This window comes from Megascapheus bottae, chromosome 7 (assembly GCF_031878675.1).
Source record: "Megascapheus bottae isolate mThoBot1 chromosome 7, mThoBot2.hap1, whole genome shotgun sequence".
Classification (NCBI taxonomy): Eukaryota; Metazoa; Chordata; class Mammalia; order Rodentia; family Geomyidae; genus Megascapheus; species Megascapheus bottae.
The window spans coordinates 79,124,280-79,339,933 of NC_143515.1; the positions used below are offsets into that span (position 1 = coordinate 79,124,280).

General features: G+C 42.4%; 1 protein-coding gene and 2 pseudogenes across 1 annotated transcript; 2 read left to right on the forward strand and 1 right to left on the reverse strand.

Moving 5' to 3' along the window:
* Positions 1–14,763: 14,763 nt before the first annotated feature.
* Positions 14,764–14,940, forward strand: LOC150061118 (small nuclear ribonucleoprotein G pseudogene; annotated as a pseudogene).
* Positions 14,941–33,489: 18,549 nt separating this feature from the next.
* LOC150061119 (ATP synthase F(1) complex subunit gamma, mitochondrial pseudogene) lies at positions 33,490–55,879 on the reverse strand (annotated as a pseudogene).
* A 27,771-nt stretch (positions 55,880–83,650) lies between these two features.
* On the forward strand, positions 83,651–205,291 carry Mboat2 (membrane bound glycerophospholipid O-acyltransferase 2). Its single transcript, XM_090337483.1, has 13 exons — positions 83,651–83,744; positions 123,550–123,695; positions 131,849–131,926; positions 158,320–158,415; positions 170,980–171,035; positions 176,481–176,535; positions 182,219–182,402; positions 184,948–185,140; positions 189,328–189,431; positions 193,128–193,192; positions 194,565–194,697; positions 199,332–199,483; positions 202,295–205,291. Exons 1-13 carry the CDS (start codon positions 83,670–83,672, stop codon positions 202,518–202,520), a joined length of 1,563 nt encoding a protein of 520 aa, XP_090193609.1. The 5' UTR covers positions 83,651–83,669; the 3' UTR covers positions 202,521–205,291.
* The last annotated feature ends 10,363 nt before the right edge of the window (positions 205,292–215,654 follow it).

The window sequence follows — 215,654 nt, forward strand, 5'->3', positions numbered from 1 at the left end:
GGGCTTGGGCTCAGGGCCTGAGCACTGTCCTTGGACTTTCTCAAGGCTAGAGCTCTACCATTTGAGCCTCAGCACCTCTTCCAGCTTTTTTCAATGTATGTGGTACCGAGGAATTGAACCCGGGTCTTCATGCATGCTAGGCAAGCACTCTACCACTAGGCCAAACTCCCGGCCCGATAAAGTTTTAATTAGGTTAAGGAATCTACCACATGGTCTTCAGGTAGAAAAAAGAAAGTTCATTCTCAAACGGCCAGCCTTGCACACAGGGGTGTGTGTGTAGGGCTGACGCGGGGCTGGGTATGGGTTACGAGGGAAGACAGAAGGTGTGGCTATGTCAGATTCGAACTTGACCTCAGAGTCTAAGAATCTCCCACGGCCTGAAGGAGGCAGGACTGTGACCAGGGTGGTCCAGAATGTGACCTCAGAGAACCATGCCTCCAGGTGTGGTTGGAGACTTCTAGAGTAGGGAATGTGGGGTCCTACATGGAAAAGGGGGGGCCCCAGGGGTTGTCTATGTGCAGATTCACACACAGACTCATAAGGGGCCTTCCAGGGCAGTCCTCACAGTAAAGTTCTTTTTATTTGGCAATATCTGAATTGAGCTGATCAAAAATTGGTAAGAAAGCTTAAAAAGATGTGATGACAAATCATTCCAAGATGAGGGCTGGGGACCCACCCACCTGGTGAGCCAGGAAGGCTGCCTGACAAGGGGAAGCCTGGACCCAGGCTGCAGGTTCCACTTCAGTGCCTTGGTGGTGAGAGGTGAGCAAGCGCAGACAGCTGCGTGAAGGGGCCCAGCCCCACCCTCACAGGAGGAAAGAATGAGAGGGCATGGGTGGGTGCATTAGAAATTAGGCAGAGACATTCCCCGCTGGTGGAAATAGAGCAAGAAGGAAAGGGGAAGTGGTTGGAGGCCAGCACATCCTCCTGTACAGAGCTTGTTTATCCTAGAGGAGAGTACAGAGAGGAGTGGGGTGTGACCATCTTGGGCTGTGGAGAGAACATTCTGGCCTGATGGAGGATGAGTCGGAGGAGGAAGATGAAACGAGACATCTATTTCGAAAGGATAATGAGAGACATCAAGGCCTGAACTAGGATGATGGTAGAAGTGGTGAGAAGAGGATTTCGTGACTTGGCAACCTGGGAAGGAAATCAAGAGTGAATTCAGATTGTAAGGCCTTCTTGAGGCTTGCTAGCTACGCCTCACACAGCCCCACAGCTGTGTTGGAACAGGGTGTCCTGTGACCACTCAAACAGTGAAGGAATAAGACCCCTTAAAACCATCAACCAACTTCATTGACCAGCCCACTAACTGCCCTTTGCTTCACTGTAATTACATCTCTGTGTCACTAGCCTGGCAAAATTCCCTCCTCCTTTCGTAAACCTGATGCCACAATACATCTAAAAACCCTGCATAAGGCCAAAAAAAAAAAAAAAAAAAAAAAAGGGTGAGCAAACCAACCAATTCCTGGAATTCCCTGCATTCTTTCCCCCCCTCAAGCCTTTACCCTTTACTCATGGGTAATTTTGCCCACATTAATGTTTTCCCTAAGATCCTGTCTAGAATTCTGGGCAATGCATCTCTTGAGAAGCCCACACCCACTTCTCGAGTGTGCATTTTTGCCCTCATCATAAAACTGTCTAATTAGTCTCAGCTCGGAATGCTTTCTCCGATGGTGAAAAGAGCACTGGGTAGAGGTCTAACTCTGCTCTACCTCTGAGACAAGCCCGGCATTCACCTCCCAGGAGCATTCCAAGTGAGGAAATAGAGGAGATCAGGTAAGCTTGTTGGCTGGGATAAATTCTGTGTTGCCATGTGAGTTTCATGTGTCTACGGGTCACCTAGGTGGTGACCTCTAAAAGGGAATCTGAAAGGGCTGGGAGTGTGGCTCAGTGCTGGAGACTTGCCTAGCCTGCACAAGGCTCTACTTCTATCCTCAGCAACTCAAGACAACCAACCAACCAACTAAACAACACACCAAAGGGAATTCATGCGGAGGGGATGACTTATCTGTAGATGCAATCTTGGAAGTTCTCAGAATACCTTGGAGTTTGAATCAATGAACAGTTGAATGTTAAGGAGTATATGATGAGGGCAAGAAGAGTGGACCAAAAAGTAATCTGCAATATTTAGGGTGCAAAGAAAGAGTCATGAAGAAACCGTCTATCAGGCTAGAGAAAAGCAAAGGTGTGGAAGCTGGGAAAGAACCCTGAGCCGTGAGTAACCCTTCATCAGCTGCTGCTGGAGATAGCTAATGAAGGCAGGTGACAACGGGGTGTGTGTGTGTGTGTGTGTGTGTGTGTGTGTGTGTGTGTGTGTGTGTGTGTGTGTGTGTGTGTTGGGCAATGGAAAGGTCCCTGGAGAACTCAGCATTGCTTTAGAGATAGGAGTGGGAAAGTTCTGGAGCTGGGAGCTGGGTGGGTCTGAGACTCGTTCAGGTGTTCTCCGCTGTGTGAGGGTAAGAAGGTGGGGTGGAGGTGGCTCAGGGTGTGGATGGGCAGGGAATTGACTCTGAAAAGATGTCACAATGTGGTGCTTGGAACTGAAACCCAGGAGGGCAGCAGGCCTCAAGTTGTGTGAATCCCTTCTGCAGCTCTACTGATGGGAGCAGACGTAGGAAAGAGGCTGAAGGGAGGCCCGGGCAAACCTCTGCCCTCCAGCTCTTGGGTAGAAGAAATAATAATCACACAGGTAAGAATAATACACCATCACACCTACAGAGGCCTTACACCCCTGCCAGCCACTACTCATAAGAGTTGGAATACTTAATCCGTGAGTCTGTGAGGACTGTGAAGCAGTTTATGCTTGAAGAAATTGAGGCACAAGAGAAATGAAAGAGATTGTCATTGTTACCCAGCCCCCACATGGAGTGGCCATTGTGCGAGCTCAGGCTATGTGGTCACTAGAACTTCCACACTGGGCCATGGCGCTAAGTTCATTCTTCTTGAGCTACTCTAATTGTCTACTGAAGTCTCTGTTCCTTCAGGTGCAGGAAGGTGGTCTCCAGAGTGTCACCCTTCTTTCCTGTCACTACCGTGATGACCTGTGGGGATGGCTATGTCCTGAGAGTGGGAGTTCGGGGGGAGGGGCTGTGCACACTGGGCAGTCATGGTGCCCTGGATGGCCTGCATCTGGTGGCCTCAGCTAGAGCATCCTTGTTCAAGCCCGCAAGGTGTCTGTGTTCTGACAGAAGTTGGCCCCTGCATCTCTCCTGGGACTGTTTCTCTTTGCCCCCGGAGTTTTGGAAGCTGCAATCCTTGATGCAGCTCTCTTAGCTCCTGGATCAACATCTGGTCAAAGGGGGCTCTGTCTTCTTACCTCCCGAGGCTTGACCTGACCGTGGGTCTCAGTTCATGCCCCTGCTCACAGTTTCTGCCATGGTTTTCTCCCTGGTCAGGAAGGGCAGAGCTAACCCTTCCAGGTAGGGTTACATTAGAAGTGTGAGCAAAGGAAATGTAGGTTGTGATCTCCCAGGCCCGTCATGTGTCTACCAAGGCCTGCCTTGGCCACAGGAGAGGACAGCTGGTCTGGGCTCCTTGGGGAGGGGTGGGCCTGAATGTCGAGGTGACTCAGGCTGCTGAGTATGCCAGAGCCTGTGGGCAGATCTGTGGCTGGGCTCTCCCTAGGCATGTGGCCTGGTTAAAGAGAGCGGGCCACCATCTCTGCAGTCTCAGAGCAGGGCCCAGAGACCATGAAGAAGGGTGCCAGTGGCCAGGAGGGTAGAGTATAGCCCAGTGATTATGAATCCGTGGTCTACGTCTTTGCATCTAAAGCCCTGAGTAGACTCTAAGCCTGGTGGGACCTGCCCTACTCCCGGAATATGTACGTTGTAGTAAAGCCTATGTCTGTTCTAAGGTACCAATTAGGGATGGGCAATCCCTCTGTACACTGTGTGATGCAACCGGGTCCAGCTACTGCCCAGCCTCCCGATCACGCCTGCCAGCAGAACGCGGTGGTGCCGGAAGGCTGGGGCAGGGGCGGGGCTCTCAGTGGCTCTGAGCACCCAGAGTACCTGAGGAGCATGCGATGCAGGGAGCCCAGGTGGACGCTGTCCTTTTCTTGTGCCAAGCCCTTGCCTCTTAAAAACATTCCAGTGTGCTGGCGTGGAAGAACACCCATAATCCCTAGAGGGGTAGACTCCGGAGGACTGGAGGCTGAGAAGAGACCTGACCATGTAGAGAGCCTTTTGTAAAATGAGGCGGAGGAAGAGGAGGAGCCTCCAGTGCACAAAAATGGACAGATCAAAGCCTTTGGTTCATGATTTTAAAGACAACTTTTGCTATTACTGTAAAATTATCCAGAAAGGAAAGGAAACCCTCCACCTAGTCCAGGCAGAAAAGAGTTTATTGTGGGGAGAGCAAACTGCGGGACACACAGGATAGAGGTGTGTAGAGACCAAGGAGAAGGAGAAAGAGAAAAAGAGGAAAAAGAGAGTAGGACTCGTGCTGAGCAGATTACATAAGGAAAGGCAGGAGGTGGAATGGAACTTCCCCACCCCAGGAGATGTGGAAATGATCCCAGAGCCCAGGGGACCCCCACTGTATGGCCCTACCTACAAGTTACCCACCTGCCTGCTCATGTTACATAGCAACATTAAAATAATGAAATAAAGGCTGGGCTAGAAAGTGCCAGGCCCTGAGTTCAAACCTCAGTACCACCAAAACAGACCAGTCAATCAGTCAAACTGGTTTAGTGACAGGTACCTATAGTCCCGGTTCTATAGGCAGCCATGGCAGGAGAATTGTGCCATTCTTGGTAATTCTAGGCAACATAACAAGATCTTCCAATAAAATAAAACATTAAATTTAAAAATTCAATAACGTGACCAAACACTTGTGAAATCATCACCTGGCCTGAAAATTGATGCCTCAGCAATGGCTCCCACGCCTACCCCTTCCCTCCTCTTCCCACAGTAGCCCCCCCCGAGTCCTGTGTTCCTGTGTCCGCTCCCCTCGTGTCTCCTTACCTCACCTGGGGATGATACATTTCAATGGTCTTTGCTGTTCTAGAAGAGCATGTCTGTGTTCTCCTGTGCCTACCAGTGGCATTCTGCGCCAGTGGGTAAGAGATTATACCTCTGCAGCTGTTTGCTTCCGGAGGATGTACTAATGTCCTTCCACCACCACCACCAGGCAGAGGGAACCCATGAGGCTGCATCTTCCCTAGCATTTGGCTTTGTAGCTGTGCCATTCTGAGGCTGCCGGCGGGGGTTGAATGGCATCTCACTGTGTCCCACTCTGTTTCCTGCTCACCCTGTCCTTCAAGGCCCCAGGGCACCGACCACTTTTTTCCTGAGTGGTCCCCCTCCACCAGAACAAGGCCCAGTCTCTGTTCCCAAGGCCACTTCAATGCTTGGTGATCACCTCCTCAGCAGGGGATGTCCCATATCTTGCAGCCACAAGCACAGTGCATTGCACACTGCAGATCCTCCCGTTAATTGCTGCTGCTTGAATAGAACAGAATTCTTGTTTATCCAGATTGAGGATGTCACATGTCATCTGTGAGGGAGATGGTGGAGTCCCGGAGGGAGTACAGTCAGGAGTTGGGCCACAAGCTCGTGACAGCAGGTTGGAGCTGGAGGGGTGAAAGCCACAAGGCAGCAGCTATTTGGAGGAGTGTGACTTGTCCCAGGAGGCCAGGCTGGGCCTCTGGGGGTTGAGCCATGTCACGGGTCGGGAGCTGATGCTTTGCCCAGAGGCACAGGATTCTGTCTAGAGAGGACAAATCCCTAGCACAATGTCAGGCCACCCGGCCAACGTACACAGTGTGCAGAGGCAGCAAGAACTTTACCCTCAGCTCCTGAGCACTGGAAGATCTCTTAGCCAAAGCCTGAGCATGGGGGGTGGGGAGTTAGATGCTTGAGTCGATGCCACTGCCTCCTGCACTGGGACAGACAGGCCGGGCTGCCCGGTGGGGGGGACTTGGAGACTTGAACAGGGCGGGCAGAGGAGCTGTAGATTATTAGAATTGGCTGGGTAAGGAAGGGCTTCGCCTCTCACAAGAAGAAGGAGGCTGGGGGAAGCAGAACCAAGTACATCTTCATTGTGCTGGAGGTCAAGGGAGACGCCTGCCCGCGACCCTGGAACCTGTGCGTGGAAAGCAGGGGATGGAGGAGGTAGAGATGGGTCCACATTTTATCCTTGAGCTCATAGTGTATCACTAACTAATTGAAGTGCTGCCCTGGCTTTGCTCTTTCTCACTACCACTCAGAGAAGTCCAGACAGGGATCCTCTAACCACCATGCAGGGTTCCCTGCTTTGGCAGGGAAACAGACTCAGCCTGCCGTGACCAGCTTTCTTCTTGCTCTTCAGTGTCCTTGTCTGTCAGAGCTGACACCAGAGGTGGGTGGGTCACACGCCTGCCATGTTCCAGCTAGTCCCCAGTTATCATGGGGCGGGGGGAGGGGGGAGGAATCTCCCAGCACAGAGGGAAGTCTTCACACTTGCATTTGGAAATTTCAGAAACTCCTTATCACAATGCACACTGCAGGAACATGCCGTCAGATCACAAGGTCTAGCCTCCCAGACCTCAGTTCTTTCTATTCCTCCATCTGCTTTCCAGGGAGCAGCAACGATTACTTTTTTTTTTTTTTAATGCAAAAATGCCCCGAATAAAGCTTGAATCCTAACAGGCTCTCTTCACTCCTCTTTCCCCACTGTCTCCCGGATGAAACACGGGAGCCCATTTCCCCCTTGTAATAATTAATGCGTGTGCCAACATGTTTATTGAAAGCGGCTTACTCTGTGTCTGCCCTCTCTCTAAGGACCCAATCAGATGCAAGGCCTGGCTCTGCCTGCCTGACAAAGGGGAGGAAATTATCCAGGAAACTCTGACAAAAGAAAGGAACAATGGGGTCTGCTGTACATGGGCCCCTCATACCAAGACACAGCTACCTGAGTGACACACACACATTTGATTCCTTCTCTTATCTGTTCTGTGTCCAGAGGTGTGCCCACCAACCCTTTGTTCCTCATCTGACACATCCCAGGAGTTGACTAGCACACTTCTCCTAAGTGCCCCCCAGGAATCTAAGGGTACAGGGTGAGATCTGCAGCCCCTCATGACACCAAAACTCCAGTAGATGTGTCAGCAGTCAGGGGTCCTTTCTAATCTCTCTTCTGGAGGTTTCTCCCCACCCCTGCCTGCTTGGTGAGCTGTGGGCTAATCCCTCTTGGGACTACCCAGCCTGGGCTGACTGGCACTGTAGTAATAATCATGCCTCTTACATTTCGGCAACTCGTGGCTTTCACATCCATTATCTCCTCTGATCCTTACCCAAAGCAGCCCTGTGAGACAGGCATTAGCGCCGCTATGTCAGATAGGGGGAAAACAACGAGAGACTGAGCTTATCCCAGGCTACAAGGGCAGAGGCAGCAGCAGACCAAGCACTTTGGTCTTATCTACTGGTCTTGTTCTCTTTCCATGACATCTTAAGTTTCTCAAAACAGCATCCGAGCCCCAAAGGAATGCGTGTTTAGTCGTGAATTTTTCCTAGGCTCCATGTGAAGCAGTGGGGGCGTAGGCTTTGGGGGTGGAGGCCTTTGGGGGACTTGCCAAATTATACTCTCCAGGCGGCTCCCTCTGCAGGGGTTCAGAGGGGAATGAGCCTGGTGGCACAGCCTTCCCAAACAAGATACCACCCGACATGGGGTTTTGGGATCCTGGCAGCCACTGGAAAATCAGATAGAAAACCACACAAACCGGATGATCCAGGAGACAACAGCAAATGGAGCAATCTCCAGGGTGGAGACGGGTGCAGAGATAGGAGGAAGTGCTGGTCAGCACTTTTAACAGGGGCCACGAGAGTGTTTGAAAGCATTAATGCATTCTCCCCCCAGCAAAAGAGAGGGAAACCATTCATTTCCCAGCTGTGGGAAGGGAAGGCCCAGGCAATCACGGAATGGACTTCATTTGTCATCCCACTCCAAGCCCACCTCCCTCTCCTGCCGACAGTCACCTGCCAGGAGGGGACCAAATCACTCAGCCATCTTGGAGTACATGGGACATGTACCCTGTATTCAGGGCATTTTTACACATCTGCCGCTCTGGTTCATGTCTCTTGAGCCATGGGAGATTCCACTTCGATCTCACTTCTTTGTAAAGAGCCCTGGCATAAATGTGTAGTGCTGGCTTACACCCTCCCCCCCCCCTTTTGGCTGTTGGTGGAGAATTTATATCATTCCCTTATTTGGTGCAGAGAATGGCACACTAGCCAGATGAAGTCACAGAACAGAGCCCATGCGGTTTTACCTCTAAATAAATTTCTGATGTTCTTCTTTTTTTTGGTGTTTCCCAGTTAATGATTCTGCCCCCCACCCATACCTTGACTTGATGACCTCTAAAAGTAAAGGCACAGTAACTGCAACAAAAGGCTTTGGTGCCTGGAGCATGGCCTAGTGGTGGAGTGCTCACTTAGCATGCACAAAGCCCTGGATTTGATTCCTCGGTACCACATACACAGAAAAAGCCGGAAGTGGCTCAAGTGGCAGAGCAGTAGCCATGAGCAAAAAGTGTCCAAGGACAGTGCCCAGGCCCTGAATTCAAACAAAAATGTTCTGGAAACTATGAAATGTAATGGGGGTGTTGGTGTTTACCATTATCCTCCTGCTTCTTGGCAGAATTGCTTCTCAATTCTTTACATTGTACCACACACCTACAAACTCACGTGATGTCTTAGAATCCCCCCAGAAAGGTAAACTAAAAAGTGAGAAAAGACGGGAGGACAGTGCTAAAATGAAACTATTTTAGAAAATTCCCATTCGTGAAGTTCTACCCGACCTGCTGTTGGAGGTAGGGGGCTCTAGTGTCTTGTCATCCCTTCATTCCTTCAGCATGTCTGGCTGAGCATCTGGATGGGCCACCATGTCAGACATGGAGGTGCAGTGTCCCACCGGAAGAAACCTTGTCCTGGCCTTTCAGTCTTGGGAGACAGAGGCAGCAGGGAGTGTGAGGATACCCATGACTTCAGAGGAGGGACAGGTGTTGTGTTCTCCAGGAAAACTTGTCTCCCTCATGTCTAAATGAGCTGACCTGCTTCCTTTCTCCACCTTGCTCCAGGGAGATTAAATCTGCTGAAATCTCAGTCTTGTTTATAATTCTCTCAAGACCTGATGATTCTGATTTCAGGTCCTCATTTTGTAGGAAGGAAAAGAGCCCAGACAGAACAATTTCTTAAAGCACCGACTTAATTTCCCGAGTCCACCGAGTGGCCTACAGCAGCCTCTCTTAGCTTTCTGGTATTCAGTGCTCATGCAGGAATGGTGAGTCTCCCTGGTATTCAGTGCTCATGCAGGAATGGTGAGTCTCCTGCAGGCCCTTCCCACTCAGTGCCCACGTGAAAGCAGGAGTTCTCTGTTTCTGCACAACCCACGTTCAGAAATCAGAGCTGTTTTCCTCTCACCAGGATCCTCTTTGGTTCCATTTCAAAGTTTCCTGCCTGGAACCTCACATCTTGGCTCCATGCTTTGACTTTGATTTTCACCCCTCCTGCCTGTCATGGACCTGGCTCCATCTGAGATGAGCTTCCTGGGCTAAGTGCCCCAGCCAGTGAGTGGCCTGTGCCTAGCTGTGTGTTATCTCTTTTCTGCTGGCCCGACAATAGTTTTCCCAGCCTGAAATCGCTCAGATCTGCCTGGGTTTCCTTACTGCTAAGCTTCACGCCAGCTTCCTTGGGCAGCGCTGCTGTTCTCCATCGGACTCACCTTGAGTCTGCTCTCATCGGAGCGTCGGCCCCTCCCTACGACCAGTAAATTCCACCTCCATTTCCAAGTGGCCACGTTGGGCTGTTCTCAGCAGCTTTCCTAAATGAGAACAACATCCCAGATGACTTACACAATGACAGACAGGAGCACAGCCTTTCTGTGGCCTTCATGAACTGTTCGTGACTATCTCCAGCTTCCCACCAGCAATGCCATAGCCAGCATGTACCGATGCAGGCACCGGTGCAGAATTTCCCTGTACAAACTCATGTGGTTCAACTAGTGTGCGTGTGTGTGTGTGTGTGTGTGTGTGTGTGTGTGTGTGTGTGTTCTAGTTTTCCTTCAAGAAAATGAAGGCTTGGGGCCGGGAGTTTGGCCTAGTGGTAGAGTGCTTGCCTAGCATGCACGAAGACCCAGGTTCGATTCCTTGGTACCCCGCATACATAGCAAAAAGCCAGAAGTGGTGCTGAGGCTCAAGTGGTAGAGCTCTAGCTTTGAGAAAGTCCAAGGACAGTGCTCAGGCCCTGAGTACAAGCCCAGACTGGCAAAAAAAAAAGAAAAAAAAGAAAAGAAAACGGCGGCTTGAAAAAGCTGAAGAAATCACCCAACACCACACAGCTTGTCCAGGAGAAAGTCTAGATTTGCTCCCGCTCTTCTGGGATATTAAAGTGAATCCTACCCACACTGGAGTTGGGGGAGCATGTGTCCACAGCACTGCTGTCCTATCTACATAATGTCTCTTTCAGAGACACTGTGAAGGTCTTGTTTTCATGGCACAATTTATGGGCAGTCCATGGAAGCCACTGGTGCCTTAACACGCAGAATTTTTTTCTGGTCTCCCCCGAAACGGGAAGGGCATTGGTAAAGGGGAAGGCTTCGAAGCCTTTAGCCTCTGCTGTATCTACAACCGTATTTTGTATTCTGTATGCTAAGCACTAGGAATTAATAGGTTCCTGGGAAACAGAAATGCAGTGAACTTGAATGATGCTGGGTCCCAGCTCCCCTCTGATATCTGCTAGCTGTGAAGCATTACAGAATCCCATCTCCGCTAGCGGCCTGATGGTGTGCACATCAATGGGTCACTGGGATGGCCAGAGAAGACTTAGCTGGCACTTGGGTCCACAAGATGACTGTGCAAGAGTTCTGACCTTGAACAGCATGAAGCACCAAGTGGGGGCCAGAGGTGGGAGCAGTGCCTTGGATTATAACTGGGGCCAGAGATGAGAGGCAAAGCCTGGGCTGGCATGATGGGAAAAGTTCTGGTGGCTGTGTGCAGTGGCTGCTGGTGGCTGCACTGTCAGAAGGTCTGCGCTCCCAGGAAAGGTATGCTTTCCCCAGACAAGGGACAAAGCGACGGATCCCCCTTTTGCCATGATACTCTCTTTCTCTAAAAATAGCCTTGTTTTCTTCAAGGGACTTCCTATCTTGATTCTAAGCTGCTTTGTCTGTCTGTCTTCTGAGAATGACCGGCAGGCCTGGGGCTCTGTCTGGTGCCACAGCTGCGTTCCTATCCCACAGATTTCCAGGCTGTCATTCCCCTTCTGACTGGTCAGCTTCAGGTCTTGTTCTCTGCAGATTTCTCAGCTCCAGGCACTTCTGGGCTGGGCCAGTTAGCTTTTTTCACTTTGACAAAATATCTGATGTTAACAACTTAAGGAAGGGTTTAAGTTGGCCTGTGTTTTTTAGAGGTTACCGTTCATGCTCAGCTGGCTCCATTGCTTGCCCATAGCGAGGCAGAAACGTGGAAGAAATGTGGTGAAGGAAAGCTGCTTACTTTAGGAAAGCCAGGAAGCAGAGGGAGAGACAGGCAGGAAAAGGATAGAAGTAAGATACCCTCCACCTCAGGGACAAGTTCCCAGGGATCTCATGCTCCAGCTAAGCTTCCCAGCTCCAAACCCGCAAACACCTCCCAAACAGTGCCACAATGTCCTGTGAGGGAATATCATATGTAAAGGATTCCTTGTTTGTGACTTAATTTTTATGACTATCCCGTATATCCCACTTGCTGTGTGACTATGACATCAAACACAATCTGTGCATTTATTATCCACATCCATCTTTCCTACAATTTGTCAACTTACTGTGAATAAAGGGTTATATATCCATTTTCTTTCCCTCACTGCTGATTTCTTAATACCTGGAACAAGGAATGTTTATTGGATGAACGAAATGCATGAATGATAGCAATTAAAAAATAACTATGGGTGTGTGCACATCTGCGGGAGAGTAGGGAAAACACAGCACAGAATCTGAGGAAAAAGAGTGAAAAAGGACAGCAGTGGAGTGCATTGGGCATTGATGATAGTGAATTATGCAACTCGTGGATGGAGATGGGAGGGAGGGAATGGGAAAGAATGAGGGAACAAATGACATTATGCTAAAGGACATGTACTTATTACCTGATGCACGTAAAGGTAACCCCACTAGATATCATCCCTAAAACAACAATAAAATAAAGTAGAAAAAAGTAACCATAGGGCGAGAGGTGTGCCCTAAATGATTTAGTGCCAACCTGGAGCGAAAGAAGACCAAGTAAGAACATGAGGTCCTGAGTTCAACCCCAGTATCGTCTCCCCACCAAAACCAATCATAGCTTTCTTTCACATAACTCTTAAAGGGTTAGAATCCTTTTCAAAAATGCTATAAGAGGGCCGGGAGTTTGGCCTAGTGGTCGAGTGCTTGCCTAGCATGCATGAAGACCCGGGTTCGATTCCTCGGTACCATATACAGAGAAAAAAGCCGGAAGTGGTGCTGAGGCTCAAGTGGTAGAGCTCTAGCCTTGAGAAAGTCCAAGGACAGTGCTCAGACCCTGAGTTCAAGGCCAGGACTGGCAAAAAAAAAAAAAAAAGCATAAAGGAGCTGTAGGCCCTGGACTACCATACTGGTCAGTCTCAGAATGGATGGACTCACTCTTTCTCCTTCTCTCTTTCTCATATATGCATGGTCACATGCCCCTACTTCCCATCCCTACACCCACACACTAGGTGGGGGTGGAAGGACCCAGCAGAGGGCAGGGTAATCTAATAAGCAGCAGAGCTGCCGGCCCTTGAAACACTCCTTCACAGCCCTGACACTTCAGCATCCCCAATCCCTGACCACTGGTCACCTGGGCCTCGCGCAGTTCTGGGGCTGCCAGGAAGACTGCAATCTTGCTGTAGGAAGAGTCTCCCAGGCTTTCCCGGGGCTTCCGGGGTCTCCTGACTCCCTTCCATTCCAGGGCCCACCACATCTGCCAGGTCATCCCCTCTTACTTATCCACAAATGCCTGCATCTTGAGCAGTTTCTGCAGTAGAATTTCAGAAAGAAGTCCCTCTGCTTTGGAGGCAAAGGAAAAGGCCCCCCCCCATCTCTTGGTCTGGAGGAAGTGGGTGGAGAGGGTATTTGGTCCTTGGCACTCAGCCTCTGCCCAGCCTTGCACATGCCTCCCTGCCAGGGGTCCACCCCACACAGCACCTGTTCTAGGCAGTGTCCAGTTGTTCATCTCCACCCCATCCGGCCTTAGACCTTTACCACCAGGGCCGCTCTGGAGCCTGATGCCCTCCCTTTGGCATCTGGCCAGGTATTCTCTCCCTATGCTTGGCATGAAGGCCCTTGTCAGTCAGAGTGGCCCCTTGGAGAGGCTATTTCCCTCAAGAAGGCAGCACATGGTTACTTCTGTATGCTTGTCCTTGCTGTTACTGTTCTGGAACTTTCTGGACAAGCATGCTTAGTCTCAGGGCTAAGTCACTTGGTCTTTGGAAGTTCCTTTAGCATCTGCTGAAGGGCTTGTGGGGTTTTGTGGCCTTTGATTCTGATAACACATTCTGGATAAATTGGGACATACTGGGAGCTAACCAAGCTGTCTTGTCTGGCGCTCCCTTCACATGGGCCCTTCCAAGGCAGAAATATAGGAAATGAGACCTGGCAGAGGACAGCACTGAGACCCACGTGGGCTGTGTCCTTTGGTCTACGGAAAGACCTCCTTTTCTTGCCCCCCCCATCAGTGTGGGGATGAGGGACAGAGTGCCTCCCGGCTCCTGTTACCTTGGTGATTTTAATACAGTTAAGTTGTTCTCACATGCCGGGACTCTGGGCTGCCTGCCACATGGGTTCACACTCCCCCCTCCACTGTGCTCCCTCTCCTCTCCCTGGTTTCAGTGTCACTCTAGGGATCTGACCCTAAGGCTTGAGTGCTTCATCTACTGTCATCACATGGAGCCATTTGTCCCTATGAGGAGAGTGCTGACCAGCTCATTGAGCAAGTGCTGGCAGTGGCTCTGGAGGAGCCGGAAGGGAGCCTTGCTGCACCCTTCCATGTCACCAAGTCTTCCAGCACAGCCCAGCAGCTTCCTCATCTTTCCCGCACCCAGGGCTTCTCCACAGGGTGTGGCCGCAGAGGAGTCTGCATGTCCCCAGCTCCCTTTCAGTGTGGCCTTTTGGAGACTTGTATTGTTTGTTAGTTCCCTTCCTGGCTCTTTCTGCCAAGTGCCCTCCAGCCTGCAGCGCAGCCAGGCAGGTTCAGCTAAGGATTCTGCCCACTGTGGCTGCCTCCCTAGAATAGCAAGTAGGTTCCCTTTCTTTGTGTGGCCACCCTGCTGGGAAAGAGCAATGGTGGTAGAGGACATGTGTGGGAGGTGCAAGGACACTGGGACAAGCCTAACTCATCATGAGATGATGTTAGGGTGACAGGAGCCAGTGAGTCAGGATGACAGGAGCGTCAAGAATAGCAATGACAGAAGTGTCAGTCCTGGGGCTAGAGAGCCAGCTGCTGTGGGCCCCAATCACCAAATCCCCTGGTCACTGTGAGTGCTTCCCACTTGGGGCCTCATCACGTGGAGCCTGCCATTTAAGGTTCTTCTGCTGAGCGCCCCTCACCCGTGAGCAGAGCAGGTGCTGGTTAGGAAGAACCTCCAGGTTCCCAAAGCAGTCATGTCCCCGTGGAGTTCCCCAGCGCCGTTCTAGAGTTCGCACAAGTCTACATCTGTCTCCTTAGTCTGCCTGGTTTTAAATAAAAGTTATGATTCAAATTACTGAGTGGGAGAAAGCACGAGCAAAGATCACCACCCTTTCCCACTAAAAAAATGCATGGACAAGAAGCTATCGTTGAAACGAAATGGTGGCAGACATGTCCAAGAAATAGTGTGTGGATTTGATCCATTCATGAATCTGGTAAAATGAATGTGTGGGCAACAGAACAATTCTGGGATGGTGGTTATATGAGGAAATGGGGTCATCATGTTAGAAACCGTGAAACGAGTTTGATAATGACAGCTGGTCAGAAATCTGCATCCCCTCTCCAAAAGGACTACTTTACCGTATAAAATTTGGTAGTGTACATTTTTTTTTTCTTGGCCAGTCCTGGGCTTGAGCTCAGGGCCTGAGCACTGTTCTTAGTTTGTTTGTTTTTTTTTTCCCCCCCTCAAGGCTAGAACCCTACCACGTGAGCCACAGCACTTCCAACTTTTTCTATATATGTGGTACCGAAAAATCAAATCTGGGTCTTCATGCATGCTAGGCAAGCACTCTACTACTAGGCCAAACTCCTGGCCCGGTCATGTACTTTCTTTTTTTGTGTGTGCGCCATGGAGCTTGAACTTGGCCTGGGCACTGTCCCTGAGCTCTTCAGCTCAAGGCTACTACCCTACCCATGATCCAAGTCCCATTTCCTATTTTCTAGAGGTTAATTGGAGATAAGAGTCTCAGGTCCTCCCTCCAGGATAGTGAAACAAAAGCCATATAATGAATGATTGTTGTCCTTAATGTACTATGTTGTCTCTCATCTCCTTTGCTGTCCCTTGGTTATCTCATATTGGTATAGTATCTCACTTTGTTATCTGATATATTGAATTTATTTGTATTTGGATATTTGAAATTTGATAGGGAAGGGGGGAAAACCAAGACGGGAGGGGGGTGTGGGGGGGGGAGGGAAACGGGTACCAAGACATGTGAAAGGGTATCAATGTATGTGAATTAATGCACCTTCTATCTGGCAAATATCATGTAATCCTTTTACTAATTACAATAAAAAAAAAAGGAGTCTCAGGTCCTTTTGTGTCAGGGATGGCTTTGAACCTTGATCCTCAGATCTTAACCTCCTGAGTAGCTAGGATTACAGGCGTGAGCCATCGTGCATGGCTGGTCATGTACATTTTTATACTTATTTTTCTCAATAAACTTTTGCAAAAGCAAGAAACAAACAAAACAAAAAAGCTGATGACTCATGCCTGTAATCCTAACTGCCCAAGAGGCTGAGATCTGAAGATCATGGTTCAAAGACAGCCCGGGCACAAAAGATCATGAGACTCTTATCTCCAGTTAGCCACTAGAAAACCAGAAGTGGTGCTGTGGCTCAAGGGGTAGGGATAACCTTGAGCTGAAGAGCTCAGGGACAGCACTCAGGCCCAGAGTTGAAGCCCCATGACTGACCAAAACCAAAACCAAAACCAAAACCAATTACTGACTGGTCACTCGATTCACTGGTTACCCCAGACCTATGAGTAAAATGAAACCATCAGGAAGATATCCCTCTACTTGCCTACGAGGAGCACAGATGAAGAGTTTGAGAAACAAGGGCAGGACAGATGTCATCTTTGTCTCTAGAAGTGTGAAGGCCAGTGGACAACATCTTCTCTAGTATTCCTACATGCACCCACTTGCTGAATGCTTTAGACTACCAATTCCTCTGAGTCTTGTGGCTGCTGAAAGCTACAGCTCATTTCTCCAATCATGGTAAGAGAGTCAGAGCTCAACATAAGCTACTTCTCCTTGCAGGGTGGGGGGTCCACTAAGATAAGCCCGCCATAGAGTGAGAGTTGAATGAATCTTCAAGGAAGCACAGGGTATGGGATGCATGCCCTTAGAGGGTCCCCCCCCCACTCATGAAAGAGGACTTCAAGATCACAGCACAGTATCCCAATGCTGTTGTATTGGGACCTGTAGCCCAATGGATAACCCTGTGCTGGTACTGTAGCTCTGCATCAATGTCAGAGCTCCCCATATGGCAGGGCCTGGGGGAGCCTGCCCTGCTCAGGCAGCCCCTCTGCTCTGGCAATCTGCAGCTTACAACGGGACCAATGACCACAACAAGCTTGTGCGTGTCTCAACACTCAGCAAATGCTTGGCAAACCTTAATCTGAGCCACCCTGAAGGCATCAAGGTAGAAGAGCTTGAAAGCCTGACATACCAAGATGAGGTTGGTGTGCACTGGACGGTACTATAGGCATGTTTACTGGTAAAGATTCAGTTCTTTCCTGCTAAGACTAAGAAAAAGGCAGGGTGGGTTGTTTGTACCTCTTCTATTCAACATCATACCAGAGGTCTTAGCAAAGCAATAAGGCAAAGATGAGACATAGCAGATTGGAAAAGACATAAAATGTTCTTATATACAGATGGCATGATTAGCTATAAAAAAAATCTCCCAAATAATAGTGAGTCTTACAAAGTAATCAGACATAAAAATCAATATATAAAATCGATTAGGAATTGAAAAGTAGTACCATTTAAAATATCACTCCAACTGGGCGTGGTGGCTCACAGCTGTAATCCTAGCTACTCAGGAGGCTGAGATCTGAGGATCAAGGTTCAAAGCCAGCCTGGGCACAAAAGGACCTGAGACTCTTATCTTTAATTAACCTCTAGAAAATGGGAAGTGGGGCTTGGCTCAAGGGGAAGGTGGTGGCCTTGAGCTGAAGAGCTCAGGGACAGTGCCCAGGCCTAGTTCAAGCCCCTTGACCCACAAAAAAAAATCACTCCAAATATAAAATAAGTAGTTCATAAATCCAACCAAATGTGTATGGCTTAGATATGCAGAAAATCTAGAAATTACAAAGTCTCTTTGGAGACTTGGCCACAGGGGCATTTGAGTTGAGACTGATACAATTTCAGTTGAAATTATATCTTGTTTGGTTTGAATATTTTTAGTAACCTTGATGTGTCTTTTAGATAATGACTCTTACTCTTCAGTGTGAGAACGCCTCCTAGAAATCTTCCTCATCTTCTACCTACGTGGCCTCATGACCCAAAGGTGCATGTATTGGTATGTTTTCTGTTACGGCGACAAAATGCCTGAGGATGGGTTATCTATGAAGGAAAAAGATTTACATTTGGTTCACACGTATCATTGATATGGAGGTAAGAAGTCTAATCTCTGGCAAGGGATTCATGGTGGATGGCATCCCAATGGAGGAGACACAGGCAGAACATAGACAGGAGTCGGAGGCTTGTTCTTTTTTGTGTATGAGTCCTATAGGAACTACCTTAATCCCTTCCAAGGACTGCTTCCTCTCAATGACCGAAGGACCTCTCACCAGGCCCCACTCCAGGTCACACTGACACACTGAGGGCTGTGCTTCTAACACATGTAAATCTGGAGGACAAGTTCAAACCATGTTCACACTGTTATAGTGCAAATACCAGGAACTGTGCAATAAGACTGTGTCCCCTGTGTCAAGCACTGAAGAAGGAGGGTTTGAAACAGACACTACAGAAGATCTGCCTTTGTAAAAAGGGTTCCAAATATCCCATGTGCAAATTCATAAGCAGAGAGATCAATCTAAAAGTTATGTTCTTTTAGAAACAGGTTTGATCCTGGGCCAGATTCAGTGACAAACACATCTTCTTTTCTTCTTTGAAGAACTGCAGAAGTCTTGTATTTGTATGCTAAGTTTCGTGTTTTGTATATTCTAATGACCAGGAATAAAGAACGGTATCTCATAAAGAATGTCACAAGGTATGTTGGAAGAAAGTCTTAATTGTTTTTCTACTCTTTCTATAATAATAAATGGCCTTAGAAGATTATTGCCATACGAAAGAACTCTTGAAGAAGAGTATACAGCGCAGACATCAGGGAAAACAACTGGATGTAGTGGTTCATGCCTGCATCTCCAGCAACCGGAAGCCTAGGTCAGGAGGTCACAAATTCAAGGCCAGTCTGGGTTACAGAGTGATACCCTGATAAAAACAAACAAACCAGTGCCAAGTGTGGTAGTAGAAGTTTGTAATCCTAATTACTTTGGGGGCAGAAGTCAGGATATTGATGCCTTTTTGAAGGAAAAGAAGTTCATGAGATCCCATCACAACCAAGAGTGGGGTGTGGTGGCACACGTCTGTTTGGACAGACACACAGAAAATAGGAAGCTCACAGCCCAGGATAATGTGAGACTCGACCTCAAAAAATAACTGATGTGTGACTGCATAGCTCTAGTGAGGTGCTGAGTTCAATCCTCAGTATCTCCAAAAAGAAAGAAATGTCATCATGTCATAGGAGTATGTTTGGTAGTGAAAAAAATGTATATATGTAAATTTGCCAGTTCTGGGGCTTGAACTCAGGGCCTGGACACTGTCCTTGAGCTTTCTTAAGGTTAGAGCTCTATCACTTGAGCCACAGCACCACTTCTGGCTTTTTCTATGTATGTGGTACTGAGGAATAGAACCTGGGTCTTCGTGCATGCTAGGCAAGCATTCTACCACTAGGCCAAACTCCCGGCCCAATATGTTTTTTTTTGTTGTTGTTTATTTTTTCTGATGTTCTTTTTCTCTTATTTAATGCTCTTTTTTTTTTGTGTTTGTGATAATCCTCAGTGTTTTTAAGTTTGAAATTTGTTGTGATTTATCTAATTACGTATATTTTTTCAATTCCTAATATTATATGCACAGCTTTTGTTATTTTTCTTAATAAAAATTCTTAAGCTATAACTGTCTATATTTTAAGCTCTCACAAAACCTAGATTTGCCGCAATCTAACCAACTAAATGGATCGGGAAACTGGAATAATATTTAATCAGAGGCGTGGGAGCATGGTAGAGTGCTTGCCTAGCATGCATGAAGCCCTGGATTCGATTCCTCAGTACCATATACATAGACAAAGCCAGAAATGGTGCTGTGGCTCAAGTGGTAGAGTGCTAGCCTTGAGAAAGCCCAAGGACAGTGCTCAGGCCCTGAGTTCACTCCCCAGGACTGGCAAAAAAAAGTGGCAAAAGATGTAAATTACACGGGCTATATTATATTTTTTATTAAGTTAGAAATCTATAACAAGATCCTAACTAGATTTCAGAGCAAGCTCACCCTTGTAATCCTCACTGGATTCAGAAGGCTGAGATTTAAGGATTTCTATTCAAAGCCAGCCTAGCCAGACAAATCTACAAAACTCTTTATCTCCAACTATCTAGTAAAAAATGTGGAAGTTAAGCTGGGTTTCAAGTGGTTGAACACCATCCTTGAGCAAAAAAGTGAAATAAGATTCAAGGCGCTGAGTTCAAGTACCAGTACCAATAAAAAAATGTATTTGGAAATTTAAAACTGTATTTCTAAATAAACTACAAATCAAAGATAAATGCAATGGAAATTAGAGCCTATTTTCAAGTGAATTATAATGTAACTATTCTAAATTGAATTCTTGGTATAACTGAACTTACATTTTCAAGGAAACCAAAAATTAAGATTAGACTTTCCAAGAAGGGAAAGAAGGTAAACAGTAAAGATCTAAGTAGAAACTCAGAAAATGTAAAGCAAACTTCCAATAGAGCATAAACAAAATAAAAAATTCTACAAAAACCTATTAGGTTGATAAATCCCTGACAATTGGTCAAGAATATTAGAAATTACACAAACAATATCGGGAATAAAAACAGGGATTCCTAGAAAGACTCTAAAAGCAAGCTCACACCTGTAATCCTAGTTACTCAGGAGGCTGAGATGGAACTACAAAGTCCATGAGACCCTTATCTCCAATTAGTCACCAGAAATCAAGAAGTAGCCTTAAGGCTCAAGGGGTAGGGTGGTTAGCCTTGAGCTGAAGAGCTCAGGGACGGTGCCCAGGCCCAGAGTTCAAGTCCCATGACTGACAAAGAAAGAAAGAAAGAAAGAAAGAAAGAAAGAAAGAAAGAAAGAAAGAAAGAAAGAAAGATTCCACAAGCTTTTAAACAGAGAGAACATTATTAACAACTTCATACCAATAAATTTGATAGTTCAAGGAAATAAGTAAAGTTTTAGAAAAATACAATTTGCCCAGGCAGACATAGAATGAATATAAAATTGAAGTCACTATACATATCATTTTAAACCTTCCCCTAATGTTCCAGACACAGATGGCATCTCAAGTGAATGCTACCAAATATTTAACAGGAAATATCAATTTTACACAAGTCTTTCAGAAAATAGAAAAAGGGGAAGGATTCCTAATAAGGCCAGAAAAGCCTTCATTGCAAAATGTGATAAGAATGCTATCTCCAAGAAAATTCTAGATTTATTCCATCAAGGGGGCTAAGACAAAAACCCGAAAGAAAATATCAGTAGGCCAGAGGCTGGAGAGTCCCAGCTGAAGGCCAGCCTGGGATGGAAGCTGAGTGGACTCCATCTCAGTCAGTGGTTGGGTGCAGTTGCATGAGTCTGTCATCCCGAGCTGGGCGGGACACAATGGCTGGCAGAATGGTGCCTGCTTGTTATCCCCAGAGAAGTGGGGAAGCACAGCGGGAGAGCCGTGGTCCAGGCTAGCCCAGTGATGAAGTCTAACTCTATGTTGAAAAAAGCGGGGGAGAGGGAATGCTCAAGAGTGTTGATTGGAAAAGTGAGGCCCTGAGCCCCAGTAACCCCAATACTCTAATTGCCAGGGTGGAAAACTAAGGCAGTGGTCAGGGCACCCTGCCACCAAGCACCTGTCAAATTCCTGAGTTTACAGAGCAGTATTGTTCAACATGCTTCCCTCAAATTAGATTATAACCAATACCTCATCAAGTGGCAGAAAGAAAAAGTAATGAGAGACACTAGCTACCCAAGCTGTGTTTGGAAAGATGCCCTCCCTCCTTGAGAAAGTTCAAGGACAGTGCTCAGGCCCTGAGCTCAAGCCCAGGAATGGCCAAAAAATAAAAAAGGAAAGAAAAAAGAAAAAAATCTAGTTGGGCATAGTGGCACACACCTGTAATCCTAGCTACTCAGGAGGCTGTGATCTGAGGATCAAGGTTCAAAGCCAGCCCAGGCACAAAAGGACCTGAGACTCTTATCTCCAAATAAACTCTAGAAAATGGGAAGTGGGGCTTGGCTGAAGGATAGGGTGAAGAGCTGAAGAGCTCAGGGACAGCATTTAGGCCTAGTTCAAGCCCCATGACCCACGAAAGAAAGAAAAAAACAAAGAAAGAGAGAGAGAGAGAGAGAGAGAGAGAGAGAGAGAGAGAGAGAGAGAGAGAGAGAGAGAGAGAGAGAGAGAATCTAAAAATGGTGTTGTGGCCCAAGGTTAGAGTGCTAGCCTTGAGAAAGTTCAAGGACAGTACCCAGGATCAGTTCAAGCCCCAGGGCTAGGAAAAAAATCTTGTGTTTCTATTTCCTGAAGTTTATTTTATTTTTTGCCAGTCCGGGGGCATGAGCTCAGGGCCTGGGCACGGTTGTTAGACACTTTTTGCTCAAGGCTAGCGCTCTGCCACTTGAACCACAGTGCCACTTGTGGCTTTTTCTGTGTATTTGGTACCAAGGAATTGAACCTAGGGTTTTGTGTATGCTAGGTGAACACTCTACCACTAAGCCACACTCCTGACCCTGGAATTCATTTTGATATATATTATTTTGCATTGTGCTATGGTATCCCACCCCTGAAAGTATTCTCGTTTGGTCTCACTGTTTGTGAATGCTTGGAGTCCTGTATAATTTGTCATGTCTCTGTGTGTTTGCTGTGAAATGTTTGGATTGTTTTTATTCTTAATACGACATATTACAAAATGATGAAGCATGCACAATCCCTTACCCAGATTCCTCTGAGCATATGTCTGAATCTCAGATATGTTAGCATATCCCTACTCCCACTGAAAACGGAAGTAAGCCTCCAATATTCCAAATGCCAAGATGGAAAACTGATCAGCCTGCTGGCTGCCTCCAGCCTCCCAGAGGAGGAAGGAAAGCCAGCGGCCAGGGCTACTGGCCAGTAATCACCTATCAAATTACTGGGTTCACAGAGCAGTATTGTTTAGCATGGCTCTCTTGAAACAGATTATAACCAAGGCCTCATTAAGTGGGGGGAAAAAAGAAAGACACACTGCCCAAAGGGATGTTTGGAAGGTACTCAAATACTAAGTCACTAAAAGAAGAGCCATGTGTTCTATTAATTAATCCACCAAGAGAACTTCTGTCTGATAGATTTTTATCATGGTGAACATTCTTTCAGATGTGCATCCAAAAGAATCCATAGCTCTTCACTCTTAATGAAACCAGTCAGCAAGAGTTAATTACCTCTGGTTTCAAAGAGACAATAAAGAACCTACACAGACCGCATCCGGAGTTTCTGGGCTCTCCACTTTTATGAAACCACAATGAAGAGGCCCTGGGGAGAACCTTACATCCTCCTGAACTTGCCCCTGGAAAATACATGAATGCTACTGAGAATTAATACGCAATTGTGTTGGTGGAAATGTTTAAGTAGCTGTTCATTAGACCCTCTGGGGCTGGTTAACTCTGTGATCAGTCAAGGCACATCGGAGATTGTAAGAGATCAGCAAGACAGATCTGGAGCCATTCCATGTGACCTTGCCAGCTCTCTCTTACTTGCAGTCTCAGAGGGGGTGGGGGGAAGAGAGAGAGACAGAGAAAGAGTAAAAGAGACAGAGACAGAGAGGTCTTCATGCATGCATGAAGGCCCGGGTTCGATTCCTCAGTGCCACATACATAGAAAAAAGTCGGAAGTGGTGCTGAGGCTCAAGTGGTAGAGCTCTAGCCTTGAGAAAATCCAAGGACAGTGCTCAGGCCCTGAGCTCAAGCCCAGGACTGGCAAAAAAAAAAAAAAAAAAAAAAAAAAAAAAAAAAAAAAAAGGCATAAAGGAGCTGTAGGCCCTCGACTACCATACTGAGCTCAGCTCTGATGTGACAGAAGGGTGGAGATGAGGTCTACCTTGTGCTGGCATATATCTCATTTAAGAAACAATGAAGTGAGCATGTGCACAGGACAAATCCCCTCCAGTTCACTGACTGGAGCGTCTATCTAAGGCTAGATCTATGTGGTTAATTTAGTAAAATTATTGTTTCTTGTCTTCCTTTTCATTTTACTTTCAGTCCTGTAATAAGAATGAACAAAAGCCTGGAAATGTATCTCTTCCCTTGTTGGCAAGGGATTGATAAGCCAAGTAACTCTGAGGAAACCTTTAGTACCAAGTTATCCAAACACATGACAAGCGTGGATGATGCAGGCTGCTGTAGAACAAGTTGTATGCAAATACGACATCACTGACACCAGAATCTGGTCTTGCTGTCTGCTGTACAGTTAACAAAGGGCCGTTTTCATTTGCTGAACATGGGGTGTCCCACAAGTACCTCAAATTGCACGCACGGGAGCTGGACCTCTCTGGATGTCAAACATGTTGACACCGAGCCCTGTTCTACATGAGTTCATTAAAGTTGTATTGCGAAATCAACAGACTGTGCAAGTCCTAGTGATTTATCAAAAAAAAAAAAAAAAAAAGAATTAGAGAATTACTAGCTGGAAAAAGGAAGCGATTTTTCTTTTCTTTCCTTTCCCTTTCCAAAATTGTTGTTCATCACAAGAAGAGTCAGTGAAGCATCCAGACTCCATCTCTCCATCCCTGGGGAGCACTGCTTCTTCACGGCCAGCTAGTTTCAATTTCCCATCATAAGCTGAAGGCAGCAGCAGTGATGTCGCCCCCAGAGCCATTGTGCTTTGGGATCTGTTTGCGGTGAGGCGGTAGATGGCATGCCTGTGACTGTGACATTTCCTAGCATCCTTCCTTCCAGCGTCACTTGGGACTTCATGGAGATTGGCTTCCAAGGGCTCCCTAAGGTTGTTCCTGGACTTCTCTTATGATGATTATGAATGCAAGTTGAACTCAGACATCTGTAGGAAGCTCTTTTCTGTCATCTCTAATTTACCCTTTGAAATCAGATGATATCTTGCAGAATACTACGTTTTCCAGCCCTTTCTTCTCTTGGTCGCTTTAGGCTACGATTGCTGATTCCTGGACTGTGATGGTGCTCATGGCAGACATTCATCACCCATCCTTCCGAAGGTGTCACCACTGTGGAGGACAGGCCAGGTACCAAAAGAATACGCCTGTTTGCCCTAAGGAAGTCCAGTCATTGCCTAGCATGGCTTAACACCAATCTGCAAAAACAAGATGTCCTCACTTGATCAGAGGCATCCATTCCTCAGAAGGGCTGTTGACATGGTATACCCAAGGTCTCACAGAGCCTTGCGATAGATTGGTGTTGTCATAGGACTTCCTTATACAGGAGAGAACCTGAGAAGATAGCTTATGTGGGAGGGACAGCAGTTACACTGCAGTAATCCATCTATCCATCCTCCCTCCCTCCCTCCCTCCCTCCCTCCCTTCCTTCCTTCCTTCTTTCCTCTTTTCTTTTTGTCTTAAGGGGTTTGAACTCAGTGCTAAGGTATTCTGCCACTTGAGCCAAATCTTCATTGTTTTGGGCTTTTACTTATTTTTTAAATAAGGTCTTATGATTTTGCTCAAACTAGCTTGGACCACAGTCCTCCTATTTACATCTCTTACATAGTTGGGAAGGCAGGCGTGTGCTACCATGACTGGGCTTGTTTGTTGAGATGGAGCCTAACATTTTTTTTCCTGGGCTGGCCTTGAATCTTGATCTTTCAGATCTCTGTCTTCTGAGGAGCTGGGATTAGAGGTATAGTCCATTGCTCATTCCATCCTGCTGGTCTTGCTGTTGGAACGAGAGGCCTATAGATTTCATGAAGTCAGAACGTAGAAGGTCATAAGACTGTACGTCTGTGTGCCCACTGGCACCAGATGTGGTCAAGCTCAAGTCAGCCATGGGTTAATGTCCTAAGCTTGTTTCACGTGCAATATGAATACAAACCAACCCAACCAGCAGAGCACACCCTTCTGATCTCAGAATCTCATGGGGAAAAAAAAATCACTGTATGGACCAATCTGTTTTCTAGGCTGCTGTCCTGGATCCTGGGCCCTAGAGGACATCTTTAAATGTCAGTTTTGGAACTTTGCAGGGCTTCTGATCAACCTCACAAGCAGGCTAGAGAGATGGAGAGCCAACTTCAAATGAAGAAAGGAGAAAAGAACCCTCCTTGTCCGTCGGCCAGGCATGAAGCTCCTTTTCCAGATGGTTCTGAAGATCTTGGGCCGTTCCAGACACCAGGGGAATTGAGAAACTTCCAGAAAAATACCTGTAGCACACAGGGCCCCAAGCAATTCAGGCCTGAATTATGGGCCTTGGCTGATCACATGCAGGGAGTAGACCTCCTTACAGCTCCCTCTGAACCTCCCTCTTGATCGCTAAATGCATATACTATGACCTGACACTGGGTCTTTGCTGACCATATCCCCTCTGTGTAATGGCCCATCCCTCTTGAGACCTACACTGGTGGAGAAGCTGCAGTGATGGATGGCTGGGTGTCCCAGCTGTCACCCACTGGAGTCCTTCAGATGTGTCCAGTAATGAAGACCTTGTCCTCACAGAGTGGCAGTCCTCTGTGCATGAAAACACACACTGTCACCTTTCTCATATTTAAAGATTCCCTTCCAGCCTCCTCCTCTAGGGGCACAAGACAGGCACCAAGAGAAGTAGCAACTTCTTTGAGGCTCAGATTGTGATTGTTTGAATCCATACTCAAGTCTCTAGCAATTTCTGATTTTAAACTGGGGAGGGATTCCTGATTTTAGGATATGGGAATTTTCTTTCATCATGGGGCTTGAACTCTGGGCCTAGGTGCTATCCCTGAGCTCTTTAGCTCAAGGCTACCATCCTACCCCTGGAGCTACAACCCCATTTTCCCTTTTCTAGTGATTAATTGGAGAAGAGAGTCTCACAGTCTTTGGTGCCTGGCTGGCTTTGAACCGCAATCCTCAGATTTCAGCCTCCTGAGTAGCTAGGATTATAGGCGTGAGCCACTGCACCTGGTTATGGGAATTTTTTAATGGTATTTTATTGTTGGGGTAATGTATAGAGGCATTATATTTGTCAGGTAGTAAGTACATTACTTGAATATTGATACCCCTTCTTATGTTTTTACCCTACTTTCTCTACCCTGATCCCCTCACCAATTTTTTTTGTGTGTCAGTTGTAGGGCTTGAACTCTGGGCCTCAGTGCTATCCCTGAGCTCCTCAGCTGAAGTCTGTTTGTTGTTCTACCACTTGAGCCACAGCATAACTCCATTTTTTTTGTGCTGGGGATTGAACCCAGGACGTTGCACTTGCCAGGCAAGTGCCCTGCCACTGGGCTTCACCCCAGGCCCAGGATATTGGAATTCATATGAGAAGATGCTCAATTTTTTTTTTTAGTCTTGCCTGATTGGAGAGACTGACTCTGTCTTTAGATGCAATAGTTTTAGGTCATTTGATTATTAGTGTTTATCTTTTACTTTTTCACCATCTGGAACTCCTATGCTTTTCTGACAGCTTCTATATTGTCTCTTTCAAACACTGTACCTATTCCATTATGGTTTCTTTCCTTTTTCCTTTTTTTTTTCTTTTTGTTGGTCATGGGACTTGAACTCTGGGCCTGGGCATTGTTCCTGAGCTCTTTAGCTCAAGGCTACCATTGTACCTCTTGAGCCATAGCACTACTTCAGGTTTTCTGGTGGTTAATTGGAGATAAGAGTCTTACAGACTTTAATACTTGGGCTGGCTTTGAACTGTGATCCTCATATCTCAGCCTCTTGAGTAGCTAGGATTCCAGGTGTGAGCCAGTGGTGCCAGGCCTTGCTATTTTTCCTCTGATTGAAAGAAGCCTTTCATGAGCCAGCTGTGATCCAGCCCATGGCAAGTTATCTCTTTCTAGCTCAACTAGTAAGTTTCTAATTTTGAAATTTGATGACCTTTTAATTTCCCCAAATCCTTCTTGTGATTTCTCTGAATTCTCATAGTACTTTTTTGTTACTGTGTGTTTGGCACTTCGAAGGATGCACATTGAGCAGGCATAGCTTTCAGCCTGCCCAGGGCTCATCTGTCCATGCTGCTTGCTGGGGCCTGAGCTCATGGTAAAGGAGGATTGAGCCCCAGCAGGACCCCAGGAGCGATTCAGTACTAGGAAAACACCATCTCCCTTCCTGTGATTCTCAGGCCCCCAGAGCCCCACTGGAGTAAGAAGCCTCTCAGTCTGAGTCTTTATGAAGACTGGAGATTTTTACTTTTAAGCCTTTTTAATGGCTTGGTAATAGTAAATAACTTATTATTATGGTTAGCCTACGGAGGCACACACCTACCCCCCAAAAGAGGTTTTACTATTTTACAGTTTATGGATGCAACTACAATGTTGTATGCCTTTAGAGTCCTAAAGGGAGGCTATCAAGTCTCATGCAGCTTCCAGAGGGAATAAATAGCCTTTGAATTACAATCAAGATTTAAGGACTCCATGCATGGGGAAACTGCTCCACAGAGTCCATTTCTGAAATATGGTGGTAGAATGAACTGGTACTGTTTTATGAATCCAGATAACTGGGATCACATTGCCAATAGTACAACCCAAGTTAAGAAAATAATTTATGCCTTTTTTCCCCACAGAACAAAATATAGGCCTGTCAATGCCATGAGAGCAATTTTGTCCAATTCGTAAGAAATTACATTGGCATATGACCCACAAAACTATCTGTGGAACAATTTTCAGTATTAACTGTGCTGATATTTACATGTCAAAGTGGAAAACTGGACTTACAACTTCTGGAAAGATTTCATACTGAGTAATAACTTTGGAAAGTTATGCTGGGATGAGCTGACAGCCTCCACACCTACTGCAGACCTTCCTGGCCGTGTCTGAACTTGCTTGGCTACATGTACTTGGCTGGTTCAGTGCATCTCATCTTGCAATGCTATTGAGCTCAGCAGAATTGGTTCAGTGCTGCTCAGTGAATATCTGCCCTTCCAAACAAGAAAGAGTGAAGAGAGTCATTTCTGTGTGCCTGTCATTATCTTGGACTTTTACTGGGCCGTATAAGGAGCCAGAAAGAAGACAAATCTGACTCCAGATCCAACAATATGAAGCCAGGAAATCCTTTTCTAACTACAGACAAAACCTTAAGACATCTTTGTTCCAAGATGATAATGAGATTGATGGATGGATAATAGTTAGAAGGGGTCCTAAACTTAGTTAAATGGCAAATGGTTAAAAATTAGATAGAGATTATAAGTTAGAAGATCACATAGACACAGATGTTGGTTTTCTAGTCATGAGTTTCGTTCTCAGCCTAAGGACTTCACTAGAGATATGCTTGCCTTTGTCATTCTCATCCAGTCACAGTCTAAATTGTCTTCCCCGCATCGAGTATGTCTCCCATTGGAGGCACTGTGGACAAGCCCACCTCCTCATCAGATGCAAATGATTGATGCAAATGATCTCAGCGCACACAGAATGTTTAGCAGAATATAGGAATGATCAGAAGTCAGTGCTCTGTTGAGATCATATCCAGACTTGGGGCCCATCTTAGGGCCATTCCTGCACCTCATTATAAACCAGCTTCCTTTCAATTCCTTTCTAGGCAGCAGACCAATTATAGCTAACAGGGCCCAATCATTCTAAACTAAAGGACTGGGACCAAAATATATTTTCTATGTTCCTTTAACATACAAAAGGAGCTGGAAATTTTGAGACTTTTTCTATCTCAAAGACACATTTCCATCTCCTTTTTCTTGGGCCACAGCTCAACTCACTTCGATAAAAGCACAGAACAAAAGAGAGCCATCAAAATAGCTTCCACTGCTGTGGCCACCAAGTAGCAAATAATCTGGTTAAGACGGCATGCACAAGTCCATGTCCTTATGGTGGAGGAGATATAGCCATCCCTCCTATCTGCAGGGACCTGCTCCAAGACCTCAATGGATGCCTGAAGCCAAAGAGAGTAAGGAACCTTAGACATACGTTTTTCCTATTTGTGTATATCTTGCTACGGTTTAACTTATAAATTAAACATAAAAGAGAGCAGTAAGATATTAACATCTATTAACAATATAGAACAAATACAACAACATGCTGCAATAAAAGTTATTTAAAACTTAGGAACTGTTGATTTCTGGAATTTTCTATTGAATATTTTCAGACTGTATTTGATCTCAGATAACCAAAACCGTGAGGAAGGGTAAAGGGCAGTACTAAGTAGCCTTGAAGCTGTGATTGTCAGCTCAGGTCTCTAGGCATCTAGGCTTGAACTGCATCTCTGCAGAAAACTGCTGGACTTCACACTAGCTGAAAAACAATTCACTTAGGAATGGAGTCTCGGCTCATGAGAGAAGCCCAGTCTCAGTCTCAAGGATGGAGGGTAGTGATTGGCCCAGCATGGTCACGTGCCAATCACAGTATTCATGGATAGGATCTATTAATACAAGAAGGTGAGAGAGGCATTTGAGGCAAAGAAGAGCTGCTGCAAATGGTATGTTGAGCCCACTGTTTCTGTCTATAGAGATGGCAGATGTTCATTTCCATATGAATCCATGAGGACACCATATGACCTAGTGTAGTGTATCCTCATTATCTAAGCAGTCATTATGCAAGTTTCTACAGTTTGCTTCAGACTGTACAAGGGTTTTGTTATATTAGGACATATTCTTTAAAGACCTAAAAATTGGCCAACATGCAAAAATCAGTGCCGTTCAAATCTCACTTCCACTTGATGTTCACATCTAGCTCTGGCTACTCTAGTCACGTCGGCTTTCATGATTCACAAAGTGTGACGGATGGCACCTGGAAACATGCAAACTTCTTTGGTGAAGTGATATCAAATTTCCAAAAGGTAGACAAAAACAAGAGAAGGGGTATCAATGTGTGAGAAGTAATGCACCTATCTGGTGAATAGAACTGTACCCCCTGTTTACATTACAATAAAAAATTTCCAAAAGAAACAGTGTTTTCATGCAGTGGACAAAGTGAGGCTGGAGAAGGTGCTAAGCAAAGGCCAGAGCTCACGGATGCGGTTTGGATTAGAACAAGAAAGGCTCAAGGGAGGCTCTGGGGAAACCCAGGATGCTCTGGAAGGTTCTGCCAGATGTATCAATTTTTTGAAAGGCAAATGGGAATTAATGGTAAATAAAGATCCCATTAGCTGTGACGGGAAAACAATGCCAGGAAACAATCAATATTCAGTTCTTGGGTTTTTTTCTAAGAGATAGGTTGCCATAGCTTTAAATCACAGTCCTTCAATCTCAGCTTTCTGAGTAGCTAAGATTATAGGCGCAGGCCACTGGCTCCCATCTCAGCCACCATGAGAGAGTTTCAGATAAACGTGTCAAAATTTTCAGACTTTGTTCTTTGTGTTCTAAGACTATTGGCAACTGAGATTACTGAAATAAAGTTATTTAAGCCTTGTAAAATGCACACTGCTGCATACTATTAGTTTTTGCTTTGCCTCTGTCACTAACTAGCTGTCTCATGGTTCATAAATGACCTCTTTTCTGGATACGGAGACCCAGAGCTACAAAGTGTGGGTGTTTTAAAAAATAGATTACTGGTCGTAATCCCGGCTGGAGATCATATTCTGGAGGGAATCTTTAAAGTATGTTTTCTTTCAGAAGCTTTAACCACTCCTACAGTTTCTCTTCCTGCATCGTCTCTGGCAAGCTCCCAGGGAGCAGGGCTCCGCCTGGTGAGGGTCTGTGAACTTCTCAGTGAGTCTGCTCAACAGGAATGGGGACTACTGGATTCACTGCTCCTTATGGTCACTACACTGCAATAATTATTTAGTTTTTTTTTTAACCAATCCCGGGACTTGAACTCAGGTCCTGAGTGCTGTCCTTGGGCTTGGTCAAGGCTAGAGCTCTACCACTTGAACCACAGCACTGCTTCTGGCTTTTTTTTAATGTATGTGGTCCACGGAATCAAACCCTGGTCTTCATGCATGCTAGGCAAGCACTCTAATCACTACGAAAAATTCCCAGTTCTCTTAAATACAGCATAGTTTTAGCCTTGTGAATATACAGAGGTTTAAGAGAAATGTTTATATAACCTATCCCATTCCAGTTGGGTTTTAAGCCTTTGTCATAAATAGTTTTCTGAGAAACAGTGAAGTTTGGGGGAAAAACACACTGCCACTGTTTTTGCCACATTTTCTGTGAATGCAGATTCTCACCTCACAACAAATATCCATGTTCTAGTGAGACAGGATGCTACCACCTTTCCATAGAAATGCCCCCACAGGGACTGTGAATAAAAGGAGGTGACAGACAGAAAAGGAAGTAGATATGGTGACACTCTGAATCAAAATAGTCCCTGCACTTAATAGTGGCCCTGGGCAAGGGAACTAAAGAGAGACATCAAAAGAAGAGGTTAAAATGGCAAAAAAAAAAAAAAAAAAAAAAAAAAAAAAAAAGAGAAAAAGCTCATTGCCGGGGCCAGCAGGCAGTGAACCAGGGTTCGCAAATTGGGATTCCTGAAATAGGGGGCAGGGACTAGTAAAAAATAGAAGAGAGGCAAAGAGATGGGGTTCAGGAGGGCTACAGCCCAAATCAGGAGCCACAGCTTAAGAAGCCTGTAGCCCAAGACTGTAGCCCAGTTTATCTCCAGTTCTGACCTTAAATCTACTTCTTTAAACTGCCAGAGGCTACATTCGTACAAACAGTATCAAGTCTCAAATAGGTTGAATGAGAAGCGAACAAGTCCCAAATAAGTTAAATGAGAAGCTATCAAGTCCCAAACAGGCTAAATGAGAAGCTATTGACACAGCCCCAAATCATGATAAGAACTTACTTCCTTGTGTACTCAATTGTGCGGGTCCAAGGTCACTAACCCCACAGTCACGGTCACTGACCCCACAGTCCGTCCCCAACAGCTCATCATCCATGGTCATAAAGACAATGCAAATAAAAACAACCCTAAGATACCTCCTTACCCCAATTAGAATGGCCAAGATTTTGAACTCAGACAATGACAGATGCTGGCAGGGTTGTGGAGAAAAAGGAACCCTACTGCCCTGCGGGTGGGACTGTAAACTAGTTCAGCCACTCTGGAAGGCAGTTTGGAGGTTTCTCAAAAAACTGAAAACAGACCTTCCCTACGATCCCACCATACCACTCCTGGGCTTCTACCCTGAGCATCATAACCCAGGATATGATAAGGACACCTGCTCAGCCATGTTCATCTCTGCACTATTCACAATAGCCCAGTGATGGAAACAACCCAGATGCCCCACTGCAGATGAATGGATACAAAAAATGTGGTACTTATATACAATGGAATTCTACATAGCCAACAGACAAGATAAAACAATGGCTGGGAAGTGAATGAAACTAGAGCAAATCATGTTGAGTGAGATAAGTCAAGACCAAAGGAATGAAAGGCACATGGTCTTCTTGTTATGTGGATACTAGACTCAAACAGTACAAGAGCCATGACTCAATAGTCAGGTACCCAAGGTTATGGACATGGTCTTGGAGATATAAACATAACTACATAGACATAAAAATCTATGATGGGGGGGCCGGGAGTTTGGCCTAGTGGTTAAAGTGCTTGCCTAGCATGCATGAAGACCCAGGTTAGATTCCTCAGTACCACATACATAGAAAAAAGCCAGAAGTGGTGCTGAGGCTCAAGTGGTAGAGCTCTAGCCTTGAGAAAGTCCAAGGACAGTGCTCAGGCCCTGAGCTCAAGCCCAGGACTGGCAAAAAAAAAAAAATCTATGATGGGCTATATACTCTATAGACATAAAGTTATATAGATTGATATGTATCTATGACATACAAACCCTAGCTTAATTTTAATTATGTTCTAAAATCTCTGTGCCAGTGATTACATATAGAGATACTCTTCTTGACATTTGAAATATGATACAAAAATCAATGTTAAAAATATCTTTCAAAAAAAAAATAGTGGCCCTGGGGCTCCCCTGGCAACTAACTCCTCTGGGTCGTCTAAAATTGCCCAAGGATGTCTGAAGAGGGACAAGTACCCAGCATGGCCAGGTCTAGGGTCAGGCTGGCCAGGTCACAACGTGCCTCCGTACCAGCTGACTGAGGACACCGTTTTCTGGAAAATGCATTGGCAATCAGCCTCACATCAACACAGCTGCAATCTTGTTGTTGGACTCCTATCTTTATTCCCTCTTGAAAGTAGAAACTGTGCTGAGGTTATTTCTAGAGGAATTGGAAGAGACTGAATAATGAGACAACATTTCATTTCAGCTTCTTGTTATGACTGATTGTTACAGGCAGACCTGACGGCAAAAAGATGGTCTTCTTGTCCAAATCATAGTGAGGTTCGCCTCTGCTGTCTTCTTGACTAGGCCTAGCTTTTGGTCTACTTGGTCCAGTTTTAGCAAGAATTCTGCTAAGTCAGTTCAGGGACAATCATTGAATTCTTGATCCCAGATCACCTGGACTGCTGCAAGGAAGCAGATTTCTGCACACTTCAGCAAGGAGTCTGGCAGGGCAAGGACTGTCCTCTCCATGCAGCACTGGGGATTCCAGGCCAGACACTGAGCGATATAGCAAGATTCTTGCCCAACACAACATCAAAAATATCCCCGACCTGGGGCTGGGAGTTTGGCCTAGTGGTACAGTGCTTGCCTAGCATGCACAAAGACCCGGGTTCGATTCTTCGGTACCACATACATAGAAAAAAGCCAGAAGTGTTGCTAAGGCTCAAGTGGTAGAGCTCTAACCTTGAGAAAGCCCAAGGACAGTGCTCAGGCCCTGAGCTCAAGCCCAGGACTGGCAAAAAAAAAAAAATACCCCCCACCTCAATGTCTGTCTCCTACTTTCTACCTACTCACCCCACTCATTGTCTAAGCCCCTCACCAATCTGTTCTGTTATGGGAATTGTGCCTTATCTGCCTTATGTTGCAAGTTGTTAATAGTCTTGACCATTTCTGTTGACAGTCTGAATAAAATCTTCCTTGCAGTTTTCACAAGTGTTAGAATAATTTTCTCTCACCACCTTCTGCAAGTTAAATATGGCTTGTTCCTCTTGGAATTCATGTTGGGATTAGTTCCTGCTGTGAAGTATGAGGAGTGAGAGATCATCTGATAACAGTTTGTGAGATGGGGTTTTGGTAAGGTCTTAGCCCACTGAGGGAATACTGGTTTCTAAGAACATACACACACTCGTCTTTGTCTTGCCACTTAATGCCCTGTGTCACCTCAAGAATGCTGGTAAGAAGGCCACAGCCAGATATGACCCCTTGCTTTTGGACCAGAACTATGAGTCAAATAAAAAAAAAACAACAGATGATGGTATTGTATTATTATAGGAAAGGGACTAAGACAAGACTAGAAAATCACCAGCTAGACAAGATCTGCGAGAGTTAACACCTCAGAAGGTTTAAGAACCTGGAAAAACGATGCAGTTCTGGGCTTCCAAAGTCTAAGGAACGCTTGGTTCAATCAACACTTTGCTTTCTTGTACACCTTTTTCGAAGACTAACAGATTCAACATCTCTGCAAAGTAGGATGGAAACACAGACCTTCCCAAGTTTATCTGATCTTTCTAGTGAGTGCCGCTATTATCAAGTTCAAGTTGTATAAAGTGTCCCTGCAGAAGTTGGACAGCTTCTCTATGGGGGCTTCTAACAGTTCTATCACATAAACACACTTAGAAACAGGGTTCAAAAGTAACCAAGACAAACTTTTGCATTATATGAACAAGAAATCCAAGTTCCCAAGGCATTATGTGATAGGTGTTAGGCAGGCAAATGGTGAGATCCTGGCATGGAGTTATAATGCATAACCTATACTCTGGCTTCTACTGATTGAGTTAAATCCCTTTGTTATTAACCATTAATTATAAACCAAGCCAGGCACTAGGGGCTCGTGCCTGTAATTCTCAGGATTATAGGCTGAGACCCGGAGGATTAAAATTTGAAACTAATCTTGGCAGAAAAGCCCATGAGACTCCATCTCCAATTAATCAGCAAAAATCAGACTGGGGATATGGCTCAGGTGGTAGAGCATGAGTTATGAGCAGAGTGAGAGTGTGAAGCCAGGATTTCAAGCCCCAGGACTGGCATAAAAATTATAAATCAGAGCCTGGCACCAGTGGTTCACACCTGTAATCTTAGCTACTCAGGAAACTGAGATCTGATGATCAAGGTTCAAAGCCAGCCCAATCACAAAAGACTTGGAGACTCTTATCTCCAATTAATCACCAAAAAACCCAGAAGTGGCACTGTGTATCAGGGGGTAGGGCGCTAGCTTGAATTGAAGAACTCAACAACACACCCAGGTCCAGAGTTCAAGTCCCACAACCAACCAAAAAATCAGGGCCAGGAGTGTGGCCTAGTGGTAGAGTGCTTGCCTAGCATGCACAAAGCCCTGGGTTTGAGTCCTTGGTACCATATACACAGAAAAAGCTGGAAGTGGTGCTGTTTTTTTAAGTGTTTGTAGAGAGGACTCCTGGATTAGGATGTTTTGTTGTTTATTTTTGAGTCATGGATTTGAACCTGAGTTCAAATGGTAGAGGCTCAAGTGGTAGAGCTCTAGCCTTGAGAAAGTCCAAGGACAGTGCTCAGGCCCTGAGCTCAAGCCCAGGACTGGCAAAAAAGAAAGATGAAATTAGATTTGTAATAAAATTACAAATCGCTTTCTTGCTAAGGTACATTTCTGTTTTACATTGAGCTAACTAGAGTCTGGGGGTGTGGTCTAGTAGAGCGCTTCTCTAGCATGGTTCTATCCCCAGCATCACAGGAAATAAAAATATGAGTTTATAATATATAATATATAATAATTTTTTTTTGCCAGTCCTGGGCTTGGGCTCAGGGTCTGAGCACTGTTCCTGGATTTTCTCAAGGCTAGAGCTCTACCACTTGAACCACAGCACCACTTCTGGCTTTTTGCTACATATGTGGTACTGAGGAATCGAACCCTGGTCTTAGTCCATGCTAGGCAAGCACTCTACCACTAGGCCAAACTCCTGGCCCCTAATATGTAATAAATTTAAGTATAGAAAACCAAAACAAGCCATCTCGTAGCATGATGAGGTAGCATGTTATTTATAAATATATTCTTTCAACTACAGCAAGTGATAGAACATTTACCAGGAAAAGTCACTTTCTCATCACACTGAGCATATAAAAGAAAATATGAATAAAAGCATTCAAAAGTAACAGCACATAACTCAAGTCTCTTAACTGTGAATCGTTTAAAGAAGTCTTGGATGAACTTATTCATTCCAGTTGCATCTATAAGAAAGGAAAAAAGAAGAAAGAAAGCCATGAAACAGGCATGTGCTGGCCCTCTAAGGTCAGTGGCAGTACCACAAGTGTCTTAGAAAAACCTCAGATACCAGTGACCTCTGTAAAGGGCAAATCTGTTGCTGCAGAAATGCAGGGGAATGGCAATACAACATCAAAGAAAACCTTAATCACAAGCTAAGTTCTACACAAGCAGATGCTGGTAAGATGTACCACAATAGAGAACCACATAAGATCCAATTGGGTAATAACACTGCTACCAGAGAAACCAGAAAGTGCAATTGTTAAAACTATTAAGCATTTTCTGGATACTAGAGATGGTTTATCTGCTGGTAATGAAAAGTGTCTTTCTAAAAGAGAGTGTGAAACAGGGCTTTGTTCCCAGGGGTGGAGAGCTGGCTGGAAAACCTAATGTTGAACCTTTCAGGACTGTACCACAGAACTTCCTGTATCTAAGCTATCACCCTTGTTAGAAAGGAGCAGACATGTGGCAGAGGACCTTGCCCTGTGTGAACATGGTGGAATGTGGACCCCCGACTCCCCGAGACCTCCAAGCCATTCCCAGCTGGAGCTGGAGTACATTGTGAGTCTGTGCTGTGTAAATAAGCACAATGGGTATTCCCCATGCTTTTAGGCTAACACTGTGAAGAGAAGGGTGATGTTGCTGAGTGAGTCCAGGATGAGACTGCTGCTCAGTAAAAAGAGCCAGGAAAATGCAGCCACCATAAGGCTGTTTCCACTGTTTCTAAGAAGCCTAGAAACCTCCGGATAGAATTTTAGGTAATGTCCATTCACTGTCTGTCTGTTATACCTAAGACTTGTCTGTACTCTAATTACAATGACTTTATGTGAGCAAGCACTCTTTTCATTTAACAGATGTCAAAACTGGCACAGAGAGCTTAAACAAGTGATCACAAAACTACGAAGTGCCAGGATTCTAAATCGGGTCCATCTGACTTCAAAGCCTCATTCCTCCCTCCCCCCCCCCATCCTCATACTCTCATCCACATGTTCTGAGCTAGAGATGAGGCTCAAGTGACAAAACACCAACTGCAAGTAAGCAAGCTGAGTGAGAATGAAGCTCTGAGTTCAAACCCTAGTAGTAGCGTGTGCACGCATGCACCCCCCCCTACACCCCACACCACAGAATAAGCAGAACAGGTTTTGTGGGGTGTGTGTGTGTGTGTTGCCACAGACATAGAAAAGAGCTAGAAGTAGAGCTGTCACTCAAGTGGTAGAGCTCTAGCCTTGAGAAAGCCCATAGACAGTTCCCAGGCCCTGAGTTCAAGGCCCAGGACTAGCAAAAAATAAAAATAAAATAAAACAACAACGACAAAAACAAACGGTGGAGTGTAAATTGAGAAGCTCAAGTATACATTTAATACGAGCTCCAGAAGAGCTTCAAAGAGTGAACAGAGGGGAAAAAATAGTGTCAGAAAAATCGTAATGAAGAATACCCATATTTTTAGATTAAAAGTATATTCTGGATATTTTTCATGTAAAAAATAAATTCATTGCTTAACACATGGGAGTAAAAGTATAGAATATTCAGGATCAAGGAGAAATTTTAGATGTTAACAAAGAACTGAAGAACAAAGAACTGTGAGGGAAGGATAAAAATATCAAACTTCTTGGTCAGTAGTAAAAACTAGAAGGCAAGGTAGTGACATTTTCAAGATGCTAAGTTACAATTAGCCAAGTCTTCCAACCATTCAAAGGTAAGCATACACTAAAGATGTTTGTGAGACTAAATGAGGTATAGAATGCACTATGTAGAAACACAAGCCCTGAGGGATGACGTGAGGTATAAGAAGCAAAGGTGAGCAAAGAAAGTAATACATCTTGATAAATTTCATTAACTTGGAAAATAGTATGCTTTTACATAAAAAAACAATGACAAAGTATGTGCAGAGTTTTATTGGGCAATTAAAGGATGCTAAGGGATTTGCTATACATGTAACAAGAAAGAAATTTTTCTTTTTTTTTAGGTCATGGGGCTTGAACTGGCCTGGACGCTGTCCCTGAGCTCTTCAGCTCAAGGCTACTACCCTACCCTTGAACCAAGCTTCACTTCCCGTTTTTCTAGAGGTTAATTGGAGATAAGAGTCTTGGGTCTTGTGCCTGGGCCGGCTTTGAACCTTGATCCTCAGATCTCAATCTCCTGAGTAGCTAGGATTACAGGGGTAAGCCACAGTGCCTGGGGCAAAAAAGAAATTCTAAATAACTTTATACTAGAGAAGATAAATTCCTAAGTCAGTGAATATATAAAAATTACGTATAATCACAAAAACAACAGAAGTGCATGCTGGGCTCTGTGGCTCAAGCCTGGAATCTTAGCCATACTAGCTGCCTGATTGGCAGAGATTGGAAGATCAAGGTTTGAGGACAACCTGGTCAAAAACTACCCTTTCTAACCAATACCTGGGCACAAAGGCAAACACTTGTCATCTCAGGCTGTGGAGGAGCACAGCACCTGAGCCAGTCACCCCAGTGTGGTGGGTAGCACTTACAGGAGGGTTGCCACTCCAGGCCAGCCCGGACCTAGAGACCTTCTTAAAGAAAATAACCAACACAAAAGGGCTGGAGGCCCCGCTCAAGTGGCAGAGTACATGCCAGCAAGGCCACGAGTTCAAACCTTAGTACCACCAAAACGAATTCACTAAATATATAAATAAATGTGTGCAATTCATATCACTAATACTAGTAGAGAAAATAAAGCCATGTGACACTTTTTAAATGTTTTACTTCAGTGTAATTCTGAGGGGAAGAAGAAAACAAAGCAATGAATAAAAAGAAAGATGATGGGGCTGGAAGTTTGGCCTAGTGGTAGAGTAGCTTGTCTAGCGTGCAGGAAGACCGGGGTTTGATTCCTTGTTACCACACACATTAAAAGAGCTGGAAGTATTGCTGTGGCTCAGATGGTAGAGTTCTAGCCTTGAGAAAGCCCAAGGACAGTGCTCAGGCCCTGAGTTCAAGCCCTAGGACTAGAAAAACAAGCCAGGCGCAGTGACTCACGCCTGAGAGCTGAGGATCTAGGTCCACTAAAGAACCTGACTCTGATCTCCAATTAAGCTCTAGAAAATGGGCGGGAAGTAGGGCTGTGGTTCAAGAGGTAGCCTTGAGCCCAAGTGCTCAGGGAAAACGCCCAGGCCCAGAGTTCAAGCCCCATGACCCACAATTTAAAAAATAGGATGATGAGTTTGGAGTGGCTCAGATTGTAGACAGCCAGTCAATGAGAGAAAGCGAGTGTCAGATATCTAGTTCAAGTCTCCATCTTAGGAAAAAAAATACGATGAATGGAAATCTAGACCTTGGAAGGAGTTGCTTGGCTGTGGGAACTTTAAATTTGGGATGGGCCAGGAGGTTGGCCTAGTGGTAGAGTGCTAGCCTAGTATGTATAAAGCTCTGGGTTTGATTCCCCAGAACCATATGCACAGAAAAAGCCAGAAGTGGTGCTGTGACTCCAGTGGCAGAGTGCTAGCCTTGAACAAAAAGTGTCAAAGGACAGTAACCAGGCTCTGGGCTCAAGTCCCAGGACAGGCAAAAAAAGAAAGAAAGGAAGAAAGGAAAAAAGAAAGAAAGAAAGAAAGAAAGAAAGAAAGAAAGAAAGAAAGAAAGAAAGAAAGAAAGAAAGAGAAAATAAATAAATCTGGGATGGACCTGAGAGAGGATAGGCAACAGAGCCCAGCCTGCCAGAGCTAGGAAAACCACAAACTGAATTTAGATATTCAGAAGGGAATGGGGCCGCTGTCCGGAGAGGAAGCCTTGCTGGCTGTTGTTCATAAGAACAACAAGAAGACAGGAAGTCACCCAGTAATGAGTAAAATAAAGCCAACCTTTACTTCTTTTCTAGACTAACTCCCCCTAGTGCTTCTACTGACAGAAACAAACACACAAACATGGGCAGTCTCAGGTGTGTACTTCTCAGTGCTCAGCTCCAGGGTCACAGAGCAGGGCACGGCAGAGTGTCCAGAACCAATGGAGAGCCACACTGTTGATGTCCTTGCTCTGCTCCTCCAATTCTCTTTAGTGTGGTGCTGAGGTTTGAACTTGCTAACACTTGCTAAGCAGGCACACCACCACTTGAGCCATGCCTCCAGCCATTCTTTGCTCTTTCTTTGTAACACTACCTATTTGTAGCTTGAGAATGGACTTGTGGTTATTAAAACTAACTCATGGCAGACGCTGGTGGCTCACTTATGATCCTACCTACTTGAGAGGCTGAGATCTGGAAATTGTGGTTCAAAGCCAACCCAGGCAGGAAAGTCTATAAGACTCTTATCTCCAATTAGCTATCAAAAATAGGTGGAAATGGAGCTGTGGCTCAAGTGTGGTACCCTGGAGGGGAAAAAAAAAAAAAGAAAAGCTCAGGAACAGCACACAGGCTCAGAGTTCAAGTCTCAGAACTGGCATGCCACCCCCTCACACACAGATGATCACCACCACCTCCACCACTACCAACAACCAACAACAGAAACAAAACTCACTAACTCTTCTAAATCACTCTCAACTCCCAAGTATGTGGGGGTTTTAGCACTACAAGATGCTATGGGGATATGAAAAAGAAAAGCATCCTAGCTGGGTGCAAGTGGCTCACACCTGTAATTCTAGCTAGTGAGGAAGCTCAGATCTGAGGATGGAGGTTTGAAGCCAGCCCAGGCAGGAAAGTCAATGAGAAATCCATTAATCACCAAACAAAAAAGACGGCAATGGAGCGTGGCTCATATGGTAGAGCACTAGCCTCGAGCAAGAAAGTTCAGGAACAACACCCAGGCTCTAAGTTGAAGCCCTGGACTGGCACAGAAACAAAAGAAACAAAAATAAAGTGTCCTAGTGTCAAGATGTAGAATGCTACATAAGATAAAATACATATAACACAATGTCTTAGGATCACCTTATGTATAGCAACGTAGTTTGCAGACATATATGAAAAGATTGGAAATAGAACAATGTAAATTAAATTTGAATAATAATAGTTAATGTAGTTTAATCTCCATTAAATGTTCTTGCCTGTAAAGTTCCCACAACCTCAGAGTTGTTTTCTGCTTCCCTTTCAGATCTCAATGTTCCTTTGGATTTTTTTTTGTTTGTTTGTTTCTTCTTTAAGCAAATGAAATAATGTGGGTTTTGTCTGACTTACACTCATAGCTTTTTAAACACTCTATGCTTTTTCAGCTGCTGATTCTAATATTATCAAGCTGAGTAGAGTATCCCTTTGAACTCATTCTCAAAATAGAAATAAGATTAAGACATACAATTATGGACAATTCAGCTAACCATTACAACTACCACCACACAGTGAATGAATAATTTGCCTCCTGGTTTTTAGTATCAGTGTCATGGCCTGATTTGGTCTTGCCTGTGCAGAGTGAAATATAAGGAAGGTATCTGGTACAGAACACAGCAGAGAGGAGAGGAAAAAACTCTTCCCATGGCAGTGCTCTTGTTTGACAGGAAACTCCACTCTTGGCCACAGCTGCAGTCAGAACAGAGCTGGTGGTACACAGTTTTGTCTCAGACATAAACAAGCCTATGAGAAAGACTAAGGAATTTCTTAGTGTGAATGAGAAGGGAGCACAAAAGACCACTGAACTAGAAGGCCTTTGACTTTCTTTAGGTCATTAGTAGAGGTTATCTACTAGAGAGTTTTCGGTTTTTTTGTTTTTGTTTTTTTTGGCAGTTGTGGGGTTTGAATTTAGGGCTTTAGCTCTGTCCCTGAGTTCTTTTGCTCAAGGCTAGAGTTCTGATGAGCCAGAGCTCCACTTCACTTCTGGGTTTCTGGTAGCTAATTGGAGATAAGAGTCTCACAGACTTTAGAGCCTGAGTTGGCTTTGAACCACGATCTTCAGATCTCAGCCTCCTAAGTAGCCAGGATTACATTACAGGTGTGAGCCACCATGCCCCGCTGCTTTCTCTGGTTTTTTTTTTTATTGTAAGTCATTTATTGTATTATAATTTACAAACATCTTGCTGTCTTTAGTCATTCAAACAATGGAGCAAGTTTCTTCTGACAAAGACAGAAATCAGCTAAAAATGAAATCAGCTGGCAGAATTTTCCTTCTTTGCCTCTTGTTTGAGGTTGAGACTTGGTTTCCATGAATCCAGAGCAGCAGCCCAGAGATCATTTCAATCAGCTCCTTAGTGATGACGGCTTGGTGTGTGCGGTTGAATGTCAGAGTCAGTTTATCTGTCATTTCAGAGGCGTTCTTGCTGGCGTTATCCATAGCTGTCATGCTGGCACTCTGCTCACGGGCGGTGGACTCCTTTGGGGAGGACTAGATGACGTTGGCCAGGCTGAACTCTTGGTAATCTTGCAGCACATCTGAAGCAATATCATCATAGATGCTCATGCTCTCAGCACTTGCAATGGTATCAAGAAAAAAGGTGGGCTTTTCTTCTGTCTTGTAGGAAATAACAGTCCTGAATCGAATGAAGATGATAGAGCCTTCTTCAAACTCATATCCAGAGTTTAATAATTCAAGGGCAATGACCAATGCATCTCCAAAGGTAGGAGGCTTTCTTCCCACATCTTTGAATGTCACCAGAAACTTGTCAGAATGAATACTATGGAGAATGCCCCTGAATTTTTCTCTGTATTTTTAAGGCTGTCTTTTTATGGGGATCTTCAATCTTTTCCAATCATACCTTGGGCCATGTCAACACCCTGGCTGCACTGGCTCTCCTTAGCCCATCTTCAGACCTTGCCCAACTCCAAGCCTTCTTGTACAATGGAGATTGCCCTTTTTTTGGATTTTCCATTTGCACTCTTTATTTGACATTTTTCATAAAGCCCTCATGACTCATTACTCATTTTTTACATAGATAAATACATCCATTAGATTTGTGGAGATTTTGCTTGTTCATGATCTGAAGGAGGAGCAGACACAATTTGATTCACTACTAATGTCAGACCATTTGCAAAATGTATACCCAAATAGGAAATAAGTCTTTCACCAAGGGAATAGAATTGAATGTTTACATTCCTTTCCTGAGGCCATATTTATTTATATCTTGCATGTTGCAGGCATTCAAAACATGTTACCATTAAGGTCTCTAACTCATCTTCTCACTGAATAAATGACTACTTCCCTAATAAGAAAGAGATGAGAGCAATGACTCACCAAGAGGGGCTATTGTATAATTAGTTGACATTATGTTTATACATCAAAGCTTAGATGAGGTAATAGAAACATATTTAGTTTGGCTTCATTTCATTTCAGCAAAGTTGGGAAGAGTTGGAAACACAATTTAAATTATGGAAGTGCAAAGGGCTGTGGATTTGTCTGACATCACTCTCCAACACTGAGCGTCTCACAAGTCTCACACATTTTGATATGTAATCTGGAAGAGATCAATTTTTTGTGGTAGTTGTGAGACTTGAACTCTAGGCCTGGGTGTTGTCCCTGAGCTCTTTTGCTCAAGGCTAGCACTTTATCACTTTGAGCCACAGTTCCGCTTTTGTTTTTTGACTGGTTAGTTGAAGATAAGAGTCTCATGGGTACTTTTCTGCCTGGGCTGACTTCCAATTGTGGTCCTTGGAGATCTCAGACTCCTGGGTAGCTAGGATTAAAGATGTGAGCCACCAGCTCATGTCTTTTTCTAACAGAAAAAAACAAAAACTATCCATGAAGAACAAGGACCATGCTGTAAATAAAACTTAATATTTGTTCTGATGTTCAACAAGATACTAATGAAGTGTAAATGCTCTATGTCAAAATACTATCTTAAATCCAGGTAAATAAAGTAGCATGAAAAGCAATAAGTATAGGAACAATGACTTCAACCAGAAAAAAAATGGCATAATAAGTCATCTTTGTGACTCAGTACCAGCTGGGCGTCTTCATTGTTCATAGCTAGAATCTCCATCTGCTGTAGTTCTTCAACAGAACTCCCTTATTGATACTGTTGTTATTATTATTATTATTATTATTATTATTACTTTGCCAGTCCTGGGCTTGGGCTCAGTGCCTAAGCACTGTCCTTGGGTTTTTCCTCAAGGCTAGAGCTCTACCACTTGAGCCACAGCACCACTTCTGGCTTTTTTCTATGTATGTGGTACCGAGGAATTGAACTTGGGTCTTCGAGCATGGTAGACAAGCACTCTACCACTAAGCCAAACTCCCAGCCCTTGATACTATTATTCCAGGGAATCTAAAATGGCAGTTGTTTGATTGGGAGATTAATAGTTTAAGATATTTATGTTGTTCAGCAACTCCCCCCTCCCCCATAGAATCTCGGATTGAATCCAGGGCTTCTTATGGCTGGGTAAGCACACTACCATTGAGCTGTACCCCAGCCCTCTTGTTGGTATTCTGTTTTTGAAACAGGATTGCGTTACCTTTGTCCAGGCTGGCCCTGAATTTATGCTCCTCTTTCTCCTCCTGTTGGGTCGCTTGGATTATAGGCCTGCACTTCCATGCCCAGATTTATTTAACAGTTTTGTTGATTATTATGTGATCTTATGTAATCCCCCCAAAAGTATACTGTAAAGCAGGAAGTCAGGTTTATCCAAACAGAGAGCCCAGAAACATTTCTATTTTTTGAGATTGCTCGTACACTAAAAAAAGTTAATAAGTATGATAATTTGCAAGCTTCAATAACAGAAATTCTGATATTCTTTAGTGTTTGCCTTTAACAGATGCAGTGGTCTGGTAGAGATGTTTTCATCTCTGTCTCTGTGGCTGAAGCTGAGACCTTGTAAATAACTCCTGATGGACACAGATGATACAGCCAAGTTTGCCATGGTGTTAGCGGCTATTTCCAGGGAGAAATTCACATTTCTACTGACTGGTTGATATTGGGTTTGTGTTGACATGGGCCAAAATGAATGCCCTGCGTTTGACCCCAGAGCCACTATGACTAAATAACTGAACTGAACGGTAAAATGAAGATAACTGTTTTCTGAACTGTAAAATGAAGATAAAGACAGTTGGAGCTACTTCACAGAACTCAGATGATTACACATGAATTGCCTAGTTCGTATTGAAGTTTCCCTCAGATGTAGTGATTTGGGGTGAAATACAACTGGTTTGAGCATGCTTTGTGATTCTTGCTTAAAGTGACTTCTGACAGTTGCTGATGGTTACAAGTCCACAATTGAAATCTGCCATTCTTTTATTTATTCATTACATTAGAAGACTTTCCGTTCTCTTTTCTACTTGTTAGGTGGTTTAATCTGTACAGAAGAATGGGTTGTGGTTTGATCTTGGTGTTGCTTTCCCAGCCTTTGGATAGGAACATGCTTAGGTGTTTGTGCAGTCCTCTTCCTCCTCCTCTTCTTCTTTTTCTTCCTCCTCCTCTTCTTTCTGTTCTTGCTTGCTCTCCCTCCTCTTTCCTTCTTCTTCTTCCTCTTCCCTCTTCCTCTCTTTCTCCTCTATCTTCTATTCCTTCTTCTGTGTTACTGTATAGCTCAAGCTGATGTTGAACTTTGATCCTCCTACATCTACTTCTTAAGTGCGTGGATTACAGGCATATATGACTCCACACAGGAAACACTTCATTGTTTCACTGAGTAACAAACTGTCTGGGATTTCCCTACCCTGGCTTTATAATCAGCCATTTAAAAAAAAATCCTGGTTCTTCATTGTGAAAAATAGTGTACATCTCTGTGCTGTATGTGTTTACTGCTTTTGAGATGTCATCATTTCTAAGTCTGTTCATCAGAGAAATCTAGAAAACATACACATTCATACATGCAACCATATTTGTCCTACATATACCAAGATCAGGAATTCGTGTGAATACTATTGATTTGAATCCAATTCCTCAGGGTTCTATGTAGCATGTTACATTCCACATTCTTTTTTTTTTTCCCAGTCCTAGGCTTGAGCTCAGGGCCTGAGCACTGTCCTTGGGTTTTCTCAAGGCTAGAGCTCTACCACTTCTGGCTTTTTCTATGTATATGGTACCAAGAAATCAAACCAGGGTCTTCATGTATACTAGGCAAGCCCTCTACCACTAGGCCAAACTCCTGTCCTAAAAATTTATTTTAAAAATTATTTTTTAACTAGTTCTTTAAAGGAGGTGCCATATAACAAAGCAGTTTATGAATTCAATGCATCCTTTCAACATTTCACCCCTCTGTGATCTACCTCTTCCTTTACTTTTCTTAATTTTATTATATATACAATGATTTTTTTTTTGTCATGGAGTTTGAACGTAGGGGCTAGTTGCTGTCCCTGAGCTCTTTCACTTAAGGCTAGTACTCTAGCACTTTGAGCCACAGCATTATTTCCGGTTATCTGGTGGTTTATTGGAGATAAGAGTCTCATAAACTTTCCTGCCCAGGCTGGATCTGAACTGTGATCCTCAGATCTCAGCCCCCTGAGTAGCTAGGATTTCAGGTGTGACTTACCAGCATCCGACTTACAACAAATTCATGACTTCGTTCTTCTTTTCTATCCCCCTCTCCCTTCGGTCCCAAACCCCTTGGATATACTCATTTCTTGGCCTTAATTTTCTTGGGCTTTGACCAAGTCTTTCTAAAAGATTATACTATTCGAACTCTTCATAAAGTCTATTATACGTCATTAATTCATTTGTAGCCACTTGTAGAGCATACAATGTGTTTACTTATTGATGTATAGGCACACTCTATCACAAAGCAGGGAAACCATGTGACCTTTTTTCTATGGGTTCAACTTACTTTACTTAATAGAGTTTTTTTTTCCCATGTCTTTCAATTTCCTTTCAAATGGTACAATGTAATTGTTTCTAATAGATGAATATGGTATAAATATACCACTTTTTTTGTGAGTCATGGGGCTTGAACTCAGCCTGGACACTGTCCCTGAGTTCTTTAGCTTAAGGTTACTGCCCTAACCCTGGGCCTGGGGGTTGTCCCTGAGCTCTCAGCTCAAGGCTATCACCACATCCTTGAGCCAAGCCCTACTTCATGCTTCCTGGTGTTTATTTTCCAGGTTATGTGAGTTTGGGGGCTTAGAAACCAATACCCTGTTGTGGTATGGAGTTGTGGTATGCTGAGCATTTTAAAGGCATTGAAGGTCTTAGAAGTCATATCAGAACCAGGGTCTCTCAACTTCCTGTCTCTCATCTCTCACTTTACACAGAAGTGAGTCACAGAAACTAGACATTCTCTTTTGCAAATCAGGTCTTAGACACACAAATGTCTTTTCCTAAAACTAGCTATAAAGCCTAAAAATATGACTGCCTCCTCCCTTGGTCTTTCAGGGGAGGAGTTGGCTGTGAAAACGTTCTCTGGCCTTCCTTGTCTGATAGAAGATCATAAAACTTCCATACTTAAGAAGTCCTGCCCAGACTTGGGGGAAAGCGCACTGCATAGTGTGGGTGAGAAGAGTCTGAAGACAGGCCTAGCTGTTCCCCTGATCTTTACATTAGGTAAATGGCTATATTTCCACAGGGCTGTTACTCTTCTGTGCAACTGGTGCATAGAAACAGACAGTTTTCCCTGGGTCTTTGGGTCTTCATTTCCCAAGGCTCTGTTTCCATTAAAACACTGGTTAAGCTAATTACTGTGCTTTTCTCCTGCTCATATATCTATGTCCAGTTTACTAAAGACATAGTCAAGGTGCCCCTGCAGAGAGGTAAGGAAAGTTTCCTTCCCCTTTATTAGCATAAAGGAGAAGTCATGCAAGCAGTGATGAGTAAAACAGGATTTTATCCTTGTGGGAGAGCAGTCTAGCACATTTCATGAGGCTTCCTGGAATCATAAACCACTCTTTACTGCAGGTAAAAATACCATGGGGTTTGCAGTTGTTTTGGACAGCATTCTCTGTCACAGGAAAAAAAAAGCCACACACATGATATGTCTAGGTCTTTTTGATCTCAAATCCCTAAGTCTTGATGACATCTGAAATGCAATGAAGAAGTTCTTGGACAGTCAAGTAGTAAGATGGACAGGGAACCCTCAAAAGCTAGAGTCCAAAATGACTGTCCCAAGAAAGCAATAAAACTTGGCAAACATATTAATTGGCAAGGAGAATCCGGCTGTGTAATTTGACAAAGAGCATTTTAATGAGTAGGTTGGCTTTATTGCTTTTTGGCATGCAGGATCGATTCAAATGCCAGCTTTTTATACAAGTTTTAAGATGATTTCTCTCGATATTATGGTTCTAGTTCTCAGTGTCTTAAGAGTCAGCATAAAGCTGTCAACTTATGACAAGGATTATGTATTTAAACTGCTGGTTGTCTGCATATGTGTATCTGATATTTAACATTTTCATACTTTGCTGAAATAATTTCATCTTACTGGGAAATCTGTAGTTTGATCACCTGTTTATAGTCTTAGCTCTGGCCCAGAAGTGTTTTCAAGCTCCAGACATATAGTGTTATACTGGCAGCTTAGTCCACATCACAACAGATCTATGATATCCTTCTCAGGGTTACTCAAGCATATGCTTGTGTATGCCCACATGCTTTGTGGGTAAAGTATCCACAAAGGATTACGTAGTCTAAAACCTAAATTTTGTACATGAAGGCAAATCAATAACTTAAGATAACTGTTTTTCACATTATAGTCAGGCTGCTGAGACATCTTGATAATCTAGATGGAAGATGGGAAATATTTTCATAATGTACCAGCCTTGGAGAAAAATGGTATCTCCAAAAAGATAAAAATGAATCTGTGGGAGTTTATAATAAGCAAATATTTCTGATACATTCAGAAGAGAAAATTACTATCATCTAGTAGAATAAGAACAAGTTTGGAAGTGGTGCTCAAGGGGTAGGGCGGTAGCTTTGAGCTGAAGAGCTCAGGGACAGTGCCCAGGCCCAGAGTTCAAGCCCCATGACCAACAACAACAAAAAAAGTTAATCTGACATTTAACCTAGATCATTCCATCTCCAGCTATGTAATGATATCCTAAAGGTCCAAGTTAGAATGTTTACCTTGCAAGATGGAAATCAAAGCAATCTCTAGAAGGTACTCTGAGATTCTGCTCGTACTCATAAGAAAGTGGAACATTCCTTTTTTTTTTTTGTGGGTCCTGAGGCTTGAACTCTGGGCCTGGGTGCTGTCTCTGAGCTCTTCAACTCAATGCTACTGCCCTACTTCTGCAGCCACAGCCCCACTTTCCCTTTTCTAGTGATTAATTGGAGATAAGAGTCTCTTGTTCTTAGTTGAGCACAGTGGCTCACACCTGTAATCTTAGCTACTCAGGAGGCTGAGATCTGAGAATCAAGGTTCAAAGTTAACTGGGGCACAAGAGGACCTGAGACTCTTATCTCTGATTAACCTCTAGAAAAGGAGAAGTGGGGCTTGGCTCAAGGGTAGGGTGGTACCTTGAGCTGAAGAGCTCAGGCACCCACACCAAGTTCAAGCCCGTTGACCACACCCCCAAAGAGTCTCACGTTCTTTAGTGCCGGGGCTGGCTTTGAACCTCAGTCCTCAGATCCCAGCCTCCTGAGTAGCTAGGATTACAGGTGTGAGGCACCACGCCTGGCCACATTCCTCTCTTAATCATGATTTTTTGATGAAAATTTAATATTCTGATCGTATGTGGAAGATCATTTCTGAACTGCATCTTGGAATTTCTCTCACCTTTTTCTGAGTTCAAGTACATATTGGCAAGGGAGATTTCACTTGTTAACTAGCAAGTGTGTATTATATCATAAAGTTTCTGAGAACAAGAGCGTCCATTGCCTCTGCTTGTGAGCTGGCACCTTCCAAGACTGAGGAACATTACTACAAGGATGGAAAACTCCACAAACATGCATGACTTGAGTTTGGCAGCGTAGACATACCTTTGAGATAGTAGATTTTCCAGCTATATTGCACAGCAGAATGGTAATTTTCCAACTGGAGAGATTAGTATGATTGGAGTCTAGGTAGATAGATACAAATAGATATAAATAGAAACATATAGACAGTATTCTGATCACACAGAACAGTTCTGTGTTGTTGCAGTTGGAAGAGTATATTGTAAAATAGATGTGAGATCAGCTGCTATACATTGTAGAAACAGTAATTTCTCCTTATGTGTAGCTTTTCTTTTTGTAGTTTGCTACTCATGGTCAATTGTGATATGAAAATATTAAATGAAAAAGTCCACAAACAATTCATAGGTATCAAATAAATTATATTACAATGTATTATTATTAGTGCTTGTTTGTATTTTTTTTCAGTTGTGGGATTTGAACTCAGGGCCTGGGCACTGACCCTGAGTTCTTCTGCTTAAGGCCAGTGCTCTACTACTTTGAGCCACAGCACCACTTCTGGTTTTGTGCTGGATAATTTGAGATAAGAGTCTCACAGATTTTCTTGCCCAGGCTGGCTCTGAATCACAGTTCTCAGATCTAGCCTCCTGAGTAGCTAGGATTACAGGTACGAGCCTCCAGTGCCTGGCATATTGTTTTTTTTTTATTAGTAGTAGTTATCAGTCTCTCATCATGTCTGGTATATAAATTAAAGTTCCAGTGAATACTCTGATTTGCTCTCAGGTGTTTAGAGGGATAAACTTTCTAACACAGACCTTTAGGATGCCATCACATGATTTCTAAAATTCTGTGATTGAGGGGCCGGGAGTTTGACCTAGCGGTAGAGTGCTTGCCTAGCATGCACGAAGACCTGGGTTCGATTCCTCGGTACCATATACATAGAAAAAAGCCAGAAGTGGTGCTGAGGCTCAAGTGGTAGAGCTCTAGCCTTGAGAAAGTCCAAGGACAGTGCTCAGGCCCTGAGCTCAAGCCCAGGACTGGCAAAAAAACAAACAAACAAAAAATTCTGTGATTGTTAATTGTGAACTTTAGATAAGCTTAAGTCTGGTAGACAGCTTGCCTAGCATTACTAAGGCCCAAGATTCCATCCAACACTAGGAGGGAGAGAGGGAGGGAGGGAAGAAGGGGAGAAGAGAGGAGGAAGGAAGGAAGGAAGGAAGGAAGGAAGGAAGGAAGGAAGGAAGGAAGGAAGGAAGGAAGGAAGGAAGGATCCGGAAGTGTTTCAGAAATGAGGCATTTGAGAGTTTTTTCTCAGTTTAAACTTTTAAATCACAATATGGCAGAGCCTCTTACAAGTTTTTTTTTTTCCTGTTGGAATCTGTTGCCATTTCTTGGATTTTTATTATTTCTTATATCATATGTTGAAAGAGTAAAGCTAAGCGATATTTCTGCCTTACACATTTTTCTTTTTTTTTTTTTTGGCCCCTTTCTCTTTCTGGCCCCGCTCGCTCCGGCCCTGCTCGCTCCGGCCCGGCTAGGCCCCCTTTCTAGCTGCCTTACACATTTTTCAATGTGTAAAACTTTTGCAAATTTTGCCTTTGGATTTTTTTCTACCAGTTTCATTTTCTTTAAGCCCAACTCTCTCCATTCTGAGAAATCTAAATCATAGCAAAGCTGATTCAGAGCTAGAGTTTTGTTGTACATGGGCTCATACCAGTTTCTGAGGGCCACGTTTGCACATAACTTCCTAAGTCTACATCCAGGGACATCTTCTTATTGACTAAAGTTGGCCATGGTGGAAGTGTTTACATCACGGCAATTCATAGCCTATCCCCACCCCTTGATCTATGTGTGTGTGTGTGTGTGTGTGTGTGTGTGTGTGTGTGTGTGTGTGTGTGTGTGACTTACAAGCACATCCATGAATATGAATCCCTGTGATTTCTTTCTTGTTTGACTTTTTTAATTTTTCATTTTCAAACATCTATTTTTAGTTTTTCTACTTGAAATGAGGCTAAGGGGAGAGACTGTATTTTATTCACTAATGACTCTTGAGGGTCTGTAGAAACAAATATCACCAATAAACACACTCTTACAAGTTACTGCTATCCTGTTTTCTTTTCCATTATTCCAACTATCACTAGATTGAAATCCCAGTTTACCTCTTTAAAGCAGGAAAGGCCTAGAAGATTTTTAGGCAAGAAAATGACTATCAAATACCAACTTCTAGTTTAATATAACAAACCTGATTTAAAAAAATTGTTGACAGACTGTGTTTGAGAGGGTTTAGTACAACAAACTACCCCAGAAACAACTTCCAAATCATTCGGGCAAGGGCAGTGGTCATCTATGAAGTAGAACTGTTTGTATTGCTACTTAGAAGCCAAAGAGAGAGTTTTCATAGTGTTTCATCTAAGGAAGAAAATGAGTAGCTTCTAAAAGCTGGTCCTGAGACATTGTAGGTTCTTGCCATCCTTGTAAAATGGTATTTTTGCCTTCTAATTGTTATGTTCAAGAACAGACTAACAATGGTTCTGATTAGATCTGGGCTAAGTAAGATTTGTGAAGGATATTTATGATCAAATAGTTGACAAATAAACTGTTAGATTGGTTGGAGAATTTGGCAGGTGTTGGTAAAAGGCTGAGTTAGTATAAACATTTCCTGGAAGAGTACAAAGGAGAAAAGAGACAACTGTCTATCACTATTTTTTTGTTTTGTTTTGGAACTGGGGATTGAAACCAGGGCCTCACAGTTCTATACTAAGCTGCACTCCATCTATCGCTCTATTTGCAGGGGAAAGTGCTGAGTGTGGTTTTGGAGCGTGGAGGCTGAGGTGTCATGGAGATATTCCAGTAGAGCTATGATAAAACAGGCACTGGGCATTGGCCCAGCTTTCTCTTTGGGGTCATTCTGTTGCTATCAATGATCTCCTAAGTTTAGAAGATAAAGTAAACCAAAGACACAATGCCTCTGTTTTATCCCACTATTTCATCTCAAACATGCATCCCCCTTTTCTCAAATGGCTTGTTAAAATGTGATGAAGAAAATTCTAGAAATGTTGAACTGTATGCCAGACACTGAGATCTGGCATTGACAATGAAAAGTCTGAAGGTAAAATGTGTTAGCTCTAGTTCTACAGCTTACTAGAGACAAAACCATGGTCATGCTGCTTTGCTTGTTAAATTTGTGTTTTCTTCCCTGAAAGATGGGTATAATACAAATTCCCCACAAAGCTGATGTAAGTTAAAGGAGATACCTCAGGAAGAAGTGCTTACTCATTTCCCAGCATACATACAGAAAGCATGCAATAAATGGAGGCAATTTATTGTAAGACTACCACGCCACCCACAGTTAGCCTAGTTAAAGCGGGAGCTATAAACCAATCAGCAGCAACAGGGGCTGCCATCAATACTGTAGATGTCTTATAGAGTGCTTATACATTAGCAACTTCTCTTTTGTTCTCTCAAGTCACTGTATACTGAGGACCTAGGCTCTTCCAGAACAACTGGTGGACGTGATCTTTCTTCCCAGGCCATTTCATAGTACCCTTTAAGATACCACCCGACCACCGGACCTTAGCTACCTATTTGCCATTGATCTCTGTTCCTTCTCCCCTTCTTTTCCTGTTTGGGTAGAACTTGATTTTTAACATCAAGCTTGAAATGCTCTTTGGCAATATTGACAGCCCTGCGATTTGTACAGGGTTCTAGGGGTGGGCCCCAGAACATGAAATATTGGCAGAAGGAGTGATCACTACAGAGTAAAAGTAGGTGAGCACCTTCTAAACAAGGAGGTGTCATTGAAAACAGTGTAATGGAGCATAGGACAATTATGTGAGGTGATAACAGAGTCTGGTAGCAAGGCAGGGTGATGTGAGGGAAGAGGAAAGAGAGGTTTCCAGGACTTGATTCTCTGTAGACACACTCCAGACTCAAATCAGATACAGAAACACTGGTAGATCCTGGGAATGTTGTGCTGTTCAAGACTTAAGAGAAAATTTGCAAAGAAATAGAGCCTTCTGGCTTGATTGAGCCATATTTTCTGGAATATGGGGACTTCAGATCAATTTTTTGTGTGTGCTCAACAAGTCAGAAGTCCTACCTATCTGCTTCTAGGTACTTCTTGTCACCACTCCACAGTCCTACTCCCAGACTTGCCTGTTTATGGTTACACTACTATAATCCGTACTGTTTTCACCTCTTTCCCCAAATGAGTTACTATTCTAACCATTTTTGTTGTTTGCCTTTCTGTTGCCTTCTGGTTAACTCTCAGGTCTAGCCCCATCATCACCAGCTTCACTCAGAACACTCTGCCCCATCCAGTCCTCTAGCACTGGCTACTAAGCTGTATTTACTTATTTATTTGCTTGTTTCTTTATCCATAAACTCAGCCTCGCAAGTGCTGAGGTATGCCACCAAAACATCACTAACAGGATTTTTAATTTTGACTCATTAAAATGTAAATAGTAGCTGGGTGTCAGTGGCTCACACCTGAAATCCAAGCTTCCCAGAAGGCTGAGATCTGAGGATTAAAGTTCTTCCAAGCTAGTCTGGGTAAGAAAGTCCATAAGACTCTTGGTTTTTGGGGATTGAAGTCAGGGTCTGGATGCTATTATTTGAACCACAGCAACACCTTCTGTTTTTGAATGGTTGATTGGAAATAAGAGTCTTAAGAGGACTTTTTTAAAATTTTTTTATTGTAATTAATAAAAGGGTTACATGATATTTGTCAGATAAGATGCATTAATTCACATCCCTTGATACCCTTTCACATGTCTTGGTCCCCATTACCCTCCCACCCCATCTTGGTTTTCCCCCCTTCCCTATCCAATTTCAAATAACCAAATATAAATATATCCAGTATATCAGATAACAAAGTGAGATACTGTAACAATATTTAAGAGGACCATTTATTTATTTATTTATTTATTTATTCATTCATTCATTTATTTTTGGTGAAGGCTGGCTTCAAATCCTGAGATTCTTATCTCTTGTTAGCCCTCACAAAACCAGAAGTGGCTCTATATATCAAAGTGGCACAGTGCTAACTTTCAGTGAAAGAGTTCAGGGACAATGCCCAGGCCCTGAGTTCAAGCCCTGTGACTGACCAAAAAAATGTTAGCAGTCACACAGGCATAAGGGCTATCCCCACTGGGAAGCCTAAGTCTGGGAAAAACCTTTATCAGAGCCAAGCTCCACTTTCTATAAACACAGGGCCAAGAAAGCAGCAGAGAACACAGTCTACGGATCAAAGATCCATGCACAAGGAATTTATACATGAGGCAGCCTTGGACATCTGCAAGATGAGCCGGGCTCCATATCGGTAATGTTTCACTGACTCTGCCGTCAATGATGTGGTGAAAGCGCTCACTTGCAAACCACTTTGTTACGACTGCTCCTTCTATGGGTATTACATGTTCTGGTGACCACATTTACCTGTCACTCCGCTGTGATGGGCAAACAGAAAAAGACACAGAAGCCATGGTAGTGTGTGAAACCCTCTGTTTGCTTCCTAATCTACCTCCATCCTGCCAGGAAGGCATTGTCTGAGTCCCTTACCATCCAGCCATGCTTCTAAGGCAAAATAGGGAAGAGCATATTTCAGACAACAGCACTCACCATGGCCCTCAGGTTGAGGCATCTGCAATTCATTTTGGGGTCTTATTCCCAGAATACGCTTTCACAGCAGTAGTCTTCCTGATGCTGTGTTCTTGTGCCTAAGAGAGAAAAGATGAAAACTACTCATATAATAAGATAAAGCCACAGCAACTCCCACAAGGCACAGGACACCACTGACCACCAATTCTCTCTTCACAGTGAGTATTCTGAGGTATCATCTGTATAATTTTTTATTGTTATGATAAAGGTGATATCCAGAGGGGTTACAGTTACATAAGTCAGGTAATGAGTACATTTCTTTTTGGACACTGTCACTCCTTGCTGTCTCCCAGTTTTCCCCCCATCCCCACCCACAGGTTGTATATTTTCATTTTGAACATTAATATCTAGTGAGTACCACTGGTGCATTTTTCCACCCATTGTTTATCTGTATAATTTCTAACAATAAGAAAATGAATAATGTTTGGTAAAATGTGGGATAAAAAATACCCTCAAATATAGTCAATGAAATCATGTTATAGAAAAGGGCTACTATCAGATAGATAAGATGGAAGGTTTGGAAAGCTACATTTCAAATAATGTCAGAAATTGGCATATTCTCCAGTGGTATTTGATTTGGATCAATTCTGATGCAAAATCCACTTTCAAATGTTCCATTGCGGGGAATGGGGGGGATACAAATAACTTTTTTTTTTTTTTGCCAGTCCTGGAGCTAGAACTTAGGGCCTGACCACTGCCCTTGGGCTTTCTCAAGGCTAGAGCTCTACCACTTGAGCCACAGTTTGTTTTCTGTCTTTTTCTATGTATGTGGTACTGAGGACTCAAACCCCGGTCTTTGTGCATTCTAGTCAAGCACTCTACCACTAGGCAATGCTCCCTGTCCCCAAATAAGAATTTTTAAAATGTACTTAATGAAAGTATTACTTGTGTCCTTTGGCCCACTTCCAGAGTGGTAGAGCGGTTTCCACATGTTACAAACATAACACAGATCTCTGTGTGCCCTCAAACAGGCACTTTGTGACTTTCAAAGCTGGCACTGAAACATTTGAGTCTCCTTTTCAGTCTTCAATCGTGGCTGTCTATCCTCCTGCTATTTCTTACAGATTCACATTATGCATCTTTAGAACATTGTTTTTGTCAAAAGTCCAGTTGAAACAACTGATGTTTGCTAAAGGCCTTGACCTCAAGGTTCTGCAATTGTTTCCCCTATATCTCAAGTCACATTTCTAGTAAAACTGGGACTCAGCTTATGCCCCTGTGGTACCTTCATCATAGAAGTACAACTTCATCCTGTGCCTCAGCTTTTATCAAATGACTACATAAGAAAGAGCGATGGGCAGAACGTTTGTGCTTTCTTCATTATGTTTGTCTAGGATTCTGTTCATTCCATCTCCTCACTGGACAATTTGCTCTCAGCTACCAGAGCCAGAGAAAGGTTGTCTCATGATGAACTGGAATGTGCCGTTTTCTAAGACATGAAAAAATATGTAACCAGTTGCCTTTCCCTGTTTGTCTCCCTCAAGAGATTCATGGCTGATTACGTGCAGCAGATTTTCTCAGCCTGAGATTTCTAGTTTAGAATTTTTCTGATCTTCCCTCACTAATACTTGGCCATTTTATTTTTGTTATGGTAGTTGTTTATATGATAATTCTGCATCAAAATTCATTTTGGAAAAGAATAAAATTATAAAGTCAGAATACAAATTTTTTTTTTCTCTTTGAAAAAAATGGTGATTGCCAAGGTGCCGTGGCTCACGCCTATAATCCTAGCTATGCAGGAGGCTGAGATCTGAGGATCTCGGGTCAAAGCCAGCCAGGGCACTAAAGTTTGTGAGAGTCTTATCTGCAATTAACCTCTAGAAAACAGGAAGTAGGGCAGTGTCTCTAGGGGTAGAGTGGTAGCCTTGAGCTGAAGAGCACAGGGACAGGGCCCAGGCCCAGAGTTCAAGCCCTATGACCCACAAAAAAAGAAAGAAAGAAAGAAAAAGAAATGGTGATAAAATGTTAAATAGTTATTCTGAAACTTGGGTTCAATTCCAAAGGTCCAGTTCAACAGTGAAGACCTGACCTCCAGACTTTTTCTTCAAGCTATGAGCAGGTTTATCCCACATTTACAGTCACCATAGGTAACAAATCTCCACAAAAACAAACTTGGTCACAAACATTGCTATCATGAGGCCTCTTGCAGGCAGTAACAGTGGATCTCTGCCATTCAAAATTCAGGCTCTCACAGCCCAGTTAGTTGTTTAAATCCTCTGGTACCCACCATTATCCACAAACAAAGCCTTACCCAGGGGCATTGTTTGAATTAAATATTCTTTCTCCAAAGCAAACTTTAGAAGAAAGTGCTTCCATGCTTGCTGAAGGCACCATCTGCATGCAGAGAAGATGAAGTTCAATTTAATGTTGCTTTTTCTTCCTTTCATTTATGTTAATTGTACACATTTCAAAGGAATAATTTATATAATGAAGCAACAGAGCCTTCTCTAGCCCATGTTTAGCTCCAACATAGTCACAAATGAATCCAGATTTTCCCCTCAGAGCTTCATTCCTCTGTTTCAATAATCTGCTTATGAAGGTCAGAAATGAGTAGGAAATAGTCTGCCTTCTAGATGACAAAGATAGGTTCTAACTAAGACTTTTTAAAATCTGGATGCTTTCATGGTGTCCAGATTTGCAAAATGAAACAAAATATTACAGCGCCACCTCTTCTGGGGATTCTTTTTGTTTATATTGAAGGATGATCTAACTCAGAAAAATCAGGAAGAAGTTAATTCACTTAATGAAGACAAATCTTCCAGGACACAGATGGGTCGTTTTTGTGCTTAGTGCACATTCCTTAGGTGGGGGAAATTTAGCTATTTTTCCTATGGCTTTTTCAACACTTGTTTCATTTTCTTTTTAACTAAAAGCCACGTGTTACATTTTATCACCTGTGCACATATTAACTTATTGTTTCTTTCTTGATGTAAGTTGTAAGCATATTTATATTGTGCCATATTCAGATGAAGTAGACACATATATTACTCTGTTCATATTTCAAGACTATAAAAAACATATACCAATAGGATTTGGGACTGGGAGTATGGCCTAGTGGTAGAGTGCTTGCCCTAGCATGCATGAAGCTCTGGGTTTGATTCCTCAGTACCACATAAGCAGACTAAACCAGAAGTGGTACTTTGGCTCAAGTGCTAGCCTTGAGCAAAATAAAGCCCAGGCCCTAAGTTCAAGCCCAGTGACTGGAAACAAACAAACAACAACAAAAAAAAGGATTGAAAGTGAAATGACTCACTAACAAAAAGCTGAGGAATCCAAAGTTGGTACTAATGCTGTAGTTAGAATCACGCAAAAAAAAAAAAAAATCAGAATTAGCTAGCATTTTTCTCCAAGCAAGTGTACTTTCCATCTTTTTGTGAAAAATATCTGTAAAGATCTAGCTGAGGGCTGGGAGTTTGGCCTAGTGGTAGAGTACTTGCCTAGCATGCACAAAGACCGGGGTTCAATTTCTCAGTACCACATACACAGAAAAGGCGAGAAGTGGTGCTGTGGCTCAAGTGGTAGAGCTCTAACCTTGAGAAAGGCCAAGGACAATGCTTAGGCCCTGAGTTCAAGCCCCAGTACTTGCAAAAAAAAAAAATAGATCTAGCTGATTTGAATCCCCTATCTCCTCTAACCAAAGGTAACAGCAGGATCACTCAGCCCGCTGGGATTGCTTCTCCCTGGCTTGGTCAGGAGCAGTACTGGTTTCCCTGCTCAGAACTGCAGCGTGATTACTGCAACCTCAGCAGTTAACAGTTCCAACGTTTTCTTCATGGGTCAACAGGAAAAACCAATCTTCATTCCAGTTTCATATCCTGGAAGCTGCAGAGCCAGGGGAGTGGGTGGGACCTGTGTACAAATATCAGCAAAGGCCTAGTGCTGTTTCTGGAGCAGGCACTTCTCCTATGATCATTTACACTAGTTATAACCATAAAACTTCTGAGTTAGAAAATACTGGGAGTTTGGCCTAGTGGTAGAGTGCTTGCCTAGCATGCACAAAGACCTGGGTTCAATTCCTCGGTACAACACACATAGAAAAAACCCAGAAGTGTTGCTGTGGCTCAAGTGGTAGAGCTCTAGCCTTGAGAAAAAACCCAAGAACAGTGCTCAGGCCTTGAGCCCAAGCAGAACTGGCAAAAATAAAAAAAAGAAAATAGAAATCATTTAGCAATGTCCTCCTTTTTTTGTTTATGGGTGAGGAAAGTGAGATTTTCATCAGCAAACATGAAGTACATGAAGATGAAGATTTTCTATCCTTTCTTCTGTGCTATGTTAGATGAAGCCATGTGAGTTGCAACATATCTGTACATGTTACTGTCAAGTTACTGTACAAGTTAGCATTATACCTGTGCTGCAGAAATATAAAATACAATATAAAAGATGAAAGGTGGTATACCCGAGCAGGGACCTACCATGAGTTGGAAACTTCATAAACACTGTTTTTGTATACTCAATAATAAATTAACATTAACTTATTATAACTTTATTTTTACTTTGTGTTTGGATTTTTTTTTTCTCGTGTGGCTTGAACTCTGGGCCTCGGCACTGTCCCTAGCTCTTCAGCTCAAGGCTACCACTCTACTCCTGGAGCCTCAATGCCACTTCTGGTTTTCTAGTGGTTAACTAGAAATAAGGGTCTCTCGGTCTTTAATGCCTGGGCTGGCTTTGAACCGAGATCCTCAGAGCTCAGCCTCCTGAGTAGCTAGGATTACAGGCGTGAGCCACCACATCCAGCTAGTTTGATTCCCTACAAATAATATATTTTTTTTTGCCAGTACTGGGGTTTGAACTCAGGGCCTGGGCACTGTTCTTGGGCTTTCTCAAGGTTAGAGCTCTACCACGCGAGCCACAACACCACTTTGGCTTTTTCTATATATGTGTGGTACCAAGGAATCGAATCTGGGTCTTCAGGCATGCTAGGCAAGCACTCTACCATTAGGCCAAACTCCCGGCCCCCTACAAATAATTTTTTAACACAATGGTTCAAACATAGTATGTGTGGAAATGCAAAATAGTCTATTTATATTCTAAATCTATAAGCATTTCCCTATTTTGAAATTTCAAAAATTGGTTTTTATTCTTTAAACTTTTCTGTTAAGAATGAAGCCACAGATAGCCACAAGCACGATCACGAGTGCAGCCCGGTAGGATAAGGATCATTGAAAGCAGTATCTATCTTTCACCTCTGCACCCCGAGAACACACCTTCTTCTGGAATCCCTCCAGGAGGACCTGCCTGGGGCTCTTCCCACGCATGAGTCACTCTCTTCAGAAGTGTGTCAGTGGAGTTTTGCTTGCTCATCGCAGAGAATGAACTGTGAACATTCTACTCTATCGCTGAAAACTTCCTGGTGTCTGAGTCCTTGTTGTCTAGTGTTTGTAGGAGCACGTTGAGGTCTGCCAAAGCTTATTTCCATTGTTCTCTGTGAATTTTCTTGATGGTCTTTTTCTTTTGCAATTTCATTTTCTCTGGTATCTTCAAGCGTGCACTCCCATTCCAGTTCCCCTATGGTATAATCTCAAGGGACACGGCCATCTATATGGTCTGACATTGAAATGTTATCTGGGAGAGATCGCTACTACACTGTTGGTGGGAGTGTAAACTTACTCAACCACTATGGAAAGCAGTATGGCGGTTCTTCAAAAGACTAAACATAGAGCTCCCCTATGACCCAGCAATTCCACTACTTGGCATTTATCCAATCGTCCAAAAAAAAGCACATACTAAATCCACTAGCACAACAATGTTCATTGCAGCACTATTTACCATAGCGAAGATATGGAACCAACTCAGATGTCCCTCAGTTGATGAGTGGATCAAGAAGATGTAGCATTTATACACAATGGAATTCCATGCTGCCATCAAAAAGAATGACATCATCCTATTTGTAAGGAAATGGAAAGACTTGGAAAAAATCATATTAAGTGAAGTAAGTCAGACCCAAAGGAACATAGGCTCAATGTTTTCCCTGATTTGTAATAATTAGTACACACCTAGTACTCTCCTAGCAGAGAATTACAATAGTGCAAAACCTAGATACATAAGGCTATATAGGATGAGGCTAAATGAAAGGATATGGAAACAAGAGCTTTATCCTGTGTGATTATTGTTCTTAATGTACTATGTTATTTCTCTTCTCTTTAGTTGCCCTTTGGTTAATCTCATATTGTTACAGTATCGGACTTTGTTACCTGGTATATTGTGTGTGTGTGTGTGTGTGTGTGTATATATATATATATATATATATATATTTTTTTTTTTTTTTTTTTTTTTTGCCAGTCCTAGACTTGAGCTCAGGGCCTGAGCCCTGTCCTTGGGCTTTCTCAAGGCTAGAGCTCTACCACTTGAGCCACAGCACCATTTCCGGCTTTTTTTCTACGTATGTGGTACGGAGGAATCAAACCCAGGTCTTTGTGCATATTAGGCAAGCATTCTACCACTAGGCCAAACTCCTGGCCCCATATTGTATATATGTTTATTTGAAATAGGAAAGGAAAAGGGAGAAAAACAAGATGATTGGGAGGGGGTAGGGGAAGGGAAATGGGGACAAAAATATGAGAAGGGGTAGCAATGTGCGAGAAGTAATACACCTACTATCTGACAAATATAACTGTAACCCCTCTACCAATAAAAATTGTTACTAAATTAAAAAAAACATTGTTATAAGCATAAAAGGTGTGTATTTGTGGCCAAAATTTAGTTTTTAGATAGGGAATTTGAAAGAAACTACATATCTGATGTCAATGAATGATCAAAGCATAACATTAAAAACAATTCAAAAGCTAATGGGAGAACCCTATAAAAGGTCAGGCCATTTGTATCTAAAACCAAAAAAAGTCTCAATAATACTAAAATAGACATACAGGCTTTCTGTCTTCTGATGTGAAGCGACAGGAACTATACATTACCATTTATGTAAGATTTTTGCATCAAAAGTCAGCCCTGAATCTGATTGAAACTCTAGATCTAACAACTAATCTAAAAGAAATATAGACGATAGAGGGCTACATCAAATGACATCATGAGGAGGCCTAATCCAAACTCCATTACCCAGCTGCCTCCAAAACAACAAAGAATTAAAAGCCAGGAAAGAGGGAGTATTATACATTAAAAGACACAGTATGCACTGATCAAATGCAATACACAGACTTTGACTATCTCTTGATTTTAATAAATAGGAAAAACAAAAGAATTAGAATGTTGTCAGGTATCAGGTGATATTCAAGTTATATTTTGATTTTTTTTTTTGGTGGGTTATGGGGCTTGAACTCAGCCTGGGTACTGTCCCTGAGCTCTTCAGCTCAAGGCTTATCCCCTAACCCTGGGCCTGGGCATTATCCCTGAGCTCTTCAGCTCAAGGCTACCACCTTACCCTTGATCCAAGCCCCGCTTCCCATTTTCTAGAGGTTAATTGGAGATAAGAGTCTCAGGTCCTTTTGCACCCGGCTGGCTTTGAACCTTGATCCTCAGATCTTAGCCTTCTGAGTAGCTAGGATTACAGGCGTAAGTCACTGCACCTGGCCTGAATGTTTTTAGTTGTATATTCTTTAGAGCCACAAGTAGGAATGCTCATGGAATAAATAATAAAATATCTGAGAGTTGCTATAAAGTTATCTGTGTACAGGTTTTAGAATACACAGCAGGAGGATTTAGTTGATGTTGAAATTGTTGAAATGGAATATTGGGATAGAAGTATTCATTGTATTATTCTGCCTTTGCCTTTGCTGGACAATCTCCAAAATGGAAAGGTGAAAAATAAAACAAAGAGAAATAGAACATGTATCCGGATGTGCAGAGTCAACATTCAACTCACACATATTCTGTTACAAAATAACATTTTTTACAGGATTTAAAGGACTGTGACTACACAGTTTAGAAACCAGAAGTGTGTGAATCTCGTGTTGTTATTTAGTTGTCTGGGTGTGAAAAATCTCAACTACAGGATGAGTCATCCATGCTCACAGTCTTTAGAACACTGGTATATGGTCAATACTTTGCATCTCTAGGTCTGGAACACTCTGGACATTAAGATTTGGATCAAATTCTTGAGGTAGTTTCATATTCTAGATTTACCATGTAAAAAATATATTGAAATAGCCGTTGGAGATGTAGCATAGTGGTGGAGCACTTGCCTGGCATCAGTTCTCAGCACTGTAAGAAAAAAAAAATCCTGGAGTTAAGGATATGAAAATATGTATGCATGGCTCAATATCATATTGGTGGCTTTATTAAAAAACAATCCAGGCTAGGCATGGTAGTCCTTAGGAGGTGGAGGAAGGAGGGCCTTGAGTTTAATGGCAATCTGGGCTATATATCAAGTCCACATTTAAAAAAAAAAATCAAGGGTGAGTAGTAGTAGTTCACACTTGTAATCCTATCTACTCAGGCTGAGATCTGAGGATCACAATTTAAAGGCAGCCTGGGAGAGAAGGTGTGTGTGTGGGGGGGGATGGAGTGGTGAGTCTATGAGACTCTTCTCCAATTAAGCACCAGAAAACCTGGAAGTGGAGCTTTGCCTCTATTTGCTAGCCTTGAGCAAAAAAGCTCAGGGACAGCTTCCAGGCCCTAAGTCAAGCCCCTGTACTCTCTGTCTCTACTTCTTTCACATACATACTCAAACAGTGATTTGGGGAAGCAAAAAGTCTAAGAAGTGATAAACTCTTTCTTTACCACGAACATCACCAATGAGGCACTGAGAAAGCAGATTCCCCAGGCCCCATCCTTGAGTTGTCTTTTCAGGCAGATAACATGGTTTTATATCCCTCTGTCCAATTTTGACGAGCTTCCCTTATGGACAGTGAAAGACACTTGTGAGCTATTTGGTTATGACAATGAGTCATGCTTGGGATCTCTAGCAGTGTCTTTAATCATTCTTTGCTGTTTATTTTATTTTTATTTTTTGTTGTTGTTGTTGGTCATAGGACTTGAACTCTGGGCCTGGGCGCTGTCCCTGAGCTCTTCAGCTCAAGGCTAACATCCTGTCCCTTGAGCCACTTCTGGTTTTCTGGTAATTAATTCTAGATAAGAGTCTCTCGACCTTTTTAGTGCCTGGCTGAGTTTGAACTGCAATCCTCAGATCTCAGCCTCCTGAGTAGCTAGGATTACAGGTGTGAGCCACCATGCCCGGGTTTTTTTTTTTGTAGCCCCACTTCCCGGTCCTTTTGTGCTGGGCTGGGTTTGAAACTTGATCCTCAGATTTTACCTCCTGAATAGCTAGGATTACAGGTGTGAGCCACCTTGTCTGGCTCATTCTTTGTTTTTTATCTTACTTTTGCTACTGATCATTTTGAATAAAGTTCCATGGAGTCTCAGAGGGAAAATTTTGACAAATTGTAATGAGAGAGCAGTCAAAATGATGTGTTTTCAGATTCAGGCTATACGAAGGCAGCTCAAATTCAAAATTTGCTATTAGAGGGGCTGGGAGTTTGGCCTAGTGGTTAAAGTGCTTGCCTAGCATGCATGAAGACCCAGGTTCGATTCCTCGGTACCACATACATAGAAAAAAGCTGGAAGTGGTGCTGAGGCTCAACTGGTAAAGCTCCAGCCTTGAGAAAGTCCAAGGACAGTGCTCAGGCCCTGAGCTCAAGCCCAGGACTGGCAAAAAAAAAAAAAAATTTGCTATTGGAAACTTAAAATAATAAACATAAAAAGACTTTATCTATTTGTTGAATAAAATAAGTTATCTTTTAAATTTCACTTTTATTTCATACCTATATAATCTGTTGTTTTTTAAAAAAACTTTCAAATGAGTTTATTGTACAAACATTTGATCCAATGATATAGTAACAAAATACATCTTAAATTCTATTTATGAGGTATAGAGACAAAATTCAGACAAAAAGAACTGTATTTGAGTGGCATGCTCACCAATGATCAAAATTCCTAAAAACAAGAATTACAATAGAGTAAAAGTGGTATGTACACAAAGTTGAGTGGTTAGCAGAATCAGTGAATGATGAATGACCCCATAGTTAGAGAAAGCTTACATTTGTGAAATCTAGATGAATTAAAAAATAACCTTAAACAACTCAGTAAGCTATCCAATTACGTTGGCAAGTTGACTTCCTCTTGATTTTGGCCACCTTTGCAAATTTTAAAGACACAAGTGATGTCCCTAAACACCTGTTAGTTGTTAGTGATTAAAGTCAAATCTGCATTACATATACAGTTTGTATCAGTTCTGAGTCATGACCTGAAGTCAGGGCTTTTGAGTCAAGCCAGTTTCTGAGTATCTGCCCTTGAAGCCCCAGTTTCTTATCACTACCCTTCTGTGTGTGTGAAGTATGTTGGTTACATAGACTTGTGTTGGGCAGTATGGAAAACTTTACAGAGTTGACCTTCTCTTCCCATTTCTTTTATTTTTAAGGTTGATGAGAACTGTGTATTGTGCAAATACTCATATGTATATTAAAACTTCATGGGTAAAAAGATGTTCAGAATTCTACTTTGTTATCCACACACAGCCCATTTAGCTCTATCATTATGAATAACTTTGGGAGAAAATACTTGGCTTAAATATATTACCCAGGCTGGGATGTAGCTAAGTGACAAAGAGCTTGTATAGCAAGTGCAATGTCCTGGGTTCAATCCCCAATACCAAAAAAGAAAACACAAAAAAACACAGTTTAAAAACAAACAAACAAACAAATATATTACCCAGACCAGAGCATGAGACCATTTCTCAATGTCAAATAATTATTTCACTGTCTATAGAAATATTATCAAAGAAGAAAAATATTATTTTGTGAAATTCATGGCTACATTACAACCCACTGCTAGCCTCCTTCAGAAGTGGTACCGACTTGTTTTAAATTTTTGTATCTTCAGTGTGTTGGTTCATCTGTAACATCCTCCCACTTTCTAAATAAAGCATATCTTCTCTAGAAATACAAGAAGTATTTCAGCTTGGAAGTCCAGAGGCTATGAAATTGTATACATTCTAAAAGAATGTCAATTTTTCTTTGCTAGGTTGTTAGCCTGACAAAATGTTTTCACCCCAAACCCTGACAATCACCTTTATTGAAAGTATTGTGTTCAGGCCAGGCCTTGGTGACTCACGCCTGTTAACCCTACCTATTCGGGAGGCTAAGATCTGAGGCTTGTAATTCAAAGCCAGCCAGAGCTGGAAACTCTGTGAAACTTATATCCAATAAACCACTCAGAAAAAGCCAGAAGTGGCACCATGCTCAAGTGGTAAAGAACTAGCCTAGAGCAAAAGAAGCTCAGGGACAGTGTTCAGATCCTGAGTTTAAGCCCCAGGACAAGCACCATGAAAAGAAGAAAGAAAGAAAGAAAGAAAGAAAGAAAGAAAGAAAGAAAGAAAGAAAGAAAGAAAGAAAGAAAGAAAGAAAGGAAGAAAGAAAATAATGTATTCATATATCAATAGGAAGAAATTAGGTATTGGAAATGCTACCATAAATTTGTCTAAATTATGTATTAAAGTTATATATTTGTAAGGAAAATCTTGACAAAATTATAAATTCAAAATATTAAATTTGTTCATATGTAAAATATTTTAAACTATGGGCCATGTAATTTTGTTTTTCCTTTAAAAATATACTGTAATTAAGGGCCTGGAGCATGGCCTACTGGTAGAGTGCTTGCCTGGCACAAAGCCCTGGGTTCAATTACTTGGTACCACATACACAGAAAAAGTTGAAAGTGGTTCTGTGGCTCAAGTGGTAGAGCACTAGCCCTGAGAAAGCCTAAGGACAGTGCTCAGGCCCTGAGGTCAAGCGCTAGGACTGGCCAAAATAAATAAAGAAACTGTGATTTAGGGGCCAGGAGTTTGGCCTAGTGGTAGAGTGCTTGCCTAGCATGCACAAAGACCCAGGTTCGATTCCTCGGTACCACATATAGAAAAAAGCCAGAAATGGTGCTGAGGCTCAAGTGGTAGAGCTCTAGCCTTGAGAAAGTCCAAGGACAGTGCTCATGCCCTGAGCTCAAGCCCATGACTGGCAAAAAAAAAAAAACTAAACTGTGATTTAAAAAGTTTTCTGTGACAGGATCACCTATTCTGCCTAGCCTTTGAATCATGACTCAAGTGACTCTTCCACCTTAGCCTGCCAAGGTCATGGGATTACAGGCATTTATCACCACACCTAGCTTAAAGTATTACTTTTAATTTGGGGACAGATATTTGGAAACCTCTGACAAATGACTTCATCTTCTTTGACACGGTATTGTCTTACAATACATAAAATTTTTTAATGGGCATTCATTTCATTAAAACCTGGTTCAAAGGATATTTTAATATACAGACATTACTCATAGTGATATTCACTTGGACTTGTTGCATGATATTTTAATATGTTGTGACAGATTCTCCTTATCATTATGGTGGAATTCACTACTTCACCAAAACCTGCTGAGTAGTCTATAAAAATGGTTTACACCTTGGAAACAGCTAACATTTAATGTCAGTAAAGATGCTGCTCTGAGATTGGTACGGCATTGTAAAAATCATAAGCTTAAGGTGGTGTTCATATTTCCTAATAGTCTCACTCTTATTTCACAAGTAGCTTAGGAATGATATAAATAATGACACATAGTAAGACAGCTGATGGGTGCAACCTTTGTGTATGCATACAGGTATGTTCTGAAGGCTCACAAGTTTGCTGTTTTATTGTATAAGACTATCTTTCTCATAACATGAACTTTTAAAAATGTGTACGGTAGATTTCATTTTATTACCTTTTTTCCGTGTGTGTGTGTGTGTGTGTGTGTGTGTGTGTGTGTGTGTATCCTAGGGCTTGGAGTCTAGAATTCTATTTTTTTTTTTTTGGCCAGTCCCAGGGCATGAGCTCAAGGCCTGAGCACTGTCCTTGGGTTTTCTCAAGGCTAGAGCTCTACCATTTGAGCCACAGCACTACTTCTGGCTTTTTCTATATATGTGGTTCCAAAGAATCAAATCCTGGTCTTTGTGCTTGCTAGGCAAGCATTCTATCAATAGGCGTCTAGAATTCTTGCTTAGCTTTTTATGCTCAATGTTGGCACTCTACCACTTAAACCACACCTCCATTATGACTTTTTGCTGGTTAACTGCAGATAAGGGTCTTTCAGATTTGTATGTCTAGGCTGGCTTCTCAATCTCCTAATTAACTACTATTACATATATGAACTGGCTTGTTACTCTGATTATTTACAAGAATTTTCACTGAGGAAAATGTACACACATGTATTTTTGCAAACAAATAACAATATTGGAAGAAAATGGTAAATCAAGAGAGAAAGCTGGAAAATTATCTTGCAGAAGTCATTTTGAAGTTCTGGGAAAGATAAAAATTAAATAGGAATAACTCCAGGAAGTCCATTATTCTACAGTAAAAAATCCTATAAAGAAAATAGAAAATGATGGGGAAATATCAAGTAACAAGAACTGATTTGAAAGTTATATTTCTAGATTGAAAGGGCCTGCACAATGCCCCTGTGAATAGGAAAGACCTATCTACAATACATCAGTGTGGGGCCAGGAGTTTGGCCTAGTGGTAGAGTGCTTGCCTAGAATGCATGAAGACCTGTGTTTGATTCCTCGGTACCACATACATAGAAAAGCTGAAAGTGGTGCTGTGGCTCAAGTGGTAGAGCTCTAGCCTTGAGAAATCTCAGGGACAGTGCTTAGGCTCTGATTTCAAGCCCCAGGACTTGCACAGAAAGGAAAAAAATGAACATGAAAAAAATCACATTTAAAGGATAAGGAATAGCAGTCACTTTTTCTTTTTTTCAACTCAGAGCTGGAAACTCTGAGCTTCAGGCATACTGGCAAGTTTCTCTCACTGAGTTATTGTTGCCCAATGCTAAGGTGACATTTCTTAACAGCACTATTAGAACTTACAAGAAAATGGAACAATGCTTTCAAAGTTTGAGGTAAAGAAGGGTATTAATTTACAGTATTAGGACTAGCTTTGGCAGAGGTTATGGACACTTGGTACCCACGCCTCCTTTTCTGCATGTACTGTGGACTCGGGAGGGACTTCCTGCCTCCAGGATCTCAGGTATCTCAGTTTCCTAGGCTCTAAGAGCCTACTAAGCAAACTCCCTCCATATACACCGGAAGGTAGAGAGACAAGTCAAGCAGCAACCATACCAGGTACTAATATTCCGGAGACCTAGGGTACAGGTCCTACTATCTTGGTGTGTTTGAGCCAGCCCTTTATTTTATTGTGGCCCTTTGTGAAAACTTTTTTTTCCTATTGCCCCGAGCCATGACATTTTTTTTTAACTTGAAAAGGGTTTTATTTTAATATTTCTTTCTAAGCAGGAAAAGCCAAACATAAAAAGATAATTCAAAATTATTACAGAGAACAACTTACATAATTTTACATCTTTTTATGTATTTTTTTTTCCAGAAGAGAATCAATTGCTCTAAATTTCACTAAGGAGAACACTAGAAGGAATTTAAAAATCTTTAGAGGTGAAGCTCAGAGAAGTTGAAGTTGTATGGGAACTGAGAAAGCAGGAACGGTGTCAGATGATTTCAACTTCTTATATAATGAATAAGTGGCATTCTGGGGGGACAACTGGATGGTATCTAGTACGGGCTTTTGGACAATTATGACACTGCTTCTTCTTTCTTGAAAATGTTTTTTTTTATGAAAAATTACACTGAGATCCTCCTGGGCAACAGGGTCTATGAAAATTCCAGTCTTTACCCTGGGGCAAGTGGCTCATGCCTGTAATCTCAGTTATTCACGAGGCTGAGATATGTTGACGGTGATCTAAAGCTAGCCTGGGAAGGAAAGCTCATCAGACTTTCATCTCCTAGAAGTGGAGCTATGGCTCAAATGACAAAGCACTATGTTTGAGACATTTCAGATAACCAGTTCTGTAATATGATAGGCAACAATTATCTGAATTCCATTCTAGTCAATTTTTGTCAGTGTATTATCTAGACGCATATTTTCTGTTCATATATTTTGACCCATGACATTTTAATACCACAGATACACTATTTAGTATCTCTGTGGATATTTGTGCTTTATATTTTCAAAGAGTAAGCATGTTATTGGGGTTTTGTTTTCTCTAGTTTCCATTGCCCATCCCCCCCAATTTCCACTGCAGTTGGCAATGCATGTACACTCTTTGGTCTCTAGGATCACAAGTACCGCACAGCAACTGGCGGGGCTGTGGGATTACTACTAGAAAAGTCCTGTGGTGGGGCTGGGTGTAGTTCCTGGCTGTATCACATGCAAGTGTTCCAGCAGAGGAGAGGAGTGAAGGAATCCCGTCACCTCACACAACAGTAATCCTCAGTGGCAGCTTGCTTTACGGCTGAGAGCAGCTGTACAGAATGGAGTAGAGGGACAGGGCGAGAAGGACATTTAGGAACACAGGGTGGGTGATTGTCCTGTATGGCCAGCAGGTGTTGCAGGGCTTGCTGGTGGGATTTGGAGGTGAATATGAATTAGGGATACTTATATATAGGAGACTGAATAAAGAAGAGACTATTATTGACTCCAGAAAAGATACAAGGTTGTAGAGGAATGGAAAAACAATCAAATAACGGGAAGCAGATCTCTGGTTAACACTAAGAATGCGTGATTTTGGTCATTTCTTCCTAAATAGAGATATATTGGAAGGGCAGGGAAGAACTGAGAAATGTTTTTTTAATCACCTGTAGTAATGTCATCAATGTGTAATTTTTTAAATGAGAAAGACTTTAAGTACGCACATCTTTTGTAAAAAACGGTATTGAGGTCAATAGTAGTCTTATGGTTTGAGGTGGCATGTGCCCCTCAGTGATGCGAGCTTGCTGAAGTCTACTGGAGGTAATTAGACACTGGAGATGCTGCCCCTGCCAGGGATGCATGTGGTTCCTGTGGAACTCTGGTAACTTCTCAAGAGAGCGGGAAGTGATTAAAAAAAAAAAAGTCTGGGCAAAAAAGTCCAAGAGAAGCCAGGCGTGGTGGCTCACGCCTGTAATCCTGGCTACTCAGGAGGCTGAGATCTGAGGATTAAAGTTCAAAGCCAGCCAGACACAAAAGGACCTGAGTCTCTTTATCTCCAATTAACCTGAAGAAAATGGGAAGTGGGGCTTGGCTCAAGGTAGGGCAGTAGTCTTGAGCTGAAGAGGTCAGGGACAATGCCTAGGCCAAGTTTAAGCCACATGACCCACGAAAGAAAGGAAAGAAAGAAAGAGAGAGAGAAAGAAAGAAAGAAAGAAAGAAAGAAAAAAAGAAAGAGAAAAGTCCATGAAACTCTTATCTCCAATTAGCTAGGAAAAAAAGCTAGAAGTGGTAGAATGCCAACCTTGAGTGAAAAAGCTACAGGACTAGCCAAGCACCAGTGACCCCGGCCTGTACACCCAGCACTCAGGAGGCTGAGATCTGAGGACTGTAGTTTGAAGCGAGCCCACGCAGGAAAGTCTGGGAGACTCTTATCTCCAATTAACTATTAAAAGGCCAGAAGAGGAATTAAGTCTCAAGTGGTAGTGCTGGCCTTGAACTTTAAGGGACAGCACCCACGCCCTCAATTTAAGCCCTAGGACATATGAGTTTCCATTTTTCCATGTGACCTCTTTCTGAATACACCAATGCTATGGGCCCTGAGGATCTCAAAGAAAAGGGTAAAACCCTTTTCTTTACAAATTATCTAGTCAGGTATATTTTTTTACAGCAATGGAAAAATGAACCAATACTAACAGCAATAGGTTACGAGGTAAAAGTTAACTATGGGAAGCAGAAATCAGGAGTGAGGAGAGGTACAACAGGGAATTCTGTTTTTCTTAGTATATTGCAGTATTTGGTTTTCAAACAAGATTATTCATGTATCACTTTCATCAAAACAGAAATGAGGGCCAGGAGTGTGGCCTGCGGGTAGAGCGCCTGCCTAGCATGCATGATGTCCCAGGTTCGATTCCTCAGTACCACATACACAGAAAAAGCCAGAAGTGGTGCTGGGGCTCAAGTGGTAGAGTGCTAGTCTTGAGGAAGCCCAAGGGCAGTGCCCAGGCAGAGTTCAAGCCCCAGGATTGGCAAAAACAAACAACCAACCAGAAATAAGCCAGACACATGGCTTATTGGGAGGATTGTGATTTTGAGGCCACCTTGGGCAAAAACGTCCCGAGGCCCTATCCCTACCAATCAAAACTGCTGAGTGTGGCTTGATTGTCATCCCAGGCCATCCCAGCTATGCGGAAGAGTAAATGGAAGGACTGCAGCCCAAGGATGACCAGTCAAAACCAAGGCCCAAGCTTAAAGGATTGGGGGCCAGGAGCAAGTGGGAGTATGTCTTGATGTTGGTCTTTTCTTCCTAAATGATGTCTTAGTTTTTCTTCATAGAAGATCTCAAACACACAATTCTTTGGCAGTGTCTTTAGATATACAGACTATTTATAGGTCTTATTCTTAAATGGAAAGCTATGCTACAGGAGTTCTTTATACTTTTCAAATCTTTACTCCTCCTAATGAATGGTGGATCTAGCTAACGCCAGTTGTCAAACACAGAATCTCTAAGTTGACATATTTCTGATACAGGTACGAAACCAGTTACTCAGAAACACATGGAATATTTATGTCTTAATTTTTATTACACATACATAATCAATAAGAATAAACTGAGCATTTGATGCTTATTCTATCTAAATATTAAAATGTTTTAGTACAGTTGGTTGCTACAGTGATTACTACTAATGCGGTATTACTGAATTTAATTCACATTTTTAACATAGGGGAAGAGGTACAGATTTTTTATTTGTAAATTGGGAAGGCACTTTATAAAATCTAATGAAATTACTTGTCTTGGCATAAGAATCAGCACCTGTGAATCATTTTTGGGTGTTTAATTATAATAAGGTTCTTAACAAAATAAGATGTACTAAAGGATAGAACATTGGTTCTTAAACATCAGTAAGTGCTTAGAAATGACCCCTAACCAAGAGTAAAATGCAGACTCTAGGGCTCTGCCTAGAAATTTTGATCCTTTATGGTTTGGGTATCAACTAGGTTTTAAACAGGCACTGGTGGTGATTCTGATAAAGATGGTGTAGAAACCCTAAAAGAGACATGCTGCTTTGTTGAGTTACATCAGACATACTTGAGTTGGTTTTATTCATCTTTTAATTTATTTCTCGATGACACTCAAGAACTCCAAAGGGAACAACTTTAAGTGCTCTCTCAGAGAACTATCCAGGGACCAGTAGCTGAATGCATTTTACATCAGGAGAAATAGAGTAGCTTTATGCAATAAGACGAGGCTGCTGGCTCCTATCCTAGAATAATGTAGGATCATTTCATTGGCTAGCAGTTGGACATGAACCAAAAAAAGGATAAGTACTTGTGGATTTAGAAATGGCATTCACAGAAACACTGTACTGAAAGATGGTGTCTAGTGGTGCCTGGAATTTTCAAAATCATCCATCAGAGTAATAATTTTAAATGTGTTTCAAAGCAATACTACAAATGATGAATTATTTATCTTCTTAGTTCTTACCTAGGAAATCCTCATATAAATTACTATGTATCTTTTTAACATCCTTTTCTTACTATGTAGGTTATAAGGCTCAATAGATACAGCTAAAACCAAAGCTATCAAAGTTACCCAGTAAGTTTAAGGAGAAGATAACATTTTAAGTTAGTTGTTATACTCTTAATTTCTAGGTGAGCACACTAGCACTAGGCCGCTCTCACCCCTCATTCCTTTTTTTTTTGCCCGTCCTGTGGCTTGAACTCAGGGCCTGGCCATATCCTCTTAATTTTTATAAAAGCACATTAATGTGCTTTCAGGTGAAGCAGATCAAGGTTTTGTTACATCATTTAATATATTCTTTGTAGTCCTAGTTTTAGCCAGGTGTGCTTTAATTTTCCTCTAATTGTCAGAGGGATAAGCTAACTGAAGCAACCATGTGTTGTGCATCTGTACTTCTACCATTCTATGACAGTTTACTGCAAAATCTGCAACCCCTACAACACTAATGGTGACAGAGGTTATGGCAGGTATTACTGACAGCTTACAATGGGGCAACCATGAAGTGCTTTACATGTATAAAGGTATTTGAATGCCACTACAAAGTATTACAATTCCTATTTCGTAGGTGAGGACCCTGGGATCAGAGGAGGTTAAGCAATTTATCCAAAGTCAAATATGTATGTAATGTCAGCTTCAAATTCAGGTATATCCAGTTCCAGAGCCCGTTTCTTGTTTGCTGCCTATGGCCCTACCCTTCAATATCTCCAAAACTTTAGAGACAAGGTTTTTCTTTTGGTCACCACGCTTGAACTCTGGGCCTGCATGCTGTCCCTGAGCTCTTCAGCTCAGGGTTACCACCTTACCCTGGGAGCCTCAGCCCTACTTCCCGTTTTCTAGTGATTAATTGGAGATAAGAGTCTCATGGTCTTTAGCTCTCTAGAGGGCTTTGAACCACAGTGCTTAGATCTTAGCCTCCTAAGTAGCTAGGGTTACAGGTATGAGCCTGTAAGAATCTAAAAAATAGTTCTCTTTTGGTGGTTATTTCCACGTGATCTGTATCTTCGCTTTTAAGCCTATTACCTATACTTTACCTTTGAACCTATTACCTATATGTTTAATAATACAATTAAGCTTCCCTGGGAAAGTTTGGTATCTCTTTCATGATTTTCCTTTAACCTGAATGCTTTGGGGGTTTAGTAACAACTGTGATGTGCAATATTTTAGGCCTATAACAAAATTTACATGCTAAGACTCAAAAATAGGGCAGTAACTACATTCTCATGGAAAATATATTAAAAGATAATCTGCTGAAATCGAAGCCTAGGCTTATCTGATTGTAAGGACATTCCTTAGCAGGTACTTCACGTTTAGCTGGCAGTCTCACTTGTTCAGGGGAGCAAGTCTTTTGGCAGGAGAACTGGGTTAGATGTGGTAACCACAGACTATTGGTAGGGATGGTTCTCATTCCTAATTGTTCACTGGCTAGGACTTTTCTTTTAATATTGTAAATTGTGGACCAAATTTGCAATTAAAATAAGCACAGTAATGAAGGAAGAAGGGCTTAAGAAAGAGATATCATACAGTATGCTGTTAGTCAGGTTCATTTAAAGATAGGGAGATCTGCTGGAAGTGAGACTTCTAAAGACACTAACATGGAGTACTAACGTCAGAGCTGACAACAGAAGAGGGTAAGCAGACTCTCTCCCGTAATAACTAATGGTGTCAACATATATCAGGAAGGAGAGTCTTCCTAAAACTGGAGTTAAGAGGGAAGGGGTGATATTATCCAAAAAGAAGTGTACTCTTTACTGACTTACGTAACTGTAATCTCTCTGTAAATCACTTTGATAATACAAAAGAAATACAGAGTCATACGAAAAAAGGAAACAAGCCCTGTAGTTAAGCAGGCATCACCTGGGCTGTCAAGCTGAAAGAAAGTGGCCTTTTTAATCCCTGCACTGCCCACCCACACCCATGTAATAAATGGTGATGGCTACTATAAAACCTAGAGTGGCTCTAGTGCTTTACAGTCAAGATATTTCATAATTTTAACACAAATACTATCATGTAAATAGGTAAACTTAAAGATCTTGAGCTGTGCGTGGTGGCTCACGTCTGTAATTCTAGCTACTCAGGAGGCTGAGATCTGAAGATCTTGGTTCAAAGTCAGCCTGGGCACCAAAGTCTGTGACTTATCTCCAATTAACCATGAGAAAACCAGAAGTGGTGATGTAGCTCAAGGGTAGGGTGGTAGCCTTGAGCTGAAGAGCTCAAGGACAAGGCCCAGGCCCAGAGTTCAAGCCCTATGACCGACCAAAAAAAAAAGATGGTGAACTTTGTTTTTCTACACCTAAAACTGAAGAGTTACAGATTACAGAGTTATAAGAAATAAGCACAAAGGGTACTTAACACTACTTTTGCTGAAAAAAAAAAACCCCAAAAACCTGACTCCTTACTTGGGCCAATGAATTAACAAAAGAGAAAAGCTTGGCATCCTGCCTCCATCTTTTACTTGTCTAAGTTTTTTACCTTGTAGTTTAAGGACAGGAATTGTAGATACCATTTTTCTAAGGAGAGATAGGGAAAACTGCCCCAAAGGAAGGGAACATTGATTATTATCAGGACAGAGAGGAAAAACTTCTCTAGAATTCCTCAGCAGAGACTGATACAATCTACTCAAACAGAATTGTGACCAGAACCTCTAATGATTATGCATACCTTTCCCCCACCCTTAGCTCTTCTTTTATTCCTAAAACTCACACATTTGTACCACAATAATAAATCTCTTTTCTCTGCTCTAAGTCATAACCATCTCTTTATTTGGCCTATTAAGGCTACTGGCTGGATCTGACAGAAGTTTGGGCCTGGAGCCCAAAACTCTAGTTGCAGCTCAATTTATTTGCAAAAAGATGAAAAGCTTCTGTAAGCATACCTACAAGAAAAATGGAAGATGTGCCAAAGATAAAAGATTTAAAACAGGTCACTGAGAAAAAGTGAGTAGTGATATGATAATCAGAGGTAATTCTGAAACCTGTGGAGCACCTAGAAAGCTGCTTCCCAACTTGGTTAACAATCATTAGTTGTATTTGAATCTATTAAGTTAAATAAATCTAGACTGAATGCTAGGCTCAACGAGACAGAGAAAGTCCCATATATTTAAGTTTAGAAGAAGAGATCACTGAAATCATTAAAAAAAATCTCTTCACATGTAGGTAATGAAACCAAAGTGCTTATTATTGTTTATTATTCCAGTGGGCACAGACAGAAAATAGTGGAGCCAGAACTTTCCTTTGCTTCTGACACATCTTGTTCAGCCTCTAATGAATTCCTGATTGAGACCTAGTGGGTCTCAGAGGCTAACTTTCTCAGTTCCAGTGTTTGGTCTTAGGTTGATGCTAAAAGATGCCACTCAATAACTGGGCTGACTGTTGGGATATTTTAATGCCTTTCATCACCTAAGTTATTCCAGGTTATAAAGGGAACAAAATAGGCAAAATAATTGCCTAAGAACTCTAGTTTCATGACACATACCATTTTTACAAAACAAAAAGCAGTTTAGATTATTTCTGCTGAGTGGCTTATTCAGAGTTAAAAATAAGTTCAGAAGGGAACATTTCATTGTAGCAATCTTTAATTATCATAGCCATTTCTGGAGGCAAGGGCAAGGAAGCCAAGCAAGAACACTGCTACCCTGCTACCTTGTCATCTTAGAACACTGCTGAATGTGCTTAATACTTGTTGAAGTTAGAAACTTCAGTTAACAATGTGGGCGCTAGATTAAAATATCTTTACTACTTATTATTACTTCTAATACTAATATTACTAGTATCTTAAAATATAATTTACTCTGATTAATTTCATGCATGGTGAAGTAAGACAGCTACTATTATCTATAATTAACAAGGAGAAAGTAAAGGCACAGGAAAACTGCTACTTGGTACCAAAGTTAGAATTAAAAGTTCAGGTCTTTTGACTTCCAACCAAGTTCTTTTGTTTTCATGAAAGAGAACACCTCATGATTTCACTTGGTACTTTTTTTTTTTTGCAATACTTTATTCTGTTTTGTGTACAATGATGGTTTCTTCTTTTGGTTACAGGTATCCCTTTTTTTTTGGCCAGTCTTGGGCTTGAGCTCAGAGCCTGAACACTGTCTTTAGACTTTCTCAAGGCTAGAGCTCTACCACTTGAGCCACAGCATCACTTCCAGCTTTTTTCTATGTATCTGATACCGAGGAATCAAACCCGGGTTTTTGTACATGCTAAGCAAGCACTATACCATTAGGCCAAACTCACGGCCCAGTATCCCTTATTTTTATAGCATCACGTACAGCTCCTTGAATATAGTAAGTACTCAATAAATGTTTCCTAAGAATTAAGCACATATATATTGCTTTCATAGGATAGATATTTAAGGCAAGATAGTGAGGAATTACATACAAGTAGTTTCTTTCTCCTTTCATCTTCACTTAAGAGCTTCTGGTCTTATTAGTAGATACTGGTCATTGATTTTTTAAAATACAGGTCTTGGTTTCCTCACTGGAAACATAAAGATGTAGTATGTTTAAAATTAAGGTGTAGGTTACAATATATATTTACTTACAGTATATCACATGATATATGAGGTATCTACATACATAGCATGAAACCATCAAATCCAGATGTAATATTTTTTATTTAAGAATTTATTAACCTTGATTTTTACATCATATTTCAAATGACATGTTTAACAAACAAGTGTTCAAGAAGGGAATCTCTATATACAATCACTGGCACTTAATTTTTAGAACATAATCAAAATTAGGCTAAGGGTTTGTATATCATAGATACACATTAATTTATGTAATAAAACATTATGTCTATAGTCATAGGTTTTTATGTCTATGTAGTTGTGTTTATATTTCCAGTACCATGTCCATAGCATTGGGTATGCAAATATTGAGTCCTCGCTCTTGTAGTCTTTGGATTTAATAGCCACATATTAAGGGTACCATGCGCCTTTTGTTCCTTTGGTCTTGACTTGTCTCACTCAACATGATTCGCTCTAGATTCATCCACTTCCCTGCAAATGCCATTATTTTATCTTGTCTGTTGGCTATGTAGAATTCCATTGTGTATATATACCACATTTTCTGTACCCATTCATCTGCAGTAGGCAGATGTAATATTTTTGCAAGGGAAAAAGTTTTTAATTTCATAACTGCATCAAATTTTCTGGATAGTTAATGTGTCCACTTGACTGCTCTAAAGGAGGTGTAGATAGCTAGTAAAGCATTATTTCTGTGCGGAGACACACACACACACACACACAGTGTTTCCAGAGATAATTAGCATTCGAACAGACTAAGGAAAACTGCTCTCTTGCCTATGGATAGGCATCAATTAATTGATTGAAGGCTTTCTCTTGAAAGCCAGCACTAAATAAAAGAAGAAGAAGAAGAAGAAGAAGAAGAAGAAGAAGAACAACAACAACAACAACAACAACAACAACAACAGCAACAGCAACAACTAGATTTTTCTGCACTGGGACATCCATTTTGTAAAGTCCTTGGACAATGATGTTATTGGGTTTCAAGTTTGGACTGGGTTATATTGGCTTTGCTGTTTTTGTTTTGTTTTAGGACCTTTGGGCTTGCCTTGAACTCTGCTTCTTGCTTTTCTTGGTCTCTAGCTTACTGATGGCTGCAGATTCTGAGATGTTTCAGCCTTCATAACATCAAGCCAATTCTCCATAATGAATTTCTTTCTCTCTCTATATATATCTTGGTTTGCTATATATATTCAATATGTATATATAAAATGTATAGATATATTGGTTTGATTTCCCCAAATTCCTTGAAGCGATAGTATTTCTCACATTTTACCATGTACAAAGCAGAGGTGAGCTTTTCATACAAGTGTGCTTTTCTAACCCACAGTTAACATGCATGCCTGTTTTTCACACAAGGAAACCAAGGCTGACAAAGGTTTAGTAACTTACCCGAAACCTTACAGTTAATAGTGGGAAAGCCTAAAGTATGTCTGATTAGAAAAATCGAAGCTATTACTAATTATTCTTCGTATTTTACCTGTTGCCTCTACTGTGATACAACTAAAGTTTCCCTGACAGCTAAGGCCCTGGCCAGTCTACATACTAAATAATTTCATGGAGGTATATAACAGGTACTCAGAAACTGTCTTGGCTAAAAGTATTGATTCCTCACTTGGACTCACAAGGTAGTCTCAGCTTTCCTTTTGTATTTCATCCGTTATTTTGGGTGAAACTTCTGCTTCATTCTGTATGGAGGCATGTTAATCATCCAAGGAGTGTCTGTTTAAACACTGGTGCTACTTAGCCCCATCACATCCTCTTTCTAGGATGAAGACACAGGATCAGCGATGCATCTCACCATGGATCAGCTGTTTCAATGTACTGTTCCAGATCCCCCCAGAGGTGCCTGAAATTCCCCAGGCATTCTCCAAGCCTGCAGTCACCACAGATTACAGGAAGAGCAGAGCTTGCAGACAGACCACTCCATGATGAGATCACCTCCAAGCAGAAATCCTCATTTCATGAGAAACTGATTATTTCCTCAAGCAATAAGGACTTTTACAGTCCAGAACTGAGATCATGATCAGACCACAATCTGATGAAAGTTGTGTAATTATTCATATTTTTCTCTTCCTAATTCTTCCTGTTTTTAAACCAGACGCTGTTGTCAATATCCTAAAGATGGATTGAAATGCTTAATTTTTATCTCCCAAAGATAAAATTGATTAAATAAAAATTGATTAAAATCCTTTTCTGCTTTTCACCATTAATTTTGTTTGTTTTAAGTCAAGTGGCTGACCTGGTATGCTGGAACTCCTAAGGTCAGGCTTCTGGTTATAAAGTTCCCCTTCCAATATTTATTTCCCAATTGTGTAATAGTTATTGAGGGTTTATGTGTAATGCTTTAAGCATTGCTTTAAAGATGAAAGTAACTCATTTCATCCTCACAGTAACCAAGAGAGCTAGCTATTATAACAACCCGGAGTTCAGTGAAGAAATTGGGTAACAGAAAATTACATAACTTGAGCTAAATAGCCCAGGATTGGAACTAAGAAGTTACCTACCTCCGATCGTCTGTCTTCAACACGAGGCCTTCTTCCTCAACATACTTTCAGTCCAGCTGGAGCCCTGACCTGCTCCACTGAAATAATCAGCAAGGAAATTCCTCTATGTCGCCGTTATTTGTTCTAGCTCTGGCATTACATTTTTATGCTGCCTACTTTAGGTTGCAATATGTTTCTACCACCCACCTTTTAAGCTTTTAAAAATGGTATTTAATTTTTTTTCCTTCAAATTGTATGCTCAGCCACCTGTACACTTCCTTTCCATTTCCCAAAAGTAGAGAAAGGGGTGGGAAGGGAACCCAGTTTTTTTCCTCCAAGCTTATATTAGTAGAAGAGGTCCTGATTTGGGGGATATTTTAATAAGTATCTTATTGAGCAAGTTTGTATTCCAACTGGTTACAAAACCTTACTGGAACACTACTCCAGGGAATCAAAGTCCTGGTTTTTTTTTTTCATCCTTTGAAATTTTCTTCTTCTTGTTCTTTTTTTTTTTTTTTCCAGTCCTGAGCTTGAGCTCAGGGTCTGAGCACTGTCCTTGGACTTTCTCAAGGCTAGAGCTCTACCACTTGAGCCTCAGCACCACTTCTGGCTTTTTTCTATATATGTGGTACCAAGGAATAGAACCCGGGTCTTTGTGCATGCTAGGCAAGCACTTTAACTACTAGGCCAAACCCCCGGCCCTGAAATTTCCTAATCTCTATCAGTAAGCTGAAAAGCTACCCAACCGGAAGCAAGCCGAGCAGTTAAGGGACTATGGAGGATTGTAGTGACTAGTTCAAGGATCCCCTTCAGACGCGAAACCTGCTTGGTCCTTGCTGAGCTCATCGTCTAGACTAGGGGTCCTCAGTTGGTGTTTCTAAGCAGCGGGTGGGAGTTTCTGGACTGGGGTCCGGAGGAAGAAGGCCCCCTAGCCAAGCTGTGTCATTTTTCTGTTAATACTTTATGCTAGACGGTGGGTTACGACAGCAGCGAGCTCTCCGTGGTTCTGGTGAGGGCGAACCGAGTTACTCCCACCTTTACGGCCACGGCTAACCCTCCATAACTGCTACTCCAGCTCTCCCCATCTCGAATCCTTCCCTTTCTTCCTCTATCTTGTGGGCTGCGGGGGGGGGGGGTGGACGCTCACCGCTTGAGCCCACGGGCACCACGTGCAGTCCCCGAGGGGTCCCCTGGAAGGGGGTCTCGGGAGTCTCGAGGCCCGGCTGGCATCGCACCGCCCTCTCACAGCGCGGCCTCCGGCGGAGCCGGGGTGCCAGGCGTGCGGCTCGCCCGTCCGTCCTCTCCGGGTCCGGGCGGCTGCCGGCACGTTCCGGCGCGCCGGGACTTACTTCCATTAGGCTCGGGGCGCCAAGCTCCGGACGCGGGTCCCGGGGAGGTGCGCGGGCGCCGCAGGGCTCCGGGGCGCGCGGCGCGGGGCCTCGGCCACGGGGCTCCCGGGCGGCCCCGGGCCGTTCCGACTCTCCACGCAGCGGTCCCGGACACAAAGGGACTCCGGCCGGCCGCCCTCCGCTCGCCAGCCCCCGCGTTGTCCCGGCCGCATCCCTCGCGGCCCCCTTTGTCTGGCTCCCACCCCACGCCCCTCGGCCGTCCCCTGACCCTCCCGGCGAGGGAAGGGGCGCCGCCCGCCCTCCCGAGGGAGGAAGGAGCCGCGTGCGGGGGAGGAGGCCGTCGCCGGCCCCGCACGCCCCGGCGGTCCCGCCGCGGCCCCTCACCCGGGTCCTGGGCACGGAGGAGGGGCGCGGCGCGGCAGGCGGCCTCTGATTGGCTGAGGGCGTCGGGGCGCCGCCTCGCGATTGGGCCGCGGGGCTGTCTGGCTCGAGAGCGCGCGAGGTGGGGAGGGGGCGGTGGAAGCTGCTGGAAGTCGGGGGGCGGGGGATGCGGCGGGGGCAGCGGCGGCGGCCCGGACCGCGCGGCTGCCGGAGGAGGCGGCGGGCGCGGGCCTGCGGACGGGGGCGGGGGTGGCGGCGGGCGGGGCGAGCCGGGCGCCGCCCCCGGCCCCTCCCCGGCCCTCCCCGCGCGGCTCTCCGACCGCGGGCGGCCCAGGGGCGGGCGCGCCGCTGCATCCCCATCCTCCCGGCACAGCGCGAGCGGGGAGCGGCGCAGCGCCTAGGCCCGGCCATGGCCACCACCAGCACCACGGGCTCCACCCTGCTGCAGCCCCTCAGCAACGCCGTGCAGCTGCCCATCGACCAGGTACCCGGGCTGCGCACCCTGGCCGCCCGGGCGCCGCCGGCCGCGGTGCCCGCGCCGGAGCGGGGGTGGGGGCTGGGGCCGCTCCGCCGCCGCCGGGCCGGGAGGGGGCGGCGGGCTGTCATTGTCCCCCCGCGCGGCTGCCAGTCTGCCTCCGTGCCCGGCGTGCTCGCCCAGCCCCCCATCGCGGCCCCGGGCGGGGGTGGGCGCGGGCGGGCGGCCGCCAGCCGGCCGGGGCGAGCTCCCCGCACGGACGTGCGCGTGTGCATGCGGGCGCTGCCCCGCCACCGGGCGCTGGGACCCGCGGAGTCCCGCGGCCCCGGCCCCGGAAGCGGAGGGGGCCCGGGCGAGGGCTGCGCGGCGTCCGGGCGGGCCGTGGGTGGTCTGGGCGCCCGGTGCCCGGGACCGCGGGGTGGAGGGGGCCGCGCCGGCGCCCCCGCCGGGGGGGGACAGTTGAGCGTGGCTTTCTCGGGAGGCGACAGTGCGGGGAAGGCGAGAGGTGAGGAGGAAAAGTCGGAGCGAGTTCCCCGCGCCACGCTCGCTAGCGCGCGTGCCATCCCCGCGCCCTGCCCGCGGAGCCGCTGGCGCCGGCCGGGGAGGCTGGCGTGGAAAGCAGGCCAGCCGCGTCCGGCAGTCGAGAGGGCCGCGGGGGCTGCACCGGAGTGTGGTGGTGGGAAGAGCCGCGCCATTTTTTTACCCCGAGAAGAAAGTTTGGAAGTATCTTGTCCTGCGTGGGGAAGTGGCTGGCGGTGTCGGCGTGATCGCTGCAGCCCGGGGCCCGAGGTGAGCGGCTAGGGAAATGATGGCCCCGGGCGCGCGGAGCCGCGGCGGGGGCGGCGGGACGTCGCCCGGGGTCGGGCTGAACCCCGACCGCGCGCAGCCGGGCGCCGGGCGCGGCGGGACGGCCTGACCCTCCCGCGTGACCCTCCCGCGCGGGCCGCGTCCCGCCCGGTCCGAGTACGTGGAAGGAGTATGGAATCCATGTGTGTTTATATAGGATTCCTCCCTGGGTCGACCCCGGCCTCCGGCGCGCGCAGCTCACTCACAACTGTGGCGCTCCACGCATCTGGAGCCGGGATGCGGAGTCAGGGGAGTTCCTCGTGCGTTCCACCCCGTGGCCGTCCCTGGACCAGTCCTAAGGGTCGGGGTCGCCACGGCGCGACCGTGTGGTCTCCAAGTTGAAGTGCAGGGCACAACCTCCGCGGGCCTGGCCCGCAGACCCGGAGCCGCCCGGGTGCCTGCTGGGCGGGTCCAGTCCGGGAGAAGCCAGGAAGTACAGGTTGATCCCTCTCTCTCTTCCAGGGAGACTGGCCTCGTTACCTGACCCAGACTACTCCATCATGATTTTTTTTTTTTAACTTTGTTAGTACCTGGAATTTTAACAGCGATTTCGTATTAGTGAACTCATATGTATACCTGGGCTATCCAAAGAAGGTGCTTTCCTGTACTGAAATCAGCAAGAGGGAGTCAAGGGAAAGTGACACTTCTTTGTTATTTTTATTTATTTATTTACTTTTTGTGGGTCATGGGGCTTGAACTTTGGGCCTGGGAGCACCGTTCTTGAGCTCTCAGCTCTACCACCCTACTCCTTGACCCTCAGCCCCACGTCCCCTTTTTTTTTTCTAATGGTTGATTGGAGAGAAGAGTCTCATGTTCTTTAGTGCCTGGGCTGGCTTTGAACCGCAGTCTTCAGATCTGAGCCTTCTGAGTAGCTAGGATTACAGGTGTGAGCCACCGCAACTGGCAGCACTTTTTTTTTTTAATCTTCTTTACTAGTCACTAAAAAGGAAATTGCATTTTCTTGAAACTACTCAAAAATGTGTTTAGACTTAATTTGTATGGCCATTTGTCTATATTTTGGGTTGTTTTTCTGCTTAAGCAAGTCTTAAGTGTTATTGGATTACTACCGCATGAGACTTAACTTTTTAAAAACTGTATCCATCTTTCTTATTGTAATTAATAGAAGGGTTACAGTTATATTTGCCAGATGGAAGGTGCATTACTTCACACACATTCTCATGCTTTTGTCCCCATTTACCTCCCCTGAGCCTTAACTTTTTATGGTGCCAAATTATTCCTTTAAAACATCAAAGACTTGACTCTTTTTATTACTGAGACGGAATAAACAAAAAATTAGGTGAATAGTCAGCCATGTTAAAATAGAGCGAAACAGAAACATTTTATATGTGTAAATAACTGAGTCCAAGTTGAGTGGAAGCTTAAGAACTGGTTGTGTGAGACTAGTGTGATTCAATAGGAAAAAGACAGTTTAGGGAATGAGAAGGGTAAAATGATAACGTGTTAGTGTATTAATTTGGCTATGCTAATTACCAATGATTTGGAATCTTAGGAAATTATAAAAGCGTTGTTTGAAGAACTGTGTAATAGGGGTGGGTGGAGCATATGAGGTGATAGAAATTATTGGCTTGTGTACATCAGTGGAGCACACCTTGCACTGCCAGGTAGCAGGAAAAGGAAGGATTGTGCAGTAGGCTGAGGGAAGGAAAGGAAAAAGAGCAAAGATCTTGTCTTGGACTCTGGGATTGTTAAATCTTAATGAAGATTTCAGAGTGACCTTGAAGTAGCCATCGTGTTTTTCAGTAGGCTTTCAATTTAAATAAAAATAGAAAATTTAGTATTGAGTGAGATGACCAGATGCTTATAGGAAATATCTAGCCTTTGATGTTTCCTCCTTCTAGGCCTTGCTTTCTGGAAATTTTATTTGTAGGGTGTGGTTATTAGAGTAAGTAAAATCTGATAACCCCCCATCCCCCCAAAAGGATCAGATCTAGGAGATATTAGATATTATCTGGAAAAATTATGTATTGTGTTAGTTGCTAATATTGGTGGACTTTGAAGACTCCAAAGCAAGTACAGAATGAAACAAGGAGTAATGTTTCAGATAAACCTTAAAAAAACACTTTTTAACACCTTTATTAGCTGGGTGCTAGTGGCTCACACCACTTAAGGAGACTGAGATCTGAGGATCTTGGTTTGAAGCCAGCTGAGGCAGGGCGATTGAGAGACTCTAATGTCTAATTAACCACCAGAAAGATGGAAGTAGAGCTGTGGCTAATGGAGCTGGAACTGTGGCTCAAGCACTAACTTTGAACAGAAAAGCTTAGGGATAGCACCCAGACTCTTGAGTTCATCACACCCCCCCCCCCCATAATCACATCCATTATGTCTGATTTGCCTACCTCTGGCCTATCAGGTAAAGTTGTTGTTTGCTCTAGCTGTTCTTCATCCTCTAACCATTTTCTTTCATCAGTTTTGGTGATAACGTAATTACTAGTATGAAACAAGAGTAGATTACTGTGGTGATGTGATATCTAGAATGGCATGTTAGACAGAGGGTTGATTAGGGGTGAGTTGTTGAACAGTTCTATTTTAAGACGGGGCTCATTATTTTAGAGATAGTGTTCCCAACTCTAGGGGGAGAAGGAAAGGGAAGAAGGAAATAATTAGAAAGGCTTGGAAAAGGGTGAAAAGAATAATGTGGTAAGTAGGAAGGACTGTTTTCAGTTACTAAAACTGTAAGTTCAGAAAGTATTTACAGTGCCTAACGTGACAATTTTTTATTAAAGAATTAACATTGACCTCATATTTCAAATGTCATGTTTAACAAACAAGGATTCAAGAAGGGAATCTCTATATACAATCACTGGTACATAGAGTTTAGAACATAATTAAAATTAAGCTGAGTCTTTGTATGTCATAGATACATATTAATCTATGTAATAAAAACATTATGTCTATAGAGTATATAGCCCATCATAGATTTTTATGTCTATGTAGTTATGTTTATATCTCCAAAGACCATGTCTATAACCTTGGGTACCCAAACATTGAGTCATCTGTCTTGTACTGTTTGGATTTAATATCTACACATTAAGGATACCATGTACCTTTTGTTCCTTTGGTCTTGACCTATCTCACTCAACGTGAATTGCTCTAATTTCAACCACTTCCCAGTGACTGTCATTATTTTATCTTGTCTGTTGGCTATATAGAATTCCATTGTATATATGTACCACATTTTTTGTGTCCATTCATCTGTAGTGGGGTATCTGGGTTGTTTCCATCACTTGGCTATTGTGAATAGTGCAGAGATGAACATGGCTGAGCACGTGTCCTTATCATACCTGGGTTATGATGCTCAGGATAGATGCCCAGGAATGGTATGGTGGGATTGTAGAGAAGGTCTGTTTTCTTTAAGAAACCTCCAAACTGCCTTCACATGTGACTTTTTTTTTTTTTTTTTTTTTTTTTGTGGCTCATGGGCTTGAGCTTGGCCTGGGCGCTGTCCCTAAGCTCTTCAGCTCAAGGTTACTGCCCTACCCTTGAGCCAAACCTCACTTCCCATTTTCTAGAGGTTAATTGTAGATAAGAGTCTCAGGTTCTTTAGTGCCCAGGCTGGCTTTGAACCTTGATCCTCAGATCTCAGCCTCCTGAGTAGCTAGGATTACAGGCATGAGCCACCGTGCCTGGCCACATGTGACAATTTTAAAAACACATTTATTATGTTATTTAAGTCCTCAACACATTAAAACATGAAATTCAAAGCTTCAACTGAACTTCATGTGTGTATATGAGATTAAGTATTTGCATGAAAGGTCAATTATAGTTTATTTTAAATTCTTTGGTAATATTTTTGTTTTAAATCTGATCTGCTGTGGTTCCTGGAGTTTGGCCTAGTGGTAGAGTGCTTGCCTAGCATGCAGGAAGACCCAGGTTTGATTCCTCTGTACTACATACATAGCAAAAAAAAAAAAAAGCCGGAAGTGGTGCTGAGGCTCAGGTGGCAGAGTGCTAGCCTTGAGGAAGTCCAAGGACAGTACTCAGGCCCTGAGCCCAAGCCCAGGACTGGCAAAAAAAAAAAATCTGATCTGCCAACATCTTTTAAAGGGAAAGGTGCGAACAAAAACTTTCCAAAGTTCTACCTGTGTGCTGGTTGTAGAGATAAAAAGTAAGTGTGTGTGTGTGTGTGTGTGTGCGCGCGCGCGCATTTTAGAAATGTGGAGGTTAGGGGCTGGGAGTTTGGCCTAGTGGTAGAGTTCTTGCCTGGCATGCACAAAGACACAGGTTAGATTCCTTGGTACCACATATGTAGAGCCAGAAGTGGTGCTGAGACTCAAGTGGTAGAGCTTTAGTCTTGAGAAAAAACCCAAGGACAGTGCTCAGGCCCTGAGCTCAAGCCCAGGAGTGGCAAAAAAAAAAAAAAAAAAAAAAAAAAAGAAAAAGAAAAAAAAAGTGTGGAGATTAAAGGAGTTCTTGTTTCCTTTTTGGCCAGTTGAATCAGTTAAACAGCCATTCCTGTAAACAACCAGTGACTAGATTTTATGTCACCAGAGGAGAGTTAGTTTAAAACACCAGTTGTGTATGTGTGCATGTGCACAGTATTGATACTGGAGCTAGAACTCAGGGGTTTCCAGTTCTTGCACGGCTTTCCGGCTTTCCTTTTTCTTTTTCTTTTTTTCTGTTCATAGCTGGTGCTCATGACTGGTGTTCTTGAAATTCAAGTGCACTTGAAATGCACTTGAACTGCAACTTTACTTAGCATTTCTTGCTGGTCAGTTGGATATATAATCTCTCCATCTTTCCTGGCTTTGAAATAAGTTTCTCAGACCTAGATAGGATTATAGGCCTGAGCCAGTGGTGCCCAGCAAAAGTGTTAGCTTTATAAATTTTCCGAAAGGCCAGGTGTGGTGTCTCATGCCTATAATTCTAGCTACCCAGGAGGCTGAGATCTGAGGATCAAGGTTCAAAGCCAGCCCTGGCACAAAAGACCTTGAGACTCTCATTTCCAATTAATCACTAGATAATGAGAAGTGGGGCTATGGCTCCAGGGGTAGGGTGGTAGCCTGGAGATGAAGAGCTCAGGGACAGCCCCCACGCCCAGAGTTCAAGCCCCATGACCCACCAAAAAAATAAATTTTCCTAAAGGTATGAACTATGATCAGAATTTAATTTTACGGATAAAGAAATATAGAGGCATTTAAAGAATATACACACTCTTAGTAGAAATTGATAGTAAGTACAGTAAAACCAAGATTTTTGTTTTTGTTTTTAAAGTCTGCATTTGAATGTATAATTTAATTATAGGTGTCTGTCAGGGGCCATTTGGATATTTATAATATTTCAGGGTCATATGAAATGATCGGTACAGGCAGATACTTCTAGCAGCCAATAAGTAGCTTGGATTTCTGTTCCATCATGTGCCAGTGGTTTTTTTATATTTATTGTCTTCAAGTAGTTGTACAAAGGAGTTGCCATTTAACAGAGCTGTTTATGAGCACCATGGGTCTTGATCAGTGTCACCCGTTCAACAATCTCATCCATCCTTTCTCACCCTTTCCCTCCCTCTTCTTAAATTGTTAGATAAGCATTGAATTCTCCACTGCATTTTGCCCATCTCTTCATTTGTTGAGTTGGTTCCCCTTGATCCACCCACCCTTTTCAAGTACCTACTTCCTGGTGTTTATTTTGTTGAGCTTTGATTTTGCCTTTGTAAGGAATTAAACCGTTTGAGTTCTCCTTTGAATCTGCCATATTTCAGTTAATCCTTTTGTATATACTTGCATACCATCCAACGTGTTAACTTGTAAGTTTATAAGCTCATTCTAGCTTGCACGTATATGGGAAAACATGAGGATCTTATACATTCTCAGACTGGACATGGCCCACCCTTAAGTCTTAGGATACAAATACTTAGCTCTTTTGTCCCTTAACTGCTTTTATACCTGTAATGAGCCTCAATGGCCATGAAGACAACTCTGAAACACCATTAGTTCGTGCAAGATTCCTTCTAATCAGGAAGGCATGGGTGACTGGAATCACCCTATATCCATGAACAGTTTGGGAAATGTTTCTTCCTATGTGAAATATATATTGGGCTTAGATTTTAAAATGCTCATTTCAAGGGGCCAGGAGTTTGGCCTAGGGGTAGAGTGCTTGCCTAGCATGCACAAAGACCCAGGTTAGATTCCTTGGTACCATGTACATAGAAAAAAGCTAAGCTGGAAGTGATGCTGTGGATCAAGGGTAGAGCTCTAGCCCTGAGAAAGCCCAAGGACAGTGCTCAGGCCCTGATTTCTAAAGGCCCAGGACTGGCAAAAAAAAAAAAAAAAAAAAAATTCTCATTTTTAACTGGTAAGCTATTCCAATTTTTTTTTCTGGATCAATTTGGAGATAATATTAGTATAAAGTTAGAGGAAGAAAATGGACTGGTAATTTTGAAGACATTTCTGAAATAGAGTTGAAACTGCCTGTTTAATCCAAAGCAGTTGAGCAGGGTCCCCGTGTGTTCTGGAAGGTGCTGTTAATGCAGGTGGTTCTGTATCTCCTTTTCCTTCATTAGTGATAGTGTGGCGGCATAGCGGGGTAATAGAGACATATCACTAGGTTTGGAGCCATACAATGTCAGGCTCTTTGTCTCTTTGTATTTTCTTTAAGTCTTAGTTTTCTCATCTGTAAAATAAGATAAGTACACAATAAGTAATGTGCGCCTGTAGGTTATTGTGGAGATTAAAATAATGACATCTGTGCAAAGTCTGACTCTCTTCAGGTATTTGATGAACAGTTCCTCCTTCATAAATGATGAAGCATTTGTATTTTGTTTTTTCCTTTGACAACATCTGTTCATATGAATTGCGTTTTCAGTCTGGGTCTTTCTTTTTATAGAAGGGGAAATATAAAGCTTAGTTTTAGTTATATGCCCACACAGGGATTAAAGTAAGATTAAAATCTAGTTTTGAAGTTGAAGTTAAAAGTGGGTTTTCTGCTTCCTTTCTGCCTTGAGAGTTCTTTGCCTCCCTGGCTTGAGGGCAAATTTGGGAAGCATCAGCAGGGGACAGTTTCCATGCCGTGTGCTTGATCTGATGGAAGGAACCTCAGGCAGGTAGCTGTGGATCTAGTCTGTGTGGCAGTGGGGAAGGAGCTATCACTTCTGGTCGAGGAACTCTGCCAGCTTTCCGTGAGCAAGCCTGGGGGGTGTTGGGACCCTCTGTGGCTCTCCTCCCATTCTTGTGTCTGCAGTGGCCCGGATCTTCAGAGGACAGGGTACCGCTTTGTAGGTTGTGGAATAAAACAGAGAGAAGATAGAGGGTCATTTAATATCTCCCCAAATGATACACTGGTTGTGAAGTTATTGTCTACCTGACTGAACACAAGTGAAGTGACCATTACCCTTCGGGGTCTCCCAGTAGGTTAAGATGTTGCCCACGGCCAGATGCATAGGAGTGGTGAGCTGGAATATTTTTCTACCCCCGGCAGCTTACATGCTCAGTTATGTAAACTTTTCTCAATACATTTCCCTACCAACTCTCTCCCTCTGATTAAACTATTTTCTTCGAAATCCTCCTCAGCCTTTTAGGCCTGGTAAGTCTTTTTCAAAATGTAGCTAAATCCTGTGCTGTCTGAGGAAGCTCTGTAAGAAGTGTCCCCTCTTGCCGGTCACTGCCCTTCTATTTTGGGACTCTTGTCTGTGTATGAGAGATACATCGACTCTTAAGTATGTATAATACTTCTGTGGGCCCTGCACATTCCAAGTGGGCAAATAACTTGGAACCCTTTAAAGAGATGATTCTGCCTCTCCGTGGCATTCTATCATGAGGCCAATGCTGGGAAAAGACTGAGAGCAAAAGACAACTGTACCCTGCCCTGCCTGGCTCCTCAGTTCTGGACCCTGACCAGCCTGTCATCCAGGTTTGCCTTTCTTAGGAGCTAATGGGACCATTCTCATGGACTCCGCATCAAATGTGGGTTTCTTTTCCACTGTGGGAGCAGTGTACATGGGTTTTTTCTTTTTTTTTTTGGCCAGTCCTGGGCTTGAGCTTAGGGCCTGAGCACTTTCCTTGGACTTTCTCAAGGCTAGAGCTCTACCACTTGAACCTCAGCACCAGTTCCAGCTTTTTTTTTATGTATGTGGTACCGAGGAATCAAACCAGGGTCTTCATGCATGCTAGGCAAGCACTCTACCACTAGGCCAAACTCCCGGCCCCATACATGGGTATTTTTTATGTGCTCCAGCAACTTGTTTGCTCTTGTGGGTAAGGGCTCTGGGCCCTGGCTTCATGCCTGTCATTCACTTTAATCTGCGCTGGTCACACCTATAGAGTTTGTTTTAGTTTTTGTTTACAAGTCCCCTCACCAAGCTGGCCTTGTATCCCTCATGCTTAGGCTGGGCGTGACTTGGCATATGTCTGGAGGAAGTGGTGTAGTATGATGGTGGGCACAGGCTGGTTCACACATGATTGTCACTTGTCTCCGTGCTCTTGGCAGGTTGCTGGTTTTTGTAGGTTTATTTGCTTGTCTCTAAAATGGGTGGCTCTGAACCAGGGTGACCCTACTGCTGAGGTTGCTAGCTGGGTTCAGGGTCTTTTCTAGTCAACCCTGGTTTTCCTCCTGGAGTGGACCTGGTTAGAGGGCTAGGGACTGGGGAGCAGCGCCTCGTGGCCAGAGCTCACTCTGTGCTGCAGCTGCCCTTGTCACTGAAGGACAGCACACAGATCTTTATTAGGAAGAAGCCAGCCGGAGAAGCCGTTTTCTTTTCTTGTGGCATGCTAGGAGTTGTGACAAGTGAAACACTGAGGAATCTTGAAGGCGGAGGTAATGACATTATCTGAGAAGAAACTAAGATATGTCAGTATTCTTAGCTAGAGGCCTCACTAGTGGGAAGAGAAGCTTTATCAGCATTTTAATCAAGAGATTTAGACAAAGGAAGCCTTCAGATTATAGTTTCTTCCTTTTTTATTATTAAAGAATTTATTAACATTGATTCTTACATCATATTTCAAATGTCATGTTTAACAAACAAGTATTCGAGAAGGGAATCTGTATACAATCACTGGCACTTTGGTTTTAGAACATAATTAAAATTAAGCTGAGGGTTTGTATGTCATAGATACATATTAATCTATGTAATAAAACATGTCTATAGAGTATATAGCCCATCAGAGTTTCTTCCTTCTTTACAGAACAAAGCACTGCTACTTTTATAGTCCTGGCCCTCCCTATAGGTGGGCCCATCCAGCTTCTTACCATCTCCCCAGAGCTAGGGCAGCCTCTTGAGGGCAAGAGGGTCCTCAGCTGATCCTTCCAGATGGGCTCCCAGGAGTCCTTGGGAGCCAGGAAAAGCAGGCTACCCACTGGGTGGACAGCGCGTTTCTGATCAGCTTACCTTGCTTGAATTGGGCAGAGATGTAATCCACTACCCCAAAGAAGTTTCTGTAAGGTTTTGAAGGTTTTCTGTGCTATACTATGTCTTTGTGAGAGATTAGAGATAGAGCTGATGCATAACAATTTACATTGACATGGTTGCTACCTGTGTGTTAAAATGTTTTCTTGTTTATGCAAATAAACAAAATTCTGGTTCCTTTAGTCTTCTTTTTGAAACTAAATTAGAGGCATAAACACATAAAAGACATCAAGTGACATTTGTCTTATTGAAACAGTCTGGAAAGAGGGCCTCCACCTTTTGTAAACTGTTTCAAAACCATGTGTCTACTTGGGTACTCAGTAAGTAGTGATTAACCAGAATGTATTTAACCTAACAGTACTAAATTTCAAGATAAATGTGGAGACCAGCAGTGAAAGTTTAAGGAATTAGTTGTCAACAGAAAATTACCAAGGATTCACATTACATTGTCCTTGTTTATTGTGAGGTGTTGCTCTTCTAAGCAGATATTGGGGTTGATGAACCATTTCAAATGCCCAGAGGCATCTGGTGAGGATCAGAAGTGAGTATAAGGAGAGGTGCATTCCTTCTCTGTGGTGTGCAGCTGGAGAGCTCACACTCACTTTGCTAATGATATAGAAGAATGTTAGCATGAGGAAGCTGGAAAACTGTTTTTTTTTTTTTTTTTTGCTAGGCATGGGGCTTGAACTCAGGGCCTAGGCAGTGTCCTTGGGCTTTCTCAAAGCTAGTGTTCTCCATTTGAGCCACAGTACCACTTGAGGCTTTTTTTTTTTTTAATGTGATACCAGGGAATGTAACCTATGGCTTCCTACATGCTAGGCAAGCATTCTACCACTAAGGCCACTCTCCAAACTGGATTTTTTTCATCCAAAGCTGGATGAAAAGAATAGAATTAAAAAAATTGTGGCAAAAATTGGATCCCTAACAATATGTCTAAGCCTGTCCTAGCTTATTAGCCACCAGGTATTAGGTAGCAGTATCTATTACAGCTTAGATGGTCTGCCTGTTGTGAAGGGCACTGTTCAGTTCAGGGCTTTAGGAACATGGACAAATGATTATAATCAGCAGGACAAGCAAGGTCACAGATGAAGCTGTGTCAAGCAATACCTGCAGACACAATCCATATTATGTTTCATTATTTCATCATTTCTTCCTTTAATTGGCCGAAAAAAAGCTTCCGGTTATTTTGTATCTGACTGGTTCTTTTTATTTGGAGAAGGTCACATCTTGGACATTATCTTGAAAATTTAAATCTCATTAAAGTAGAAGGTTGGAATATTACACTACTTTTTTTTTAATGCAGCCATTCTCCCTCCCTCCCTTCTCTCTCTCTCTCTCTCTCTCTCTCTCTCTCTCTCTCTCTCTCTCTCTCTCTCTCTCTTCTCTTTCTTTCTCTCCTCTCTTTCTCTCTCTCTCTTTCTCTCTTTCTTTCTTTTTTTCTTTTTTTCCTACCTCTATCAACGGGCTTGAACTCATGGTCTGGGCGCTGTCCTTGAGCTTTTCTGCTCAAGGCTAGTGCTCTACTACTTTAGCTACAGTGCCACTTCTGGTTTTGTGGTGGTTAATTGAAGATAAGATTCTCATAGACTTTCCTGACAAGGGTGCCTTTGAACCTCAGTTCTCAGCCTCCTGAGTAGCTAGGGTTACAGGCATGAGCTCCCAGCCATTCTTATTAATTGGTTTAGTTTATAGAATATGATACTGAAAAGCCGGTCTAGCTAGGATGGAATAAAGGTAATAATTTGGAAATATCTTTATTGGTTTATAAATCCTGTCAATATTTTCAGTTTTACTTGATTGCGTATTGATTTTTGGTGGGAATATTTTACTTTGTGATAACTATTTTGGCTTGGGAGTTTAAGCTAAGTTCTCAGTATGCTGCACTGTGGAGGATAGAATGTCTGTTTTAATACTAGGACTGACACAGCTGTTCACATTAGCTACTTCCCGAGAATAGAAGTGATGGAGACTTTTGATGTCTGAGTAGAGCCAAGAGGATGAAGAGAGATGACAGTATGGGGAGGTGCTCTTAGGCACTATTAGCTTTCTTCAGAGAGGACAGCGTGGGGATTTACCCTTGGTACTTGAAGAGGTACCCTTAGTCAATACTTGGTTTCCTTACACATGACGGCATGGGAGATTTTCTTAGTGCTTGGGGAGGGAGGTGTTTTTAGTATTTAGGGAAATACAGTTAGTACTTGCTTTTTGTTGTTGTTGTTGTTGTTTTTGGAGGTAGTTAAGTGTTCCTTAGTAAAAAATTAAAATCCTGAATGCTGTAATTGTACTCCCTCTATATTTCTTGTTGTCAGGCTGATTACATCTTTACCTTTTGTTTTTGGAAAATGTTTAAAGCCATATAATAACGTGGCATCAATGTATTGAGCTCTAGCCTTTCCATTAGATGTAAATAGTGATTCTGATGTACTAATACAATTTGAAGAACAGAATATAGAATACTATTGAAAAGTGTGTGAAATTAATTTTTGAAGATTTATTGTCTTTATAAAGTATAGGAAATATAAAGGAATGGAGAAATACGAAGTCTCTAGATGGTTTTGGCATAGATTCAAAGTTGTACTACGTAGGATTGTAAAATCTGCAATTTGCTTTTAAAAGAATATGGGATTGGGTAGGAAATGTTTGAGAAGTTTAAAAGGCCCTATTTGGAATAGTAAAGATTAAAGAATGTTGGAACTATTGCAGGAAGGAAAAATAATACTAGAATACTTCTAAAAAGCTAGTCTTGGATTGATTTCCTTTTGCATTTACAGAAAGCAGAAGTTTCTAGAAAATAATGAGCATATTATATGACTTTGTATGTATATGTCTCAGTCCTGGGGCTTGAGCTCAGGGCCTGAGTGCTATCTCTGGGCTTTTTTTGCTCAAGGCTAGCACTTAAATACTTGAGCTACACCTTCACTTCTGACTTTTGGGTATTTATTTATTTATTTATTTATTTATTTATTTTGGGGGGGAGCAGTCCTGGGCTTTAGCTCGGGGCCTATGCACTGTCCTTGGACTTTCTCAAGGCTAGAGCTCTACCATGTGAGCCTCAGCACCACTTCCCACTTTTTTCTATGTACGAGGTACCGAGGAATCAAACCTGGGTCTTAGTGTATGCTAGGCGAGCACTCTACCACTAGGCCAAACTCCTGGCCCCTGACTTTTTGTTTTTTAAGTGGAGAAGAGAGTATTTATATAAACAGTACAAGATGGTAGGCAGCCTTGCTCTTCCTGGTCATACAGAGACCCATGTATTTTCAACATATGCTATTAACCTGGCCAGTTTGTTAAACATCTGTGTCCACATGGCTGTCCACATTCCCAGCTGCCCGCGGTGGGAGGGTTCTCTCTTGGTCCTCACCAGCACTTGTTTCCTTGTGTTTTGATAATGAGTATTATTTATTACCCATTATCTCATTGTGGTTTCATTTACATTTTTTGATGATGGTGATGTTACAAATTTACGGTCCTCAAAACAATTAGATAGCTGTGCACCCATGGCTCACACATGTAATCCTAGGTACTCAAGAGACTGAGAGCTGAGGATTGCGGTTCAAAGCCAGCCTGGGCACAAAAGACCATAAGACTCTTACCTTCAAATAACCACCAGAAAACTAGAAGAGGCGCTGTGGCCCAAATGGTAGAAGCTGAAGAGCTCAAAGGCAATGCCAAGTTTAAGCCCCATGACTGACCAAACAACAACAATAACAACAACAGCATGGGGCTTGAACTCAGCCTGGGCACTGTTCCTGAGCTCTCAGCTAAGGCTACCATACCCCTGGGCCTGGATGCTGTCCCTGAGCTCCTCAGCTCAAAGCTACCACCCTACTCTGGACCCAAGCCCCACTTCAGTTTTCTAGAGGTTAATTGGAGGTAAGAGTCTCAGGTCCTTTTGTGCCTGGGCTGGCTTTGGACCTTGACCCTCAGATCTCAGCCTCCTGAGTAGCTAGGAAGATAGGTGTGAGCCACGGCACCGCTATGATCCAGCAATCTTACTACTACTGTGTAGTAAGATTTCATTCCAAAGGGAATGAAACATTTCATATTCATGTTTACTGAGAATGTGAATTAAAACAGCCCCAAAAATTAAAAATAGGAAGATCCCAATTGCCTGTCAACTGATAAATGGGTAAAGAAAATGTGGCATTATACCCAAGGAAATTCTATTTAGCCATTAAAAGAATGAAAACTGGGCCGGGAGTGTGGCTTAGTGGTAGAGTGCTTGCCTAGCATGCACGAAGACCTGGGTTTGATTTCTTGGTACCACATACACAGAAAAAGCCAGAAGTGGTGCTGTGCCTCAAGTGGTAGAGTGCTAGCCTTGATGAATGCCCAAGGACAGTGCTCAGGGCCTAAGTCCAAGCCTAAATAAATAAATAAATAAATAGAATGTAAACCTGCTATTTGCAACAATAGATGGAATCAGAGGATTTAGTTGAAATAGTCCAGACAGAAGGATATATACTGTGGAATGTAGAATTGTTGATCTCATTAGAAAAAGAGTACATGGTAGTTACGAGGTGCCAGAGAGAATGAGAGAGACTAGTGGCAGAGGTTGACACACACATGCTAAATTATATATAGGATTTGGAAACTGGTTTAATCTTATGCAGTAAGATGGATTGTAAAATTCAGTGATCTCACTATAAAGAAATGCCAGATAACCAGACATAGTGGCATATCGTATCTCTCTATATTCTAGCACTTGGGAGGCTGAGACAGGAAATCTTGAGGTCAGTCTGGAGAGGGAGAGTGTGTGTGCCTGTGTGTATGTGTGTGTGTGAGTGTTCTTCTCATTTGCTGAGTCTGGGGTTTGTTAATTTTCATGTCATTGATTTATAGCTGATGTAAAGAAGACTAGAGAATTTTGGGAGTTCCCAGCCATGCAGAAAATGAGAAAGGAGATCTGTATTGTCCTCTGCCAATCAATGCACACACATATCACTTCTTTTTCCATTTGGGGCACCCTTGTTTTATGGCCACAGGGTACTACAAGGAAATGGAATAGAAAGAAGTAGAAGGGTGGTGGGGAGTTTGGCCTAGTGGTAGGGTGCTTGGCCTAGCATGCCCAAAGACCTGGGTTCAGTTTCTCGGTATCAAATACTCATGGGATGGGGTTGCCCCACAATGGAAAGTTTTAGAGTTTCGTGGTGTTGGAATACGTCATTTGAAGATTTACTGCTTTTCATCCCTCTATTTCCTAAAATTCTCCAAGAATAAAACAGGTACTTGAGTAATCATATTGTATATTCTCACAAATAATCGTATTGAGACAATGATAGACACTTCAAGTCTGCTCTGTGGACAAGGTGGACAGATTGTGTCTGAGCTGGCTGGTGTGTGTCTGGGTTTGACAGGAGAGCATCACTGAGGGCCAGGTGTGAAGGGTGAAGATTGAACCTTTCAGATGGCCATCATGCTGAAGGTGAAATGAAGTAATTTGCCGGGCTCTGGTGGCTCAGGCCTGTTATCTCAGGATCGTGGTTCAGAGACAGCCCTGGCAGGAAACATCCCCAGACTTTTATCTCCAGTTAACCACCAGAAAGTTGGGATCTGTGGCTCAGAGTGAGCTGAATAGCTCAGGGTCAGTGCCCATACCCTGCTTTCAGGCCTTTGGATTGGGCAAAAAATAAGTGAATAAATTAAACATTAAGTTAAAGGTCCATATTATCTAGCAACTCTCAGAGATTTGTTTTTCATTCCTAAATAGATCAACATTGTCCTTTAATCATTCCTGTAAGTATTTTGTTTCCCTCGGTAAATTCCATATAATAGGAATTTTTTCTGAAAACATTGTTATTAAGACTACTGACTGCAGATTTAATTAGGACAAGATGTATTTTGGACACCAGTATTCTTTACATCTTCCTTTCTTCTTATTCCATACATGTTCTTTATTATGCATGGGTTTAGAGTTCTTTTTCTCCCACAAAATTGAGATGGCAGAACTGTTTTGCCTTTAATTTGCAAGATATGTAGTGTTCATAAATAAAGTTTTTTCATAAAAAAGACTATTTTTTGTGACTTTAACAAAAATTAAAAATTAGATCAAGTTCTTACAAATAAGAGCATGAAATAAGACTTACCTAATCTTAAAATAATCTAATCTTTTTTTTTTTTTTTTGTCAGTCCTGGGGCTTGAGCTCAGAGCCTGAGCACTGTCCTTGGACTTTCTCAAGGCTAGAGCTCTACCACTTGAGCCACAGCACCACTTCTGTCTTTTTTCTATGTATGTTGTACTGAGGAATCGAACCTGGGTCTTCATGCATGCCAGGCAAGCATTCCAGCACTAGGCCAAACTCCCAGTCCCTATGGTCTTTTATTTTTGCTATAGCAAATGTGTTTATATTTTAACTGGTAGGACACCAAAAAGATTATATAAATCATAAAAGACAATTTGCATGTGAAGTTAAATATAGGCTATGACTTACATATATTTGAAAATTAATGTTTAAAATATGCTAATTGGTTAATATGGATGACTTTTTCATATTGATTTATTTTTGCAAACCAGATTAGGCTCTTTAGTTACTTTTCTTGTTGCAAGATCTCCTTATATATCTGCAGCATGTTCCCGAGGCTGGCCTTGTATTCTTAGCCTCCTGTCTCACTCTCGAGAGTGCTAGGCTTCTCTGGTCCCCATACTTGCTGGGGACACACACTCACACTTAATCCACACTCTTGGTCCCTGGCTTAGTTCAGGCCATTTAATGATCATTGAGCTCCAAACATTTAGGAATGCTGTAAGTGACCATTAAGTATGTATTAGGCCATTTGGTGTCGTGAAGCCGAGACCTAAAGCATAGCAAATATCAGATGTCTTTCATCTGTAAATTAATCAGTGAGGTGGAATTACATAGTTACACTTCTTTTCCTAGGGTAGGACTCTCTTTCATAAATATTGACATGTGTACATTTCCATTTCATTTGTTTTCATTAATAACAGTATGAAAGTAAATTTGGTTTGTATATTTTAGTCAATTAAGAATATTTTCTAGGTGCTGCTGGGGGCTCACACCTGTATTCTTACTTGAGATCTGAGGCTTGAGGTTTGAAGCCAGCATGAGCAGGAAAATCTGTGAGACTTATCTCCAATTTGCCACCAAAATTTGGAAGCCAGGCGTGGTGGTGTGGGTCAAGTGGTCAAGCACCAGGCTAGAGCAAAAAAGCTCAGGGTCAGTACCCAAGCCCTTGTTCAAATCCTAGGACTGGCATACACACAAAAGGGAATGTATTGCTTCTTAATTGTATAAATTATGAAAGAAAATAGATCGGATATAAAAATTGTAAAAATTGCCCATTATCCTTTAGTCTAGAGACTAATTTGTTAACTTTTTTGTTGTTGTTCTGGTAGTCCTTATCCTTTATTTTTTTTAAAGATTTTATTAACATTGATTTTTGCATCATATTTCACATGTCATGTTTAACAAAGAAGGATTCAAGAAGGGAATCTCTATATACAATCACTGGCACATAGATTTTAGAACATAATTAAAACTTAAGCTGAGTCTTTGTCATAGGTACATATTAATCTATGTAATAAAAACATGTCTATAGAGTATACATCCCATCATAGATTTTTATGTCTATGTAGTTGTGTTTATATCTACAAGATCATGTCCATAACCTTGGCTACCCAAATATTGAGTCACCTCTCTTGTACTGTTTGGATCTAATATCCACATAACAAGGAGACCATGCACCTTTTGTTCCTTTGGTCTTGACATCGCATTCAACATGATTTGCTTTAATTTCATCCAATTCCCAGCGAATGCCATTATTGTATCTTGTCTGTTGGCTATGTAGAATTACATTACACACACACACACACACACACTTTCTTGTATCCATTCATCTGCCATAGGGCATCTGGGTTGTTTCCATCATTTGTCTATTGTGAATAGTGCAGAGATGAACATGGCTGAGCAGGTATTCTTGTCATATCCTGGGTTATGATGCTCAGGGTATATGCCCAGGAGTGGTATGGCGGGATCATAGGGAAGGTCTGTTTTCAGTTTTTTAAAGAAACTTCCAAACTGCCTTCTAGAGTGGTTGTACTAGTTTATATTCCCACCAGCAGTGCAGTAGGGTTCCTCTTTCTCCACATTCATCTAGAGAATAATTTGTTAACTTTTAAAAAGAATGTATATTTAGACAAAATTGGGAACATACTGCATATATAATTTGGGGTAGCTTTTGTTTTGAGAGTGATTTGCAGTTTGTTAATTGCTTCCTGAAGCAGACAGGATTCCGTCCCTTAGAGCTGTCAGCTTATCCCAGGGTTGTTCCTTGTTTTTCACTTGGCAGTAAATTTCTTAGGTGCTTCTTTGGTACATGTACTTGGGTATCTTTGCTTACTTGAGACAGCATGGAAAATGACAAGTTTCTAAGCACTTACTGGAACTTTGATTTTCTTTTCAGCCAATGCCGCTTCACACTGACGATGTCTTTGTTCCTCCTGAAGTTTTGTGCTCTGTGGGACCTGACTTCTTAGTTCACCGGTGTGATAGGGCCTGCCCGCTTGGTGGGCCTTGGCTCTGGTCCAGATGCAGTGCTTTCTCCCGGCCTGGGGTCTTCCAGGTCTGGATGGATGGATTGGGTATTGCTTTATCAAAAGGCTGCAGCCCCCTCCTTGCCCCTCTGGCCTTGGCTGAGCTGGGTGATTGCTGAACTGCTGCTGGTCAGTGGTGGTCACTAGGGTGCAGGTACTAGATTTTGCTGCCTCTGTGTCTAAGGTGAGGCCTACCTCTGCAGGTATTTGGCAAGGGTTTGTATAGAATGTATGTTTGTGATGGTATGATATTGTTCATTTTAAAAAACATGGTACTGAGTTTTAACTTAGAAGCACTAAAGAATGTCGCTGTTCTGCTTACAGTGTTTGTGGGTTTTGAGTTGTACTCTGGGCAGTTCCTTTAGTGTTGAGAGTTAGGCTTCCTGCAGAGGCGGCCCTGGTGGACCAGGCGCTGATGCTCAGGGAGCTAGGGGCAGGCTCACGTGCAGTCTCTATTCTGCTGCTGCTCTCTGCCTGCCTTGCCTCCAGCCATTTGTAACCAGGTGCTGTGTGTGTGTGCACATTCCATTTGGTTTTTGTCTCTTAGCAGGTCCTCATGTTTCTGCGAGTAATGGAAAAGCCCTGCTCTTCCCTGATTTCCTGTTTTGGAGAAGAAAGTAGAAATGAACACGTTGTGAAGAAGTGATGGCAGACATTTCATGTGAATTATCTCCAGTCATTCCCTTGCTTGGAGCCCTCCAGGAATTCCTGGTCAGGCAATGATTTGGCCTGAATCGCCTAGCCTTGACCTTCAGTTATTTTCTCTTCCTTCTATTTCATCAACCCTGTCCTTCTCACAGAGTTCCTGAACTAGGTCAAGCATGTTCCCACCCCAGGGCCTTTTCACCTGCGGTTCCTGTTGCTCAGTCACTTTGGAGACTCACAGCACCTTGGAGTGCCCTTCTCAGTTGACCTGATGTTATACTAGATATTTTGATAGTAATATATCCAAACACTTATTGTCTGTGTTGCCAGTAAAAAAAAACAACCAACCTCTGTGAGAGCAGGGCTTTGTTTTGTGTTTGCTTTTACTGGCATGCCTGGTGTTACACAGTAGGTACTCAGTCAGTATTTGTCTATGAGATTATATATGTCCGTGGGCTATGAGCCTGATTATGTGATTTATTTAAGGTCACATTTTGTACACCTAACAGAATATTCTTTCTGTTTTTTTGGTACCAGTCCTGGGGCTTAGGACCCAAGCTTTTTTTGTCTCAAGGCTAGTGCTGTACCACTTGAGCCACAGAGCCACTTCCAGCTTTTCTGAGTCCTAAAAGTTTATTGGATTTAAGAGTCTCATGGACTTTCCTGCCTGAGCTGGCTTCAACTCATGATCCTCAGATATCAGCCCTTGAGTAGCTAGGGTTACGGGCATGAGCCAGCCCCCAGCAGCAGACTAACTGAATATTCTTGATCAGCCCAATAACTTATTTTAGCATCAGCATCTATTTTCTATTTGAACTTTGAGCTTAAGGTGAATAGATTATGCATCTGGGGGGTCACTTTCTTCTTGAGGAGACACAGTGGGTTCCAGTGGTGAGGATATAGCTTCTTTAGAAACTTGGAATGAGTCACCTAACTGCTCTAAGATGTGGGAGCTTCTGTTCTCTCGTAAGGTGAAGTGGAGGTAATTGTCAGAGTTTCAGGGCTCTAGGTAAACTCTCATGCCTGATTTGGACTAGGCATTAGAGTGCTATGTCAGATAGATAGGGATCCAGTGGTCAGCATTACTAGGAAAAGCTGGGCTGGAGAGTGTGGCCTAGATGTCTGTGACAGCACAGCTCCTAAGACTTCACTCCTCAATGGTGTGATTTGCCCAGCATAGGCAGAGCAGGGCACCTGTGGGCTTCCCTTGAAAAACTGACACATACTGAAACAAATGCCTACAGGCTGCTGGGTCCAAGGCACTGCAATTCAAGTCAGTCCTCAGATGGAGCAGCAAGCTGAGGGGTGGGATGGGATGGGGGCGCTGTGATCTTCCAAGGACCAGAGAACTACCTTAGAAGGAAGTAAATAAAGTTTGGGCTCACAAAGCAGAGGGGTACACCCCCCTAGTGATGACTGCGGCGAGGGCCTCTGAGCATGCTGTCTTGGTAAGGGGCTTGCAACCAAGTTGGTGTTAGGGAACTGTCAGCTGGTAGTATTTTCTTTACATTTTTTTCTTTTTTTTGCCAGTCCTGGGCCTTGAACTCGGGGCTTGAACAGTCCTTGGGCTTTCTCAAGGCTAGGGCTCTACCACTTGAGCCATAGTACCACTTCTGGCTTTTCTATGTATGTGGTACTGAGGAATCAAACCCAGGTCTTTGTTCATGCTAGGAAAGCACTCTACCACTAGGCCAAACTCCCGGCTCTACCAATAGTATTTTCAGACATCTGTATATAACACTTCCAACATACTGGATTTAGTATTATTTTCTTGTTTCTGCATTACACTAGACTGTATGTTCCTTGGGGGGAAAAACTAGTCATTATAGCTAATTTGCCTTGTTAGTGAATAATTGTTGGAAATGAATGTCATCATAAAAAGAAGATAGATTTGGGAGTCAAAAATGGAGAATTTGTCTTAATTCTTTTTAGACCAAGCGATGATATGGAAAAGTAAATAGCAAGAATAGCAAGTGGACTAATATAAATAGTTAAAAGTTTTAACAATAGCAATTAAAATAATGTCTTCAAGAACGGTGGCAAACAGGATAACCACATCTTGAATATTCCCTGTGATATGTGTTTTACTGTGGAGAAACTAGTGTTTAATGAATAAAATTCCTATGTTGATAGATCCTTATATAAAGAGGGACCAGGAATGTGGCCTAACGGTAGAGTGCTTGCATAGCATGCAGGAAGACTGGGGTTTGATTCCTTAGTACCACATGTACAGAAAGCCAGAAGTGGTGCTGTGGCTCAAGTGGCAGAACTCTAGCCTTGAGAAAGCCCAAGGATAGTGCTTAGGCCCTGAGTACAAGCCCCAGGACTGGCATACATAAATAAATAGATAGATAGAGCAAGGCCTGGTGCTGATGGCTCACTCCTGTAATCCCAGCTTCTCGGGATGCTATGATCTGAGGATTGTAGTTGGTAGGCAGCCACAGCAAGAAAGTCTGTGGTACCCTTATCTCCAGTAAACCACTCAGAAAAAGTCAGAAGTGGTGCTGTGGCTCAAGTGGCTCAAGTGGTAGGGTGCTAACCTTGAGAAAGCTCAAGGACAGTGCTAAGGCTATGGCTGAAGCCCCTGGACTGGCCAAAAAAAAAAAAAAATCATTTAGCAGTCCTTCAGAGTTGCATAACATTTGATCATAATCATTGACAAATGTAAATTGCCATGGGAAAAATTGACTTATCATTTAGAAAACAGAATTTTAGGTTACAATATTGGAATTTTGGTTTTTTTTTTGCTTTCCCTCCTCCCCCCATAGTTCTTTCTTTTTAGGTCTTTCTTGTACCAGTACATTCTCCATTTTCTGGGGAGTTGATTTCAAAATCAGATTTTTAGGAGAATAAATACAACCACATGCACTTTTAGAGGATAATGCAAGCTACTCCCACACTTGAAATTCAAGAAAAGTTCAGGCTTCTGTGTGCTTCTTTTAGATATCATTCTAGAGGATTGACTTCTGGAATACTGGGCTTATTATTTTCTTGCTTTTCTTCAGTTTAACAGCAATTATGTGTGTTGTGCTAAAAAGCAAAAAAGATGCCATTCTCACCAGTTTTCATCATTTAGTTCAGTGGTAAGTAATCTGTTGCTGTACAACAGATTTCTGGAACTTTTTCTTCTAGCAGAATGTAACTGTATCATCTGTAAGTGATTCACTCCAGGGAAATACTCTCCTCTCCCCTCCCCCACTCAGGATCTAGGCACTGACCCTGAGCCTCTTTGTGCTCAAGGTTAGCATTCTACCACATAAACCACATCCCTACTTCTGGTTGGTTTTGTTTTTTTTTTCTGCCCTGGTAGTTTGTTAGAGATAAGCATCTCACAGACTTTTCTGCTCAGGCTGGCTTTGAACTTCAGTCCTCAGATCTCAGCCTTCTGAGTAGCTAGGGTTACTTATAGGGATGAGCCACTGGTGGTTGGCTAGAAAATGCTTCTTGGCTTTTTATTTTTATGAATTCAGCTATTGTAGATACCTGATATAGGCAGAAACCCGTAGTGTTTGTCTGTTTTGAGTAACACGCCCGTGCACACACACATATATGCTTAGCATGATTTGTCAAAGTTCATCCACGTTGTCACATGTGTCAGAATATCCTTCCTTTTGCTTTGTTTTTTTTTTTTTTTTTTTTTTGGCCAGTCCTGGGCTTCAGCTCAGGGCCTGAGCACTGTCCTTGGACTTTCTCAAGGCTAGAGCTCTACCACTTCCAGCTTTTTTCTATGTATGTGGTACTGAGGAATCGAACCCAGGTCTTCGTGCATGCAAGGCAAGCACTCTACCACTAGGCCAAACTCCCAGCCCCAGATTATCCTGCCTTTTAAAGACTGAATAATATTCCGTTGCATGAAGTTCTTATTTAATGTGATTGAAATTGCTAACCTTTTGTTCATGATTTTTAAGTTTTCTTCCTAACTTACAGAGGGCTTTTTTTTTTTTTTTTTTTTTTTTTGCGAGTCCTGGGCCTTGAACTTAGGGCTTGAGCACTGTCCTTGGGTTTTCTCAGGGCTAGAGCTCTGCCACATTGAGCCACAGCACCAATTCCGGCTTTTTTCTATGTATGTAGTACCGAGGAATCGAACCCTGGTCTTCGTGCATGCTAGGCAAGCACTCTACCACTAGGCCAAACTCCCAGCCCATGTTTACAAAGTTTTTAACTCTGAAACCATAAGTCTATCCTCCTTTGTTGCCTTTAAAATAAAATCATTGATTTTGAAAATGTTACACTTAGAGAAAAGTTAAAAATTACAGATTAGAGAACTTTTTTTTTTTTTTTTTTTGCCAGTCCTGGGCTTAAGCTCAGGGCCTGAGCACTGTCCTTGGATTTTCCTCAAGGCTAGAGCTCTACCACTTGAGCCTCAGCACCACTTCCGGCTTTTTCTAAGTATGTGGTACCAAGGAATTGAACCTGGGTCTTCATGCATGCTAGGCAAGCACTCTACCACTAGGCCAAACTCCCGGCCAGATTAGAGAACTTTTTTACCTGAACTATTTGAGATCAAGTAGTTCAAGACCTGATGCCTGTCACTTTTCATAACCATGTCATAGACTGGGCCATCTCATATCCCCCACTCTCAGTATTATGTCACAGACAGGGTCATGCCTACTTTTGTATTATATCATAGACACAGCCACACCCACTTATGTCAGACAGGACCACACCCACTCTTGTATTGCATCATAGAGAAGGTCACACCCCCTCTAATATCACATAGGGTTACGCCCACTTCCGGTTGTAAATAGGGCTACTCCCATTTTTATGTCATACATAGGCTTTGTATTCCATTCTAGACAGAGTTACGTTCTTACTACATCACAGACAGGGTTCACCCTCTTTTCACGTTACAGAACTAAGGCCTAATGAGTCAGTAGTGACTTGATCAGTGCTGGACCGAGGATTTGTATTTGTGGTTCGTTAGTGATAGTGAGCTGCTACTTTAGACAGGTAGTTGTTGGTGTGCCGTGATACAATGCATAGCGTTTGAATAAGACACTGCACAGAATGCACATGATTACATGTGCTTCAGGGAAATGGATTATGTTTCTGCTGCTTTTTTCTTGTGACTCCCGTTGTCTGTGATCTTTAGGATGTGTGTACAGACTTTATTTTATTTTGGTGTACATTATATTTATTCAGTAAATCACCTTTACTTGAGCTTCCTACGTCACCAATTGTGGATTACAATTAATTGAGTACCTTTTAACTTCATAGACTGTAAATAGTTGTAGAGATTTTGTTTGAGACGGGATGAACGTGACCCCGCCTCTACTCTCTGTGGTGTCATGATGACATTACTTACTTCCTGCTTCTGTCCTGTGCATTTGGACAGACTCAGTGTTTTTGTTCTCTGTGGGATCTGAGAATGTGCTTAGGTGTTTGCCAGTTAGTGAGCCCTGGCGTGGTGGGGATAGGGGATGATAAGGGGCTGCTTTAACTATCTACTTTAGCAAGGAGGAGGGGAGTAAGGGGATGCTGGAGGAGGGGTGGGGCTTGCCTTCCAGTTCATTCTCCTTTGCCCTCTTGGTGGGGGGGGAAGGAGAGGGGAAAGGAAGAGAATATCCTGGGAGAGTAAGTTCTTTGTTGGCTAAACCCAGTGTGATTAGTTTATATGGGATTAGGATAGACAGTGGGCACAGAACTCAGAGGGCGTAAGTCCTGAAAGAGGCATCCTCCATTTTCTGTGAGACTGACAGGCTGTCATTGGGATCTGTTGTCTGCCTTCTTGCCGGTGGTGAGTTTTGTGAGTGTTGGAACAGCCGTGTTATTTATCCACTGGAATGAGTATGGACTGGCATGCATCCTTGAGCTCCTGCTGCTTGGTTTTACATTTCTAGTGATATGGCTTGAAATGGTAGCAGTTACACTATTAATATTAAGAGCTTTAAGCGCATAAGAAAGTTGAAAATACGGGTGTGTGTGTGTGTGTGTGTGTGTGTGTGTGTGTGTGTGTTGCATTGGGGCTTGAACTTACAGCATAGGCAATGTCCCTTATAGTTTTCTTTTTGTTGTTGTTCAGGGCTCATGCTCTACCACTTGGTTGTTTGTTTTTTGGGGGTAATTGGAGAAATGTTTTCTGGACTTTTGTATCCAGCCTGGCTTCAAACCTCAAATTTGAGATCTCGGCCTCCCAAATTGCTAGGATTACAGACCTGAGCTTGTATTCTTAATAGTTGACCTCAGTAGCACAGATGGAATCAGGTACTTAGGGGTGAGTAGGAATGTCTAGGTGAATAAAACGTGCTGCCAGGTCTGAAAAAAGCTGAGAAAGAATCATAGACAGTGCTTGGCTAAATTCTGTATAGCGGGTACTTTAAATTTGTTCATTTGTTTTTGTACTGGTCCCTCTATTCCTGTGCTTTATTGCAAGGCTAGCACTGTACCAATTGAATCACAGCTCTACTTTCTTTTCCTTCCTTCCTTCCTTCCTTCCTTCCTTCCTTCCTTCCTTCCTTCCTTCCTTCCTTCCTTTCCTCTTTCTCTCGCGCTCTTTCTTTTTCTTTTGATAGTTTATTGGAAGTAAGAGTCTTATGGACTTTCCTACCCAGGCTGGCTTCAAACTGTAGCCCTCAGATCTTAGCCTCCTAAGTAGCCAGTATTATAGACGTAAGCCACTGGTGCCTGCCTTACTTAAAACTTTTTGCAAGCCTCAAAAGTATGAACAAAAGTTTCAGAATTTCTAGCTTGAGTTGCTGAGCACATGTAACCCTGGTAAAATATGGGAGCTAGGAGAAAATCTGGTTTCATGGGATGGTGAGCTTGTTCCGTGTGCACGTGGAACAGAGAATTTCATCAGTTCAGATGTGTCCAGTTTGAACTTGGTACAGAGTATATAATCTAGGGATTAATGATGTAATTTACCTTGGTAGTTCAGGAAAAAGTGTGTTTTGTAGTTTGTAGCTTTGAACATTATAGTTATTGAATTAAATGTCATGTATTGCTTTGACAGAAGTGTTTATTTTCTGCTTGAAAAAGTTTTGTTAAAATGCCATAAGACCTATAATATTTTCCTAGAAGTGCTTAGAAATGCTCGTATCCTTTTAGATGTGATTTCCATTACATAAAATTCAGTGATTGCAGATCTAGTGTTATAGAAATGAAATAATTACGGTCTTAAGTACTGGGGCTGATTGAATTTGCAAATTTGAAAACAAACGCATATCATGTATTTAAAAACCATCTATTCAGGAGTAGATACTAAATGCCAGTGGTGGAACATATAAACAGAGATCTTGAGTAAGCCATGTGGCCAGCCTGCTGGGGCATTCTTCCTGAGGTTTTCTTCAGGAAATCCAGACACCACAAGATTTCTCGTCTCACCGTGGCTTTTTAGTCTTTCTATCTACCTTAACATTGATTCCTACTCAGCCGCTCCCCACATGAGTCCCAGGCCCCACGTCCTTTCTGCATGCTCCTATAATCTGCAGGTTGCATGAGTGAAAGTCCAAGATGTTTGCTGTGTGCCCAGAAGTCCCCAGGCTGATTTAGCGCAGGTACAATTTCATAGGTGCATTTCCTGCATTAGGCATTGGCATGCTGGCTGAGACCAGTCCTTAATTACCTGTGGGGTTAGGGAAGGGTCTGCCTTTCAAAGCTGATGGTGTCCAGTCACTGAACAAAGTTGGGTTTCTTTCCTTTTTCTTCTCTTTTTTTTGTGGGTCATGAGGCTTGAACTCCACCTGGGCGCTGTCCCTGTGCTCTAGGCTACTGCCCTACCCTGGAGCCAAGCCCCACTTCCCGGTTTCTAGAGGTTAACTGAAAATAAGAGTCTCAGGTCCTTTTGTGCCTGGGCTGGCTTTGAACCTTGATCCTCAGATTTCAGCCTCCTAAGTAGGATTACAAACTTGAGCCACCGTGCCAACAAAGTCAGGTTTCTTTTGGTGAGGAGAAAGGGCAGCTACTCAGGTTGATCTGGGAGACCATTTCACCTGAGGGCTTTCAGGGCCCCCTCAGTCTTTGTGGTAATTGTTGAGCCATGCTTTAAACCATCCTGTCTTTTCCCATGTTCCTATTATTACTAGTGCCACAGTATTACATACAAATTCATCATCTTCCCCATTTCCAGAATGTTCTCCATCACACTGTATCAGTGGATCCTCTCGTCCCCAGTGGTTTAGAGTGGTGGTTTCTGTGTACATGGCAGTGCTGTGCGTGTGCTTCTAGAGACTTGGTTCTTACCAATCCAGTAAGCGAAAATGTCATTGCATTCTGATTTTAATTTCCATTTCTTTTAATTTAGAGGTTTGGCATCTTTAAATATGAATAACATCTGTAATTCTTTTTCTGAGAACTGACCATACCTGCATTCTGCCTATTTTTCTATTATGTTGTTACTCTTTCTGTTACTGATCTATAGGAGCCTTATATAAATTAAGGGAAACTAGCCCTTGGTGATATGACTTGGTGATATACTTTTTTTTTTCCCAGTCCTGGGGCTTGAACTCAGGGTTTAGGCACTGTCCCCGAGCTGCTTCTGCTCAAGGCTAGCACTCTGTCACTTGAGCCACAGCACCACTTCTGCTTGTGGGGTACTGAAGTATTGAACCCAGGGCTTCATGCATGCTGGGCAAGCACTCTACCACTAAGCCTCACTCCTAGCCCCTTGTAAATACTTTTTAAAAGTCTTTTGATTTTGTTCATTGTTTTTTGCTGTAAGAGATTCTTGTAAAACTTACATGATGGAATTTTATCTAACTTTTTTGTTTTTAATTTTGTTATATTCAGAGTCTTCTCAAATATTATCTGTAGCATATCTGAATGTCGGCTTGTATCAGAAAAACCATCCAGTTCCCTCTGATTTGACACTGCACCTATTAGTCCTGCAGACTCCCAGAATTGTAGAAGCCATGGGGCTTTCTCCCCATCAGCAGGCAAGCAGTTAATTCTTCCTCAGGCACCAGCTCCATGTTCTACCTTCCAGTTCCATTCTGACACATTTGCCTGAGATATGCCAGGTCCTATGGGTTGAGACTGAAGTCCTCAACACTATTCCCCTCCCTAAGAGGACAGGCACACGTCTCATGTTTATCTGTGGTTTGAATAAATTCTCCTATGCCCTCCTCCTCAGATTTGATTATTGTGCTTGAGTGTTTCACAGAGTTCAGGAAGCATCTTGATCAAAGAGTGCCAGAGCTCTCATGCTCTTCTGTGGGTGTGTCACCCTCCTGGAACCTCTCTGACTGTTGGACCAGGTGGGGAAACCCAGCAAGGTTTGCATGCTTCAGCTGCCATCTTGGCTTCTCTTACAGCATTCCTCTGGAGGGCATGGGGCAGGAGTAAAGAGACCATCTGACCTCTAGGAAAAGGGGAATGTCTTTATGGCCAGTTTCAAAGTGGAAAGTAGGAGAAGATAGTCTCTGTGATCCACTTAAAGAACAGTTCTAGGCCAGGAGTTTGGCCTAGTGGTAGAGTGCTTGCCTAGCATGCACAAAGCCCTGGGTTTGATTCCTCTGTATCACATACACAGAAAAAAGCTGGAAGTGGTAGTGTTGCTCAAGTGGTAGAACACTAGCCTTGAGAAAGCCTAAGGACAGTGCCTGGGCTGTGAGTTGAAGCCACAGGAATGACAAAAATAAAATAAAATAAAATAAAAGGGAAAGAAAAAAAGCCGGGTGCAGTGGCTCATGCCTGTAATCCTAGCTACTCAGGAGGCTGAGATCTGAGGATTGCAGTTCAAAGCCAGCCTAGGCACTACACTCTGGGAGACTCTTACCTCCAATTAACCCCTAGAAAACGGAAAGTGGTGGCCCTGTGGCTCCAGGGGTAGGGCAGTAGCCTTGAGCTAAAGAGCTCAGGGACAGCACCCAGACCCAGAGTTCAAGCCCCACAACCACCACCAACAACAACAAAAAAAAAAAAAAGAAAAGAAAAGAAAGAAAAAGAAAAAAGAATGGATCTAGTTTTTCATGGCCTGATTAGCAGGAAGGAGATAAGAGCCAGAAACCATGAAGGAACCGCAGATGTGTATGTCATCATACCCAACCGCATACTGGACCCTATCTCAAAAGTTTCAGTTAGAGTTCCACTGGTCCTCTTGCTGTGCTGCCCAGACTGGCCTTGAACAGGAGATCTTACCACAGCTTCCTAATAGTCACTGCTTTTGTTTGTTTCGCTGTTTGGTGATACTGGGAATTGAACTCTGGGGCTGTGAGCTTACTGGAAAGGAATTGCACTCCCTGAGCCACCTTTTTGGTTTGGTTATTGATGTTCTCGCTTTCTCCTGGGCTGTGGTCCCACTCTAGTGCTGGGGCTAAGGCACGTCCCGCCTTGCCCAGCCACTGGTTACTGTGGAGCTCTTGTGAACTTCTTACCCCGCTGGGCTGGCCTTGGGCTGCACCTGATCCCCTCCTCCCATGGAGGTGGCATTACAGGCTCAAGTTACCTGTTCCACTGCTCATCTGACTTTTTTCCTGCATCATTTCAAAACTTACTTAGGTGTATTTGTATAGTTATTTTTTGTCCCAGTTGTGGAACTTGAACTCAGGGCCTGGGGACAGTCCTTGAGGTTTTCTGCTCAAGGCTCTACCACTTGAGCCACAGTTCTCATTCTGGCCTTTTGGTGGTTAAATGGAGGTAAGAGCCTTGCAGACTTTCCCGCTTAGGCTGGCTTCACACTGTGATCCTTAGATTTCAGTCTCCTACATAGCTAAGATTATAGGCATGAGCTACTGGCACCCAGCTGTATATGTATTTTTACAATTTGTAGTACTTTATATTTCGTGTTGCTCCTACATATAGGATTTTGATTTTCCATTATGTAGAGATTGGTAACCTGTTAATGATACTGCTACCTAAGAGCAGTGAGTTTCTAGCCGTTGTGCTACTTGACATGTGTTCTTTCTCTATTTCTTAGTCATTCTGACTGACCCAGATTCTCTGAAGGGCTTTAGGGAACACCAAACGAGTTAAAGCCAATTATACTGCCAACAGGAGCTGCATCACTACAGTAGAGTAACCGTTAAACCTGAAAGTAAAGCTTCATGGAACATTGTTTTTTTGTGACTCATGTTTTCCCAAATCACTTGAAATTGCAGGTATTTAAAGTTGATGATTTCAATACTTTGTTTTTGACTCTATATCCAGTCTATGTTGTGTAGACATAGACTAAGTAGTATTGGATCTGATACTTGGCACACAGAAAACCTGTTAAGTTTTGTTATTGTGTTTTCTGATAGACTACTTCAAACAGCAGTTCCAAACTAGAAGTTTGGAAGCTGTTCTGACACTAAATTCAGACACTGTGTTTAAAGTATAGTGTGTTCAGTCAACAAAGAGGTCATTTCTGAATATTTTGTTTGCTACTGACATTATTTGTAACATTCTTTTTTTCTTTTGGTTTGTCATGGGGCTTGAACTCTGGGCCTGGGTGTTGTCCCTGAGCTCTTCAGCTTTAGGCTAGCATTCTACCACTTGAGCCACAGTGCCACTTCTGGTTTTCTGGTAGTTAATTGGAGATGAATCTCATGGACTTTTGTGCCTGGGCTGGCTTTGAACCGCAATCCTCAGATCTTAGCCTCCTTAGTAGCTAGGATTTCAGATGTGAGTCACCGGTGTTGTAACATTTATTTCTACCTTGGAGTGAAAGTACTGCTTAAGAAAGAGTCTTACATGAGTGAATGCATGAAGGCAATGATTTTCTTTCTTTCTTTTTTTTTTTTGCCAGTCATGGGGCTTGAACTCAGGGCCTGATCACTGTCCTTGGACTTTTCTGAAGGCTAATGCTCTACCATTTGAGTCACAGCACCACTTCCAGGTTTTTGTTTTTGTTTTTGTATGTGGTACTGAGGAATCGAACCCAGGTCTTCCTGCATGGTAGGCCGGCACTCTACCACTAGATCAAACTCTCGGCCCCCCCCTTAAATTTTTTTTTTTTTTGCCAGTTCTCAGGCTTGAACTCAGGCCCTGAGCACTGTCCTTGGGCTTTCTCAAGGCTAGAGCTCTACCACTTGAGCCACAGCACCACTTCCAGCTTTTTCTATGTATAGGGTACCAAGGAATCCAATCCATGTCTTCGTGTATGCTAGGCAAGCTCTCTACCAATAGGCCAAATTCCCGGCGCAGGTTCCTGATTTGAAAGCAATAATTTATCAGTTAAAATAGTGCTTCATATTCAGAACTTGTTACAAGGTTTTAAGCTCAGTTTTATGAGGAAAAAGAACAGTTTATTATTTTGATACAAGGACCAGTAAAACATTGTATAAGCCCTTACTTTATACCCCAGTAGTGTTGAGACTACATAGAAAGTTCTTTTTCCCACTCTCTGAAGGTACATATTTGAAAGACAAATTGGACTCTTTTCTTACTTGATAACCAAAGAAAATATTTCAGTAAGATAAGTTTTTCATTGCGACTTTTTCCTTTCCCTTTGTTCCTTAGAGATTTCTATGGAATCTTTTTCATGGCTCTGAATAGGTTTCCAGTGTCAGAGTAAGTAATAAGTTCTTAAGGAATATTCTGTTTTCCAAATACAGTTACTACAGGGTCCAATTGTGATGTTAATAAAACAATTTTGATACTTTAGAATAGAGAAAATGTTAGATTATAGTATATAAATACAAGCTTTTCTTAGTAGTATACCAGTGTGTAAACACACCACATAAAGTTGATGGCGAGTGATAATGGTGTTTACCAGATAACCCTAGCTAAGTCGGATTGGCCTAGAATGGATTGGGTACTGTTTAGGTTTCCAGGAATTAGCTTCTGGGAAAGTGGGGGGGACTTAATTTGTATCCTTGTAGTCAAAGCAAACCAGGCCTTTCCTTCACTATCAGATACTGTCTACCACATGTGGAGTTCAGTCAGGAATAGTGTCTGTCCTCCAGCAGCTCACAGCAGAGACAGACAAGAGTGCAGGCACTGTGGGACCAAAGAGGGGGGCACCTGTGTTGGTTTGGGTGGCCAGGTGGAGGCCACGCATTCAGCAAGGGGATTCCAGAGGAAGAGGCAGGTTGAATGTTAGGTCTCAGAAATGAGAAGTAGAGCATAGCATTGGGAACGCTGATAATTTGGCTTACATAAGAAACGGAGATACATGCATAAGGCCAAGTGGACATTTCAGATTCTTCTGATTTCTCTTACTAAGCAATATCATCTTACTTGAATTATTTCCTGTTTTTTTTTTAAATAGCTTTAGAGTTCCACAGGTACAGATCTATAGATTACAGCCATATATATGATATCAGAAGCAAATGCCAAAGAGTAGATATTCCCAAAAGGAAATCTGTCCTGGAAGAAGCATCCTTCACGATGATGAAAGGCCAAGGCTACACTGACAAATGCTACCTGCAAATGATCAGTCTCAAATAAAGGGTTCTTTTTTTTTGCCAAGCTTGGGGCTTGGACTCAGGACCTGGGCATTGTCCTTGGACACTTTTTGCTCAAGGCTCATGTTCTTCCACTTATGCCACAGCGCCACTTCTGGAGAGCACTGTCCAGCACAGGTAGTGTACCTGCAAGTCCTCTCAGGTATTCACGCACCACAATACCATGTAGCAGGTTAGCAAATGAAGTAGAACTACAGTTCCCACATATGTTAGAAAGATTTGCAGTAGCTGTCAGTTTTCTGCCTTTTTAACAAGTTGAATATTCACAGCAATGCTGTGTACAGTATGCCAGCGGTGAAAGAGTGAATATGCACAGGCGGGTATTTGTGAGGGTGGGAGGGGATAAGCCAGGAAAGGAAAGATTTTCACAACAGGCTTCATTGTACACGCAGGGTTGAAAACATTGGAACATATCAAGTCCATGTCTTTTTTCCAATTCCTTCCTTCCTAAAGGAGTCGGGTCTAGCGGGTTAATGTCTGGATTTTGTGGCTTGGAGCATATGGGAGCAGGAGTCTGTGCCTGGGTGGTATAGGCTATGGAGTAATGGTGCCTGTGTGGATCGCACAGCCCTCTTACAAAGCCTGTCACATACTAGGTGTCAGAGCACTGACGGTGAGGTTTGCTGTGTGTGTGCTTAGACAGAATGGCAATTATATCAATAGCAAGTATATAGTAACTGCATAGTGGGCTCATAATAACCAGAAAGAGTATGTAGATACACAGATTGACTTTCCTTCTGTCTTACAGTTTTTACTTGTTGCTTTAATAATATATCTCGATTTCCCAAATAACCATAATATACAGATCCCTATCATTCTTCTTAACTGCATTAAAATCATCCAATTGTTGTTATTTTTGTGACTTGTATATTAGTTTCTCACATGATTATTTCTTTGTGTATATTTGTGTATATATAGACAGGATCTTTTTTTTTTTTTTTTTTTTTTGGTGATAGGACTTGAACTCTGGGCCTGGGGGCACTGTCCCTGAGCTCTTCAGCTCAAGGCTACCGCCCTACCCCTTGAGCCACAGCACTACTTCCAGTTTTCTGGTGGTTAGAGATAAGAGTCTCATGGACTTTTGTGTCTGGGCTGGCTTTGAATCGTGATCCTTAGATCTCAGCCTCCTGAGATCTGTACGATCACAGGTGTGGATTACAGGTATGAACCATCAGTGCCAGGCAGGCTCTTTCTTTTCTTTTTTTTTTCTTATTTGTTTTTTTATTATAGAGGTAATGTATAGAGGGGTTACAGTTACATTCGCCAGTTAGTAGGTGCATTACTTCTCACACATTGATGCCCCTTCTCATGTTTTTGCCCCCATTTCTCTCTCCTCAGCCCCTCCCAATCATCTTGTTTTCCCCCCTTCCCTTTTCTGTTTCAAATAAACAAGTAAAGTATATATAGTATACCAGGTAACAAAGTCAGATACACTAACAATATGAGATTAACCAAAGGACAACAAAAGAGGAGAAAACAGTACTTTAAGAACAATCACCCAAGATAAAGCTCTTGTTTCCATATCCTAGAGATCCTTTCATTTAGTCTCATCCTATATGACCTTATGTATCTAGGTTTTCTGGTAGGATCTTTCTATATAGGTTAGACTGGCCTTCACTCTTGAGTCTCCTGCCCCAGCCTCTGAAGTAGCTGGAATTACTGGCATGCCCCAACATGCCAGGTTAAAGTACGTTTTTACTACAGACACTTCATTTTGTATCTCATGTATGTGTGTATATATATTTCTTCCACATTGTCACTTGTAATTTTATTATGTTTTTGCTTAGGAAGTCTGTTTAATCCATAATATTTATGTTCTTAAATTATTACTTATAGGACATAAGACCATACAGTCTTACATTCTTATCTAGACTATAAATGTATATATCCATGTGTGTATATATTTTTAGTTGTATCAAGTCAAGGTAGACTTTACTGCAGTAAGCTGCAGTAAGCCAACCCCTGATCTTTCTTGCTCACAGTTCAAGCTTCTGAGGCCATTTTTCTTCCTTCCATCTGGAATACTGCAGTCAAAAGGTACACCTGACAATGCTCATTCTAGCAGCGGAGAGTTCTGGCCCCAAAGTAACACACATCACTTCTCACAATTCACAGCCACTGAGAGGGAAAAGAAGCTCCTCACTGATAGGGTTAAGTTACACATCTTATGGTTGAGAGAGGATATTATTTAGGTTATTGGGTAAGGATATGTGTAAATTGTTGTGCCTTTTGCCCAGCTTTTATTTATTTATTTATTTATTATTTTATTTTATTTTTCCAGTCCTGGGCTTGAGCTCAGGGCCTGAACACTGTCCTTGGACTTTCTCAAGGCTAGAGCTCTACCACTTGAGCCTCAGCACCACTTTCAGCTTTTTTCTATGTATGTGGTACCGAGGAATCGGACCCAGGTCTTCATGCATGCTAGGCACCAGCTTTCTTTTCAGTAGGTCATCGTCTTCCCATAGATAGCAGAAGTTCTTTATTAAGTGACTTGTATTTAAGTGTATTTTCCCCTACTTTTCACTGATCTTTTGCCTTTTCTCTTTCATTTTGCCATATATAGTTTTAAAATTTACCACTTTTCTTTATGATTGTTTGTATTTTTGCTTTCATAAGTTTAAAAAGAATGTTCAGTCTTTTGTATATCCTGAGGTAAATTGTGTGTGAATGTACGTGCTGGGGCTTGAACTCAGGGCCTCATACTCCTGCTTAGCTTTTTTACTCAAGCTAATACTCTTATCACTGGAGCTATACCTCCATTTCTGGCTTTCCCTTGGTTATTTGGAGAAAAGAATTTCATGGATTTGTCTGCCAAAGCTAACCTTGAGTCATGATCCTTATATCCCAGCCTCCTGAGTAGCTAGGCTTACAAGCATGAGCCACCAGCACCTGCAATAGCTAAGCCTTTTCGTCTTTGCTCTGTCCATCCTGTGTTCCGCCTGCCCTCCAATCCCACATCCTAATTACTAAAGGTAATTTATTTGAAGGCACATCACTTCAGATCAAGATAACTTCACTTAGATGCTGTCCCCTCCACCCCCAATTCAGGGGTGGGGAATGGGTTCCAGGACCCCTCTCAGATACCAGAATCCATGAATACCTAAGTCCCACATATAAAAATAATAACCTGTGCAGATAACATAGTTACCTTCACCTTGTACATTTAAAAAAATCCTCTTTTAGATTATTTAACTACATAATACAATGTAAATATTAGGAAAATTGCTATACTGTACTGTTTAGGGAATAGTGACAAGAAAACAGCCTCTACATAGTCAATGCGGATGCGAAATTTTTTTCAAATATTTTAATCTTTCAGTTGGTTGCATATGGCAGTGTGGAACCTACAGATAAGGAGGACTAACTGTATGATGCATGTGGTGAGGTTTTCTGAAATAGGATGATGACAGTGTCTGGTAGGTAACAGAATCTCTTTTAGGACCTTGCCTATAGCAGTTGAGTTTGATCTTTTTTTTTTTTTTGCCAGTCCTGGGCTTGGGCTCAGGGTCTGAGCACTATCCTTGGACTTTCTCAAGGCTAGAGCTCTACCACTTGAGCCTCAGCACCACTTCCGGCTTTTTTCTATGTATGTGGTACTGAGGAATCGAACCCGGGTCTTTGTGCATGTTAGACAAACACTCAACCACTAGGCCAAACTCCCAACCCCTTGAGTTTGATCTTGAGATGGGTTATGGAAGTAGAGGCTAGGTCAGTAAGGTTTGGGCTCCAGTTTGGGTACCACCCCTTGTTAGATAGGACCTTGCTCTTAATGTCTAGATGGGTTAGGTAAAATGGGGGAGCAGCTTCTTATCCTAAAGACTGAGATAGTTGGTGTGAAGTACCCCACGCATGATGGGTAGCCAAGACTGGTATCTATGTTCGTCTTCAGGGCGACATCTCCTGACACTCCTTTGGAGATACATGCTTACTTACATTCTTGCCTCTGCAACCTACCGAATTCATGAGAGAATAAGTATGATAGGGTTTCCATTTAGAAACATTTTACATTTGGGACCTTTCTCTGTCCGGGTGTCTGTCTTCTAGTCTTCTCTAGCAAAGTAGCGGCCAATCTGGACTTCTTCATCTGGGTGTCTACAAGTCTTTTGTTGTTGCTGGTTGTGGGGCCTGGATGCTACCCTGAGCTTCTTTTGCTCAAAGTGAGTGCTCTGCCTTTTTGAGCCATAGCCCTACTTCTGGTTTTCTCATGGTTAATTGGAGGTAAGAGTCTCATGAACTTTCCTGCCTGGGCTGGCTTTGAACCACAATCCTCACATTTCAGCTTTCTGACTAGCTAGTATTACAGGTATAAGCCACCAGAGCCCAGCTCCTGCTGCTGCCACCACTGCCCCCCCCTTCTTCTTCCTCCTCCTCCTTCTACTTGAGTTATGCTGTTTCCCTTCCTGGAGTTCCTGTTGTGTGGTCTGTCCAGTTCTCGTCCTTTATCGGTCAGTTCTAAGGCCACTACCATTCCAGGAAACCTTTGGGGGCTTCCCTCGGACAGGGAGGGACTGCCCTTTCCCAGGCTTCTGGAGCTGGAGCTCCTAGCTCTGACTGAGGCTCATTGTGTTTTCTGAGCACCCTCCTGTCTCCTCACAGTTATCCTGGCAATTAGTGGGGGGAAACGTGGGCTAGTCTTACTCTATGTAGTTAAAGTCAGGTCCTCTAAATACCAAGACTGTTTGCCTGTCTATAAAATCTGGCTCTTGGGAGTTTTCAGCTACTCTGACTGCGCACCAGTAAAGTTGGACTCAATGCCTTATAGCATCTACCAGTGACCATTGTGTCTTGAGCAGCAGCCCCCTGCCAACTTCCCTGGCAGGTCTGTTCATTTAAGAAGACTGCTCATTCCTCCTGCCATTCCTGATCCTTGACCTTGGCTGTGAGCATCACAGATCTTGTTTTTCTGTGGTTTCCTTAAAGCTGTATGCCCCATTCCCAGATTTGTAGCTCCAAGTGTGCGTGCTTGGTCTTCTCACACCATACCTTCTCATACCTGAGAGACAATTTACTTTTCTCTAAACTGCTCTCTTCCTGGAGTTTCCCTGCCTTGGCTCACAGTGCAACCCTCTATCTCAGCTGCTGTGGCTGTTTGGATTGGTTTGTTCCACTCTCCTCCCAGCAAACCCAGACTTCCTGTTCTATACACGCTTCTTCTAGTTCTTATTTTGCAGAGAGGGTGTTCCCATTTGACAAATACACCACTGTTTTTTTCTCATCTCCATAAAATAACTGCACTACATAGAAAGCGCCTGGTGAACCTACCCAACTTCCTACTTCATCTCATGTGCACTCACTGTGTCTTCACACCTGAGCCCTTCATGTCCCGTTCCTCCAGCACCCTCACTTCAGCGACTTCAGCTTTATATGAATCTGTATTTTATTTTATTTTTATTTTTATTTTTTTGCCAGTCCTGGGCTTAAGCTCAGGGCCTGAGCACTGTCCTTGGATTTTTCTCAAGGCTAGAGCTCTACCACTTGAGCCTCAGCGCCACTCCTGGCTTTTCCAAGTATGTGGTACCAAGGAATTGAACCCAGGTCTTCGTGCATGCTAGGCAAGCACTCTACCACTAGGCCAAACTCCCAGCCCCGAGAACCTGTATTTTAATACAAACTTCAGTGTCAGGGATTTTGATACAGTGTCTAGAGTGAGGCCTGTGCTCATTTTCTTGGTCTGAAAAACAACAATACAGAAATAAACAGCAATTATAGAAATAAAACTCTGTATATCAGTAGTCCAAGGATATGTCTATAATAATCATACTTTATATTACATAAGTCTAAAACCACGGGAGGAGGGAAAGATGAGGTGAGCAAGGGAAAGGGAAGCTAGTCAGATGGCACTGGGGTCCTGCTAGGATAGAAACACAAGCCCACTCCATGTGTCCCCACTTTGGGCCTTCACTTCTCAGGCTCCTTCTTTTACGCTGTTTTTAAAACATTTTGGTGAAGACTTTTAAAACAGCTACTTAATATTGGTCTGTTCAATTCCAAACCCAAACTGTATTAGTTCTGTGACTACATTTTTAGAGTTCTCATATTTTGCTTTATAAATTTATAAATTGAGGCATTTGAAAGTTCTTAAACTATAAGAAACTATGCAGGTGTGAATAGCTATTCGTGTCAAGAATACAAATTTTTCTGATCTATTTACTTCTGGCTTAATTAAAAGAATCTCTTGGGAACCATTTGGGAGAGAACAGTGCTCAAAGTATTTGAAAAGTCATTTTGCTTGTACCGAGTGTGGTTCAGAGAACAGTGATCTCTTAGACAACACACTACAATGCTCAACTGTTTTTTCCTTGTAATGCAAGACAAGAATCTACTTGTTTGTGCCTTTAGGAAAAAATATCTTTTATTTATAGATTTCAAGCCACATTTTTGTTCATTCGGTAAGACTGTGCCTGCAGAAGAGAAATGGAAACTTTCCTTGAGCCCCTTAGTCCACCAGACACCCTGCTGTCAGTGGTGTCCGTGGAGAGGGAGCAGCCTCGGGATGCCCACTCCACCAGTGTGCATGAGGAGACTGGCTGCAGGCTTGGCGAGGGCATCTGCTGATGACCCCACTGGGCTTGGAGGGCTCCCCCCCCCACGGTACCCCCTGCTTCCTGAGGGCAGCCTCCTCTGTTGTCGTTCATCCTCACCCTTCCCCCTGCACCCCACAGATCTGTAGGACCTCCTTTAGTGGTGGGGTCTAGGGTAGCTCGACCATGTACTAGCACATTGTGAGGCACTTTGAGCTCTTCTTTTCCACCAGTCACTCAGATAGGTTCCTCTGTCCCTTAATGCCTAGGATGTCCTGTGCTTTCTGTCTTTGCATGTTCACCTTTGTCCAGGTTCTTCCAGGTGCTTCTCTGCACTGCCCCTGTGTGGACACTCGCGTCCCCTGCCAGGAGTTAGTGTGAGGGGCCTGCGACTTTAACTGAAGTTCATCCATGGAAGGCTCCTCCTTGTGACTTTGTTTTCCTGTAAATGAGATGATCTTGATTTTTATGTAATCATGGTGTTTTTGTCCTTACAATTTAAATGTAACATCAAATGAAATTTTTAAGTGTGTTGCTAATATAAAATTTTAATTTTTCTTTACAGGTCAACTTTGTAGTGTGCCAACTCTTTGCCTTGTTAGCAGCCATTTGGTTTCGAACTTATCTACATGCAAGCAAAACTAGTTCTTTTATAAGACACATAGTTGCTACCCTTTTGGGCCTTTACCTTGCATTTTTTTGCTTTGGATGGTAAGTAATTATTTGATCATGTTTAAATGTAGACTTCCTGGGATAGATTTGAGAACTGAAAATGTAGAAAAAAACCACATATACAGTTTTGTTCTTATAAAGTGTTCTCTCATGACTAGCTTTAATTTTTTTTTTAATACAAGAACAAGAGATGGGTAATGAGCTCTGTCTTTAGTGTGCTCTTGTAGAGAAATTTACTATTTATAATTTATGAAGAGGGCAGATAAAAGGGGTATGTAATTTTTAAAAAATCTGTCACAAGTAGTTCTTTCCATTTATTCTGCAGATTTTTTTCCTAGCATGACAAGCTTCATTCTACAAAAACAAAACATTAGTTGCATAACAGAAACAAACATTGGTTGCATGTTAGCCTGATTATTAGTTTTTTTTTAAATAAAATTGGCTTTTTATGTATATGTCTGTGCTAAAACTGGACCTTAAACTCAGGGCCTAGGCACTGTCCCTTAGCATTTTCATTCTATCACTTGAACCACAGCTTCTCTTCCAGCTTTTTTAATAGTTAATCAGGAATAAGAGTCTAATGAACTTTTCTTCCCAGTCTGGCTTTTAACTGTGATCCTCCCAAATTACTTTTTTTTTTTTTGCCAGTCCTGGGCCTTGAACTCAAGGCCTAAGCACTGTCTTTGGGCTTTTTCAAAGCTAGAGCTCTACCACTTGAGCCCCAGCACCACTTCATTTTTGTTCTATGTATGTGGTACTGTGGAATCGAACCTGGGTCTTGGTACATGCTAGGCAAGCACTCTACTACTAGGCCAAACTCCCGGCTAACTGTGATCCTCAGAGCTCAGCCTCCTCAGTAGTTAGGATGATAGATGTGAGCCATCAGCACCCAGCTGCAATTGGCCTTTGGGGGGGGGGGGCGTTAAAAGATATCCTTTCATCTTGTGCCCTATTTTAGTATCAGTCATATAATTATACTTTCTTGAATTGTTCTTTAGTGTTAAAATAGGCAACCAATAATTAAAAATGTTTTGGTCTGCAGTTGCTTTTTTTTTTTTTTTTTCTTGCCAGTACTGGGCTTGAGTCCAGGGTCTGAACGCTGTCCTTGGGTTTTCTCAAGGCTAGCACTCTACCACTTGAATCACAGCACCTCTTCTGGCTTTTTCTATGTATGTGGTTCTGAGGAATCGAACCCAGGTCTTTGTGCATGCTAGACAAGCACTCTACCACTAGGCCAAACTCCCAGCCCCTGCAATTATCTTTTAAGAACACGATAAAGTCAGTTTTAAGGTTCTATCACTTCTTTTTTGTGAAAAGAAAAAAATTTTTTTTTTTTTAGAAAACTGACTTAGGATGGAAAACTGGTGCTTGTAGTTTTCCCACGAGTTGCATACCATTCCCTCAGCCTCTCCCTCACCAGCCAGCCAGGACAGAGACATGCCGACCTTCCTGATGGGGTAGCTCCAGTTGTGCCTGACAGAGGCAGGACAGGAAGGAGCCCACTCTTGGCAAATGAACACAGACTTAGGGAAGGGCTCTTTTGTGACTTCTGAGTTTTCCTTCTGAGTGAGCACTTAGTCTGTGTGCTGCAGTTTACCACGAGGACTCTTAGGGCTGTTCTGTGGGCCGTTGTTTGACGTGAGAGAGTGGAAATCACTTGCTTTGGTAGTTTCTATTGGAGGGAGAATTGGTAGGATGCTGTGGGCTGGGTAGCATTAGTGGTTTTTAATCTACTTTTTGCCTCTGGCAATTGAAACTGTTTCCTGGCTACCCATGAAAAATCAATCAAGATAGATTCTGTAGGTGGGTGGAGACTAGCAGGAGGGGGTTGGTCTAGTGGGGAGGATGAAGGAGGGAATACTAGGAAATAGACTGTTTGCATCTATGAAAATGAATGCCGGGGACAGGAGGGGAGATAGTGTGATAGAGGGGTGAGATTGATTGGAATATGTTATAAATGTGCTGATACACAACAATGAAATCCTGTCCTGTGTAACTGATATATGCCAAATAAATAAGGATAATTTGTTATGTGTCTGCTCCCTTGCCCTGTTACCAGCACTCATGACAGACATAGATTGCCACTGAGGTGTGTGTGGCATGGATTTGTAACTGAGACCTGAGTAAAGTCTTTGTCCTGTCTTGACCACATCAAGTTTGTATCTCCTCCTCCTCTTCCTCCTCCTCTTTCTGTCTCTCTATTCAAAAATGTTGTCTGGGGTAGTACATATTTTTTTCCAAATAGAAAAGTTCAGTGATACAGCGAACGCTCATAGGCCCGTTACCCAGCTTCATCAATAATTCTAATTCTACCATTCTTATTTTGTCCTTTCTCTGGCTTCATTTTATAGGATATTTTAAAGCATGTCTCAGTCTGCTTTTTAACTAATAAATAACTTTGCTATGGAGTGTGTATTTGATTTTCTGAGGGATAGAGAAGGCTTATGTTCAGTTTAGCTAGTGGTCTGTGGAAAAGCATAGCAGCTCAGAGGTGAAGATGGCTTTCTTTTTAAGAATTTAATTAATTAATTAATTTATTTATTTTTGCCAGTCCTGGGCTTAAGCTCAGGGCCTGAGCACTGTCCTTGGATTTTTCTCAAGGCTAGAACTCTACCACTTGAGCCTTAGCACCACTTCCAGCCTTTTCTAAGTATGTGGTACTGAGGAATCGAACCCGGGTCTTCATGCATGCTCTAGGCAAGCACTCTACCACTAGGCCAAACTCCAGGCAAAAATTTAATTTTATTATCAGGGTTACAAGTACATACATCATAAGGTAATGGGTACATTTCTTGTCCATCGTTGTTACCCCCTACCACATTTTTCTCCTACTTTCCCTCCTTCCCCCCCCTCAAGTTGAGGATGGATCTTTACTAGTTATCCTTTGGTGAGCAGTTGTTCCTGTAACATGCCATCCAACACTAATGTCAAGTAGTCTTCAATATTTCAAGTTATGTCATAGCAATTTTTTTTCTTTTTCGTTGGTCCTGGGGCTTGAGCTCTGCGTCTGGGTGCTGGCTCTGGGTGTTTGCCCTCAAGGCTAACACTCTACCCCTTTAGCTCCAGCTCCACACCTGGCTTTTTGTGGTTAATTGGAGATAAGAATCTCATAGACTTTCTTGCTGGGCTGGCTTTGAACCATGATCCTCAGATCTCAGACTCCTGAGTAGCTAAGATTACAGCATGAGCTACTGGTAACCAACTACAAGTTACTGTTTTTTTCTTCTGGTCAATTATAGTTGCTATCCCTGAGGTGAGGTGTCTTTTTTTTTTTTTTTTTTCTCAAGGCTAGTGCTCTACCATTTTGAGCCACAGCACCATTTCTGATTTTTTTTTTTTTTTTTGGCTAGTCCTGTTGTTTGACCTCAGGGTCTGAGCACTGTCCTTTGGCTTTCTCAAGGCTAGCGCTCTACCACTTGAGCCACAGCACCATTTCTGGATTTTTGTATGCATGTGGTACCAGGAATTGAACCTGGGTCTTCATGCTTGCTAGGCAGGCACTCTACCACTAGGTCAAACTCCTGGCCCCTAATTTTTTTTTTAAGGTGGTTAATTGGAGATAAGCATCTAATGGCCTTTCCCGAAATGGCTTTGATCCCTGATCTCAGGCTCCTGAGTAGTTAAGATAATAGAGATGATCCACCAATGTCCAGATACCGGTTATTATTATTATTTTTTGGTTGGTTGGTTGTGGGACTTGAACTCTGAGCCTGGGCGCTGTCCCTGAGCTCTTCAGCTCAAAGCTATCGCTCTGCTACTTGAGCCACATTACCACTTCTGGTTTTCTAGTGGTTAATGGGAGAGAAGAATCGTACAGACTGTGCCTGGACTGGCTTTGAATCACAGTCCTCAGATCTCAGTCTCTTGAGTAGCTTGGATTATAGACATGAGCCACTAGCACCTGGCTTACTAGTTACTTTTAGCTGAAAACCAATTTAAAAGTTATATTACATACTGATAGACCTCTGATAAGAACGTAGGGTAATGAAATAAAGCACAGACTTAGAAATCAGACAGACCTTGATTGGGTTCAGGTGCCTTGCTCTGACAGTTACGTGACTTTGAATGTATAATTCAACCTGCTGCATTTACCTTCCTCATCTGTAACATGGAATCCAGAATTATTGGGAGAACGAGAAGAAGCCCTTACACTACATACAGGAAGCACAGCTCAGAAGCCAGTCATCCTGAGCAGGGATTGTTGTACAGGCACAGTTGTCTATTGCATGTTGAGTGGTTCTTTTCTTGAACTTTTGGGACCAAAGTGTTTCAGATTTCAGAGTGTTTTGGACTTTGGGAGTATTTGCATAGATTTTATTGGTTCCACATTTCTTTTTCACAGACTTGTAATCAAGAATTCTCCAAAGTCCAAAACATCTTGGGTGGATTTGTGCGTTCTGGATTACTTAAGCCATCTTACCGTCATCTGGCTGGTGGTCCAGATTGTGGGATTTGTGTCTGCTGAGCTTGCTTGCTCCACTGGCAATCTACATTTGATTCACACCTCCAATCAGGAATTTTGCTAGTTATTTTGGAAATGGAGTCTAATTGACTACTCTTCCCTAGCTGGTCCCGAACCACTGTCCCCCAGAGCTTAGCCTTGTGAGTAGATAAGAGTGCAGGTGTGAGTCACTGCACCTGACTTCAGATTACGTATTTTTGTGTTTATCCACTCTTTTTGTTAGTGATTTTCTTTCTGGAAGTATTGGAACTTGAAACCAGGGCCTTATACTTTCTAGGCAGGTGCTGTAGTACTTGAGCCAAAGACATAGCCATTTTTTTTCTCTTGAGCTTTTCAGGCACAGTCTTGAGTTTTTGCCTGGGATAGGATGCAGACCATGACCCTCTTACCTGGAGCCTCCTAAGGAGTAACTGAATTTAGGTACATACCACCATGCCCAGTTGATGGATTGTTCTTACCAACTCTTTGCTGGGGCTGCCCACAAACCTAGAGGCTGCTGCTTCTTTCTTCTTCCTCCTTTCCCTCTTCCTTCCCTCCCTCCCTCCCTCCCTCCCTCCCTTCCTTCCTTTCTTTCTTCTTCTTCAGCTTGAACTCAGGTCCTGAGCACTGTCCTTGGGCTTTCTTAAGGCTAGAGTGCTACCACTTGAGCCACAGCACCACTTTGGGCTTTTTCTATGTATGTGGTGCGTCTTCGTGCACGCTAGGCAAGCACTCTACCACTAGACCAAACTCCCGGCCCCTAGATTCTTCTTGATCTCCACTTCCAAGTAGCTGGGATTACCTGCAGGAATCACTGCTTATAAGCTGTTTTTCATGTGGTGTAGAAGAAGCTACTTACTAGTGCATCTGTTTCTAGACTAGAAGCTCTTTGAGGATAGAGACTGTTCCATCCACTGTCTGGTCCATTAAATTGTCATAAAATAGACATTCACTGGTAAGGGGTGTGCTTAACTGGCATGTAGTAGGCCTTTGGTTTGACCCCCAGCACTGCCAAAAACTAAACAGAAAAATGCCGTTATTCAGCAGTGATTAGTTAGTTGAATAATTAACAGAGCTTCTGACCTTTTAAAAACTTGTGCATTATTTTGCTAGAAATACATTTTATATCTATCTGTAGTGTGACTTAAAATGCAACACAAATATAATGTATTATCTAAAAGTAAATTAACCTCTTTGGGACAAGCATTGTTTTATTTTTTAAGTATTAAGCAGTTTGGAAGAAATGTGATGTATATTTTACCATATCCCATCCCTTGAAGAACTGGCCAATGGAAAGTTGGCCAGAAACAACTGGAGTTTTTATATCATTTGGGGCACTAACTAGGCATGTGATCTTAGCAACTGTGAAACAATGAGGTTAGATAGAATGGATCTGAAAAGCCTTTTTAAGTTCTACTTTGATAAAGCTTAATCATTACGTGGTTTTTGTGACAGCCCAGTGAATAATTTTCATGTGTTTTCTCATAATCCTGAAATAGTTTAAATGGATATTATATATTTATGATGTCCATATTTCTAATTAGGATAGGTTGAGTAGCTTAGTACAAGAAAGTTTGAAAGCTCAATGCTTTTACTGAATAGAAAAGTAACTTGATGCTTGGTGGGAGGTCAACAAGACAGAGCAAGCAGGTCAGTGCTGATAAGCTGGTATTATCGCAGGAGCAAAGGCTTATCCAATAGCTAGCTACCTAAATGTTGCATTGCCTGCAAAAGATTTGCCAGACATGCCATCTGAGGGGTAGTACTGCTGGAGAAATCAAACTGCTAGCTTCCAAGTTGTCCTGTGTCCTTAGGTTACAATGGCATTTTTTTTTTTTTTTTTTTGCCAGTCCTGGGACTTGAAGTTGGCCCGAGCACTGTTCTTGGGATTTCTTGAGGCAAGGCTTGAACCACAGCACCACTTCCAGCCTTTTCTGTGTATATGGTACTAGGGAATTGAACCCAGGGCTTCATGCATACTAGGCAAACACTCTACCACTAGACCACACACCAGGTGCTACAATGGCATTTTATTCATACAGGAAGAAAAATTCTGCAGTAGCACTTAACAATATTTTTATTTTTTAGGATAAGTAGCTTTTATGAGTTCTATTTTTCTCAGTGTTCTTAAAGTATCAGTTCCTTTTTCCATGTCACACCTGTTAGTGAAGAGGAGGTAGATCATTTCCTAAAGTATTTTAATCATGACGAATTTGTTTTAAAAACATCCTTCTGTTTCAGTTTGTACTGTGTAAAGTTTTCTGCCTCCTCATAGCTCTCTGATTATAGCAGCATTCCAGTTCATTGTGGTTGTGTGTGTGTATGTGTGTGTGCGCGTGTGCGTGCATGCACTCATCCTGCAAGGGGGAGTGCAGACACAATGACCTTCTCTGTTTACTGGGTAAAGTAAATTTCTTCTACGAGTCTGCTTTGGAGCTTATTATTCCCTTCTTAGTGTAGATCTGGAGTGTAAAAATATAGCTTACTCATAATGTGTCAAAAAATTTAAACAACCAAGCTGGTTGATGGCTCATGCCTATAATCCTAGCTACTCAGGAGGCTCAGATCTGAGGATCCCAGTTCAAAGCCAGCCTGGACACTAAAGTCTGTGAGACTCTTAGCTCTAATTAACCACCAGAAAACTGGAAGTGGTGCTGTGGCTCAAGGAGTAGGGCAGTAGCCTTGAGCTGAAGAGCTCAGGGACAGTGCCCAGGCCCAGAGTTCAAACTCCATGACCGTCCCCCCCCCCAAAAAAAAATTAAATAACTAGAGGTTATTAAACCTGGAGGTGTCTGTTATTACGTAATGAATAAGTTAAAAAGTAATTTTAACGATAGGTTAAGACCCTTATTAATAAACTGTGTATAATGATTTGAATTTTGTTTTTTTTGCCAGTCTTGGGCTAGAGCTGTACCACTAGAGCCTCAGCTTCACTTCCGGCTTTTTTCTATGTATGTGGTACCAAGGAATTAAACCCGGGTCTTTGTGCATGCTAGGCAAGCACTCTATCACTAGGCTAAACTCCCGGCCCCAATTTGAAAAATTTTTATCATAAGCTATGCCCCCTATGTATAATTGCAGGGACAATTTGGGTTGATTTTAGTCCCTGAGATCCAAATTGTACTTTGCCTAAATTTTGTGATTTCTGCACCAAAATGAAGTACTATGCCATGTAAGTTACAATCTTGTAATAGATGTACATTGCAGAAAGTTAAGAAATGACTAGATTTATGTTATATTTTAAGGATAGATTTTTAAAGATTAAAGATATTTAAGGATTTTAAAGATTAAAGATATTTAAGGATTTGGGTATTTCTTAGGAAACATTTTGATTTTTAGTTCTTTTGTTGTTTTATGAGTACTGTTCAAAAGATAAAAGCAGAATATAAAGTATATATTGGAGAAGTTTTTTGGGGAGATAACTGATATTCTATCAGAGCTTTACTGAAATCCACGTTTCTTACTTTTTTGTAAGTCATTGTTCCTTGAATTAGGAAGAAAGCGGTAATCCTTGAGCCACATAATCCCACACTGCTTTCCTCTTGCTGGGAGATGTGGACACCCTGGGCACAGCTTGGGGAAGGTTTTGTTTTTCCAGCTCTTAGGGCCTGCAGTATGAGACGCCCTCTCCAGGTGTTCCCTGGTTTTGAACATAGGAATATGTTGGGTTATACGAAATATTTTTAAACTTAAACTATTGGAAGCTGATGTTTGTGACTTCTTCTCACCATACTCTTCTTGCCTTTTCTAGGTATGCCTTACATTTTCTTGTACAAAGTGGGATTTCCTACTGCATCATGATTGTGATAGGAGTGGAGAGCATGCACAAGTGAGTGTTCAGTTTGTTCACATGTACATGTGCATTGCATTTAATAGAATGTTATTTATTACACTAAAATAGTTATATGTTGTAATAGTTTCTTAAGGAACTGCCACTAATATAAAAACTATTGTATTGTTGTGCATCATTTCTTTGCTTACTTAAAGCAAAGCTTTTCAACCTCAGCACTGCTGACATTTTAGGGTGGATAGTCCCTGATATTCAGGACTGTGGGATATTTAGTAGTATCCCTGACTTCTTCTACCTATTGGATGCTCTATCATCCACACTCATCTGAGAGGTGACAACCTTAAGTGTTTCTGGAGGTTTTCAGATGTCACTTGAGGGCAGGATTGCTTCTAGTTAACGACACCTGGCTTAGTCTATAGATGATACAGAGGAGAAATGGACTGAAGTAAATAAATTGGAGAGGTTTAGAAGGAATGAGTGAGTGATAGGAAGCATAGGAAAGTGTCAAGGCTATACCAGGCTCTCTAATTGAACAATAAAAGGGACATAGCACTGTTTGCTGAGTGTGCTGATCAGATAGAACATTTTAGATGACTATTCAGTTCCTAGCACAGTGATTTTCTGAGTAAATGAATGTTGACTTTAAAGTAGTTGAGAGTTGCATAATGGAAACTGGTACCTAGTTAGACAGGTGGTAGGAGGGAGGTCGCTGGTCTAGACATGTGAATTTGGGAGCAGAATTTAAAAAAGATACTTGGTTGAAATTCAAGGAAGAGTATATAGCATTCTAAATATTGCTGGGTATTCTGTAATACTAACATGGATACCTGACAAAACATTATTTCTGAACTCTGAAACACATGGCTATACGAGTTTTGCATAAGGAATCGGATCCCTAGCTTTGTGTCTTCTGTGTTTTGTTATTACTGCTTATCCCCTCTGTGGCGATGTGCTGTTGTGTTAGGCTTTTCTAGAGGAGCAGAGTAGGATTTAGTAGAATGGGTTATACTGTTGATGGCAGGATATAGTCCTTCAGTGACTATGCATGCTGGAGAGCCAGGGAATCCTCATATCTTCTCAGTCTAAGAAGCTAGAAGCCTCAGAACAAGGGACCCTTGTCCCTTGATGCAGCCCTAGTGTACGGTTACAGAGCTGGAAGTTCCCTGGAGAATCACTGGCAAGAGTCTGTGTTGACTGGAGAAGCTGGACTGTAGTGATAGATAGCAATGGAGGTACTCACTCAGGGAAAGTGGACCAGCTTGGGCTTCTGACTTCCTCCTTTCTCCCTTTGTTCCATCAGGGCTCCCAGCCTATTGGATAATGCTAGCCTCATTCAGTGGTTAGTACAACTAAAGAACTGAATGATAGTAATGATAAATTATAATTAAAAGCAATTCAAGATTTTCTTTTCTTTTTTCTTTTTCTGTTTTGTCAGTTGTGGGCTTGAACTCTGGGCCTGGGCATTGTCCTGAGCTCCTCAGCTCAAGGCTATCGCCCTACCTCTCGAGCCACAGCACCACTTCTGGTTTTCTGGTGGTTAAGTGGAGATAAGAGTCTCATGGTTTTTAAGTGCCTGGGCTGGCTTTGAACTGTAATCCTCAGATCTCAGCCTCCTGAGTAGCTAAGATTACAGGTGTGAGCCACCGTGTCCAGCTTTGAGGTTGATTTTCTGAGATGTATTTGTCTCCCTAATTCTAGTGCAAGATCACTTGTTGGTTTTGTGGCAGATAGGAATCCTGTAAGGATGGTTTAGTGTTTTTTGGCTCATGCATATATTCATTTTATTTATTTGACCAGCTTTGCTTCCTTTCACTCTGTGCTGGGCCCTGTTGTGCAGCTTCTTCCCTCATGGACTTGGGTCTTGGCATAGGAAGTCTGTTTATAGTCATATGCCAGGATCTCTGGTGAGTGGAGAGTTTGTAGGAGTAACCCATCTAAGCAGCAGGGAACGTAGGCAAGACCTTCCTGGATGACATGGAACATACATTTGAGTCAAGGGCCCTGGCTGGCTGAAGAGGTAGTAAGAAAATACTGTGCATAGTACAGTCAGCTTGCTAGATACCTGGTCTGAAGGGTGGCGAGGAGGATGGCAAGGTGAGGGCAAGAGAGGAGATCTGGCCGGCATAGAGATGGGACCATGCTCTTCCATCTCAAAGTATCTTTGAATTCCCTTTCCTTTCCTTTGGCTGAGTACACTGTGGCATGTTCTTCAGACAAAAATATGCAGCACAGATATTTCCAGTGCTGAAAAATATAGAACTGAGCCGGGTGCTGGTAGCTCACACCTGTAATCCTAGTTACTCAGGAGGCTGAGATCTGAGGAACAAGGTTCAAAGCCAGCCCAGGCACAAAAGGACCCGAGACCCTTATCTCCAATTAACCTCTAGAAAACGGGAAGTAGGGAAGGGTAGGGGGATAGCCTTGAGCTGAAGAGTTCAGGAATAGCACCCAGGCTCAGAGGTAGGGTGGTAACCCTGAGCTGAAGGGCACAGGGACAGTGCCCAGACCAAGTTCAAGCCCTATGGCCCACCAAAAAAAAAAAAAGTAAATTCCGCCCCCCCCCTCTTTCTCTCTCTCTCTCCCCCGCCCTTCTTATCCCCATTCCCTTTCCCTACCTTGGTTCTTTTTGTTCTTTTGAAGCAGTCTTGCTAGCCTTAAACTCATTCTTCTGAGTGCTGCAATTGAAGTCATATATTACCATCCCTGAATTTACATTCTTTTTTATACCTAGCATTTATCTGGTATATATGATTTAGAATGAATGTGTCTTATAAAATATGATCTGGTTATGGGAATAATCCCTGCATGTTGGAATGTATTCTTCAATGCATGATACAACTAGCTGTCAGACTTATGCTCTAGCAGGCATATTTCCCCCAACGTCTCCCTGCCCCCAGCCTGTGCCTGCAATCCTCCTGCCTCCACCTCCCAGGTCACTGGGTGCCATGTGTAACACTGTGCCCTTTTCCATACCAGGGGGAGAGCAGAGCATCTGGCACACGGAGGGTCCTCAGTAGGCATTTGTCCACATAGTAAGTTTAGGATGTAATCTGTTTTCTTCATCCTCCACCAACCCCTCTTCCTTGTTCTTATGGTCTAGCTTCCTTCCTTCCCTGGAAAGCATTCGGTCTCCTCCTTTCGTAGGCTTTGCCCTCCTCTCTTTCTTCTTTCTCTCTTGCTGGTCTTTTTCAGATATTAGCTTAGCCTTCACATTATGCCATAGCAGTCACACCTTGCTTGTTTTATTTTCTTGGTGTGATATGGTACTAGGAGGTAATGTGTTTGCAGTAGGTGTCAATGAGGGAAAGAAGGCAAAGTGCATGATTTCTGCATGGCAGGCATATTCTGTCAGTGTCCTAGAGCTTTTGCTGTTTGGCCACGGCTTTTACCTAAGCCTTTGGGCCTTAGGAATATAGCCATTGCTTATGCCCTGTCTCCTCCTGCCCCTAAGCTGTGTCTACCTGGATTGCCTCCTGCTATACTCCCATCACTGTTTTCAGAGATGAAGACAGGGACCCCTGTACTCTCATCTCTGTTCTCTGGACTAGGATGGGGTCACAGGGCATCCCTTTCCACCTTGTTGAAGAGGGAAGGAAGAAGCACATGGATCAGGCATACCCGTCGGCATTGAAATAGCATTTTTTCCAGAGGAGGGGCACTGCAAGGCCTGGCTTTGGTATTATAATATGCTAAATAATTCCTTTGTGCATGGATGTGGGAATCAAACACGCTTCTTGTATTTCATTTTTTTGTTTTTTAATTTTTCTGTGGGAAAAATAATCTCACATTTTTAGAATAGCACAAGATAACTGCTATTATTTATATAGCAGAAATGTGGAATAGTTAAAACAAGAATGGGAAAGCCCATTAGCCTTGAGAAATCAAGCTGGAATATTCTCCTTGTGTGTTCCGCACCTGTATGCCCTCATTTGGACCACCTCATTGTGTGCCACGGATTCAAATCTCAGAAGTACCGGCAAGGCCAGGCCTTCCCCGCCCTCAGAGACAGTCACGCCGGCAGCCGAGAGCCAGGATGGTAAAAGAGACTGACTCTGTCACCTCGTGGAGCTTGAGCCAGTCTGCCACCACAGCATGGTCACTGCCCCCAATGAAGGCTGAGAAGGAGGGCAACTGACTGAGAAAAAATCATGCTATGTATTGGCCACCAGCTGGTAGGACAAAGCAGTGTGACCATTCATGCAAAAGTACTGTTATTTTAAAACATTGGGAAGTATTAAAAAGATGTTTTCCTCAGAAGCCTGTTTGTTGATGATAAAATTGGATGGCACACTAAGACCCAAGAAAAAGATCAAGTTCAACGTGTGGCTTTCATCAGGTAACTGTAGCTGCTGCTTTTGTGAGCCCTGGTGTAGAACGAGACACATGAATTGCATCCATATGGCTTTGGAACTTTGGCCTGTGGGCCTTGGTTGGATTAATTCAGTCTCTAGGCTGAGTAGCACAGTGCCTGTATACATTATGGTATGGGAATCAGGGAAGCTTTCATACTTTTAAAGGACTTGGACATCAAGGAGAGGTATTTAAATTCTGGATGAGAAGCTTTCAGAGCTTGTAAGTATTGTTTCTGTCATCTTTGCTTCTGTGAACTGCTTACTTTGGTTCACAATCTGAACTCTTTGGCAGGAGAGTTTACTTGCTTTTCATTCAGTGAGTTCAGAAAGTGAGATGTCAGCTCTCTTTTATTCTACCAAGTGGCTCTTTATGGCTTTTACTCTGAACCTTGTTTTGAAAACCTGTTTTTTTTTTTCAGGGAGGGCGGGAGGTGCTGGATTTTAGTCCTGGTATTTAAGAGATTCCCAGGTAGCTGGGCCAGCTCAGCTTGCTGGGGTTGCTTATGTGGCTTTTGGAATGTGCTCTGCCTTTCTTATTACTTTCTTCCTCCCAGGCAAAGTGGAGTGGATCTAGGGGAAGGAGAGGCAGCTTTAGCTGATGTGACCTAAGTCTCAACCCACCATATCCAGAAGGGCAGATAGTACCAGGATCCACTTTCACATTTTTTGCCATTTCTAATACACTTCCTATACCATGGCTTCCTAGATTGAAAAACAAATACATTGCCTCTACTAGGAATGAAACATAGTCTTGTAATTGTTACCTGGTCATTAGAAGCCATGAACCATTTGAGGAATTGTCCTGAGGCTGATTAGCAGAGGTTAGTGGCTCAGCAGGAACTTGGTGGGAAAAAAATATTAATGTCTGAGGAGTTCTGTGATTTCATGAGCAATTACAAGGTAGCAGGAAGGAAAGTAGACCAGGATTTTTTTTTTCTTTATAGACCATATTTTAAGGCTTTCAGTGATTTGGAACAAAGGGATAGGCCTGTGGGAATTTCTGATATTAAGGCTGGATTTCAGTAGAAAACTATAGTTTTGAGTTCTTAAAGTGATTTTTAATATTACTGTATCCTCATAATAATTCATGTTTCAGCAGTTACTATGTACCAGTCATTGAGTTAAGTTCAAATGCTGTCACTCTGCCTAGCCACAGCCCACAGGGATAGGGGTGTTCCATTCATTTCACTAATACAGTCAATCCCTAGAGTGGAGGCTCTAAGGTATGAACCAGGTGAATCTGGTTTCACGTGAGCCCGTTCTTTTTTTTTAAATTACATCATATTATTTCTATGCATGAACTATTAAAATTACATGAATATGTCATTGAACAAGTACCCTACAGCCTGGGTGCTATCTCTGAGCTTCTTTTGCATTCTACCACTTGAGCCACAGTGCCACTTCTGGCTTTTGTGAGTAGTTTATTGGAGATAAGAGTCTCATGGACTTTCCTGGGTTGGCTTCAAACTGCCATCCTGAGGTCTTTGCCTCCTGAGTAGCTAGGACTATAGGTATGAACCACCCACACCTAGCTTATGTAGTACTTTAATGTCAGTTGATTAAAAATATTTTAAAATACTTTTAGATAAACTAACTTCAGGGAAAAATAGCGACTTTATTATTAACTTATTAAATAATCCTTTTTTTTTTTTTAAAACACAATCTAAGTGTCCCAGGCTGTTTTAAATCTTTCAATCACCAGGTCTCGCCTTCCTGGATGCTGTAATCAGGCAGGCATCACCATGTCCAGCCAAAACAATAGTTGTTATGTAGAGCGTATTTATGGAAAGGTAGAGACAGGGATACAGAGGAAATAGTTAATGACTGAGAACTGTGTGTGCTTCGCCTTCCAACATCTGTTATAGCATTTGAGATAGTACCTGGCATATAGCAAGCCTTCCATAAGAGGGCTGATCTTTTCCTAGTGTTGTTTCTCTCCCGATCGATACCTTGGGTGCATTATTGCTCTGCAGTTCCGCCCATTTCATTTGTTCATTGCTTTGTACTGCCTCCCGCATTACTCTTGCCAGCTGGTCCCTGGCCTCTGTTCTGTCTTGTGCTCTGCTGCCTAGGGGTTATTTTGGGGCATCTGTGTGATCATGATTCTTTCTAGCTTTGAACTCTGGACATCTGCTGCTGTAGGGGAAGGGAGGTGGGCAGCCTGCCTTTCCACTCTGTTTCCAGCACTGGCCCTCAGCCTCAGTGGTCATAATGAACCATTTATAGTTGCACACACACTGCTACTGTTTTACACTTGTGCTGTCTTTCCCATCCCTATCCCGTCTGTGACCTCTGTAGGAAGCCTCTTCTCCTTTCCCAGTGGAATGGATCATTGCTACTTTGCTGCTTACAAAGCTGGGTCTTTCCCGTGCTGTCATACTATGCTGAATGCTCTGCACTTGCTCTCAGGGTCAGCCAGCCCCTAGCACCACACTACCCTCTCATCCTTACATCATTAGTTTGGCCACTGTATCCTCTTTGAGCCCCAGTTTCCCAGTTAGTTAGTTAGGAGGGGTAGCAATACCTCCTAGGATGCAGTGAAAATGAAAGGAGTCACTATCTCATTGCATACAAGATGCCGTTGATTTTTGTGCTGTATCTCTAAAAACGATTGTGTACCATCACTCGTAGGGGATTCTTGATGGAAAAATATGTGTGAGGCACAGTGGTGTGCCACGTGGGCAGAACCTCTGTCTACATCCTGGGCTTGCACTGAGTCCTGCTCCATGTCGCAGCCCTAGGACCTCATCCTGCTGACAGTGATACATGATGTAAACACACGGTTGGATCCAGGGAAGGATCCACTCCCATGCTCACCATTTTCCTTGCACATAATTCTTCCATGCTCCGCTTTCTAAGAGGCTCTCCCTGGCTTAGCATGTAATGTCTTTTTCCTCTTCCCACTTCCTGGATCATTTGCATTATGAGCCAAACAAAACGTGGGATGCAAAGGACCGTGGTTTTTCTAGTTGCCTTTGCCTTCAGGTTTTAATTTTAATTTTTTAATTGCTATTATAAAGGGGATATACAGAGGGGTCTACAGTTTCCTAAGTCAGGCAATGAGTACGTTTCCTTTTTGGATAATGTCACTTCTTCCCTCCTTCTCATCCCCTCCTATACATGGTATAGTTCATTTCAACATAGTGGCTAGTGAGTACCACTACTGCATTTGTTCACCTTTTGTCCCTCCATTTCTGTGCCCCCTTATCTTCCCAGAGATTTAATTATTTGAATTATTATAAAATTATTTCCTCCCTACTTTCTACCTACTCCTGAATAGCTAGGATTATAGGTATGAGGCACCAGCACCCAGAAACCAGATGTAGGTTTTTGTTTTTTTGTTTTTTATTTTTCTTTGCCAGTCCTGGGCTTGGGCTCAGGGCCTGAGCACTGTCCTTGGACTTTCACAAGGCTAGAGCTCTACCACTTGAGCCTCAGCACCACTTCTGGCTTTTTTCTATGTATGTGGTACCGAGGAATTGAACCCAGGTCTTCTTGCATGCCAGGCAAGCACTCTACCACTAGGCCAAACTCCTGGCCCCCAGATGTAGTTTGTGATGTTGCTAAAAGTTTTAGCTTTTATACATGTATATTGAGATATTAGAAGAGATTGCTAATGAGACGATATTTATTATAATTATTGTTATTATTGTTATTATTATTATTATTATTATTATTTGGACTAATGCTCTACCACTTGAGTCACAACACTGCTTCTGGCCTTTTCTGTGTATGTGGTACCGAGGAATTGAACCTGGGTCTGTGTGCATGCTAGGCAAGCACTCTACCACTAGGCTAACCTGAGATGATATTTTAGATTATAGTCAAAGGCCTTGAGTCTTGATATGAATTATGATATTAGTATAGTATTTTTATTTTTTGTCAGTCATGGGGTTTGAATTCTTGGTTTGGGCACTGTCCTTGAGCTCTTCAGCTCAAGGCTAGCACTCTACCACTTGAGCCACAATGTCACTTCCGGTTTTCTGGTGATTAACTGGAGGTAAGAATCTCACAGGCTCTTGTACCTGGGCTGGCTGGCTTTGAATAGAGATCCTCAGATCTCAGCCTCCTGAGTAGTTAGGATTACAGGCGTGAGCCACCATACTGGCTATAGTATGCTTTTGTTTATCATCTAAAGGACAAAATAATCTTGTTTAAGGTGAGCAGGCCATTTTATTTGTGTATTGGAATCAACTTCAAAATTTTATTTGTAAACAATTAAACGACTATTACATTACGCACCCAGGTATGGGCATGAAAAAAAAAAACTTCCATTTTTAAAACAGAACCAAACATTGGAAAATAGCTAGGTAGCTTGGTTCATTGTCTGCATCAGGAGACAAAGTGGCTTGAGGAAAGAATTTGACTCCAAGTGTTAATGTCATTTTGGGTCTTGTATAGTGAATATAGCTAAGACCCCCCCCCTTTTTTTTTCTAATGGCTAGGGAGTTTGTAAAAATAAACAAACAAAATCCCGTTTGGCTTTTATTAAGTGTACAACTCCTAAAATCTTTCTATTCTTACTGAGGAAACACCTGGTGTCAGACAAGGAGGACATATAACCCAGAAAGCCTTTGACTTCTGAGGGTAGCAGTTTTTATTGAGGGACTGTGAGATGATCTGCAAATCTCAAGGAAAGACTCAAGGGTGTCAGTAGACATCAGAATCAGTCTATTCAGGAAAAAGTCTACTGTTCAGTAAACTGGCATCCTGCAGGCTGTGAGTCATATAGATACATTCTTTCATTCAGAAGGTGGTTTCTTCACTCTGTTGGTTCTTTCCCTATGCAGGAGTTTTACTTTGATGAAATCCCATTGTCTGTTTTTGCTTTTGTTGCTTTGCTTCTGAGAGTCTTAAAAAATAAAAATAGAACTGTCATATGACCCAGAGTCCCATTACTAATTATACATCCAAAGGAAATAAACATCAATCTGTCAACTATCAGCCAGGCTTTGGTAGTTAATGCCTGCAATCCTAGCTACTTAGTAGGTTGTGGTCTGAAACCAGTCCAGACAGAAAAGACCATGAGACTCTTATCCCAGATTATACAGAAAAAAAGCTGAAAGTGACAGTGTGGCTCAAGTGATAGAGCCTCAGTCTTGAAGCAAAATAGCCAAGGACTTAGCCAAGCCTAAGTCCTGATGCATGCATGCACAAGCATATACACACAATTACCTAATACATGTCAAAATACAGCAAACACTCCTGTGTTTACTGTAGCACTATTCATGGTAGCCAAATATAAAATCAGTTTGTCAATGAACAGATGAGTGGTTACAGAAAGTTTAGGATATATAAGCAGTGCAATAATGTTCAGCCAATTAAAAAAAAAAAAGGGGCTCACGTGTGCAATCCTAGCTACTTAGGAGGCTAAGATTTGAGCATCGTGGTTCAAAGCCACTAAAGAGATTCTTATCTCCAATTAACCATTAGAAAACTGGAAATGGCTCTGTGGCTCAAGGGGTAGGACTGTAGCCTGGAGCTGAAGAGCTCAGGGACAACACCTAGGCCCAGAGTTCAAGCCCCACGACCAACAACAAAGAAAAAAGTGTGACATTCTATTTGTGGAAAACTAATCTCATAGACACAACGAATGGAAGAGTGATTAGCAAAAGCCGAGAAGGGGAAGAAGAGATTGTACAAGTTAAACAGGAGAAATAAATTCAATAGGGATATACTGAGTATTTCAGAATAGTGGGAAAAGAAGATTTGGAAATGTTCTGACCACAAAGAAATAATAAATGTATGAGGTATTGAATATTGGTAAGTACTGTGATTTGGTTATCAACCAAATGTATAAGCATATCAAAATATCATCTATGCCTCATGAATAAGTATAATTATTCAATGTGAAATAAAAACAAAAAAATATGGTGTGATGGTTAGTTGTCCTCCAGAAGACAAAGTGACTGGGACAGAAGAAGGGCCACTGAATCTGTGAAGACAGCTGGGCAGTCTTACAGTGGTGAAGCAGGTGGGGGTGAGTTTTTCTCCAGGAGTGTGGCAGCCTCAGAGATGAGTTTCCACCTGCAGACCTTGGTTTTTCTCTCCCTCTTGGTGTCTGGTAGTTTCCTCACCCCTTGCATAAGTTTCTGACATGCAGGATCTTTGGTGGAACTTGGCTTATCTCCTCAGAAGTAATATGTATGTGCTACTCTATAAAAACCATTCTACTTGATAGATTTTTTTAAGGTATTGATTAGAAAAAGTCACTGCATTTTTTCCTCCAGAAAATGTCTATAAAGCTGGATCAACTCCTATGAACACTTTTTGGGCAAGGCTGGCCAGCAAATGGTATCTCCACTGCCAGAGGCAATTGGCTGGACTTGGAGTGTAGGGGCAGAAAATGTTCACTGGCCAACAGAATGCCTGCGAGCTCTGCTGTCCTGAGCCTTGGTTCTTGCATTTCACAGGGAGATCCTGGAAGTGAGAGAGCCTTAAGACTGCAATCTCCACACAGCGCTGTGACTGCAGGAGCTGGAGAAGCCCTGGGGAGAATAAGAGCTGAGCCGACTTGAAAAGCTAGAACTGTGGATGAGAGCAGATCCTTCACAGAAGCAGGCCCCTCACTGCCTTGAAGCATTTGAACACAGCTCTGTCCATTTACTTGCAGTGTACACAGGGCAACCTCCAGAGTAAAGCTCAAAAGTAAAAGACTTCAAAACATTGAGCAGACCTCGCTGCCATGTACTCTGGGTGAGATATTCAGCAGACTAAGTTCAAGCTAAGAAACAAAACCCAGTACAGCTCGCAAGGAAAAGAGTCAGAATACAGAGTACCTATACTAGGTTATCCAACATGCTCATATATACATATATATATATATATATATATATATATATATATATATATATATACCACACACATACACACACATGGAGAGATACATAAATACAGATAATGTATATACATATACATGTATATGAGAGAAATAGGTTGAGAAAAACTGTCCACTGTCCATTGAAACTTTTCAGATTGCCTGGACATTGGATTTATAGAAAACTTGATAGCAGGGCCAGGAGTTTGGCCTAGTGGTAGAGTGCTTGCCTAGCATGCACGAAGACCCCGGTTCGATCCCTTGGTACCACAAAGAAAAAGCCAGAAGTGGTGCTGTGGCTCTAGCCTTGACAATACCCAAGGACAGTGCTCAGGCCTTCAGTTCAAGCCTTATGACTGGCAAAAAAAAAAAGGCTTATAAAAACTTGATAGCAGCTATTATAAATACACTCAAAGGCTAGGTTCTGGTGACTCCAGCCTGTAACCTGCTCAGGAGGCTGAGATGTGAGGGTCACTGAAGTTCAACTATTTGATTCAAAGCTGGAAGTGAAGCTGTGGCTCAAGTGGTAGAATGACAGTCTTGAGCAAAAAAACTCAGGGACAGCGCCCATGGACTAGAATTAAGAGAAGATAATGATAAGCATAACTAAAGAAATAGGGGATATCACTAATAAAAAAAATAACAACTGTTTAAAAGAACTTCGAAAAGAGTTAAAAAGGAAACCAAGCCAGGTTCTGGTGGCTCATGTCTGTAATCCTACCTCCTCAGGAGGCTGAGATCTGAGGATCACGGTTCAAAGCCAGCCTGGTCACTAAAGTCTAGGAGACTCTTATGTCCAATTAACTACTAGAAAACCAGAAGTGGCACTGTGGCTCCAGGGGTAGGGTGGTAGCCTTGAGCTAAAGAGCTCAGGGACAGCGCCCAGGCCCAGAGTTCAAGCCCCATGATCAGAAATAAAAACAAAACAAGAAACCAAAATGAAAAATTTACTAGACAGCAGACTCTGTAGTTTCACTTTCTTAGGTTTTAGTTACTTGCTAACTTGAATGGTAAATTGTAGAAACAGTCCCTTATCTGACTCGTGCCCCATTTCTGAGTAGTTTGGTGCAGTCTTGCTCCATGTCTCTGGCAAAACCAGCTTTCTCAAGAGTCCATACTCCACTACTACCACGCTCTTGTACTGGCTGTTCTAACCAGAACAGGGACTGGTGTGTTGGCGTGGTGCTTGATTGAAGTAATGGCTCAAAGCATAAGCATGAATTATGCTGGCAATTTGTATATTTCAAGGAGAAGCCATTGTGCACGCCTTGAAATGAAAAGGTCAAAATATTTTGACTTAATAAGGAAAGAAAAGTAATTGTGTGTGGAGATTGCCAAGATATGTGATAAGAACAAATCTTTGTGGAATTGTGAAGAGGAAAGAAATGATTCTAGCTTTTCTATCATACCTCAATTTGAAAAAATTAAGACAGAAAAGCATTATATTTTATGTGTAGAAACAAATCTTTTTTTTTCAGTCCTAGGGCTTGAACTCGGGGCCTGAGCACTGTTCTTGAGCTTTCTCCAGGCTAGAGTTTTACCACTCGAGCCACAGCCCCATTTCTGGTTCTTTCCTTTTTCTTTCTTTCCTTCCTTCCTTCCTTCCTTCCTTCCTTCCTTCCTTCCTTCCTTCCTTCCTTCCTTCCTTCCTTCCTTCCTTCCTTCCTTCCTTCCTTTCTCCCGTCCTGAGCTTGAGCTCAGGGTCTGAACACTGTCCTTGGACTTTCTGAAGGCTACAGCTCTACCACTTGAGCCTCAGCACCACTTCTGGCTATGTATGTGGTACCGAGGAATTGAACCCGGGTCTTTGTGCATGCTAGGCAAGCACTCTACCACTAAGCCAAACTTCTGGCCCCATATAGAAACAATTCTTCGTGTATAGAATATATGTATGTAAATATAATTACTCTCTAGAGTTTTAGACATGTACTCTAGTGGTCTTTGAATGTGTCTTCACTGGATGAAAGGAGCTGACTATATGTGCTTCATAGTGAAAGAATCAGTCTATTTAATAACTCAGCCCCCTGAGTGCTGGCTATATTTTAATAGCCGAGATAATTTCTGAGCAATTTCTGTAAGCCGTGTGTTCTTTCCCATGCCTGGATGGCGTGGGCCAGTCACTTGATGTGGCCTCTTGATGTAGCACCAGGCATTGGAAACAGGAGCACTGGTGCTAATGCCAGTGTCACTGGGAAGACCTACAGCAAGCTTTTGTGAACAAAAGTTCAAATGCTGAACTGTGTAGTGTTGGGCATACATAAGTCAGCAACTTCATCACTTACGATCCTTAAGGACAATGTACTACACGTCACTTTGTTGCTAGACTCTGTGATGAGCAGCTCAGTGGGTTTGTTTACACTGGCACCACTGCAAGCTCTGCAGATACTGAGGAAGGCTCATATGGACTTGACAATGGCTGCAGTGTCTCACAGCTACGAGTTTTTCAGCTCCATTGATAGAGTTGTGGGACCGTTTTTGTATGCACCCTGATTTTGACCAAAACATCAATGCCTGATGTCTGACTGTACACGCGCATGCCTGTGTGCACATGTGCAAATGCACACACACATACACACACATGCAGAGGAGGAGGTTTGTAGTTTTTCCCTGATAAGGTAACTAGTGATTTTTAGGTAATGAAAATTGTTCCTCTAGTTTCTTTTTTTTTCTTCTATTTTTAGCACTTCCTAAATAAGAAGCTATTGTTTAAGATGTATACTATATTTTCTTTGTTTAGGAAAACCTAAGGTATCTGATTGGAGTTTATTTTCTACCTCCCCTTCCGTTCTTCCTTCAGTTGACCAATATCTTTTGTTGTCCTTGTTTTTGTTTTTTTGTGGGTCATGGGGCTTGAACTCTGGACCTGGCCGTTGTCCCTGAGCCCTACCCCTTAAGCCACAACTCTACTCCAGTTTTCTGGTAGTTAACTGGAGTCTCAGGTCCTTTTGGGCCCAGGCTGGCTTTTAACCGTTACCCTCAGATCTCAGCCTCTGAGTAGCTAGTATTACAGGCGTGAGCCATGGTGCCTGGCTCTCAAAATCTTTTTCTACTAAGAAAAAAGAATACAAGGCAATTTACTGCATGTGGTTTTAAACTTAGTATTTAAAAGGACTGAGGTATAAGGCCTAGTATCATTCTCTGTATTAGTGCAATAGCCGGTAAATTTTGTGTAAAGGACCCAGTAGTAAGTGTTTAGAGCTTGATTTCAGCTCTGGCATTGAAGAGACAAGGCAGATTCCAGGAGTAATGGGTGCAGTTCTGACCCAGGTTCATTGAGGAGAGTCTTAAGAAGGCCAGGGTTGGTATTAGGACTGAGTTTATTTACCCTGTATTAGAGTGTTTTGTCACATTCCCTAAAAATAGCTACTTTTTGTGTTCTCCCGAGCCCAATGTTCAGCATGACGTCTAAGTGTGTAGTCATATTCTCAATTACAGTCCAGGTCTTTGTTTCAGCTTTTAGTACATATAAGTACTTAGTACTGAAAATACATTACTTCTGACTGAAAAAAAGTACAGTTTCTTCATATAGCTTTGGCATAGGAATACATTTGTTTCAGGTAGGTTTAGTGTGTCTGTCTCTTGGCTCACATGATCATATAGGAAGGTTCTGCAGAGAGGCGGGTAATTTAAAAAATGCTCAAATCAGAAGGCATGTATTCTCATGTAATAGTAAAGATAGGTCTTAGGAGGTCATAGTTCATCATCGCTACTCTTCATTGTTCAGGTTGTGAACAAATTGTCTGTCCGTATGTCCATCTGGAAGATAAAAAGGCTGTTGAGCAGTGCTTGTACAAACATCAATCTGCTGTCACTTTGTTCCAGGAATTTCACCTTCCTGGGTTTTCCATACTCGGGGGCATTCCAGACTCACTCAGCCCTTTCATCCCAGCAGCTTCTTCTGTTGTGCCCTGTTGCTTTTTGTCAAATCCACAGAAAACCCAGAATCCTGTGGTAATCTGTCCCATCTTCCTGCACTTGCTCTGCTGGCTCTCTGCCACTGGAGCCATGCCTCCAGCTCAGCTTTGTTGTTGCTGTTGTTAATTATGAATAGAGCCAGTCTCATCTACCTGCTGGGGGATAGCCACTTGTGGGTGTTGACCACTTTCTTCTGGAGGTGCCAAGTAGTAAACTGCGTATGCGATAAGTGTTGATTCAGAACAGCAGCATGCAGGCTGAGGGCACGTTTAGATGCTATCAAGGAAAAGTAATCCCTCAGATACGTTGCACAGAGTCATCAGTGAACATGGACAAGCTTCATTAATCATGAATTCTTTAAATAAGAAACTTGAATAATTTTAAGTAATCATCTTTTTTGACTCTGATGGTTTTACTAAAAATACTATTTTGAGATATACTCAGCAAGAGAATGTTCAGATTGTTTCTTGATTATTTCGTTCTACATCAACAAATTCTTTCTATGTCTACTAATTACATTTTTAGTAACATGGTTTATATTTTTAGAATAAAGCTCTTCAGTTCAAGGCTACTTTCCTACCTCTGGGCCTGGGCACTGTCCCTGAGATTCTCAGCTCAAGGCTACTGCCCTACCCTGGAGCTAAGCCCTACTTGCGGTTTTCTAGAGGTTAACTGGAAATAAGAGTCTCAAGTTCTTTAGTACCAGGCTGGCTTTGAACCTTGATCCTCAGATCTCAGCCTCCTGAGTAGCTGGGATTGTATAAGTGAGCCACCGCACCCAGCTTTGTATTTTATTTCTATCAGGATTTTGAACCTTTCATGGATGCTACCTGTTTTCTTTGCTTGAGAAACATTTTTCTTCGTCAGCTTTTCTAGTTCTTAATTCCAGTAGTTCCTGAGTATCCTGTTTCCCTGAACAGTTTCTACTCTGAATCTGACACCTAAGTGAGTAGATATTTGCAATAGTTTCACTTTTGGAAATGAGGCAGTGATTCAGTGTGCATTTTTTAATGAATAAGAAGATGTTCTGTTCTGAAGCTCTTCACTTCCGGTGGACTTAATTTTAGTATTAGTAATCCTGGGCCAGAATGCTTTGATGCAGACATCAGAGATCGCAGTTTTGTGGTATGGTGAGTTTACAAACAGCATAGAAAGCATTGACTTCTGAATACTAGAAGTTATGAGGCAAAGTATAGCTCAATTTAGTTCTGTCTGATTTTGTACCTTTCTTTTAAGCATCCTGACTTCATCTTCAAGGTAGCTCCCATTAGGAGCTAACCATGGTAGTGGCACATACACCCATGGCAGCAGCAAGTGTCACTAAACTTCCCAGGTGCTCTGTGTTATGTTTTAGTCACCAGTTCCAAGTTTCATGTGTGCTGAAAAGCTCGTCAGGTACAAGGAGGCTGGCATCTCGTTGGAGTCACAGTAGTGAGGGTCCCCAGGGAACTGCCTGCAGTGTGACAGATCACACCAACAGAGTGCAGGGGCACTTATTCAAGGCTAGTTCAGGTCTGTCTGGATTTTATTTGCATGTACATTTTTATATTTGAAGACACTCAGTGAGGTTTACACATTGACTTTAGCACTCAAAATAGTATTGTGTTGAGCAAATACTAGCTTAGTGTCTACTTGTCTTAGTGATATAAAGCTTACAGTGATGTCAAAATCTAAAAAACTCTAGTGATGTAAAAATGACAGGCTTGGGCCGGGAGTTTGGCCTAGTGGTTAAAGTGTTTGCCTAGCATGTATGAAGACCCAGGTTCGATTCCTCAGTACCACATACATAGAAAAAAGCTGGAAGTGGTGCTGAGGCTCAAATGGTAGAGCTCTAGCCTTGAGAAAGTCCAAGGACAGTGCTCAGGCCCTGAGCTCAAGCCCAGGACTGGCAAAAAAAAATGACAGGCTTTCCCCAACATGCCTCCCTGTTTTCCCCCCTTCCCTATCCTATTTCAAATAACCCATCAAGCATATATACAATAGATCAGATAACAAGGTGAAATACTGTAACAATATGAGATAACCAAGGGACAGAAAAAGAGATGAGAGATAACATAGTACATTAAGGACAACAATCACTCATTACATGGCTCTTGTTTCTATATCCTGGAGGTCCTTTCATTTAGTATCATACTATATGTCCTTATGTATCTAGGTTTTGTTCTGTTGTAAATCTCTTCTAGGAGAGCCCAAGGTTTCTCCTGATTATGACAAATGAGGGAAACCATTGAGCCTATGTTACTTTGAGTATGGCTTACTTCACTTAATATGAGTTTTTTAAGTCTTTCCATTTCCTTACAAATGGGGTGATGTTGTTCTTTCTGACAGCAGCATAGAATTCCATTGTGTACAAATACCACATCTTGTTGATCCAGTCATCAACTGAAGGACATCTGGGTTGGTTCCATATTTTTGCTATGGTAAATAGTGCTGCAATGAACATCCTTGTGCTAGTGGATTTAGTATGCCTTTGTTTCTGGATGATTGGGTAAATGCCAGTAGTGGAATTGCTGGGTCATAGGGGAGCTCTATGTTTAGTCTTTTGAGGAACTGCCATACTGCTTTCCATAGTGGTTGAACGAGTTTGCACTCCCACCAACAGTGTAGTAGTGATCCCTCTTGGCCACATCCCCTCCAGCATCTGTTGTTATCACATTTCTTGCTCCTGGCCATTCTAACTGGAGTGAGGTGGAATCTTAGAGTTGTTTTGATTTGCATTTCTTTTATGGTCAGAGATGTTGAGCATTTTTTCATGTGTCTATAGGCCATTTTTGTTTCTTCTTCAGAGAAGACTCTCTTTAAGTCTTTGGCCCATCTTTTAATGGGATGGTTGTTTCTTTGGAGATTAGTTTTGGAGTGATTCAATTTTTTGAGCTGTTGATATATTTTAGATATGAGGCCTTTGTCTGTTGTATGGTTAATGAAGGTCTTTTCCCACTCTGTAGATTTCTAGTTAATTTACTTGCTATGTCCTTTGCCATACAGAAGCTCTGCAGTTTAATGCAGTCCCACTTATCCAGACTTTCTCTGATTTGTTTTGTTTCTTGGTCCTTATTAAGAAAGTTTCGACCTGTGCCAAGGAGACCTAATGTATTTCCTATTCCTTCTTGTAAAGTTTTTAGTGTGTCGGGTTTTACCTCCAGGTCTTTGATACATTTGGAGTTAATCCTAGTGCAGGGTGACAAAGAAGGATCCAACTTCAGTTTTCTGCAGGTGCTTAACCAGTTCTGCCAGCACCACTTGTTGAAGAGGCTGTCTTTCTACCATTCTATTTTTTGGCTCCCTTATCAAAGGTTAGGTGGCCATAGGACTGTGGGTTAATATCTGGGTCCTCAGTTCTTAGAAGTCCAATGCGCTATTTCATTGCGCCACGGAGCCACCTTGAAATGTATTTTTTTTCTGTTATTCTTAGTCTTCAAAATCTAGGGTGTATTTTATTGTTATCATATGTTTCAGTTTACACCAGCCACATTTTAAGAGGCCATAGGGATTTTGCAGCTTGGCAGTAAAGGTTTAATAGTAACTGCTTTCTGGGGAAAATGTACATGTAAATAAGCGACAGCCTTCCATACCAGTGAGTTCCATAGATACAGATCCAACCCATTGAACAGGTAATATTTGAAAATCATTACATCATATATATGATTGAACATACTGTTCAACATTCGTTGACAACATCTGTTGTCATTATTCTCTAAATAATACAGAATAGTGACTATTTACATAGCATTTATATAGGTATTAAAAGTAATGTCAAGATGGTTTACAGTATATAGGAGAATGAGCATAAATAGGTACAAATACTGTGCTAGTTTATATAAGGGACTTGAACACTCATGGATTTGAGTATCTGAGGATCCTGTAAGAAATCCCCCATGAAAACTAAATGTCAGTGGTGAAAATGTTTATTATAAAACTTGTAAATTTGGAAGTAGTACTGTGGCTCAAGTGGTAGAACTAGCCTTGAACTGTGGAGCTCAGGAACAGCTCCCAGGACCAGAGTTCAAACCCCACAATCAAAAAAAAAAAAGGCCAGGAATTTGGCCTAGTGGTAGAGTGCTTACCTAGCATGCACGAAGACCGGGGTTTGATTCCTCAGTACCACATACATAGAAAAAAGCCAGAAGTGGTGCTGAGGCTCAAGTGGTAGAGCTCTAGCCTTGAGAAATTCCAAGGACAGTGCTTAGACCCTGAGCTCAAGTCCAGGACTGGGGAAAAAAAAAGAAAAGAACTCCATAATTTAAAAAAGAAAGGAAAATTTGTGGATTTAATGATTTGTAGTACCTAACTTTGCAAATGAATAAAATGCACACTTCTCAATTGTAGATAATTGATTTCAACAAAATTACTGGCATTTTGCCCAATTCTTGTGGCTACTTTGGTTGCTTCTCAGCTGTGATTTGATGAAATCAGCTAGAAGTGCTTAGGTGCTGTCTGACTCAGTAATGTAGTTGCTTATGTCATTGAGGAATTAATGTCGTCTTAACATGAAAGCTGGTTGATATTTTTGCTTATGTTAATGAAATGATTATTGGTTTTCTTGTTGCTGTTTACAATATAATGGCTACAGCTGTGACACTTCAAAGGTTCCATGTCATCATTACTGTTTTGTTTTTTGATGTGGGGGTGGGATAGGAAGGCGGGTGTCAGTCATGGGGCTTGAACTCTGGGCCTGGGCATGTCCCTGAGCTCTTCAGCTCAAGGCTGTCACCCTACCCCTGGAGCCACAGCCCCCCTTCCTGTTTTCTAGTGATTAATTGGGGGTAAGAGTCCCATGTTCTTTAGTGCCCGGGCTGGCTTTGAACTGGGATCCTCACATCTTAGCCTCCTGAATAGGTAGGATTACAGGTGTGAGCCACCACGCCTGGCAATTATTACTGTTTTCATCATCACTTTAATTCTGAATTAAGGTCAGGAAGCTTTCTATATAGGGCCAATGGTAAATATTTTCTGCTTCCAGGACCACATTGGTTTTGCACCTGCAAAGCAAAAGCACCCACAGACTGCAAACATACAAACAAGCATCATGTAGCCAAATAAGAATCTATTGACTGCAATAGGTAGTGGGTGAGATTTGTCCCCCGGCCTCTCTAGAGTGCACATTCTTGGTTAAGTGGTCAGATTTTTAGTCTGTCAGTGTTAATCATGCAAATCATTTGTACCATAACATAGTACTTATTTTTACTGAATGGCGTTTTTCTTTAATAATATTTTCAGATGGATATTTTTCTTTATTGTAATGGATTTATTTCATTGTAACATCTTCAGATACATATATAATGTACTTTCGTCACCCCTTCATTACCCTGACTTGTCCCTTCCACCAGTCCCTTCTTCCCAAGTAGTCCTTCTCTATCTTAGTGCGCGCGCGCGTGTGTGTATGTGTGTACGTGTACGTGTGTACATGTACATTCACTTTTACTAGGATGTTTTTTGCTAATGGCTAGTGCTCTACCACAAGAGCAACACCTTCAGTCCAGCATTTGCTAGTTAATTGGAGACAAGAATCTTGAGGATTTGTGCATCTGGGTTGACTTTGATCTGTGATAACCAGATCTAAGCCTTCATAATAGCTAGGATTAAAGACAAAGGCCTCCAGTATTGTCTTTTTTTAAAAAAAGTAAAAATCTAGACTCCGGGTGTGAGAAAAACATGTGGTATTTTATCTTTTTTCACTTAACACGGTGATCTTCAGATTCATTTTCCTGAAAATGACATAATTTCATTCATTATAGCTGAATAAAACTCCATTGTTTATTATAAATCTTTTTTGGTCAGTCCTGGGACTTGAACACTGGACACTGTCCCGGATCTCTTCAGCTCAAGGCGATTTTCTGGTGGAGATCAGAACCTCATGCACTTTTAGGGCTGGGCTTGCTTTGAACCCCGATCCTCAGATCTCAGTCTCCTGAGTAGTTAGGATTGCAGGCGTGAGCCACCAGTGCCTAGCCAAATCACATTTTCTTTATCTGTTCATCTGTTGATGGTCACTTAGCTTATTTTATAACGTGGCCATTGTGAACAGTGCTCCAATAAAGATACAGATCTGTATTGTAGGATAAATTATATTCTCTTAGGTATATACCCGGGAGTGGTATAAGTGGATCCACATAGTCATTTTATCTTCAGTGTATCGAAGATCACCATACTGATTTCCATAGTGGGTAGCCTGAATTTCCACTCCTGTCAATCATGTGCAAGGAGTTAGATTCCGTGTGCCTTTGCTCCACACTCACCTTTTCACCCATCTTCCCCAGCACTTATTGTAGCCATTTAAACTGGTGTGCTGGCCCACTATCGCTTTGGTTTGCATTTTCCTGAGGCTAAAGATGTTGAACATTTCTTTTATGTATTCATTGGCCATTTGTGCTTCCATTCATGTGTCCATTTATTGGTGGGTTGGATTATTCTCTTTCGAATGTTTTACTGTGTGTTTTGGACATCAATCCTCAACTGGATGTATAGCTAGCAGTGATTTCCTCCCATCTGTAGGATGTCTCTTCATTCTGGCAATTGGCACCTTTGCTGTATAGCAGCTTTTTAAATTTGATACGATCCTGTTTGTCTGTTCTTGCTATTTTCTGAGAGGTTGAAGTTCTATTCAGAAAGTCATTGCCTGTGCCTGTATCTTGACGTGTGTTCTCTACAGTGTGGTATAATTGATAGCTACTATACTAACTGAAGCCTCTGAAGGTCTCGTTGGGAAGAAATGCTCAGTAGCTGGTAAGACAGTATTGTATAGTATTCCTACCATAAACTGACGAGCATTTATATTTTACAGCTTTTTCATATCTGTAATAAATGAAATAAAGTAAAATGGGCAGTTCAAAGAGTATTACAAATTCCAATGTATATTGTAAAATAATCCACTCAATAATGACTTTAAAAATGTTCAGCTCTGGGCTGGGATTGTGGCCTAGTGGTAGAATGTTTGCCTAGCATGCATGAAGCCCTGGGTTCCATTCCTTAGCACTACATACACAGAAAAAGCCAGAAGTGGTGCTGTGGTTCAAGTGGTAGAACTCTACTTTGAGAAAGCCCATGGACAGTGCTCAGGCCAAATTCAAGCCCCAGGACTGCCCCCTTTCCCCCCATACCCTCCATCAGCTCTATCAACCATGGTTGAGACAGCCTGCTTTTCCTGGCCAAACTGGATATTGTCTGTGTTTAAACTTTTTATGTTGTATGCTAGACAGATATTATCATTCTGATCTGCTTTCTAAAATAATTCCTGATTGTCCCTTGCCTGAATCTCATTTTTCTAAATGAATTGGCTGTTATAATTTTTTCCTTAATTTGTTCATTTATTTTTTTCTCATCTGTTTTCCACTTGAATTTGTAATCTTTCTTATTGATTGATGTAATTTCTTTGTTAGGGATTTTTTCTTTTTTAGTATATGCAGTAAATAATTTGCTTTGTCACTTGTCATATAGCAGTATCTGGTGTTTATGTACTAAGTAGTTGTTGGACTTCGTCTTTAAGGCCCTTGTGACTTAGTTATACTTATAAAATTAACACTAGGATTTTGATGAGATTCTATTTCTCCTTGTGTTACCATTCTTCATGGTATCATTTTTTACATCTGACTAGATTTTTGTTGTTGTTGTTGTTGTTGTTCAGGGGCTTAAACTCAGGGCCTGAATGCTGTCCTTGAGTTTCTTTTGCTCAAGTTAGTACTCTACCACTTGAGCCACAGCTCCACTTCCAGCTTTTTTGGTGTTCAATTAGATAATTAGAGATGAGTGTCTCACAACCTTTCCTTTCCAGGCTGACTTCCAACTGTGATCCTCAAACCTCAGTCTCCAGAGTAGCTGGGATTACAGATGTGAGCTACTGGCACCCAGCTGACTAGATACTAGATTTTTCTTTCTTTTCTTTCTTTTTTTTTTTTTTGATAGTCTTGGGGCTTAAATTCAGGGCCTTGGATGCTTTTTGCTCAAGGCTAGTACTCTGCCACTTGAGCCATAATGCCACTTTTGGCTTTTGTGTGTGTGTGTGTGTATGGTACTAAGGAATGGAAGGAACCTAGGACTTCATGCATGCTAGGCGAGCACTCTTACCACTAGGCTATGCTCTGGTCCCTATACCAGATATTTTTTACACGCATGTATGGCGTTAACTGGAAAGTAATTTCTGAAGTGAGAGCTGATTTTAACCTCATTTAACCTCATTCATCTTCTCACTGTCTCATTATGTCAGCATTATTTTTATTTTTATTTTATTTTTTATTTTATTTATTTATTTATTTATTTTTGCCAGTCCTGGGCTTGAGCTCAGGGCCTGACCACTGTCCTTGGACTTTCTCAAGGCTAGAGCTCTACCACTTGAGCCTCAGCACCACTTCCGACTTTTTTCTATGTATGTGGTACCGAGGAATCGAACCCGGGTCTTCATGCATGCTAGGCAAGCACTTTAACCACTAGGCCAAACTCCTGGCCTGTCAGCATTATTTTTAAAAACTCCTTTTTTTTAATAATGAGGTATTTTTTAAACTGTCTTCTGTTTGGTTAATCTTTTGATCTAGTTTTAGAATGGCACTGCATTATAAGTCCCCTGATATAGTCTTCTATTTATTAGAATGGAGAAAGTCTTCTTCATAATGTTTATTTAGCTTTCTAGATGTTAAAAATCAGCTGGTTAGATTCTACCAAAAGTATTTTTAGGATTTTGATTTGGGATATGATACTAGAGTTAGAGATTGACTTAAAGAGAGTGATTCTGATGTTATTTGAGTTTCCAAATAAAAATACCTATTTTTTTGAACACTTCAATACTTTTTTTTTGGGGGGGGTGGGTCTTGGGGCTTGAACTCTGGGCCTGGGAGTTGTCCCTGAGCTCTTCAGCTCAAAGCTACTCCCCTCCCCCTTGCGCCACAGCTCCACTTTTAGTTTTCTAGTGGTTATTTGGAGATAAGAGTTTCAGGTCCTTTTGTGCTCTGGCTAGCTTTGAACCACAATCCTCAGAACTCAGCTTCCTGTGTAGCTAAGATGATAGGCATGAGCCATCACTCCCTGCACTTCAACACTTTTCTTATGCTTACCTTATTGGTGAAGTTTGAGAAGGCATTGCTTAATATTGTCTCCTTTTTCCTTTGGTTACTAAGAATTCCATTTGCTATTGTTGAACATTATTGAATTTTATTAATTTATATTCTTTTATTTTTTAAATTTATATTCTTTGTTCTTGTTGTCACTATTTTCCTTTGCATCATTATGATAAATGCGACTAGTCCTCCAGTGTAAAAAATCATGTTCAAATTTACAAAAATAAGTCAAACTTGATTTGGATATCTTATTTTAAATAATATAAGGGCTTTTAAAAGGAGACCACCATATGGTTCAGGTAGAAAATAGTTGATTGGGCATGCCAAACCAGAGGGTAGAGCAGGAAGTAATGGCAGAGAGATTCTATAGGGGAGAGGAGGTGTAACCAGAGCAGATGAGGAAGTGACCACCCCAGGGGACCTCCCACCGACCCGGAGGGGCAGGGCTAGTGACCTGGTGATTAGTTGTACTGGAGAGGGACTTCTGGAGAAGGCCGCGTGCACTTTTACACGGAGAGACAAAAAATGGAAAGAAAAAGCAAAAGAATGAGGTCATTTTTCCTGGGCAGACCTAACACTCAAATTTCCTGAGAGAAGAGTTGGTTGTCAGCGTCTGTACATATTCTGGGCTCAGCCATGCGGTCTGTGTTTGGCATCCAAAATTTCTGTTACAGTAGCACCCTATGGAGTTACCAACTTGTGTTGTGATAGGTCACTCCATCAGAATACAGTGGCCAATGCACTGATTCATTGTCTTATGATTTTGTAGCTCAGGAACTCAGAAAGGTGGGTAGATAATCACGTTTTTTTAAGATGTCAGTTTCTTCACTCCCATGTATAAGGATGGGGACAGGTGCTCCTTGGCCTGTGCCACCCTCACAATCCCGCCTCTGCCATGATCTCTTTACTGGACAAGGTCTGTCTCTTCATTTTTCAGTACCTCCCCATACTGGGGACTTCTTTCATGAGAGCCAGCTTCCAGGAAGCAAGAAGTAGAAACTTCCAGGCCAGTCAGCAGGGCTGACCGGGGATTCACTTAGCATCAGCTGAGTCTCGATTTGGAATAACCTTCTGGCTAGTGCAGTTAGAAGGCCAGTCCAGATTCAAAGTGCATATAAAAGTGGGTTCTGGATCGGGAGTAGGTCAGCATGAAGAAGAGCCTATGACATGAGAAATGTTGTCGTGAATGTCTTTGGAAAATAGAGGCTTCTGAACCTGTAATCTACCTATTCCCAGTAATCCACCTCTCCAGTAACCCACCTTTCCTCAGTAATCCACCTTTCCTCAGTAATCCTCCTCTCCAGTAATCCACCTTTCCTCAGTAATCCTCCTCTCCAGTAACCCACCTCTCCTCATTAATCCACCTTTCCCCAGTAATCCACCTCTCTGCCCAGGGATACACTTCTCCCCTGGGATTTGCCTTTCCCTAGCACTTTGCACTGCAGCTGCAGCTTTTATCTCATATAATGTTCCAAATCCTAGACTGTGTTTCCATGTCTGACTGAAGTGAAATTCTGTACTATGTTTTAATTGCCATAACGCTGTCTCAAACATACTGTTTCTGGAAGACACTAGAATAAACCCATGAAGTTCAAGTACTACCCGATCCAAGTATGTATCACACAGGATGTATGATTTTAAACTACTGACAATGTGCTTTTCAAAGCATTGGTTCAAAATATGCTTTCAAAGGGCTGCTCATATCAAAGCTAAGGGATGGTTAGCATATATCTGGGCTTTTGTTTTTGTTTTTATTTTTGTGGGTCATGGGGCTTAAACTTGGCCTGGGTGCTGTCCCTGAGCTCTTCAGCTCAACGCTACTGCCCTATCCTTGAGCCAGGCCCCACTTCCCATTTTCTAGAGGTTAATTGTAGATAAGACTCTCAGGTCCTTTTGTGCCTGGGCTGGCTTTGAACCTTGATCCTCAGATCTCAGCCTCCCGAGTAGCTAGGATTACAGGCTTGATCCACCTTGCCCAGCTCTGAGCCAGGTATTTTCATGGCAAATTTTGTTTTCTGGTAAGCCGGAATTACCCCCCCCCCCCAAAATACCAAAAATAACATTCTCATGCTTGTGATCAGGACTTAAAAATGTTCAGTTTGATGTGTGAATGTCTTTTTTAAAAATTGAATAAAAGCAATAGTTAAGTAAATGTGATAGTATTTATTAAATTTAGTTATTTATACAGTAAATCAAGCAATATTTGATTAATCCATATCATTTAGGTATTAAATTATTTGAAAATGTATTCTTTACCAAGTGAATCTCATAGTTTCACTAAATCAGTTTCCATTTATTTTTCAGATGCTGTTTTGTGTTTGCTTTGGGATATCTCACTGTGTGCCAAATTACTAGAGTCTATATCTTTGATTATGGACAATATTCTGCTGACTTTTCAGGGTAAGATAAGATTAAAACTTTGATTAAGTGCTCTGTGTTGCCTATTCAAGTAGATGGTAAAAAGATAAAATATAGTTGTATTTAATATTTCTAGTTTATAGGCATTAAGCATTCTAGTTGAAAGCTGCTTTCTGAATGTAGTATTTTTCTTTTTTTTTCTTTTTTTTTTTTTTTTTGCCAGTCCTGGGCTTGAGCTCAGGGCCTGAGCACTGTCCTTGGACTTTCTCAAGGCTAGAGCTCTTCCACTTGAGCCTCAGCACCACTTCCGGCTTTTTTTTTTTTTTTTCTATGTATGTGGTACCAAGGAATCGAACCCGGGTCTTCGTGCATGCTAGGCAAGCACTTTAACCACTAGGCCAAACTCCCAGCCCAAGAATGTAGTATTTTTCTTATTTGTCATTTATACAGTCAAAGTTGGAAAAATAACCTGTGTTCAAAAATTGTCTTATTTCTTGTATATAACATTGAAAACTTCTATTTGACATTCTGGTATCAAAAACCTTTTGATTTTCTAATTATGGTAGAAATTTCTATAAGCCTTTGTATGAAAAGGCAGTCCTCCTCAAACCTGCATTCTTACTATGGATACTTGCTCCCTCCTTTCTCTCTTTTCTTTCTTCTTTCCTTCCTCCTTTCTCTCCTCCCTTTCCTCTTTTTTTTTCCATCCCTTATATTCTTTCTTAGCACTGACTAGATCTCATCCTGTAACAAAGCTGGTGGAGTGTGTGTTATGGACAAATATGGCACAAGCACATAGGAACTAACTGCTCCCATCTTTGTAAAGAGACTTCCATACCTCTTCTGCTCATATCAAGCCTGATAGCTTCCCCATTGACTAAGATGCAGAAGACTTGCCTTTATGTCAGTCTTGAGCATTCTGAGCAGCCTCAAAATTAGCAGTCCCATCTAATTTAGGTATAAATTCCAATTTTTCAATTGGAAAAAATAAAACTAAACAAAACCATACCTTTTAAAAATCTGCTCAACCATAAAATAGACTAAAGTTACATACATGAAAAAAATTAACTCATGTAAAAACAAAAATTTTATAAAATGAGATATATTTTTCTCTCTAGTGAGATATAGAGATTTTAAAAATAGGCTTATGTGGAAGGAAGTTGCATCCCAAACCAACAACAACTGTACAACACCAGGCCAAAATGATCGGAATGAAGTATACCAGAAAACCTAGCTAATCAAACATGCACAGTTTGAGTAAATTTGAGACACACACAGCTGAAATTCAGAGATGGAAAACAGATACTAACAGCTCAGAGCATCAGCAGCAGGTGTTCCCAAAGAATTACTGGGCAGAATCAATGCATAATGGCTCACTGCAAAAGTCTTTAGTGAATCTGAGGAAGCTGCCAGGTCGTGTGTTGTCACTATCGTGTAATGAAGTTGAAAACTAGTTGTGTAAGTTCACACTTCCTAGGAAACCGAACGATCCTGGGACTAGCAGCTGTATTGGTAGTATTCATCTGTCTCCGGCAGGGCTCAGCCTGTATGGGCACTACTTACAGAATCATGAGTAGTGGTAGTTTATTTGAAAGACGATGATAAAACACATTGGAAAAATAACAGACAACACAAATAGGAAAATCTGAGCTGTGGCTCCCAAGAGGTATTGCCCAGGATATAAATTCATAATGTTCAAAAGCTGTGCATATGTGAGCAGTGTGTAAGCAGTCAGTATAAAGTAGAAACCAAAAGAACATTCCTACATTAGTTTGTAAATGTTAATAACAGAAACATTAATATCAACAACTAGGAGTTAGTGATATTGCATAGTCATGAGGTTTGAAACTGAACTTTGGAGCCTGAGAGTTCTGCATTCTGTGCAGGCAGGTGGTAGAAAAGCCATGTGGCTAAGGGTGTGAGTCTGTAGTCTTGATTTGATCCATATCTTTCACTAGTTTATATGTTGGAGTTCAGCATTCTGTTTCATTGTCAGATAGCTTAGGGGATAGATAGGGTTGAAATGGATTGGGAGGGAGAAAGGTAGAAGGGGTGACACGGATCAGGATGTACTCATCAATCGACACGTTGAGTTGAAGACTTTGTACAACTGCTCAAAGAAAAAACGTTTTTTTTCTTTGTCATTTTAAACTTCGAGATGTAAAAATGCAAAACATAACATGGCAAAATTGAGTTGATTGCCCAGCTGTGTAGCTGGCAGGGACACAGGTTTATAGGGCCCGCACAATGCCTCCTGCAGCTGGATCTCATCTCATTCACTCACCTGCTGCTCCCAACCTGTCATTCTCTAGTTCTTTATGTAGCATCATTTTGTATTAGGTATTGGCAGACTGATGCTAATGTAGCCTTGTATTTCAGGGATTTAGTATTTAATGAACCAAGTATCTTCCCTCTTGTGGTTTCTCCTCCTTCAAACTTTCTGGAATCTTCTTGAGAAAGCTGATTGTGGGAGGGCGGGGACTACTGAGTAGAAGCAGGGGGAGGGTACTGCCCTCACTTTTGCTCACATTCCATTGGTTAAGACCGTTTTATAGGTCCACAAGGTGTATAGCATAGTGTACAATAAGTCTGTAATTTTTTTTTTTTTTGGCCAGTCCTGAGGCTTGAACTCAGAGCCTGAGCATTGTCCTTGGGCTTTCTCAAGCTGGAACTCTTGAGTCACACTTGAGCTACAGCACCACTTCTGGCTTTTTCTACATGTGTGGTACCCAGGAATCGAACCTGGGTGGAACCTTTGTGCATGCTAGGCGAGCACTCTACCAGTAGGCCAAACTCCCAGCCCTATTACCAGATTTTTAAAAAGACATTACACACTTGGCCTGGGAGTTTGGCCTAGTGGTAGAGTGCTTGCCTAGCATGCACGAAGACCCAGGTTTGATTCCTTGGTACCTTATACTTAGAAAAAGCCGGAAGTGGTGCTGAGGCTCAAGTGGTAGAGCTCTAGCCTTGAGAAAGTCCAAGGACAGTGCTCAGGACCCTCAGCTTAAGCCCAGGACTGGCCAAAAAAAAAAAAAAAAATCTGGTAATAGAGCCACAGCTATTATCCTAGCTACTCAGAAGGCTGAGATCTGAGGGTTCAAAACCAGCCCAAGCAGGAAAGTAAGTCCATGAGCTGCTAAGCTCCGTGAGCTGCTTAGCTCCAGTTAACTACCAAAAGGCAGAAGTAGAGCCATGGCTCAAGTGGTAGAGCCCAGTTTAATCAAACAATCAAGTGAGAGTATAGATTCTGAGTTCAAGCTCTAGTATGAACACGTATGCACGTGCGCACGCATGCGCACACACATACACACACAAACAGGTGCACTGATGCGAGTGTGCACACACACAGTTATATATGTCATAGCTTTAGAAACATTTCGTTGAACTTAAGATTCCTCTCAAGTGTTTAAATGTAATTTTAAATATTTAAATATATAGAAGAAAAATTCCATGACATTTTAAAGACATACAACCTATTTCTAATATTCCTAGTTTAAAGTATAATCTTCGTCCTTTAGGAGGAAGCATTTGATGAATATAAATGAACTGGTAGAGATTAGATGCAGAGCTGAATTAGCTGAAGAAGGTGCCCCAGGCAAAATGAAGAAGTTGAGGAGCTCACTCATTTAAAATAAACCCAGGTGTGAATGCAAACTAGTGCATCCACTATGGGAGAGCCCTCAGAAACACTAAAAATAGAAGAGACCTATGACCCAACAGTATCATTTGTGAGCATTTATCTAAACAATCTCAAGTCAGATGGAATAAAGACACTGGTAAGTCTGTGTTCATTGCAATACTGTTCCTGATAGCCAAGTTAGGGAAACAACGCTATCTGTATGCAGTAGGATGTTATTCATCCATCCATTCAGAAAAATATTTTGTATTTTGTAGGGAAACAGATAGAACTGGAAAAAAATCATATTGAATGGATTAAGTCAAGCTAAGAGAGACAAAGGGCATATATTTCTCTCATATCTTCCAATTAGACCTAAAGGAAAACATGCATAAACATACAGCAGAAATATGTGTATATATATACACATTCGATCAAGCCGACAGAAGTATGTGTACTCAGGGATGGGTTTCCACCATGTACGCTCTTTGAACAATTAACAGATTCACAAAATGAATGTTAGGAAGCTGAGAATGGTGAGAATACGGGGAGGGATGACGGCGAGAGGAAGGTAGGTAAATACTTGGTGTACATTCATGAAAGGGAAGTAGGAAACTTGAGGTGAATAGAGATGGGATAAATGGCAGAAGGGGCAGTGATGAAAGGCATGATGTGCTGTATACATGAATGGGTATGTTAAACTGAAACTCCTGCTGACGTCGGTGACACACCTGTAATCCTAGTTACTGAAATCTGATGATTGAGGCTTAAAGCCAGCCCGGGCAGGAAAAGTCCGCCAGAAAACCAGAAGTGGTGCTGTGGCTCAAGTGGTAGAGCATTAGTCGTGAGACAGCGCCCAGGCCCAGAGTTCCAAGTACCAAAAAACCCAACAAAAATTGAAACTCCTTTGTATAACTGTTTGAAGATAATTCTTGAAATAAAGTGGACCCAGTGAAGAAAAGAGCCACTTGTGAGCAAATGCTTCCCTGATGAAGCCCTTAAATACATTCTAAAACTTGAGCAGAAAAGGTCCTTTTGATCCTCAGTAGGTTAGTATTGTAGCTGTTCAAAACGTTGGCTGCCTGAGAGGATGGACACGAGTGAAGGAATTCATCCTTAGTGCTTAGCTGTCTGATGTGCTTAGGCTGGAAAGCACAAGAAATCAAACAGTCTTCCGCTAAGAAGCCCGCATGAAATCTGTTTTGTGTCGGACTGACTGACTTTCACAAGCTCTGGAAAAGCTGCGTGTGTGTGTGTGTGTGTGTGTGTGTGTGTGTGTGTGTGTGTGTGTGTGTGTGTGTTTTCAAATATATATTGTTGAATTCAGGATATGTTTAAGATACTGATGAGATAAAAGGGATTCTCCTTAGTAGCAGTTTCTATTTTCAAGAAGGTTAAAAAAAACTATTGAAGTTTTATTCGCCTGATGGTGTTGGCTCATGCCTGTAATCCTATCTACTTAGGGGGTTGAGATCTGAGAATTGTGATGCCAAGCCAGTTGAGCAGAAAAGTCCATAAGACCCTTAAGTTAATTACCATCAAAATGCTTGCAAAAAAAGCTGAGACAGTACCTAAAGCCTGAGTTCAAGCCCCAGTACTAGCACAAAATAAGATAAAATTGTTAGACTTCACATATGCTTCAGAAAATAGCTGCAGGAAATGTTTAAAACTAATAAATAACTTCCCATTGTGTAAGCAATGACTGGTTAGTCTAAATAAATGACTTGAATTTCAAAAACATAAAACTATGATAGGCGGGACCAGGAGTTTGGCCTAGTGGTAGAGTGCTTGCCTCGCATGCGTGAAGACCCGGGTTTAATTCCTCAATAAATACCACATACACAGACAAAAGCCAGAAGTGGTGCTGTGGCTCAAGTGATAAAGCTCTAGCCTTGAGGAAAAACAAACAAACAAACAAAAAAAACCCTAAGGACAGTGCTCATGCCCTGAGCCCAAGCCCAAAACTGGCAAAAAAAAAAAAAAAAAAAAAAAAAAGCAAAACAAAAAAACCCTAAAAACAACAACAACAAAAACTATGACAGGAACTTAACTGTAAAACTTTACTATAGGATGTGGAACAGAAACTTGAGAAGACTGGTTACTTGGATAGTAAAATTTGATATCTTAAAGTTGCAGGTCCCCTTAAGTTAAACTGTCTATTCTAGAATAGGTTTTCTAGAATATGCTTGAAAATAATAAATTCAGCAAAAAAGTCAGTATGAAAACATTACTACTTTAGTACTTTAGTAATGTTTTCTAAAATATGGGCTAAAATATGGAACCTTCGTAGAAATAAACAAATAAATCAGCGATCTAGAAACAGATTTTATAGAAAAATGGTGGTAGCCAACCATACAACAGACAAAGGCCTCATATCTAAAATATATCAACAGCTCAAAAAATTGAATCACTCCAAAACTAATCTCCAAAGAAATAACTATCCCATTAAAAGATGGGCCAAAGACTTAAAGAGAGTCTTCTCTGAAGAAGAAACAAAAATGGCCTATAGACACATGAAGAAATGCTCAACATCTCTGACCATAAAAGAAATGCAAATCAAAACAACTCTAAGATTCCACCTCACTCCAGTTAGAATGGCCAGGAGCAAAAAATGTGATAACAACAGATGCTGGAGGGGATGTGGCCAAGAGGGATCACTACTACACTGTTGGTGGGAGTGCAAACTCGTTCAACCACTATGGAAAGCAGTATGGCAGTTCCTCAAAAGACTAAACATAGAGCTCCCCTATGACCCAGCAATTCCACTACTTGGCATTTACCTAGTCATCCAGAAACAAGGGCATACTAAATCCACTAGCACAAGGATGTTCATTGCAGCACTATTTACCATAGCAAAAATATGGAACCAACCCATATGTCCCTCAGTTGATGAGTAGATCAACAAGATATGGTATTTATACACAATGGAATTCTATGCTGCTGTCAGAAAGAACATCACCACCCCATTTGTAAGGAAATGAAAAGACTTAGAAAAACTCATATTAAGTGAAGTAAGCCATACTCAAAGGAACATAGGCTCAATGGTTTCCCTCATTTGTCATAATCAGTAGAAACCTTGGGCTCTCCTAGCAGAGATTTGCAATAGAGCAAAACCTAGATATATAAGGCCAGATGGTATGATGCTAAATGAAAGGACCTCTAGGAAACAAAAGTCATACAATGAGTGATTGTTATCCTTAATGTACTATGTTATCTCTCATCTCCTTTGCTGTCCCTTGGTTATCTCATATTGTTACAGTATCTCACTTTGTTATCTGATATATTGGATATATTTGTATTTGGTTATTTGAAATTGGATAGGGAACGGGGGAAAACAAGATGAGGGGTGGAGGTTGGGGGGAGGGAAATGGGGACCAAGATATGAGAAAGGGTATCAATATATGTGAGTTAATGCACTTCTATCTGGCAAATATAATGTAACCCTTCTATTAATTACAATAAAAATATATGAAAAAAACCAAAAATGGTGGTAGGATTATAATTCAGTGGTGAAAGCCTATTGAATGGTGAAAGCTCTATTCTTTAAGAAATGTACTGGAACAGTAGAAAGCAATGAAATGTAAATCCTTACATTATGTGTGTAAAAATAGGTTGTAATGATAGGTTAAGAGTAGTTCTGGCAGAAACATAATGAGTTCTTTTTGGAATATGTGATGCCAACCAAAAAGAAATCCATGTGACATAGTTTTCCATTCATATCAAGACTGTATTTTAGAGCTAAGCAGATAGCATTCAAAGGTGGTGATTAGTCAGCTTTTTTGGGGGGGGGTGTGGCACTTGAACTCAGCCTGGGCCTTATCCCTGAGCTCTTCAGGTCAAGGCTATCACCCTACCCTTGAGCCAATCACCACTTCCCCTTTTCTAGAGGTTAATTGGAGATAAGAGTCTCAGGTCCTCTTGTGCCTGGGCTGGCTTTGAACCTCGATCCTCAGATCTCTGCCTCCTATGTAGCTAGGATTGCAGATGTGAGCCACACCAGGAAGCTCCAGGCCCTTCTGCAGAGATTGTTGACCATGGCAATGCAGTTGCAAGGTGTCTGTCTACATAGGGAACAGTGCTTGTAAGCACAAACTGTTTGGTCTAAAAACAAAAGATATGACTGGCATTTGAAGTCCAGAGTCTAATTTTGAAGATGAGTTTTGTGAAGTGAGTTCTGAAGGCCTTTGCTCTTCATAGTCTGCCTCTCACATTTTTGCACAGTAACCAGGTTGTAGAATAGATAGGTGTGATTGATTCAGCCACCCGCCAGCTTGGTTACATTCCTCCTGGCTCATCCTGCAGGAGTGTCTCCTAACCCGTTGGCCTGCATTTAGCTCCAGGAAACATCATGTTTAGCTGCTGGGAGTGTGGTTCAGATTACCATGAGCAAACAGGCCTGGACCTGTTTGTGATGTTGTCTGTTTTCCACTTCGCCCATGCCTTTTCTTCTGAATTTCTATATTCTCACAGAGCAGTGTACCACACGTCTATCAGAGATATGCAGCACCTTCCCAACTCTGGCCTGCTGAGCCCTCTAGTATGTGTCTGTGTTCCACTTTCCACCTTGTCTTCTCTGCTCTCTCTTGTTTAGCACTTTCATTCATCCTGTTCTCTGTTCATAGCACCCTTTCAACCCTCTTTGTGTGTTCAAGCTCCCAGACTTTAAAGGCTCAGAAGTACATGACTTGTTTAAAGTCCTTCTTCAGCAATTTCAGTTTGTATTCTCCCTCGTCTCTGTACATTTATTCAGAAATCTCACCTAATACTTATTTCTATAGTTACAGTAGTCCTTCTTTATCCATGGCAGATATTGTTCAAGACCTACAAGGAATACTCGAACCTACCACAGTTCAAACCCCTATTTATATTGTGTGGTTTTCTTACATATAAATGGCTACAGTAAACTTTCATATTCACTTAAAGAAACAATTTACAGTTTCTCCTTGGCATATGCAGGAAATGCCAGCATCACTGCTCTTGTACTTGGGGCCATTATCAAGTGAAATAAAGATCATTCAAGCCTGAGCAGCATGATTCTGTGACAGCTAATCTGATAAGGCCAAAGGATATCATGCATGCCACATGGGAATGCTGGATGAACCAATGATTTCTGACCGAGATCAGACAGAATGAGACTGCATAAGATTCCATCGTGCTACTTAACCATAGTGCACAATTGATACTTAAAAATTTTTTATGTCTGGAATTTTCCATTTAATTTTTTATTACAAGTTTTTATTAGCACTGAGTTTTTATATCATATTTCAGATGTCATGTTCACCAAACAAGTATTCAAGAAAAGAATCTAGGGGCCGGGAGTTTGGCCTAGTAGTTAAGGTGCTTGCCTAGCATGCATGAGGACCCGGGTTCGATTCCTTGGTACCACATACATAGAAAAAAAAGCCGGAAGTGGTGCTGAAGCTCAAGTGGTAGAGCTCTAGCCTTGAGAAAGTCCAAGGACAGTGCTCAGGCCCTGAGCTCAAGCCCGGGACTGGCAAAAAAAAAAAAAAGAAAAGAAAAGAATCTATCTGCAATCACTGACACATAAATTTAAGAACATAATTAAAATTAAGCTGTCTGTCATAAATACATATTGATCTATATAATATATGGATATATAATATATAATTGTTGACCATGGTTGAATGTAGGTAACTACTAGAGAATATAAAACAATGGCAGAGAATGTCTTCAAAAGAAGGCTTCCCTTTTTACTATTGTATCTCTCAGTGCCATGTGCTTTTTTGCAATGTCAGTATTTATTAGAGGAAGGTGAGTATGAGATGAGGGCTGCTCTTAGCAACACCTGCCATGTTGCCAGTGCTATGTAAGGTGTTTGTCATGTTGTTACTTCATTGAGTCCACTTAGCAGCACTGTTACTTCCATGCTATAGGTAGAACTGCTTTGAAAAAAATGCCACATGACTCCTTACTCTTCAATGAGGGGAAACAGAAGAGTCAGGATTTGTGTTTGGGCCGGCTGCCTGTTCTGATCCATGTCCTCCCTGTCTCTGTCTGTCCCTCTGTTCCCCCGCCCCCACTAGCATTGTCTAATAGCCACCATGCCCAGAACACACTAAGGTGAACTCTGGGTGCTTTGTTTCTTTGGTGCTTTGGCCCCTGTCTAGGCAGAAAGTCTAGAAGTCTTCACATGAGCATTAGCAGCAGTACTTTTCTTTTCATCACCAGTCAGGCAATGAACTCAGGGCCTGGACACTGTTCTTAGGCTTTCTCAAGGCTAGAGCTCTACCACTTGAGCCATACCACCACTTCCGGCTTTTTCTGTGTATGTGGTCCTGAGGAGATGAAGCCAGGGCTTCATGCATGCTAGGCTAGCACTCTACCGCTAGGCCACGCTCCAGTCCCTACTTTCCTGTATTCTTACTCATGTCATGGAAGAAAGTGTCTGGGGTATAAGTGGGTAAGTTGATGTTATGTTAAAGGAAGAGGACTTTCCATCTGAGGCCCTCCGTCCCCCCTCCGTCCCTCCCTGGAGGTTCTGAAGCCTGCTCACTCCTAGCTCTGCCTGCTCAACCCCTAGCCTCCCCCTGGGAAACAGGAGTTCTTTTCATTGCTGTCAGGCGATGTCAGCCTTCTTTGCGACGTAGGAAGGATGCAGAAGTGCCATTCAGTAAAAAGGTCAATAGAATGACAGTGTGAGTCACGCTTGAGTCCTGAAACACCTGTGAAGGGAGATGTCCTGTCAAAACGTACTGTGGCCAGTCTCTCTGGAACAGTTGTGCTGGCTTTGCAGATAGGACAGAATGGCTCTGCCTCCCAGATGTGCCCACGTTCTGGGTGGGATTCACCTGGCTGTTTATTTCTCTAACTTGCTTAAAAAAGAGACAGACAGACCAAACCCTACACAACTGCGTTAATCTATTCATCTCCTATTGAATGAATATTTCCTGCAGTCCTTTCCTGGTTTCACTCATAAGGAGCCTACAATGGCTGGCTTTTTTCACTGTCTGCCTGAGGCGGAGTGGAATGGCTGCCCTTTGAGAACCAGGCAAATGCACAGGATGATGGCCACCCTACCCAGAAGAAAGCACCAAAACGATGAAATGTGTTTGTAAATGAAGCAGTCTCTGGAGTACACATGCCAGGTGCTGAAGATTTGGAGACAGATGAGGCAGTGTTCCTGCTGCTGAGGAGCTTGTGGCATTTTGGGGTGACCAAAAAGAACAAGGCAGTTAGGTTACTCACCCCATGGACTTTCCAAAGAGGAAGACATTTGCTGTGTGCTAATGGCTCGCACGGGTGGTCCTGGGTACTCAGGAGGCTGAGAGTGGAGGAATCTGACCTCAGAGGACGCAACAAAGTTAGGATGAAATAAGGAGTGTGCCTGTGAATGGCCACAGAGCCACAGAGCTGCTCAAGTAGGCCCTTTGGACAAAGGAGCATTCCGCTTGAGGCCTGAAGAAGGAAGTTATGCTCTGCAAATTGGATCCAGGAAGAAGAAGCAAAGGAAACTGAGCAGCCCCTGGAGAGTCTGGAACTGAGTCTGTTCCCTGCCGCCTTTCCCCATCTCGGTGTCCTTGGGGGGGGTGGGTGGGGCCCTCTTGCAATCAGGAGTGTGCCTTTCTTCAAGCCCAGGACTTCAAAGTTAGAACTACAGGAAGTGTTATGATTCATGGATGAGCTAAACTATAAAGAGTATTCGGCAGGGTAAGAAAAATGACCCTTCCTACCCCACACCAGGGAAATAGAAAGTGTAGGGCATTTTTTTTTTTTTTCATCCTCAAGGGCATGATGGAGCAGAAACGCCAGGCTACCTGGTGTTCCACACGGACCTGGGAGATTAGGCTGGCTGAGGAGTGATTTCCCTGGAGTGAGTGGTGTAAATAGAATTGGCATAAGGGAACTAAAAGAAAGCTCTGGGACTTTAAGAGCAGCCTTCCTGTGACCTTGGCTGTTGGGTGCAGGTCAAGATCAGACTTGCTGCATATCTGTTTATCAGTGGCAAGATGTTGAAAACAAGCTGACACTGAGAATCTATGCCTTTCTTGACTCCTTGTGAGACCACTGTTCTGCCAAAGGCAGCACTGGACAGTGTGATTGGTGGGAGATCACACTTAGAACCGCTCTTGGTGAGCTGGCTGCCCAGTAAGGGTGATTCTGTGTATTTCCCAGTGAAAAGGATGCTCTCATGTCACCTGCTCCACGCATGCAGAGCACACATTCAGCCTCTAGGAAAAATATGACTTCCCACTTGCCTTACCGTTTCCAGGAATTAAATAACCTTTGGTTCTTTTGTCCACTGTAAACCAAGGTGACAAAGTATAAAATGACATGCATCTAGAGGTTTTATATAGTTGACTTTTTTTTTCTTCCAAGTTACCCATTCAGTTTGAGTAATTTAAAAATGTGAAGAACGGGGCCGGGAGTTTGGCCTAGTGGTTAAAGTGCTTGCCTAGCATGCATGAAGACCCGGGTTCGATTCCTCGGTACCACATACATAGAAAAAAAGCCGGAAGTGGTGCTGAGGCTCAAGTGGTAGAGCTCTAGCCTTGAGAAAGTCCAAGGACAGTGCTCAGGCCCTGAGCTCAAGCCCAGGACTGGCAAAAAAAAAAAAAATAAATACATAAATAAAAATGTGAAAGAAATGCTGCCATTTGAAGTTCTCTTTTCTTGAAAATACAGCACAATTCCTGGGCTGTAGGTAGCTGTCTTTGCATGCGTGGCTTTCAGACTAGGGAAGAAACACGCTGCCCTTCCCTTCCTCCCTGTTTTCCTAATACTGCCTGGCTCCCCACTCTTACAGTTCTCACCCAACCCCTTCCCCTTTTCCCAGGTATCTAACTATCCAGCCTTGTGGCAAAAGACAGTGTGGTATTTCAGAGGAAGTGCTCGGTTGGGACCTGAGCATGTCTGATGACAAAGCCTGTCTCTTTGAAACCCTGGGCAGTCTTTCAGAAATTTAACTGTCTGAGCTAACCCAGCCTTTTCCATAGGTGACAGTGTTGTTTTGACCCTTTGTCTTTTCACAGCCCAATGATGGTCATTACCCAGAAGATCACGGGGCTGGCCTATGAAATTCATGACGGTAAGAGATTTGAAGTTACTTCTCATTACTACTCAAATAATCTCTTGCTTGAAACGGTGTCACAGCAGTTCTCTGTAGAGCAAGGGACGGGGATGAAACAAGGTAAGGAAATGTTTAGCTTTCCTTAGGTTATTGAAGGGTGCTTGTTTCCCCTCAGTCTTCTATCTTCTTTGAAATTTTAATTCAACATATGAACTTATGAGTGCAAATGCATTTTGATCATTGTCACTACTTATTCTCCCTCATCAATCTCAACTCTGTTTATCTTGATTTTTAACTTAATTCAGAAACAAAAGGTAAAATAGTGTGATCTGGTCATATGATCCACACTTGTGACAATTTAAAACATAAAGAAATAGACTTGTATCCAGGTGCTGGCAACTCATGCCTATAATCTTCGCTACTCAAGAGTCTGAGAGCTGAGGATTGCCATTTGAAGCCAACTCAGGTAGGAAGGTCCATGAGACTCATATCTCTAATTAAGCACTAAAAAAGCCCAAAGTGTCTCAAGTGGTAGAGTGCTGGGGGCAGTGCACAGGCTCTGAGCTCAGGCCCCATGACCAGAACATAATGAAAAAAAGAAATAGACTTTTGTCTTAAATTAAGTTTCATTAATTTCTATCTCCTTTGCTGAAATTTGTATTAAAATGTGTATGCTTCCTCTGCCACCTCCTCTTTCTTCATATTCACACGTGCACATGTCTGCATTTATAGAGATTTTTCTAGTATAAATATGCATAAATATCTTCAGTGAGTAGACTTCTTGCTGTAACAGCTAGAGATGCCAACCACTAGGACTCTGAGTCTTGAGATTCAAGCTCTTGTTTCTTCAAAAAAATGGGAAGAAAGTCCCTGCTGGAGTTGTTTGTGTAGACCTATTGTGCTCCCTCTTGTGTCTATTTCCTGGTCAGATTTCCTTACCCAGAGTCACAAGACCAGCCTTGACTTCTGGGGGAAGACTGACAAGCAAAATTAACTGTTTGGCTTTGGAGCAGGAAATTGATTTCTTTGTCAATACATTTGATAGTTGTTTAAGTAAATGAGCATGTTCAACAGCAACTGCTTCTGCCCTTCAAAAACTAGAGCATCTCCATGGAGGGCAGATTCTTCGTAGCACGGGCTCCAGTGTGCTGCCATGTCTAAGCCCTCCATTTGATCCACGCTGGAGGTCTTTGTGTGGATTACACGTGGTGTATAATGCCTCATAGCTCTCATATCCTCAACATCCCTGAAGGGGACAGACTCCACAGACCATCCTGTAGTTATATGGCTCCTATTCTCTCAGTCTGCAGATGCTGTAGGTGAAAACTTAGTCATATTTAGGTGCTGACACTTCTGTGTCATGCTGATAATGGCTCAAGCCTGGGAGAACATAGAATTTAGGGATATAAATTTGCCTATTAGTCTAGAGGCATCTGATGACAATCAGATATTAGCTGCGTAATATCTGAATTCCTCAGATGCTTTAGCTTGCCAAGGTGTTTCTTCCCTCAGTTTGGTATCAGCACCCTACTCTCCGCACCGCCTACCACCTTCTACTTTATACTGCAGGCTGGAGTGGAGGGAGGGCTCCTTATCTGTTTGGAGAATCCCTATGCCCACCCCCAGTTTGGTAAGTCACAGGACTCAGCATACAGTAGTATTCATTACTACGATTAGTTACTATAAAATTCCAAGCAAAATTAGTAAAACAGAAATGTCTTACTAATGGCCTGGTGTGGTGACACATGCCTATAATCCCAGCTACTCAAAAGAAGTGTCTCTAGTGAAGTACAGAAGAACCAGGCACATATTTCCAGAGTCCTCTCCTGGTACAGCACAGAGAATGCTCTGATTCTTTCAGCAACAAGTTGTGACACTTGTGAAGGGCTAACTGCCAGGGAAGTCATTCAAGACTCAGCACCCAGAGTTGTCACTAGTGTCTGGTCACCACAATACCAGGCTCACAGAAGGAAAGCAGGGGTTCAGTACAATCTCAATGTTGGCATAGAACGGCTAGGTACAAGCAACTTGTACGTCTGTGTAGGGACTCTGGGTCCTTCTGATCCTACCCTGCAGCTCGGTGGCAGAATCCACTGGATCTGGGCCTTTCCTAGAGCTATTTCTCAGCTCCCAATTCCAGCAACAGCATCCATTCACAGCTTCAGGGAGCAGGTGTCCTTCTGTAGCAGAAAAAATTCTGGGTTTGATTTTGAGATATCCTATCACTATCATAGAATCAAGCCTTTCTTCCTACTTTTTTAATTTTAAGCTGGACATACAACATTTCTGAGACCTCACTGAAGCAGCCAGGCTGTATTTGGTGATGAAATCTGACTTGTCCCTAACCAGCAACTTTGTGATGTCACTTTACAGTGGAAGAGCCTTAGCCTTGCTAGATGTGTTGCCTCATGTGGAAATAGCAAAAGTCATTTCTCATCTATCATATGTTAAATTATACATACTATCATGGTGAGTGTTCTGAATTAAGAAATGGTATCTTAACTTTATTGTAAGTCATTCTGTTCATAAATACCCAAATTTTGAACTGAGAAGAAAGGCTGCTTATTGTACATGTACACTTTCCACACCAAATCATCTTCTGGCCATCTGTCTCTGAAGCTGTATGTCTCCTTGTCCTTGGCTAGTTTCCAGTTCTAAAATGGTCGTAACCTCTCTGGCCAAAATGTCAGACTACACTGACATAAGTTTGACATCATGGCTTTGGCTATTAACAAGGCCCTTTTCTTGACAAAATGAAGAGAACCACACAGACACCTAGACACAGACGTGAACACACACACTCAATGTGTTAATTTTTTAAAAATAACTATGGTTTTCATTTCTAGAGAAAGCCCTTTGTTTTGTGGGCAGGGTAAACAGCAGTGTCTCTTGTAGAGCTGTGGACTGTAGCACTCCTCAGTGGACTCCCTCCTGATCCTGTGCTTCTTTTCCTCCTCTTCATTCCTCCTCTTCCTCTTTTTTTCCCTGCCAGTCCAGGGGCTTGAACTCAGGAACTGGGTACTGTCCCAGATCTTATTTTGCTCAAGGCTAGTGCTCTACTTGAGCCACAGCTCCACTTCTGGCTTTTTCTGTGTATGTTGTATTGAAGAATTGAACCCAGGTCTTCATGCATGCTAGGCAAGCACTCTACCACTAGGCCACGGTTCTAGCCTCAGTCCTCTTCCTAACTGTCTTTCCTCTTCTGGCTACATTAAAAAAAGTAGGCATTACTTATTGAAGGGAATTTGAAAAGTACAAAGAAATACAAAGAAAAAAGTGACAAGTCCTCTGTTTCCTCTCCAGCTCTCTTCAGAGCCATACTTAGTAATGCCCCACTTCTTCCTTCATCTTCCTCCAAGAAGATCTGGCTATATATGTAATTGTCAAAAGTAAATACATAATTATTTTCCTTTTCCCTAATTGTATGTATAGGCAGTTAAGTTTTTTTTGTTTGTTATTATGTATGTGGTTGTCATATCCTTGTCATACATTTCAAATCACACCTGTATTATTATTTCCTTAGTTTAGATTACTAAGGTCAGGAGATAGATTTTTCAAGTCTTTGCGCTATGATTTTATAGAAAAAGGATACAAGTTCCTTTTAGTAGCTCGTTAATATTCTTTCTTCCTACAAGAATATAACAGTTACAGAATTAGTAGAAATTTCTTTTTCCTCAATGCTGGTACTGTTCCTGGATGTCATTGTAATGCAAAAATAATTTTTTTATCTTTGTTTGGGTAATGTGTGTATCATACATAAAAATGTGTCTGTGTTACCTAATAGCTGAGATTATGCCATAGGAGTAAGAGCCTTTAAAGATTCTCTGTACTAAAAGTGAAAGATTCCATCTCATCTCAGTGTATGCATTTCTTTCTTTTTTTTATTTGGGATTCTTTCACAGGGAATGATGGGGACAGTGAGCAACTTAGACTGATCTTGAACTCCCCACATAGCCTAGTCTGGACTCAAACTCAGTCTTTTTTGCATCAGCCTTCTAGAAAGTTTTTGCTAATTATCTTTTTATTCACCATGCAATTAATATTTTATATATCAATTATATACTTGTATTTCTTTTATGACTGGTGTATGTTTTCTGTTTCTTCTCAGTGCTTCTTAATTGCTTTCATTTTTATTAAGAAGAAATATGTTTTATTTGCTACAAATATTTTGTAATTGTGTTATTTGCTTTAAATTCAGTCTCTCTTTAGTCTCTAAACTGAATTTAGGATCTAGGGTAGTAAGTGTAGTCATAGTAATATCTCTTGTTTGGGAGGAAAAGGCTTGAGCTTCTAGTACATAATGCTAACGTAGTCAATTAGTTTTTGGTCGGTCATGGGGCTTGAACTCAGGGCTTGGTTATTTATTGTCCCTGAGCACTTTTGCTCAAGGATAGCACTCTACATTGAGCCACAGCACCACTTCTGGTTTTGAGTCATTGATTGGAGATAAGAATGTCATGGGGACCTTTCTGCCCAGAGTGGCTTTGAAGCATAATCCACAGATCTCAGCCTCCTGAGTAGTAGCTAGGATGGCAGATGTGAGTCACTGGCACCTACTGAATTAATTATTTAAATCATCTAACAATTGAAACTTTTTAACCCCCCCCCCTTTTTTTTTTTTACCAATCCTGGGGCTTGAATTCGGCCTGGGCACTGTCCTTGGACATTTTTTGCTCAAGGCTAGCGCTCTGCCACTTGAGCTACGGTGCCATTTCCAACTTTTTCTATATATGTGGTACCGAGGAATCAAACCCACGGCTTTGTGCATGCCAGGTGAGCATTCTACCACTAAGCCACACTCCTGGCCCATTAATGCCCCTTTTTGGTAAGTCATAGCCTTTACCAGTAAGGATGGTTTTTAAAGTATTAGCATTTAGAAAGTTTTTTATTGTTATTAAAAGATGATAATAAAGTACATTTCTTTTTGGACAGTGTTATCCCTTGTTTTGCTCTCTCCCAGATTTTCCCTCTACCCACAAGTTGTAGAGTTCATTTTCAACATAGTGTTCAGTGAGTACCACCCCACCGCTGCATGTGTTCACCCTGTAATTCCATTTCTGTGGAGTTTGCTTTTTTTTTTTTGGTCTAAGACTGAGACTTGAACTCAGTACGTGAGGCTTTCACCTCTTGGTTAGTACACTACCAACTGAGCCATGCTTCCAACCCCTTGGAAGGTTTTTCTATGTAATAATTTCCTTTAAAGATGAATGCGATTTGTGTCTTTGTTTTTCCTGTAATGTATTATTTACTGTTCATAGACCCAGATATGTCAGATTACAAAATGGTCCGTTACATGATTGAGTCTGTATTTCACTGAGAAAGAAGAAACAGTCATTAGATCAGAACTTGGAATATAGCTTGGATTTCAGGGGAGAAACATGATGGAAGTGTGCATGGAAAAGATGTCATTCTCACGTGTGCCATTATCATACCTGATAAGAGCACTTGTTTTCTGTTTCTCAGGAATGTTTCGAAAAGATGAAGAACTGACTCCATCACAGAGGGGGTTAGCTGTAAGGTACGTGTCTTTGTATCAAGTCTTGCTATGGTTCATGCATCTCTGCCAGGGGCACACATTACTCTTGTGGATAAGGCTTCTTGGTCATTCATGGAAACCACCCCTTCTCTGCTCTGCACACCCCTCTGACCCGGGATCATACTGTGTTGAGCTAGGCATGCCCTTTAAGGCTCACTAGCACTTTGCCTATGTGCTTGAACAGTGTACACCTTCTGTGGACTATGAGGCTTTCTGCTATGTTTTTTGTGACAAGACCCTGGGTTCCTTAAAAATAGGAAAGGAGTATGCCTATCAAATAGTAATTATTAGTAACAGCAGCTTCCATTTCTAGACCAATAATGTGATAGCAAGGATTGAGCTAGGATGTGACACATTAACGTAGCTGTTAGCACACAAACACTGTATTTGAAATAATGAAAAACTTCTCAGGTTATGATGATTATTTGAGGAATCCTCTCTGGGATAGGCTTCTGTATCATTTGCTGTAGGTACTCTGAAGACTCAAGGAATAGCTTAATTTCTTGACAAAGTCTTGTCAGTAAAATTGGGAATCAAGTGTTCATCTTACTTTAAGTATACCTAGTTTCTACATCCAGAACTGATAAATGCTAGACCACCTGTATCAAATGTTCCACTCTGATCCCAGGTATCAGGTCCTGGGAAGATTCTCCCATCTTTAAGAAGACTGTTTTGATATTCTCTGCAGTGTGTCTTCATACACCTAGGTAACATCCCAATCTAAGATTACTTCCTACTGACATCTGTTGGCTCATGCCTATAATCCTAGCTGTTCTGTGGTTTGAAGCTAGGCCAGACAGGAAAGTCCAGGAGAATTGTCTCCAATTAATCCCTAAAAAGCTGCAGGTGGAGCTGTGGTTCACGTGGCCTAGTGAAGTGACAATCGTGAATGAAAAAGCTGAGGGCTAGGCCCTGAGTTCAAGCCCAGTGCTGGCATACGCATTAAAATAGTAATATCATCTCCAATATTAATTTTCTTAGTTCTCTGTCTTACCAGACTATATATTCTTCCTTCTCTCTAGACTTCCAGCTCTTTCCATGATGGTAGCAAGGTTTTAGTTTTTGGAGAGAATAAGACAGCTTCATTCTGTAACCACAAAGCCTCCCACACTGCTCGAATCTGTTACACATACTTTCTTATTACTAAGTATTAACTCTATAGTCCAACATGAGGGCAACTCGCTACGTATTCACGGATCAAATTTCTTTTTGTCCTTCCCTCTCTGCTCGATCACTTTCTCTAACATAAAGAAAAAGGCTGCTTTTCCATGTGTTCTATTCTGGCCACTGCCCTCCTGTTACTCCTCTCCCTTGTAACAGCGCCACTCTGTCTCTATTGCCTTTTCTCTCCTTCTCTCTTCTTTCCCCCTGTAGGCAGATTGTTGTCTTTATTCTGTCAAAGTCACTATTAATCTGCACAGATTTCAGTCCTGGCCAGTTGATCATTCAACTCTGAGGATGGCATCAGTGGCCTTCCAGGGTGCTGGAATCTTTTGGTTCTCTTCTCCCTGCCTGTTCCCCCGCTCCCCAGTTCTTACTCTGTCTCCTTTGCCCTCACCTCCCCATTCCAGAGCTCAGACCTGGACTTCTCAACTTTCTCACATGTGCCATGCAAGTCCAGTGGCTTCAGATGCTGTTTCTACATGTTAGATGTTGCCTACACTTTTTTGTTTTTTGCCTGTTCTGGGGGCATGAACTCAGGGCTTGGGCACTGTCCTTGGGCTTTCCCAAGACTAGTACTCTACCACTTGAGTCATAGCACCCCTCCTGGCTTTTTCTGTATATGTGATGCTGAGAAATTGAACCTAGGGCTTTGTGAATGCTAGGCAAGCACTCTACCACTAGGCCATACTCCTGGTCCCAACATGGCTTAAATTTATGTTCCCACCCAGCTCTCTCCTTAGCTCTACCTGCATTTCTTTTCTTTTTTTTTTTTTGGCCTTGATGGTGATAGGCAAAACTGATCTCCTGACTCCTGCTTCCCTCTTCCTCCCTGTACATCCCATCTGCTTCTCTGCAGTGCCACTTCCTGGGTTAATAATTATACTATGCATCACCTTCTCACTGCAGATCCACTCCCCATTAAATCTAGCTGGCCCTTCTTTCCAGCAGTTCTAGTCTGACCCACATCTCTCCATTCCCACTCTGGTTTCCATCCAGACCTCATTTCTGCTCACTGCTTTCCTGATCATTCTCCCTGTTTTTCCCTTTCTTCTCCTATATTCTATTTTAGCAGCCAGTTCCTGATTAAAAAGAAAACAAACAAAAATTGTCTTTCCCTATAATTCAGAATTTCAAACCTTAGATAGTTGCATGTAACTACCAGTAAGAGCCCAGAGTTCTAGATTCTTCTTCACTCATCCTACTTTCTTTTTCCTTGTAGAGACAGTATCTTACTCTTTATCCCTGACTAACTTTGATCTTGTCATCATCCTGCCTTTGCCTCCCCAGTGCTGAGATTTCAGGTGTTTGTTCCTATGATTAAATACCCACTCTTAACCATATTAAGAACCCTATCAGAAATGTGACCCCTCTCTACCTTCAATTTTTATCCCTTTGCCCTGCCTTGTTATTCTTTATAATAATCTTACTGTTGATGGTACCTAACATGTCGGTACTTATGCTTAACTCCCATTGGAAACAGAAACTTTGCTTTATCTTTATGTTGTCTTTAACTAAATAATGGTTCAACATTGCAAGTGTCTTCCTACATATACATATACACTGCCTGGAGACATTTTCAGTGGTCACAACAGCAGAGAGATGCTGCTACTGACAGCTAGTGAATGCCCAAGGCTCTTGACTCTACCACAAAGAATTATTGGCCCAAATGTCAATAACTGGACATTAGGGAAAGACTTAAGACATTGATAGAATGAAATATTTTATTTTAGATGATATATAAAACATTATAACTAGACTTAAGGTCTCATTTTGCTGGCCAATACTTTAGCTGTTGACCAAAGTGCTTAAAAGGAGTTGCTTGGTATGACAGTTGAGCAGAAAATTACATCCCCAAATTTCTTAGGTAAGAATTACTTTAGTTAGCCAGGCATGGTGGCTCACGCCTATAATCGTAACTACTCAGGAGGCTGAGATTTGAGGATTGGGGCTCAAAGCAAGCCTGGACACAAAAGTCCGGTGAGCCTCTTATCTCCAGTTAACCACCAGAAAACCAGAAGTGGACAGTGGCTCAAGTGGTAGAGCCATAGCTCTGAGCTGTAGAGCTCAGGGACAACGCCCAGGCCCAGAGTTTAAGCCCCACAACTGACCTCCCCCCCCCAAAAAAAATTATTGTATCTAGGCTCCAATGGCTCACACCTATAATCCTAGCTACTCAGAGGTTGAGGTTTGAGGGTCATGATTCAAAGCCAGCCCAGACAGGAAAGCCCAAAGTTTTCTCCAGGGCCACACAAATAGAGGGAAGAAGGGCTCGTCCTTCAGTGTACGCTATGATGGCATAACTTGGGGGTGGGGAGGGGAGAGGGAAAGTGGGGGAGAACAATGGATGAGGTAGCATCCATCAGAATGCTTTGTACTTGCTACCTGATTTGTGTAGTTGGAACCTCTTTGTACAAGTATTTAATAGTAATGACATTATCTCCTGTCCTTGCAAATTGTGATACATGGTTTGACTTGGTAACATGGAGCTCTGCTGTGACAAGCTGACACTGTGTGGAGTCTGCGGTGATGGGAGTAGAGCTCTGTCTAGAGTACAAGAAGTTCTGTCCTTGGTGATTACAAGGGGCTTGTCTTGATAGTCAGTACACAGCTTCCTGTTCTAGGTTAAATAGGAAGAACTAGATTAGAAAATCTGCCAAAAACGCTTTTCCTCCTCAATTTGATATTGAAAGGGAAAAACTTAGAATTTAAGACACTTACATATAGAAAAATACTTCTGGAAGAGTTAGGAAAGGAGTGTTCACAAAGTATTTCCCCAGATTGTTCCAGAAAAGGGTGTGGGGGGGGCGGCGTGCACAGTGTTGTTTTCCTAATTATCTTTATGTGACGTGGTACCTAATGTATCAGGAGGCTCTTTTGCTTTTTATCCATACCTAGTGTGTTTTTAGAGAGTTAGCGTTATGTGTAGAGTGGACAAAGCATGCTCAGGAAAGCCTGCTTACCATCTCAGGTTGTTTTGTCACTTGTGGTCTGACCAGAAATACTTGGTGAACATTAGACACTGTGTGCCATCAGGCCAGACTTGAGGGCAGCAGGATCACAAATGTTCTGAGCCATCCTTTCCTCATTCTGTCTCAGACCCTACCACTGGTCACCAGTAGCCCCCACAGCTCTGCTGCCCGTATCTGTGCAGTTGCTGTCCCTCACTGCCCGAGCCAGTCACCGTCACCTGCTGCTGCTCCTCTGTCCACATGGGCTCCTATGGTACCTGTAGCATACCGACCTTTAGACCTTTCTGTGGTTTTAAAATCTGCCGTTCCTGCCATAGTTTCTGATGTTCACACATTATCTCACTTCAGCGCTCTCTCTCCTGCGTCTGTACCCAGATCCTTCCCACCTAGCTGCTTGTTGCTGATTGCCAGTCAGGCTTAGCCTCTGTCCAGTGCCCTCAGCATTAGCATGCAAACAACTTCTCGCTTCTTCTGGTCTCTGGCCTGCCATGTCTCAATGAGAGCCTTCTCTAACTTGTTAATAAAACCCCCTTTTCTTTGTGGCACTTAGTATTTCTGAAAATGTTTATGTTGTGAATATATATGTATGTTTCATTGATTGTGTTTTGTAACTGGTGTGTAAGATGGATAAATGCAGGTTTTCTGTTTTATTATATCTGCAGGCCCTGGAGTTAGCCAGACAGGTGGATGGTATACATATGTATTTATTAAGTGACTGGAAAAGTGACTAGTAATAGATGGTTCTTCGTGGCATGTCACATCTCTGTTAGGTGTCTTTCATCATGAAGTCTAAATAGAAACTGTAGTTGGTCATAAAGGTCTTCAAAAATTTCTATTCTGGTGGGGCGCATGCCACAGCCCAAAGCCAGCCTGGGCACAAAAGGACCTGAGACTCTTATCTTCAGTTAACCTCTAGAAAATGGGAAGTGGAGCTTGGCTCGAGGGTAGGGTGGTAGCCTTGTGCTGAAGAGCTCAGGGACAGTGCCCAGGCCGAGTTCAAGCCCCATGACCCACAAAAAATTTTTTATTTTTTTTTTCTATTTTGGCAGCAATGGGTTTTGAACTCACTTGCTAAGTAAGCACACTGCCACTTAAGTCCTTTTTTGCTTTAGTTGTTTTTTTCGCTAGGGTCTTGAGTTTTGGCCCAGGGCTGGCCTTGAACCCTGATCTTCCTACCTCTGCCTACAGTGGAGCTGGGATTCCAAGCAGAAACTGCCATGCCCAACTTGTTCTTTGAGAAAGTCTTTCTGCCCCAGCTGGCCTTACACCATAAACTTCCTGTCTCTACCTCTCAACTAGCTGGAATCTAACTGTGAGCCACTATGCCTGGCTCTTTGTATTCTCTTACTGAAAACTGTGATTGCACACTTCTATGTCCCTGTTTTCCTGAGTCTTGTGTATGTATACCCGTGAAAATTATGGCTTGTTTTATTTTAGAAATAGGAAAGCAGTGCAGTACATGACTCTTTCCCATGAAAATTTCTGCAAGCTGCTGTCACATATCACACAAGTTGCATGTCTTTCTATTGCAGGCGCATGCCAAGCCTTCTGGAGTACATAAGTTATACCTGTAACTTCATGGGCATCCTGGCAGGCCCGCTGTGCTCTTACAAGGACTACATTACATTCATTGAAGGCAAGCCAGCCCACATGCCACAGTCAGGTGAAAACGGGAAAGAAGAGGTGCAGTATGGAAGAACAGAACCCTCTCCAAATGTAAGACCCCTGGTTTATCTCAAGTACTCGTTTATTTAAACATACGAATGTTGTCAGGTTTTGAATTGCCCTGTCTGTTTCTTTATCGATATTTTTCCAGGATGAGTGACTGCACCCTGAATCTAGTAGCAATGCCTAGTAGAAGTAGAGTCATGATTCAAGACTTAAGAATAGGTTAAATAGGGGAAATCCTATGCTGATTCCTCCATATGCCCAGCTTCCTCAGGGACTTGGCCGGGCCTCTTTTCCAGGTGTCTCCTAACCTGCATCTGTGAAGGCTGATTCTCCTTTCCAACCCTACTTGCCCTCTCTTTGTTTCTGGCTGAAATTCACATGCCATATTGTCCACATTCTCACAACAAGTTGCAGGACTGATAGCTTGCTGGTGGACGGCCCTTCCCTCTATGCCAGGTCATTTCAGAGCCCCTCACACAGCAAAGAGGCAGGCGCTGCTGACTTCACCCTCTGTCAGGAGAATGGTGACTTAAAGGCTCTGTGGTTTGAGCAGGCTTTCCTTGGGGTGGCAGGAGAAGAGTGGGAGCACAGACCCAGGCAGTCCAGCTCTGGCGACCATGTCCTGTCACCTCACAATTGAACGCGGCATGTGTGTTGTTCCTTTGAGGTGCCAGTTCACAAGGCAGGCTAAGGAGGCTTCACAGAGGCTGCTCCTGCTGCATTTGGTCTGCTGCCGTCCAGATACATGGGACAAATAGGGAGCTAGACAGAAAGCCGGCGAGGTGGAAACGGGCGAGTGTGCTTCTCCTCAATGGACCAGGCAAAGTTTCACCTCCTTTCTTGGACACACCTGCCATCTTCCGTTTGTGTGGGCAGTGAAGAATGAATGAAGAAGAGTGTGTCCGAAAGAAGTTGCATTACCCTTTGTACTGTATGGCTCGTTGTGTCTTGTATCAGAGGGTGTTTCTCTCAAGCTTTCCATGATTAGTTAAGTGTTACTGAGAAATGTACTGGGTCAAATTAAGTTGAATTTCAGGTTTTAAATCAGTGTTTCTTCCATTGACTGTTTTTGTGTGTGCAGGCCGAGAAATGAATTTTTTTTTTCTGGCAGTACCAGGGTTTGAACTTAGAGACTTTAGTTTCCTAACAGGTTCCCTGCCACTTGAGCTACTTCCCTTGTTCTGACTCAGTCCTTCCGAGATCTCACTGGTATAAAAGAAAGCAGAGGTTTCACTGCTATAGAAGAAAGTAAACATCATTATGGTCAGCCCTCTGTATCCAGGATTCTGCATCTGCAGATTCAACCAGCCATGGACCTGCTTTTAAGCCATGGCTTAAAAAAGTGTATGTGCTTATTAACTTATATGCAGATACTATGCGATTTATATAAAGGCCTTGAGCATCTGCTGGTTTGGATAGTTGAGAGAAGGCCTGGAACCATTTGTACTGGATACCAAGGGACAAATGGATCTGACGCATCCTGTTGAGCCTTTCTTGTAGCACTGTTGCATAAAGTATTAGTATGTGGGTGCTCCTTTATAAATTAATTTAGTTAAGTTGACTATGTGTTTTTTAGGGTATAGGCCATTCTAAATCCAGGTATTTTGTTTCTGTCCTACATCTGGATGGATGCACTCACATGGCCCTGTATGATCTCTTCTAAATACAAAAATGCCATGAGTCTGAAAATATGAAATACCATGAGCTGGTAATTTACCTTTACCACTATATTGCAGTATTGCAAAAACGATCTCTTCTTTCTCTCAGTTTTTCATGCAAGCTTTAGTTTTCTCAGGCATGCAGCTTTTCAGTATTATGTTTTGGTGTAGGGGGCACTGGGGTTGAATGTTTGCAAGATCTTGCTCTTGCTCAGGGCAGGTACTCTATCGCTTGAGCCACACTTCCAGCTCTCAGTTTAATCTTTTTTCTTTTTGCACAGCTGTCCCTGAGCTCTTCAGATCAAGACTAGCACTCTACCTCTTTAAGCCACAGTGCCACTTCTGGTTTTCTGGTGGTTAATTGGAGATAAGAGTTTCACAGACGTTTGTGCCCAGTTTGGCTTTAAACCAAGGTCCTCAAATCTCAGCCACTTGTAGCTAGGATTACGGGCCTGATTCCCTGGCGCCTGCTCCAGTTTAATTATTCATGATCAGATTTGTATTAAAGAACTTTTAGAACTAAAGATATAGATATTGTTTTTTAATATCCATTAAATGCCTAGCATTTAAAAACTATAGAAAAATAACAATACGAATGTGTGTTATATAACATACATGAAACTCAGTTTTCATTTGAAAATCATAAAATCCTCTACCAAAATTTTTATGTATATTCATTTCTTTTTAAACTTACTGTCTTTTTTGTGCTTGGGTTAGGTATTTTATTCTCTGAAAATTCTCAGTTTGAGGGTTCAGTCTGAGTAAGTTGTAGACAGCTTGATAATATTTCTTCCATGGGCTTGTGGAAGTCTTGATACGCTGGTGCAAGGTGACTATTGGTTTTTGGTCTTGCGTTCAGTAAGATCAAGAGGTGAAAAGTACTACTAAAGGGAGAGTAGAGGAAGCTCATGACTTGTGTCTTGACTTTTTAGCCGGCAGTTGTTCAGAAGCTCATAGTCTGTGGACTGTCTTTATTATTTCACTTGACCATCTCCAGCTTGTTACCCGTGGAGTACAACATTGATGAGCATTTTCAAGCCACAGCTTCATGGCCAACCAAAATTACCTATCTGTATGTCTCTCTTTTGGCTGCCAGACCTAAGTACTATTTCGCATGGACTTTAGGTAAGTAATGTAAATAGACTTTATGCTGTTGAGCTGTATCTTAACTCATAGGAAGTGTGGGGGGGGCAGTGTGTTTACATATATATTTCTTAGTGGCACGGGCTTTATGTGTTGCCCAGGTCGACCTCAAATTCCTGGGCTCAGGCCCTGGGAGTGTAGCCTAGTGGTAGAGTGCTCACCTCACATACGCAAAGCCCTAGGTTCAATTCCTGGGTACCACATACTCAGAAAAAGCCAGAAGTGGCTCTCTGGCTCAAGTGGCAGAGCAGTAGCCTTGAGCAAGAGTGTCCAAGGACAGTGCCCAGGCCCTGAGTTCAGGCCCCAGTACTGGCAAAATAAATAAATAAATTTCTGGGCTCAGCTAATCCCCTGCCTCGTCTGCCTTTCCAGTAGTTAGTGCCTTTGGCTTGCCATCACCAAGCTCAGGAGTGCCCCCTTGAGGATACATAGTTAAACAACAATTAGAAAACAGGTCTACTTCCTGTAGAAGAAATAAAACCCCCTCGTTCATATGTGAGGGCAAAAAAAAACTGGACCAAGACCTATTTTACTGTAAGATAAAATCAAGGAATCATTGAAATGACAGTATTTTTATTAAATACATATTGTGCTAGATTCTGTTGTAGTAAGACTAGACACTAAGATTTTTTTTTTTTTCTGTTGGTCATGGGACTTGAACCAATAGCCACTAATATGTGACATATATCCTACCCTCCTGACACATAAAATGTAGTTTAATTGTATTAAAATTACCATTATGATACTTGTTTGCTGGACTTTTAACCATAGTATATAGTATAATCTATGTCTTATCCAGTGACGCCTGGCCAGGTAGTAGAGTGTTAGATGGAAACAGGTCGTCTGTTGAGCCTTTCATGGTTGAATTTCAGAATTAGAAAATAGATAGCTTACATCCATGAACAAATAAGATCGGAAGTGTGTGGTCTTTTGCCATAGATATCAACGAAGGAAAAAACAGGCCATTCCCAAGCCCTTTGTTGAGTGCTAAATAAGCGTCATGAGGCTTCAGTGGCCCGGAGGCTTCGTGTTTTGGTATAGTGAGTCTGGCTCATTTTGAACGATGGGCTGAAGTAGACTACCACTTCATGGAGAAGTGACTCCTCCTTTACATGCGCCTCTTATTCTTCAGATTCTGTCTTGTTTTGTTTACTCAGATTTGATTTAAATGAATGTGCAAAGAACCATATCACTACAAGACCCGAGGTCTAGCATTTACTGTTGGCTTTTACTTCAGTGAAGCATAGTTTGGGACCACAATCTGTTTTCAGTCTTACGTCATACAGAGTAGCATCATTAAAAATTAATTTAAAGCCAGGCACCAGTTGCTCACGCCTCTAATCCTAGCTACCCAGGAGGCTGAGATCTTGGTTCAAAGCCAGCCTGGACACAAAAGTCCATGAGATTACCTCTAATTAACCACCAGAAAACTGGAAGTGACGCTTTGGCTCGAGTGGTAGAGTGCTAGCCTTGAGCTGAAGAGCTCAGGGACAGCACCCAGGCCCATAGACAAAAAAAAAAATTTAAACAATTAATGTAGCTTGATAGTTTATTTGCCATTGAAAATATAATTTTAACTGATGTAGATTTTTTTTACTGTTACTGTTATTGAGACAGGTAGGCTAGCCTCACCTGGAACTTACAGGCCTCTTGCCCACACTTGTTGAGTGCTGAAGAATGTGGCAGTATATCCACCTTCATAGATTTGAAACTAATATTGATTAAGAATTGTGGGACTGGGCGAGGTGGCCCATGCCTGTAATCCTAGCTACTCTGGAGGCTGAGATCTGAGGATGGGGGTTCAAAGCCAGCCTGGGCACTAAAGACCAGACTCTTGATCTCCGATTTAACCACTAGAAAAGTGGAAGTGGCACTGTGGCTCCAGAGGTAGAGCGGTAGCCTTGAGCTGAAGAGCTCAGGGACAACACCCAGGCCCAGAGTCCAAGCCCCACCAAAAAAAAAAAAGGAAAAAGGAAAAAAAAATGTGGGTACTGGTGGCTCATGCCTATAATCCTAATTATTCATCTAAAGAATTCTAAGAATTCTTCATCGAAGTTTATTCAGCTCATTAAACATTTATACTGTTTCTGTACTATAATGGACCCTAGTAATAAATAGTTAAGATCCAAATCTTGTTGGAATGTTGGGTCACCCCAGCACACATTCATTAACTCCTCCCTCCATGACCTTTTTAAACACTAACCATTTGGTTCTCAGATTTGTAGCTTGATGATCTCTGAAGATCCAAGATTATGTCATCAGGAATCCAGGAATTCCAAAATTCTTCTACTCTTGTTTTTGTTATTGATTTTTAATAATAGGTTTTTTTTAAAAACACAATGAAAGTGTGTTTTGGATCCTGTGGCTAATTTTTTTTTTTGGTGGGGGGAGAACTGGAAGCCAAAATGATGGAAAGAAGGAGCAAGTGAGGACGTTAGAAGTGGTGATGCAATGAACTTATTTTTTGGAAGAAAAAAAAAGGTGGTGTCAGGAGGGAGGTATTCAGTAGCTGTTGTAGGAGAGTGCTGTGTGTGTTATTAAACTGAGTTTTATTTTAGTTTTGGTGCAGGTTTCAGGGCTTGAACTCAGGGCCTCGACGCTATGCCTGGGCTTTTTTGCTCAATGCTATCACTCTACCACTTGACCCACAACTCCACTTTGGCCTTCTTTGTTACTTAATTGGAGATAAAATTCTCATGGGCTTTCCTGCTGCTGGTAGCTTTGAACCTCAATCCTCAGATCTCAGCCTCCCAGATTTTTTTTTATTCTCTTTTTTATTATTCTTTTTAGGTTGGGGAGAGTGGAGTCAGTTTTGAATCTTGAATTCAGGGCCTGGGCACTGTTCCTGAGCTTTTCTTCCGAAGGCTAGTGCTCTACCACTTTGAGTCACAGCTCCACTTCCAGTTTTCTGGTAGATAATTGAAGATAAGAGTCTCACAGACTTTCCTCCCTGGGTTGGCTTTGAACCATGATTCTCAAAACTCAACCTTCAGAATAGCTAGGATTACAGGCTTGAGTTACCAGTGCCTGGTTTATAACTACATTTTTAAAAAGGCATTATGCACATGATGTAATCTGTGCTTTAGTGTGTAGACCCATGTAGTCATCTTTTGTGGTGGAATGTGAGCAAAAGTGATGAGCAGTACTCTTCCTCTGCTCTCAGTAGTCCAGGCCCTCCCTCAATCAGCTTATACAAGAGATTCCAGAGAGCTTGAAGGAGGTGAAACCACAAGAAGGAAGGTGTCTGGTTTGTTAGGTAATAAACTGATATTTTTAATCCTGTTACACATGGATGTTACTATATCGATGGACTTACCTTAAAGTTGTATAAATATGTGACCAGGCCAGGAGTTTGGCCTAGTGGTAGAGTGCTTATTCCCAGGTTCAATTCCTTAGTACCACATATATAGAAAAAGCCAGAAGTGATGCTGTGGCTCAAGGAGTAGAGCTCTAGCCTTGAGAAAGCCCAAGGATAATGCTCAGGCCCTGAGTACAAGCCCCAGGACTGGCCAAAAAAACATACTTCACATTTTCTTATTTCTAGTAAAGGTCAGCTGCGTGAATGACAGGAGCCCGAGCAAAGCTTCCTCCTAGCAGTTCCATCTCACGCAGCTGAGTGTGCTTAGGTATACTCCACTGAAGCGCGCTTACTGTTTCCCACACGACTGCACATCTGTAGAGTCCATTGGTCCTCAGCAACTCTTTGACCCCACTGGTACCCCATTGACATCTGATGGCTTACTGACTAACCAGAAGTTCTGATGGTGTATTTTCATTATATGTGATCATGTTTCTGGTCCTTCTTAAAAATTAGAATAAACCTACTTTTAATATTTAAGAATGAAAAGCATTGCCTGGGTGCTAGTGGCTCTTGCTACTCAGGAAGCTGAGATCACAGTGTTACAGTTCAAAGCCAGTCTGGGCAGGAAAGCCCCGGAGACTTTCCATGGTGCAGAAGACTGTAGTGGTTGGTCTATAATTAACTACCAGAAAACCTGAAGTAGAACCATGGCCCAGAGTGGTAGAGCAGTAGCCTTGAGTAGAGACGTTCAGAGACAGTGCCCAGGCAAGAAAAAAGAATAATAGGCATAGTATATGATAACATATACCTTCTGGAAAAAATTAGTATGAAGTTTTTCTAATGTTCTCTCTCTCTTGTTTTGTTACAGCTGATGCAATTAATAATGCTGCAGGATTTGGTTTCAGGGGCTATGACAGAAATGGAGTGGCTCGTTGGGACCTAGTTTCCAATTTGAGAATTCAGCAAATAGAGGTTTGTAAATCATGAACAAGTTAGTTACCAGTGATCTTTTTGATGGACTGTCCCGAGAATAGTATGGAAAAAATTATCCTCATTCTCTCCCTTAACCAGTACATCCTCATTAGGGACCATGTGCTCCAGCCACTGAGTGCAGTAAACAAGGCCAGGGCAGGCTGAGCTTTCAAGGTGCTGTAGATAAGTTGACAGTGCCGACAAGGAAGTAGTGTTTGACCAGAGAGGTGTACGCAAGCAATGGGTGAAGACAGATCTAACTATGGTGGCTCAGGAAAGCAGCTTCTAAAGCAGTAGCGCCTCTGGTAGGAACTAGACACACCAGAGGGCATGGAAGGGAGGGGAGGCTCGGAAGTATGCAGTGTTGAGCAGTGGAAGTGAGGATTTTAAACTTTTTTTTTTTTTTTTTTTGCCAGTCCTGGGCTTGGGCTCAGGGCCTGAGCACTGTCCTTGGGCTTTCTCAAGGCTAGAGCTCTACCACTTGAGCCTCAGCACCACTTCTGGCTTTTTTCTATGTATGTGGTACCGAGGAATCGAACCCGGGTCTTCATGCATGCTAGGCAAGCACTTTAACCACTAGGCCAACTCCCGGCCCCGGATTTTAAACTTTCTCAAGAGGATAGCCAGAGCACTGTGTTTGGGTTATATGTGCAGGTATGTGAGCAAACTGTAACATGCTTGAGAAGGAGCTGGAGTACGGAGTGCATCGTCCTCAGCAGGCAGAGTGCCTGTTAAGGAATACTCTGTTAATCCAAGGTGTCAGTGGCCAAAAGCAGGATGCTTTCAGCAGCAGAATCAAAAAGATGGGTGCAAATCTGAGAGGGCTCAGCAGGACTTGGTGATGAATTGAGTGGGAGAACACTGGATAGTTTGAACAACTAGACTTACATGATGATAGCTGTCGTTAAAATAAATACAACAAAGAATAAGAAATAAAAGAATGGACGCATATTTGGAGGGAAGAAAGATAATGTGTTCCAATTTCAGTTCCAGATAAATGATGTCAAATACTCAGCAGAGACATCTGGGTTATACTGGGGTAACACTCAGCAGGTAGCAGTGCAAGCCTGGGTAAACCAAGAGATTCTGTTCTGTTTTTTTTTGTTGTTGTTGTTGGTTGTGGGGCTTGAACTCTGGTCCTGGATGCAATCCCTGAGCTCTTCTACTCAAAGCTAGTGCTCTACCACTTTGAGCCACAGCACCACTTTGAACCAAGAGATTCGTAATGAAGGATCTCTGAGAGGGGGAGCTGGTGCAGAGCTTGAAGGGGGATGGGTTCTGGGAGGCCAGGCAAGGAAGGCCATTTAGGAGAAGTGGAAGAGAAAGAAGAGGAACCCCCACAGTAGATTATTCTAACTAGGAAAAGTAGCCCAAACTTCAGGCGAAAGGTTGACAGGTGCTTTGTGAATATGAATTAAGCTGGACCCAGGGACGAGCCTCGGTGTTACTAGAAGTGGACAGTCAGGCGTGCAGTAGTTGTGACGGAATGCCATGGGAAGTCCAACACTGGCCCTTGAAGTAGTTATTACCAAGACAATTACTCCTGAGCCAGGTCTCTAGAAGGCATATGGAAGAGAAACCAAAGTCAAATCCAGAAGTGGCAGTTCTGTGAGACATCTGACCCATGTTTTTTTCTAAATTAGTGGCATGACCAAAGTAAGAAACAAGAGGACCAGCTGCAGATTTAAAGAGGCAGTGGTTCAGAACTCCATACATAGAATTTTAGAAAATCTTTCGATCATGATGAATCAAATAAACTGAAAAAAATTTAAACAAGAGATGTTTGAGTAGAAATTGGTCATTAGATTATATTAAGAAATTATTGTCAAAATCACTATTAAAGCTTAACATGGTGCCATATGCTTTGTCATTCTAGATTATTAGGGAGACTGAGGCAGAACCACTTTAAACTAATGAAATATGCCTCCTATTTGCTTTAAATACTCTTGGATACTAATACCCAGCATAACAATGGGGAAGGAAAGGAGAGATTAGTAATTATTGAAGAAGGTGATAAATGCCCAGTGATTTTTCCAACCTCTGTTCTTTGTTTTCACCTTAAAGAGCCTATCACCTCCTCCCCTTGAGATATTAGTACCACAGAGCTACCGTGTGTCTCTTAGTGTAGCTATGTGTGTATGTGTTTTATTCATAAAAGGAATGAGACATTTCCACCCCTGTAGAGCCCATTTTCACCCTAAGGCGGTTGGGATTAGAGATGGGTTCTGAGCAAGGAGGTGTGGTCTCCACTGAGTGCCCTGAGATGTCAGGTGAGATGTGTGCCCCCACCAGTGGTGCCTTTGCTAACAATTTTCGGGAGGGTCAGATAAATCCAGTGGCAATGTGTTACCTATAGAAAGAAGCCACAGGGGCTAGTGGTTGAAGAGGCTTTAGTTCTGTTTAATTTTGTTTGGAAAAGGAGAAACTAACATTTCCTGACCAAAGGAGATTTGAAGAAGGAGAGAGTGTGCCACCTTGCAGGATAGAGTTGTGGATACATGAGATCTCTGAGCATGTTGGGTGAGTGGGAATCTGAAGTGAAGTAAACAGACCAGTCTTCCTAATGTAGACCAGGGAGTACGCTGTGCATAAGGATGTAGAATGCCGTGACTTGCAGTAGCTCTGTCGGAAGGAAGGCCAGGTTACCTGCTCTGAGGAAAATGGGGGAAACTCCTGACACATTCAATTAAACCATAAAAAGTCACTGATTTTTTTTTTAACTTAACTAAAAATAAAAAAGCAAGAACAAAGAGAGACCATTTCATTTGAATAACTATTTTGCTGATGAAGACAATGACTTAGAGAGACAAGGCTTATTTTGTAGGTCAGGAGCCCAGTTAAAGGTTGGAAACGTGAACATATGGCAGAGACCTGGAATGCCTCCTGATACCAGGCATGCTGGTGTCACCTGTTGTGAGGAGCAGCACTGTGAGCAAACGCTGAGGGTTCAAAACCCAAAGCCATCAAAGATTTTGATAAGACAGTGGTAGGTAACGGGTCGAGAATCTAACACAGTAGGAAGGGGCAAAAAACACTGTGAGCCCAATGTTGAGGCAAGTGCTTAGCATGCGTGAGGCTTTCAGTTTGATCGCCAAGACACTGAGAGAGGGAAGGGAAGACAAGAGGAGGGACAGGTACTTAGGATGAAACTAGAGAGAAAACTAAACGTGCTTTCTTGGATGGAAAGCTAGCTTTTCCCAGAGTAGCTTGAAGGAGGGCTTGTCAAGACGGGAAGCTGTACTCTCCCAGGTGTCACACACACATGTTCTTCAGGGCCATCGTGGACCCCGGCAGGACTGACGTTCCCAGTGGTCAAGAGCCTGAGGGCTGGGTCACCCAGGGCAATGACAGATCCCTGGGGAGAGGCAGTACACCGAGCACCAGAGGCCACGTTAGCATAAAGTCATTTGAATACTCTGTGAGGACTTCATTTGTAAGCGTTTCGTGGTGACCTCCATAAACAGGCATATAGGAGAAAGCGGTGGAAACCCAATAGTAAAACAAGCTTTCTGTGGCATGGTGTTACAGTCTGGGGGGAATAAAAAACAGCAGAGAGAAAATCCATGTGGTGTTATTATTATGAATGATGATTTATTGTGTGTGTGTGTGTGTGTGTGCTTTAACACAGCATTATTACTAATATTTAAAGCTTCCATTATCTTGCTGGCGAAACAAAAACGTTTCTTTGTTTTTCAGATGTCAACAAGTTTCAAGATGTTTCTCGATAATTGGAATATCCAGACAGCTCTCTGGCTCAAAAGGTCAGTCTTTCCTTGGCAGTTAGCATGTAAAATTGAGCCTCACTGAGTTCAGATTCAATTACATTTACAATGTGCAGAGTGACCTTGTCACTTTGTATTACCCAGGAAAGAACATTAATGTCCATCAAAGCAAGTTGACTAGACTTTATCAGAACTGTTGGTGCTGTGTGAACAATGCCCACAGCCCTCTGCCCCCAGCCTGCCTTCAGCTCTGCCTTGTAAGGGCATCCCCATTGTCCTCGTGGCCTCTCCTTTCATCCACTGCTGATTTACTTGGGCAAAAATACAATGCCTGTCTAAGTCACTCTACATATGGCCCTGGATTTCTGGAAGCATTCCAGTTTAGGGCTTTCTAAGGTAGGCCCAGGATACAAAGGACACAAGATGAAACAGACTAATCCCACACTGCAGTCACAGAAAGTGGTGAAAATCCTTTTGGAAAGACAAATTTGTGGAGAGACACAGGGCTGTTTTCTGTAGTGAGGATTATGAGCAAACATAGGAATAGTGAGAACAAAAGGAAAACTTGAGCCAGGACCATGTTAGGAGGCATGGGGCAGGAAGGGAGGGTGCAGATGCCTGGGGCATGACCTGGCTTGAACTAATCCCCAGAGGCTGCCCCTGTCCAGGCACTGAGGAGGCTCCTCGCAGTGTCCTTCATAAAATGACAACTGAGTGTCTTCTTCCTGGACATGTTCCAGATCGCTTCGTGATCCTAGCCAGCTTTGCAGAGGCTTTCCTTTAGAAAGTTCTTTTTTAACCTGAATTTTGCACCATGTTACAGGAAAACTAGACTAAGCCCTCCTTTCACCAGAAACAGTCATGGTATTAGTTCAGAGTTCTTCATGCTTTGAAAGAAAGTATAAAAAGCTAACTTTGCTGGGCCAGGTGGCTCATACCTGTAATCCTAGCTGAGATCTGAGGATCAAGGTTCAAAGCCAGCCCAGGCACAAAAGGACCTGAGACTCTTATCTCCAATTAATCACTAGAAGTGGGGCTTGGCTCAACGGGAGGTCGGTAGCCTTGAGCTGAAGAGCTCAGGGTCAGCGCCCAGGCCGAGTTCAAGCCCCATGACCCACAAAAAAAAAAAAATTCTAACTTCAATATGAAAGCTTTTTGTGAATTATGTAGACATCCCAACACTACATATAGTCATCACAGTAGTTAATGGCACCAGTAAGAATTAAATTTATGCTTCTAAATTTGACACATAATAACTACAATTTCTCTGAGGTTGCAGACCACGTTAGTGCCCAAGATAAATGGTGTTGCTTTCCTGGCTACCCTAACCCTGCCAGGTAATAAGATTGTTGCTGGGTTTGTGAACTCAGATCTGCTGACTAATCTTAGCTCCTGTGTGTTTTGTTTCTAGGGTGTGTTATGAACGGGCATCCTTCAGTCCAACCATCCAGACATTTATTCTCTCAGCCATTTGGCATGGGGTATACCCAGGATATTATCTCACCTTTCTAACAGGAGTGTTAATGACGTTATCAGCACGAGCTGTAAGTGTCAAGTATTTCCTTTTCTAATTCAGTGAGTAAGTCTTTTGTTTGAGGTAGACACTATCTCCTTGGCTGTGGTCAACACTGTTCTGCCCACTTGAACGATGGATGTATAGCTGCGTGGTTATGGCCCGTACTTTCCACATGCCAGGCTCCATGCCCTGCCCTGTCTGTGTAAGGAAAAGATGAGTCCTTCTGTGCCTTGCAATAGGAGGTACTCTCAGTCATTACAGAATTTTCTGAAGAGGGGTAAACAGTTAAATAAAGATGATTGGAGGCCGGGAGTTTGGCCTAGTGGTAGAGTGCTTGCCTAGCATGCACGAAGACCCGGGTTCAATTCCTCAGTACCACATACGTAGGAAAAAAAGCCAGAAGTGGTGCTGAGGCTCAAGTGGTAGAGCTCTGTCTTCAAGAAAGCCCAACGACAGTGCTCAGGCCCCGAGCTCAAGGCCCAGGACTGGCAAAAAAAAAAAGAAAAAAAAATGATGGGAAGGATAGATTCCTTTTTGAAACACTTCCTGGGAGACACAGCCTTGGTTTGGTGGTCTTGTGGGTGAAAGGAGTTTGATACTAGAGGAGGGGCTGGACCCTTACAAGCACGGCGCTGGTCTTTAGAATATTTGCTCTGTTGGCATTCTAGTAGTTTGAGGAAACAACTGAAGGAGGTTGTTAATATGGGAAAGGAAGGAGAAGAATTTAGCACAGGAAAGTGTCATAAGTATGTTTGAAACTTTGTTTGTTTTGCCAGTCTTCTAACTTGAACTCTGGGCCAAAGCGCTGTCCCTGAGCCTTTTTATGCTCAAGGCTAGCATTCTACCTACCACTTGAGCCACAGAGCCACTCCCTTCCTTTTCTGAGTAGTTTATTAGAGATAAGAGTCTCACATTTTCCTGTCCAGGCTGGCTTTGAACCACAATCTTCAGATCTCAACCTCCTAAGTAGCTGGGATTGTAAGTGTGAGCCACCAGTGCCCAGCTTCTTTGAAGATATTTAGGCGACTTGAGAGAGATATATATAAAGGAAGTATCAAGAAGTATTAACTTGATCCCTAATTATTCAGGAAACTTAGATCCAGAGAGTCGTGGTTCCAGGCCAGACTGTACAAAAAAAGTTTGCTAGACTTTATCTCTAATGTAACTAGCAAAAAGTAGGGCTAGAAGCATGGCTCATCTTGTAGAGTGCCAACCTAGCAAATGCAAGGCCCTGAGTTTAAAAAAAAAAAAAAAAATTAAGGTCTATACTTTCCAGCATTTCATAGTCTACTTCTGGGTTTAAATATGTGCATATGCATATATGTTTATGTGTATAGTCTTTTTTTTTTTTTTGCCAGTCCTGGGGCTTGAACTCAGGGCCTGAGCATCGTCCTTGGGCTTTCTCAAGGCTAGAACTCTACCACTTGAGCCACTGCTCACTTCCAGCTTTTTCTATGTATGTGGTACTGAGGAATTGAACCCAGGTCTTTGTGTATGCTAGGCAACTACTCTACCACTAAGCCAAACTCCTGGCCCGTGTATAAATTTTCTGTGTGTATGCGCATACCTACACATGCGTCACAGATACGTGATAGACTTAGAAAAACAGAAGTCTTTCTTACTTAGGTTCAGCAGAGGTATCCTCACTTTGAAAGTGTTTAGATCGGAGCTTTGAAATTTTTTTCAGTACTGAGGAAATTCTGGTGGGAAAGAAAATGACTTATAATGAGAGAAAAGCTTTACAAGCACATGGCACATCTGGGGAATGACAAGTAAATTTAAATGAAGCAGAAAATTCATGAACAGTACTGTGTATGAAATGGGGGAAAGAAGGAGAGACAAAGGTAATAAATAGTAAAAAATCCTTAAACACTAAGCTGGCAACAAACAACAAACCCTCTTTGGAAGTCAGGAAGGGTATGTAGGTATGCATGCAGGCGGGGTGTCTTTTTTTTTTGTCATGGGGCTTGAACTCTGGGCCTGGGCGCTGTCCCTGAGCTCTTCAGCTCAAGGCTACCACTCTACCCCTTGAGCCACATTCCCACTTCCGGTTTCTCATGGTTAATTGGAGATAAGAGTCTCCCAGACTTTAGTGCCTGGGCTGGCTTTTGAACCGTAGCCCTCAGATCTGAGCCTCCTGGTAGCTAGGATTACAGGCCTGAGCCATTGCACCCGGCTTGGAGGGGTATCTTCTGATGCTGAGGATTGTAGGTTTGTACCAAAGTCTTACATGTGCTAGACAGACATTTCTGCCTCTGAATGCTACATCCTTAGCAAGGTAAGATTTCAGCATGGAATGCTGAAAACCCTTCTAAAGGAAATGGATTTGTATTTGGGCAGAATGGACGTGAGGAAGTGGCCCAGAATTTGGTTCTGGCCATTACAATGAAGGTCTCTATATGGAGGAACCATTGCATGAATCATCCCACCTCAGAGAAGTCCACTCAGCTTTCACATGACCTATCACACAAGAAGGAAGAACTGGGAGACCGCAGTGCCATCATCTGAGAGGAGGTGCACTCCCCCCAGGCGCCCGTCATTTGGCTATTCAGGAGAACTCTGAGGATCAGTTTGAAGCCAGGCAGGAAAGTCTGTAAGACACTTATCTGCCATTAATCACAGAAAAGGAAATAGAGCTGTAGCCAAAGTGGTACAGTGCTAGCCTTGAGCAAAAAAACAAACAACAAAACAAAACAAAAAACAAAGGCCCCAGAACCAGAAAAAAAAAAGTATATTCTTTACCTGACTTACACAACTGTAATTCCTCTGTACATCACCTTTATAATAGCAATAAAAATTAGTTAATTCGGTTTTTAAAAGGAGAAATGCAGTTGAAACCATGTTTAGTTAAATGTGCACATTCCAAAACTAAAATATTGTGACCACTTTGAAATCCTTTCTAAAAAATTTAAAATTTTAAATATTTGAAAATATCTTCTTGGGGCTGGGAGTTTGGCCTAGTGGTTAAAGTGCTTGCCTAGCATGCACGAAGACCGGGGTTCGATTCCTCGGTACCACATACATAGAAAAAAGTCGGAAGTGGTGCTGAGGCTCAAGTGGTAGAGCTCTAGCCTTGAGAAAGTCCAAGGACAGTGCTCAGGCCCTGAGCTCAAGCCCAGGACTGGCAAAAAAAAAAAAAAAAAAAAAAAAAAAGAAAGAAAATATCTTCTTTTGGCTGGGAATGTAGCTCCGTGGGAGAGTGCTGTGTAATATGAAGCACTGAAGTGGATTTCTAACACACACACAAAAGAGAAAGGAATGAAGACAGAAAAGAGAAGGCCAGGAGTTTGGCCTAGTGGTAGAGTGCTTGCCTAGCATGCTCCAAGACCCAGGTTCGATTCCTCGGTACCACATACATAGAAAAAAGCCGGAAGTGGTGCTGAGGCTCAAGTGGTAGAGCTCTAGCCTTGAGAAAGTCCAAGGACAGTGCTCAGGCTCTGTGCTCAAGCCCAGGACTGGCCAAAAAAAAAAAAAAAAGGGAAGAAGAAAAGAGAAAAAAAATGCGTTCTTTTGAGAAATTGTATATAGACCTATTGATCTGTCAGCGCTGCTGGAGTTGAGCGGCAGTGAGGATGTTTCATAGTGGTGGAGAGCCTGCACTGTGATTTATCAAGAACCACATTGCAGCACTGCTCTTCTGAGAAACTTTTCATTTTAAGACAATTTCAAATCTACAGGAAAATTCAAAGAATCTGTTTCCATTTGCCACGTCTTGTCTACACACTTCCTTTTCTTCCCCCTACAACTGTGTTAGTTTTGTAGGAACCAGCTTTCTTTTTTTATTGTTATATTATAGTTATATAAATCAGGTAATAAGTATTTTGCTTTTTGGCCAGTGTCACCTCTCCCTCCTTCTTTCCTGGTTTTTCCCTCCCTTCCCCACCTACAAGTTGTATAGTTGCTTTGACTTTCAACATTGTGTCTAGTGAATGCCATCACTGCATTTGTTCACCCTTTGTCCCTCCATTTCCTCTCCCCCCCCACCCCAGTCCTGGGGCTTGAACTCAGGGCCTGGGCACTATCTCTGAGCTTTGTTTGCTCAAGGCTAGCTTTTTACCACTTCAACCACAGCGTCCTTTCTGGCTTTTTTTATGTATGTGGTACTGAGAAATCAAACTCAGGGCTTCATGCATGCTAGGCAAGCCATGTTCCTAGCCCTGTCCCTCCATTTCTGTGCCCCACTTACCCTTCCAAAGACAGATAAATGAACAAGTAAGACAGAAAGATAAGGAACTGGGAGTTTGGCCTAGTAGTAGAGTGCTTGCCTAGCATGCCCAAAGACCGGAGTTCGATTCCTTGGTACCACATACATAGAAAAAAACTGGAAGTGGTGCTGAGGCTCAAGTGGTAGAGCTCTAGCCTTGAGAAAGTCCAAGGACACTGCTCAGACCCTGAGCTCAAGCCCAGAACTGGCAAAAAAAAAAAAAAGAAAAGAAAAAAACAACAAAGGAAAGCAAAACCTTTTGTTTCCATTTCCTAGAGTTCATTTCAGTATTATTTTATACGACCACAGTCACATAGGGAGCTGGCTTTTGGCAACAGATGCCAGCTAGAGTCCCACCAGCGCTTGAGGGTATTGTAGTCCACATCGTTGAGTCCACATCATTCTATAAGTCATGTTCATTAAGGTATTACAAATGTTGTTTTCTTTCTTTGTTTCAGATGAGAAATAACTTTAGACATTATTTCATCGAACCACCCCAACTTAAATTATTTTATGATGTCATAACGTGGGTAGTAACACAAATAGCAATAAGTTACACAGTTGTGCCATTTGTCCTTCTTTCTATAAAACCATCGTTTATGTTTTACAGGTAAGTGTTACTCTTAAAAGCTGTCAGGTGGTATAACTACTTTTAAAAGTTCAGTTGGATGGTACTGGTAGCATCGCCTTGTTTTCTTCCACTAAGTGGATTATCAGGTCCTTTTCCATCCTCAGCCAGGCAGTCTCCAGTTCCCTCGTGCGCTGACCCATCCCGCTCAGCCCAGAGCGGGACTTGCCTGGGCAGAGGTTACTGGGCGAGTGACCACACACACTGCACACTGCCCTTCTCTCAGGAGCCTGGCTGGAGAAGAAGACCAGTAATTGCTAATGACCTCAGTTTCTTCAAAGGAAAATACCTTCGTTGATACTATGAACCTGTCTGGATTGTAGAAATGGTTGCTGTGAATTTCTTCCCCCTGCCCGTCACTGGTATAATCATTTATTAGCAAACACAAATACAAAATACGATCTTTATTTGCTTGCCTTGGGGGTTAAATTGTTACATTTTTTAAAATAAGAATTGAAAAAAAGGGCCAGGAGCTCCTTGTCTAGTGGTAGAGTGTTTACCTAGCATGCGTGAAGCCCTGGGTTCAATTCCTCAATACCACATACTCAGAAAATGCCAGAAGTGGTGCTGTGGCTCAAGTGGTAGAGTGCCAGCCTTGAACAAAAAGTGTCCAAGGACAGTGCCCAGGCCCTGAGTTCAAGCCCCAGGATTGGCAAAACAAAAACAAAACATGGCTCTAACCCTTGTCTCTGAGGGTTTTCATGGTTCTAACCCTCGTCTACTAAGGGACTTTGAATTTCGTCTGTCTATCTGTCTAGTCTCTCTCCTCATTCCACAAAATTCCCACTTGGTATTTTTGAGATAAAAAGTTCTCTGTTAGGGAGTTTGGCCTAGTGGTAGAGTGCTTGCTTAGCATGCATCAAGACCTGGGTTTGATCCCTTGGTACCATATACATATAAAAAAGCCAGACGTGGGGCCGGGAGTTTGGCTTAGTTTTACAGGTAAGTGTTACTCTTAAAAGAAGCTGTCAGGTGGTATAACTACTTTTAAAAGTTCAGTTGGATGGTACTGGTAGCATCGTCTTGTTTTCTTCCACTAAGTGGATTATCAGGTCCTTTTCCATCCTCAGGGTTATAGGTGAGCTACAGGTGCCCATTTAAAATAAGACTTAAATTTTTTTTATTTTATTGCCAAGGTGATATATAACGAAGTTACAGTTCTGGGACCGGGAGTTTGGCCTAGTGGTTAAAGTGCTTGCCTAGCATGCATGAAGACCCGGGTTCGATTCCTCGGTACCACATACATAGAAAAAAGCCGGAAATGGTGCTGAGGCTCAAGTGGTAGAGCTCTGGCCTTGAGAAAGTCCAAGGCCAGTGCTCAGGCCCTGAGCTCAAGCCCAGGACTGGCAAAAAAAAAAAAAAAAAAAAAAAAAAAAAAGCCAGACGTGGTGCTGAGGCTCAAGTGGTAGGGCTATAGCCTTGAGAAAGTCCAAGGCCAGTGCTCAGGCCCTGAGCTCAAGCCCAGGACTAGCAAAAAAAAAAAAAAAAAAAATTTCTCTGTTCGTAGTTCTGTAGGATTTCAGAGTGACTTAGCACAGTATATTTAAAAATACTTGTTGAAATTCTTATTCTACAAAATTATTTACTTTAGAAAGAATTTGAGGGGCCAGGAGTTTGGCCTAGTGATAGAGTAGCCTACCTAGCGTGCACCAAGACCTGGGGTCCTTGGTACCACATACATAGAAAAAAGCCAGAAATGGGGCTGTGGCTCAAGTGGTAGAGCTCTATCCTTGAGAAAGCCCAAGGACAGTGCTCAGGCCCTGAGTGTAAGCCAAGACTGGCAAAAGAAGAAAGAAAAAAGAATTTTGGAGGCCTGGAATGTTGCCTAGTGGTAGAATGCTTGTCTGCCATGCATTAAGACCGGGTTTTGATTCCTTAGTACCACATACATAGAAGAAAAAAAGCTGGAAGTGGTGCTGTTGCACCAGTGGTGGAGCGCTAGTCTTGAGAAAGCCCAAGACCCTAAGTTCAAGCCCCAGGACTGGCGGGGGAAAAAAAAGAAAAGAAAAAGGAATTTGGGCAGGGCACTGTTGCTCATGCCTATTTGAGAATTGCTGTTTGGAGTAAGCCTGGTAGATGAATCCCCCAAGTTCTTTATCTCCATTTAACGAGTAGAAAGGCAAATAAGAGCACAGAGGCCTGAGTTCAAGCCCTAGTAACACACACACACACACACACACACACACACACACACACACACACACACACACACACACACACACACACACACAGTTGATCTGTTGGTTGGATTTTTTTTCTTTCTTGATACTCTTCTGGAAGTACTTGAACTTCCAACTGTTAGAGCTATTAAGGTCAGGTTTGGTTTGTATTTAACTTGGGAGATGATGTTTCTAACATGATTTTTAATAATGTGCCCTTGACTTGTGAAAGTCACCATCCAACAGTATCGCTTCTGTACCCCTGGCCTTGTCATTTCAGAAGGCCATGTACCACAGCAGAGGTAGTGGGTTTTCCCTGCCTGGGCTCCCTCCTGCTGACCCAGCACTCGATCAGGGCTCTTGGGGAGATTATTTTTAGTTTGTCCTTGCTGCACCTTAACAAGTACTTTTCTGGGTGTGTCTGGTTTAGTTTCACACCTGTAAACTATGTGGTTTCTATAATGCTTTATAAATTTTTTCAGTATGCACTATAGTCTTTGTTTCCTAAAGAGGAAAACTAGAAGAGTAAACACATCTAAGAGGGTAATGGTGGTATATTGAAAAGTGCACAGTTAGTTATTAAGGATTACTAAGTGATTACAGTTTAACAAAGTAAACTGTTCTTTTCTTTCAGCTCCTGGTGTTACTGTCTTCACATTTGTGGCATCTTAGTATTACTGTTGTTGCCGGTGAAAAAAACTCCAAGAGGAGAGAATCCATATGAAAAAGCTCAGCTCTCACGATCCAAAAAATTTGATGAAAGAGAAAATTATTTGGGACAGAACAGTTTTTCCACCACAAACAACATTTGTAATCAAGACCAAGATCTAGCCTCTAGACATCCATCGCTGAAACAGTGACGGGCTCCTGGTGACTGTTTTCCAGATGTGGGCAGAAACCAATCTTAGCACCTTTCCAGGGGGGTTGTATGTGTTTGCAAAGAGGTTTCCTGGGGAAATGGGACTGTGATAGATAGGGAGGTTCCTGTATACCAGACTGGATGTGGAATGAAAGAGCCCCACCCATGCCATGTCCCTGTGGGCCACGCCTTATATAAAAATATTTCCATATTTCAATGGGGCATTACAACCTCAGCATATGTCCTTAGGTCATATGTGTGCCCTGTTGTTGAATGTACGTTGCATATCCCAAGGCACTGAAGAGGTGGAAAATGATCATGTCAATCTGGATGATTGAGAGATTAACTTTTCCAAATGAATGTCTTGCCTTAAACCTTCTATTTCCTTAAAAAAAAAATTGTTCCTACATGGTATTTTCAAGTGTAATATTGTGAGAAGACTATCTCAAGTTTCATGTGTGCTGTAAAGGAACTTAGGAGGAATTTTAGACAGATATTTAAGATCGGGGGTACTTTAAAAACACAATAAACATCTCAGTATTTGAAGGGTTTTCTTAAATATCTCAAGTGACTATAATACATAATAATAATAGATGCCAAATTATAGGCAGCTTGTTATACTGGACAGCTTAATTACCTTGTGTCAGAGAACCCTTCCAAGAGGAATTTCTCTAGCATAATTAAAGGTTGGAAGTGTGATATTTTAAGCTTATTTTCTTCAAAATAAGTAAGGGAGATGAGGCCAGAAGGTACTAGTGAAGAAAACATTGTGTGCCCTGCAGCTAGAGGTAAAGGCGATCCCCTCCTGTGTTGGAATTCTGTATGCAACATAAAGTTGAATACACTGGTCATACATGGCACTTGTAGATGAAATTTATCAGGCATCAGTGACATAGAACTAGAGAAGATTATGAAGTAGCAGTGGTAGATGACTTGAAGGTCTGAAAGGAATCTCTAGTAATTTCTAATCAATTTCGTATCACTTTAATTTCCTATCTAGGGAAGTTTTAGGGAAATGAAAATTTAATCATTAAGTCTGAGTGACTTTTTTTTTTTTAGAATAATACAGTTTCCAAACTCTAATTTCTCCATTAAAGTTTTTCTGTTAACAGTTATATGAGTGTTAGAAACTGTAAAAAGAAGATATGCTATCATCTTATGGGCTATTTTACTATGAATAACTTGTCTTGAGTTAGTAGGTGTCTCCTTTATCCCAAGAGGAGTGTTGGACTGGCAGGCACAGCTGCAGGCTGCCTGGGGTTAGAGGCTCGGCTGGCCTCAGCCTCCTGGACTAGCTCCTGCCGTGTGGGAGAGGAGGCCAAGGCCTGCAGACTTCACTGTTGTTTAATCAGGCTTTCATGGAGCTTGCTTTCTTTCTGCCTTAAATTCTCAAATGAAAGGAAAAGGGTCTATTCTGAGTCTCTCACATAAGTAATATGTTTGCAGGCAAGGAGGAAACAACAGTGTGATTTAGTCTCAACTAAAGACGGAAGGCCAAAGCGGTATGCTTAGATGAGCTGAAGACACAATGGCAATACATTGTTTCAGGACTTTGAGAAAGAGCCTCACCTATTTTCATTTTTTTTAAGACAGAGATTGTTTGCCTCAGAAGATGGAAAGAATAGATAGCTGAACAAATGTTCTTAGTGTTACCATGTACTGGATGGAGTTCATATAGCTATGTAACCTCAGAGGTTAGAAAAGAATGTTCACAGAACAGAGCTGCACCAAAACATGTCCTCAGTTCAATGAGTACTACAGAGAATCTGACCACTACTAAAGAAAGAGAGCAGACCCAGAGTTGGAAGGGCAGCGGTAGGCATGTCGTAAGTGAAACCCAGCAGGCTCAGTAAAAGCCTTGGGATGTTCTGTTTGTTTAGTTTATCCAGCCACTTACAAAAATAATCACCATTCATTTTATTACCTGAATATATTTTATTTCGCAGCCTATAAACCTAAGTCACTGTTGGACTCCTTCCTGCTTAGTGTGTATGTGGTCGAGGCATTCCCCTCCAGAGAGCAAGACATGGATGCACCACTCCTTTCTCATCCCCTGAATCTAATCAGTACTCGTAGGAAATGGTTTTGTATAGCAGTCTTCGAGTTTGGAGAAGGAATCTCAAATACAAAATTCAAAAGAAATCATTTTACTTCTCTACACAATTTTTCTTCAAGTTTCTTTGTGTGTGTGTCAGTCCTGGGGCTTTAACTCGGCTGCTGGCTCTCGGGTGGTTTTTGACTCGTAGCTGTCGTGTCACTTGAGCCACAAAGTCTAGAGGATTTTTCTGCATGGGCTGACTTCGAAGCTCAGTCCTCAGACCTCAGCCTCCTGAGTTGATAGGATCACTGGTGTGAGCCACCAGTGCCAGGCTTAAGATGTTAGAAAATGAATATATCTTGCATATATTCATCCAGTATATCTTAAATATCTTTCTTAACAGGAGAAGAATTTAAAATGAATATGTCTCTCCTACTGTTAAGTATTAAGGGATTCATTATAATATGTGTGCCTGGTTTTGATTAAACAACCGGAATAGGATTCAGTATGCATATCTATAATATTTTTTCATTTTTCCTGTACTGTGAAACCATTCCAGAAACGATCAATCAACATTACGTATGTTTTTGTTTGTATTTCTCAGGGAAAGATGAACGGAAGTAGCATTCCCTCATTTTAATTTTCTTAAACCAGTAATAGTTACTTGAACCTGATTCTCCTCAGTGTTGATCACTTTACAAGTGGCAAGTGGCTCGCTTTCTTTTTAGAATGAACGTTATTGGAACTCGAGACTGGGGCTGCTTTAGATTTTCAAAGACCCAGAGTGAGAGTTGGAGGTGTTGCCAGTGTAACAGCAGCCAGTGGGCCAGCCTCAGACACCAAGTCTGAGTCCTAGTCTTGGAAAAAAATGAATGAATACCCAGAGTAATAGGGAAGATTTCTTTGGTTTCAAAAGTATCCACTTCGTTTTAAAAAAAGAACCTTTTTGTTAAAGAGTTCCCTTGTGTGTGACACTCACACAAGATTCCCTCACAGACGATTTTTGAGGAAATATTGCAGTAAAAAGGAGTTTCTGGAAGGGGACAGTAACTCCGATAAGCAGTGGTTGAGAGGAGGGCAGCTGGGTCTCCTGTGGCCCAGCCTGGAGTGGGAGCCGAGAGAGAGAGAGAGAGAGAGAGAGAGAGAGAGAGAGAGAGAGAGGGAGGAGAGGTCCACGGGAGTGAAGGGCTGGATCCCAGGAGAGGAGCCACAGGCCATAGACTCCTTTGACTTTTATGAAGAGAGCTCACTTTTTTTTTTTTTTTGCCAGTCCTGGGCTTGAGCTCAGGGCCTGAGCACTGTCCTTGGACTTTCTCAAGGCTAGAGCTCTACCACTTGAGCCTCAGCACCACGTCTGGCTTTTTTCTATGTATGTGGTACCGAGGAATCGAATCCGGGTCTTCGTGCATGCTAGGCAAGCACTCTACCACTAGGCCAAACTCCTGGCCCGAGAGCTCACTTTATAAAAGGGTTGTCATAGCAACAAGAGAAAACCCACTTAACCCATGAACCCAGAAGGTGTGGCAACATATCATTTTTGCTTAATGTAGCCCTTAAAAATAACTCTTTCATAGTGAAATAGTCCCTGCTGAAAAAATATTTCCTTCTGATTTATCTGCTTCTTTGGTTTCTGCTTGTGTTATGTAAAATTGAAGACAATATGTGCTATTAAATATTTTATGTAATGTAATGGCTTTACTAGAAGGGTTTGCAACCACATGACATCTCAAAAATTATTTCATTCAAAAATCTAGTCATACTATTTTAAACTACATCAAAATGTTGCCATCAAAATAATTGTAAAATTTCTACTTTTATTTCAGGACTAGATTTAAACTTTTAGAACAAGAATCTTTCCTATTTAAATTTCATACCTTGTAAATATTTAATTTGTATATTTGTGAAGAAATCTGGACTCGTATACTTACTCTTGTTTCCTTATTCATCTTTCATAATTATTGGTTAATTGGGTTCAGGAGTTCTACATTATAATTGACAGAAAAAAATTACTTGAGTCCAGTAATGCAGTGTCCAAACTTTTAGACATAAACCAGTAGTGTTCTGAAGGTTTTTTCCCAGGCATTCTTGCCTGTGCTTGCTGGAATTGAGTACACCCAGTTTAACATAGGTGCCACATTCTGGCTAACACTGTGAATGTAACCTCAGCTGCCCCAGAGAATCTTATATACCTGTTACACCCAACTCAGAGGCATCTAGTGAAAGGCTGATAACTTATATACAACTTGGATGCTAAATTTCAGCTTTCTACTGCCCTTGTAAAAATGGGCTCATATCAGTGTGGGTTTCTAATGTTCAAAAAAAGACATACATTTAAAATGAAATCACACTGAGTTTGATGGGTCAGAATGTAGAAGGCTTTACAGTGTTCCTCTGTAAAACCACGTGTAGTCCAATCTATTGGTAATAGTAACGCTGCAAAGAAGGAAGTTTAAAATGAAATAATCCAAATTGATATTTTGTAGGATCAAACACTCTCATAATCAATGATAAAGCTACTTTTTGAGGCTCTTGCTGCACAGAGGAAGCAGCCAATAACATTTTAATTGGTAGGCTGCTTAACATTTTGTATGTTTTAAAATAATATTTATTTTAATAGATTTTTAGCATAATGAAGACCCCAGTAAAGAACTAATGACAAGCTTTGTAAGTCATTGATTAGGAAAACTGTGAAACAGAACCTAAAGACACATTTTTATGCCAACTAATTTGTCTTGCCTTTAAAACTAATTATAACTCTTCATTTAATACAACTTTTATAAAGCAAAAAAAAATCCCAAACTAGCCTATATATTCTATACATAATAAAGATCCATGTAAAACCATTGTCTGACATAATACGTAGTCATCGTTGCCAGTGATACATAGGTATCTCCAGCCATGTTTTATGAAGTCTTGCTACTGTGAAAAAAGGAAATATAATAAAAAAAACAAAATTTACAGTGCACCATAATCAAAATGACCAATTTTTTAATAGCATGTTTATAATGGAGAAGTGGCTGCTGTTTACTTGAGTCTTAAACAGTATTTCCTGCCCAGTCTCTAGTTTGTGCTAACCTCTTAGAGAGATTGATTTGTTAATATTTGTTTCCGTTCTTTATTGGGAAAGAACACATGTAGACACTTGTCAACTTTTAAGTGTCTGGTTTTGCCTACATGGTTTGCCAATGAAGTACGTTTTGCTGCTGACTTTTTAATCACACACACACACACACACACACACACACGAAGATTCAGACATTGAACACAAATGTGTTCCAATACAGTCTTGTTCATCTTCTGTCCCATATATGTGACTGCTGCTCCAGATCCCTCTGGGACATGACCTAGGGTAACAATAATGACATAAATGAAACTGGCCGAGGTGAAAAGAAGTTCTCTTGCAGTAAATGAAGGGTGCGACTCCATGCCTGCCTTCCGACTTCTGCCCAGTAGTAGTTGAGCCTTTTGTGTCCTCGGTGTGGGGAGGCCAGCTGCAGCAGCCAGAACTGAGCAGCGTGCACACTTGCCTTTCCAGCTTGAAAATATCACGTGGTATTCTGTGCTTTTTGTTTTTATTCCAAAATATATTTTTTAAAAGGTGTTATTTTTCAACAGATCCACAGGTCAGTTCTTGTCATGTGGTCACTTGAAACTGCCACTGTGTCATTTAAGCTGTGATGTGATGAACTCATAACCACTTGTTTCTGATCTGTGTCCTCAGAGCTCATGGTGGCTTATTGCTGGGTTTTTAAGGGTGTTTTTAACTATGTGTGGGGCTTTTTTTTCTAACTTGTGTGTCTTTAAAATTGATTAAACAGTAGTTTAAAAAAAATCATGTGTGTATGTTTGTTGCTTTGAGAGGACTTTAAAATCCGTCCTGAGAGCAGACTGCAGGCCCATCATGAGTAATCATGCGGTTAAGAGTCGTGGACTCCTCGTGATTCAGGGGGACTGACTCCCCACCCACACAGCTGGCTTTGCCCCATCACACATGTCAGGATCTGGGCTTTGCTTTTGAGAAGCAGCACTGGGCCCTCATTGAACATTGAACATGAGATTTCTCTGTCGTGATAACTTAGGGGAACTTCAGCATTCCTAGGGACTTTCCTTGATGTTTTTACGAACTATAGAAGAAGTACTCACATTAATTGCTGTTGTGCAGAGGTGCTGGGCTGACCAGACAAGTCCAGTCACAGTACTTTCCATGTGGAAGACCTTAGAATATCCACCAGATTTAACTGCCCTTGTTTTGAGATTCGGTGGAAACCAAAAGCAATTTCATGTAGAGTGCCTACTCTTGTTCTGGGTAATAAGAGAATCAGTCACCTTATCTTTGGGGAAGTGATTCAGAAATTGCTGGGCCATTCACACCATTAGAGCTTTCAGGAAAGTGCCCTTGAGCTGGAGGGGGGAGGAAGAGACATGGGAAGGTGTGGGGTAGTTCCTTGGGGGACCGTGCCTTCTGCCTTCTTGGAGAATCTTACTGGGGTGAGAAAAGCACAAGGAGAGTTGGAGAAAGAAGAGCTCTATCAAGATTTCTACAAAATGGCTCACGTCTGTAATCCTAGCTACTCAGGAGGCTGAGATCTGATGATCAGGTTCAAATCCAGCTCATGCACAAAAGAACCTGAGACTCTTACCGCCAATTAACCTCTAGAAAACGGGAAGTGGGGCTTGATTCGAGGGTAGGGAGGTAGCCTTGAGCTGGAAAGTTCAGGGACAGTGCCCAGGCCCAGGTAGTAAAATACATTAAATAGCACAGGAATTATGCATATTTAATCTACAGTCATATTCACAATATGCTTACCTATTTGACCATTTCTCTCCCAGTTTGGAAAAAAAAGGAATGATTGTAAAATCTTTTTTTTTTTTTTTTTTTTTTTTGCCATCATGGAGCTTCAACTCTGGGCCTGGCTGTTGTCCCTGAGCTCTTCAGTTCAAGGCTCTACCATATTGAGCCACTGCATCACTTCCAAATTATCATTTTTGCCACTATTATGTGTCTGCTAAACAAATAACCTATGCTTGTTGATACAGATAGATTCCATAGTCACACAAAGCAACAAAGTTTTGTGAAATTTGATGAATTTTGAAAAATCTGCAACGTAGCATGAAGAAAATGCTCACAGTGAAAGTCCTGTAGGCAAAACTTGTTCCCTGTCTAACCTCAGATTAGGAGTTACCAGTTCTCTATGTGCCTATTAGTTAACTGTCCCCTCCCTTCCACTTTATATTAGGCTTGCTATAAGTAGCAAAATACACTCAAGTAAATAAAACAATCACCCGTCATCCTACTACTGACAACCAGTTTTAATATTTTAGTGCATTTCTTCTGCTTAATTGGTGGATATATATAAATACATACACATACTAAATTCTAGAGCTTCATTTGGAGTTTAACACTTCATTACTGTTTAACTTAGCTTTACATACATGGACAACAGAAACAAATTATCTTGCTTTGTTGATGGACTTAGAGACAGTAAAGGATTGGTAACTATACATTTTACTTTTACACTGGAGCAATGTTTATCTAAAGGTATTTTTGGAAGACCATAGGTTATAACAGTTCCTCGAAACTCCATTAACTCTTACCCAGGAAGTAGATCATGGAATAATTCAAGATATTCTCAATCTTAGGAAACAGCTGCGTGATGATCATCTGACTTTCCGAGTCCGTTTACTCACAAGGAAACTAGCATGCAGGAACTACTTTATGCCCACAGTCACATGTCCCTGGCATTGGGTTCTATCAGGAATGTGTACCAATAAGCCACAATGTGAGTAGGTGTTTTTAGTTTGTAATGTGCTCTTTGGCCTAATTGGGATCATCTTTCTGTCAAAACCCTTATGCATCTGCAATAAAATTCGGTGTTGTTCTCATGGCCCACAGGGGCCCATTCAGCCTGACCCTCATCCTCTACTGCTCACCTGCTCACGCTGCTCCTCTACCACCTGACATTTACTGACCATTGAACATAGTGAGTGTGCCACCACCTCTGGAACTTTGTACATATGGTTTCCTATGATCGAACCACTCTTTCTCTTCCCTCACTTCCTGTTTGCCCCAGCTTCTGCCCACTTTAACCCTTTATATGCTCTGCCTCCAGAGCACCCATGACACCTGCCAGACTACCGACCATGTTATCTGTTGCCTGTCCTCCCTATTAGAATAAAGACAGATGGTCAGGATTCTGTCCAGTGCTCAGAACTGTTTTCAGCACATGATAAGCATTCCATAAATCTTTGTTGACTAAGTGAGCACAGACACTCAAGGTGTTTGGAACATAATTGGGCTCATAAACTTGTATGAGTAGAATGAGTGACCAAGCCGATCCCACAATCTCCATCTTCTGGTATAGTACTAAATGAACAGATTCTCTCCTAGAACGTCTCCAGGGACATTCTGTTTTGGGAGCTACCAAACTTTTATCTACGCTCTTATTATACAACTATATTCAGCTCTTTTTTTTGTTTCGTTTTGTTTTAAACTATTTCTCACAATCTGGCTTAAACAAAAATGCTGCTGCTGGCTGAGCATTCTAGCCAGTCTTGTAGGAAAGACCAGTTAAAACTGTTTTTTGGGTTTTTTTTTCTGGCCTGTAACAGAATTTTAACTTACCCTCAACCACTGAACCACATCTCCAGCCCCAGTTCAAATCTTACCTTGACCAAGTTTTCTAAGCCTCCTCCAGCTATAATCAATCTTTTCATTTTCAAAGCGTGTATCAGTGTAGTGTGCAGAGGGGGAAGAGCGTAAGAAATGCAGGGAAGAGAGTACACAGAGAAGTTGGTTTAAATATCTGCCATGAGTAAGTAGATGCAGAAGATGGAGAGAATGTCAATGCATTCTATTAAGTAGTATCACACATTATAAGATATTCACAAAGAAAGAATTATAAATCTCAAGAAGACTAGCTGGGGTCTAGGAGTTTGGCCTAGTGGTAGAGTGCTTTGCCTAGCATGCATGAAGACCTGGGTTCGATTCCTCAGCATCACATATATAGAAAAAAGCTGGAAGTGGTGCTGAGGCTCAAGTGGTAGAGCTCTAGCCTTGAGAAAATCCAAGGACAGTGCTCAGGCCCTGAGCTCAAGCCCAGGACTGGTGGGGGGGGGGGTGGGGAAGAAGACTAGTGAAAAGTCAAAGGTTTAAGAAGGAGAATTTTGAAAAATTCATTCTAGAACATATTGTGACTCTATAAAGATACAGCACAATGATACATGGGGTCAAGAATGCTGAGGTAAGTTAAGAAGCACTTGGTGGGAATTTTAGGAATAGGGAAAATACTACCTAAGAAGCAAATGGAAAAGCAGCTCTTTAGGCTAAACATTAGTTTTACAAGAAAATTCAGGAAAAACTATAAAGTGGAATAAGTAACATGAAAAAACAGAATCTAGCCAGGTGCCATTGGCTCATGCCTGTAATCTTAACTATTCAGGAGGCTGAGATATGAGGATTGCAGTTCAAAACCAGCTGAGGCAGGAAAATGAGTAAGACTCATGTCTGATTAATCACAGAAAAGGCCAGAAGTGGTGTTGTAGCTCAAGTGGTAAGAGTGCTAGTCTTTGAGCAAAAGGAACTTAGGGGCAGTGCCCAAAGAGAAAGAGAGAGGGTGGGAGAGAGAGAGAGAGAAGAAAAGAAAGGGAAAAAGGAAGGAAGGGAGGGAGAGAAATGGAATCTAATGCTGCTAAGTAATGTAAGGTCTCTCTGTATAGTCCAGACTGCCTTGAACTTGGTCCTCCTGCCTTCAATTACAGGAGGCATGTGCCACAATACCTAGCTCAGACCTAAAAAATGTAATGAGCTTTTGCCAATGAAAAATTGTTTGATCAATTAGAATATGATAAAATGAAACTAAATCTTAGATGAACATATGGGATTGGTGAAATTTCAAAACATACCATGTGGTATATAAGAATTACATGTCTATGGGCTGGGAGTTAGGCCTAGTGGTAGAGTGCTTGCCTAGCATGCAGAAAGACCCCGGTTCGATTCCTCGGTACCCCACATACATAGCAAAAAGCTGGAAGTGGTGCTGAGGCTCAAGTGGTAGAGCTCTAGCCTTGAGAAAGCCCAAGGACAGTGCTCAAGCCCTGAGCTCAAGCCCAGGACTGGCAAAAAAAAAAAAAGAATTACATGTTTATGATGTAAACTAGGTGATAGCCTTGAGCTGAAGAACTCAGGGACAGTGCCCAGGCCAACTTCAAGCCCCATGACCACAAAAAAAAAAAAATGAAAGAGTTAAAATCTATGAATGGATGTAATGCAATATTAGGTGTTAAAAATCCATGACTGGACTGAATACAATATTATGTGTCTTCAGCACTTTATTCCTTTTTAAGGGAGGAAGGGAAAGATGACTGTCAGTGAATTTTGACTTCAGGGATTATTAGTAAAGGTTCAGGGTGCCCACTTAGCTTGAATGAGATACATAGATTCTGGCAACGGGCAGGGGTCCTCAGTCTTAAGAAGCAAAGGCACTGGACCAAGGACTTAATGCTTTCTTAGAAATTAAAAACATAGCGTATATGTAAAAATGTTGATTCAAAACCTTTAAACAAAAGTGGCTGGGCATCGATCTCCACTTGCTCCTGAGCAGACAATGCCCCTTCGCTTCCTCTTAGTCTACATCATCTCCCCAGCATTTTCCTGCCCCCTGCTTGGCCGCTCTGCTTTCTTGGGGGCCATTCATTGCTGGTTTCTCGACTGGTCTGGAGAAGACTGTTCACTCTTCTATGCTCTCAGTTCTTTCTTTCTTAGCCTGTCTCATTTTGATCACATCTGTCTAGAATATCATTCGCCCTTTTCCCCAAATGGATTGTACTCTGAAGAATGGGATTCTGGCATCTTTGGTTCCTACCAGTAAGAATACAGTGATGAGAAAAGGTTTCAGTCTGAAACAGTTGTGACCAAACACTGAGCTGGTGCTAGTGAACGTGTGTCTGCCCTGCTTGTTGTAGACCGAACTGCAAGTGGTTTTCATCTGCACTGAGTCATAACTCTTCTCTCCAACTCTTAACTCTCCTTGACCATGAGCACAGGAGTTTACGCTGTTCCCTCTTCCCTTGCATCATATCTGGTCTTCATTCTGGCCCCTTTTTATTTTGGGCATCATCCCAAGAACTTGCCTTCTATGTATTTTTAAAAAACATTTCTCAGCTTCATTTATCTCTGAAAGCTAAGTGGAGCAGTCAATTACTGTGCTGTTCTACAAACATCCATGCATAGTACAGGTTGCCAGGTTGGTACAGTGTGTCCAAAGCCATGGGGTCTCTCTGTCCTTTCCAAGATCTGAGAGCACTGGAGACAGAGCCCTGGTCCTGTTGGCCTGGGGGAAATTGATCACAGTCCATCTCAGTACAGGAAGATTAGGCTGGAGGAGCCCAAGCTAAGTGGAAGGAGCCATAAATCTGGGAAATTCCGTCTTCTAAGATAAAGTGTAGTTCTTTTAGAATACTGTAAGGTTAGCCTACCAATTGAGCGCAGGTACAGAAACGTCGGCCGGGCCTTCCTTCCCACATAGGCCCAGTCTCTGTGCTCTCAGCAGGCAGGGGTTGGCACGCTCAAGTCCACAGTGGACTCGATGCGGGTGTGGGGGAGAACTTTGTGGAGTTGGACACTACAATCTGGACTCAGGATCATGGAAAAGCAGGTGCATGTTTATAAAAAGCAAAGGAAATGGCCAAGTTTGGGCCTGTGCCCGGGGAGGCGTCCCTCCCCTCACTTCCCAGGACACGGCAGCCGCCCCACTCTACACTGGAGACCGGGTGAGGAACAGAAGTGCAAGGTCTTGATGGGTAGAGCAGAACCTTCAGGGGGTTCCATGCTCCAAACAAAACCCAGATCTCCCAGCCTCTGTTTCACATTTGCACCCCAGCACTCTCCATCTGCCTATCACTTCCCCAAAGCCCCAGATCTTGCCTGGCCCTCCAGCCTCTGCACACATGGTTTCCTCTGTCTGGAACAGACCTGCCCTGCACTGGGCTGCCCCAGCTGGCCTCAAAACCAGTCTTCCTGCCTTGTCTGCCTGAGTAATTTTTCTTCTTTTTTTTTCGGGGGGATGGGTCAGTCATGGGCTTGAAATCTTGTATTTTTTTAAACGTAGAAGTATGTAACAATACAAGAGCATCCTTGTTGGCCCACTCTTCCGCAATGTAGTGAGTTTTCTCAAGTAATGAGTTTGCGTAACAGCTGTGTGTTTCGCATTTCTAAGAAGTCAGAGAATTCCATGTGGTGAGCTTGAGGAGCTTTCTCTTCAAATGTTTGTGTCATTTCCAAAATACAACGAACACATTCCTTTGATGATCCAAGAAGCAAATCTCTGTAAAACTTCTTGAGACACCTATGGAAAACTGGGCAGGCATTCAATGAAACGGAAGCCATGTGCAGCCAGTGGAGCGTTGAGGGCATTATCCCAGGGCGCTGGAAAGAAGAAAGGAGACGCAGTCATGGTGCTGCAGGGAGTGTAGTGAGGAATGCAAAGAGCATGCCCCATCTTCCCTCCAACAGAAAACCACACTGCCAGCAGTGGCTGGGCTTCATTGGAGCCATTCCATTAGAGCAAAACCTTGGTGGTACATTTTCCAGAATGATTTAGGCAAGCCACGTACACCACAAACATAGCTAACAACATGGAAAGACACGTCTTTGAAAGGAAACTGGGGAGAAATCGTTTTAGTTCAACTCGGCCACAGTTCATGCTGCAAGGCAGAAAGTGCTACAGGCCATAAGAATGCAAGCAGTCAGCAGTTCTTGCTATCAGTCACAAGACTTCGGCACCAGCAGCTCACTCCCGTAATCCTAGCTGCTCCAAAGGCTGAGATCTAGGGGTCACGGTTCAAAGCTAGCTTTAGCAAGAAAGTCTGTGGACTCATATTTCCACTTACTACCCCCCCCCCAAAAAAAAGCTGAAAGTGGTAGAGCACCAGCCTTCAGTGAAAAAGCTAAAGGACAGAGCCTGGGCCCTGAGTTTAAATTCTGGTTAACTGCCCCCCTCCCAAACCCAAACAACAACAAAAACTTTCAAAGGACAACAAATAACTAGAAGTGTCTTAGGCAGGAGAATGGAACGTGGAAGGACTGTACAGCAACTCCAT

Bases quoted from the DNA above. Each gene is read 5' to 3' on its own strand.
- Mboat2 (XM_090337483.1), top strand. From the start codon at position 83,670: ATGGCCACCACCAGCACCACGGGCTCCACCCTGCTGCAGCCCCTCAGC. The intron at 83,745-123,549 runs GTACCCGGGCTG...TTTTCTTTACAG, and splicing joins TGCAGCTGCCCATCGACCAG to GTCAACTTTGTAGTGTGCCA. The intron at 199,484-202,294 runs GTAAGTGTTACT...CTTTTCTTTCAG, and splicing joins CCATCGTTTATGTTTTACAG to CTCCTGGTGTTACTGTCTTC.